Genomic DNA, 256,837 nt, shown 5'->3' on the forward strand with positions numbered 1-256,837 from the left:
TCTGCCAAATAGAGTTCTACATTGATTTTACTAACAAGTGATTTCGCATTATTTTACTCATCTCTTTGGGTGCGGGTGCTCAAACTTTTGCCAAGAGCAAGGACTACCAACTCTTACTCAGAGTAGGGGAAAATAAGGAGATTTTAAGTAGATTTCCAGCTTCTTAGAAACCAGTCTTGGAGGATGCTGAATGAAGGAGGCTGATGACGTCCATCCCTTAGCTAGACCCATCAACAGTAAGGCTCTAGGTGAGCTGCCAAAGTCCCAAGGCATCAGCACACACTTTCCTTCAAGGCCTTCACAACATGTGTGGAGCCTGGGCCAGAACTCTATGTGGGCAGAGCTGTTTGATGAATGACACGACCATCTGAGGTCTCACCCTAAATTCCTCGATTGCTGCGTGATTGACGGGCCTCTCTCACCTGGATAATGGGGCAATATCTGCCCTCATAAACTTGCTATTTTGTTACCAGTCGAAGACCTAGGAAAAGAGCGCTTTCATATAGGAAGTTCTGTTCCAATTACTGTGCAAGGTGACAATAATTATCTCTAACTTTAGAAATAATTACACTATTATATGAAGCTGTTACTAAGGAACTGTGGAAGCTTCTGCATCCATCACCGTTATTAAAAATCATTAACATGTTTATTTTGTTTGAGGACTGACAAATTCTGTTTGGACAAGAATATCAGAGGACAGTAAGAGTACCATTAGCTTAGAGTTTCTTGTACAGTAAAAAAAACAGCAAGGCTGCTCAGCTGCCCCAAATTCAAATCAACAAGGCTGATCTCTTCTAAGTATTTTTCAGTTACCTGTGAAACAGGACATCAGTAAAGCTGCAAGGACCCTGGGCCCCACTCTGTGTGAGGGAGACAGGCTTTGCTGCTGCCAGCATTCTACTGATCTCAAAGGTGAGTCTGTAGTTAGGACCTCATCGGCGGTTTTCAACCCGATCACATGTTGGAATCTCCTAGGGACTCCCGAGGGAACTCTTAAAAAAGTATTTCCCAGAGACCATCTGATGGAATGGCTCTGAAGTAGGGTCCAGAACTTACAGATTCCAGTAAGACCAAGTTGAGATCCTCTGGGCTGTACTTAATACTTCAACTCGGGGAACAAAGGGAGTCTCAGAGAGTAACTGGATTTAGAGGTTGATGATCAATGGCTTGTACGACAAAGACGGGAACTGATCCACCATACAGAAATGACAGGAAAAGGTCTAAGTATCATTTGCTTATCCAAAGAGAGACTACTAAGGTGATAAAAGTGTCAGAAATGGGCAATGGGCAAAGGATTCATTTTAAGACCAACATTTAGAAATGCCAAAGGTACTGTTAAGCACCCAGCCCAATGACTGGTGAAAATGGGTGCCCAATGTTAACCCCAAAATTCAACAGCATGTAATGGCTATTTATAGCTGCACTGTCCAACACAGTAGCCACTAGCTACATGTGGCTTTTTAAATTTAGGTTAATACAGGGCGCCTGGGTGGCTCAGTCGGTTGAGCATCTAACACTTGATTTCAGCTCAGGTTCTGATCTCAGGATCCTGGGATCCAGCCCTACCTCGGGCTCTGCGCTCAACGCTGAGTCGGTTAGTTATTCTCTCTCTCCCTCTTCCTCTGCCCCTCCCCCCACTCACACACATGCTCTCTCTGAATAAATAAAATCTTTAAAAAAATAAAAATTTAGAACACAATTTAACTTGAAAATTCAGTTCCTCAGTGGAACCAACCACATTTTTAGTGCTCAGGTGGCTAGTGGCAACCGTATCGAACAGCATGGATAAAGAACAGTCCCATTATCGCAGCGTTCTCATGGTAGACAGTGGTCTACAGGAAACCTTCCCAGAGGCAACCCCTCCTACATGATGCCTTATGATTTATTCATGTTATCAAGAGTCCATTGATGTGTTAGCATGAAGGGAACATCTGAAAATAGCAGATAATCATTTGCAAACATGCATTAAGTCATTGGAAAACCTCGAAGAGAGTGAGAAGGAAGTCAAAACATCCACTGGCGGCAGTGCACTGTAGTGGTTTCCCAGAACCACAGCTATTTCAGTTGGAGAGTCTCTTGGTAAGTCTAATCCATACGGGCCATATGATTTCAAAACAGGGTCAGAGTGGCTATGACAAGAACGCTATTTCCTAGCTGTGAAGGATGTGTTAGTACAGTGGCTGACTTTTGGTAAAATTCAGAGAGATTCTTGAAAAATACAAAAGCTATGGTTACTTTCAAGAGCCACTGCTGTTGTGTGCTTTGGGCAAAACAGATCACAACATGAAAGCCGGTGATCAGTACCTGCTTCCTATTTTAGGTTTTAAAGAGTGCCATAAAACAGCAGACCTGGGAGGAACTTTGGAACCATAGGGTCCAACTCCCTAATTTTATAGACACAGAAACCAAGCCACAGCAGAGTCAGGGCCGATGTGCTGATTTCCTGAAATTGGCATGCCCCAGGAACCATTCAAACCCAAGCTTCTTTCGAATTTTCTAGGTCTGTTTTTTAGCAATAAATACACAAGATAGCAGGTATGTTGCTCTCAAATTTTAAAAAGACCATTCACCATTGAATGTTGCTTAAGAGAATGACGCACTGGTAAATAACACAAACACCATGCCTCTTAGTTCTTCAGCAAGTCCAGAAGTGCAGTCACGAGTCTTTGTGGAGGCCCTGGGTCCTGGTGTCCGTGCTCCCCCAGTTCCTCAAAAGACACCATGGAACCAACAGCCCTTTAGTTGCAAATTTCAAGTTGTTTATCTTCTGTGTATTCCATATGGCAACCATTCCCAACTTAGACTTCTTGAAGAATTCTCCCATGGCATTTGTTAAAATATAGATTCTGAAGCCCCCAGCCCAGAGGATCTGAATGGAGTGGAGGGAGAGCCCAGGAATCTGCATTTACCCAGCACTGGTCATTCTGGTGTAAGCAGTCAATGGCTAGTGAGGCCCCATTTGCCCAGCACAGCCCTGGTTTACACCTGTTTCCATGCTTCGCAGTATAATTAGTAACAATCCTCTTTTCATGTCAAAACTTCCCGGCGTGGACAATATATGGTCCCCTTCCTCTGATCCATGGATCATATTTTGAAAAATATCATTAAAACTATTTACTGTTAAATGGCGCCTTTTTTTTGCCAACTGGATGTTCCCCGCTACCGAGAATCCAAATAACCTACAACTCCAATGGATCGTAAGATCTTAAGTAATATCCTTGTCCATGCCCAGCAACTTAGAAAGGTGCCTGGTGCTGCTCACTTAATAAATTTCAGGAAGTGAGTAGAAGATGAGGCTCAGAGCGCAGGAAAGGACCACACGGACACACAGTGAATTGCAACTACCGTTTTATTGTTCGATGATGTTGGTACAGAATTGTCCACGTGCTCCGGAACTAGCGTGGCTATGACACACACCATGCACGGCTCTGCAATTCACGGGGAACATTTGCCGAGCCATACGCTTCTCTGGCTGTGTTTTTCCAACAACCGCAACAGAACACGTTTCTCCACAGAATGTGAGGCTGCAAATGACCTCAAACCAAAGGCATCCCTCATTCACGGCAGGGTGTACTAGCCAGGCCACAGAATAGCACAGAACACGAGGGGGCTGGATTTCACTCTATGAATCACAAGGCAGCTCGTGAACACTGGACACACGTGTACATTTACCACTGTGACGAAGGGGGACGGATGCACAAAGTGAACCAGGTCAGGTTTGGACTTACAAGTACAAAAACTGTAATGAACTTTTATTTCATTTAATATTCTTCTTTTGTCACATCAGCTATGATTCCCAGCGCAGACACCACTTTTGTGCGTCAAAGAGTTACGATGAAAAACCGGCCAAGCGAGTAACTTTACATTTAAATGCAGCATTAGGTATGTTCATGATGCTATACTGGACCCTGCAATGACTTCTTTTATTTGGTTCAAGCGTTTCTTAAGTAGTTGCAACTTGGGTGCTAAATCTGGAAATATTTAGGTTACAAGCACCTGTGTACTTCTGTGCGGACGTGAACTTAGAGCGACAGATGAAGCAGCCGTTACCACCTCAAATGACTTGACCTCCAGGGAACCCAGCAGAGACACCGATGCCGGTTGGCCAGAATGCTCAAGCCGGGGGCTCCGCTCTGTTAAGCGCAGGTCGCGCTGCCAGGGACAGGCTGAAGCGCAAGGCCGGGTCTGGCTCCAAGGGTGGCTTTCGCCTCTAGCGCATGGCAGTATAACAGTATGAGACTGATCGCTCTAACGAGGAGCATCACGGAAGCCGAGGGGGCACTAGAAAGCGACGCCCCCAACCCTGAAGTCCACTTCAATTTTTAAAATACTCACTACTTTCTATTTTCTAGGTCGACCTTGCCCTGGCTGTCTACTCAGAGTCAAGACACATTTAGGTTTGGTTTAGGAATCATCTGAAGCATATGCACAATTACTGGGTCACAGTCACATGGTAGCACTAGGAGGAACTTTGAAAAGTGAAAGGCAAGATATCAAGAGACTTGAGGCGATGCTCTCCCCGATAACAGTTCTAGAGGTGGCGAGGTAAGAGGGAGCAAATACGCGATCTTGGCCCAGCCCCTTCTATTTTCCGTTGTGTCGTGGCTACGCCAGCCGGGCCAACTCTGGGTCCTGACAGCGCTCAGCGAGCAAGCGGTGAGGCCCCCCTTCAGCCCGATCCCTCTTCAGCAGCAGGCCGTCTCCAGCGTTTTCAGATCCCCACGGTTACAGGCTTTAGCTGTAATTATTCTCAAGCATTTCTTCTAATGAAACACATTGGAGAGTAACTAACAATTTTTGAGATAAAGGCATATACACCAGTTCTTCATATAAATATAGTGCCCTTTAAAATACTGATTGAGGTTTCCCATGGTTTTAACAGTTCAAAGGACAGTAATAAAATGGAATTTAGAAGAAAGGGGGTACCAGGATGTTACTATAAACAATAGTATGAAATCTTCTACTCATCCTACTTGTTTTCACAAACGCTTCTGGGGACACTACGTTAGCACGGCTAAATGGTGAATGCCTTTGACTTCCAATCAGGCTGAACGTTCGTAATTGTCTTTTTAACGTCTGGCATATAGGAAGAGCCAAAAGAGAGTCAGAATTGAATGTTAGGATTCTTTTTCCTTTCTCTCCAAAAGAAACTCAAGGTAAGAGTATCTTAAAACATTAAGTAGTTCTGTTAGTAATAGGCATTCCATGCTCAGCTTGCTATTTTTGACCTGATTGGAAGGCAAAGAGGAACTGGAGAGCTGCGGAAACAGCCCCAAGCAGGAGCTGGATGTTCCTTAATACTTTGCTAACCGTGGGGCAACACACTGCTTGCAGTATATATGCTCCGTGACATTTGTGCGATTTTGGCCCATTCGGAAAAGGTATGCACAGAATTCACATTGGCAGGCCACTTTTAAGCTGGCGAAAGTTAGAAATAGTTAATGGAATGTTCTTTTAAATAATACTTTATTATCTCCAAAGGATTTGATGCCAATAGAAAACAGAATCCAGTAGAAAACTGGAAAGACAAGAAGCAAACTTAGCAAGCAAAATCAAATTGCAGGGGTTTTCTATGAACACCTCAGATAAGTGGAATGGGCACCTCCGTATAGCCACGAACCAAAGGACATTTAGGTGTCATTTACTCTGAAAAGGCCTAAAGCACATAGAATCTGAGAGGTGATAAGGGTGAGGTTCCAGTTTCTAGGGTAATCTTGTGTTCCTGAGATGACAATACTTTTGAAATTCTATTTCTAGAAATTTAGACGAGAACTATCAAATCAGAATACATCGTGATACAGTTTCAGAGATTTGCACGGGGATTCTTATGAAAGGCTATTCCCTGAGACATGCAAGCATAGTGAAAATGTAATTCTCAGAGTACAAAAAAATATAACATTTAAAGTCATTTTGGTTTCTCTACTTCTTCCCTTTAAAGAAATTATTAAAATAAAAAGATTTATCTTAATAGTCTAAGCTCTTTATGTTTTAGCTTTCTAAAAAAATTCCTTTTCATTTATTGAAAGGCCAGACACAGCAGGGTGCTTTCACAACAATTCTGTCCCCTCAGACTTCCCTTCAAAAGATCACTTCTTTAAAGGTACAGAAATAAAAACACAGTTCTTGCGGCTGAAACAAACTTCGTGGAATACTGAAATCATTAACTGCATTTTAAAGAATGTGGTTCCAATTCTTCCCTTTTGGAAACTCTAACACGAAAAAGTTAGGCAAACATAATGGAAACCTAAAGTGATTACAACTTTTAAAGAATGCAACTGCAATTCTGTACTTTTGGAAAGTATGAAAAACAAATCCAAAATACCTCTCTATGTAAATTAAAGCTCAAGCCACGGTATTCAAAATCAAAATGATTTACATAATCTACTATACTTTCTGTTTTTGTAGTAATTAACCTTCCTGAGACTGATTTTGTTCTCCTTAGTGTTTGCTTAACGAAAGTGCCTAATAAAATTTCTACAGAATATATTACCCTCTCCATAGATGAGTATTATTTTGAACTACAATCTGACAAAAATCTAACTACATTTAATTATGCTTGATTAATCCAAATGTCACTGAGAGATTTATAGAACAGAGAAATATTTTGCAGGTTAAGTTCACACTCTTCTCACTGTGAGCTTCCTGGACCCAGTGTCACCGCCAATCTACTCCTCGGTTCTCTAACATTTCCCAACACCCCACAAAAACCATGCCCAAGAGTCTAAACTGGGCTACGGGACTCCAGGCACGAAACTCCGGTGCTCTGGAGAGCTATGCAGGCTCCAGCAAGGGCGGGTGTCACTTGCAGCTGGGAGGCGGGAGGCGTACTGCCCCTTAGAGGTGACAGGAGAGCCAGGGAGTCGCCGTGTGGCATGGGCTTCTGGCTTATAGAGCTACGAGGACACCCATGCTGCCGTGCAAGCCAGAAACCACAGCAGACATTTGTTGGGTGCTTTTGGCAGTGAGGCCCTAAGCTGCTTTTATTTACATGTAAATAAGACAGTTTAGAGGGTGACAAATTGGCCCTGCCCAGGGGAACAATGAAGTGCACCTCAGTTCCGGCTCCTGTCCCGGTCCCTCGGCTCTACACTCCCTCCACCGTGGGGCCACGGGCCACAGTGGATGCCAACAACTGAAAGTACCCGGTGCGGCTCTGCTGTTCCCTCTCAAACCGCAGAGGGCCACTGTGTCATGACACAAAGAGCAGCCCTTGTCCGGGCCACACGGACGCCACATGGACCCCATCATCGGCATCGGGCAATTCGGGTCCCTGTTTTAGAGACCAACGAGAAAGTGGAATAGGTTTCTAAGGTGTCCGTGACCACGATACTGCTGTCATTTTTCTTCTCTGCATTTTTGGGGGTGACCACGGCTAATGCTAACCTGAGGGCTTGAGAGGGAAGCCTTCTTGGGCAATCCCTTCCTCCTCCTCTAAAACCAGTGTCCAAGTGCTAAAGAGGGTCTCTCCTCTTGACAAGTTGCTATTTTAACTCCAGCAGCCTCATCCCCCTGTTGTAAGTGTATCTAAGTAATTATTTCTTAGGTCCTAAAAAGACCCCTGGAACCTGCTGTCCCTGCACTTTGGTTATGAGGCACAGCAGTGCCCACCATTACATGAAAGTGGACAGTGAGAGCGGGCTCCTTTCATCTGACCAGGGTCCCCCCATGAGAGGCAACAGGCCCTGGGGCTCTGCGTACCTAGAGGCGCGCTCGCGCCCCCCACACCTGGCAGGGTCCCCTGCAGAGCTGCGCACAGAGCCAAGCGCACGAGAGGGACTCTCCCGATGCCCAGGGGTAAATACAAAAATGGAAAGAACTCTGGAATCGCCAACACTTCCTCATCTAAGAAACACATCTATCCACAACGAAAACGACATTTATGGCCTGGGGCCCCCCAGCTCGCCCCATGTATCCCCTTCCTGGCTTTATTTTCTCCATTGTACTGATCTGCTTCACTTTACTTCTCTCTCCACTGCACCGGAAACACTCGTCGTTTCGTGTCTTGTCAGTTTCCCCTACAAGAACGGGTCGCGAGGCAGGGATTTCCGTTTGCTTGATCCCTGCCACATGCCCAGCATTCCACACAGTTGCTAGTGCACCACAGACACTTGTTATTTAAATGGAGGAATGAGCACAGCTTCCTATTCCATGACTCCTCCGTCTACTGCTTTCATTTCATTCATCCCTGACACATGGACGCGCATGCAGTTCTCCATTTCACACCCTGACTTCTGGGGAAGGAAGGCGCTGCGAGGTGGAGTGTGGTACCTAGAGTGAGGCTGTCACTCATGCTCCCTGATCGTTACGCTGGCCTCTGAAAGTGAGGAAAGTCCGCCTGGTGGAATATGCTGGCTGCTGAGGAAAGGACACTTCAACCCTACAAACAGCCCCACGAAACCCCCACCCCAACGTCCACATGTAAATGCACTTCGGGAATATTAATTCGTGTGCCTCTAGAGTAGGCCCCAGACCTATGCACCATCTCACAGTATATTCGGGAATAACGAAAATAATCCTGATGAGGACTGCATTCCTCTCTTTCTCAATGAACCAAATTTTCAAATGGGCTGAAATGAAAAGACTGGTAAGAAAACCTGCATCACAACCAAGCTCTCACCAGGGTCAATGCCCTCCGTAAGACAGCTGGACTAGCAACCTGTTAATTGAAAATAGCTTCTACTTCTGTTGATAACTCTGATTAGGTGCTAGTTTGAAATACTCTATCATATTTAATTAACTAATTAATAATTGTCAGTGGCTGATAACTTCTTAAGTTCATTACGATGTCCTCTATTTTCAAAGCAGAAGGTACTGATACCGCTAATCAATGGAACAGGAACCTGAGTTAAAAGTTATCTTTCCACACAGAACAACAAACAAAAATCCTGTATTGATTAAGTTATTAATGGTTCTTTCCTGCTAGCGACACTGGTTTCTTCTGTTTACTTTCATACAGATTATGACCATGAAGGACATTATCTTCAAAGTCAATGTTTATGCACCTGGACCCCGGGGAAAGATGGCAGAATAAATGCATGTTTATATAAGTGCTCCTGCCCCTCAACACACACATCCAAAAACTGAAAAAGAAGCTGTCCATTATGAAACTAATAAAAGCCACCACCCCATACCAAGGACTCCAGGGGGAGTGTCTGACAGATACAACGAAGTGGGAGACTAATCAGAGGAGCATTCTCGCATTTGACCACAGTTGCTGGGCAGTTCAGGAGAGGTTGCCAAAGAACTGGACCAATCATCTGTTAACCTGGAGAAACAAGGACCGGTGGCAGTCCGGAGAAGCCCTGTGCACGCTGTGCGGGCTCATTTCCACAACCACACCTGGGAGGGGAGGGTGAGACATTGGGTGCTGCATCTGTGCGTGCAGGAGATAAAGAGAACCTGGGGGGTGGGGTGGGGGGCAACCACACAAATCCAGATACAAAGCCTCCAGACTCCTGCTAGGGAGACACCTAGTGGAAGTGGGGAAAGTCAAGCAGGATTCCCCACCCCACCCCACCCCCCCGCAGGGAGACCCGGCCTGCCGCCCCAGGGCAGAGAACCCGGCAGCACCCATGGAAGGCACTCGGAAGACAAAATACCCCAAGGAGGCTTTGTTTCACTCCTCATGCCCCTATACCCAGGTACCCAACTGAAACACAACAGCCTTCACCCTTACAACCCAGCAATACCGCTTAAGTCCTAAGGCGACCATTCAAATGCTTCTCACTTGAGAAAAGAGGAGTCGAGGAGTTTCCCCGCACTCTTCTTGGGCAGCTAGGACTGGTTCCATGCAAAGACAAATAATAAGCAGAAAAACCCATCATGATACTTGTACAACAATAGAAGAGCAAAACCACCAAGAGGAAAGGAAGGAAGGAAGCCTAAGACAAACTAAGTAGGCCCTAGAAACAATGATTTCAGAAACCGGAAAAATTGTAGACAACACAGTTCAGCCTTCCAAGAAATGAAACAAAGAGTCAGACAGGACAACAAAATGAAAGAAAAAAGCTGGAAGAGCTAAGAAAAGAAGGAGATCAAAAATAAAACTGTAACAGAAGTGAAACTCACGCTATGAACAGTTAGGCCTACCATCCACACTTCGGAGCACTGAGTTAGTGACATGGGAGTGTCAGACCCGATGGAAAAAAATTCACAGCAACAAGAAAGACAAGGGGATGAAAGCAACCAAAGGGAAGAGAATGTGAAGGCCAGCTGACACAGAACCAAGACAGGGACAAAGTTCTGAAGAAGAGAACAAACTGATAGGACCCGCAGTGAGGCCCGGACGCAATGCGCACCACTCATCGTGGACCAGAAAAAGCCAACAGACAACTGTCAGTCCTGACACAGACTTGAACAAAGTCATGAACTTTGAGGATAAACAAGAGGCCCCAAGTATGCAGTACAAATAAGCAGGTCATCTACGAACGGTGAAGAACCTGTCCGGACTGAGGCTTCTCAGGACCACCAGACGCTAGAAGATAATAAAGCGAGGCGTCCACGGGATCGAGGGGGAAAGGATGTGAGACAAGAACCTTGAGAAGCAGCCCATTTACTGTTCATAAGGAATGGCAAGAGTAGCGTGTTTATAAATATGGAAGAAAATCCAACCAGAGCTGTTATCCAGGCCACTGAAGGATAAAAGCAAAGACTGAAAGTGGAGTCTTTGTAGGAAAGGGCTGGCAGTGAACATGGAGTTAAATGAAACATAGAATTAAGTCTAAATAACTCTAGTAATTACCTACAGCTATACCCTCTAAGTTGCCTGTCTTTCTAGGTAAAAGCTGCCAAATCCATTTGATTATCTCCTCTAACTAACTATGCCAAAATGAAAACACACAAAAGAAAACCTCTCCTGAATGCAGTTCCCTTGCCCTATAGACACATTTTGGCTTATATCTTACCCTTGAGGGTTAACATACCCAAGAAATTCCTCAAAAGCAATGATGCTGGTTACCCGCTGCACCACTGAGAGCACAGGTCTAGGAACAAGACAACCCAACTATTCACTTGGGTCCTTCCATTCACCCCAGCAAAGCGAAGAACTGCTTTGGAACGCATGTGAGGGGCAGAGGCCACACTCGCATGGCCCACCTCACAGCACACTGAGGATCAGACAGGAGGCTTTCTGTGAACGCTCTTTGGAACTTCTAAGCGAGGCTGTAAAATCATCTCACTTGACTGGATGGAAAGAACCCAGTGTACTAAAGAACCAAAATCAGATACTCAGAGACCCAAAAAACAAAAACAAAACAAAAAAACCAGACCGTTCCTGTGGGTCCATCCTTACTTCTTTCCTTTCCCTTCTCTACATCTTGAAGTCATTTTTCAGCCCTGTTAACAGGAGATTCAGTATTTCCACAGCTCCTGACTTGAAATGTTTCTACTTTGGAAAGAAAAATACTTGAAGAACGTGGAAACATGGCCCCCCACCCAAGGTAAATGTCAGTTTTCATTTCTTGATTCAACTACTATTTATTAAGCCTCTACTATGTGCCAGGAACTAGTTCAAACAGTTGCTGCAGTCCCCTAATAATAAAAATTGAGTAAATGAGAGGGAAACACAGAGGAAATGGGAGAACTGATTGAATTTAGCTGAAAAAGGGTCGATGTCTATTTACTTTACCAACTCTACGTAGTAATTTGACCATTTGTTTCCACAACCCGAGTAAACAGCCAGAGGGACGCACCTGGGTTCAGAGAAGCACATACAGGCAACAAGAGAAGAAACAAATGCGTGGGCCACTAAGCTGTGAGAACACAAGATGTTCCCGCAACTCTTCTTACAGTTGCTCTGGGAGCAGAGTTCAACTCTTAATGCAGAAAGCAGACAGGAACGCCAAGACTACTGGGGCCAGCTGGGTAGGAGTGAGCCACAGAGTCCATTAGTGAAAGGACTACTAATGAAGTCATGAAAACACTGAAAGAAGCCTTTACTTTTGAAAAAGACCTGTGAAGGGAAGAATGTGATAGGATTTTTCCACCCCTTCCTTCCTTTCTTCAAGACTTACACGGAGCTTGGGGTGCGGGGGGCGGCTAACAATCTCCTCAACCACATGGCAAAACATTGCCAGAACTAGGCAGGAGGGAGCAGGCCTGAATTTGTGGCCTCCCTCCCGCTACGCTGTTTCCTACTGAAAGTATAAAGGTGTGTGTTTAGGAATGGAAGCCTAGTAAGATAATGACATACTATCCAACATTGGTAAGAAAGCCAGCGACTTCAAATGGAAAGGGTCATTACTTTTACATCATTTACACAAGGAATCAATCCTATGAGACAGCCCCATCCCCAAGACACTGACTCAGTCCTCCAGCCCGCAGGCTTCCATGTGGACATCCCGTCCCCTCTCTCTGAGTCCATCTGTCTTTCTCTTCTTTGATGGATTAGATGAGTTCTCTGACGGGATCCTTCTGAGGATGGAAGAGATGGGACCTTTCTAAAGATGAAGGGAATGACCATGAGCTCAGGTAACATAATGAAATGAAACAAAATCAGACTCAGGGGAATGAGGAGAAAGAGCTGCCGCTGGCCCATGTGCTGCTGGTCAGAGCACAACTCCTCCCGGGAAGGCCCCCCGCGGGGACCCCAAGTGGGGCGACCGCCCCGACCCGCCAGGCACTGAAGGAGGGGAATACTTTACAAAGCACAACTTTCCCAACAGCGTGCTCCACACTTAAAAAATTGGATGGATGCATTTATATGGGCGTCAAGAGAAGGCAGAAACCAAAGTCGATGATATGAAAAATGACAGTGAAGGGAAACACATCCTGTGGAGCAGTATAAATTGTGCCTTTAATCCAGAGTTTTGGACGGCTTCCGTTGCTGAGGGGTCAATACAACCTCGCTTCTCTTTCCTCACCCCAAGGCCTCTGCCCAGCCTGACTTTCAGCAAAAAAGCAAAGGAGTATGAAAATCAGATCGACAGTTCTAAAACTGGCCAAGAACTCACAAAAATGAAAATTATGAAAATTATTTTTCAAAATCAACAAGGAAGACCTTTTCCCTTCAATAGCCGATTTTACGATGACTAACGTGCATCACACAGAGACTTGCAATTCCTCAGAAAACGACAAAGGAACAGAATAAAATAAGTAGACTGGCAACATTTTTACATAGCATAAAAACTCCACGTCCCACTTTCACAAACTCAATAATGACTGGAAGGTAGATTTTCACTTAAGATCTCTGAAACCAAGTGGTTAAGTGAAAAATCCCAAGACAACTTTTGGAACGCTTTAATTGACAGAATGGAAGTACACAAATGAATTTTAAAATAAAATCAATGCATCAGAGAGTAAGAGCTATGGTGAAAGGAGCCGCACCTCACTCAGATCGGATGGAAGAAGGCAAAAGCTGAAATCACAGAGTGCGAAAGGACGCATATGGGAGAGTAAGGGCCCCAGGACGGAATTACCAAGACACACTCCGCTGGCGTCTTCAGCTTCCAGATCACCCAGGCCTTAGTTGGTGTTTTGGAAAACCATGGTGTTTGGTCACAAAGAGCAACAGCAGAAACTGGCTGTATCTGGAATGAGGAAGAAACTTAGAATCCTGGGGAGAATGTAGACATTCGACTCTATGACAAGGAGGAGGAAGGTATGAGGGCACCAGAGCGCTAACGAGGCCCTGAGCTCTCTTACGACAGGCGCCAACCAAACCACAACAATGCACTAGGAAAACTGTTCAGGTTACTACTTTAGTGCGGATCTGGAGCAGCTACAGGAAGGTTTTTGTGGAAAAGGTCCAGATCATATAGAGAAATTACACATTTAAGCACTGGAGTAACTATAGTGCCTTGCTCAGAGTTGGTGGAGGAAAGGAGTTCTCTCTGGTTGACTTGCAGAAGGTAATCTTTGTTCTCAGAGAGGATATGAGCATTCAGTTCTCTAGAAAGTTCTATTAGTCTTGATCTTGTCCCTAAAAAGAAAACAACAGGAATAGCCAGTGAGTTGGAGTACAACCTTCTCTATTTAACCAAGATTTACTCAGAGCATTTAGTTATAGTGATAGTTCAAAAAGCTTTGCCTTGGGTGCCTGGGTGGCTCAGTGGGTTGAGTCTCTGCCTTTGGCTCAGGTCATGATCCCAGGGTCCTGGGATTGAGCTCCGCATTGGGCCCTCTGCTCAGCAGGGAGCCTGCTTTCCCCTCTCTCTACCTATTTGTGATCTCTCTCTCTGTCAAATAAATAAATAAAATCTTAAAAAAAAAAAGCTTTGTCTTCTCAGAATTATTCTCTGTGGTTATTATAGAAAAAGAAATACCATTTATTACTTATATGTACTTTTAAAAAAATTTTATTTATTTAAGAGAGAGAGACAGCAAGAGAGAGCACAAGTAGGGGGGAGGAGCAGGGGGAGAGGGATGCGGGGCTCAATCCCAGGACCCTGGGATCATGATCTGAGCCGAAGGCAGATACTTCACGCTTCACTGACTGAGCCACCCAGGCGCCCCCCTATACATACCTCAAAACAGTTCTTTACTCTCAGTTAAAAACCTGATTAGATATGAGGAATGAGTGCTAATGGGTACAAGATTTCTTTCTGAGATGGTACAAACGTTCTAAAATTAGACAGTGGTGAGGGTCCCACACTCTGTGAAGACACTAAAAGTGTACATTTTAAGGGGGTGAATTTATGGGGTATGTGAATTATATCTCAATAAAGCTGTTATTAAAAATATCATTAGAGGGGCGCCTGGGTGGCTCAGTGGGTTAAGCCGCTGCCTTCGGCTCAGGTCATGATCCCAGGTCCTGGGTTCGAGCCCCACATCGGGCTTTCTGCTCAGCGGGGAGCCTGCTTCCTCCTCTCTCTCTGCCTGCCTCTCTGCTTACTTGTGATTTCTCTCTGTCAAATAAATAACTAAAATCTTTAAAAAAATATATATCATTAGATTATGATGAGAACCAGGCGATGTGTGGAAGTGCTGAATCACTATGTTGTACTCTTGAAACTAATATCACACAGCACATTAACTAAATGGAATTAAAATAAAAACTTAAAAAGCCCCCCCAAAAAGAAAAAGAAAAATCTGATTAGAAAATACATTTTTGTAGCATTTCTCATTCACCTCGTGAGTTTACCATAGCTACACTAAATATTTGCCCAAGATCACCACCAATTACCCTATTTGTATAATTTAACAATTTTAATCATCAGGCTAACCATTTTCCAATTTTAAATATTGCTTTCTGCTAAAACTTGTCTACCTAATACTGTATTAGAAATCAAGACTCGTAATTAGTATACAACCCGCTAAACTATTTAGAGTTTTAAAATGGCATTTAAAACAAGACTCAAGGGCGCCTGGGTGGCTCAGTGGGTTAAGCCTCTGCCTTCGGCTCAGGTCATGATCTCAGGGTCCTGGGATCGAGTCCCGCATCAGGCTCTCTGCTCGGCAGGGAGCCTGCTTCCTCCTCTCTCTCTCTCTCTCTCTCTGCCTGCCTCTCTTGCCTACTTGTGATCTCTGTCAAATGAATAAATAAATTCTTAAAAAAATTTTTTTTAAATAAAAATAAAAATAAAACAAGACTCAATTAAAGCCAGCTTTTTACAGTCCAAATGAACCATATTATTTATAAAGACTGCTTCTGTACTACCCAAACAACTCCCTCTAGCAGAGCAATAGCTTGCATTCGTCGGTCACAGTGATGCCCAACGTGTCACCTGCCGGACACAGAGACTGAAAATGAAATCAAGGGAAATGGATCCAATTGTTTCAAGCTGGTTTAGCTCAATCTTGGCCAGAGATGGTGTGTGTATGTCTGCATGCACAGCCACGTGTCCGTTTGCACTCACATGCACAAACCAAACTCCTCTATGTTTCACGTTTGAGATGAATGACTGCTCCAGCAATACTGTACAGAGGTCCATCCCAATACTTCCATAGAGACAAAAATCAGTAGGGATACCCTTTATGGCATTCATCAGAAAAGACCAATGCTACTATAATGGGGCAAAATCGAAAGCTATATCAACTGCATTTGCATACAAAACCTTTCTGTTGCGTTATGTTAAGAATCAAGATTAAGAAGAGGTGTGCTCAATTACAATATATTGGGCTGGGATATTGCAATGTTAAAGTCAAATTGAAAATAGCAACACAAACTTATGGTTTAAAAATATGCATTGTACAATTCTGTCCAGAAAAGCGGACTAGACAAGGTATAATGTTCACCGCCAACTTCCAGATTAAGGTCTCTAACACCTGTTCGAGGCAAACAGGACTCCTTGAGGGAAATGGTGGATTCTAGGATGGAGGCAGGGAAGGTAGAAGATGAGACTGTAATATCATCTTGGGCCAGAAAAAGCTTTCAAAGTTTTAGCAAAGGAACACCGAGGATCTGACTCAAAATAGTCACCAGTGGCCAAAGGTGTGCTAATTTAATCATCAGAAAGATAACTGCTACATGCAGTAACACGGATGGACCTCACAGAGATCTGGACACAAAAACGAGTACATGCCACATGTTCCTTTTAAGTTTAACAAGTGACAGAGTCTGTTATAAGAATGGGTGACCGAGTCAGAATAATGGCTACATGGTGGGGATGGTACAGGGGGAAGTGTCTGATTACAAAGGTGCTAGAAATATAGATGTAAAAATGTGTCAGGCTATAAACTTAAGACTTGAGCACTTTATGTGTGTGTGTGTGTGTAGTTCTAATTGAAACGTATTGAAGGAAATTCTACACTATCCATAATAATGCTCAAAAAAGTGAAAGCCAAAAACTCATTTGTTACCATTTAAGATGGATTTTACCTCTACTTCTTACCTTCAAAATTGCTAGTTAAAGGGAAAGATTTAAACTCTTATCCTGCTTTGTCAGGAGGAGCTGTACTTCAAAAGGGACCTAAATGGGGGTGCCTGGGTGGCTCAGTCAGTTGAGCATCCAACTCCTGGTTTTGGCTCAGGTCACGATCTCAGGGTCCTGGGATTGAGCCCTACGTCGGGCTCTCCACTCAGCGTGGAGTCGGCCTGGGATTCTGTCTCTTCCTCTGCCCCTCCCTCTGCTTACACTCTCTCTCTCTCTCTCTAAGACAAATAAATAAAACAAAACAAAAAAAAACGGTACTTAAATGGATTGTGTTGATGAGGAAGAACTTCATGGGAGAATGTCAGCTAATAAACATCAAAGGAATGGTATTAAAAGTAACTCACAAAAATAACTCATAAACATTAATAAAATTATTGATTCGGGCCATAATTACATTTTCCTTTTAAAAAAAAGATTTATTTATTTGAAAGGGAGAGTGTATATGCATGAGCTGGGGGGAGGGGTAGAGGGAGAAGGTGAATCCTCAAGCAGACTGTCCACTGAGAAGGGAGCCCACCGTGGGGTTCAATCCCAGAACCCTGAGACCACGACCTGAACCAAAATCAAGAGTTGGCCGCTTAACCAACCGAGCCACCCAGGAGTCCCCAGATGACTTTCTAGTTGAGAAAGGAAAAAACAACTATACTATGGAGGGATCAGTCAGATATCATGGGTCTCACAGTGTAATTCTGAAATAGTGCTTATGAGGTACTCTGAACAACAACAACAAAAAATGCTCCCTTGAATCTTTAGATGAACTTGCAGTTTATAGGAAATACAAAAAATAGGGGAAAGGCTAAATGACACGTCGAAGAAGAAGCCCAAAATATCCAGGTTGGATACTTTTGCAGGACAACTAGGATGGTCTCTCGTCACCAACAAAAATATTGTTCTAGATTTAAAACAACTTGAAATCTACTCAGATTGTTATACAATCTAAGAACTGATCCAGGTTTGAGCAATTCAGGGAAATTCTCAAGATGAAAATTTACTGACCTGGAAAGGTGAAAATGGTTAAATGAAATAAAGCCAGGTTGTAGAAGATTATAAATAATTAGGTCTCATTTGGGAGAAAAAAAAAAATATATATATATAGCAAAGTATCTGTGTACATAGCAAATACAGAAAGTCATAAGAGTGGTAATCTCTGGGTTGTGGGAATACAGTGCTTTCTCTTTCCTTTTTTTGCTTACTTACATTTTCTAATTTTTTACAACGCACATATAGCGCTGTTCTGTTAACAAAAGGTTATTTTAAATAAACAGAGCTGTTACTGTTGCCAGCAGAGCTAGAGCCTAATAACAGTCAGGAGAAAAAATAATTGGAAACCGAAGGTGGGATTGTTGCCCTTACTACCATAAAGCAGTGAAACCTGTTGTTCTGTGATTAGTTTTCTTTTTTCTGTTTTCCTTTATTTACTGTGGGAAACCACACATAACATTTGCTATCTGGTAAGAGGGTAAGGAATGGCTGTTTTTAAGCGAACAGTTCAGTGGCATTAAGTACATTCACAGTGTTGGGCAACCCCCACCCCCCCACCTCCAGAACCTTGTCATCTTCCCAACGGAAACTCTGCACCCATTAAACACTAACGCCTCATTCTCCCTGCTCTCGGCAACCATTCTACCTTCCGTCCCTAGCATCTAACTTTGCCAGGTACCTCACGTAAGTGGAATCATAGAGTACGTGTCCTTTTCCGTTGCATGGATAAACCACACCTTGTTTATCTGGACTGATCATTTTAACTTCTTTATTTTCAGATTCAACCCACCCACAGACCTTCCCTAAATGCCCTCCTGTCAAATGTCCTTCTGTCATCATAGGTGATGACAAATCCCAAAACTTACTTTGAAAATCCAATCTACGGCAGGATAAACTTGCTCCCTGCTGTTCATACCTCCAGTGGAAGGGCTACTCTGGCTACCCGGTTCTCACCGTCCTTCCTTCCTTTAGAGATCACTTTGCTCTTCCAGTGAAAAAGCCACAGAGAAGATCTGGCTAAAGGGATCATCTGGCTGGTACATTCTAGGGAATCATCAGATACTTTATAATAGAAAGCAAAGTAGGAAATTACTGTTTCGCCTTGTATTTTGAGGCGTCCCTTGGTTCTCTGCTGGGATTGCTCCAGTCATCAGCTTCGGGAGTGGTCTTGTAATGACGCCACGCAGACTTATTGAAAACCGGAAGTCTCTCAAATGATTCACTGGAAAGTGCCTAAGAGACAAAAACATACACCAGAGGACCACGTGTCATTTTTCTCACATGAAATACTAACCCAAATTTTACTATTAAAACACGAGAAACCTTAATGTAGATTTTTGGAATTATATTGAAATTACATTTTCATAGTTTACTTAGACTGGCTGGGATGAAATTAAAGCTCCTTTAAAGGAATAAAAACTTTCACTCATTCAAAACCAGTAGTAAAGTACACAAAGCAACCAGAAGAAAAAGCATCTTAATTCAGTTAATAATGCTTTGAGATACTCAATCATCTTGACTCTATGGTCTTAGGCCAAGCACTAGTCACTGACCAATCGCTTTCCCTGAGGGCCCATACGGAAGGCCCCTACGTATATAAAGTTTCATATATATGAAGTTTATAAACATACGCCCATAAGGTGGTATCAAATAGCACATCATTTAGATGTACTAAGTAATGGTATAACACGTTACATACAACATGTATCACACTACACGGCTGTTAAAGAGAATGAGCAGCTCTGTATGAATGGATATAGCAAGATTTCCAAGCTATACAGGAAAGCTTAAAAAAAAAAAAAAAGGAAAAATGCTGAAATAATCATTATACGGGAAAAAAATTATTTTCCCCCATCTGTGTATCAATGCAGAATCAACTCCAAGACGCTCCATGAGAAACTGGTACTGTGGTAGCCTCACGGAAAAAGAAGCAAGTGGCTTAGAGACAGAGGCGGGAAAGCCTTAAGTTCTCCCCTTTGTAGCTTCTCAATTCTGTACTACGTGCCTGTATTAACTGCTTAAAAAATCTTCCAAATATTCCAGAGTTTAGAAATAAACAAAAGTCTGATGCCACCAATGCATGAGAAAACTTGTGTTACAGAAGCTTTCTTATTACATCAGCCTATTTATATCACCATACTATGATTACTGAATTCTAGGAAAGCCAGTGAGTTCTAAAGTAAAAGACTAAAACACTTCAGTTTATGAAAATCTGTCTCCTTTTAGATTAGCCCTTTCAATGCTTATGCAATTTAAAAGAAATCGCAAGTAAGAATCATGGTTTTAAAAATCAGTATTTTAGCTTTTCCTTCTCCATGTTCCATATTTTACTATATCTGAGCATAAAATCAAGGGCAGGACACACCCCGGTTCTCCCATAAAACTGAAGTATATCTGAAATGAATGTAAGAGATGATGTAGTGTTATTTTCCATTGGTTATTAGAACCTAAAGCTTTCAAAAGTAAAGATGCCTTCATATTACTAATAAAGTGCAGTACCTTTAAATAAATGACAGCGTCAGTGCCAACTCCTTCCATTGAATAGAGTTTTAGATCTCCTTGGAAATATCTAGCATATAGACGAGAAATTGGCAAGCCATAACCAAATCCAGCCTATAGAGAAAAGAAAAATAATACAGTGAGACGTGCACAAATGCTAACATACTTGGTATGAGGACTACTCAGAAGAGTAAAAGAAATTCTCTTTAAAGAATTTATTTATTGGGGCGCCTGGGTGGCTCAGTGGGTTAAAGCCTCTGCCTTTGGCTCAGGTCATGATCCCAGGGTCCTGGGATCGAGCCCCACATCGGGCTCTCTGCTCAGCAGGGAGCCTGCTTCCTCCTCTCTCTCTCTGCCTGCCTCTGCCTACTTGTGACCTCTGTCAAATAAATAAATAAAATATTAAAAAAATATATTTTAAAAAAATTATTTATTTAGGGAATGAGAGCAAGAGAGAGCATGAACAGGAGAGGGGGAGAGAGAATCCTTCAGCAGACTCCCCTGAGTGGGAAGCCTGATACAGGGCCTGATCCCAGGACCCTGAGATCATGACGTGAGCCAAAAATCAAGAGTTGGCTGCCCAACTGCCTAAGCCACCCAGGCGCCCTGATTAAAAGAAATTCTTAAGGCAGGTTTAAAGCAAGGAAATTACTGATCCAACCTTTACAATAATGTGTATACTCATTTTATGGCAAACAGTCATTTTCAACCTGTAAAAACACTTCTCTTATGTTTGGAAAATATTAGAAATACTCCAAGTTTTGACTACTTTTTTTTAGCATTTTTAAGTGAACTGTTAGCATTTTGAAAGCAAATTCCAAATCAAGTGGAATTTGAACTGTTAACAAAACTAAACCACATCATCGCAAAGTTCCATTATCAGATTTTCTTGCTCTCTGAAGTGAAAATTAAATGAGTAGCACAAGAGTTCCAATCTACTGGTACCCAGGCTAATACACTGAAAAGACAATTTCCTGAGACTCTACTTCCTAAAGTTCTGGGAATGCTGAAATATTTTGCTATACGGTAGGTCCCATGTATCTCGTTTTGAGAAAACAAATTCCAGTGCCCTCTTACATTTTCATGTCATAGAACCCTGAATGTAACAGGTTGTTGCAAACAGAAAAGTCTCAGACATTGACAAGAACAATAAGAACAAAGGATACTATCTCAGCAAGTCTAGACTGGAGGGGCAGGTTCAACGCCACAAGCTTTGGCCCCTCTGATGAAATCCCCCGACAAGGAGGCAGTGGGGTAATGCGCTTGTTAGAGCAGAGGTTACATGGGCTTTAGGCTCAGAGAGACATAAGGAGAAATCCACTCTGAGCAGTTTACCTAACCTCTCTGAGATTGCTCTGTCATCTGAAGATGTAATGAAAAGCTTCCCTCGGAGCTGCTCTGAAGATTACATAACCTAACAAGTGTCAAGTCTTGACACAGTGCCTGAGACCTAGTAAAAGTAAATAAACGGAAGCTGCCATTATGGCTACCGCAGAGCCACGATTTTACCAGCTTACATGGATTTCTACTGTTTGCGAACATCTTTCCTACATTCCTCCCTCAGGGCAGGGCCTAACTCAAAGGGTTGGGTATGACAGCGTGCACTGTCATTCCAGGGCTTCTGCACTGACAGGATATGGCTGGTGGTGAGGACAAGATATCCATGACGATGAATGTGGTCACCATAGCAAAGAAAACAGAATATTCCAGGAAGAGGCCAAGGAAATCTGTCTCCTACATTGCAGCAAGGCCCAGAACCTGCCCTCAGGTCTACCAGGGAACAGCCGAGAATGCCTGAGCCCAATCCTGTTGTGGGTGTGAGGAGCCAGGTAAGCCATGAGAACACAGAAGAGGGGTCTCTAACCTAGACTGAGTGAGGTTCATCCAGGTTTTCTCTGGGTGTCAAAGAATCTGACAGGATTTGGGGATGTATACAGTTGATAACTGGGACAGAAGCTAGTGGAAACCTTTCTTCAAAAGGAGAGGCTGTATGGGACACGGGAAAGAATGCTGACGCAACCAGTGCCAGCTGTGCCCTAATGAGTACAACGACCTTGGGCAAGGCACTAGCCTTATTTTCTCGTCTATAAAATGGGAGGCTGGATACATAATATTTTAAGGTCTCTTATGTCAATTCAGTTCCATTTTTTAAAAAAGATGACAGAACAGCTGTCCTCAAGCTGTTCTCTTGAGACCTGGAATAGAGGATCCATATTCCTTCTAAACAATTGGGGATTTGCTTGTAGTGCTTTTTCTTTTGACATTTACTTAAGTAGGTACCAGAGCCTGGTAAAGGCAACCCCTTTCAAAATTGATCTTTCGAGAATTTTCTTGACTCCTGTAAGCATGACTTCCTCTCTGTTTTCAACATGCCAAGTTAACAAACTCTGTCTCGAATAAATGATGCAAAGTGTTGGATTTTATTCATACAATAAAATATAATCTCACATGCTTATCAGTCAGGTAGAACTTGAAAAATGAAACTTAATTTGTACCCTCAACTGTTCTGCAGACTGATAGCTATGTTGCTGTGTTTAATGACAAAGGGTTCAATTGTTGTTTGTCAATTAGAAACACTCAGCAGGGGAACAAAGTGTGGCCCTAGCAGGATCTAAATGCTGCCATGGTAACCTGAGGCTTTTCTCACTGCCTCATAAAGCCTAGACAGAAAGGGCTCCGAAAATGCATACGCCACCTATATGTTTCCTACTTATGCTGTTTACTATACAAAATTTATTGTATTCATACTTGAACATTCTAATTATATAAACAGATTTGGTGGGAGAAGTTAAAGGCCCCGGGTGATTTGGGGCTCCCACAGCACTCGGTGCCCAAGTGAGGTGCCCAGGACCAAGCGGCAGCCCTGTGAGGCTCCTTTGCTCCGGCAGGGCGGCTCTTAACCTTCCATTCCCTCCGATAGAGCACCCGGCGGGGAGTGGTGCCCCCGCAGCAGTCCTTAACCAAAGGGAGGTGCCTTTTCTCTACAATAGGAAGTGAGGTACTCAGCTCTGAGTGTTTCTTAGACAAAATTAGAAAAGAAATCTAAGTCCAAAGGATTGACAAAGAAAGTAGCAGTGGGATAAAATCTCCCTTCCTCCAAATCATGCCGGAAACATTCAGATTCAGAGAGGCTAGGGTAAGGAGCCAGGAGAAAGGCCGCTCTGCTGGAGTCCCTTCTCAGGTTAATGGTCTTCTTCTTCTTCCCCTAAGCAGCACTTTAAGATGCTTACCAGAGGGGCAGCTCTTGTAGGCTCCAGGCTGGGTCTAGGAGCAGTTGAATACATGTAGTTAAAAAGGCGGTCTATTTTTCGAAGTGGGACACCACCACCTAGGTCACTTATCTGTAATGTACAAAATGGTTTTTTAAAAACAGTCAATCTATACTTAGTACGAGGAAGAAGTTCATTACAGTACATACCAGGTAACTAACTCTAAAAGATACGAGGGCTTTGAATCCCCAGGGAAATACAGCTCCACTGCGAACAAACTAGAACAAAGGAGGCAGGGACGGCCACTAGGATCCCACAGACTTGGGCCGGTGGGGGGGGGAGGGTATGGTCCAGCTCCCTGAAAAATGGGCTTCTGCTAAGTTTAAATGAGGCAACAAGCTAAAGATCTAACGTGGTACATAAAAATAAGACATTCAGGGTCCATCTTCTTCTCTTCCCTCAGATTCCTCAGGGTCTGGGTACTATTAAATCAACCGATAACGTGTGCAAACAAAGCAGGTAGTTACCTTAATGGACAAGTCTTCTTTACCCAGAGTAACGAGGGTTTTAACAGAGGGGTAGGCTTCTTTTCTGTCTTCATATAGTTCAACTGTCGCTCTCATTGAGTTCTGAAATAATAAGGCTTTTTTTGTAGCATACCGCTGACTCACAAACCACAATTTAAAAAAAGAAACTAGCACAGGATTACTTATTACACAATAACGCTTTTGTGGAGCAAATATTAGTTGGGTTTATACACCCTTTATTTCCCCCTCTAAAGAACTTAACTAAATGTGTGTTTGGAGCAAGGAAAAATTGCCCGATGCTTTATTTTGATTTCATCGAGTTTTATTTCCATCCATCATACTAAGTATTTTTTTTCTTTCTTTTCTCTTTTTGTTTTTGCCTTAGCGTATTTAAGTCATTCAACTCTTAACCAAGAGGAATGTTTTTTTCACACGTAACGAGGCTGCATTTACTTATCAGTCTGCATTTACAGAGCACCTTTCCTCTAAAGAAGGCGGAAAACCTGAAAGTATTCATGCTTCCCACAAAAATTAATCATTTGGCTGGAAAAAAAAAAAAGTAGAAGCAACGTCAGTTAAAAAGAAATTCTCAAAAAGCCACAGCTGTTGAAGAGAAAGTTCACAATTGAATGCCCATCTCAACCTTAAAGTGTTACATCAGTAACATTATAATTTTGGGAAGCAAATCAGCATAACTGATTTTTCAGGTGTTCAATTTAGGGTTTTACACATCGGAAGAAATGAAATTTTAGCTTAAATGCCTTGTGCCTATAATACTGCTCTTATAAATGCCATGAGCTGGTGATTAACAAAAGCAACGTAAGCTGTGGAGTCTAAAGAGATTTTATTCTTTTTCTTCATGGGGCAGCTAAGGGGGGGCGGCTCCTCTTTTTGTTCCAGCCCCTCCCTATCTTTCCTCTCTGCTTCTGTCAGATCTTCTCAATGGACTCAAATATGTCAGAGTTACGGGATCTCTCAGAACTAAAATAACCGCTGAGGCACCAAAGTGCTTAACGTTCAGAAACCTAAACACGCAAAAACATGTATTTATTTTGATCTGGCTACCACCAGTAGCCAACCTTCGCCAGGTTGGGAAAGTAAAAAGCATCTCTAATCTCAAAACTGAAGAAAAAACAGTATGGATTTTTACATAAAATCACTGAAGTACAATTAAGCTCCCAAATCAATATGTACTAATATTCACGAAAACTGTACCGTACACAGCAATTTTTCATCTCACAGTGTACAAATTATAAAACCCACAGGGTATCAGAAATATAATTTTTAAAATGGTTATGCAAAACCTTTTTCTTATGCTAATCTAATGAATCCATTATGCTCTGAATCAAAGTAATTTAAAATGAAGACTTCTTTCTGTGTTTTTAAATTCCACTTACCTTGAACAACTCAAATAGCATGTGAAACAGGTGTGAGGGCACATAAACTACCTGAATAGGTTTGTCTGGAGCTTTGGCTGAAAAAAGACACAAAAACCATCAATGAATAAGGACAAAAACTATAAGAAAGTCAAGAATGTGGCTGGCGTTCTATCTCCCAAGTACATAAAAAAGAACTCTACAAGAAAGGCTAATTTAGGTCTCCACCTTTAAAGTCAGGGCTGAGCAAAAGCATGTGCTTGGAAGTCCAACAAACCCAGGGAGAAATCCGGCTCCTTCACTTACAAGCCATGTGACCTTGGGCGGGTTACTCAATCTCTGTGAACCTTAGCTGAGCAAAACTGGAATATTATTATGTATGTCATAATATCCTAAGCATTACATAAGTCATCTAAATATCGCTCAGTGTTTTTCAAATTCTGGGACACCACCCCCAGTGGTGATCCCAGCGGTCATCATGGGGAATGTGAAGCCACAGAGGAAAAGCGGCACATCTTCTTGCAGATTAGACTAAGGAGCAAAGTTAATCTCTGTTCAATTTCCACAAACAAGGCATATTAGAGTAGAATTTAAGGTTCACATAACTTTTCTACTAGTAGCAGGCAGACAACCCCTCCCCCACCCCCAGAGACCCACAATCCTTTCTCCTTATATCAGGGATCTCCGGAGGAAAACACAAGAAACACTGAATCCCATGTCAGGCACTAAGAACAACGTGGGCTATAGACAGTAGATGGTAGAAAACTTGGTCCTTCCTCCTCGTGGCCCGTAATCATGTAAAAGACTGAAAATACGTGAACATTCTCAAGTAGAACACAGACATAGTCACCCATGTTATAATTTCGACTTAACTACTTCCTCTAATATAAGTAACAGGGATATAAAGTAGAGCAAACATTTGTTAGGTTCTTAGAAGGTGATAAGAAGCTTGAGCATGCACAATCCAAGTGAGCCCTCATGACACTACAGTGGGGTTCACAGGGACGGTGGCATTATTATGGGCGAGGACACGGGCTCTGCGGAGGCTATGTGACTCGCCTACTGAAACAGAAGAGGCCTGAAATTGGACAAATGAACCAAGAGCTTCTGAGTCTGAATCCCGAACTCTCTGATGATCAGTTACTTTTGAAATTATTCAATAAAATAAAATAAATGAAATTTCTAAAAACAAAAAGAAGAAAAGCAAAAATCCTTCTACTGTTTCCCCCCAGTCTGCACCCAGAGGTAGCCACTTGCTGCTACTTCTACTTTAGTCTTTCGGTTGATAGTATTTCCATTCTGGTCTGTAATCCTAATGAACTCTTCTGTACTTTGTCTATAGGTTCTTTTTTTAAAAGCTGAAAATTGGGGCGCCTGGGTGGCTCATGGATTAAAGCCTCTGCCTTCGGCTCTGCTCATGGTCCCAGGGTCCTGGGATCCAGTCCCACATTGGGCTCTCTGCTCAGCGGGGAGCCTACTTCCCCCCCTCTCTCTGCCTGCCTCTCTGCCCAATTGTGATCTCTCTCTCTCTCTCTGTCAAATAAATAAATAATCTTAAAAAAAAAATAAAAGCTGAAAATTGAGGGGCGCCTGGATGGCTCAGTCGGTTAAGTGTCTGCCTTTGGCTCAGGTCCTGATCTCAGGGTCCTGGGATTGAGTATCAGGATCTGTGCTTAGTGGGGAATTGGCTTCTCCCTCTGCCATCTGTTCCCCCACTCAAGCTCTTTCTCTCTCAAATAAATATACAAAATCTTTTTTAAAAAAGCTGAAAATTGACAGTGTTGGGAACATCAAACTAGGTAAATACGGATCACTGCAGAGCGGCCACGAGAGTGTAGAAGAACAATATTTCCTTCTCCGTGATTCCAATGACATGTTTCACTGGTTACACGAAGAAGAATGTTCTCAGCCTTAAGGTGAAATGATTGCCTTAATCCTCCACCAATTCCTTAAAATCCCACTACCCTTTTTTTAGATTACTGAGTATCTGGACTGTGTCCTTCTTACATAGTTTTGTTTCCTGGAGCTTCTGATTACCCTTCTTCTTGGGTAACTGGACAAGAAACATGCTTTCCTCACCACATCACCAAGATCCTCTAGCTTCCTATTCTAGTGCATGGTATCCATTTCATTCTTTAAGATTTTTCAAATTAGAATTGATTGCCTTCCAGGGCGCCTGGGTGGCTCAGTGGGTTGGGCCTCTGCCTTCAGCTCGGGTCGTGATCTCAGGGTCCTGGGATCGAGTACCACATCAGGCTCTCTACTCAGCGGAGAGCCTGCTTCCTCCTCTATCTCTCTCTCTCTGCCTGCCTCTCTGCCTACTTGTGATCTCTCTCTGTGAAATAAATAAATAAAATCTTAAAAAAAAAAAAAAAGAATTGCCTTCCAAACATGCCGTATAACCATCATCTTCAAAATGTTTTTGATTAAAGTTCTGGTATGTTCTTCACTATTTCTTATGTCCATATGACGTAAACCATCAAGTCAGTCAAGTAGCCTACCTCAGACAGGTGCCCTTAGGAAATACATTTCTCAATCTTTACACCTCTGACTCACTTGAAGGTCTGGCTTAGTACAAAATTCTGCATTCAAAATCATTTTCTCTCAGAATTTAGAAGGAGGGGGTAGTCTCCTGTCCATGGTAGTGCAGCTGGTAAGTTTAATGCTAGTCAGATTTTCCTCACGCTCCTGGATGTCGCCTGAGGTGTGATAAACCTTGGCAGTAATATTCTTGTTGAATGAGGAATTAGACAAATCATTTGAGGGAGCTGGTGTTCATTTCCCCTCAACTAAACAAGAAGGCTGACTTGGAGCCCCACGGATCTGGTCAAGACTTCTCAAGTGACTTTAGGGTATGCAGACAGTAAGCTGGCTTCTGACCGGAGGGTGCCCCAAATTCTCAGTGAAGAGAGCTTTATTTTGGGCCAACAACAGGTACGTGAACAGCCCCACTTTTTCCAAGGTTATTCTTGAAAAAAGTACTCTGATTTTAATTTCTGCCCTAGGAAGAATGCTTGTGACTGACTGTAGGCAGAGCACAGCCCAAGACCAGTGTTCCCTATCACCCCTCCGTGCTCTGCCTTAGACCAGCTTTCAACTGACCCCTCCTTTTGGCTTCACTTTCCAATGCTTTGCCCCTACTGGCTCTGCTCCCAGGGTCCCTCCATCTTTGCTGTAACCTCTTCTTTGTGACTGGTCCCACTGATGACGGGCCCCCTGATTTCTTTGCTGTTTTTCTTTGTATTCCTTTATTGTCGTTTTAATGGATCCCCAGGAACAAGCTGAACACTCAGGCTATCTTGTACCAAAAGGCATGATTAGTCATATAAACAGCCTTCTGAATTCAACCTTTTCACTCCAGATCTTTTTCCAAATCTAATCTCTGATATATTTTTTTCTTTTCACTTGAACATTCTCTAGGAGTCATCTGTAGGCTTGCTCAATTACTTGTATTTTCTTGCAGAACATTATAGGTTAGATGTCTTTCCTTCCTTTTTAAAAATCAAGTCCAATGCTTTTGTCCATAACTTTTAACTTAATCCTGGGTCCAATGGCTTTTATGTAGTAGACCCTTAATAGATATTTATTAACTTTCTAAAATAGAACATAAATGCAATATGAATTTTCCATCTAAAGTATATTTTTTAAAGTAAATGGAAAAAAATGGCCCAGGTTTCTCATGCTCAAGACTCAAGAAATAATCAAGTCTCTCTTTTACAGAGTCATTGCTCCAAAAACCATTAGTTGAAACAACATGTAATAAATACCAACAGAACTCCACATGGGATACAGAGAATTTTATTTTCAGACAGCTCTCCTATAAGAATGAAAAAAGTAGAGGCTAAGCAGAAAAGAAATGCATTTAAGAGAAAAGGTAGCTGGGCACTTAGAGATGATTGATTAAGTCCCAAAGTCAATGGACGAGACTATTAGAAACAGTGTAGTTCAAAGTTATCCTGGGATTAAGTCCTGATTATGGAATTTAACAGTCACATTAATAGGTATTTAAAACATCTGGGCCTCAGTGTGCCATATCTGAAATGGGCACAGTACGTACCTCACTGGGTTACTATAAGGATTAAATGGGTTAACAGGGATAAACTAGCTTACAAAGAGCCTGCCGCAATGTAAAGAGTCAATAAATGCTGGCTAGTATCACTACTAAAAAGTTAACTTTATGGTCTTAACAGGGCTACCAGCAATGGCTTTTCAACTATTGTATAGAACCCCCTGACCGAAAATAACCACGAAAGTATCCAATATAGGGAAGCTGGAAATCAAAGATCCCAGGATAGATACACACCTTTTTCCTGGGAACCTTCTTTTTCAAAAAAGATTTTATATATTTATTTATTTGAGAGAGAGACAGAAAGAGAGTGCAAGTGGGGGCGAGAGTAGACAGAGGGAGACAAGCAGACTCTTCGCTGAGCACGGACCTGGACACAGGGCTCGATCCCAGGACCCTGAGATCATGACCTGAGCTGAAATCCGGTGTCAGCCACTTAACTGACTCAGCCACCCCGGCACTCCCTGGGAACCCTCTTATAACAACGTATATATAGTATAACTTGAAATTTTCTTTTTAACTTTTAAAGATTTTATTTACTCATTTGACACAGAGAGAGAGAGAGCACGAGCAAGGGGAATGGCAGGCAGAGGGAGAGAGAGAAGCAGCCTCCTGCTGAGCAGGGAACCCAATGTGGGGCTCGATCCCAGGACACCAGGATGATAACCTGAGCTGAAGGCAGACACTTAACCGACTGAGCCACCCAGGCGCTCCTGACTTGAAGTTTTCATGTTGCCCATGAAACGCAGAGGTATGAACGAACCTCTCGACAGGAAAGACTACTCTAGAAATGGTGAAGAAATGCAAGTAGTAACCATAAGTTTTATCTTTCCCAAGTCAATTCTGACTTCCAGTAGCCACCCTTTTATTAAAAAAAAAAAAAAATAACCCAGTTTGTGTCTGGTGCTGTATTTAAGGCCCTAGAAACAGTATCCTTTTATCACCAGGCAAGGTGATCTTACAGACAAGGAAGTTGTTCCATGTGTCCCCTCCCACCACCTGGAGAGCTACAAAGCTCACGTCATTCCTCTGAGCCGTGCTGCCTCGCCAAAGGGATCCAAAACAGGTAAGAAAAGAGGTGTGTTTGCTTAACGTTTTGGCAAGTGATTTCTCAGGAGAATAAGAAAGCTAAAATGAGAACAAGTGTGACAAAATGGATGCTTGTCTGGAGAAACCAACATGGGTTGCCACCGGGGGCAAGTCAGAAAAATCTGAAACCTGATAGAAGATAAACATCTGTTATTTTTTTTAAGATTTTATTTATTTATTTGACAGAGACAGAGAGAGCACAAGCAAGGGGAGCAGCAGGCTTGCCCGGAGCAGAGAGCCCGATGTAGGGCTGGATCCCAGGACCCAGGGATCATGACCTGAGCCAAAGGCAGACACTTAACGACTGAGCCACCCAGGCACTCCAACACATCTGTTATTTTTAATGCTCCTGTTAAGTGTTATCAGATGGAGAAAAAAGAAAGTTTATTTTACCTGGGTCCCAATATCCAGAATTCTAGGGATGACTGGTAAATAGTGACAGTGTTCACAAAGTATGTTCTCCGTAGTCCTATTCACTACTTTCTCAGGGGTCTACAATGGCAAAGAAAAAAAGCCCAGAGATTCAGAACAAAAGATGATATGTCAAACTAATGAAACGATTCTCAGGAAGCAACAGAGGTTCCTTCGGGTCAGCGGCGGCCACACTGCTGTCAAGCACACAGCAGAGGGCAATGCTATTCCTCACTACTGTTCGAGGCGCCTGTGGGGTAATGGAAGCAACGAGAAAGAAGCAGACTCTGAAACTGAATCTGTGGGAATCTGGATCTGATGGATTTTTCCTTTCAGGAAAACTGAGATAGGCAACATGCTGTGGGAAACATCCACTCTTTACAGTGACGCCTACTTAAGGTGTTCAGGACTGACCTCTGACCTGCATCTCTACCACAGAACTTGTTAGCGCGAAGGCACCGCCCTGAGCCACATCCACAAAGAGCTCTGACATTCAGAAAATAGTAAAGAGAAATCATAAACACATTACCCAGAGCCACAGGGAACTAGAGGTCGCCTATAACCAGCAGCACTCATTTATCTTAGTGATGGGAAAGGGGACTTGAAAAATCATGCACGAGACAGTGCCAAATATAGTTGTTAATCTCTTCTCCTGGTGAGGCGCGCTGCCCAGCGTGACAGTTTCACTAAGAAGAAATGTGTGACACAGCTGGCTCCTGGGACTCAGCAAGAGCGGGCTAGCTGCTCTGGCCTTTACAGTGAGTCAGACTGCCATTCATGCAAAAGAGCAATCGGTTATCAACTGCGATTTTAAGTTCTGCGTTTGACAAAGAGAAACGTGCACAGTGAGGTCAGGCCTCACCTCGCCGGTATGAAAAAGTAGAGAGAAGACTTAGATGTTTCTACTTGGGAATACTCAAGTGAAGTCCTTTTGGTTCTGGCAGTGTATTGATCCAAAATATGGGCACAACTCTTCTCAGAGAACCCAACAGACTTGGAAAGCAGCTTGGATACCTTCTGGCAGAATGTAGGGGCAACTATCCTACAACAACAGCCTAACATCTTTTCACATGTTGATCTCATTATAAGCAAAATACATTAGCATATTTTTGAGAGGGAATTTGGTTTAACTGTAAACATCCACACCCTAAGATTCAGTCATTCCACTTCTAGGGATCCAACCTACAGAAATGCTTCCACGTGTTCACAAATTTTCCCACCCTGCAGACACAGACACACCCTTCACTGTTCATTATAAAGAAATATGGGAAAATTAGAAATCCTAAATGTCCACTGAATGGTAAATGACTCCATAATGGCAATCTACACTGTGGATAATCTCTAAATGACATTAATACATGCAAAGATCTTCAAGGCAAAGTGAAGAGTGCCGGTTATAGAACATGCATAGTTTCAACCCCATTTATGTCAAAAACAAAGCTCTGCCGGGTCCTCAGAGAACAAGGGAACTTTCACTTCTTACTCTACATTCTGTATTGTTTCTATTTTCCCAACAAGCATGTCTCTCTTGTAACTTACAAATAAAGGTAACATGCAAATACATATAGAATCATATGACTAAGGTAACAATCAGCTACACACCTATAGCCCAGAAAGCTGTTGTTTTGGTGCTATAAATCCTTCAAAATATTTCCCATTGAACTCGTGACACTAATGAACTTTTATAGCCTGTGTTTAAAAAACTCAACTTTTTCAATACATTCAATATTCTTTTAAAGCGTTATTTTGTTTTGTTTTTTGCTTTTTTAAAGATTTTATTTATTTATTTGACAGACAGACATCACAAGTAGGCAGAGAGGCAGGCAGAGAGAGAGGAGGAAGCAGGCTCCCCGCTGAGCAGAGAGCCCAACATGGGGCGTGATCCCAGGACCCTGGGATCATGACCTGAGCCGAAGGCAGAGGCTTTAACCCACTGAGCCACCCAGGCACCCCTTAAAGCGTTATTTTGAATGGCTGCTTAGTATTCTATCTTATGGATGTACCACAACTTAATTAAATATCTTCTATCGTGGACAACTGGGGTTGTTTTCTAATTTTTCTGTTTAGGAAAACCACTGTGGTTGTTATTCTTGTACATACATCTGTGTACACCTTTACGTTCACATAATAAACTTTCTGAAGTTTAATTTACGGGACCAAAGAATATAACCATTACTGATTTTTAATTTCCTGGGCCAAAAACAAAGACATTGCTAGCATTTTTTGAGAAAGGCTGTACTAATTTAAACTTATACCAGAAATGTGTAAGTGTTGTCAAGAGTATTTTTCTGGGCACCAATTCAAAGTATTACAACATTATAATCACTGCCATTTTAAAAGACAAAAATGGCATTTCTCCATTTTTGTTTGTACTTCTCTGATTAGTCTAGTTACACATGTTTCCATATGTTTACTGACTGCCTAGTATTTGCTGTTTTGAGAACTGCCTATTCATCTGTTTGTGCAATTTCTACCTTGATGACTTCTGTTCCAAGAACTCTGAGTTCGAGGAGATTACAAACTTGTACGAAAACTCCTTACCATAATATGCCTAGGAGACCGAAGAGATAGAAAAGCTTGAAAAAGAAAAGAAAGATGAGAAAGCAGTGTAATGTGAGGAAATCTCACTGAAATATAGCTCAGGTATCATCAGATTTTTAGTCACCTTCCTTGTATGTACAGTAAAAATGATTTTTCTTTTACCATTGAATTCTTCCACTTCCAGCTCTGGAGCGACCAGGTAATACTGCTCACACAGCATCTTGGCGGTTTCATAGGCATCTGCAAAGCAATAAAGAAGTTTAGCTTTAGATAAAAGCATATGGGCAGAGAGGCATATAGACAGATAAAATAAACAAAACTAGGACAGCTACTAAACTGATGGATTCAGAATTAATTACTGCTTTTGAAAAACAAGTCTTTTTTGGCTATAATAGAATTATTGGGACTGAACCAGAATTTCTCCTCCTTTAAAATTGTAATGATGGCAACAATATCAAAATGTCGCACTAACAACAACATGGCTAGTTCTATACTAGGCGTACATTTGTTTAGCTTTTAAATGTTCCTAAAAGGCATTTTCCATGAAAATCTATGAACTCAAGACTACTTTTGAACACCACGGAAGCTGACTAAATTGCCGCAAAAGGTATCTGTTGTTACAATATTATTGACTATATTCTGTATGCTGTACCTCTCTGACTTAATTATCTTATAAATGGAAAGCTGTATCTTATAATCCCTTTCACCAAGTTCAGCTCTCCCCCACCCGCCCCTCTAGCAGCCACCAGTTTGTTCCCTGTATTTATGAGTCTGTTTGTTTTTCAGATTTCATATGTAAGTGAAATCATATAGCATTTGTCTTTCTCTGACTTATCTCACTTAGTATAACACCCTCTAGGACCATCCATGTTGCCATCAATGGCAAAACTTCATTCTTTTTTATGGCTGAGTAATATTCCATTGTATGTATATACCGCTCCTTTATCACTTCATCTATGGATGGATGCTTAGGCTGCCTCTACATCTTGACTAATGCAAATAATGCTGCAGTAAAAGCAGGGGCGCATATATCTGCAAATCAGTGTCTTTGTTTTCCTGGGGTAAATACCCAGAAGTGGAATTACTGGATCATATGGTATTTCTATTTTTAGTTTTTTGAGGGCCTTCCATACTCTTTTCCATAGTATCTGGACCAAATACACTCCCCCAAAGAGTGCACGAGGGTTCCCTTTTCTCCACATCTGCACCAACCTTTGTTATTTCTTGTCATTTGATATTAGCTGTTCTGACTGCTGTCAAGTGCTATTTCTTTACAGTTATGATTTGCATGGCGACAGATGGTGACTACCCTTATTATGGTGAACACAGAGTAATGTACAGAACTGTTGAATTACTATGTTGTATACCTGACAGTAACATTGTAGGCCAACTATATACTTCAATAATAAAAAAAACTTTTTAAGTTAAAAACTATAGGACATTCTAGAAAAGGCAAAACCATAAAGACAGTAAAATGATCAGGGGTTCAGGGGGAGGTAGGAGGGGCAGGGGTGAATAGGTAGAGCATGGGGCATTCTGAGGGCAGTGAACCCACTCTGTAGGGTGCTGCGATGGTGGGTACACATCATTATGCACTTGTTAAAGCAAGGAGAACTGGACAACGCAAAGAGTGAACCTTGATGTAATCCAGAGATTTTAGTTAATAAAATATACCAATGTTGGGGTGCCAAGGCAGCACAGTTGGTTAACTCTTGGTTTCAGCTCCGGTCATGATCTCAGGGTCATGAGACCAAGCTCTGAGTCGGGCTCTGCACTCAGCAGGGAATCTGCTTCCAATTCTCTCTCCCTCTCCCTCTGTACCTCCTGCCTGTGCTCTCTCGCTAAAATAAACAAATAAATCTTTTTTAAAAAGGTAATATATCAATGTTTGTTCATCAGTTGAAATAAAAAGAATTTAAAAATCTTCTTAGGGATGCCTGGGTGGCTCAGTTGGTTAAGCGGCTGCCTTTGGCTCAGGTCATGATCCCAGTGTCCTGGGATCGAGTCCCACATCGGGCTCCTTGATCGGCGGGAAGTCTGCTTCTCCCTCTGCCTCTGCCTGCCGCTCTGTCTGCCTGTGCTCGCGCGCACTCTCTCTCTCTCGCTAACAAATAAATAAATAAAATCTTTTAAAAAATCTTTTTTAAAAATAATAATGCCAAAAGTTTTAAGATTTGCCAATTACTTGTAATGAAATATCAGTATTTGCTGAACGAATGGGTTTCCGTGAACCACACACTCTAAGTTACTGGGAACACTGCCATAGCTTAAAAATGTCCTTCAAGTTAGCTAAAGCTCATAGGATTGGGCTGATATTTATCAAAGTCTGAGTAGCAACAGTTTGCTTTTGAAAGGAAAAAAAAAAGACATAGGGTAAGAAGATCAGGGCTATTAAAGAAACAGCTGGAAGAGAATTCAGGCGGTTACGTCCAGAAAGACAGGAAACATTCAGAAAGCAAAAGTGCATTCTTATAGACTGCACGGGTGCCTCTTTTGAACTGGAAGCAGTTTGTCTTACTGGGTTTGTCTTACACTGGGTTTGTAACTCCTACAGAACTTAGTATATACCAATTAGATGGTCAGTACATAGTCCTTCCTGGGATAAATGTTAAGCCTCTTGATAGTTTATTTTTAAACCAGGCTTACTGAGATTGAATTCTCATATCCCTACAAGTCACCCATTTAAAGTGTACACACAACTCAGTGGTCTTTAGCACAGGTGCACAGCCATGCCCCCATTACCACCATCAATGTCACAACGTCATCCCCGGGAAAGAGACTCCGTGACCACTGGCCGTGGCTTCCCCCCACCCAGCCCTAGGCAACCATGGGTCTCCTTTCTCTCTCTAGGTTTGCTTTCTAGACACAGTGGAATCACACAATATGTGGCCTTTTGTGTCTGGCTGCGTTCACTTAGCAGAGTGTCTCCAAGGGTCACCCATGTCTCAACGTGGGTCAGTACTTCATTCCTCCTCATGGCTGAACGGTACCATGCTGCACACGTGCCATGTTTTGTTTATCCGTTCATCTGGTGAGGGCCATTTGGGTTGTTTCCACTTTGTGGCTATTATGAATAATGCTGCTATGAACATTCTTGTCCCAGGTTTTTTGGTGAACATATGTTTTCATTTCCCTTGAATGTATACCTAGGAGAGGAAAATTGCTGGATCATAAGGTATCACAGTGTTTAAACATTTGAGGAACAGCCAGAATCTTTTCCAAAGTGAGATTGCTTTTTAAAGTTCCACCTTCACAGTTTCTAAAGATCAGATACTCAGATTACTTTAAAATCCTCTGTAGGTGTGTTTGCAATGTTCTCAACTGGACACCAGCTCTTCGGAAACAGGCTTGTACTTTTTTAAAATCCCTCACATCAATAGTGTGCATAGACACTTAAGATTCAAGAGGAACAGAAGAAAGAAAGAGGGAAAAAGTGACCCCTACTGAATTTAAATATATAAAAATTAGACCCTGGCAGCTTAAACTATATAAAAATTATATATAAAATAAGATTCAGGTATGTTCAGACTACAAATTTTGGTTCATTTACCTCATACTGCTGCCAAATTAAAATTTTATATAATATTTGACCCCAGAATAAAAATTCTAGTTATATTACTAGACTTTTAGAATTAAACCACTATAAACAGTCACAGGGACATTAGAATAACGATGACAAGATGAAACAACGAGGGATAGACAAAGGACACGTTATTAAGAGGAAAAAATATTTTTTAAAACAGAGCTGATCGGTGTGAAAACAGTCATTAAAGCAGGATTGATTTTAAACTCTAATAAAAAAAACAAAAATTCAGTATCATACCAAATTTACAAGTTTTTCCCTAGAGTAATATAGAAGAAACCTCATCAAATATGTGCAAAGCAGTCTTGTAAAGAGACAAGAACTCAAGCCTCACTCTTCGCTTTGGCTACACCACTGAACAGCGCTACATCTCCACCTAGTGACACGATAGCACAAAGCGGACTGAGAACCTCCAAGGCCACTTTCCTTCAACCAACAAATACTGAAATCTGAACATGATGCTTCGTTAACCACATACAAAGCCAACACACCTCCACAAAACAACGCCCCCAAGTATGTGACACCTTTAAGGACGTTTAAACATCATTCTTCCATTCACTATAAAAGGAAAAAAACCTAGTCCTGCTAAATGTACTGGTTCCTCATGGCACTGGCTTGGCCAGGAGCATGAGATTTTAACAGCATCGTGCAGGAAAAAGCGTTACATAAATATAATATGGGCAAGATGACCGAGTCCAGAAAGCAGGCAACTTGAAACACAAAGACACAGTACGGTTCCTAAAACCACATGTGAATAGGAATTTTTAAACCATACTCCTAATTATAGTGTATCAATGCTGTAATTAAGAACTGCATTATGGGGGCACCTGGCTGCTCAGTCAGTAGAGCCTGGCTGGCTGGAGCCCATGCTAGAGCACTGTCACATGGAACAATCCTTCTTTTTTTTTTAACTTTTTTTAGCTTTATTTTTTCAGTGTTCCAAGATTCATTGTTTATGCACCACATCCAATGCTCTATGCAGTCTGTGCCCTCCATAATACCCACGACCAGGCTCACTCATCCCCTCACCTGCCTCCCCTCCAAAACCCTCGGTTTGTTTCTCAAAGTCCACAGTCTCTCATGGTTCCTCTCCCCCTCCGATTTCCCCCAGCTCCCTTCTCCTCTCCATCTCCCCATGTCCTCTGTGTTATTTCTTATGCTCCACAAGTAAGTGAAGCCATATGATAATTGACTCTCTCTGCTTGACTTATTTCACTCAGCATAATCTCCTCCAGTCCCATCCACGTCGATACAAAAGTTGGGTATTCATCCTTTCTGATGGAGAGGTAATATGGAACAATCCTGCTATCCATGATAAAGTTATCAAGGTGCAGTCAGTTATACGGATGACAGATACTCTTTTTGGTCAGACTGGGAACTAAGGCCTAGAGTGATTTCCAAAACTGGCTGTATGTAAAATTCATTACCAAGTTAAAAAAAAAAAAAAACCTGGACAGATTCCAAAATGAACCCCTGGAGAGTATGATGTGGTAGGTCTATATTGAGGCCTAGGAATCCATATTTTAACCAACTGAGCCACCCAGGCGTCCCGAGGAATCCATATTTTAAAGAACTAAGGGGCACCTGGGTGGTTCCATTGGTTAGGTGTCCAACTCCTGCTTTTGGCTCAGGTTTTGATCTCAGGGCTGTGAGACTGAGCCCTGCGTTCCATGCTCAGTGCAGACTCTGCTTAACATACTCTCCCTCCCTCTCTCCCTCTGCCCTTCCCTTTGCTTGCACACTCTCTCTCTAAAATGAATAAATAAATCTTAAAAAAAAAAAACACTTAGCAAGTAATTCTGAAGAGAAGCTAGATTTGGGGCCCACTTGCCTAGAAAGCCAAGGCCAGGTCATACTAATTCTGTCACTGTCTCTCCCAGGACATGAATGGTCATGGGGCACCAGGGTGTACGACATACACATGAAAAACTTTAAAACAATATACCCAAAATTCAACTACTGGCTTATTAATTCATTTCCTTTATTCCAGAGTAAAATGCAAGTTCTACTTACAATAAACATTCTAATAACACTTCTACTTTTTAATTAGAAGCCAAAATTGTAAAATATGATAATTTACTGAGTTATTTTTGTCTGGAATATATTTGGGCCAGTATTTACCACCAACCCTTAAAAGCAAGTATCAGGAAATGCTATTATTGTCACTGAATATAAATGCTATTATTTTAAAAATCTGTTTTCAAGGAAAATAATGATCATAAAGTAACAAAACTGTGGGTATGGCACATGTGTACTTCCCCAGGCTACTCAAACTGTAAACACACAAGACAAAATATATTTTATTTAAGGGTAGGGTGAAGGTTCACACAGCAAGTAGCCCAAAAGATTCAACTTAGCCAGGAATTAGGGGTTTTAAGATTTATTTTTTATTTATTTACCTGAGAGACAGAGAGAGAAAAAGAGCGAGGTGGGGAGGGGCAGAGGGAGAGGGAGAGAATCTCAAGCAGGCTCCCCACTGAGCACGGAGCCCAACGCAGGACTCAATCCTGGGACCCTGAGATCATGACCTGAGCTGAAATCAAGAGTCAGTCGCTCAATTGACTGAGCCACTCAGGTGCCCCAGGAATTGTTTTTTGTTTTTTTTTTTTTAAGTGCATAGGAATGTTTACTAGATTATGGAAATTATTTTATTAGACTTTTCTATTAGAAGATCTTCCTGGGGCGCCTGGGTGGCTCAGTGGGTTAAGCCTCTGCCTTCAGCTCAGGTCATGGTCCCAGGGTCCTGGGATCAAGCCTCGCATAGGGCTCTCTGCTCAGCAGGGAGCCTGCTTCCCCCCCCCCCCCCCCCCCGCCTGCCTCTCTGCCTACTTGTGATCTCTTTCTCTGTCAAATAAATAAAATCTTAAAAAAAAAAGATCCTCCTATTCAAAACTCACCATAGAATTCTGCTATCAAATATTAGCCCCTTGCATGAAGACACGTAATCATTTGTTTACAAATATCTTATAAGAGGCTAGACAAGGATAAATTTGAGTATTGAAAAAACAAACATGAAGGTGCCAAGGTCCCTAACTTGTATCTAACAGGATATAAAAAACTGTCAAGCTCAAGTTTAAAAAGCCACCGTCAGAAGAGGTGACATGAACAACCATAAAGCATCACAAAGTCAGAGATACGCTGCTTTAGAACCCTTTTAAGCTACAAAGCAATTCTGGTAAGGTATGTTTATCATCCTACCCAGAACCCATTCCGAGTAGGAACCAAAGTTTTTTTTTTTTTTTTTTTAGGCACTGGACCTTCTCCTACTCTCCAAACCCCAGCCAACCAGATGAGTGAGGGTAGAACATCTAATGCGGGTAAACCAATCTACAGTTTGACCAGAATCCTAAAACCCGGGGTCAGGGGCAAAAAGACAGGCTGAGCCAACCAAATTCATTTGTTGAGAATTTAGGTTTGAGACACTCAGGCAGGGCAGAAGAGAAAAAGGACCCACTGGGAGTTATAATCTAGAGGGCCTGGAGTGCCCACCATTGCCCTAAACAAGTCAGTCAGCCTACAAGAGAAAGATGGAGGGACTGTGACTCAGCAACCCCAGTTGCAAAGAAACATAGAAAACCACCTTGTTCTCTGTTTCCCAGTTCCAATATCTATAGCTCCAACAGTGAGGTGCTTCTTGCCTTTGGATTACCATGGAACCTACTAGATTCTTTAATAAGTTTATTTCTTGGGCTAATACAAGTTGATCTCTGTACCTTACAACCTGAAGAGCCCTAAGTAAGAGCAGAAGACATTTCTGAGCCAGAGTAACGACATGCTCTCAGGATAGCATTTGGATGCTGTCATCTAACAGCATGGAGGAACAATACGGCCAAGCTAGCATCACTGTGAGAGCTGACTCCTGGGCCAAGCATCTAAGTCTGTACCTTTAGAACGATCTTACCACAGGATTTTCCATTTCCCGGTTTCTTACAAAGACAGGAGGGAAAAGGGTCACAATGGAAGGATATCTCAAAGGATAATAGGAACAGCTTTACAACACTAATTCTAGCATTCGCTACTGTGAGTCTATAATTTGCAGATGTATAAAGGTAGATATTATGTGCTAAGTAAGCAGCAAGAGGGCACGCTTCAGTGTTCTGCACATTTAATTAGTGTTATGCAAGATGCACCCCATTTTTACACGTTTATACAACTGTCTAGTCCAAAATAAAAATATTGTCCCTACCCTTCCACATAAAAGTGTTCTGTAGTCTGTCTCAAGAGATCTAAGTATGGCATCGTTGTGCGTTCAAGAAGGTTCTGTATGGCTGCAAGACACATAGATGTGCATACATAGGCATGTGTGCGTGATGCAGGGTAGGGGCTGGAGATGTGACTGTGCTTAACGCACGCAGGATGGCCACAGCTGCGAAAATCAACAGTAGAGCTATCAGCAAAAGCCAGAACCCCTACTCCTTCCACAACAAGCTTCTGAAAACCAAATGAAAGGAAAACAGTGTCTAAGATAGAGATAAACCAAGCAAAATAATGGGGAAATCTAGTAGGATATGAGAAGACAAAAAGTCAACAAAAAAATGCCAACTGCTTGAAAAACAGGAAGGGAGCAGTAAGCCTTCACCAAGAGTCAAAAGACACCAACACGCATTTCTTCCTCTTCTTGCCAGCACTTGGGAGAGTACTGGGGTAACTGTGAGGCATGGGCCCTTTGAGACCTTTGGATTTTTGCTCCTGGGGCATCTGGGGGTAATAGACTCAGTGACTTTTTGCTCTGAGACAGGGATGAATTTGCAGGCCTTTTGACCACTGGTGCTCTCCGCTTTGTTCCTTCTCTCAGTCTTATCTTGAACCAGAAACAGCATCTGCGCAGGTATCCTGACACGCAGAGAATTAGGAGTGGGCCCAGAGGCAATGAAACAGAGAGGACTGTTAAAATGTGCTTTAGTCTACAGGGAGAAGAGATCTTCTGGTTTCCTGCTAGGTTGCCCGGCCCATTTTGCCAGGGTAGGAAAGGGACCTGATTTAAGGCCAGTACTCCGCTGAAGAATAAAGATTATACACACGCAGCTGGAAAACCCATTCGCATACAGAGATTATTGAGTATAGCAGATGAGACACAGGAAGGACTCCAACTATAATGATAGAGAGGACGGAAAATGGGCCACACTGTCAGGTGCTGAATTCATCCAGGAAGGTCATGTGTAATGGGCATTAGTGCTGGAGAAGGGGAAACAGACAAATACTATGGATTTTGTAGAGACAAGGATTACTCACATTATTTGCTGTTGCATAATCATCCGTCGATATGGTATGAACTCAAATGTATAAAACAACATTCTCACTTAGTTATGAAAACAGGTGTTTTTATTCTCTTTTCTTTTTCTCTACATGTTCTAAAGTTTCTTCAGTGAGCATTTTTTAGTGTTTTGGTGCCACGGCATTAGTCCTCTCAATGGACCCAACTGGGGACAGGGTTGGGTGACTGACAAAAATGCTGGATAAAGTAGGAAGCCCCGAAGTATGACTATTATTGTAAACACTAACTTCAAAATGCACATTTGAATACACAATTATCTTCTGTCAACCTTTTCTGATATGGCCAAAGCCTTTTCCTTCAATACGGATTGGTTTGGAGTTCTAGGTCATCTTTCTTAGATTAACAATGCTACATGTATCTGTGAATTCTGATCCTTATTCCTTTCAAGAGTAATAAACTTCAAGACACTTGTGAAGCAACGTGAGCTCAGGTTCATTCTGAGAGTTTTACTCAGTGCTGCCCCTGTTCACTGTCATTTCTTACATTTTTTAAGAGACTGTTCTTTATCAAGTCTTTCCAAAGCATTCAACTTGATTTTAATGGAGGTAAGTCTCTTTTCCGTACTCACATTTCTTCAATTTACATAATACTGAAATAAATCATGGAGTCACAAAAGGTGGAAAACTTATACCAATGGTTTGAGGACAAGTAAGTGGCCCTTAGTAAGCATCCACCTCACCAGGTGGAAGAAGCAAAAGAGCATTCTAGAAAGTATCCACAAGCATACTGAGAGTGCTGTGCGTGATCAGTAGGGACGATTTGTGAAGGGGGTGAAGGGTGCACAAGAGCGGATTGTGTGAACGTGGCTTAATGTGTCTATGCGCTTTCCAAAACTGAAACCACCCTCCGCTGCTCAGCTCCTTATGGGAACGGGATGTTGAGAAATGAACAACCTTGTTTGAAAAACGGGGTGAGGGACAGGAAACATACAAGCCCCTCCTCTTTACCAGAGGAGCGTGGGGCAAGAGTGTGTGTGTGCAAGAGTGGATGTCAGGGGAAGTGGTGATCTAAGTGGCCAAAGAGCACAGGGGGTGACTGTCACAGGCCCCGGCATCGCCAGAAATCCAGGCTCTACGTTATATGCCACAAGTGGCAGGAATGATTACATGAGGACACGCCCGAAGCTTCATTCATAGTTACAACTGTAGTGCCCCTGGGTAGAAAGTTGAAACTGGCTGGAGAAAGAGTGGAGTCAGAGCTGTAAGTACAGGAGGAGGGAGGGGGGGAAGGGCACGAATCAAACCGCTTTACCCATCACCTTCAGGAAGTTTTCACCACAAAACTGGCGTCTGGAGGAGAGATGCAGAAGTGGTAAGAGCAATTCCGGCCCTTGAGAAATCTACAGCGCAGGCACAGAGACCACCGGAAGTACAAGTAAGGCCACGACCGGAAGTGCAGAACAAAGCCCGGAAGAGCAGCACAGACAGGAAGTGCCGCAAAACGGCAGATTCTTTGCACCTGAAGAGTCAAGGGCAGCTGGCTCCTCCTCCTTGTCTCCCCCGACCTGACTTCCTGACTCCCCACCTGACTTCCTGACCCACGTGAGCGCCTCTTCATCTCTCTGCGCCACGGAAGTGCTACCAGGTGCTTAGAACTCTCTTATTTATCTAGCTGCAGATTCATGGTTTAAATCTCTCTGAAAAGGAATGAAAGACTGTGAAGAAACAATGAGATGATAAACACGGGTCTGTTTTTACAGCGTGATTACGTGTAATTGCAAGCATATGCAAAGGTACAGAGCGCAGTGTAAGGACGCCTCATGTACCCATTACCAACCTCAACAGTTTTCAACACGAGCCCACTCTTTTCTGTTATGTGTCATTTTGAGGCAAAACCCACATGTCATTCTATATCATGCCTAACATTAAAAAAATAGCTTTCTAGAAGCTAGGACTCCTTCAAAAAACCTAATCACAATATCGGTATCACATCTAAAAAATTAACATTTCTTAAATGTCAAACATCCAATTGTCTTATAAATGTTCTGAATGACTTTTAAAAATATTTCATAGTTTATGCCAGAAACAAAAGTAAAGGCAACAATCTATTATGTAAGCAATGGCATAAATGAGAAGCCAAATGACTTCTGTGACGCCCAAGGACCACAGCTAATAAACCTGCCTGCAGTCCTTACTGGGTGTGAGCCCTGCTTCAGGAGCTCTATTAACTCATTTAACCCTATGATAAAGATGACTTACCAAAAGCACCATTTTACAGGTGAAGAAACTGAGGCCCAAAGAAGTTAACATAACATGTTCAAGGTTGCCCAGCTAACCCAATGTCCACGGGCTGATGAATCAACAAAATGCAATATATCCATACAAAGGAATGTTACTCAGTGGTGGGGAATGAAGTACTAACCCACATTGCAACGCAGATGACCCTTGAAGACACTCTGGTAAGTGAAAGCCAGACACAGAAGGCCACGTATTGTGTGATTCCACTTACAGTAAAGTGTCCAGAATAGCAAATCTAGAGAAAGGAAGGAGACCTGTGGTTGCCTAGGGCTGGGTGGGGGGAAAACATGGCCAGTGGTCACAGAGTCTCTTTCCCTGGGGATGACGGTGTGACACTGACGGTGGTGATGAAGGCATGGCTGTGCACCTGTGCTAAAAACCACTGAGTTGTGTGTACCCTTGTGTGTGACTTGCAGGGATATGAGAATTTGATCTCAGTAAGGCTGATTTTAAAAATTATCAAAAGGCTTAACATTTATCAAACCAAGGAACATTTATTGACCATCTTAAAGGCATATACTACATTTTATATGCATTATAAAAACAAATGTAAAACATAAAAGCTGACCTCAAATTGCTTATAGTTCAAAAGAAAAGGCATATAGGCAGGACATAATAATGCCCTTTTGCTTTCTGAATTTGTGCCTTTTTCTCTAAGGGCAGTCAACTACCTGAACCAGGCTTTCTGATTCATAAAAGCTACTGGGCTAGGGTCTGATGAACACACGCTAGGACAAGACTGATCCTACTCCCCTTTACCCTGGGGCCTGCAGAGGTCATAAGCAACCACTGGGTTACCTTGTGAGTGAGCAACCTATAGGATTCTTAGGGAGCTGAGGCTAGGCCTAGTCACCTTAAAATTGAGATAATTTGAGTAGATGTATCCTACCTAAACCGAGGCCGAACAGCTCAACGATCCTTGGGTGAGCTAAGGCCACCATGCCTGGGTCCTTCTCCCTGGGTTTAGCAATGCCCAGAGTAAACAAACAGTACAGGTTTTCTTTACCAATAGCCGCTGAAGGTCTGGTCTATTCCTCCTCTGGGGAGGCTGCATCTAACTAGGCCACCTCCCTTGACCCTCTGAGTTCAAACAGCAAAGGTCACTCTGCTTGAACTGAGCTTGAGAGATTCACCAAGAAGACAAGGCCCTCGTCTGCTTCCTACTGAACTTCCTACTGAGTTCAGAAAAAGTAGGAACAACTAAGATCTGTGATGAAAACCGGGATAGCTGTGGTCATGAAAACTTGTGTGTGTTCAGAGGAGAGAGGGGAGGGCCATAGTAGGAGAGCCAATCTTGGGAAGGGGTAGTTTGGGAATCTGAAGCTGCACAGAGTAACTAACACCAGGAAAAAAATAAAAACCTGAAAAGGTCCAGGCACCTGGTAGGTCACTTATAATTAGGAAGGCTTTCTGGAGGTGACACTTACCTTAAATGAATAATGAGGAAACTACTGTTCAAATTCGAAGTGCCTGGGTACCAGGGACGTATGACTGTGGGGCTCTGTTCTACCCTAAGGTTATTAGAACAGTGTCCATCCAGCCCGATGGCCAGTGAACTGGTAAAGCTCACTTACCACATAGATCCCCAGACCTGGGGTGCACACCAGAAAAATGCTGGGATTTTACAACCATGTGAATTTTAGCCAAACTTAAGAACCTGGACTTACATTTTCTGGAAGTTTCAGATCATGGGAGCAATCAAAACTTAGAATGTTCCTGAAGCTAACAACCAGTTAGTGTTCAAGACAAAACTAGCCAATGAGGTAGAAACTCCCATGTCGAATGCTGCTAATTATGCATCTTTTCCTGAACTGCCTAGAAAGAACATCTATTTGGCACAAGTGGCTTGGGCCCAGAGAGACCTGATGAATCAGCAAAGAAGTCAGCATCATAACCCTATGGCCAAGTTGCCTCGATTAAACCACAGTCCTATCTGGACTACAATCACTAACATTTATGTAGTGGCCTCCTTACCTTTCACGACATCAGCCACATTGCAGGTGGGGTCAATACTTCCTATGTGTTTAGGATGAGCCGGGTTAGTGTCACCACCAAACAGAAGTGCTAAACAAACACAAAAGGGAAGCGAGAGATTAAAAACAAAGCAGGCAATGTAGCCTACCAGGTTTTGAAATGACTGTCTTATTTGTAAGAATCATTTTAGCATCCAGAGGGACTTAAAGCTAGAGAACACATACACTGAGGGGTGATCAGCTCTACTGGATAGCAAAGGAGGAAGGACATGTTCTAAAGTCTTCTGGTTGCGTTAGCAGGTCAGAAAGCAATAACCAATGCCAGGGGTCCAGCCCTTTTCTCTCGGACCCCATGTGACTTGGATGAAAAAGTTATTCTCATCCTCAGCCAAGTTTACTCACCTTCTCAGTATTACTCCAGACATTGATTCCAACATTCACCACTTACTTAGAAAATGCAGTCTGTACTGTTAGAGCAGGCTTGTGAAGTGAATTCACTGTGAACATTTCAAATGCCTCCATCACGGGGAGTACTTTTCAATGTAGTATACACAAATAATATGTGTTCAGATATTTCTTTTTGTTCAAGTATCTTTAAAACTACATTCAAATACTTCCACGCTATACAAGATTTACAAAATATTACTTCTGAATAAAAGCCAAAAGGAGCCTCGAAGAAAAAAGTAATCTGAATCCCAATTTTTATAAATATACTTATTTTCAAATCAAACAAAAATTGGGGAGAGCTTAGATTCCACAAAAGGAGAATTTAAGTTAGGGGATAAAATAGGGAAGATCTGAGGGGCTCCTGGGTGGCTCAGTGGGTTAAAGCCTCTGCCTTCGGCTCAGGTCATGATCCCAGGGTCCTGGGATCAAGCCCCACATCAGGCTCTGTGCTCAGCAGGGAGCCTGCATCCCCCTCTCTCTCTGCCTGCCTCTCTGCCTACTTGTGATCTCCATCAAATAAATAAATAAAATCTTAAAAATAGTGAAGATCTGGCATGCTGGGGTGGCTCAGTTGGTTGGGTGTCTGCCTTCGCCTCAGGTCATGAGCCTAGGTCCTGGGATCGAGTCCCCTGTCGGGCTCCTTGCTCCACAGGGAGCCTGCTTTTCCCTCTGCCTACCACTCCTCATGCTTGTGCGCACTCTCTCTCCCTCTCTCTCTCTTTTTCTGACAAATAAATAAATAAGATCTTTGAAAAACAATAGGGGATATTTTAAATTATGAAAAATGACAAATAAGGGCATTAGGCCAATACATACACTTCCAAATGATTAAGTGGAAGAAAAACAGAGGTGTACAAGCTTAATCAGTGATCTAAAAACATGTACATATATATGTATACAGACACATTTAGGTCAAAAAAAAAAACCTGTAGTTATGTAAGTAGTTTAATTGAATAGTAATTAGGTTCTTTTTTCATTTAAATTTCCTATAAACTGTCAGACACTTCTATTTTTAAGATATACATTTGGGACCAACCCACATGTAATAATTGTATGACACTCACTAATCCAAATAAATCAAGTTAGCAGAGATGCTCTGCCCATTTTTTGCTTCAGCAAAGAGGACGATTTAGGCTGTAGACATGTAGGTGCTTTTTCTTGAGAATTATGAAATCAGGCAAAGAGACAATACTGAAAATGAGCCAAAAAGTTTTTTTGTGGCCAGAATTTTAGTTGTTTTTTCCTATCTGCTTATCATCCTGGTGAGTGGTCTAAAACTCTCCAAAGGAGACTACGGTTTGACAGTTTGCTTAATCTGATTTCCGTGATCACGGTGAAATTAAAGATCAATCGCTCGGATTGTCAAAATGCCAATTCAATATTCCCAGTATTGATGTTTTTAAAACCAAAAAGGAAAACACATAACCCCTGAATAAAGACTAGACCACACTCTCAGAGACACATCAAAGTACTATCAGGCCCTCACCAGGAACGTAAAGGTAGAGGCTTAAAAGGCAGGCAGAGTTCCCGCCTCTAATGTGAACATCAACATTTCAAGGATTTCCATTAAGAATACTAATGGGGGCGCCTGGGTGGCTCAGTGGGTTAAAGCCTCTGCCTTCAGCTCAGGTCATGATCCCAGGATTCTGGGATAGAGCCCCGCATCGGGCTCTCTGCTCAGCGGGGAGCCTGCTTCCTCCTCTCTCTCTGCCTGCCTCTCTGCCTACTTGTGATCTGTCTGTCAAATAAATAAATAAATAAAATCTTTAAAAAAAAAAAAGAATACTAATGAAGAGCTTTTTAATGGATAGGATTTACTTAGGAAAAATTAAACTAGAAATGAAATTTCTACAGACCAAACTTCAGATCAGTGAAGCAACAGGAAAACATCTGGAAGAAATCACTCTGGGTGCCTTTTCACAAGTGGACCAAAACCCCAACTTACTGTGCTGGTTGATAAGCATGCGGAAAGAGATGCGGTTGGTATAGAAACGATCCAGAAAATATTGGATGTTACTGCTAATGAATGGATCAAACCCAAATTTCTCCTTGTATTCAATCACTCCTTGTGCCATTGTAGGAACCACATCGTTGTGTCTGTTTCGCACTTTGATCAGAACTTGCAGAAAGCTGTGTGGGAAGGAAACAAAAAGTGGTCAGTCTTTTGATCTCACACACTGATGCACAAACTTCCCAGCTCTGTCTCTGGACTATTTACGTGCTGGTATTTTTATTTTTTAAGGTTATTTATCTATTTATTTATTTTGACAGATCACAAATAGGCAGAGAGGCAGGCAGAGAGAAAGAAAGGGAAGCGGGCTCCCCACTGAGCAGAGAGCCCGATGTGGGGCTTGATCCCAGGACCCTGGGATCATGACCTGAGCCTAAGGCAGAGGCTTTAACCCACTGAGCCACCCAGGCACCGCGTAAGCAGAGATATTATCATTATGGGCTACAAGGAGAAACTGAAGTATTACCTAAGGTTTTGCTTGAAACTTTCTATCGAAATTCTTTCAGAGACACAAAAAGTAAAAGGTTCTAGTAAAGAAAAAATGCTTAAACACCTTAGGAATCCATGGACTTTATGGAAAAGTGATCACATAGAATACTGGTTCCATAAATGTTTGCTGAATAATTGCAGAACACACTAATATTTCTTCTGACAACACGAGGGCACTCCCCCCCAAATCTCCAGGGATTTATTAGAAAGTCTCAAAGCAACAGCTTTCATGAATAAATAATGTGAGACTTTTTAAGAGTCAAATTTTGAAATGAATTTCACATAGCAGTAAAATAGAGTGATGAAATGTAGACAGAGCAAAGGCAATTAAAACAAACCAAGTTAAGAATTATGGTATGTTATAACAATGCATCATAAAACTTTTAGAAGGAAAGGAGGATGTCTTGTGGACCACCTGTGTGTGTGTGTGTGTGGTGTGTGTGTGTGTGTGTGTGTGTGTGTGTGGCAGTTTTAAGTTGTTAGTTTTTAAAATCAGTACTTTTTTTTAAAGATTTTATTTATTTATTTGACAGAGATCACAAGTAGGCAGAGAGGCAGGCAGAGAAAGAGGGGGAAGCAGGCTTCCTGCTGAGCAGAGAGCCCAATGTGGGGCTTGATCCCAGGACCCTGGGATCATGACCTGAGCTGAAGGCAGAGGCTTTAACCCACTGAGCCACCCAGGCGCCCCTAAAATCAGTACTTTTTAATGGAAACAACTTGACCAAAAATCTGTCACAGAATTTTAAGACCCATTAAAACAAAAGCTTAATCAGAAAAAAAAAAGAATTATGGTATATTACTATAAAGATACAGAGGAAAAAATATACTAAGAATGGCAACTAAGAACAGAGAGCCTCGTCAATGGAACCAAATAAAAAGCCTGGAAGAAGGACCAAGGGCAAGTTAAGTAAGCATAAAAATTTAGCACATTGATAAAGTGGCATTCCGAGTCAGTAGGGAAACGACCAAATTAGTTGGGACAGGTGGCTACCAGTTAAAGTCACATCCCAGTTTCAAGCCTTAAGCCAATAACTTAGTTAAAAGATTTAAACGTAAAAGAATGAAATCACAGAAAAAAATAAAAGAAAATCAGGTAAATAAGTATGTAGTATAGTATGCCTTGGGGTAAGGAAGGCTGTTCTAAGCTTAATACTACAGGTAGAAGCCTGAAGAAACCAACAAAAGGACTATGCAGAATTTGGGCAATTCTATAGGGATACAGGTTATAAAGTCAGAAAAAACAAAGTGGGGACGCCTGGGTGGCTCAGTTGGTTGGACGACTGCCTTCAGCTCAGGTCATGATCCCGGAGTCCCGGGATCGAGTCCCGCATCGGGCTCCCGGCTCCATGGGGAGTCTGCTTCTCCCTCTGACCTTCTCCTCGCTCATGCTCTCTCTCACTGTCTCTCTCTCAAATAAATAAATAAAATCTTAAAAAAAAAAAAACAAAGTGGAAACTGGGAAAAAGACGTTTGCCAGAGCTACTATCTTTTATAAAGGAAAAGATGAGCACCCTAACAGAAAATGAGGCAAGGGATTTGGCATGAATAGGAAATTTACCAGAGAGGCAATGCAAATACCAATAACTTAACCTTCAAAAATAGTAACAGAAAAGTAAAACAACGCAGTACCATTCTCCACTCATCACACTGGCAAAGAAAAAAGCAGTGTCCTCTAGAGTGTGGAAGCATGACTGATCCATTTCTAGGGGCAATTTAGCAACATGTATCAAAAGACCACAGAGTCTCATTCCACTCCCAGGAATTGATCCTAAGAAAATAACAAGACGGAGCTATTCTTAAGAGCCCTGTTTAGAGTAGCAAGAAAAATACAAACCATTCTACAACTCAATGACAGGAGGTCAAATCACATGACTTACCTGTAGATGGACCATTTGGAAACCATTAGTAATGGTATAGAGATCTATAATGTCCACAGTTATTTTTGTAAAACATATTGTGTACAAAAAAATATGGATGCCTAGGAAAAAGTATGGAATGGAAGGAAAATGTTAACAGTAGTTGTCCCCTGGTAATGGAAATTTGGAGTGACTTTCTTTTCATTTATCTGAACAGTCTTAATATTTCTCGGTGATGACAATCTCCTGGAACACATACACACACATAAAGACAGCAGAATTGAATAAATCAACTCCAAAACTGGAAGGTCATAATTATTCACGAGAAATTTGATAATGGACAATCTGTCCTCTATATAATGTTCTTTCTAATGTACTTATAAATCCACTATCACTAAAATGAAAGATTTCATTATAGTAGAGAAGCACCTCAACTTATCAGAAGCAAGGAGACTTGCCTCAAGGGCTCAATTCTCAGAAAGCTTCCCCAGTTTTCTGGGGTCTTCTTAATTTTATCATCAAGAGAAACAAGCCTGTTCTCTAAGCTGCTTTCTCACTTAAATGATCTCCCTGCCCAGGACTCCTGTACAGCCTCTCCCGGACTGGAAAAAGCTACTACTACGAGTACGGCGATTAGCTCACCTTCCTTTCCTTCCTTCGCCAGGGGCAGTGGGCTTCTGAAACCCCAGCTATACTATACCAACTAGCTGTGTGAACCTGGGCAAGTCACCAAAACTCACTGAGGGGGAGCAATTATCATTATGATCTCATATGCACTGGATCCAGCACTTGGCAGTTTCCAAAGTGGGCTCCTGTCCATAAATTGCATCTGACCAATAACCTGTTCCAGAAACTGAGACGGGATTCTGGGAAACATACAGTAGCAATTTAATATTATTTACTTCCACAAAACTATACCCTAAAATTTGAAGCTAGAGACATCAGTCCTAATTTCTAGGATGTCAGTAAAACAAACTGTTACTAGCTAATGACTTTTGAGAAAACAAAGCTTCCGGATTCAAGTCCTTTAATTTCGATATGCTAAGTGAGAGCAATGGCCTATAGCAAGGAGAACACTGCATCTGGGGCTCTACTGCAATGCCTCCCTTTCACAAGTAACAAATCCATTTCCGAAACACCTAGCAAAGACGACAGGTGTATACAACCTTATATTTTACAACTAAGCTGGAGCGAGCTACTCGAGGCTCACACAGTCAGTTCTGGCAGGTGGTACACTGTGTAGAACGATGCCCGAAGGAAACGGAACAAGGATTTACAGATCCCCTCTGCTACCAATGAATGTTACAACTTTAGACAAGTCATTCCCCCTTCTTTGATCTCAGTTTCCTTATCTGTGACCGGAAAGGGTTGGGTTGAATGCCTCGAGTTTTACGATTGCTTTTGTAACACAGTGTTTCTTTGTTCTTTTTCTGGAATGTCTGTGTGTAAGGCGTTTGGTGTAACAATTACGTGGACCAGGCTTCTCTGTAGAAAGAAAATTCTTCAGCACAACAGGCCTGCCATGGGCAGTCCCTCGTGTGTATGAGAAATGGGAGGAGAGTAATGTGAAGGGGATACTTAATTTCTCTTGGGGTTAAAAAAAAGCACACACACACACACATATACTCGGAGCTAGGGTGAGTGTTTTCCAGTTAAACGAAGATGGAAAAACAGCACCATTTTCCATCAGCATGAGAAGTTAGCAGTCTTCGTGCCGAACAGCAGCAGAGAACTCAGGTTGTTCTATTAAAAGCACACTCTTGTATGCTGCTCCAAAACAAAAGCATTACAGGTTTTCTGAGCTCAACTGTTACACTGCCTTGAAAAGTTTTTAAAAATTGAACAAAAAGGGACGCCTGGGTGGCTCAGTTGGTTAAGCAGCTGCCTTCGGCTCAGGTCATGATCCCAGCGTCCTGGGATCGAGTCCCGCGTCGGGCTCCTTGCTCAGCAGGGAGCCTGCTTCTCCCTCTGCCTCTGCCTGCCATTCTGTCTGTCTGTGCTCGCTCTCTCTCCCTCTCTCTCTGACAAATAAATAAAATCTTAAAAAAAAAAAATTGAACAAAAAATCGTAAAGGACTAAGTAGATAAATCAGGTCTATCCAGAGGCCACTGCATTCTTAAAACGACCACTAGGTGGTACACTCACCGCAATATTTACCGCGAGTGGCTAGCACCAGTTCCCCAGGAGGGAAAATATAAATACCTAGATCATGAAACATCATTTGAAGGGTCATTATTCCTTTTGTGCTATGTTAAATTACCTCAAATTATTTAGAAATGTGATACTGAGTTGTTACCCATTAACAAACGTAATGCTTTCATCCAAATTACACTTCTTGGTTCTTAATGACATGAGTTCCATTACACTTCTTGGTTCTTAATGACATGAGTTCCATTTACCAACACATTTTTTAGCCCGGATGTTTCTACTGTCAGGTAAGTTTGGTACCATACTTACTTATCCAAGACCTGTGGATCTTCAGGGCTCTTATTCTCATATTCCAAAAGTTCCAGAAAGCTCTGCATATACCTAAAAAAGAGGAGTTACTCTGTTAATTGCCTACCCAGCTTCCATTCCTCCTTTCCTTCTTCCTAAGAGTAGCCTAAAACTTCACTCAGGTATTCACCTAACCCCCCCCCCCCCCCGTGAACCCCCCCCCCGCACTGTAGCCCAAGGGCTGCAGGGGAAGCAGACGCCATGCAAAGCTCCTGGGTGGCCTGACTTTTCTCCGGGTAATGGTTATTTTTCTTGTCACTGACTACTAACTAGCCCAACAGTAGAGGCCTAGGCCTGGCATTGCATTGCATTGCATCCCCCTGAACAAAGAGACTGGCTCAGGAATGGGCACACCGCCCCAATTCAAGCCAGTAAAATAAGAGGGAAGCCTCAGTGGGGGTCTTTGGAAGAGAAAGAAATTAACTTGCTCTGTTTCTTGCACAGTGGGCTACGTGGACTTTGTAAACCCTGGAAATGTTGCGGCCATTCTACCGCCGGGAGCAAACACAGCCTGAAAATAAAGCCGACACCATGGAAAGCAGGGTCTCCGTAATCTCATGAATCTCTAAATCGAACCAACACGAAAAGTTCATCCTATGGCAACACGAGCCAATGTATGGTTTCGTTGGATTGTCTGCTACTCACGAACATATTCTAGCCCATACACCAAATCCACAGTTGGATTAGCCAAGACGAGCATATGAATTGTAAGGAACACGTGTGTGACACTAACATGCATGCTAAGAACTCAGAAACTAGAAATAAACGTTCCTTCTCAAAGTTAAACTAATCTTATCAACACTGCAAAGGAGGAGAAGGAATGCCTCTCAGGTCCTCAGAAACCGCTTCTAGATTAAAAATAGCTACGTATCAATCAGAGCCTGTATAGGAAATAATGCGTCCAAAATAACTCTCTGGCGAACACAGAAAAATGGGATCGAGAGAGGCACACTACTGACGCAGCTCCATGCAGGTAGAACCTGCCGGGTCTGGAGGGGACTCAGAGATACCCGTTACTCAGGGGTGCGTCATCTCTGCTTTGGATCTGAACATGCCCGGAAAGAATTAGTCCTTAACAGAATTATTTCTAACAATTAATTATGACTAATCCTACTAGCCAGGCTTTGGAGGGAAGATGAGGGTACTCCAGTAACAAAAAATGACTGTGAAGCATATAAATGCATAAGCAGGAATGATGTTTTAGTCGTCAGCCTCACTTGGGCTTTGTAACGATGCATGACAATAAAGTATGTTCATCTCTGGGTATACTGTTTAAAAGCCTCCGGGCAAATCAGGCTATGGATTGGGCACTGCTGAAATCATCAGGTCAGACCTCCCACAGAGGGCAAAGTCAGCCGGAGGCAACAAGGCCCTCTATCCTGTCACACACCAGCAGAATGCTGGGAAGGTGACCCCTCCTTTCCAAAAGGGGTAGTTCACTTAAAGACCTAAGTCATGAGTGGAGAGGAGCCAAGGACGCTGCCCAGCTTCCCAGCCTGAAAGTCCAGTGAACAAGGAGAACATACTCTAGCTGAGGTGGGCTTCACGGCCTGTTATGAGTAAGAGTCACTTTTTAAGATTTTATTTATTTATTTGACAGAGAGAAATCACAAGTAGGTGGGGGGGGGGGAGGCAGGCTCCCTGCTGAGCAGAGAGCCCAATGCGCGACTCGATCCCAGGACCCCGAGATCATGACCTGAGCTGAAGGCAGAGGCTTTAACCCACTGAGCCACCCAGGCGGGGCCCCCTAAGAGTCACTTTTAAGAGGAAAAGGAAATGACAGCTAAGTATAATGTGTGACCCTAACTGGACTCCTACATTGCGGAGGCAGGGATTGCTGGGGAAAAAAAAAGAGCACTACTGGGGTGCCTGGGTGGCTCAGCAGGTTAAGCATCTGCCTTTGGCTCAGGTCACGATCCCAGGGTCCTGGGATCAAGCCCCACGGTCCTGGGATCAAGCCCCACATCCAGCTCCCCACTCAGCAAGGGAGTCTGCCTCTCCCTCTCCCCACCGCCCTACCTCGTGCTCTCTCTCAAATAAATAAATAAAATCTCCTTAAAAAAAAAAAAAAGAGCACTGGGGCACCTGGGTGGCTCAGTGGGTTAAAGCCTCTGCCTTCAGCTCAGATCATGATCTCAGGGTCCTGGGATTGAGCCCTGCATTGGTCTCTCTGCTCAGCGAGGAGCCTGCTTCCCCTTCTCTCTCTGCCTTCCTCTCTGCCTACTTGTGATCTCTGTCAAATAAATAAAATCTTTTTAAAAAAGAGCACTATTACGGGGCGCCTGGGTGGCTCAGTGGGTTAAGCCGCTGCCTTCGGCTCAGGTCGTGATCTCAGGGTCCTGGGATCGAGTCCCGCGTCGGGCTCTCTGCTCAGCAGGGAGCCTGCTTCCCTCTCTCTCTCTCTCTGCCTGCCTCTCTGTCTACTTGTGATCTCTCTCTGTCAAATAAATAAATAAAAAATCTTTAAAAAAAAAAAAAAAGAGCACTATTAGGACAGTTAATGAAATGAGAAAAAGTTCTCCCACATTAGAAAATCTTACTGGATAAATGTTAAATTTCCAAATTTGATAATCATACTGTATTTTTCTAAGAGCTGTTCTAAGGAGATACATACCAAAGTCGTTAGGGGTACAGGGGCATGTCCACCATTAACCCAAATGGTTTAGGAAAAAAAATGTGTATCATATATGTATGTGAGTACCACATGTTTGATATACCCTAAGCATACACACACACCCAGAGAGAGAGAATATGAATGAGAACAACAGGACAAATGTTAGCTGAATGTTAACAGGTAGTGAATTTGAGTGAAGGCATATGGCAATTCTCACTACTAGTCTCGCACATCTTTCTGTTATATAGGAAATTATTTCAAAATTGAATTTAAAAAAAAAAGGAAGAAGTGACAGGCATATGTTTAAGTAGGCTACGGACGAGAAATGTGAGACAAAAAAGAGCTGACCCCATCATCTGAGTCTATGTTTTGCCAGCAAATTCACTTCGAAGCTTCAAAGTAACTTTTACGTAAACAACAGACGTAGGACTGTCAGTCACTGCCACCAGGTCAGCTAGTCAACCTTCAATCCCCACCACAATGACCCCGATAGTGAGTATACACTTTCTGCTGGAAAATTTCTGATGATGCTCTTGAAGCAATAAAGAAATCTCACGTAAACAAGCACTTGCTGTTCCTGCTGGACCAAAGTATGCATGGGGGTGGACAGCAAGGGATGGTGACAGCGGAGTACCGAAGTCCCAACCCCTCCACCCGGGAGGTGGGCAGCCACTCTCTGACCTCCCTCACCTGAACCCCGGGGCCCCTAAGCCTGCCACAGGGAGGAGTTGCGGCTTATCTGGGACTGGGACTGGGTGCCTGATCACCCAGGCCAGCCCATCTACTGTTTCTCAGACAATTCATGCTTCGCCCTAAGCACGGATTCAATTACTATTACTGAGGAATAACTGTTGAATGTCCATTCCCTTTGGACAGCCCAGCTGCCATTAACCCTTTAAAAAGCCAACTAATTAAAGCTCCATTCTCCTTCAATCTGTCCACTTTGTTCCCTTCCCCTAAAATGTTCTCCCTGTTCCACTCCATCCATACGGCCAGGGACAGCGCAAAGCCCAAAGCCGCGGGGGCCCTTTCTCCCCGCTCCGCTGCATGCCCACAGCACTTCCTCTCTGCACTGGCTCGGGGGTGCTGTTTGCATCTGGCCTCTCAAACTCCTCCAGCTTTCTCCACCGTGACTTCTGCTTGCTTCTATAATACACAGGAGACAAGCAAGTGTTTCTTGAGTATGCACTCACCGACCTCACCCTACTTACCTAGGGGGTAGTCTGGTCACAAATTCGACTTCCTCAATTAAATAACACACGCTTGCACCATCAGAGCTGTACCTGATCGAACTTTATGTCATTCTCTGTTGAGATTTTTTTTTAAATTTTTCATTAAGGCAAATGAAGCACATTAGGCACTGGTATTTTTACAATTGGAGGTTCCCCTTTAAATGACATAATTTTCTCTAACAGAAATACGGCTGCCAAGAAACTCCTTCAACAGGAAAACAGAAGGAGCAAGGCTGACACTCGATCAAAAGTAGCAACATCCAACCATAAGTGACTCTTAATCTCACAAAACAAACTGAGGTTTGATGGGGGGAGGGGGGTTGGGAGAGGGGGGGTGGGATTATGGACATTGGGGAGGGTATGTGTTATGGTGAGTGCTGTGAAGTGTGTAAACCTGGCGATTCACAGACCTGTACCCCTGGGGATAAAAATATATGTTTATAAAAAATAAAATTTAAAAAAAAAAAAAAAGTAGCAACATCCCCTTATCCAACGGACTGCAGACCGGTTTGCGTGGGGCACTGTGTTCCTATTCCTTTACATTTTTCTCTACTTTCTAATTTTTGTTTCAGTGAGCAATTACATTTATAACCAGAAAAATAAATAAAATCTGCAAAGTCAAGAAAGCTGTCTCACACAGTTTAGAAGTCTTTTCATTAAGACAATTTGAAATTGTCAGTTTAAAAAAAAAACAAACTTTCAATTGCTTGGAAAATTGCAGCTATCCCAAATGACTCATCCCCACACATGCGGTTCACGTACTTTTAGGGAAAACGGGCTCCATGCCAGGTGCTCAGAGCATTATGGGAAGACCCATGTAAAGCCACATTATTTACTTACCAACTCTGAACCATCCCCACCGAAGGGCGGTTAAGCAAGTTATCCGGCAGAAGATTAACTTCTCTCATCGTGTTGGCCAGTCTTACGGGAAGCTCCTTCCGTAGAAACATATATGAAGTTTTCTCACAAGCATTATCTCTCCCTATTAAGAGACAATAAATGTTCCATGATTTTATAATCTAACAGATGTAATAATAAAGTGCTCTCATGATAGCATGGTTACTGGTTAGGAGGGAAAAAAAAAAGGAACAATCCTGCAGTCTCTAAATTTTTATCCTCTGAAATTGCAAGTTTAAGAAAATAATTTAATTAGAATAGAAAAAAGAACATTTTTTTTTCTAAGAGGCAACCTTGAAAGCAGTTTGGTTTTTCTTTTTCTTAACACAAATATATTTCTAGTGTTGCCGGTGGTGATATAAAAATGACCTGGAATATAATCTGAATTTGTTTTCAAATAAACACTGTGGGAAAACTGCCAAGTACAAAAAGTAGGAGAACATGCAAATCCACTCCTGTTCACAGGGGTTTCCAGAAGGCAACAGACCCATTCATTCCACATATATTCACCTCCTGTGCATCAACTGTTTCCTAAGGCGTTCTTCAAATGTGTTTCTCCAGGAATCAGAGCTTTGTCACTCTGGGAAGCAGCCACTGACCTGCTCTGATTGATGTGCCAGAGAAACCCATTCACAGGTGCACTCAGAAGCCGAGTGATCTACTCTGACATGTCCAAAAAGGTAAGACCCAGCGTTGACCATAAAGACAGAGGTCATGGAGTTGACTGGTTGCCCTGAGCTGGTTGTGTCTAAAACTTCTGTAAGTAGGACAGAGGGAGAGAAAAGGGACATAGCCACCCGAAGGAGGAAACCCGAGCCCCTTCCCCAGCTGCTTTGACCAGAGTAGCATGACCTTAGAGTCCTGCTGTAAACCTGATGATGGCTGGGGGATGGGGGACATGAGAGAAAAGACATGGGTTTTGGGGACAGAAATGTGCTTCAGCCCCAACTCCTCCAATTAAGAAGGTAAGAAACCTTTGGTAAGCTTCTTAACTGCTCTAAATTGCAGCTGCCTTAACCTAAAAAAAAGGGGATGAAATTTCAGTTTTTGTAAAAACTAAGTGGGATAACGTATGCGGAGCCTGGCACGAAGCAGGCAGCCAATAAACATCCATGGGCCCACCCCAACTCCCTCAGACGCCACAGGCCTTCCCTGATGCTCTGTGCTGCCAGGAAGCTGTTTGGAGATGGGCAACCTTGGGGCCAGGCCCCGAGACAAACAAGCAAGGCTCAGGGAATACTTTCTCCTCCAAACTCTCCTTAGTCTTCCAAATGTGATATAGGCCGCAAACCAGGGATCCAGAAGTAAATCTAATTTGCCAACACTTGCAGCCAAGTTCTGGTTTATTCCTTTCCTCTCCCCCACTGAATAAGACTAGAAATAAAAGAACCCACTCATGAAAGTCATCTGCAGAACCTTTCTTTCCCCCACTGACTCCTGATCCCTCCGTTTAAAAAAAAAAAAAAAAGGCTAGAGGGGCGCCTGGGTGGCTCAGTGGGTTAACCATCTGCCTTTGGGTCAGGTCATGATCTTAGGGTCCTGGGATCGAGCCCCACTTCAGGCTCTCTGCTCAGCAGGGAGCCTGCTTCCCCCTCTGTCTGCCTGCTGCTCTGCCTACTTGTGATATCTCTCTGTCAAATAGATAAATAAAATCCTAAAAAAAAAAAAAAGCTAGAATAAAAGATCAGTCTTCAACAATCTAGCCGTTACTTCCCTCATTCTAGATGAATATACTTAAGGCCTTCAGGGAGTCTTTAACTCATCAAAGATTCTGTTCTCCACTTTTCCCCTGAGTGAGGAGGAAGGGGTATGATATCCCAGCAATGACCTTCCATCATCTATTCTGAACACATTTATTTGGCTTCAGATGATTAACATTTAAAAGGACTCTGGCTACTTTGCTTTAGATAATATGTATTATTCCTAAAACGTTCTGTATGATTCCCAGAGACGTATCATCTTAAATGCACTAAAAGTGCTGACACTTTTTTTTTTTTAAGATTTTATTTATTTATTTGAGAGAGACAGTGAGAGAGAGCATGAGCGAGGAGAAGGTCAGAGGGAGAAGCAGACTCCCCATGGAGCTGGGAGCCCGATGCGGGACTCAATCCCGGGACTCCGGGATCATGACCTGAGCCGAAGGCAGTCGTCCAACCAACTGAGCCACCCAGGCGGCCCAAAAGTGCTGACACTTAAACCACAGTGAGTCGTAGCACAAAACGAAGGACCTGTTATTATCTAAAGTAAAATGTACATCTAACTGTTCACATACCGGGACAAATGCTTCGCATCCTGGTTAAATAGAAAGGGCCCCTTGCTTTCCAAACATAGAAGTGTCACCATTCTCCTTGCAGGAGAAGGAAGTGAGGGAATGCGGGAAGAAAGGAAGGGGCCCGTGGGGGCTGGACTGGAACCACGAGTAGCAGTACGAACTCAGGAGTTGAAAAAAACTGAGTTTTTTGGACATTAAAGTTTACACATTTCAACTGCCATATCCACAGGGTAGTAGGAGCGGCAAACTGGAAGCCTAGTGTCGGGGGGAAAGAGAGGACGGGAAGAAGTAGGAGCTGGCTGGCAGGTGGCACGGGGCCATCAGGGCATGTCCATGGTGGAAACGCACGGGGTTCGAGGGTTTCAGAATGTCAAGGTTTTCTGACTTTCAGAAGGTAAAAGGAGTATGTACATCTACTGTCTATTACACAGACATGACAGAGCCGTGGTGAAATCTGGGAACATTTACAGCGAGCAGAAAAGAGACCATGGGTTGAAGTAAGTTCGGGTCGTGTTTTGCCACCAAAGGTATGAAAAAAAACGACTGCAAGTTTTAGAGCTTCGTGAACTTCAGAATTCGGATAAAAGACAGGAGACCTCCGGACCAATATTATTAGGCCAAGATCACGTGCCAGAGTTAGACTTGGGTTTAGAATCCGGACTTGAACCTCCCAAGCGTCATGGACACAGCAAGTGTCCTTATACTTGTAAGCCGCGGTGTAACCCTCTGCAGGACCGGTGCCTACCTCGCAGAGGTGTGGTAAGGCTTAGAAAGCGCTTCAGAGTTAACACTGACAACTTCTTAAAATTTAGAAGAGGGAGCTCATTAAAGAGGCAGCACTAATGATCTCAAACGATGATAAAGCAGAACAGCCAGAGGCCGTGGGGCACCAGATCCAAGAACCTGAAGCTTGCTGGGCCCCAGAGCTCTGGTACATTCTGGTCGAGTGCGGTTGCCTCTGCTCCTTTGAGGATTCCACATAATTAAAAAGGGATTAAAAAGGATTAAAGTATGTTGTGTCCCTATCATCCACTTTTATTTATTTTTAAAATAAAAGGCCTTGATGCATACATTGGTCACAACTGCACTAACTAGAAAATTCAATGACTAGGGATGGTCTAAGCTCACCAAATACCAGGAGGCATTGATGCTGGCCGTCTCGGATTATCCGCTTGTTAGGAACGAGCTGACAAAGAACCTTGTTTTGTCTCTGGATCCCTCATGGCACCGATGAGAGTACCCGACCTATGGTAATTTCTCAGTGATTTACTGGGAAGATAGAGAACACTTCCAGAAGTTTTTTAAAAAAAAGAGTATCTGAAAAATCTCAGGTTTTGCCTCCTACATTCTCACTTAGCTTTAGAGCTGAATTTGTTGTACTCAGATACCTTAATTACACCTCAGTTTAAACAAGGGGGTAAGCCTTTTTGAGTTAATTAGTGAACCTAAAAATAAATATGAAAGATCCAAGTTTTTTTTAAACCTTTCTGTGGTTTTCATGGAAATTGAAAGTATTTTATCCTATGTACTAATGCTGGATACTCAGTTTAAATCAAGGGGTTCCAACAATCTTCTTTGGGATTTTGTTTACTCAACTTTAAAAAAAAAAAGCCTTTTGGTTTTAATTGAACGTCCTCTAAAAGGCTTCAGGTTTTATAAGTCTTCTGGCAGACTGAGTATTTTCCATTGATTCTTTCCAGTTATTCACCTTCATTTTTTCCCCACTTACTTGGCTTCTCTACATTCCTTAATTTTAATTTTCTATTTTTATTCTGCATTTCTCTGTATGCTTCACCTTATTCAGTTTTACCAGTTACATTTTTCCCCAGCATCAGTTCAGAGGATGGTGAAGGAGGGGGTGAAGGGCAGGGAACATTTTGACTTGGTGAATGCAAAGAAGTCACTGGTTTAACGACATTCGTTCATATTTCTTTAGGTTTTCATGCTCATGTGATGACCCTTCAATTCTCTTCTGTTCTCTGTTCTTCTTTTCTTTTTTTTTTTTTTTTTAAGATGTATTTATTTATCTCAGTGGGGGCAGAGCGAGAGGTACTGAAACTCTGAAGCCGACTCCATGCCCAGCACAGAGTCAGACACAAGGCTCGATTCTAGAACCCTGGGATCATGACCTGAGCCGAAACCAAGAGTCAGACACTCAACTGACTGTGCCACCCAGGCGCCCCATTCTGTCCTCGGTTTCTCATACTTTGCCCTTTCACTGAGAAGCTGGAGACAATTACTACATTTGCAAAAGGTATGATCTGCTTTGTGTAGAGAAGTTCCAAATGACTTTCCATTCACCCAGACATAGGATGAGTAGACAGAGAAACACAAACGACTTTCAAGCAAGTGCAGGGAGCCGTCTCAGTGACAGTTATGGTCAGAAAGGAACGTCTGACCAGCCTTCTGAGAGCAAGAGTTCAGACTTACTCTATATACCTGGTTTCCCTAGTGGCCTGTATGTCTGGTAAATTTTTAATCCTCTTTCTGATTCCTTTACAGGATGCAGAATATTTCTGCAGTTGATCAAATGACCTGATAATATATCTTAAAATTAAAGCAGAGGGTTGAGTACATGCCCCCCAAAATGGAGAGTCCCCTGTCTGAATTACTCGAGGACTCTTTCTGTCCACGTTTTTCAGTTTTAACACTTGGTGGAGGATGGTTTGGAAGAGGCAGTAAGGGAACCAGGGAGTGAAAAAGGAGAGCAAGGAAAGAAAAAAAACTTACAGCAAGACCTCAAAGACCAACAGAATGATCAGCTCATTCTAGTTATGCTGGGTTTTTTTCCCTAAATACTGACAACTAAATATTTGCATCTGCAATGTATTTTTACTATTAACCATGCTAAAACGGGTAAACTATAAGTGAGAAAATACTTTAGGGACAACTCTGACTTTTCTCCAGTTACATCTTTTATAAGATTGCGATCTTTTGAAAACACTGAATTTTAGGATCCTAGGTAATTAATTTTTGGACTTACCAGGGCTAAGCAAAGATTAATTGAATTGTCTTTCAAAAGAAGAGCTTTGCATACTTTAAAAATGTTTACTCTGTGTCTAGAAATACTACCTCACTGCTTGAGAAGTTTCAGTTTTCCTTTATTAGGAAAAACTTATTCCTGAATATAAATAGAGATCAACAGAGGTAACTTGGGGTTCTACCAAACTTGAGGCTGCCTCCACTCTAGGCCAGACTGTTTTGGTTATTATTTCTAATGGTGAGCCAGAAACTTCAGAACCAAAGAGCCAAAGACCGCAGATTTCACACACACTTCATCCCCTATCAAATTCAATACCCCAACAACATCCAGGCATCACACTACTTCTTTCAGTCCAATGTCTATTTTGCTAACATAACCGACACTGTGGGTTAGAAATTCAGACAGGACACAGGAGGGATGGCTTGTCTGGGACCTCACCTGGAAAACACTAAGGCTAGGCCTGGAGTGGGGGTGGGCAGTGACTAGACAGTCCGGAACTGGAAGCTTCAGAAGGCTTCTCATTCACAAGCCTGAACCTCGGGCCAGTTACCTGCCACCCAGGCTCGCTTACCAGAGCACTAACTTGCGGCCTCTCCATAAGCTTCCACACAGCATGGCCGCCTTGGGTTAGCCGGACTCTTGCCTGGGTTCGGTAAACAAGGTGACTCTGCATGGCGTTTTACGACTTGGGCTCAGTAAGTCACACAGCTAGTCACAAGAGCCTGTCCAGACTCCAGGGGAAAGACTCCCCCTCCTCTTGAGCAAGGGCTGGCAAGGGCACATGATAGAAAAGCATCATCGTGGCCAACTTTACAAAGTGCAACCTGCCCTAAAATGTTCGGGAGGAGGTGGAGATGATTTATTTCTTGAGTTACATTTTAAAGCACTCTTTCATCGCCTGAACTTGTTTCTTCTGGGGTCATTTATTTATCTTACTCTCTCTTCCTCACCGTGGGTTTCCCTCAGACATCTGGTGGTCTACACTTGGTTCAGTAATGCTTCAGTGAAGCAGCCTTCAAAGACCAACTAAGTGAGGACCCCAAATATCTGGTTACTTAGGACTTTTTGGTGGGGTCCCAACACCACAGCAGGATCCCTAATCCTCCTTGAGTAGTTCACTTAGTGTCAGTAGAGAAGAGCCTCCTTTTGCCCTTTACTTGACCTACAGATAACAGCCTGCCTACTCATGTTCCTATGGCCAGGGTGCAGGGTAACCCTACGGTTTGCAGACTTCTGGGGCATTCTGTGGTTTTCAGCCAGCCAGCCGTACCTGTCACCCCCACCTCTATCTGTGGGACCCTCCTGGGCTCTGCTGCATCTAGCTCAGCAGTCTGCTCGGCCACAGTACCTTTGGAGTATGTTCTAGACCTGAGCTATCCAATACTGAAGGCAAGAGCCATGAGGGGAGATTTGAATATTCAGATATCAATGAGAAATTCCCCAAGTGTGGTAAGCGTATCATGGTGATAAGCAGTCATCAGCAGAATACTCTCACACTTAGGATATGCATACTTACTATCTAGGTGTCGTGGTGACACCTACAGCTTACTCTCCAGTGGTTCAGCCAGAAAAGTGCGTGTAGAGAAAGGGGGAGGAAAGGAGACAGGAAGAGGGATGGATGGGGAGGGGAGAGATAAAAAAGCAAATATGGCAAAGTAACTGCTGGATTTAGGTGCCAGACGTGGGTGTTGACTTTCTTATTCTTACAACTTTTCCTAAGGTCTAAAATTTTTTCAAATAAAGATATGGGAGGGACACTGTAAACAACCTAAATCTCACGACCCTGAGATCATGACCGAAGCCAAAAGGAAGAGTCAGACGCTCAATGGACTGAGTCACCCAGGGGCCCCTTAAAAGTAGTCTTTAAAGGGGGAGGAGTCAAGATGGCGGAGAAGTAGCAGGCTGAGACTACTTCGGGTAGCGGAAGATCAGCTAAATAGCTTATCTAAAGATTGCAAACACCTACAAATCCACGGGAGATTGAAGAGAAGAAGAACAGCAATTCTAGAAACAGAAAATCAACCACTATCTGAAAGGTAGGACTGGCGGAAAAGTGAATCCAAAGCGACGGGAAGATAGACCGCGGGGGGAGGGGCCGGCTCCTGGCGAGCGGCGGAGCAACGGAGCAAAATCAGGACTTTTAAAAGTCTGTTCCGCTGAGGGACATCGCTCCAGAGGCTTAACTGGGGTGAAGCCCAGGCAGGGTCAGCGCGGCCTCAGGTCCCACAGGGTCGCAGAAGGATCGGGGGTGTCTGAGTGTCGCAGAGCTTACCGGTATTAGACCGGGGAAGCCGGCTACAGAGACAGAGCCGAGGAGTGACTCTCAGCTCGGGGTTGCCTTGAACCAGTCACAGGCTCGGTCAGCTCGGAGCGCGGCCGGAGGCCAGGGTGACGGGAGTCATTGGGCGCTGTTCTCTGAGGGCGCACTGTGGAGTGGGGCCCCGGGCTCTCGCCTCCTCCGGGCTGGAGACCGGGAGGCCGCCATCTTCATTCCCGTCCTCTGGAACTCTACGGAAAGCGCTCAGGGAACAAAAGCTCCCGAAAGCAAACCCAGCGAACCCAAGCGGATTACTCAGCGCAGCCCCGGGTAAGGGCGGTGCAACTCCGCCTGGGGCAAAGATGCTTGAGAATCACTACAACAGGCCCCTCCCCCAGAAGATCAACGGGAAACCCAGCCAGGACCAAGTTCACCTACCAAGGAGTGCACAGTTTCAATACCAAGGAGAGCGGCGGAATTCCAGAGGAGAAGAAAGCAAAGCACGGAACTCATGGCTTTCTCCCCATGATTTTTTAGCCTTGCAGTTAATTTTTTTTTTTCTTTTTCAATTTTTTTTTCTTTTTCTCTTCTTCTGCTAAATTTTTTTAACTTTTACCGTTTTCTTTTTTAACGTTTTTTAAATAGTTTATCTAATATATATATATATTTTTCCTCTTTTTATATTTTTTCTTTATCGGCTTTCTTTTTTTTAATAGTTTCTTTTTTTTTTTTTCTTTCTGAACCCCTTTTTATCCCCTTTCTCCCCCCTCACGATTTGGGAACTCTTCTGATTTGGCTAAAGCATATTTTCCTGGGGTTGTTGCCACCCTTTTAGTATTTTACTTGCTCCTTCATAAACTCTTATCTGGACAAAATGACAAGGCGGAAAAATTCACAACAAAAAAAAGAACAAGAGGCAGTACCAAAGGCTAGGGACCTAATCAATACAGACATTGGTAATATGTCAGATATAGAGTTCAGAATGACGATTCTCAAGGTTCTAGCCGGGCTTGAAAAAGGCATGGAAGATATTAAAGCAACCCTCTCGGGAGATATAAAAGCCCTTTCTGGAGAAATAAAAGAACTAAAATCTAACCAAGTTGAAATCAAAAAAGCTATTAATGAGGTGCAATCAAAAATGGAGGCTCTCACTGCTAGGATAAATGAGGCAGAAGAAAGAATTAGCGATATAGAAGACCAAATGACAGAGAATAAAGAAGCTGAGCAAAAGAGGGACAAACAGCTACTGGACCACGAGGGGAGAATTCGAGAGATAAGTGACACCATAAGACGAAACAACATTAGAATAATTGGGATTCCAGAAGAAGAGGAAACAGAGAGGGGAGCAGAAGGTATATTGGAGAGAATTATTGGAGAGAATTTCCCCAATAAGGCAAAGAGAACAAGCATCAAAATTCAGGAGGTTCAGAGAACCCCCCTCAAAATCAATAAGAATAGGTCCACACCCCGTCACCTAATAGTAAAATTTACAAGTCTTAGTGACAAAGAAAAGATCCTGAAAGCAGCCCGGGAAAAGAAGTCTGTAACGTACAATGGTAAAAATATTAGATTGGCAGTAGACTTATCCACAGAGACCTGGCAGGCCAGAAAGAGCTGGCATGATATATTCAGAGCACTAAATGAGAAAAACATGCAGCCAAGAATACTATATCCAGCTAGGCTATCATTGAAAATAGAAGGAGAGATTAAAAGCTTCCAGGACAAACAAAAACTGAAAGAGTTTGCAAACACCAAACCAGCTCTACAGGAAATATTGAAAGGGGTCCTCTAAGCAAAGAGAGACCCTCAAAGTAGTAGATCAGAAAGAAACAGAGACAATATACAATAACAGTCACCTTACAGGCAATACAATGGCACTAAATTCATTTCTCTCAATACTTACCCTGAATGTTAATGGGCTAAATGCCCCAATCAAAAGACACAGGGTATCAGAATGGATAAAAAAACAAAACCCATCTATATGTTGCCTACAAGAAACTCATCTTATACCCGAAGACACCTCCAGGTTTAAAGTGAGGGGGTGGAAAAGAATTTACCATGCTAATGGACATCAGAAGAAAGCAGGAGTGGCAATCCTTATATCAGATCAATTAGATTTTAAGCCAAATACTATAATAAGAGATGAGGAAGGACACTATATCATACTCAAAGGAACTGTCCAACAAGAAGATCTAACAATTTTAAATATCTATGCCCCTAACGTGGGAGCAGCCAACTATATAAACCAATTAATAACGAAATCAAAGAAACACATCGACAAGAATACAATAATAGTAGGGGATTTTAACACTCCCCTCACTGAAATGGACAGATCATCCAAGCAAAAGATCAACAAGGAAATCAAGGCCTTAAATGACACACTGGACCAGATGGACATCACAGATATATTCAGAACATTTCATCCCAAAGCAACAGAATACACATTCTTCTCTAGTGCACATGGAACATTCTCCAGAATAGATCACATTCTTGGTCCTAAATCAAGTCTCAACCGGTATCAAAAGATTGGGATCGTTCCCTGCATATTTTCAGACCACAATGCTCTAAAGCTAGAACTCAATAACAAAAGGAAATTTGGAAAGAACCCAAATACATGGAGACTAAACAGCATCCTTTTAAAGAATGAATGGGTCAACCAGGAAATTAAAGAAGAATTGAAAAAATTTATGGAAACAAATGATAATGAAAACACAACGGTTCAGAATCTGTGGGACACAACAAAGGCAGTCCTGAGAGGAAAATATATAGCGGTACAAGCCTTTCTCAAGAAACAAGAAAGGTCTCAGGTACACAACCTAACCCTACACCTAAAGGAGCTGGAGAAAGAACAAGAAAGAAACCCTAAACCCAGCAGGAGAAGAGAAATCATAAAGATTAGAGCAGAAATCAATGAAATAGAAACCAAAAAAACAATAGAACAAATCAACGAAACTAGGAGCTGGTTCTTTGAAAGAATTAATAAGATTGATAAACCCCTGGCCAGACTTATCAAAAAGAAAAGAGAAAGGACCCAAATAAATAAAATCATGAATGAAAGAGGAGAGATCACAACGAACACCAAAGAAATACAGACAATTATAAGAACATACTATGAGCAACTCTACGCCAACAAATTTGACAATCTAGAAGAAATGGATGCATTCCTAGAGACATATAAACTACCACAACTGAACCAGGAAGAAATAGAAAGCCTGAACAGACCCATAACCAGTAAGGAGATTGAAACAGTCATCAAAAATCTCCAAACAAACAAAAGCCCAGGGCCAGACGGCTTCCCGGGGGAATTCTACCAAACATTTAAAGAAGAACTAATTCCTATTCTCCTGAAACTGTTCCGAAAAATAGAAATAGAAGGAAAACTTCCAAACTCATTTTATGAGGCCAGCATCACCTTGATCCCAAAACCAGACAAGGATCCCAACAAAAAAGAGAACTACAGACCAATATCCTTGATGAACACAGATGCAAAAATTCTCGCCAAAATACTAGCCAATAGGATTCAACAGTACATTAAAAGGATTATTCACCACGACCAAGTGGGATTTATTCCAGGGCTGCAAGGCTGGTTCAACATCTGCAAATCAATCAATGTGATACAACACATTAATAAAAGAAAGAACAAGAACCATATGATACTCTCCCTAGATGCTGAAAAAGCATTTGACAAAGTACAGCATCCCTTCCTGATCAAAACTCTTCAAAGTGTAGGGATAGACGGCACATACCTCAATATTATCAAAGCCATCTATGAAAAACCCACCGCAAATATCATTCTCAATGGAGGAAAAACTGAAAGCTTTTCCGCTAAGGTCAGGAACACGGCAGGGATGTCCGTTATCACCACTGCTATTCAACATAGTACTAGAAGTCCTAGCCTCAGCAATCAGACAACAAAAGGAAATTAAAGGCATCCAAATCGGCAAAGAAGAAGTCAAACTATCACTCTTTGCAGATGATATGATACTATATGTGGAAAACCCAAAAGACTCCACTCCAAAACTGCTAGAACTTGTACAGGAATTCAGTAAAGTGTCAGGATATAAAATCAATGCACAGAAATCAGTTGCATTTCTCTACACCAACAACAAGACAGAAGAAAGAGAAATTAAGGAGTCCATCCCATTTACAATTGCACCCAAAACTATAAGATACCTAGGAATAAACCTAACCAAAGAGACTAAGAATCTATACTCAGAAAACTATAAAGTACTCAAGAAAGAAACTGAGGAAGACACAAAGAAATGGAAAAATGTTCCATGCTCCTGGATTGGAAGAATAAATATTGTGAAAATGTCTATGCTACCTAAAGCAATCTACACATTTAATGCAATTCCTATCAAAGTACCATCCATTTTTTTCAAAGAAATGGAACAAATAATCCTAAAATTTATATGGAACCAGAAAAGACCTCGAATAGCCAAAGGAATATTGAAAAAGAAAGCCAAAGTTGGTGGCATCACAATTCCGGACTTCAAGCTCTATTACAAAGCTGTCATCATCAAGACAGCATGGTACTGGCACAAAAACAGACACATAGATCAATGGAACAGAATAGAGAGCCCAGAAATGGACCCTCAACTCTATGGTCAACTCATCTTCGACAAAGCAGGAAAGAATGTCCAATGGAAAAAAGACAGCCTCTTCAATAAATGGTGTTGGGAAAATTGGACAGCCACATGCAGAAAAATGAAATTGGATCATTTCCTTACACCACACACGAAAACAGACTCAAAATGGATGAAGGATCTCAATGTGAGAAAGGAATCCATCAAAATCCTCGAGGAGAACACAGGCAGCAACCTCTTCAACCTCAGCCGCAGCAACATCTTCCTAGGAACATCACCAAGGGCAAGGGAAGCAAGGGCAAAAATGAACTTTTGGGATTTTATCAAGATCAAAAGCTTTTGCACAGCAAAGGAAACAGTTAATAAAACCAAAAGACAACTGACAGAATGGGAGAAGATATTTGCAAATGACATATCAGATAAAGGGCTAGTGTCCAAAATCTATAAAGAACTTAGCAAACTCAACACCCAAAGAACAAATAATCCAATCAAGAAATGGGCAGAGGACATGAACAGACATTTCTGCAAAGAAGACATCCAGATGGCCAACAGACACATGAAAAAGTGCTCCATATCACTCGGCATCAGGGAAATACAAATCAAAACCACCATGAGATATCACCTCACACCAGTCAGAATGGCTAAAATTAACAAGTCAGGAAATGACAGATGCTGGCGAGGATGCGGAGAAAGGGGAACCCTCCTACACTGTTGGTGGGAATGCAAGCTGGTGCAACCACTCTGGAAAACAGCATGGAGGTTCCTCAAAATGTTGAAAATAGAACTACCCTATGACCCTGCAATTGCACTGCTGGGTATTTACCCTAAAGATACAAACGTAGTGATCCGAAGGGGCACGTGCACCCGAATGTTTATAGCAGCAATGTCTACAATAGCCAAACTATGGAAAGAACCTAGATGTCCATCTACAGACGAATGGATAAAGAAGATGTGGTATATATACACAATGGAATACTATGCAGCCATCAAAAGAAATGAAATCTTGCCATTTGCGACGACGTGGATGGAACTAGAGGGTATCATGCTTAGCGAAATAAGTCAATCGGAGAAAGACAACTATCATATGATCTCCCTGATATGAGGGAGAGGAGATGCGGCATGGGGGGTTGAGGGGGTAGGAGAAGAGTAAATGAAACAAGATGGGATTGGGAGGGAGACAAACCATAAGTGACTCTTAATCTCACAAAACAAACTGAGGGTTGATGGGGGGAGGGGGTTGGGAGAGGGGGGTGGGGTTATGGATATCGGGGAGGGTATGTGCTATGGTGAGTGCTGTGAAGTGTGTAAACCTGGCGATTCGCAGACCTGTACCCCTGGGGATAAAAATATATGTTTATAAAACTGTAAAAAAAAAAAAAAAAGAAAAGAAAAAAGAAAGGATGAATCCCCAAGTTTTGTAGCAACATGGACGGGACTGGAAGAGATTATGCTGAGTGAAATAAGTCAAGCAGAGAGAGTCAATTGTCATATGGTTTCACTTATTTGTGGAGCATAACAAATAGCATGGAGGACAAGGGGAGATGGAGAGGAGAAGGGAGTTGAGGGAAATTGGAAGGGGAGGTGAACCATGAGAGACTATGGACTCTGAAAAACGATCTGAGAATTTTGAAGGGGTGGGGGGTGGGAGGTTGGGGGCACCAGGTGGTGGGTATTGTAGAGGGCACGGATTGCATGGAGCACTGGGTGTGGTGCAAAAATAATGAATACTGTTATGCTGAAAAAATAAAAAAATAAAAAAATATAAAAAATATAAAAAATAAAAAATAAATAGTCTTTAAAAAAAAAAGGTCTTCCAATAACTAGAGCCATTTGATTTTTCTACAAAGAATATCAAAATCTCACACAGAATGTGCTACCATATGTAGTGGAGGTGGGAAGCTCATGGTCATGTAATGAATTCTGCTGTTCTTTTCTTTTTAAGGATTTTATTTATTCATTCAACAGAACAAGAGAGGGCGCCTGGCTGGCTCAGTCGGTTAAGCGTCTGCCTTCAGCTCAGGTCATGATCCCGCGGCTCCTGAGATCGAGCGGCGCATCAGGCTCCCTGCTCAGCGGATAGTCTGTTTCTCCCTCTTCCTCTATTGCTCCCTGTCTGGACTCTCTCTCAGTCAAATAAATAAATAAAATCTTACAAAAAAAGAAGAACAACAAGAGAGAGCAAGCACGCAGGCACAAGAGCACAAACGGGGCGGGGAAGGGGGTGGTAGAGAGGGAGAAGCAGGATCCCGGGGACATCAGGCTCCATCCCAGGACCCTGAGATCATGACCTAAGCTGAAGGCAGATGCTTCTTAGCTGACTGAACCACACAGGTGCCCCGATTTTTGTTGTTCTTGTAGGAAAAAGGGATAAAGGGTGATCATGATGGGGTTCTTAATTAAGACAAGTGAGGGTTACTGGACCCTCCCCGTGGGGCCTCTACCTCTCTGTACTGAGGGAAAGTGAGTGAGTAACACCCACTGGTGCCCTGATCTTCTTTCTTTAGAATCCCATTTACTCTTTGAAGGTAGGTATGTGTCCATGAAGAGATTAGTGAGAAACCTGCCCTTCTGCATGCCAGGTGTGAACAGATTTCACTGTGAGGCCACAGTCTGTGTCCTCTGCCTGGGCAACCCCTCTGCCTTGCCCCCCACCCACTGAGTTCTATGTCCTGTGGGTCCCAGAATGCCTCAGACACTGCAGAGTTTACTAGCACAATATGCAACACACCGTAGGTATTTAATACATATTTCCTGATTAGAACTGAAAATCAAAATACTAAGTTTCCATATAAACTTACTGTAGCAAATACAATTCAGGGATGCAAGGTCATATTGCTAGTAATGGTAAATTCCTCTTATAGATAGCCGGCTCTGTTCTGTATGTTTGGTCAAAGGTATCAAATCCTTCAAGTTAAGGGAGGAGGAGCCAAAGGTAGGAAGGAAGGTGGTAACGAAGTGGTAGTAACTGTCAGTATAGTCTGTCAGGCCAGAGAGTCGGGGCGGGGGGCGGAGGGGAGGCGTGGATGTGTTCAGAACTGATTATCACAAACACAGCTTCGACTTGCTAGAGTGTGTAACAACTGTAGCCAAAGCCAGCACAGAGACTCCTATCAGCCCAATTCCAGAAGGGGCTTTAGGATCTAGTCCTAACAGTGGACTGGTAAGTTACAGGATGCCTTGTTGTCTCGGAAGCAGGAACATTTAAGTAAAGGTCACCGTGTACTCATTTTTGAGGTGAACCAAAGCAAAATGTTAAGCTGACCGTTACAGCGAATGAAGAGGATCCGACCGAAGCCAGGAGCGCTCAAAAGCACTAATGAACTGAAAGCGCTACATTTCTTGGAAAATGATCAGTCTTTAGAGCTGGGACCTTCAGCCAACAAACTTTAAGGTAATTAACGTTCAAGGTTAAGAGCTCCCTATGCAGCTTTTATTCTTAGCAGGAAGCTGACTTCATCCAGGAAATGCTGTGTCACTGGCTTCCCATAATAAAAGCAGAGCCAACATCTACCAAGCACTGACCATGTGCCACACACTGTGCTACACGTTCTCCATCTCACCGGGACGGCAAGCCTGGGATTAGACACTATCGCTTCTATTCTGTAGCTAAAGACACTGCAATGTAGTGGGATTGAGGGATTTGCCCGCACGTGCTCTTGGGGGGGGGGGGCGCACCAGAAATTAAGATTGGAGTACAAGTCCACACAGACTGCTGCTCGTATTCCCAGAGATGATAAGCAGGTGAACAAGGTGGGGTGGCCCTCAGAATAAGAACCGTTTCAGTGCAAGTAAATGAAGCAGGTAACAGCCTGAGAGTTTGGTAAGACTAGAGGAGCGGTAGAGTACGCGACTTCCAGATCATCTAGCAGAACAAATTTAGAGAAAACCTTCGCATTACTAAGAGACTATGCTCGCTGGAAAGAAGTACACTGGGGTAGTGGCATATTATGTTAAACGAAATGGTATACTTTGTTGAACTGAAAAAAGCACAGGCTTAAAAGCTCCATCCCCTTGAGGGGCACCTGGGTGGCCCAGTCAGTTCTGCACCTGACTCTTGATTTCAGCTCAGGTTGTGATCTCAGGGTTGTGAGATCGAGCCCCATGTCCAGCCCCATGCTAGGTGTGGAGTCTGCTAGAGATTTCTCTTTCTCCCTGTCCCTCTTCCCCTACGGCTCCCCCTCCCTTTCTAAAGAAAAAGAAAGAAAGAAAAACTCCATCTACTTGAATCTTAAGTGTGGTCTTGCCCCTAACTTTGCTTAGGCAGGATATTTAAATCATCTAAGCTTCGGCATCTCCATCCAGGAAATGCAAGTATCTACTGCACCTGGATGTGGGGAGAATTACAGCCACATCTGCCTGCTGTTGTGCTTGGCAGGGAATGGTACACAAATGTAAGTTCCCTTTGCCTCCTAGAGAGAATAATTTCTGGGTTACCCTGGAAAAGGTAGCAAAGGTGTCAAGTCAACAACCAGCCAATGATTCAGATAGGCTCTTCCCTACCTGGGACTTTGACTTTGCCACATACAAAATTGGGGAGGTTGGAGAGATGATCTCTAAACTCAAGCTCCCATTGGGTGAACCTGAGAGGGTTAGATTTTGGTTTGTATCTCTATATAGTTATTTATCCTACACCAACCTTGCCTAATAATGTCAATTCTGGAACAAGTCTGGAGAGAGCACTGCTACAAGTAGGCAGCCAAGGGAAGGAGCCAAATATCAAGAAAAATAGTACACACTTTTCTCTGTGTTCTTCTAATTGTGTTCTCCACCCAAAAAGCCTCCAAGGGCACTTTGGATGCAGGACAAGAGGGTAAACGTCACACATTCCCAGAAACCACCCCTATTACACAAACCTTCGAGGGAGAGGGAGAGACAGCAGGAAAGCATGCCACAAAGCCACAGGGTTCATAAATTTTGGCTAGCACATATAAATCTATGTATTTCCCCCTGCTTCTCATTTACCCATAAGTTTCCCAAAGGTAGTGACTATGCCTTGACAATTTCCCAAAGCTTCTCAATTTCCACTTCATCCCAAATCCAGCTGTACAAGTAATGCTGATGGACTCCTAAACTATTTAAGGGTCAACCTTCAGCATCTCACACATGCCCTTCCCTGGTTCACAGCCCTTAGGCCCTTAGGCTTAAGGCAGAGTCTACTGGACCTAATGCAGTCGTTCTTTTTTTTTTTTTTTTTAAGATTTTATTTATTTAATTGACACACAGAGATCACAAGCAGGCAGAGAGGCAGGCAAAGAGAGGAGGAAGCAGGCTCCCCGCCGAGCAGAGAGCCCGATGCGGGGCTCGATCCCAGGACCCTGGGATCATGACCTGAGCCGAAGGCAGAGGCCCAACCCACTGAGCCACTCAGGCGCCCCTAATGCAGTCGTTCTTAACACATGACAATCACCTGGGTACCTCCAGCGTACCAACACTGCAGCCCCTGCCTCCAGAGAATGATTTAATGGGCCTCAATGGGGGCAGGTGTCACTAGTTTTAGGCCTGCGTATGTGCATGAGTGTGCATGGTATGTGCACGGTGAGTGTGCACGCACGTGCACATACGCGCACGCATACACACACCCACCCCACCACCACCAAATGCCGCTCTAGATTATTCTCACCAGCAGCAGGACTAAAGACCACTGACTAATGTGATTCACAAAAACTCCAACCAGCGAAAACAAATCAAAAACCTCCTTTAGGCGGGGCCCCCGGGTGGCTCAGTGGGTTAAAGCCTCTGCCTTCAGCTCTGGTCATGATCTCAGGGTCCTGAGATGGAGCCCCACATCAGGCTCTCGGCTCAGCGGGGAGCCTGCTTCCCCCCTCTCTCTGCCTGCCTCTCTGCCTACTTGTGATCTCTCTGTCAAATAAATAAATTTTTTTTTTTTTAATTTGACAGAGAGATCACAAGCAGGCAGAGAGGCAGGCAGAGAGAGAGAGAGAGGGAAGCAGGCTTCTTGCTGAGCAGAGAGCCCGATGCGGGGCTCGATCCCAGGACTCCGAGATCATGACCCGAGCCGAAGGCAGCGGCTTAACCCACTGAGCCACCCAGGCGCCCCTCAAATAAATAAATCTTAAAAAAAAAAAAAAAAAAAAAAAAAAAAGCCTCTGCCTTTGGCTCAGGTCATGATCCCAGAGTCCTAGAATCGAGCCCCACCTCGGACTCTCTGCTCCGCGGGTCCTCCTCTCTCTGCCTGCCTCTCCTCTCTGCCTACTTGTGATCTCTGTCAAATAAATAAATAAAATCTTTAAAACAAAAACAAAAAACCTCCTTAGGCTCTGACAGGGGATATCTACCCATCTATTTTTAGTCTCTATTTTCATGTTTGAGATTTGTTTCAGCCTCTTAGGAAACTGACCAAGAACGTCCTCAAAGTCTTAAGAGACTTTTCAGCGTTACCAGCTCTCCTGTTTCTCCTTCTCTAGATGATCCTACATGGGAAAGATCAAGACTGCTGAACACATTCACGAAGGAAGTGGCTGCCCTTCAGGATGCCGTGACCCTTGACATGCGGCGACAGGGCACTTGGCGCTCCTTCCCCTGGGGTGTGTTTCGTTCCCACACTGCGCCCGATCCTTAGCTACTTCCTCACTACAGAGGGGGCAGTTAGATGAGCATGTCCTGGGTCCCCTGGCTCTACTGTACGTGTGGGTACTTTTCTTGCCTGCCCTGAACCTCGGTTTCCCCATTTGTAACACACACACTGGCGTGAGAAGTCTACGATACTGTATTTTACACCAGTGTTGGTAAGAACTCCGAAAATGCTAGCTGAATCTACTCGTTGTTTTTCAGTTTCCAAAGAGTCCATTTTCATTTCCTCCTTGAACAAATTTACTGAAGTCAAGCCGAGGTTATAGAAGCAGGAATAGGAGAATGTAGGCCTGAGAGGCCATGGCAGAGAATCTGGGAAAAAGGCTAACCAAAGAAGTGGTCTTTCTCTATATAAAAGGCAGTTTCTAGAGATAGGGACACTCACTGTGATCAGGTAGCTGAAGGAATGATCAGGAAAAAAGTGCTCACTTGAGCTCATTACCTGACCAGTATAGAAAGAACACAATGCTGATTGCCATTTTGCTTTCTATTTAACATGGGAAGCAGAGGAATTAACCAAATTTATACATGGAATTTCTGCTACCAAGTTTAAGGAAACATTGTACTTCACTAGAACAGAGCCAAGGAAAGGTTCAGATAAAACCTGGAGTATGCTCTGGTCTGTGAAAACCTAACAATTTGTTGGGAAAAGATAGGTATGTTACCAATCTCAAAGGACCCTACTGTCTTCTGGCCAAGGAGACACTGGGGAATATTTAACTTTCTGCTCCAGGAAAATGTTAGAGATACTTAGTAATTTATTCCCAACAGTGAAACTATTACATACTGACCTCCATGCCCTAATAAGAAAGCAAGCTCGACTGGTACAACTCAAATGATCCAGTGGAATCACATACCAAGTGTCAGAATGAAAATAAAATCACGACAGCTTGCGTGATGCTTCAGGAAATAATCTACAATTTGGTTAGAACCCCAACTATTCAATGAGAGGGAGTGTAAATATAGACCTTTGTAAATGTAATAGTTTGCTGTGATTTTTGTGCCATTCATTATGGCAGAAAGTATCTCTGCGAAGATGAGACACTGACCAGGACTAGGTTTCTCCTTGAGGGATATGAAGGATACCACCAGGGGCCTCCACCAAACCCAGCTCTGTCCCCAGGGGAAGTATGGAGGTAAACTGACTGGCCCACCCCCACAGAAGTGAAATGGGCTTGCTGAATGCTTCCGGGTTAGTTTCTATTAATGCCGGGCAAGCCACCCACAGTCCCCTTAGCACACTTTCCTGTAAGTTCACTAATTTACCAAGAATAGGTGGGCAAGAACAGCTAGAATTTCTAAAAATTTATGGTAATAAATAAGGAACTACTGTCACCAAATTTCAAGACAAATTATAAGGCAAAAGTTAACATATATTTAGTGAAAATCACTAAAGTTGTCTCACTGACTAGAATTCGCAAATAGAAACTACTCTGTGAACTTAGCATGTGATAAAACAGAAATAACAAAGAAAGATTTGAGGTCTTAATAACTGTTGCTATGCAACTAGATAACAGAACAGAGCAAAAGTCAGTTAGCTACCAGAGTCCCATCAGAAAGGGCAAGGAATTCCAGAGGGGTTTAGGAACAATCTGCAAAATGCTACAGGTGCTAAATGTGACCATGATAAAAGCACTGTAAATGGCCAAGTACATAAAAACTCAGACTGTGCTCTAAATAAGGAAACCAACATTCAGCATGAACATACATAAACAAATGGCCAAAAGCTCCAAGGCTATCACAAAAAAAATGGATGGAAGAATTAATGGTGATATTCCTTCCAAATGCCTTTAATTGTATACTTGGATAATTCCTTTACGAAAAAAGAGAACACAGTTGCAAACGATATTCTGCACAGCACAACAGGTTACTATGCCAAAGTACTTGGCACTGTTAACAAGTGTCACACACTGGTGCAGGATGCTGGTGGTGAGGAAGGCTGTATTTGGGCAGGGGCTGTATGTGGGAGCTAGCTCCCTGTACTTCCTGCTCAATTTTGTGGTGAACCTAGAACTATTCAAAATAAAGTCTACCAATTAAAAAAACAGAACAAAACAGGGGCTGGCTCTCAAGCTACAGAGTTGGACTACCTATCTTCCACTATGGTATTCCTAAAACAAAAGTATGTGCCCAGCTCTGACTTCAGTTTATCATGGAAGTCAAGTGCTTAAATGCCCATGTGACGAAAAGGAAAAGCAAAAGCAGTGATATTTTCTGATTCCATCCAGTAATAAATCCAAGGTTTCTCAAATCGTGCCAAGAGCCTAGCGAATTTCCTAAGCTCAGGTGGGAGGATACCACCCATCCGGAGATCAGCAAGTGTGGCCAAGTCTCCCCTTCAAGACTACAGACTCCCACACAAAACTGCAAGATAGGCAAGCCAGAGCCACAGCTGAAGCACCCTGAGCCTGATGAACCAGATTACATTGAAATCCAACCCTATCTGATCATGAAGGCCCCAAAGGGCCAATTCTGACTTTAAGCTTAAATACTGATCAAGATGCATGAAGTCAAGTTAGACATCTTTACCCTAACTGAAATCACTCTCTGGCCCTTTAATTCTCAATAGCAGGCTTCTGTCTCTCAATAGGTTAGTCTAATTCTTGCCAACTCCTCCCAGTAGAAAAACCCTCCTGCTTAGAGAAATGGTGTATCGTGTAAATATCTGTTAAGGTACAAAGTAAACATACTCGGGAACAAAATGCAATTGTTTTTCCTCTTTCCTAACATGATAATTAAAAAAAAAAAATCTTTTCATCTCCTCTGGAAACAGAATCACTCTTCTCCCCAGTGGTAATCAGGCTTGGCGGAGAAAAATGACCTTAAAAACCAAGACTTTTCGGGGCGCCTGGGTGGCTCAGTGGGTTAAGCCGCTGCCTTCGGCTCAGGTCATGATCTCAGGGTCCTGGGATCGAGCCCTGCATCGGGCTCTCTGCTCGACAGGGAGCCTGCTTCCTCCTCTCTCTCTACCTGCCTCTCTGCCTGCTTGTGATCTCTCTCTGTCAAATAAATAAATAAAAATCTTTAAAAAAATAAATAAATAAATAAAAACCAAGACTTTTCGAAGAGCAGTCATTCGAAACCAAAGTCAACTTTTCAGTGGGTATTTCTATTTTAAAATACTTTCTAAAGGAAAATAGAAGGTGGCTGGGCCCTTAAACCTCAAGAACAGTAAAAATAAGGAAACTGTTGCCTTCTGATGGCTAAAGGCTCCTGGGTTCACAAGGAGTGTGATGGTGGTAGAAATCTTTTCTGTGAAAAAAGGGCAGAGTTGTCAGACAACCTGACTTCTGGTGGTTTAATCTGGGAGATGCTATATTTAAATGCACGGACATTATGGAAATTTAAACTTATATAACAACTAAGGTGTGTAGCGTTTAATGACCTTTACAGGGAGCCAGGAATCACCCATCACGGAGCGCCCACTCTGCAGACAGCAAACAGCTGAAGAAGCTGGGAGAGGTTCCAAAGCAGGGGCGAGCGCTGCCCTCTGGGAAGAGACAGTTTTGAATAAAATAAAATAAAGGGAGGGCGGAGGCAAACACCTTTAAAACCAGTGCAGCTGTGCAAAAGACAAGAGCAAAGGAACTGGGAAATAGAACAAATGGGAAGTAAGTGTGCAGGGAGGGAATCAAAGTGATGAGAGAAGGAATCAGAAGTGGCCAGAGACTGAAAGATAAAGAGCAGCTCCAAATGAAAATGTGAATCATTTCCTATCAAGTCATTCAAGATTCAGCAGGTTCTGACTTTAATTTACATCTCAACAGTCCAAGTTCTCCTTCCCTAATACCAAGAGAAGTTTTCATTCAACAACAACTTAATGGAAAGACAGAACTCAGATTTTTGCAAATATAACAAGGAGCTACCATTTCTTTTCCATTGACAACACAAATAATGACAATTTTATTTGTTCACCCATTCATGGTTGATAATTGTCTCTGTCTCTGGTCTACTGTTGGTAGTTTGACACACAAAAACAAACAGCTGAGTAAAGTCGTTGTTATTTCTTTAGGATTTCTTCCCTGTGTATTCATTTCCTTTCAAAACAATCCTGTGTTTTGGATTTGAGGAAGCCCATACACTTGAGCAGGATAAAGAGAAATAATCTGAGAAGAAATAAACTAAGAAATTTCAAGACAGAGCTTTTTACTTGTCTCCGTTTGCGCTGGTAGGATAGTTCCCTTGAGACAAAGTTTACGAAAAGCCACCATTAGCATGAACTGCCCTTTAATGAACAAAAATTAGTACAAAAATCCTGAGAGTGACAGGTTCACAAGGAAAAGACCATAAAAGTTATATTGAAAAATGAAGTAAATGTTTATTCTGTACATGGAAATGTGATACTTCTCTTACTCCTAGTAAGGAATTTATATATACTATCTGAAGCCTCAGTCCAATAGAAAAATAATGTGGGACACATGTAATTTGAAACTGCCTAGCAGCCACATTAACTCAAGAAGAAACAGGTGAAAGTTTTGACATTTCATTGAATCTAACATATCCAAAATATTACCATGTCTACAAAGAATCAATATAAAAATAGATTTCTCATATTAAGTCCTTGAAAGCCACTGTGCACAACTCAATTCAAAACCTAAATTTCTATCAGAAGTAACTGACCTATAATTAGATTTCATCAAATTTACAGTTAAGGTAGAGTCACATATCCAAACTGCTCTAAACACAGAAGTTTGCCGATCAATTGAATCAAGTATCAGCTTTAAATTTAAATCTAAATCAGTTCAGTTTCTCAGTCACACTAGCCACATTTCAAGGGCTAAAGAAGGTCAAGCGGCTAGTGGTGACCTTACTGGACAAAGAAGGCCTAAGATAATCACAGGAACCAAAAATTCAAACCTAATAGTTAAAAAAAAAAAAACTATAATAAAACAAAGCAAATGAGATATGGAATACAGTAGAAAAATAAAGGCATTAAAAATAGAAAGCAAGAGAGGGGCGCCTGGGTGGCTCAGTAGGTTAAGCCTTTGCCTTCAGCTCAGGTCTCAGAGTCCTGGGACTGAGCCCCTTGTTGGGCTCTCTGCTTGGCAGGGAGCCTGCTTCCCCGCCCCTCCCCCCTGCCCCTCCTGCCTCTATGCCTACTTGTGATCTCTCTGTCAAATAAATAAAGATCTTTAAAAAAAATAGAAAGCAAGAGAAAATTATAGATGTCTATCACTATAGATGACAGATCTTTCATATCAACAAATACATGTATCGGTTAAACTTAGCCACACGAAAGAGAAAGTTTGATTCACAAAGCAAAACCCAACTTTACACTACATTTCAAGATGATAATTAAGGCAAAGTAATTCAGAAAGACTGAGAAAAAAAAAACACAAAATAAAACAGCAATGCTCCACCAGAAAATCTAAACAAGAGGAAAATAAAGATGTAGATCTCAATGTCAAATAAGGTTGAATCCAGGCTAAAAAGCAATAATCCACCAAGAGGGCAGCACTCTGTATTGCTAAAGGGTACATCTCACAGTGAGGACATGACAGTTAAGAATGTTTCAGCACCCAACAGGTATGAAGGAAATACCGTCAGAGAGATACAGAGAAAGAGAATCCTATTAGGAGACTTGAACTTCTCTCAGGTCATGATGGGTCAAGTAGATTAAAAATAAAAGTAAAGGTATAGGAAACAAATAGCATAATTAATATGGTGTATCTGGTATATCAAATTCTGTAACCTGAGACGAAAACATCATCTTCTTTTTGCTGCCCAAGGAACAGTCACAGGAAATGACCATTATATTGCGCTACAAAGTAAACATCTGCAAGTTAAAGAAATAGTCATCCAGATAACATTCTGGGATCACAATGCAACAAAACTAGACATAAAGAAAATTAAAATGCAGGATGTGCCTGCCCTGAAAATGTAAAAACTCCAACAACTCCTAGTTCACCGAAGAACTGAAGTCTGAAGATGCAGGAGAGCTGGGAGGAACGAGGACCAGATACTGACAGGTCAGCGGCTAAAGCTGTTAGGGGTAACTGTAACCTTGTGTACTCAAAGAGCACAGAGAAAAGAAACCAAGTGTCCGACTCAGAAGGAAAAGAATAACAAACGTGAGGAGACGGGGGAGGTCAGAGGGAATTAAAAAAGTCAAAGTGGACATTGATGAACTAGAAAACAAAACTCATAAAACGAATAAAGGAATCCAATCATAAACTGCCGTATAATCTAATCAAGAGAGGGGAGGAGAGAACGAATACAAAAAAGAGGAAAAGCCACAGAGAAAATGAGGAGATTACTAACTCAGCTCTGCAAGTTGACTTAAAACTTCAATGACTAGGATAATTTTCTAAAGAAAAATAACAAAATATACTCCAGAAGAAACAGAAAATCTATACAGCTCAATACCACAGAATACAGAAAGTTGTCAAACAGCCTAGTACTAGGTTTCAAAGGTACAGGGGGAGTCTACCAAATCTTTTTTTGTAAAGACTTTATTATTTATTTATTTAAAATTTGTAAGGGGGAGGAGAAGGAGGGAGAAAATCTTAAGCAGGTTCCATGCCCAGGGCCACAGCCTGAGGTGGGGATCGATCTCAGGACCCTGGGACTGTGACTTGAGCCAAAAGCAAGAATCCGACTGTCAACCAACTGAGCCACTACCAGACCTGTAAAGAACACAGTATTTGAAAGATAAACTGGTGGTAATACAGAAAAAAAGAAGTCTTCTGAAACAAGCAATGGCACCTGACAAGAAAATCTGAGAGACTGCACACACACACACGAGATCTACAGACAAACAGCATGTGGACATCCAGACAATGAACCCAAGCGTTCAACACCTGATTCTTGCTAGTTCTTTAAGGGTCAAAAGTTTCCATAATAAAAAAACCAAAATAGAAACTCATTTACTCAAGGAGAAAAAATTCTAACTAGGTAACACTTTTACTTATCAGAAGTTTGCCGACAATTTGGTAAAAGCACAGGAAAACAGGCACTCTCGGAAACTTCTAGGGAGAGGATAAACAGGCAGCCTCTAGGGAAAGCAATCTGACAATGTTTATGAAAGTTTCAAATGCACATACCTCTGAGGGAGTAATCCCACATTCAGGAAAATGTCCGGTATATACAGTCATACAGACACAGAATGAGGCACGTATGGGACAATTCATGCTAACACTGGTTGGCACGGCGTAGACAAGAAACAACCTACTAGCTTTGGCTAATGAGTTATAGAACAGTCATATAAACAAACTCTCAGAAGCCCTAAACGAGGAAAAGGAAGTACTGTAGATAAAGATATAGAAATCTCCCTAAGGTATAAATTTTTAAAAGCAAGGTATGGACAGAACTATAACAAGCTGCCATTTATACAAAAAAATGGGGAGGCTAGTGGACAAAAGTAGGAAGGTGACATTTCTATGTCCTTTGGCACTTTTTGAATTTGAAACCGTGTAACTCCCATCTCAAACCAAAAAGAAAATCTCATTTAAAAAAAAAACCCCACCCTTTAGAATGAACTCCTAATCCAGTAGGAACACTTGTTACTCCTGCTATACTTGCTAACTGGGTGGAAGGCCTTACTTCAAGCAAAGATCGAGTTCAAGAAACTCTTATTATTTTAAAGGGCACAGTAAAATATGGCAAACATAGGAAAGGGCAACAGTACTCTAGAGCAGAAGATCATCTAATTAGTGGTTTTCAATGCTGGTTATGCTTAAGAACAACCTGGGAATCTTCTAAAAATACCAGTGCCCTGCACCCCACCCCCAGACCATCTACATAAGTTTGGGGGATGGGACCCAGGCATGAAAACCACGGATATAAATGCTTTACAGCAGTGGTCTTCCACAAAGCCTGGTTTTGCCCGCGCTCGCAGAGGACATGGGGCTGTCTGGGGACACTGGGTTGTCCCAGCTGGTGCCGTCTCGTAGGTACTGGCATCTAGTGGGTTGAGGCCGGTGATGCTGCCTTAGTAAACCTCCAACTGTGCTCAGGACACACCCCCAACCATGACCTGTCCCCAGATGTCAAGAGTGTTGAGAATGAGAAACCCTTCTTTAAAATAAAATCACTGGGGCGCCTGGGTGGCTCAGTGGGTTAAAGCCTCTGCCTTCCCTTCAGGTCATGATCCCAGGATCCTGGGATCGAGTCCCGAGTCGGGCTCTCTGCTCAGCGGGGAGCCTGCTTCCCTTCCTCTCTCTGCCTACTTGTGTCTACTACTACTGTCTGTCCAATGGATAAATAAAATCTTTAAAAAATAATAATAAATAATAAAATCACTGCTTCTGAAGTAACAACCAGTTTTCATCCTCACTTAAATAGGAAGATAATCTCCTTATTTTACTAGTGTGGATAGATTAGTATAATAAAGCTATTTCAGTGGCCATAGAAACTACAATTTATTTGTTAACATTCTTATAAAGAATACTGAGACACCGAATTCCATGTACATGCTTTCTTTGGTCCCTGTCCAAAATATGGTCAGTCAAAAATTTATGTCCTGTTTGTAAGACAGTGAGGGAGAAAATCTGAAAGGTCACCAAGTGGCAGCCTAGAGGTCAATATGGTCCACATGTCCACTTTGTTTGAGCCTCAGGTCTTTTCAAATATACTGAATTGTTGCCGCTCACCTGCCCCTTCTGGAGCCAGCACATACCTTCTGCAGTCTGCCACGGTCCACACATAGCTGGCTTCACGTGGTCATCTGCTGCTCCCCAGCTGGTCCTTTAAGCATTGGAGGTGGCCTTCATCTGCCATTTTCAACAACCATGAAGGGGCATAATGCCTCTCACCTTAAAAATATCCCAACATCCATTCTAAATTCTCAAACTCCTACACTGCCTTCCACAAAAAAACTATCAAGAGCTAGAAGAACTAAAAGAAAGGTAGAAGTCGAGATGTGTGACAACACTCTTCTTCCAGTTGTTGTCATTAAACACAGGCTGCCCGCCACCTGTCTCTGGATATTACAAACTAGGCTTGTAGTTTCTAGCAAATTCCACTACAATTATATATAGCTCTTCTGTGTGCTTCCTTATAAGGGAAAAAACTTCAATTATTAGGCTTCTTCCATTATCCTAGATTAGTATATCCCTCCACCTCTCCCAAAATAGGTCAGAAGCCTTTTATGGGAAATACCTATCAGGAGATTTGGTAATTTTTTTTTTTCAGAAGTTCATCCCTTTTCCTTTGAAACTACAATCACACAGTTCAGGAGTCGTGTTTTAGAGATTACCTGATACAATCCACACGTTTTTTTAATGAGGAAAATGAACCCCAGTGAGGTTCACTCAGCCAAGGCCACACTCTTGAGTTAGTGGCAGAGCAAAAATTAGAACACATTTCCAGATACTGGTCCCATGGGTTTTCCATGATAACACTATCTCCCACTGTGGTTTTCCCACTCAAGTAACATTCTTGCCAAGACACCTATTAACATGGGTAGATACTAGCTTGCTGTAGACCTAAATCAACTGAAATTTCGCCAAGCTAGCAGAGCTATTATGTCAATTTTGAGGGTGGAAGAAATTAGGAATTTCTGGATTCCTTTTGCTCCTTTTACTGTGAATTAACCTAAGTTGTTTAGGTCATGAAGCTGATACCTTCAGAGTCTTCTCTAAACCATAAACTGGAGATGGAAAACATGCTATTTACAGCAACGGTGACATTTTCTTTCTAAACCCTGAAGTCAGGAGTTGCTTCAAACCTCTAAAATGTCAAAAGTGGCCAGAGATGGTTAACTACTGAAAAGCTTCCAGGAGTACAGTTTCAGATGCAAAGATCAGCATCTCATTGAATTTTGACTCTCCTCATCAATCCCCAACAAAGCGGGTTCTTAAAATTTAATTTGGTCTCCACTGTAACCTAGTCCTCTCTTCCTATCCCCACTTTGTCAGTATAGGCAACATCACATTTTGCATCTCTGATCTTCCTGGAGTGTCCTACCTCCTCTGCACTTTTAGTTTTTATTCCTATCCGGATACCGTCCCTTTACATTTACATAAAATTCATTACAGGAAAGGACTCCCATTATGTTCCCTTGAGAGCTTAGAACATCTCTGCTGCTCCATTCGATTCCCCTTCAAGGATGCTCAACTCCACTCGAATATCTGGGTGCGCACTTGGCTTTCACTGTCAGGTGGTTCACAACCAGCTCCCTCGCCTTCAGCAACTCTAAGTATTCGCTCCGTGGCTGAAAAGGCGCCGCTCCGGGGAAACAGGATCCCGTGAGCAGAAGGTGGTGGAATCTATTTCCATGTCAGCTAGGCCTCTCCGGGAAGGGGAGGGCCGGGTCTTCCGCGCTCCCACCTCAATCCGGGTCAGCTGCCCATCAGCCCACTGGACCGGGAAGAAGGTGGTGGGACACAAAAGGGGAGGCGCGACTAAAGGTGCTGGCCCCGAGACCGGGGGTGTATGAGATCCTGCTCTGACGCTAGGAGCCCACGCGTCCTCTCCTCCCCAGCATCTAAAGCGTTTGTACTCCAGGCCTCTAACTGCTTTAACATTACACGAAAAGGACAACAGTTCGAGTCCTTCCGCTCCAGGCACACGGGAGCACCTTAGGGCAAAAAAGGAACAAAATGCCACTGCGTAATTTATTCGACTACAAGGTGTTTCTAAACAGCTCTTACCCAACAACAACAAAAGAATCTACAAATAAAAACATTAAAAAGCTACGCCCACATTCCGCTACTAAGTTTTAAGGACGGTGAGGTCTGTGTCAAGTAGATTTGAAGCAACCGAAGCAGGTCTGGGGAGTCCCGCCCGGATGAGGGTCCTCGGACGCGGTTTCCGTGTTTCCAGGTAAAGCCCAGGCCGGTGTGCGGGTGCCAGGCCCTGCCCCCTCCGCTCCCCGAAATTCGAGTCCCCGGGAGAGTCCCCGGGCATCCTGGAGCCCCGCCTGCGGTTCCCACGGACTTTGCCCCGAGCTACGGAGACCCGCGGCGGCGGCCCCGGAAGGCAGCGGCCCCGCGTCCCGGGGCTGTGGGGACCGTACCGACCGCAGGGGCCCGCGGCCCCGCACTCACCGAAGTCTAGGAACTGCTTGATGGAGAGTGGCGATGGCGAGAAACGCGAGTAGCGTTCGATCTGCTTAGGCACCGGCTGCTTCAGCAGCCACCGGAAAAGCCGCATCCTCGTCGAGGCCGCGCACAGACCAGCCGAGACTCTCAGGCAGCCGCACGAGCCGTTGCAGCCGAGCCACGCGGATCCCGCACGTCAGCCGAGCTCGCACCTCGGCCTCCGCCTCGGCCTTGGCGCCGCGGGTGCAGCCGCCGCAACAGCAGCAGCAGCTCCCGGGCCGCGGCCGGCCGCCCGCGGCTTCCCCAGGCCCCGCCTACGGGGGCGGAGCCGGTCGCCGCACGTACGCGGCGCACGGAGGGCGCGGGGGATACGGGGGGCGCGCGGCCGCACGCGCCGGCCGCTGATTCGCCGCCGCCGCTCTCGCTTTCTTTTGCTTGAGTTCGCCCAGATGCCGGCGCCTCCCTCCTCTGCTCCTGGGCCTGAGCCCCTCCCGGTAACTGCCGCAGCCCTGCGTACCGCTCCCCCCGGCTAAGTCCTTCTCGGCCCAAAGGTAGCGAAGGTGCCGTCGGACCGGGAGGAGGTCCGAAGTGCACGCCCGGAATCCAGCCCTACGCCTTGTTTAAGGCGCCGCTCAACGGGAGGCACCTCTTCCGGGAGGCCTTCCCTGGATGGGCTGGCTACGGCCCTTCACGATCTCATTACATCTTGATACTTTGGTTTTCACGTCCCTTTTACCACTTAACTATAGTGGCCGTTTCATGCGTGCCACCACACGACCGCCTTGGGCAGAATCAAATGTGGTTATGTTTCACGCCCGCCTCCCACCCGCTAGACAGGCTTAATTGTCACGTCACTGTTGACTCTGTTACGTGGCCCAAGGTACCGCCTCCACCCCCAGCCCACCTCCACCTCCCCACCCTTAAGCCCTCACCCTTTTGAACACCTTTGGGCAGGAATGTTAGGTCACTCGCTCTGTTTCGCAGCCCCACCATCTTCCCACCTGAGGCCACCATCTTTGGACAAGATTAAGTCATTGCCTCTGTTTCATGCCACCACAACCACTGTTGGACAGTATCAATTCTAACATCACTGACACTGGGTTTCAGGCCCCCTACCCCCATACTCCCTCTCACACCAAATGGCTGTTTCATACCACCACTACCATCGGAAAGGATCAGATTAAAGGTCATTGGCATTATCTTTCATATCCCCTCACTCACCATCACCACCACCACCACCACCATAGGACAGCTCCCTGACTCTTTAATGCTTCACCAACCTCCAGCACCACAACATTTGGATAGGAGTCTATGCTTGCACTAGGTGTTGAGTATTTATTTCTCTGCATACCAGTGACCTTGAACTCAGGGCTCAGTATATGAAATCATGATTTCCTAATGGGGGTGGATGAAGTACTGCTGACTTCAACCATTTTCACGAAAACTTGCTTTATTTTTGGCAACATATAAACATCAAGTAAAAGGAAAAGTGGAATGTTCTCTAAGGAAAGGTAAAAATGTAACTGGAGACCAATCTTGTGATCTGATTAGGCTGGTTTTCTCACTGAATAAAATTATCAGTGTGTAGCTATTGAACTTTTGTGCCTTTATTGGGTATTTGTGCACCCAATTCTTTGCTTACTAGTTGTATCTTTATTCTGAATTTAAAGAAAAGTAATACATACACTCAAATGCATCCAGGGGCGTGCCTACACTTCTAGATTTTCAAATACATCTTGGTCATCGTGGTGGTGGTATGATACATTCATTACCACGTCCTCTCTATTCAAACCAAAACCTAAAAGAGATGTACTGACAACCTCCTTAGCTGGGTATTTTGCCAGCAGAGCTAAGCAATCCTGTTAGTGCAGATGGGCAGACAAAAAGAAGACCTGTAGCCTGTGATTCTTCCAGTGACTTTTGCAGGTGCGACTCGGATGTTAGAGTGTACTTGGTGACAGTGGTGGTAGTCAGGAAAAAGGAAGGTTCCCCCAACCTAAGCCGCTGGTCTGTCTGAGCCAGCACATCACTTGTTTCATTCCTTTCTCTGCCAGTGAACACAATCTGTGTATTCTATTGATTTGATCACTTCACCTGTCATGTGATTAGTTCTACTGATGCTTCTCCAAAAGGTGGCAAAGTCCTAGAAGTGGGACACAATACGAGAGAGTCTGGTGTGATGTAAATTGCACTGGTCCAGGGCTCAAAAGGCCCAGTCCTAAGCTCTGTTCTATCATTAACTGGCTGTGTGGTCTTAGACAAGTCACTTAGACTTTCTCTGTCCCAGTTACTTCGTATGTCGGATGGAGATACCCGATCACTCTCCCTGGCATCTGTGACAATCAAATGAAATCAATCCCATCTAATATAGACTTAAAATATTGTTCTACCTCTTTCATACAGCAATACACATTTTTAAGCTAATAGTCTCATGCAAACTGGCAAAATCCAGAGTTAAACCAGTGAGTTGATTTCAGTACTGCTTATAGCTGTAAGAGAAGGATCTTGAAAGAAATAGATCTTTTTTTTTTTTTAAAGATTTTATTTATTTATTTGACAGAGAGAGATCACAAGTAGACGGAGAGGCAGGCAGAGAGAGAGAGAGAGGGAAGCAGGCTTCCTGCTGAGCAGAGAGCCCGATGCGGGACCCGATCTCAGGACCCTGAGATCATGACCCGAGCCGAAGGCAGCGGCTTAACCCACTGAGCCACCCAGGCGCCCCGAAAGAAATAGATCTTGATGAACTTTTTTCAATTCCTTGCACACACCAAAGTTTCCCCAGGCCCCCTCCCAGCGACTCTCAAAGCAAGATCCCTGGACCACCAGCAGGAACATCACCTGGGAACTTGCTAGAAATACAAACTCCGGGATTCCACCCCAGACCTACTGAATGAAAACCTGCGGGGGTGGGTCCCGGCCATCTGTGGTTTAACAAGCTTTGAGGGTTTTTAAAGACCTGGCCACAAATTCTTTGATATTCCTTCCTCCAAGAGATGGAGTTTAATTCTTCTTCCTTTGAGTGTGGGCTTGATTTAGTCCTCACTTCCAACAGAGGATGACCAGAAGTGGTAAGATCTCACTTCAAAGATTAGGTTATAAAACAACTTCACTCTTACAAATACCTGACCAGTACTCCTCAAACTATCAAGGTCATTAAAAACAAGAAATATCTGGGGTGCCTGGGTGGCTCAGTGGGTTAAAGCCTCTGCCTTCAGCTCAGGTCATGATCTCAGAGTCCTGGGATCGAGCCCCACATCGGGCTCTCTGCTCAGCAGGCAGCCTGCTTCCTCCTCTCTCTCTGCCTGCCTCTCTGCCTACTTGTAATCTCTGTCTGTCAAATAAATAAATAAAATCTTAAAAAAAAACTTTAAAAACAAGGAACATCTGAGAAACCATGACAATCAAGAGGAGCCTATGGAGGCGTGACAACGTGCTATCCTGGATGGGATTCTGGAACAGATAAAAGGACACTAAATAAAAACTACAGAATTGGTTTTTTTTTAAAGATTTTATTTATTTGTGTGACACACAGGGAGAGTACAAGCAGGGGGAGCGGCACGCAGAGGCAGAGGGAGAGGGAGAAGCAGGCTTCCCGCTGAGCAGGGAGCCCGACGTGAGTTTCAATCCTGGGACCACAGATTCATGACCTGAACCAAAGGCAGCCGACTTAACGGACTGAGCCACCGAGGCACCCCAAAACTACAGGATTCTTAATAAAAGATAAACTTTGGACCAAATGTGTTTAATAATAATATATCAATGTTCACAAATTTAATAAATCTATCATATAAGGCAAGATATTAATAGTAGGGAAAATGGAGCATAGGGCGTATGGGAACATTGTGTACTATCTTCTCAGTTTTGCTGTAAATCTGAAACTGTTGAAAAAAATAAAGCCAATTATAACATACAGTATTACCTATGGTCATCATGTTGTACATTATATCCCCAGAACTTATTTTAACTTATAAGTAGGATTTCTGAAAGTTGTTAAGAGTTGTTAAAAGTTTTTATTGAAAGGGGGAAGAATTGTAACTATGTGAGTTGATGGGTGTGAACTAAATATATTGTGGTAATCATCTGGCAATATATACATATACCAAAATCATTATGTTGTACACCTTAAACTTATGTTATATGTCAATTATATCTCAATAAAACAGGGGAGAAAGCAGTACCTTTTGGTTACAAGATGTAAAATGTAAAATTCAAAGATAATATATAAGATATTAAATAAAAATACTTTATAACCCTAGAATGACTCCTGAACATTTAAAGAACATGCATTATTAAAAAAATAATAATGTGGGGGCGCCTGGGTGGCTCAGGCGTTAGGGCTCTGCCACAGGCTCAGGTCATGATCTCGGGCGCCTGGGATCGAGCCCCACATCGGGCTCTCTGCTCAGCGGGAAGCCTGCTTCCCCCTCTCTCTCTGCCTGTCTCTCTGTCTACTTGTGATCTCTCTCTCTGTCAAATAAATAAATAAAATCTTTAAAAAAAAAAAATAATGTGAACATTAAAAAAAAACGACTTCCCTCTTGGGGTTTTTCTCTCTCTTCTTTCTTCTCTGCTGCGAGGCAGCCCTGTGGAAACCCACGGGAGTGAGCCTGAAAGCAGATTCCTCCTCAGGCACCTGGACTGTAACCTTGTGACAGGCTCTGAGCCACTACCAGTCAGCTACGTGGCTCCTGGACTTCTGACCCACAGAAACTCTCATGGTTTGGTATAATAAATGTTCATTGTTTCCAGCTATTCTGTTTTTGGATACTTTGTCATGCAGTAATAGTGGACTCCTCCGCATGCTTCAAGGGTGACTCTGACTCACATTCAAGTGCAAGAACTGCCGTCCTACCCTGTGCGCTCTCACCCAGCTCCCTGTTCCCGAAGATCTCCGCAGCCGCATCACTTCGAAAACAAGGGAGGCCTTCCCTGACCAGGAAGGCAATTTGTTCCCCTTGCTATAGACTGTTTCTTGATTCTCTGAACTTCTCGCTGTAACACTCAAAACTGTTCGAATTTCGTAAAGATCTCTCTTCCGCCCTAGACACAATAGCTGTGATGGCTGAGCCCAAGTCTAGCCTCTCCGCTGCTCCGCTGCCCTGTCCGGCATCAGTACCACTCACTAGGTCCACAACAGATATTCTTTATAGAAAAGAAAACCAGGAATAGGAACAATAAAACTACCCCAAATCACATTCCTTCCTGTCAGCTCCTAGTGAGGAACAAAGGCAAGAGTAGTATTCTGAGTAATTTGAGCAATAATGGGCATTTTTTTTTAAGATTTTTATTTTTATTTATTTGACAGAGAGATCACAAGCAGGCAGAGAGGCAGGCAGAGAGGCAGGCAGAGAGAGAGGAGGAAGCAGGCTCCCTGCCGAGCAGAGAGCCCGATGCGGGGCTCGATCCCAGGTCCCTGGGATCATGACCTGAGCCGAAGGCAGCGGCTTAACCCACTGAGCCACCCAGGCGCCCCAATAATGGGCATTTTATTGAATCATAATTTGATAAAGCCTAAAGCCCAAGTGAAGTAGAATAGATGAGGGGAAAAAATAACCCCTGATTGTCTCATCAATCACTAGCAGGTGGGTCTTGTTAGAAAACACCTCCACCGGCATTTTTTTTTTTTTTTAGATTTTTTATTTATTTATTTGACAGAGAGATCACAAGCAGGCAGAGAGGCAGGCAGAGAGAGGAGGAAGCAGGCTCCCTGCTGAGCAGAGAGCCCGATGCGGGGCTCAATCCCAGGACTCTGAGATCATGACCTGAGCCGAAGGCAGCGGCTTAACCCACTGAGCCACCCAGGCGCCCCAATAATGGGCATTTTATTGAATCATAATTTGATAAAGCCTAAAGCCCAAGTGAAGTAGAATAGATGAGGGGAAAAAATAACCCCTGATTGTCTCATCAATCACTAGCAGGTGGGTCTTGTTAGAAAACACCTCCACCGGCATTTTTTTTTTTTTTTAGATTTTTTATTTATTTATTTGACAGAGAGATCACAAGCAGGCAGAGAGGCAGGCAGAGAGAGGAGGAAGCAGGCTCCCTGCTGAGCAGAGAGCCCGATGCGGGGCTCAATCCCAGGACTCTGAGATCATGACCTGAGCCGAAGGCAGCGGCTTAACCCACTGAGCCACCCAGGCGCCCCCCTCCACCGGCATTTGACTTGGCTATGAATTCCTGGTCTCCTTGTGTTTCCCTCCTCCTTTCTTTACTTCAACTGACATATTTTTAGAAGCGCCCACCATGTGCTCTGGAAAAGGACCTACCTATGTTTGTCTATTCACGTAAATCTGATGGAGGAATCCTATCCTCATTTTACAGGTAAGTAAACTAAGACGAAGACAGGTTAAAATAATTTTAAGATAACACAGCTTGTACAGGGCAGTCCAAATTTGAATCCGGGTCTCCTGACTCTCAATTCTACGTTCCTTAATACCAGTCTGCATTTTTAAAATAGACTTTATTTTTAATTTTTTAAAATATTTTTAAAATATTTATTTTAGAGAGAGAGTGCACACTTGCATGAGTGGGGGGAGGGGCAGAAGGAAAGGGAGAAGAAGAGAATCTCAAACAGACGTGAGGCTTGATCCCACGACCCTGAGCTCATCACCTGAGCCAAAACCAAGAGTCAGAGCCTTAACCGACTGAGCCACCCAGGTGCCCCAAAGCAGACTTTGCTTTTTAAAGCATTTTTTAGGCTCACAGCAAAATGGAGTAGAAACTACAGGGAGTTCCCACACACCAGCTCTCCCCCCACCCCCACGGAGCTTCCCCCCATCATTATCATCCTGCAGTGGACCGGCATATTTGCTAATATCAGTGAACCTACATCAACACATCATCATGAACCATTATGAACCCAAACCCACATTTTACTGTTCACTCCTGGTGCCATACGTTCTGTAGCTTTGGACAAATGTACTGCCCTAAAAATTCTCTGTACTCTGCCTACACATCCCTCCATGCTAACCCCTGGCAAGCATTGATCTTTTTACTATCTCCATAATTCTACCTTTCCCAGAATATCGTACGGTTGGAATCATACAGCCTTTTCACATGGGTTTCTTTCACTTAGTAAGATGCATTTAAGGTTCAATCACGTCTCTTCGTGACTTGATAGCTCATTTCTTTTTAGGTGCGAATAATATTCCATTGTTTGGAGGGAGCACAATTTATTTGCCCATTAACCTATTGAGGGAAATTTTGACTCTGTCCAACCCTCACCAGCTCACCCTTTGATTTGAAGAGTGGGAAGTTAAGAGTGTGAAGATGAGTGTGATTTGAAGCAGTAGCTCTATTTTTCCAAGTGCCCAGATTCATGATTTTTTCGACAAACTACTTTGGCTGGTACAACTCCTCTTCAAGTCCATTTACCCTGGTCCTTCTACTACTGGTAGTCTTTCTCTTCCCCCAAAAAGACATCAGAAAAGATTTTAAGCACAAGGAACGGTGTGGCAGGATAATTTATGAAGAAATTAAACCTGTGTTTTGTTCTTGTGCCTCGTGGAGAGGTAGCTGATCTTCCCCGGCCTGAAAAACAATGGAGACTTTAGGTCTGGGCTTTGGGCTGCTGTGCTGAGTTTGTATGGCAGGACTGAAAACACACGTTGGAAGATTTGAGACATTTTGGTAATCTCTGTAAATTCATGCCCTCCTCTCTTGGTAACTACCCCACTTTTGTTTATTGTCCATGCAGTGAATTTGTGCTGGGGGCAGGGGAAGAGGGTAGAGCCTCCTTTGTTTGTAGTAATTTTTCAAAGATTTTATTTTTTGACAGAGAGAGAGAGCACAAACAGGGGGAGAGGCAGAGGGAGAAGCAGGTTCTCCACTGAGCAGGGAGCAGGGCTTGATTCCAGGACCCCGGGATCATAACCTGAGCCAAAGACAGACACTTAACCGACTGAGCCACCCAGGTGCCCCTGTAGTAATGAAATATATGGCTCAATCTAAAAATTAATGAGCTTGATTCTGACCACTGGCCATAAGCTCGTCATTCAGGGATGGGCACATGACCCAATTTAGGCCAATGAGAAAGGAGGAGAAATTTCCTGGAGGCTTCTGTGAAAGAAACTTGCTTGCTATGGGAAGGAAGCTTCTGGAAGAAACTCTCTTATCTTTCTATCTTCTCCCCATCTCTGAGTGAATGCAAGTAAGCATGTAGCATCAGCTGACAACCGTCTTGTGACCAGAGCAAAGCTGATTTTGTAGAGCGCAGAGTGGAAATGAAAGGAAAGAGGGTCGTTGATAATGTCGTCAGGTGCCTAAATCAAACCAACCCTGAAGCTTCCTCTGAATGCCAGTCATACAGGCCAGTACCTCTCGTTTACGGTTTAGGCTGGGTTAGGTAGACTTGTGTTGCTTAGGGTCAAGAGTATCAGAGCCATCCCACTAAGCGGTTCTCCAGATACCCTGCATATACACATGGGACTAGCTCCCCATTGATGGCTGCTGTCGGGTGTCTTGACAGGCCCGTACATGGGAATTCAAACCCAGATTTAATCTTATTAAAAAAAATAAAGACAGGTACTTTTTCATGTGTGCAAGTTATGGAACAAAATTACATCTTCTAATATCCAGAAGGAAAAGACAATAATGGAAAATGGTTAAGTAAATCATGGCGCAAGCACTCAGTGGACCACTGAATTGATTGAACACATTGAAACACACTGGAAAAAAAGTGTGTTGTGTGAAGTCTATATGAGAACATGGAAAATGCACATATTATCAGTGGGTAAAAGCAAGACACAAAATGATGTATTAAATTGGAGCTCAGCTACGAAGAGATCACCAAAACTTCAAGGAAACAGAGCAAAATGCCAATAATACAAGAACAACCAAAGACTGTTTTGAGTGATACCATGCTTAGGTTGACATTTAGGAAATCCTTGGAGTCTCTGGGTGGGAACACAATCCAAAAATATGAACCCAGAATAGGTAACATGAGTGGCCTTATTCAGTTCTCTTTACCCTAAAAGATGAAAGTTAATTATACAGCAACTTGTCAGAATCTACCGCTCTTTCGTTTCTATACAAATCATGATCTTATCAGTTTCTATTAATATTTACTTAGGGCCCATAGTTAACTGAGCATGAACCATTATTTGCAGCGGACTCTGACATCTAGAGTGCCACCTATTATCTGGAAAACTTGGCATTTCTCCTATCAGCAAGTTGAGCACAACCCTCGTCCATCCAAGCTGCTGACCGAGGTGCAGCTTCCCCCAACCCCAACCATCACGACCACCGAATGTGAACCTGGCAGCAAACCTGAGTCAGTTCCAAAGTTACTAAGATTTCCTTCCATCAAGGAGGCTTGGGTAGCCTTGTGTAGTCCAGGAAGGACTCTTCACCAGGGAGCTGGAGTTTTCCTGTCAGCCCCAACTCTTTTCACCTTGCCCTCCCTCCAATTATCCTAATTTTCTGGAGGTTTGAAAGCTTTGAGGAAAAGAAAAACAGTCATTTCTCCCATGGAGATTGGGGACCCCTGCTCTAAGATAACCTGACCCACATCCCCATCTATGAGGCAACCATAAATTAGGATATTAAAGGAAAAGGAAAGGGGTCAATCACCCCCCACTGTTGGAAATGTGCACTAGAATAGAATTGAAGAGGCCAGATTTCAAAATCTAAAGAGATTCAATGTCCTTAGAAATGCTAAAGTTGTGGTACCCAATACAACGCCGTAGTCGCTAGTCGAGTGGGGCTCTTGGGTCCATGAAACGTGATCCGAATTGAGACGTGTTGTAAGTGTAAAATTCACACGGGATTTCAAAGGCTGAGTATGGCAAAAAAAAAAAAAGAATACAAATTATCTCATCAATAATTTGTATACTGACTACATGCTGAAATGTTAACATGTTAGATACATCAGTTAAATTGATTAAATCCGATATATTATTAAAATTAATTTCATTTGTTTTTTGTTCATTTTTAAGTGTGGCTTCTAGAAAATGTAAAATTACAGCTGTGCCTCGCATTTGGGGATCGCACTAAATTTCGATGAGATAAGTGCTGTGTCAGGAATATTCCAGGGTGTCGCTTACACTCCTGTTTCTATAGAAAAGGGAACTAACATTTGCTGCTGGGCTCCTCTGTTCCGTAGCTGGTTGGGAGCAGTCCCCTCTTTGAATCCTTATAGCAGCCCCACATGGGACACGTGAATTTACCCACTTACAGAAACCTGAGGCTCAGACAAGTTCAGGAATTTGCCTACGGCCATCCACTCAAGTGTGGCAGAGCCAGGAAATCCAACACTGGATTATCAGGGTGTGATTCGGTTGCCAAGGCTTTTGTCTCTGCCATGACTTGAAGACCTATAGGAGAAGAGGAAGCAATGACAAACACATGGAAGCAGAGGACTTCTCTAAAACTCAAATCGTGGGGTGCCTGGGGGCTCAGTGGGTTAAGCCTCTGCCTTCGGCTCAGGTCATGATCTCAGGGTCCTGGGATCGAGCCCTGCATCAGGCTCTCTGCTCAGCGGGGAGCCTGTTTCCCCTCTCTCTCTGCCTGCCTCTCTGCCTGCTTGTGATCTCTCGCTCTCTCTGTCAAATAAATAAATAAAATCTCTTTAAAAAAATAAAATACAACTCAAATTGCTTTTATTGGGACAAGCTTCAATAAAAAATAGGACCACACCTCCCTAGGTGGCAATTCAACAGACACATGACCGGTGACAAGTGAGACAGTATTGCCTTCCTTTTTGCCTAACCGTAACTTGAAAAGGGGTTGTGAGCGGGTGCTGTTGAAGAGCTAGACTTTCCCCACTCAAAAAAGAAAGATTCCTGTATTTGTCAATACTTTTCGATATAATGGGAAGAAAAATTTGCTACTTAGCCCCATGATTGACAAATAAACAGTGCTGTAGTGAATGTGATTTTTCGGATGGATTTATAGATTCCATGAGAATGTCTAATACTACAAAATAATGCAAATTTATTAAACTGATTTATACTCCTAGGGATGAATAAGAGGTTTGGTCCATCCATATCCTCCTCCTCAAAACTTGGTATTGTCGGACAGCTTCAGTGACTGCTCTGGTTTTTGGTTTGGATGTTGGATTCACAAGTGTTCACATTTGTTTATGTATTTATTTAAAGAGAGAGCAGAGCCATGCATGAAGCTGTGTATCTTGAGCCCAGGATTACAATTAATTCAGTTCTAGTAACGATGGACCCCCTTTGAAATCAGTACAGTCACAGCATACTGATCAGGTTCTAGAAATGTGTGCTATTGAATTCCATAAATGCCTCAGCCCAGGTAGGGACTCAAAGATCCAGCCTCATTCCAGATAACCTTCTCTGCTCTGCAGAGAACCCTTCCCCTCACCCGTCTCCACTTCACAAGTATCATCCCACTCGGCCCAAAAAGTTCCCCTTTGCTCCACATAGTTTCGCTCCCCAAGAAAACACAATTCTTCAGCATCCCATTCCTTCAAGACTTCTCTTTCCTAGCAGGGACTGCAAGTTCAAACTTTCGGCAGCATAGCCAAGGAGCTGGATCAATAATTTTGGTTTTGTGGGCCTTTGGGCCTTCCTTGTGACACCAGGCAGGCCATCACCTGTCCCCATAGAGGTAGAGCATCAGCCCTAGATACCAGTAATCCCTACTTGGTCATCCCGAAAGATTAGGCAGTTCTACTACAGACTGACAGTGTTGTCTTAGGTGAGTTAGCGAACCTCTCTGAGCTTTGGTTTTCTTACCTGGGAATGTGAGTGATAAAGCCTCCGTTATTAAAGATTTGTTGGGAGAGGTAGAGATGGTACCCTCCTGGCCCAGGGAAGCTTTCAATTACAGGCACTGTGGCGGGTTTGATACATTTGAGCAGGACAGCAGAGCCTCATAGACACGGAACCCCGAAGTCCCAGGGCTACATCTGCCGCTAAGTAGCTCTGTGGGTTTGGGAAAATTGCTTCATCTTTCCATGCCCAGTTCCTCATATGTAAAGTGAGAGGGTTGGACTTCAGCTGGTCTCTGGAAAAAAAGATCATGAGTTTCTAAGAAGAACTCTAACTACAGTGCTCAATTATTTATCAATGCCGATGTAGTCACCTGCTGCTATCTTTCACGAGCTACTAACTTATTCAACAGATCCTGAGGGAATAGCAGCACAAGCACTTTCCCAGAAGACAAGAGAAAAATGATGTTTTACCGGAGGGAATAATTTCCTAACCTGAAGGGCGAAGGAAATAGCGAAGAGGGGGAATAACTACCCCCGACTGCACAAGTAAAAGCTATGTTCGTGGTCAAAGCCAGTTCAGAACTCTGATATTATTCTCCAATTATTTTTTCACCACTCAAGCCTATTGCGTGAGTCAGAGCTGTATTTTGTTTCTCCTTGTATAACCCTTTTCTTCTTTTATTCCTTTCCCACAAAATGGCTTCATTCTTTCACTGTGTGGGTGTATGCGCCTTCCTTCTCAGGATTCCTGTTGTTGCTGTGCTTTCAGTGAGAAAAGTCACTTTGGTCTTGAGTAAGTTTTATTTGGCAGCATAACCTGGGGAACACCTGTTCCCATTCTTATGCTCGGTCACCTCATAAAAGTAGAGGAAGTTGGACTCTTAGAAGAACCACAAGTCAAGGTCAGGGAATTCCATCTGAATTATACATAAGCTAGATTTTAGCAGACAATTAAAAATAGAGGAACATTTTGTCTTCCCATTATTTGAACCTTCAACCCAGAGCAACTCTTCAGCTCTTCCAATAGCCTTCCTGGCTTCTCACAAGGGAGGAGACTTGTATGCTCCCCTCACACTTCTCCACGAAGTCACTCACCTAATATGCTATTTTTGTTTGTCTGCTCCCAGGACTGGCCATGTTCCACAAAGAACCACTGCACAGACACTGGATAAGGAACAATGGCTCTGAAATGTCAATTCACTCAGACGCCCTGGAGACACAAAATCTCTCCACTACCAGGTGAACAAAAAAGAAAGAGAATGAGAGGGTGAGTTCATGGGTCCAGCCTCAGAATAACCAAGAATGGAGACAGAGATGGCTGCTAGCAAGGACCAGAGGGCTAAGAGAAAGGAGTGATGGAGTGATTCTGGCTAAAGTTGGCAAGTGAACAAGGAGATACGGTTAGGGCCCGGGCAGTCTGGAGTCCTGTCCACCACCTACAGCTGTCTTTCCAGGAGGGCAAAGTACTGGTGCGCATGCGCAGTGGTGGTGGCGGCGGCGGGGCATGTAATTCAACCGCTGGGACTTCTCGCTAGTTCCTAGCTTTTCCTGAAAACCCTGCTCTGACTAGCGTCTGCCAGAAACACTTAGACGAGATGACCATTCCTAGGTTCCGTCCCCTTTCCTCCACCACACCAAATTCATGCTGAGGTCACCAATGATCTTCATGTCCAAGGACTACTTTTTAGTCCTTATTTTTCTTGACCTGATGGCTACTCCCTCCTTTTTTTTTTTTTTTAATTTATTTATTTGACAGAGAGAAATCACAAGTAGGCAGAGAGGCAGGCAGAGAGAGAGGAGGAAGCAGGCTCCCCGCTTGAGCAGAAAGCCCGACGCGGGGCTCGAACCCAGGACCTGGGATCATGACCTGAGCCGAAGGCAGCAGCTCAACCCACTGAGCCACCCAGGCGCCCCTACTCCCTCCTTTTTGAGAAACTCTCTTTTCCTTTCAGTTCGGTGGCTCCACACCCTCCTTGTTTTTCTCCTTGTTTTCTAGTCACTCCCAGTCATTTCTCTGCCCTCTACTTTCTTTGAGATTCCTAGGCCCTCCTCTTATCAGCTTCTCCCTCCCCAGGCAACCTCCACTATCCCCAGGCCTTCACTTACCATTGACATTCTGACTCCCAAGTTTAAATCTCCTGCTCCGGAGTACACAAATGCCTACCTGACATTCAGGGACCCCTTCAAGGTATACATGCCTGAAGTTGTACTCCCTCTTCCCACCCAAATTCTTCTCTTCCAGCATTGTTCCCTTCCTTAGAAAATCAAAGTTCTGCTGACCGGGTTGCTTCATCTATGAACCTAGCTGTCATCCTTAACACCTCCCTCTCTGTCACTTCTCACACTCCATTGATCATCAAATCTTCTGATTCTCTGTCTTATATATCTATCCATTGAACCCTTCTGCTTCTCTCCACCCCGACCACCACCACTCTGGCGAAGGCTACCTTACTTCTCACCTGGGCTGTTGCTGTGTCCTTATAACTGGTCTCTTGGTGTCTTCTCTTGCCCCTCAATCCATTCTTTCATCCACTATAGCCTAAGTGATCTTTAAAAATATAAATATGGACATACCACTGTCCTTCAGTGGCCTAGAAGGCCCTGTCTAGCCTAGCCCCTAGTCACCCCTCCATCTCTTCTTGCACAGCACTAGCCCTTATTCTGTTGGCTCCAACAATACTGGACTTAGTTTAACTTCTTAAAACACAACACTTGGACTGCCTACAGCTTTTGGAAAAGCTCTTCCGTCTTTCTGCAGGGTTACTTCCAGCCCTGCTGACCTGAGGCATCTAACCCCTGCTCGTTCTTAGAGTCTGCCTTAAACATCACATCCTCAGGGAAAACTTCTCTGACCATCCAGAAGGAGTAGATCTCCTTTTAGGCATTCTCAGAGAGCCATGAAGTACTTCAGAGCACACTGCATACCTGAGTTAATTAATAGCCATCTTTGGTTAATGCCAGACTTCCTCTTGTGGTTCTAAGTTCCATATTGGCAGAACCCATGTCTGTTTGTCCACCACTGAGGTCTCAGTTCCCAGCTGACAGCAGGATCCCCAGAAAACCCTGTATAGTAACTGAGTCTCTGAATATTCCCAGTCGCCATTACCCCAACGCTCTCACCAAAGCACTCTCGCTGAATTGAAAACACCCTGTTGAGTCCTCCTCCATTAGTTCCCTACTGCTTCTGTGACAAATGGCCACAAACTCTGTGGCTTAAAACAGCACAAATTTATTCTCTTACAGTTCTAGAGGTCAGAAGTACTAAAATCAAGGAATCAGCAGGGCCGCATTCTTTCTGAAAGCTCTGAAGGAGAATCTACATGCCTTTTCTGCTTTCGAGAAGCTTCCCTTCTGTAAGGACCTTTGTAATGACACTGGGCCCATCCAGATAATCCAGAATCATCTCCGTCTCAAGACCCTTAGCTTAATCATACCTGCAAAGTCCCTTTAGCCATGTGAAATAACACAGTCACAGGTTCTGGGGATAAACAGGTGGACATCTTGGGCGGGGGGTGTTCTTCAGCCTACCCACACGTCCTATGCCTCAGACGGTAAAATTTTTGCCAAGTTTTCTGGAACAAATCCTGAACTTTGCTATGAAAGTTCACGCACCATACACACTTTGTATGTGTCACGATACTGACCACATCACAACTCTCTTTCTCCTAGACCCCTGTGTAAGTGAGCTTTGATTAGTCAGTCCTTGAGTCTGCACACATACTCCATAGTGTCCACACAGACACAGTCCTCAGGGGCGCTTAGAATATCTTTCCAGGTTTCTGTCCCCTTGGAGAGGAAAGCAGAGTCATGGCGAAGGGAAGGAAAGAAGCTGGCGAAGCAGTTGAAGTGACCTTACTTTTGTTTGATGCCCGAGTCTGCCCTCCCGGCTGCAACTTTCCCTTCCAAGCTGTCGCTTTCTTGAGAAGCTGGCTGATGGGATGATCCCAGGCTGTGTCGTGTGGAAGTCTTAGCAGGAAGCTGTGGCCGGACATTTTTAGATATGTTTCTAATTTGTACAACGATGTTCAGAAAGTGCACAAATATTTGGCAATGGGCGTGGAAGCAAAGAGAGTTTCATGATCCAAATAATTTGCATCTTAAACACTTGACTTAATGAGTATGAACATTCTGGAGATGAGAGAGCCCGATCGTCCAGGTGTCACGTACAGACCGTTCACCGCAGAGCTGGGGTGGGTGGGAACACTCGGTGGCCCGGGCACAGTCTCTCGTCTTGTGTCACAGTTGCCATTACATGCTGTTCCCGACTGTTATGGGAATCAAACAGCAGATATTGCTTCTGGCAGTACTCGATGTCCTAGTAAGGAGTGACTCTCTTGTTCCTAGCAGGCACAATCTGGTTTTTTGAGGAAGCAAAGACGGGTGTGTTTTTCTCTCATGGCATCTATTCCCCGTAGTAACTGTGTCTCAGTTCTTCGATTCTTGGTCTCTTCTAGACATTATCGCTTTATGGGTGTTCTGGTTTTCCCCCCAAGTTCTGATTCTTTACCCATGAAAGATTTCCGAGGGGACAAGAAGTAACTGAAAACACTTTGTCTATACTCTTACCTTTATTCTTTAAAATAGCAAATATCCCTACCAAGGAAAGCGCTAGCTAAGTTGTGCTAAGTTACTGATTCCTGAGATGGACACACCTTTTAGTGTGATCTAGTCATGTTTTAGAGCTTGGAGGCTAGAGATCATCTGGTCCACCCCCTCACTTACAAATTAGGAAGTTAAGGCATAGACACCTAAGGAAACTGTCCAAGGACATACAGGTCAGGGTTACTGACAGCTTCATAAAGCCATAAAAAGTATCAACCAAGATTCTACATAACCAGTTGATAACAGTCATGAATAGAGCTTCCACATAATAAATCCAGTCTTCATTGTTTTAAAGATGTGTGATAATTTGACCTGAGCGAGGCCAAAGTTTACTTCAAACATTCTATGAAAGAAAAGCTTACTAAGCGATTAATGGTGTAAGAAGATCATAGAACATATAGTTTACCTATGTCTATCAACAAACTGTTGAAAGGACATTCGCCTTTAATTCATGCAACTCTACTTCTGATGTAAAACAAATCATTAAAAAGGGCCTGGCAGGGCGCCTGGGTGGCTCAGTGGGTTAAGTCACTGCCTTCGGCTCAGGTCATGATCTCGGGGTCCTGGGATCGAGTCCCGCGTCGGACTCTCTGCTCAGCAGGGAGCCTGCTTCCCTCTCTCTCTCTCTCTCTGCCTGCCTCTCTATTTGTGATTTCTCTCTGTCAAATAAATAAACAAAACTCTAAAAAAAAAAGGCCTTGCAAAACTTCAGCCTAGAGTCATCTTGTTATTTATTTATTTATTTTTTTTTTTAAAGATTTTATTTATTTATTTGACAGACAGAGATCACAGGTAGGCAGAGAGGCAGGCAGAGAGAGAGGGAGAAGCAGGCTCCCCGCTGAGCAGAGAGCCTGATATGGGGCTCGATCCCAGGACCCTGGGATCATGACCCGAGCCGAAGGCAGAGGCTTTAACCCACTGAGCCACCCAGGTGCCCCTCATCTTGTTATTTAATCCTTATTGTGTACTTGCAATTTAAAAAAATTATTTCTTCTCAACAATGAACCTGAGAACTTCCATTGATCAAGCCTGATTATACCTATTGACTCAGAAGAAGGGTTTAACTGCAGGGCTTCAAAGTGAATCAGAAATTGTGTGACAAGGCCAACTCTTCCAGAACCAATGCCTTCCTTCACCTTGAATGAATCTTGGATGCTTTTGCTTTGATGAATAGGGAAGGCGGAGTGTTCAGGAATTTGTTTTTCCCCCCAATAATGATGCAGTAGTTTTTTTTTTTTTTAAAGGACTTTATTTATTTATTTGACAGAGAGACAGCGAGAGAGGGAACACAAACAGGGGGAGTGGGAGTGGGAGAGGGAGAGGGAGAAGCAGGCTTCCTGCCAAGCAGGGAGCCCGACACAGGACTCGATCCCAGGACCCTGGGATCATGACTGGAGTGAAGGCGGACACTTAACAACTGAGCCACCCAGGTGCCCCCTGATGCAGCACTTTTAATGGCCACCCCTATTTATATGCATCAAAATCTGTTCAGATGAAAACTGACAAGATAAGTCATGACCAGGCACTGGGTCTTTGGAGGGAGTCCCTTGCCCTTCTTGCCTGCAGCCCCACACACCAGAGCCCTAGGCTATCCTGTTCTGTCACTCAGCCTTCTGGGAAGTAGCCAATGTGACAAGATTCGCATTAAACTCTGGACCCCCAAACAAGACATTCAAGAAAAGTCTAAATTTTTCTTCATTACAAAATCAAACCAATTCCTAGTGGAAAATTCCTTCCCTCATTTAGGACAGGGAATATTATCCAGTGCTAGGTACTTGTCAGAGAATCTAGCTTTGAGGTGGTTCCCTGCATATTTTTTGTGTTCCCTCTGATTTTATCTCCCTCTTCCTTCCCTTGCAGTTACGATTGCCTGGTAAAATACAGGGCGCCCAGTAGAAGTTGAATTTCAGTAAACAACAAATGGGTTTTTAGTACAAGTATGTCCTATGCACTATTCAGAACATATTTCTACTTTAAAAACCTATTTGTATATACATCTAAATGTGTTACAGTTACCAATAGTTATGTAAAAAGTTAGCATAAATTAACAATTCTACCAAATCTGTGATCTCCCTACAACTGCATGAATCTTGGTTATTATCAGAGTTCTGAAAGATTTGTCATGCTTGAGCACTAATGCATAGAATTCTTGAATCATTATAATGTACACCCGTAACTAATATAACACTGTATAGTAACTATACTGGAATTAAACTTTAAAAAAAAGTAATAAAAATTGAACACAAGGCACCTGGGTGGCTCAGTTGGTTAAGCAACTGCCTTCGGCTCAGGTCATAGTCCCAGAGCCCTGGGATCGAGTCCCACATCAGGCTCCCAGCTCCATGGGGAGTCTGCTTCTCCCTCTGACCTCCCCTCTCATGCTCTCTCTCACTGTCTCTCTCTCTCTCAAAATAAAAAAATAAAAAATATTTTTTTAAAAATTGAACACAGGTTTTAAAAAAACAAAAATAAAAACCTACTTGTTGATTATCTGAAATTCAAGTTTCACTGGGTGTCCTGTATTGATGGTTTGTCTGTTTGGCTTTTTGTTTTTCTAAATGTGGCAACCTTACCGGCTGTCCTCTTCTAATGGTTTTGTTCTTTTTCCTAAAATTTTCTTTCAGTGGGCTTTCTTCCCAATGTCATTCACCTCTTTAAGGACAGTTTTTCTCCCTTTTACCTTCTGTTCTTGTTTGGTCAGGGTATTAATTTGTCAGGGTATTAATTTTTAGTGATTTTGGATTGTGATGGGCAGTATCAGGCTTCTGTATAAAAGGGCTCAGAGCCATACATCAGGTAAACTTGAATAGGGCCTGAGTGAAGTCATCTGTTCTTTTTTTTAAAGATTTTATTTATTTATTTGAGAGAAAGAGAGAGAAGGAGCATGAGCAGGGGTGGGGGGAAGGCGGCAGGGGCAGAGGGAGAAGCAGACTTCCCACTGAGTGGGGAGCCTGATGTGGGGACTTGACCCCAGGACCCTGGGATCATGACCTGAGCAGAAGGCTGCCACTTCACAGACTGAGCCACCCAGGCACCCCAAGCCATCTCTTCTGTGTGCACCCCAAGCCATCAAGCCCTCAGCAAGTACCCCTTGAGTTGAGCACTGCCTTCTCTAACTGGTACTTCTAAAACACCTCTGGGAAACATTAACACAAGTCACTAAGAGCTTAGTAGAAACGGTAGTAATGATTTTTAAATTTTATCTCCACCTGATTTTTAAAGTCAAGTCCTTTTTGGAAGTAGAACATGCATACACAAGTATGTCCAGTTAATAAATGCGCAGCTGGATGAATTTCCCCAAATTGAACGTCCTCAGGGAACCAGAACCCAGATTAAGAAATAGAAAATTAGGAGGGAAATCCTGTCACACGCCACAATATGGATGAACATCATAACTGTGTGAAATAAACCAGTCACCAAAGGGTAAATGCTGTACGATTCCACCTGTATAAGGTATCTAGAAAAGTCAAATTTATAGAAATAGAAAGTAGAAAGGTGGTTACCAGGGGCTGGAGGTAGGAAAATAAGGAAAAGTGAGTTATGGTTTAATAGGTACAGAGTTTCAGTTTTACAAGATGAAAAAGTTCTGGAGACCTACTTCGCAACAATGGGAATACATACACTTAACACTACTGAACTGGACACTTAGAAATCGTTAAAGTGGTAGATTTTATGATATGTATTCCTTACCACAATTTAAAAAAAGAAACACATAATATTACCAGCTCCCCAGAAACCCTCATGCCCCTTCCCAGTCAATTCTGCCTGTCCAGGATAACCACTATTCTGATCGCCAGAAAGAGCCGGTCTTCTCTTAAAAAAAATCCTAGAGTTAGTAGGAAAAAAGTTTATCTTCCCCCTTTCCTTCTGACAGGGAGAATCCTTCAAATCAGACAAGGATTTGATCGTGCCTACCACACTGCCTGGCATACAGCAGAAGTAGCTCAAGGGGTGCCTGGGTGGCTCAGTGGGTTAAGCGTCTGCTTCAGGCTCAGGTCATGATCTCAGGGTCTTGGGATCGAGCCCCGCGTTGGGATTGAGCCCCACATCAGGCTCAGCAGGAAAACTGCTTCTCCCTCTGCTTCTGCTTGCTGCTCCCCGCTTATGCGCACGCGCGTGCGCACACACACACACAAATAAATAAAATCTCTAAAAAAAATTACCTCAAAAACACTTGTTGATCCCACGTGGACTGAGAGCCTCAGGCTTGACAGCGCCAGAGGTGCGAGGGAAAGGCAAGAGCATCTGAGAAAGGAGATACAAGTGCTGGAAACAAAAGACGGCTGCTCCGCAATCTTGCCAAAGTTGAGCCCCGCGTACTCATTACAGGTTTGTTTCACTGATGGTGCCTTTTTTTTTCCCCTCTTCACTGTGTTGACAACATGACCCGTAGGTTCATATTTGAATCCAGCTCAAAGTATATATTTATTTTTTATTACTGTGTGCACAGCACTAAGTGTTTATTTTCTTACCGGGGTGTTTAGTGCCACTGTGTAGGGCAAGAGACAAACGGATGTGCTTGCTGAGGCCTGCCTCCACAATTCTCAGGGGCGACTTCGAAACTCAAGGAAACGGAGGTTCACCTCATTTGACAACTGCCGTAATATTTGATCCACTGACTTTCCGAGAACATCCTTTTCCAAGAGGGCAGTGGAATGACAATACTGTAAACACTGACTAAGAAAATGGATACAATCCAGCAAATGATGACTTTTTCTCATGATGGGCTGAAGACACCACTGTGCGCAGCGGTGGTAACACCAACGGCTCAGCTGATGCCAGGAAGGAAAAAAGGAGGATAAAACTGTTCTTTTGGCCACAGATGGCAGTGACTGGGGGAGAGTTCAACAGTCTGTGGGCAGGTATGCTGGGGACCTCGGAAACAAATGGTATTGTCCTATTATCCTAAGGATTAGTTATTTAGATTATTATTGGGTCTCAGACCCAGTGATTCCTTTAGTAACCCTCCTGTACTAACCCGAAATGAAACCCAGAGGGGACACTACATACCGCTATGCATAATTGTAAAAAGTATTAACAATGGGCGCCTGGGTGGCTCAGTGGGTTAAGCCTCTGCCTTCAGCTCAGGTCATGACCTCAGGGTCCTGGGATCAAGCCCCACATCGGGCTCTCTGCTCAGCAGGGAGCCTGCTTCCCCCCCGCCCCCGCCGCCTACTTGTGATCTCTCTCTGTGTCAAATAAGTAAATAAAATCTTTAAATAATAATAATAATAATAATAATACCCTGGCAGAAAGGACAAGTAGAAAGAAAGTTATGTATAATAAAATAACATGCACCTCAAAAGAGAAACTCACAGGCATGGCAATCCTAGAAGACAAAATAAAGTAGCCAAATGCTTACACTATCATAATATCACTGTGAGTGACGGCTCAAGGCCAAGACTGACACGGGTGGGCCTTAGCAGCAACTCAAATGACGACATCAGTACCGCCCACGGTGCTATGACTCCCCAACATGGTGAACAACTTTGGGAAAATTCTAAGGAAAACTAAAGGCAAGCAACCTTCACTTTATACTGTGATTGCTGTCTTGGAAAATTAGGTCTTTATTTTCACCTACATGACAGGTCCACAGCAGAGCTAAAGGTCATTTAGAACGTGGGACGATTTCCGGTTCTAGCTTCTCTGGCCCCGCCCTTTAAATGTCAACTGTGCTCCCCAATCATTGTGACGACAACAACAAAAAAGCCACCATCGATTTCTTTTTTTTTTAATGATTTTATTTATTTATTTGACAGACAGAGATCACAAGTAGGCAGAGAGACAGGCAGAGAGAGCGAGAGGAGGAAGCAGGCTCCCTGCTAAGCAGAGAGCCCGATGCAGGGCTCGATCCCAGGACCCTGGGATCATGACCTGAGCCGAAGGCAGCGGCTTTAACCCACTGAGCCACCCAGGCGCCCCACCACCATCGATTTCTTAAATCCACCCCTACCCCAGGACACCACCCCCCCCATTTAGTATCTCTGATTTAGAGTAAAACCTTTTATCTGCAGAAGCATTTTTTAAATCTTAAAATACATCACTCATAAAATGACCCATAGCCTCAGCAATTCCCCAACTGTGACTCCCATTCCCTCACATTTAAAAAAAAATGATGTTGAATTTTACAATTCCACCAAAAAGGAGTTTCCCAATATCTGAGCCAGGTAGATCATCAAGAGAGACAATACATAAAATTACACGGCACTTTTGGGGAGGAATACTTACTTAGTATTTTAGTCATTAAAATAACAGGTTGACCAAAGGACAAGAGAAGAGCAAAACCCTGCAGGTTGTCTCATCAAGGAAAGTAATTTAATGAGAAGGTGCATACGGATGTAGGATAATGATAGATACTGTAATTATTATTTTGTTCCACTCCTGCAGTTTTTCTGTTTAGTTGTGTTTTTCAAAAATACTCAGTAATTGTGGAAAGTCTTTATTAGCTACATAAATATAAATGAAAAATCCCACGTGTACACTCAGTTCCAGTCTACAGAGCACTGCCCTCGGGGTGGGTTTCGTGTGTCCTGGGGTCAGCAGTGGGCCCACAGCATCTTGGTTTGAGCTCAGAAGAGCACCCTGCACTCACCTCTTCCCAACTGTGCAGTCAGTGATGATAAGTTGCTAGTCTGAAATCAGCAGTGATGGGTGACGGAAATATTTGCATGGAAATTGGCCACCATCACCCACACAGACTTGTTTCCAGAAAGTCTGTTGTTAAACATTCACCAGACACGACGGCGTGGGGCTGGCTCCCAGGAAAGGACAACCTGTCAGAGAAGTACAAAACAAGACTTTGTTACAAATTCTTGGAAAAGAACAGTCCCAACTGGGCTCTTTAATGTTTCATCAAATCCTAGTTAAGTACCAAATGATGGCTCACAAATGATCAAGGAAACAAAACTAAACAGAAACATTATTCCCTAGTATCCAAATATTTATCTCATACCAACTATGTACCAAAGAATCTACTTAAATTCTTTCTGCAACAAGACACAAATTCAATAAGTATGTAATGTTCAATGGACCGATGTGTATGCTGCCAATTTAAAAGAGATCATTAAACAATGACACTAGTATTTTTCACCTTTATCAAGGGGAATACTAACATTTAATAGGCATTGTGCCAGGCATTAAACAAATATTGTCTTGTTGGATCCTCACAACCACCCTGTAAGATAATCATTAGGTTGAGCCACATGAAATTGCTGACAGTTGACCAATTCTGACCTCCACAAAAGGCAATTTCCACCTAAATTATTTTCTTTGTCTTACTGACAAGGAAGCCGAGATCCCAATATACCAACTTGTCAAATGTCAAACAGCCAGTAAGTGACAAAGCCAGGATTCCTTGCAGACCAGAATGGCTCCAAAGGCCCCGGGCTTCCTGCCACACACAGTTCCCAAATGGAAGAATTGTTAGGCACATTTGATGTGTTATACACATTCAAAGAAATCTTACAATTAAACCATTTTGAAATAACTTGGGGTAAAAGAAATTAAATTAAGGACATGCATTTTGCCACATAACTAAACACTGGCTTCCTGGGTTTCTTAATCATAAATGATTAGAAATAATCATAACTGTTGATACATTTTAGAGACTGAAAAACATCTTAATAGAGATTGCAACCATTGTTTAACTTGCTCTTAAAAACTCAAATTAATGTTTATACTTAAGAAATTCCATTAATGTTCAATTTATACTTGAGAAATTAATGTTTAATTTGTACTTCACAAACGACTTTTTAAAAATGCTATGCTATTACTAGTACAAACCACCAAAGGTCTTACATTCACAGTCTGTGATTCTCAATCTACTAGAACAATGAATGCTTCAGAAAATAATTACAGTCATGCATGTTTGAACCACAGGGTATGGTATAGGAGTGTCTCAATTTTTAAAAACTGAAACACAGTAGAATCATGACATAAAACACACATGTGTACATGCATGTATGCCTGTGTGTATATATATACGTACACACATATATTGTTGAAATATATGTATATATGATATATATATGTACTACTATATGTTATTGAAGCAAAAGTTTCATGAAAATTTTGGTATGTGCTATATTCTCTGATAGTTTCTTTTTTCTTCATCTTCTTTTAGAGAGAGAGGGGGTCGGGGTGGGGAGTGGGCGAAGGGGCAGCAGGAGAGGGAGAGAGAGAATCTTAAGCAGGCTCCATGCTTGGCACGAGGCGGGGCTCTGTCTCATGACCCTGAGATCATGACAGGAGCGGAAATCAAGAGTCAGACTGAGTGACTCAGGCACCCCTCCAATATTTTTTTTTTAAGATTTTATTTATTTACTTGAGAGAGAGAGAATGAGAAAGAGAGAGCATGAGAGGAGAGAGGTCAGCAGAAGCAGACTCCCTTGCCAAGCAGGGACCCTGATACGGGACCCGATCCCGGGACTCCAGGATCATGACCTGAGCCGAAGGCAGTCGCTTAACCAACTGAGCCACCCAGGCGCCCCACCTCCAATATTTTCTATCCTACCTTATTCCATTTCATTAAAAAATTCTGGCCACAACTTAGTATACCATTTTCACAATTCACTTGTATGTTGCGACCCTCAGTTTGAAAACCAGTGTCTTAGTGACCTCTATTTTAGAGACGTCATCCACATCCCCCATTTTATTCATTTCCTTCTAGGCTACTCTGTTCTTTGCATCTACAACTTTGATCCCCCACTTACCAGTGTCTTTCCTTCCTTCCTTGAACAGATACTTACAAATAACCTGTTGTGTGCCATCAACAGCACGCTAAGTGCTGGAAATGCCGTGCATTCATACTCTTACCCTGAGACCGTAATGTCCATCCAATCATCATGCAAATAAACCTAAACTTCCAACTGTGCTATTAGTGCTATCAAGGATAGGTTCCAAGAGAGGGGGGATTTGACCTAGTTGGGGAAGACTCCTTGAGGAAATGATACTTGAGCTGGGATATAAAGATCTGATCTAGTCTAATCTAATCAAGCCTATTCTATTTCATTAAGAAAATGCTTATCTCCAGCCCCTAATCCACTTTGAGCGACTACTCACTTAAAGTAGTAACTGTCTCCATTCACTTATAACATTTTCAAGGGTCATCTGAGTTGCTGCATTGTGTTTTTTTTTAAGATTTTATTTATTTATTTGAAGAAGAGAGACAGTGAGAGAAAGAGAGAGAGAGAGAGAGCACAAGTGGGAGGGAGGAACAGACTCCCCGCTGAGCAGAGAGCCCGACACGGGGCTCGATCCCAGGATGCTGGGATCATGACCTGAGCAGAAGGCAGATGCTTTACCGACTGAGCCCCCTGAGTTGCTGCATTATCTGGATATACCACATTTTGCCTTTTCATTTATCAATTGATGGACATTTGGGTGTTGCCCTTTTTGGCTATTGAGAAATGCTGCTATGAATTTTTGGGTAGGAGTTTTTGTATGGGCATATGCTTTTGTTTCTCTTGGGTATATACCTAGGAGTGAAATTGTTGGGTCATATGGTAACTCTAATTTTAACATTTTAAGAAACTGCCAAGGTATTTTCTAAAGCAGCTGCATCATTTTACATTCTCACTAGCAGGATATGAGGGTTCCCATTGCTCCATATCCTTGCCAACACTTGTTTATTATCTGATTACTTGATTATAACCATTCTGGTACTAGGTATGAAGCGATTTCTTACTGCAGTTGTGGTTTGCATTTCCTTGGTTAACGATGTTGAGCGTCTTTTCATGTGCTTATTGACTGTATGTTATCTTTGGAGAAATATCTATTCAGATTCTTTACCTATTTTTAAATGGGTTACTTATCCTTTTACCATTAAATAAGATTTACTTATACACACTTTCGGTACCAGACCCTCATCACATAAATCATTAGCAAATATTTTCTCCCTTTCGGTCAGTCGTCTTTTCACTTCCTCTTATTTTAAAGATTTTATCTTTAAGTAATCTCTACACCCAACATGGGCCTCGAACTCATGACCCCATGATCAAGAATCACATGCTCCCCTGACTGAGCCAGCCAGGTGCCCCATGACTTTTCACTTTCTTGATGGTGTCCTTTGATGCACAAATGTTCTGATTTGATGAAATCAAGTAACACCCTAGCTTGCACATACTTCCTGATCATGGGTTCAACCATCACCTCCATTTTACTTCAGCAAGGGACCTTGACATCACCCACAGCTGTCTGAACTCACCTTCTTTCTTTCTTTTTTTTTTAAGATTTACTTGACAGAGAGAGACACAGTGAGAGAGGGAATACAAGCAGGGGGGGTGGGAAAGGGAGAAGCAGGCCTCCCACTGAGCGGGGAGCTCGATGCAGGGCTCGATCCCAGGACCCTGGGATCATGACCTGAGCCGAAGGCAGACGCTTAACGACTGAGCCATCCAGGCGCCCATCTACCTGCTTTCTTAAACCCCAGTGTTCTATTCTCAGAGTAAAGTCCTTTGTCCTTCCAGCTTTCTCTTTACCTTGTTTCCATCTCATAGGTTCTGTAAACCCTCTGAGACCTCCAATCCCCCAGTCTTCTGTTTTCTCCCTGTTTGTCACACCTGTGTCTTCCAACCTTATTTTCCATTCTTTTCTTATCCAGCCTGGCCTTCAGAGCACAACACCACAAACTCCATTCCCAGTACCTTCCACTCTGTTATTCCACTATCAATTTGCTACATTTGTTCTTGTTTTATTTTTTTTTTTCGTTTTTAAAAATTTATTTATTTTTTAAATTTTTGCTCCACGTGTTCTGCAACCTCCAACCATATATCAGCCAGGCCATCTGCCTTCCCTGCTTCCAGTGCTACTCAGAAATGTTGACAAAGTCAAGCAACCTTATGCGTTGGGACCACTCCTGACGCAGGTTCTCCAACAGCAGCTCTCCCTGCTAGCCTTTCACTTGACCCGCCCCACTTCGTTCTCCCATTCCCTGAGACCCACTCTACTCCTCTCCCTTTCGCTCATGTCACTCCCACCACGCTCTTCCTTAAACAAGCCAAGATCACTCCCACCTCCTTGGTACTTGCTGATCCTTTGCCTTAAACACTTTTCCTCCAGGTCCTTGAGTGGCTGAAACCTTCTTGTCATTTAGGTCTTAGTTTAAATGTCACCTCTTCAGAGCGGCCTCTCCCATCTGCTCTGTCTCCTGGGCCTGCCCTCCTCCCCTTGCTATCACAATCCCCTGATCTGTTTTCTTATTTTTTTTATCTGCACTGTCTGGTAAAATCCTATGCTTCTAAAACCTTTCACTAGGGACAGAGACTTGCTCTTCTGTGCTCTCCTAATAGCCGGTGTAGAACTTTCTTATCAGGTTGCTATTATTTATGGGATTTCAGGTCTGTGCTCCTCTTCCAGAGACTGAGCTGGCCGCAGACGGATGCTGTGTTTTACTCATCTTTGGGTCCTTCAAGGTCTCCCACATGGAGCAGGTACTCAGGAGAGGTACAGAAACTCATGATCTCCTTATCTGCATCGCGAATTAACACTAACAAGGATTAACAAGTGCTGGGGGAAGATCCAGGGGAACATACTGTCATGTAAATTAATCATGCTGGGCATGATTTCTAATGGTAAAAATAGGGAAAAAGTAGCTGAACATAGGGAACTGCATAAGTAGACTGAGGTGAATGTACTCCCTGGAATTCGATGTTGCTATTAAGATGATGTCTGATCCCACGACGATAATAAGAACACAAAAAAACTGTACATAGAAAGGTAGGAAGAAAATAAACTAAAATGTGATGCTGAGTTTCTTTATGCATAAGAAATATAGATGCTTTCCCTCCCCTTTTCTGAATTCTAGTTTTCTCTGTATATGTACTACTTTTATACTGAAATGAGCCCTAATATTTTGTGTGTAAGGAAGGGCTATAGTCCCATTCTTTCTTTAGTTCATATACCTCCAAATATTTATTTATTGCTTAATACGCTGGAGAAATGGAAGAATGCAGAGTCAGTGACTTATTCAGCATCTCCTGCACCAATTAGTGACAGAAGAAAACATACTATGGTAGTTCTAAAGTGATGCTGGAGAACAAAACGAATTTCCTGTAGGCTCTGTGCCATCGATACTGTATTGCGGATAGTTCTGTATTAGATCCTTAGAAACAGGCTAATAACACGGGGAGAAGCCGCGTTAAAATAAGCGAGACCAGAGGCACCTGGCTGGCTCAGTTGTAGAGCATGTGACTCGTGATCTCAGGGTTTTAAGTTCCAGCCCCATGTTGGGCGTAGAGATTACTTAAAAATTTTAAAGACTGGTTGGTGGGGGGGCCTGGGTGGCTCAGTTGTTAAGTGTCTGCCTTCAGGTCGGGTCATGATCTCAGGGTCCTGGGATCGAGCTCCGCATCGGGCTTCCTGCCCAGTGGGGAGTCCGTTTGTCCCTCTGTCCACCCCTGCTCCTGTTCGTCCTCTGTCACTCTGTTCTCTTCAATAAATAAATAAAATCTTTTTTAAAAATCACAAAAGGGCTTTTAAAACTTGGCTACCCCTTGTATCAAACAAGTTGTATGGGCAAAGGAGCCACTCCAACCTGGTGGTGAGTTCGAGGATGAGAAGCTTCGAGCATAGCTAAACCTACTTAACAAGGGAAGGGAGCCGATTTGAACAAAATGGATAAAAGCAGGAGGATGTTTTAGCTTGGGTTCTCCAGAACGGGGCACTGATAGAAGGATTCCAGTGCAAGCAGGTGATCTGGGGGAGTTCAGGAAACATCAGTAGGGCAGTGGGGAAGTTAGGCAGGGAAGGGAAGGAATGGGAGCCACTTAAGGGTGTGCTGGCAAACAATTCGCCACAGTGGGCCGTGGGAGCATAATCCTGCTGGGGAAAACCCTCGGTGACCAGAGGCACACATCTGAGTCACCCTGCTGGTCAAGTGCCCACAAAAATTATAAACGCCGGGGACTGCGCGTTGGAGAGCAGAGCACCTGCTGCGGATGGAGTGAACAGACTTCCACACCGCATTTTCCTTTGCTTTGGTGCTTTTGAAAAAGTGGTTTTAGTGGTTGACATTTCTGGTTGGAACCCCTTAAAGCGGACTTGCTCCCTACCATACTCTCTGCCCTTTCCTTTTTCTGGCCCACGGCACACAGAGGCTGCTGCGATCATGCTATTGCTGACACATCCTTCTTCTCCGTCTGCTCTGCCCCACTCCCTACAGAGGTTCTGCCCAGTTAACAGCTGGCTGAGGGCCCTGGTGCCCAAGCAGCTCATTCTGGTCAGACCTGTTGTGTGTCTTGGGCAGATGTGGTGCCAGGCAGCCGAAGACCCAGCCTGCACTGCTATTACAGCAGAAAGCCCAGCATCTTCAAAGCCTTGCTATAAACAACCTGACTGAGTTTTATACTTGTTGAACATGTTCCCCAGGCAAGGAACAAAAGCAACAAATGCAGTTAGTCACTCTAGAAGGGAAACTGGCAGTTTGCGATCCAAAAGGACTTTGTCTCTCCTCGTCTTCCTCCCGACACCCTCTTCTTTCCTAAGCAATTTTTGAAGTCCAAAGAATGATTGTGGAGTTCGTACTCTGCAGTTTTGTAGCACGAAAACACTTGGCAGAGGAAACAATGACAGCCAATGCCACCTTGCCCATTACATGTGCTTACATAATAGAAGGGCAAACCGCTGGCTCAGAGCTGGAGGAGGGCCGGGAAGAGAGCTCTGCACACGGGTGTCCGTGCCTCAGGGCAGGGAGAGGACACACGTCCCGGTGTCGGAAGCCTTTGACATGGACAGTGTGGGGGCCTCTCCCTATCCCACCACCTGGAACTACGGCTGCCCCCACAACACTTCAGTGTGGATTTTAAAAGGCACCTCCCCCTTCCTTGTGCTGTGCACAGCCCCACGCTGGGGCCCTCCCTGGGCAAGCGAGGCATGGGCCGGATTTCAGTTCCTGCTCGGTGCCCTTGGCCAGGGGTCTGAGTGCAGAGCACACCGCACACTGTGTACCTGGGGACTGTCTCTAGGACTGGTGGAAACAGGTCACCCGCTCCAGGTCACTCCTACAGTTTACTCACTACACTTCTCTTCTTTCTTCAAGGTGCTGAAAGGTCATTCTTTGCACTTCAGAGGACAGCTCCTTACTTCTGTCTCAACTTGCTTCCTTTATAAATTACCTGGAAGCTCCTGCCTGTCCATTTCAGTTAGTTTACCTAGATCATTGAGCCTGCTGTATCAGCACGACCCCCCAAGGCGATATCACTCTTCCCCCACACAGTGGCATTACTTTGCAGCAAGGTATCTGGGGAGGTGAGGGAAGGAAATGGTCAGATTTGGGTAAAGGGGGTGTGGGGGAAATTTGCCTAAGGAGCCCAGGTACTTTCTGGTAGAAAGTAACCTAGACCCAGGGCAGAGATTCCTTTCCCAAACCTGTGGTAGAGACCATGACTTTACTACTTGAATGAAGCGCTACAAGCAGGGGAAAGGAGACACAGAGATGGGGCTGACCCTGGACTGGCTAAAGGTAGAAAGAAAGCAGGATCTGGGTCTGGGATACAGCCAGCACCAGGCATGTGCTGACTCGGTTCTCCTGATGTCAAACCAGCACCCGCAGGAAGAGAGCTGTATGAGGAAATCGGCAAGCTGCCCCTTTCAACAGCTGCCCCCAGGGTTGCCAAACTCAGATGTAATCTGGGGATTCAAGAAGCCACTATTGGAACCATCAGCTTCAGGGGCACACCAGACCTCTTGAAAGATACACCTGCAACACTGAAGCTTCTCACCATGCCTCTTTCCCTACGTAAAGGTGGTCTGGATTTCTCTCACATGACCACACCTGATTGGTGGAACTGAAACTGCCTAGCTTCTAGCAACTCTGGGAAATGTAGTTTTTTGGTTTCTTAGAGTCAGCTACACATAAAGGCACAGTGAAAGGAGGCTCGCTGAAATAGACGTGGAATAACCATTTCCATCATGGTTCCCCTGTTTGAAAACTCAGTGGCTCTCCATCTGGACAGCTCTGTTGAAGGAAAGCAGGGCCTGGGTCCAGGATACAATAGACTCCAGCAATGATTTCCAAACTGTAGACTACAGACCCTGGGGGGCGTGGAGACATCACAAGAGCTTCCTGGACCCCTGTGCTCTCCAGTCATTTTCACTGGACTAGAGAAAACCACTGTGACTTCCATACATGTGTCCAACTATTTGTGAAATATAGCAGCAAAAGTGATTCAAAAAATATAAATCGCATAAAAACCTTCCTTACAGATGCACTATTTCTCAGCCACAGACCCCACTCTGCCTGGAATGGGGCTATGATCTCCCTGCTCTCTTGCCTACTGATCGTCAGAGACTCAGCCCAGCCCACCACCTCCACTGCCTGGCAGCTGATTCTCTCTGACCTCCTCAGGCTAGAGTAAATGATTCTCATCTGTTCTCCCTTAATATCCTGGTGAGTTATACTAGTGATAATAAAATAAAAGCAAACTTTTATTGGCTTACTTTGCGCCAGGCTCCATGAGATATGTACTCTTATTACCCCATTTACAGATGAGGACACTGGGGGCATAGAGAAGTTACATAACCTGCCTGAGGTGACATATTCATGGTGGCTTTGACTCAATCCCAAGCAGCCGTCTGACTTCAGAGCCCACATCCTTCGTCAGTACTCTCAGCTCCCCTTATCCTATCTATTATTACACTGCCCACCCCACCCCACTGTTCATCTATCTACCCATATATATCTTAGTCTGTGCATCTGATTCCCCAAATAACCATGTCCCTTTAGGATGTTAAAATGGAACAAGAAAAACTCAAAAGTTTTTCCTCCCTTCCCAACACATGGAAAACGCACAGGACCGGGGGGCCCAATTGCTCGATCCTTCCTTCTCTTGTCCTCCATTGTCTGTTAACACAGGGATTGTTTTCCCTTCAGCACAGAACACCATACTAAATTACAGAGCAGGCCGTGAAATTGCTACCCTCAGCTCTCTTCTTTGCCGGCTTTCTCTAAAAGAGATTCTTTCTGTCTGTTGTATAAATACAAGACAGAACCCACAACCCACAGCGGTTTGGAGCTCTGGCCAGGATCCACTGAGCACTCCTCAGCAAAGGACGGGGCTCCTGGGAACCCAAGCCTGGGAACGGCATTCTCATGCCGACATTTAAGAGTGAAAGTGGGGAGAGCTTGACATTTCCCCTGGAATCAGAAGGTGTTTCTGGGGGCACCTGGGTGACTCAGTGGGTAAAGCTTCTGCCTTCAGCTCAGGTCATGATCTCAGGGTCCTGGGATCGAGCCCCGCATCAGACTCTCTGCTCAACAGGGAGCCTGCTTCTCCCTCTCTCTCTGCCTGCCTCTGCCTACTTGTGATCTCTCTCTGTCAAATAAATAAATAAAATCTTTAAAAAATATATACATATATATATATATATATATATGAAGAAGGTATTTCTGTATCTGTTTTTGCTTTTACTGTGTATTACCCTGTCTAACACTGAAGACACCTGCTCACAACTCCACAAGTTAGTACCTGGGAGGCTCTGCTTCTACTAGCCAATGTCCTACTCGAGTCCCACAGTGAGACAGCTGGTCACTCCCTCTGTTGGGGGTCAGCCATACACCTTTCACCCCCTGGAAGTGCCAACTCACTCCAGACCCATCTCTCCTCTTGCTCGAGCTCCTTTCTCTTCCTTTTCTACATTAAGTGTCTGATTTCTACTTGCCCTATTGGTCATGCTACATAAACCAGGTATTTCCTTTTCCCTCTTAAAGGTAACTTATCAAGAAGCCTTCTTTAATCATCTTTCAAATAGGCTGCCCAGGCGCCTGTGTGGGGAAGTCCTTCCTGACGGAGGCTTGTGTCCTGTGTGGGAAACAGCCAGGGAACAAGTCAGACGGGTCAGGCGTCATGGCTTTGCAAATGTCCCCTATGTGACGGACACGTCCGAAACCGACACTTCTCCCAGTAAGCACGCTATTTTACCAAGGCACATCACGTGCAGGAGACATAAGAAAGCACATCAAATATGCTTAAGGGGTGACTTCTGTATCTCATTATTGTTTTAAGACATCTTAATTCCTATTCAGGCTAAATGACCAGTATATCCACAACCATCTGAGAGATTGTCAGTTGAATCTACAGAGAGAGAGAGTGGCATGTTGTCAAAATAGTGTTGCACAAACCCTCTAAGGAAAGGCGGAAAAAAGCTAATGTGAATTTCAAAAATACTACAGCGTCAGTGAGACATGGTGCTTAATCCTCAGCTAATGGTAACACTGAGCAGCACACTGACAAAAGCCAGAAAGAATCTGAGTTTAACATGGTCAACTAATCTTCGACAAAGCAGGAAAGGATATCCAATGAAGAAAAGACAGTCTCCTAACAAATGGTGTTGGGAAAATTGGACAGCCATGCAAAGAATGAACCTGGACTACTTTCTTACACCACACACAAAAATAAATTCAAAATGGATGAAAGACCTCACTGTGAGATAGGAAACCATCAAAATCCTAGAGGAGAGCACAGGCAGCAACTTCTTTGACCTTGGCCATAGCAATTTCTTCCTAGACACATGTCTGGAGGCAAGGGAAACAAAAGCAAAGATGCACTATCGGGACTTCATCAAGAGAAAAAACCTTCTGCACAGCAAAGGAAACCATCAGCACAGCTAAAAGGCAGCCTACGGAATGGGAGAAAACATCTGCAAATGGCGTATCTGATAAAGGGTAAGTACCCAAAATATATAAAGAACTTATCAAACTCAACACCCCCAAAATAAATAATGCAGTTAAGAAATGGAGGGAAGACATCAATAGACATTTCTCCAAAGAAGGCATAGATATGGCCAACCGGCACATGAAAAGACGCTCAACATCATTTATCATCAGGGAAATACAAATCAAAACCATGATGAGATACCACCTCAAGACCAGTCAAAATGGCTAAAATCAACAATACAGGAAACAACAGATGTTGGTGAGGATGAGGAGAAATGGGAACACTCTTACACTGGTGGTGGGAATGCAAACTGGTACAGCTACTGGAGAACAGCATGGAGGGTCCTCAAGAAGTTAAAAATAGAGCTACCCTACAACCCAGCAACTGTACTACTAGGTATTTACCCAAAGGATACAAAAATACAGATTCGAAGGGATACATGTACCCCAATGTTTACAGCCCCATTATCAACAATAGCCAAACTATGGAGAGAGCCCAAATGCCCACTGACTGATGAATGAATAAAGAAGATGTGGTATAGATAGATAGATCTATATATAATGGAATATTACACAGCCATCAAAAAGAATGAAATCGTGCCATTGCAATGATGTGGATGGAGCTAAACTGTATTATGTTAAGTGAAATAAGTCAGAAAAAGACAATTACCATATGCTCTCACTCATATGTGGAATTTAAGAAATAAAACAGATGAACATATGGGAAGAGGGGAGAAAGAGAGGGAAAAACCATGAGAGACTCTTAAGGATAGAGAACAAACTGAGAGTTGCTGGAGGGGAGGTGGGCAGGGGGGTGGGCTAGATGGGTGATGGGCACTAAGGAGGGCACTTGTTATGATGAGCACTGGGTGTTGTATGTAAGTGGCGAATCACTGAATTCTACTCCTGAAACCAATATTACACTATATGTTAACTATCTAGAATTTAAATAAAAAATCAAAAAGGAGGAAAAAAAGAATCTGAGTTTACAGCACGGGTTCTCAGCCTTTGCTGCACACTGGAATCACTTGGGGATTTTTTTAAAAATCCCCATGTCCAGGCCACACCCCATGCCAATTAAATCAGAATCTTTGGGGGTGGGAGCCAGGCATTATTACATTCTAAAGCTCCCTCAGAGATTCTACTATGCAGCCAAGTTGGAAAGTCACTGGTTTAGAACTGGTTTAGAACACCTGGCCCTTGCTCAGAACTCAGGCCCTCCCTTTCGGCTTTATCAAGTGTGTAGGGGAGGGGAGAGGGCACCACATGCCTGGTCATGCCACTCACCCATGGCAGCTCAACTTGCCAGCTGCCCACTCAGCTACGGAAGCTACCGGAAAGCTGGAGACTCTGGGTGTAGGTGACACACCGGTGAGGGTTAAGGTTGGGACCTACCAGAGCACTGAAGGTGGGAGAGCCAAGGCACAAGCAGAAGAGCCATGACTGAACATTCATTGGCAATCTGTGATGCCTTTACCGGCTCTGCCCCCAAAGGGGCATGTTGGATTTGCCACTTGGACATATTGCCAGCTGTTATTTGTTTGAAAAAGTCCTGGGAGGGCAGAGGGCATGAAGGGGGCTCCTGAAGTGCTGGTCATGTTCTGTTTCTTAAGTTGGGTACTGGTTACACAGGTATGTTTAGTTTGTGAACTACGTCCACCTTTACATTTATGATATGTATATATTATGTATGTACGTTGTGCTTTAGTAAACAGTTTAAAAGAGAGAGAGAGACTCCAATCATTGAAAAAAGGCTATAGATGCTATCAAAAATAAAAAGCCCACCAGACTGTTTACAGCAGTTAATTTTATAAGAACTCACTCTATATTAGAAACCATCCAAATAATAAGGACTCAGTTAAATAAATTAAGGGTCAGCCATACAATGGGATACTACGTAGCTATTAAAATTTTATGTTGTATGGGGCACCTGGGTGGCTCAGATGGTTAAGCTTCAGGTCATGATCTCCAGGTCCTGGGATCAAGCCCCACATAGGGCTCTTGGCTCAGCGGGGAGTCTGCTTCTCCCTCTCCTTCTGCCTCTCCCTCTGCTCATACTCTCTCTCTGTACCTCTCTGTCTCAAATGAATAAATAAAAAAATCTTTACAGAAAAAGAAAGGAAAAAAAAAGAAAATTTTATGTTGTAGGAGACTATGTCATGACATGTAAAAATGCTCATAATCCACTTGAAATTTAAAATTAAAAAAAAAAAAAAGGTGGATAGGCCCAGACATTTCTCCCAAGGAGACATAGGGATGGCCATGGGGATGATAAGATGCTTGAGGTCACTCATCAGGGAAATGCAAATCAAAACCACAGTGGGATTTCACCTCACACCTGTCAGAATGGCTAAAATCAAGAACACAAGAAACAACAAGTGTTGGCGAGGATGTGGAGAAAAACAAACCCTCTTGCCCTATTGGTGGGAATGTAAATTGGTGCAGCCACTCTGGAAAACTGTATGGAGGTTCCTCAAAAATTAAAAATAGAATTACCATAAGTTCTAGTAATTCCACTATAGGGTGTTTACCCAAAGAACATGAGAACACTAATTCAAAAAAATATATGCACCACTTCATTTATGGCAGCATTATTTACAATACCCAAGATATGGAAGCAGCCTAAGTGTCCATCCACAGATGAATGGATAAAGAAGATGTGGCATATATATAAACAACAGAACATTACTGTGCCATAAAAAAGAATGAGATCTTGCCATATGCAACAACATGAATGGAGCTAGAGAGTATTATGCTAAGTGAAGTAAGTCAGAGAAAGAAAAATACCATATGATTTCACTCACATGTGGAATTTAAGAAATAAAACAAATGAGCAAAGGGAAAAAACAGAGAGAGAGAGAGAGAGACAAGAAACAGACTCTTACATGTAAAGAACAAACTGATGGTTACCAGAGGGCAGGTGGGGGAGGGGATGGGTGAAACAGGTGAAGGGGATTAAGAGAACACTGGTCATGATGAGCACTGAGTAATGCACAGAAGCGCTGAATCACTATATTTTACACCTGAAACTAATGCAACACTGTATGTTAATCCTACTGGGATTAAAATTTAAAAACTAATTTTAAAAAGATGGATGATAGTGGTGCCTGGGTGGCTCAGTTGCTTAAGCATCTGACTCTTGGTTTCAGCTTAGGTCATAATTTCATGGGTTGTGGGATCAAGCCCACTTACTTCAATAAGTAAATAAATCTTTTTTTTTAAAAGGTGGATGATAAAGTGTTTTTATACATGTAATATATATTACTATTTTTCTATGCACACAAATTTTTGAGATACATAAATATACCAGGCTTATGTGAGATAGAAAGTTAGACAGAAAGGGAGTGTACAGATTGGACCTGGAATCAAGTCCCAATTCAGCTATTTACTAGTAATTCTTTGCCCTTGGTTAAGTTGCTGGCCTTTGTAAAAACAGGTTTATTGAGATATAATTCACACTCTATATAGTTGACCTATTTAAAGTATACAAGTCACCGTTTTTTTTTAGTATATTCACAGAGTTGTGCAGCTATCACCACAATATGACTTTAGAACACTTTATCACTCCAAAGAGAGACCCTGTACTGATTAGCATTCACTCTCTATTTCCCCCAGTTGTCCCAGCCCCTGGTAACCATTCGTCTACCTTCTGCTTCTATACAGTTGCCTATTCGGGACATTTCATATAAATAGAATCATAGGATAGGTGTTTTTGGTGATTGACTTTTTTCCTTTCCTTAATCTTTTCAAGGGTCATCCACATTATAGCACTTATCAGAACATCATTCCTTTTCATGGCCAAATGATATATCTTGTTTTGCTGATCCATTCGTCAGTTGGTGGACATTGGGGTGATCTCTACTTTGGGGATATTATAAAGAATGTTGCTCTAAACATTCACATAGTTTTTGTGTGGATGCACATTTTCATTTCTCCCAGGTATACAGCTAGAGAGGAATTGCTAGATGCGGGATAATACAAAAACATACTTGGTCTTTGCCCACGGTTTCTGGTACAGAGCTCCAAAACCCTTGGAGTTTTCTAGGAGTAATAGTTGCGTGGTTTTTTTTTTTTAAAGATTTTATTTATTTATTTGACAGACAGAGATCACAGGTAGACAGAGAGGCAGGCAGAGAGAGAAGGGAAGCAGGTTCCCTGCTGAGCAGAGAGCCCGATGTGGGACTCGATCCCAGGACCCTGAGATCATGACCTGAGCCGAAGGCAGCGGCTTAACCCACTGAGCCACCCAGGCGCCCCTAGTTGCGTGTTTTTGATGTTATTCATAACAAGCCCCTTTCAATCACACCTGAGTTCATGCTAATGAGGTGACTTAAGGAGGGACCCCTAGATGGCCATAAGATAGGGATGGTCATCAGAAAGCTTTAGTGATCAGAGTTAGAACTTTCAGGACCACCCACTGACCCCATGGGAAGGGGAGGTGGCACTGGAGCTCTACAGAAACTCGAAACATGATACCTGGAAAGTTTTCCAGGATGGCGAACACGTGAATTTGCTGAGAGGATGCTCCACACCACCACCCCCTTCTCCACACCTTGCCCTACGCATCCCTCCCATCTGGCTGTTCTGAGTTGTATGCTTTGTAAGAAAGCAGTAAACATAAACAAAATATTTCTCTCAGTTCTGTGAGCCCTGCTGGCAAACTACTGAATCTGAGGAGGGGGTCCTGGGAACCTCTGCTTTATAGCCAGTCACTCGAAGTATGAGTGGCCTGCGACTTCCAACTGGCATCTGAAGTGGGGGCAGTCTTGCGGGCTAAGCCCTTATATACGTGGAATCTGACAGTAACTCCATATAGTTAGTGTCAGAATTGAATTGTTGGGCATCCAGCTGGTGTCCAGGGAATTGAAGGATTGGTTGATGGGTGTCAGAGTACTCTCCAGACTGGGTCATATGGTGACCCTGCATCTAATGTTTGGGAAAACAAACTTTCCCAAAGCAGCTACCTCGTTCTACATTTCCCCCAGCAGTGTATGAAGATTGCAATTTCTCTGTATCCTTGCCAACACTTGCTATTCTCTTTTTTAATTATAGCCATTTTAGTAGGAATGAAGTGATACCTCACTGTGGCTATCATTTGTATTTCTCTATAGCTAGAGATGTTTATCAGCCACTTGTATATCTTGTTTGGAGAAATGTCTATTCAGATCCTTTGCCCATTTTTAAACTGGTTCTTTAACTTTTATTGAATTCTTTATATATTCTACATACAAGTCCCTTATCACATATTTGATTTGTAAATTTTTTCTCCAATTCCATGGGTTGTCTTTTCACTTTCTGGATGGTATCCTTAGAAGCACAAAAATTTTTAATTTGATGAAACCCAGTATATCTATTTTTCTTTTGCCATCTGTGCTTTTGGTGTCATACTTAAAGAGGCTTTCAGGAACCACAAGTTTTTGTTTGTTTGTTTGTTTGTTTGTTTATGTGACAGACAGAGATCACAAGTAGGCAGAGAGGCAGGCAGAGAGAGAGGAAGGGAAGCAGGCTCCCTGCTGAACAGAGAGCCTGATGCGGGGCTCGATCCCAGGACCCTGGGATCATGACCTGAGCCGAAGGCAGACGCTTTAACCCACTGAGCCACCCAGGCGCCCCAGGAACCACAAGTTTTAATCCTCATATTCTTGGTGCCAAGAACAGAACCTGCATATAGCAGGCACACAATATTTGAGAACTGGGATGACATATCTTTCTTTATCTAAACTTGGGAATTTATTGAGCACTGGTTCCATTATCTATTGCAGCATAACACATGACCTCAATTTAGTGGCTTAAAACCACAAACATTTCATTTTGCTCAGGAGTCAGTGGGTTAGTTGAGTAGTCCTTCAGATCCAGGCTGGCCCAGGTGTCTTTGTTCAGCTTACAGGATGGCAGGTGGTTGGATGATCTAGAAAGGCCTTGCTCATATGTCTGGTAGTTGGTACACTGTCAGACGGGATGCTTTGGTTCCCCTCCATGTAGCCTTTTAAAACACACTAGCAGACTAGCTCGTGGTCATGTTAGGGCTCTAATTCTAAGTTCCAATACCCAAGCATTTTTCAAATCTCTGCTTGTATCACATTTGCTCATGTCCTATTGATCAAAGAAATTCACACAGCCAAGCCAAGATTTAAGAGATTCCAGCTCTTTTGAGAAAGGAAGAATTTGTGGCCATATTTGCAACCTACCACAAGCACCTTCTATTCTCGTAGCACTGTTAGGCTCTGATAGAGGATGGAAACAGAGGCCCTCTCTCCATTCCAAGGAGCTTACAATGTCACTATGGGCATCTGATCATTCAAAAGAGATGTAGGGCCCATCTACTATGTGGTATCAGACAAAGTTGTGCGCTCTTGAGACACCTCAATAAACAGAACAAACTGCAATCCTTTCCTCTGTGGAATTTATATTCTAGTAGAAATTGTACTAGGAAAAAATTGCAAATAGAGTCCCAACAAATTGTTCTGGTGGAGGTGAACAGTTCCTTGATTGCACCTATATACAATCAACACTATATCCAAGGTTTAGTCTTGGGAGCAGAAGGAATGTAGAAGTACCCTTAAGAACACACAACAATGAAAGACCAAACAAAACCCCAAACCAGCAGAAGGAAGGAAATAATAAAGATGAGAGCTGAAATAAATGATATAGAGACAAACAAAAAAACAATAGAACAGAGCAATGAAACCAGGACCTGGTTCTTTGAAAAGGTCAACAAAATTGATCAACCGTTAGCCAGACTCATCAAAAAGAGAGGGGGGGGTCTCAAACAAACAAAATCAGAAGTGAGAGGACAAATAACAACTGACATCACAGAAATACAAAGAATTGTAAGGCAATATTATGAAAAATTACATGCCAACAAATTGGACAGCCTAGAAGATATAGATAAATCCCTAGAAACAAATAACCTACCAAAACTGAAGCAGGAAGAAATAGAAAATTTGAATATACCAATTACTAGCAATGAAACTGAAATCAGTAATCAAAAAATTCCCAGCCAACAAAAGTCCAGGACCAGATACCTTCAGAGATGAATTCTAGCAAACATTTAAAGAACAGTTAGTACCTGTTCTTCTAAAACTTTTTCAAAAACGGAAGAGGAAGGAAAACATCTAAATTCATTCTCTGAGGCCAGCTTACCCTAATAGCAAAACCAGATAGAGGCACCACAAAACCAGAGAACTACTGGCCAATATCTCCGATGAACATAGATGCAAAAATCCTCAACAAAATGTCGGCAAACTGAATCCAACAATACATTTAAAAAATCACCACAATCAGGTTTATTCCCAGGATGCAAGTGTGGTTCAATACTCTCAAATCAATCATTGTGATATATTACACCAACAAGAGAAAGGATTAAAAACCATATGATCATTTCGATAAAGGAAAAGTATTTCACGAACTACAGCATCCATTCACGATAAAAACCCTCAACAAAGTAGGTTTAGAGGGAACAGACCTCAACATAATAAAGGCCTTATGTGAAAATCCCACAGCTAACATCATACTCAATGGGGGAAAACCGAGAGCTTTTCCTCTAAGGTCAGGAACAAGACAATGATGTCCACTCTCCACTTCTATCCAAAATAGTACTGGAAGTCCTAACCACAGCAATCAGACTACAAAAATAAATAAAAGGCATCCACATTAGTAAGGAAGATGTAAAATTTTCACTATTTGCAGCTGACATCATACTACATATAGAAAACCCCAAAGACTCCCCCAAAAAACTACTAGAACTGATAAATGAATTTAGTAAAGTTTCAGGATACAAAATTAATGTACACAGATCAGTTGCGTTTCTATACACTAATAATAAAGCAGCAGAAAGAAAAATTAAGAAAACAACCCCATTTATAATTGCACCAAATATATAACAAAATACATAGGCATAAACTTAACCAAAGAGGTGAAAGACCTGTACTCTGAAAACTAAAAAACACCGTTGAAAGAAATTGAAGATGACATAAAGAAATGGAAACACATTCCATCATCATGGATTGGAAGAACAAATATTGTTAAAATGGCTATACTACCCAAAGAAATCTACACATTTAATGCAACCCCTATCAAAACACCAACAACATATTTCACAGAATTAGAACAAACAATCTTAAAATTTGTATGGAACCACAAAAGACCCTGAACAGCAAAAGCAATCTTCCATTTTTTTCTTTTTTCTTCTTTTTTTCTATTTTTTATTCTTTTATTTCCTGCTCTTCTTTTTAAAAAAAATTTTATTGTGTTATGTTAGTCACCATAAGATACATGATTAGTTTTTGATGCAGTGTTCCAAGATTCATTGTTATAGCCAAAGCAATATTGAAAAAGAAAACCAAACGGAAGGTATCAAAATTGCAGACTTCAAGTTATATTACAAGGCTGTAGTGATCAAAACAGTATGGTACTGGCACAAAAATACACACACAGATCAATGGAATAGAATGAGAAATCCAGAAATAAGCCCACAATTATATGGTCAATTAATCTTCGACAAAGGAGGCAAGAATGTGCAATGGGAAAAAGACAATCTCTTCAACAAATGGTGTTGGGAAAATTGTACAGCCACATTCGAAAGAATGAAACTGGACCACTTTCTTATACTATACACAAAAAATAATTCAAAATGAATTAAGCATCTAAATGTGAGACCTGAAACCATAAAAATCCTAGAAGAGAGGACAGACAGTAATTTCTCTGACACTGGCTGTGGCAACATCTTTCTAGATATGTCTCCTGAGGCAAGAGAAACAAAAGCAAAAATAAAGTTTTGGGACTAGACCAAAATAAAAAGCTTCTGCACAACAAGGGCAACAGCCAACAAAACTAAACAACCTACTGAATGGGAGAAAATATTTGCAAATGACAGATCTGATAAAGGGTTAGTATCCAAAATATATAAAGAACTCCTTGGGGTGCCTGGGTGGCTCAGTGGGTTAAAGCCTCTGCCTTCGGCTCAGGTCATGATCTCACGATCCTGGGATCGAGCCCTGCTTTGGGCTCTCTGCTCAGCATGGAGCCTGCTTCCTCCTCTCTCTCTGCCTGCCTCTCTGCCTACTTGTGATCTCTGTCAAATAAATAAATAAATAAAATCTTTTAAAAAATGGGCAGAAAACATGAACAAACATCTCTCCAAAGAAGACATCCAGATGGCCAACAGACACGTGAAGAGATGCTCGACATTACTCATTGTCAGGAAAATACAAATCAAAACCACAAAGACATATCACCTCACACCTTCTGAATGGCTAAAATCATCAATAAAAGAAACAGTGTGTGTTGGTGAGGATGTAGAGAAAATAAAATCTTAAAAAAAAAAAGAGGATGTGGAGAAAAAAAGAAACCTCATGCAAAGAAATAGAGAAACACTAATTCGAAGGAGTACAGGAACCCCCTATGTTTACTGCAGCATTATTTACAACAGCCAAATTACTGAAGCAGCCCAAGTGTCCATCAATAGGTGAATGGATAAAGAAGACGTGGTACATATGTACGCTGAAATATCACCCAGCCATAAAAAAGAATGAAACCGTGCCATTTGATGGAGCTAGAGAGGAGAATGCTGAGCAAAATAAGCCAATCAGAGAAAGACAAATACCATATGATTTCACTCATATGTGGAATTTAAGAAATAAAACAATCAACAAAGGAAAAAAACACAAACCATAAAACAGACTCTTAACTATGGAGAATAATCAGATGGTTACCAGAGAAAAGGTAGGTGGGGGGATGGGTGAAACAGGTGATGGGGATTAAGAGCACACTTAATCATGATGAGCACTGAGCAATGTACAGTGTTGGGGAATCACTATATTGCACATCTGAAACTAATGGCACACTGTATGTTAAGTATATTGGAATTTTTTTTAAAAGACTAAAATAATTATAAGTATTCACATGTTCTGATTTTCCTATGGAAACCCTAGATCCTCTTAACAATAGATGTTCTTACTATTTGAAAAATAATAATTATTATTAAAATAACAAATAAGAACATACAACAAAAGGACAGAAGATTATAAGGTATCCTAGGGAAGAAGAGCAGACTCCTATAGAAAATAGAAATCTGTTTTTATATTCTACAAGTGGGTTTATATCAGTCAGGGTTCAAACAGAAACATACAGCCAACAAGAGATATATATTAAGAGATTTAGTGCAAGGAAACACCTTGTGCACTCATGGGGGCTGGCAAGGCAATTCTGAAACCCTTGGTGCAGGCTGACAGGAAGAGCAGGCTGGGTCCAAGCAGCAGTGTGCAGGCAGAATTTCTTCTTCTGGGCAACCTCAGCTCCGCTTATAAGGTCTTTCACCTGAATGGATCAGGGTCACCCAGATTATCTAAATCTCCCTTAAAGTCAAGTGATTATGGACTTTAACCACATCTACAAAATACCTTCACAGCAGCACCTAGCCTAGTGTTCAGCTGAATAACTGGGGATAAACCAGGTTCTGCAGGCCAGGCTGACACATAACAATGACCATCACAGGGTTAGATGGCACAAGGCTGAGAATATACTAAAAACCACTGTACACGTTAAATGGGTGAATTATATGGCATGTGAAATATATCTTCGTAAAGCTGTTTAAAAAAAAAGTGGGGTTAATTCCATGCTTTGGGAGATCAGATTTAAAAAATAAATGTGGGCTTCTTTTAAATGAAAAGTCATTATGAATGTGTTTGGCTCAGCCTGGGGCGGAACAAAAGCTGTAATCCGTGAGGAATGTGGGTTAACTCACCCTGAGCCTGGCACCATTCTGCCCTCTCAGGGAGGAGTCCAAGCAGTTTCTCCATGGCTTCGTTACTGCCTCTGTGCCACAGACCCATTCGTGTTTATACTCCACAACCAGTCGCCGTAGGAGACAGACCCAGGGAGAGCCAAAAACCAAGGTCTGTGCTAAGAGCCCAGGAGGATCCTCAGGTCTGTAGGCTGCTTTGGGGATGTAGGATCCAGCACCACCTAAAAAAACTGTTACCTCTAATAAGCTCTTCTTCTCCTCTGTGGCATATTAGAGGCTCAGGTGGCTCCGGCCTGTGGGCAGCTGTCAGAGCTTAGCTACACAGATAAATAAGTAGGTGGAAAGTTGCAAAAAAAAAAAAAATGTACAGTGAGGTCTGGACGTGTTCCAGGGATTAGGAGCAAAGTGAGATCATTCCAGGCTGAAGACCTGGGCAGGAGCCCATGGGAAAGATGAACAAAATGTGGATGCATGAGGGGCAAGAGAGAGGGCACATACCATGACTGGGAACAAACGAAGGGCTAGAGGATGGAAGAGGCGGGGCTGACTGGAACAGAGTGTTCTGGAGACATTGGGCAGGTATGTGAAGATGGGTGCAGAGCAAGGAGGCTCCTGAAGGATAGCAGGGAGACATGGGGACTGGATGCAAACACAGCAGCGGCCTCCCAAGCACAAAGGGTGGTTGGGATGATCCACGGGGGGTGGGAGAAGAAAAGAAAACTCCTGTTGCATTTCTTTTTGATTCAAATAATGAGAAAATAAACTCAACTAGGGGATAAGATATGGATTGGTGCTGCCACACTCTCCCTGTCTGTGGGTCAGATGGTCACAAGAAAAGAACAATGCTCAAATTATTTTGAAGACAGAGTGGGAGTTTCTCCTTTGAAGGGATGATAAGATGATAAGCTTTGTCATTTGCTTTCAACATTTTGCAATACCTCAGAGTTTTTTCCTGCCTGGTTAAAATGTGTTTACAGATTCTAGGCTCGAATTATAATGAAACCAACCCTCACACAATAAACAGGAAATTTTGAAGAATCCCACAAAGGAAACCCTGGTTGGGAATAATATTAATAAAGCAAAAAGAATCAAACAACCATATTAGAGGCAAGATGGGGGAGGAGTAGCAGACTGAAATGACATCAGGTCCCAGGAGTTCAGCTAGATAGCTATCAAACCATCCCGAACACCTACACACTCAACAGGAGATAGAAGAGAAGAAGAGCACCAATTCTATGAACAGAAAATGGACCACTTTCTGAAAGGTAGGACAGGCGGAGAAGTGAATCCGAAGAGACGGGAAGATAGACCGCGGGGGGAGGGGCCGGCTGGCAAGTGGTGGAGCAGCAGAGCACAAAATCAGAATTTTTAGAAGTCTCCTCTGCTGAGGGACATTGCTCCAGAGACTAAGTAGGGGTGGAGCCTTCGCAGGGACAGTGTGGTCTTAAGTCTCGCAGAGTCACAGAAAGATCGGGGGTATCTGAGTGTGACAGAGCTGCCAGGTATCGGAGCGGGCAAGCCGACTACAGAGACAGAGCCGAAGAGTGAGCTTTCAGCTTGGGGTTACCTTAAGCTGTGATCTGTAGCATAGTCAAGCCACTGCTTTTCAAACAAGGACCCCACAAGTGGCAGATCTGGGGAGACTCACCTGCCTCCTCCAGGAGGAGCAGCACAGCAGGAATCTGCTGGGTTTGGAGAATCCAAACAGGGCTGTGCACCAGAGATTGAAATGCTTGGTCACAGGCTGGGTGAGCAAAGAGCGCGGCCGGAGACCAGGGAGATGGGAGGGATTGACTGCTTTCTCTGAGGGCTCACTAAAGAGTAGGGGCCTGAGCTCTCGGCTCCTCTGGGCCAGAGATTGGAAGGTCGCCATTTTCATTCCTGTCCTCCAAAGCCGTATGGAAAGTGTTCAGGGAACAAAAACTCCCAAGAGGGAACTGAGCAGATTACTTAGCCTGGCCCCTGGCAAGGGCAGTGCAATCCGGCTCGGGCAAAGACATTTGAGACTCACTGCAACAGGCCCCTCCCCAGAAGATCAGCAAGAATATCCAGCCAAGACCAAGCTCACCAACCAAGGAGAACAGCAGAACTCCAGAGCTAGGAGAAAGCAACGCATAGAATTCATGTCTTTTTCCCCATGATCCTTTAGTCTTGCAAAGTTAATTTATTTTAATTTTTTTCTTATTCTATTTTTTTAACTTTTCCTCTTTCCTCTTTTAACATTTTTAAACTAGTTTATCTTAACAATACCTTTCTAAAAAAAACCTTTTAAACCTTCATTGTTATAGTCATATTTCATCCCTTCATTGTATTTAACTTTATTTTTTGTATGCATATAGGGTTTTTTTTCTTAAAAATTGTGGGATAAAATTTCTACTAATAGATCAAAATATACCCTAAATCTAACACATGGCTTTGTTCTAGTCTCCAGCCTAAGCACATTCTCTCCTCTTCTTTTTCTTTTTCTAACCAACTTATTAATTCCTTTTTTAGAATTCTTTTAAAATTTTCATCTTTACAGTCATATTCCAACCTTTCATCATGGTTACCCTTATTCTTATATATATGTAAGTTTCCCTTGCTTTCAAATTTTGGGAGGTAGTTTCTTCTAAGACAACAAAATACACCCATAATCAAGTGGGTGGCTCTGTTCTAGTCACCAGTCTAATATATATATATATATATATATATATATATATATGCACACGCACATTTTTTTTTAAAGATTTTATTTATTTATTTGACAGAGAGAAATCACAAGTAAGCAGAGAGGCAGGCAGAGAGAGAGGAGGAAGCAGGCTCCCTGCTGAGCAGAAAGCCCAATGTGGGGCTCGAACCCAGGACCTGGGATCATGACCTGAGCCGAAGGCAGTGGCTTAACCCACTGAGCCACCCAGGCGCCCCATCACACACACATTTTTAAAAAGATTTTATTTATTTATTTGACAGAGAGAGAGATTACAAGTAGGTAGAGAGGCAGGCAGAGAGAGAGCAGGAAGCAGGCTCCCTGCTGAGCAGAGAGCCCAATGCGGGGCCCGATCCCAGGACCCTGAGATCGTGACCCAAGCTGAAGGCAGAGGCTTAACCCACTGATCCACCCAGGCGCCCCTATATACATTTTTTAATTTTTAATTTTTATTCCTTTTTTCCCCCCTTTCTTCTCCCCCTGATTTTGGATTTCTTCTGATTTGGTTAGTGTACATTTTTCTGGGGTCTTTGTCACCCTTCTAGTATTTTATTCTCTCATTCATATATTCTTATCTGGATAAAATGACAAGGCAGAAAAACTCATCACAAAAAAAGAACAAGAGGCAGTACTGACGACAGCTAGGGATCTAACCAATACAGACATTGGTAATATGGCAGAACTAGAGTTCAAATGATGATTCTCAAGGTGGGCTCGAAAAAGGCATGGGAGATATTAGAGAAACACTTTCTGGAGAAATAAAATCCCTTTCTGGAGAAATAAAAGAACTAAAATCTAACTAACCAAGTTGAAATTTTAAAAAAGCTATTAATGAGGTGCAATTTAAAAAAATGGAGGCTCTTACTGCTAGGATAAATGAGACAGAAGAGAGAATTAGTGATATAGAAGACCAAATGACAGAGAATAAAGAAGCTGAGCAAAAGAAAGACAACTACTGGACCAAAAGGGGAGAATTTGAGAAATAAGTGATACCGTAAGACAAAACAATATTAGAATAATTGGGATTCCAGAAGAAGAAAGAGAGGGGCAGAAGATATATTGGAGTGAATTATACTAGAGAATTTCCCTAATATGGCAAACAGAACAAGCATCAAAATCCAGAAGGCACAGAGAACCCCGCTCAAAATCAACAAAAATAGGTCCACACCCTGTCATCTAATAGCAAAACTTAAAAGTCTTAGTAACAAAGAGAAAATCCTAAAAGCAGCTTGGGACAAGAAGTCTGTAACATATAATGGCAGAAATATTAGATTGGCACCAGACTTATCCACAGAGACCTGGCAGGCCAGGAAGAACTAGCAGGATATATTTAGAGCACTAAATGAGAAAAATATGCAGCCAAGAATACTATATCCAGCTAGGCTGTCATTGAAAATAGAAGGAGAGATAAAAAGTTTCCAGGAAAAACAAAAATTAGAAGAATTTGCAAACAAACACAAACGAGCCCTAGGCGAAATATTGAAAGAGGTCCTCTAAGCAAAGAGAGAGCCTAAAAGTAGTAGACCGAAAAGTAAGAGAGACAATACACAGTAACAGTCACCTGACAGGCAATACAATGGCACTAAATTCATATCTCTCAATAGTTATCCTGAATGTAAATGGGCTAAATGCCCGAATAAAAAGACACAGGGTATCAGAATGCATAAAAAAACCCAAAACCCATCAATATGCTGTCTGCAAGAAACTCATTTTAGACCCAAAGACACCTCCAGATTTAAGGTGAGGGGGTGGAAAACAATTTACCATGCTAATGGACATCAAAAGAAAGCTGGGGTGGCAATCCTTACATCAGATAAATTAGATTTTAAGCCAAAGACCATAATAAGAGATGAGGAAGGACGCTATATCATACTCAAAGTGTCTGTCCAACAAGATCTAACCACTTTAAATATCTATGCCCCTAACATGGGAGCAGCCAACTATATAAATCAATTAATAACAAAATCAAAGAAACACATCAACAATACAGTAATAGTAGGGGACTTTAACACTCCCCTCACTGAAATGGACACATCATCCAAGCAAAAGATCAACAAGGAAATAAAGGCCTTAAATGACACACTGGACCACATGGACATCACAGATATATTCAGCACATTCTACCGCAAAGCAACAGAATACACATTCTTCTCTAGGGTACATGGAACATTCCCCAGAATAGATCACATCCTGGGTCACAAATCAGGTCTCAACTGGTACCAAAAAACTGGGATCATTCCCTGCATATTTTCAGACCACAATGCTCTGAAGCTAGAACTCAATCACAAGAGGAAACTTGGAAAGAACTCAAATACATGAAGGCTAAAGAGCATTCTTCTGAAGAATGAATGAGTCAACCAGGAAATTAAAGAGGAGTTTAAAAAATTCAAGGAAACAAATGAAAATGAAAACACAACCATTCAAAATCTGTGGGACACAGCAAAGGCGGTCCTGAGAGGAAAGTACATAGCGATGCAAGATTTTCTCGAGAAACAAGAAAGGTCTCAAGTACACAACCTAACCCTACACCTAAAAGAGCTGGAGAAAGAATAGCAAAGAATGCCTAAACCTAGCAGGAGAAGAGAAATAATAAAGATCAGAGCAGAAATCAATGAAATTGAAACCGAAAGAACAGATCAACAAAACTAGGAGCTGGTTCTTTGAAAGAATTAATAAGATTGATAAATCCCTGGCCAGACTTATCAAAAAGAAAAGTGAAAGGACCCAAATAAATTAAATCATGAGTGAAAGAAGAGAGATCACAACCAATACCAAAGAAATACAAACAATTACAATGACATATTATGAGCAACTATATGCCAGCAAATTTGACAATCTGGAAGAAATGGATGCATTCCTAGAGACGTACAAACTACCAAAACTAAACCAGGAAGAAATAGAAAACCTGAACAGACCTATAACCAGTAAAGAGATTGAAGCAGTCATCAAAATTCTCCCAACAAACAAGAGCCCAGGGCCAGATGGCTTCCTGGGGGAATTCTACCAACATTTAAAGAAGAATTAATACCTATTCTCCTGAAACTATTCCAAAAAATAGAAATGGAAGGAAAACTTCCAAACTCATTTTATGAGGCCAGCATTACCTTGATCCCAAAACCGGACATAGACCCCATCAAAAAGGAGAATTACAGACCAATATCCTTGATGAACACAGATGCGAAAATTCTCACCAAAATACTAGCCAATAGGATCCAACAGTACATTAAAAGGATTATTCACCATGACCAAGTGGGATTTATTCCTGGGCTGCAAGGTTGGTTCAACATCCACAAATCAATCAATGTGATACAATATATTAAAAAAAGAAAGAACAAGAATCATATGATACTCTCAATAGATGCTGAAAAAGCATTTGACAAAGTACAGCATACTTTCTTGATCAAAACTCTTCACCGTGTAGGGATAGAGGGTACATACCTCAATATCATAAAAGCCATCTACGAAAAACCCACAGCAAATATCATTCTCAATGGGGAAAAACTGAGAGCTTTTCCCCTAAGGTCAGGAACACAGCAGGGATATCCACTATCACCACTGCTATTCAACATAGTACTAGAAGTCCTAGCCTCAGCAATCAGACAACAAAAAGAAATAAAAGGCATCCAAATCAGCAAAGAAGAAGTCAAACTCTCACTCTTTGCAGATGATATGATACTTTATGTGGAAAACACAAAAGACTCCACTCCAAAACCTCTATAACTCATACAGGAATTCAGTAAAGTGTCAGGATATAAAATCAATGCACAGAAATCAGCTGCATTTCTATACACTGACAGCAAGACAGAAGAAAGAGAAATTAAGGAGTCAATCCCATTTACAACTGCACCCCAAACTGTAAGATACCTAGGAATAAACCTAACCAAAGAGGCAAAGAATCTGTACTCAGAAAACTATAGAATACTCATGAAAGAAATTGAGGAAGACACAAAGAAATGGAAAAATGTTCCATGCTCCTGGATTGGAAGAACAAATATTGTGAAAATGTCTATGCTACCTAAAGCAATCTACATATTTAATGCAATCCCTATCAACATACCATCAAGTTTTTTCAAAGAAATGGAACAAATAATCCTAAAATTTATACGGAACCAGGAAAGACTCCAAATAGCCAGAGGAACGTTGAAAAAGAAAGACAAAGTTGGTTCCATCACAATTCCAGACTTCAAGCTCTATTACAAAGCTATAATCATCAAGACAGTATGGTACTGGCACAAAAACAGACACAAAGATCAATGGAACAGAACAGAGAGCCCAGGAACAGACCCTCAACTCTATGGTCAAGTAATCTTCGACAAAGCAGGAAAGAATGCCCAATGGAAAAAAGACAGTCTCTTCAACAAATCATGTTGGGAAAATCGGACAGCCACATGCAGAAGAATGAAACTGGACCATTCCCTTACACCACACCCAAAAAGAGACTCAAAATGTGGAGCATAACAAATAGCATGGAGGACAAGGGGAGTTAGAGAGGAGAAGGGAGTTGAGGGAAATTGGAAGGGGAGGTGAACCATGAGAGACTATGGACTCTGAAAAACAATCTGAGGGGTTTGAAGGGGCAGAGGGTGGGAGGTTGGGGGAACCAGGTGGTGGGTATTAGAGAGGGCATGGATTGCATGGAGCACTGGGTGTGGTGCAAAAACAATGAATACTGTTATGCTGAAAATAAATAAAAAAAATTTTTTTTTAATTTGTTAAAAAATAAATAAATAAAAAAGGGGGGAAAAAAAGAGACTCAAAATGGATGAAAGACCTCAATGTGAGACAGGAATCTATCAAAATCCTTGAGGAGAACACAGGCAGCAACCTCTTTGACCTCAGCCGCAGCAACTTCTTCCTAGAAACATCGACAAAGGCAAGGGAAGCAAGGGCAAAAATGAACTATTGGGACTTCAGGAAGATCAAAAGCTTTTGCATAGCAAAGGAAACAGTTAACAAACCCAAAAGACAACTGACAGAATGGGGGAAGATATTCGCAAATGACATATCAGATAAAGGGCTAGTATCCATAATCTATAAAGAACTTATCAAACTCAATACCCAAAGAATAAATAATCCAATCAAGAAATGGACAGAAGACATGAAAAGACATTTCTGCAAAGAAGACATCCAGATGGCCAACAGACACATGAAAAAGTGCTCCACATCACTCGGCATCAGGGAAATACAAATCAAAACCACAATGAGATACCACCTCACACCAGTCAGAATGGCTAAAATGAACAAGGCAGGAAACAACAGATGTTGGAGAGGATGAAGAGAAAGGGGAACCCTCCTACACTGCTGGTGGGAATGCAAGCTGGTGCAACCACTCTGGGAAACAGCATGGAGGTTCCTCAAAAAGTTGAAAATAGAGCTACCCTATGACCCAGCAATCGCACTACTCGGTATTTACCCTAAAGACACAAATGTAGTGATCCAAAGGGGCACGTGCCCCTGAGTGTTTATAGCATCAATGTCCACAATAGCCAAACTATGGAAAGAACCTAGATGTCCATCAACAGATGAATGGATAAAGAAGTGGTGTGTGTGTATATGTATATATATATACATATACACACACACAATGGAATACTATGCAGCCATCAAAAGAAATGAAATCTTGTCATTTGCAATGACGAGGATGGAACTAAAGGATATTATGCTGAGCAAAATAAGTCAATCAGGGAAAAACAATTATCATATGATCTCCCTGATATGAGGAATTTGAGAGGCAGAGTGGGGGGTTTGAGGGTTAGGGAAAGAAAAAATGAAACAAGATGGGATCGAGAGGGAGACAAACCATGAGAGACTCTTAATCTCACAAAACAAACAGGGTTTCTTGGGGGAGGAGGTGTGTGGAGAGGGTGGTTGGGTTATGGACATTGGGGAGGGTATGTGATATGGTGAGTGCTGTGAAGTGTGTAAGCCTGACAATTCACAGACCTGTACCCCTGGGGCAAATAATACATTATATGTTAATAAAAATAATTAATTTTAAAAAAGAGTCAAACAATCAGAAAATGTTAGATTTCTCCTTTTGACAATGTAATGAATGTTGCATTTCTCCTTCTAGAACCTTCTTTGTCTACCATATTTGACATAAAAACAATACCACCTATTTATATCTGAAATTAGGTTGTTCGGGGGCATCTGGATGGCTCAGATGGTTAAGCATCTGCCTTTGGCTCAGGTCATGACCCTGGGGTTCTGAGATGGAGGCCCACATCAGGCTCCCTGCTCAGTGGGCAATCTGCTTCTTCCTCTCCTTCTGCCCCTCCCCGCACTTGTGCATTCTCTCTCTCTCTCTCTCTCAAATGAATAAGTAAAACCTTTAAAAAAAAAGAAGAGTTTTTTCAAAGAACTCAAAATTATCCAGGTACATACTGGAAATATGGATCTAAAGCTTACCCAAGTTATAGGTTGTGACTTAATATACTGGTTAATGATAGTCTGTCATATTTAAACAACTATGGACATAATAGGGGTACATGCTAATGAAAGTACACAAGCAAAACATTTGGAGTTCATTGCTATAAGCAAGGTGAAAGACTTTTTTCAGAGAATATTGTTTAGGATATGGGCTGTTCTAGATTGGGTCCCCCCAGAAGCAGAAGTGGAGATGAGGATTTGAGTGACCAGTAGCTGGACCCATGGACCCAAGAAGCACTAGGAGGGTGGTGGGGATGTGAGACAGGGAAGAACACCAAATAAAACAGGCTATGTTAGTGAGCAGGTTATCACTGTGGGCAATGAAGGCAAATTGACGTTGGCGGAGAACGTGCTTTATTGCCGTCCCACCCTAGGGGAAAGGAAGATGGAGTAGTTCTAGCCAATTTCTGCCACCCTTGGTAGAGAACCACTCCTGCAGCATTTAGTCCCCACCCACCCCACCCAGGTAAGCCACAGGCTCACAGTCACAGGGGCTTAGGGGAGGAAGTCACCGGCATACATGGAAATGCGGTCCACGAGATGAGAGTGGGGCACCCACATGTGCTATGTAGGCTTGTTTATGGGTTGACTTTTTGCAATAAACAGCATTTATTCTCTACCTCATTCTTTGTTTTTAAACTTTTAACTTGTCAAAGGAGTCCATGCATGTGGGTCTCAAGTTCCTTGGTAAGAACGCATTACCATAGGAAAGAGATGGTGGAGGCAGTCTCTTCCATACACTTCAAGGGCGTTGCGTGGTACTCTCCACCCATCATAAAGGAGCTTGTGGGCTATTGGGCTACAGAGAGGAAGGTGGTTTCAGGAAAATGTTACCTAAAAGTCTAACATGACTGCCACAGCTCTAACTGCGACAGGAGATCCTGGAAGGAAAGGTTGGGATGGGGTTCTCAGGGAGGTTCCAGAGGTTCAGAAAGTTCAAATCGGCTAGGAATAAAGGTAAGACACTCAGTGTAGCCCTAGTTCAGAAGTCAAGATAAATTAATGTCAGGTGTGTCCTAGAGGATCAGGCCATTTATGATTCACTGTGGGTCAGCCCAGAGAAGTCTGGGCAGCAAAGGAGGCATTTTGAGGGTATCCAGCACCAGAAAAGAGGGTGAACTTTGCCCACCACTTGTCTATACTAAGGCCATCCTGTCTACCAAACAGATCCTTCTACTTACTATGCTTGAAACACATGTGCTTAGAGGGATAAGCAAGCCCTAGTCTATTTGGTCAACCACTATGGTGCAAGTAGAACTTCGGGCCCAGTCTAGAAGGGAGAGACTGCCTTTTGAGAATGGAGCACTAAAAAGAAGTTCCAGAGTAGCATGGAAAGGCAGCTAGAGCCAATGAGACTGAGAACCTCATCGCTCCTACTCCCAGCTGCCCAGGGCAGGCCCATCCTATGGGCAGGAGAAATGGGCAGCTAAATACAGAGTGGCTTGGGGCACCTGGGTGGCTCAGTGGGTTAAAGCCTCTGCCTTCGGCTCAGGTCATGATCCCAGGGTCCTGGGATCGAGCCCCGCATCGGGCTCTCTGCTCAGCGGGGAGCCTGCTTCCTCCTCTCTTTCTGCCTGCCTCTCTGCCTATTGTGATCTCTGTCTGTCAAATAAATAAATAAAATCTTAAAAATAAATAAATAAATAAATACAGAGTGGCTACAAGAGGCTCCTACTGGCATGTCCTCCATGACAAAAGGCTTTATCAGGGTCAGAGAAGTGACAGCTAAAGGCTATTCCTCCCACCACTGAGAGGGTAGAAACAGAAAGAGAGGCAGAAAGGGGATTTAGAAGGCTGCCAAAGATATGTGACCATTTCATGATTTCTTTACGCTGTTCCATTCTTAGAATGACTTAGGGGTTATGCCACAGATGACCCCTGTTAAAATACTGCTATCATTAGTATATTAACACAGGTAAAGAAGGGTCATCCACTAGCTAATACCTTGGGACCTGAAGGGAAGAGCTACGAGATACTTTGATAGCGACAGTATCAGTGGGAAGGAGGAGGAGGTACCGTAAAAGCAAAAATGATAGGAATTAGTGATAGTTTCTGTGTGACAGAATGCCAGACTTATTCACATTGAACTTCACTGCAACCCTAATAGGAGCTTATGTTATCTCCAATTAATAGATGAGGAAACTGAGTCACAGAGAGGTTAGGTGACTAGTTGTGTTAATTCATTGGGTCCCTTGAGAAGCAGACGCCAAGATGGGATTGGATGTGCAGGAGATGCATGGGGGGGAGGGGGCGGCACCCAGGAAAGGATCACGGGAAAGGAGCAGAGGAACGCAGGGCGAGCTTTCAGATGGTGGTGCTAGTCTGGCTCTCCTAGAGGAAAGACAGAAGGGAGCAGAAGTTCAGAGGAAGAGTGTTGGGGTATGGCATGGCTCTAGGAAAGTCTCAGCCAGGCCAATGGGGCGTCCTCAAGCCAAAGTGGCCCAATCAAAGAGTCTCACATGTCTCGGGAATGGCCTGCACTGGTAGACTGATGTGCTCAGTCATCAGCAGGAAGCACAGCCTGGGCGCTATGCAACAGCAGCTCTAGAAGGGGCAGGAGCTGGGACCTCAGTCAACTAGGCTCCCAAAGCAAGAGCCCCAAGTGGAACACTTTTGTGGCTGCCATGATAGCCTAAAACCATACAGCCAGTAAACAGTGGGGCTAGGATCTGCACCGGGACATTTCTGACATTACAGCACACCATTCTTCCACTGTACTGAATGCCTATGGGCTTGGGTATGAACTAAGTGGCATCAGAGGACTGAGGACGGGGCACCTGGGTGGCCTAGCTAGTTGAGTGTCCAACTCTTGATCTCAGCTCGGGTCTTGATCTCGGGCTCATGAGTTCAAGCTTCCTGTCAGACTCCACACTGGGCATGGAGCCTACTTTAGAAAAAACAAAAAAAAAAGGACCAAAGACAAATGTCACAGACATCGCAATTCTGCTAAAGGCTCCTCCCATGCCAAGGAGTACAATGGTGATAAAAGAGCCACTGGACGGGGCGCCTGGGTGGCACAGTCAGTTAAGCATCTGACTCTTGGTTTTGGCTCAGGTCATGATCTCGTGGTAGTGAGATCAAGCCCCACATCTGGCTCTGCACTTGTCATAGAGTCTACTTGAGATGCTCTCTCCCTCTCCCTCTGCCCCTCCTGCTCCTGCTCTGGCTCTCTCTATCTCTCTCTAAAATAAATAAGTAAATCATTTTTTTAAAAAAAGGAGCCACTGGAAATGTATTCTGAACTTTCTCAGATCATCGAAGAGAGGCCGCACAGACTCCTACAGCACAAATATCTAACACTGGAATCTCGCTGGGGAACTTACGTTTTTATGAAGACATCGGAAAGATCAAAGAAGATCTTAAATCCTATTACAGTTCTTTTTTTATTCTTTCCTATTCTTCTCCCATTCCCCTGCAAGAATACACAAATCCACAAATATTTATCGAGCACTTACTCTGTGCCAGACTGTGGATCAGAGGTTGGCTAGACCTACAGGGATATTACAGCACAGTGGGAGAGGCAGACATTAGCAAGTAAATGATGAAAAATTATGGCTAAGGTCACGAGGGTAAGTTCAAAGGGTCTCAACACAGGAAGCAGGAGAGACCTGGAGATGGAGATCGGGACACGCATGGGAACGTGAAAATGTCTGAAGCATGAATGGCCCAGGGAGGAGCGGCACTGGTGTTAGCAGAGCAAGGGCCTAGGCCAAGGTGGGTGTTGTTGGCCCCCTCAAGCATGCCAAGAGCTGGAAGCCAGGCCCCTGTACTTAACTTCCTTTCCACCATCCCTATGTGTATCTTCCAGCAGGCTTAGCATATCATTTGGAGGAGAGGGTATAACTTGACTGCAATGTTTATAGTGTTTGAATTCTTAATCCCTGGCAGTAGATTTGAAAACATACAAATAAAATAAACACACCACACGGTTTTTAAGCTTATTTTTTTCCCCTGGGACTCAAGTAGATTTAAGCTTCCTATCAGCCGGCTGTTCCCGCTATCTGTGTAACGATTGAAACGCAAGTATTTTATGTTGCCAGTTGGTAAGATGGCAGGGGGTGCTCCCCGATTATATTGTTTAAAGGCTGTAAAGCTCCCCTATTTCCTGGTTACAAAAATGTTTGCCTTTTGGTTGACTAACTGATTTTAGGCTCACTTTTTATACTGCTTGTTCAGGTTGGAAATCATTAAACAAAATGATAGCTCTTGGTTTAAGAGACCGCCATCTAAAAACAAAATGCCTCTTGCTATTGAGTGCACATCGGTTTCTCTCTCCTATTAAAAATAATTCTTTTCCCACATGGAAGCCCACAAGATCAAGGTTTCATTAAACAGGCTCTAAGCCCTTACCAATCATCACCTCGTTAATCCTCACACACTTCCTTGTTAGGAAGGGCCGAGTGTCATTACACCATGCTGGGCCAGCACCAGAAAGAGTGTAGTTTGGTGGGCAATTATATGTCTTAAAGAAACAAAGAGGGGATTCAGTTCCCACTGAGGGATCAAGGTTGAATCAGAGAACAATAGTATTAAAGCTGGAATTTCCCCTAAAGATGGAGAGGCGGGGCTTAGGAGCAGGTGCCCTGTGGTGAGCCAGTGTTCTACTCAAATGCGAGCTCTGATTTTTTACCCCTTTGGGTGAGGTTCTGAACCCTTTTAGGCCCAGCTTTCTTATCCATAAAATGAACTGAATGAAAGTATCCACTTCACAGAGTGGTTATGAAAATTAAATGAGATAGCATACATGTGGCGATTAGTGGAACACTCAATAATAATAATAATGTGATCATTATTAAAATAAGCTAATAATAGCTTATTGTTAGGCTCATGCCTGATTCTCCAAGGGTTTTAGAGATAGGGATACTGAAGCCAGGGAGATTGTATGGTTTGCCTATGGCTCCAGAGTTAATTAGGGACAAGTAGGGGAGAGAATCTAAGCCTCACCTTTCCAAGGACAAAATAGCAAAGGGAATCCAGTGATGGTATCTGTGCCCACCAACAATATCTTTAATTCAACTCCTGACAGACTGGAGCAGACCCATCCGCTTCCCAACCTCACCCTCTATACTGGCCCGAGAGTCAAGACCTTGTGCAAGCCAGGTCATTGCTCCTCCTGAAAATGGGCAGTTGGCCTGACTCAGACTCAATCAGCAAGGAAATTTCATAGTCCATTATATATTAAAGACTGTTGCAAGGCTTTCAAATCCAAACTCAGTAATTTTTAAAAATAATGATAAATTGAGCTGGGTGCCACGGACTCAGAGCCGGATGGTGTATCTAAGGTCATAGGTGGGGTGCCTGGGTGGCTCAGTTGGTTGGGCGACTGCCTTCGGCTCAGGTCCTGATCCTGGAATCCTGGGATCGAGTCCCGCATCGGGCTCCTTGCTCAGTGGGGAGTCTGCTTCTCCTGCTGACCTCTCTCCTCTCATGCTCTCTCTCTCATTCTTTCCCTCTCTCCCAAATAGATAAATAAAATCTTAAAAAAAATAAGGTCATAGGTACCTCGGCAGGGAGGTTCCTGTGGGACAGGTGCATGAAGCTTTGAGCTTATGAGCTTTGCCTATGTCTCTACAGGTACAGCCTCCAAACCTGACTCTCTGACCTCCAAGACTCTGAAAGCTATTTAATATTTTGAACGAACCCCTTAAGTTAGAGAGAGTGGATTCTGATGCTGACAACTAAAAACTCTGATGGGGTCACAGTAGGATATGTTTAAAATTAACCCAGTGATGTTGCCACAATTCCCAAATGGTTCAGAATCAGCATCTCAGAATATATTTTTCAAAGTTAAAAGGAACTCTTTCAAACTTTAGCAAAACAAGAATATTTTTAGGGGCGCCTGGGTGGCTCAGTTAGTTAAGCATCTGACTCTTGATCTTGGCTCAGGTCTTGATCTTAGGGTGGACAGTTCAAAGAATGTTTTTGTTTCTTCCACGTGTACATTTACCTCTGAGAATGCCAACAACCCCTACACTGAAGAATGTTTGTAGGCAAGGAATCTGTTGAAAGAGAGATTCTTACTTTGCAATGAGATTTTGCAAGTACATTTCTGGCTGTTTCCACCACAGCAGGACTGACAGCATCATCAGAAGATGCCAGGGACTGACCTATAAGAACCACCTCAAAGTCTGACCTTTTCCCTCACTAGCACCACCAATTCTTACTGTGAATTTTGTAATTGTGAGGCTGAAACACCAGCCTCATATACAATACACTCACTGTAATCAGAACTCTCCAGAAGCCCTAACACAGTGTTTTACAGTCTGCACTGGCATGATGAAAACTATTTGGTGTTATCAGAAATCTCCCTAGAAGGGTAAGGGAATAGAAATGTCTTCGAAAACAAAAATGTCACATGCATGAATATTTTAACAGACATAAGCAAAAGAGTCTGCCCACTTCCTTCCATTACAGAACAGACAATGGTTAAGTATTGCACAATTAGAGATGGTGCAATGAATCTTAGGTTTACTGAAATCTGGACAAAGACCCTCTCCAGTGAAGTTTCAACTTACTTTCACAAGAACTATTTAGAGACTCATAATTTCAGTCATACATTAATACTTTGTCTTGCAATGAGGCTGTTTAAAAAAAACAACTCTGTACTTCAGGTGGCTCAGTCAGTTAAGCATTCGACTCTTGGTTTCAGCTCAGGTCGTGATCTCAGGGTCATGAGATCAGGCCTCACATTGGGCTCCATACTCAGTGTGGGGTCTGCTTAAGATTCTCTCCCTCTCCCTGCCTCTCCCACTTGTGCTCTCTCTCTCTCTAAAATAAATAAATAATTTTTTTTATCTGTACTTCAAAACCCTAAAGATATGACATACAAAAAAAACCTGTTAAAATTAATAAAGTCACCACAGTTGCAGGATACAAAATGAACATGCAAAAAAAAAAAGGTTGCATTTCTTAAAAGATTTTTTTAAATTTATTTACTTGACAGGGAGAGAGACACAAGCAGGGGGAGTTGGAGAGGGAGAAGCAGGCTTCCTGCTGAGTAGAGAGCCCAATGCGGGGCCCAATCCCAGGACCCCAGGACCATGACCTGAGCCAAAAGCAGATGCTTGATGACTGAGCCACCCAGGTGCCCCCAAAACTCTTGCATTTCTATATACTAACAGTTTGTAAAGAAAAGTAAGAAAACAATTCCATTTACAGCAACACCAAAAAGCATAAAATACTTTGGAATAAACCCAAAGATGTAGAAGACTTATACACTGAAAACTCCAAAACATTGCTGAAAGAAATGAACAGGAATGGACAGGAAGACTTAATATTGTTAAGATGTCAATATTCCCTGAAGTACTTTACAGATTCAGTGCAATTCCTACCAAAACCCCAACAGCACTTTTTGCAGGAATGGAAAAAAAATGCTATAATTCTCATGGAAACCCAAGGGAACTTAAATAGCCAAAACAATTTTCAAAAAGGACAAGTTTTGAAAAAAATGTGACAGACTCATATTTCCTGATTTCAAAACATATTACAAAACCACAGTAATAAAAACAGTGAGGTCTGGCATAAAGACAGGTATATTAATGGAGTAGAGAGCCCAGAAATAAACCCTAACTTACATGGTCAAATGATCCTTGACAAGGGTCCCAAGATCACTCAATGGAGAAAGGACAGACTCTTCAACAGTGTTAGGAAAACTGGATACCCACGTGCAAAAGTATGAAGTTAGACCTTTATACTATACAAAAAATAAACTCAAAATGGGTTAAAGCCTTAAAGGTAAAACCCAAAACTATAAAAGTTTTAGAAGAAAACACAGGGTAAAAACTTCCTGACATTGGATTTGGCAATAATTTCCAGAACATGACATACATACACAAAGAAAAAACAGGTAACAAAAGCAAAAATAGACAAATGGGACTACATCAAACTTAAAATCCTTTCTGAATCAAAGGACACTACCAACAGAATGAAAAGGCAACCTAAGGAATGGGAGAACATATTTACAAATCATCTATCCAATAAGGGAATAATATCCAGAATATATTTTTTAAAACTCGTGTAACTCAGCAACAAAAAAAACCAGATAACCTGATTTTAAAATGGGCAATGGACGTAAACAGACACTTTTTCAAAAGGGATACACAAATGACCAACAAGCATATTAAAATATGTTCAACATCACAAGCTCTCAGAGAAACACAGAATGGAACTACGGTGAGATGTCATCTCGCACCCACTAGGATGACCACTATTAAAAACACATACATGGGGCAGCCTGGGTGGCTCAGTGGGTTAAAGCCTCTGCCTTTAGCTCAGGTCATGATCCCAGCGTCCTGGCATCAAGCTCCGCATCGGGCTCTCTGCTCAGTGAGGAACCTGCTTCCTCCTCTCTCTCTCTCTGCCTGCGTTGATAGTAGGATTCAATTCTTCAAGGATTGTTAGACTGACAACCTCTCTTTCTGCCTTTAAAACACACAAACACACACACACACACGCATGCACACACAGAAAGTAACAAGTGTTGGTGAGGATGGGGAGAAACTGAAACCCTTGTACACTATCAGTAGTATTGTTAAATGATTTAATTTCTACGGAAAACAACAGAGATTCCTCAAACAGTTTAAAATAATACTACCATATATTCCAGCCATCCCATTTCTGGGTATATATCCCAAAGGATTGAAAGCAGGCTCTCAAAGAGATATTTGCATACTCCAGTTCATAGCAGCACTAATGATAATAGCCAAGACATGGAAGCAACCCAAATAAACGTCTGTCAATAGATGAATGGGTAAACAAAAGTTGGTATCCACATACAATGGAATATTATTCGACCTTAAAAAGAAAGGAAATCCTGTCACACACTACAACATGGATGAACCTTGAGGTCATTCTGATAAGTCCAACAAGACAGTCACAAAAAGACAACTACTGTATGATTCCGCTGATCTGTATGATTAGAATCCTCAAATTCACAGAGACAGAAAATAGAATGGTGGTTACCAGAAGCTGGCAGGGAGGGAGAAAAGAAGAGTTGTTTTTTAATGGGTATAGAGTTCAGTTTTGCAAGATGAAAGAGTTCCGGATAGCTATCTCACAATAATGCAAATATATTTAACACTATTGAACTGGACACTTAAAGATGGTTAAGATGGTAAATTTTATGTGTTTCTTACCCCAATGAAAAAGAGACAAAAATCTGTACTTCAAAAACTGTAACATAAAAGTGCATATCAACTCCAGAGACCTCTACCATAAGAGTGTACCCCATTAGCATTTAAGAATGTTGCAGTGAAGATATTTCCATACTGATGGTTTTTCTTGCCTTGTATTTATACCTGGGGTATCAGACTTTGGTTTCCAATTCAAGTGACCCTCCCCTTCCCGCTCAGTATTGTCTGGAATGTAATACTTAAGCTCTTACCTTCCCATAGGTAATAGAAGTCCATGTATTCCTGCCCTCCTATCATCTCCTCACATGATAGGAATCCTTTGGGATTTTTGGAGTGCCTGGGTGGTTCAGTTGGTTAAGTGTCTGCCTTTGGCTCATGATCTCAGGGTTCTGGGATCAAGTCCTGCATCAGGCTCCCTGCTCAGCAGGGAGTCTGCTTCTCTCTCTTCCTCTGCTGCTCCCCTCCACTTGTGCTCTCTCTCAAATAAATAAAATCTTTTTTTAAAAAAAAGAACCCTTGGGGTTTTCAGTGTTCAGCCTAGAAATTCCTGCCCCTCTTTGTGGGAGTCAGAACCCTCTCAACATTGAAGAATACTGCAATCACCCCCAGTGGCCACCAGACCACCAAACCAGTGAAGTTGATAGGACCACTCATCCCTACTACAGCTGCCAAAGAAGGGGTGTAGACTAAGTCATATGATATGAAAAAGAACAAACCCAGAGGCCAGGGCTCTTTGGACCCATCCACACAGCCACTTAACCAGGCTAAGCCTGTCCTCAGGAGGACTGCACTGAGACAAGTTCATTGGTGCCCCATACTCTAGACCTGGGAATACCAGTCCTTTAAAAAAAAAAGTTATTGAAGTATACGTGACACACATTGTTGCATTAGTTTCAGGTACACAACACGGTGGGTCAACAACTTCATACATTATGCTATGTCCGCCACAAGTGTACCTACCATCGGTCACCACAGACTGGGGAATGAGGTGGAGGGAGGGATAAAATGGGCAAAGGGGAGTAGGAAGTACAGGCTTCCAGCTATGGAATGAGTAGGTCATGAGGATGGAAAGCACGGCATAGGGAACACAGTCAATGATCGTGTAGCAATGTTGTATGGAATACCACTTCTGGTTGAAAGCTGCCACCGGCCTGCTGCTCTAGTCTTACTACCACTGCATACCAACTGCGTTGCAGGACCCTTGTTGCCATTCTCCACCTCTAGTGTGTACTCTGTGTCGCCTAGGTCCACTGCAATAGGTTTTAACTCTGAATCTCAGGAAGGCTTGGTGCTGACAGGAATTTTCCCACCCCTCTGCCAGCAACCTTGATATGATATGATAATATCATATGATATTATCTGATATATCAGATATGATAAACTATTATATGATATCATATGATAAACTATATATATCATGAGTTTGGTGAAGAAGGAAGGAGGAAAACTGATCTGTCTTTTTTGTGAAAGAGGCAGGATGGAAGTAGGGTCAAGTAGAAATATCAAGGTGGGAATTTCCACAGAATATTCTCCACCACAGTTTTATCCCCAGCCAGCTGGTTTACCAACTCTGAAAAGCCCAATGATCCTCCTTCAGTACTCCATCTTTCTCATCCCTATGTTTCTTTCTAGATCTCTAGTTCTGTCTTTGAAGACATCCCGTAAGTGTTCACTGAGTTGAAATGCGGGTAAGGTTGGAGAGACAAGGGTTATTTCAAACTTCCTCAGCTTCAGATCAACTGTCAATGTATTTTAATAAGGCATAATTACCCCTCAAGGCAGTGGAAGATGGGTTCATTCCAGATTTGTCAGTGAGGAGTCACCCTAAGCCTTAAAGGTCATCATTTCCCCGAATTCCTTGCCTGGATCTTAGTAGAGAATGTGCTCTATGTTGGAGAAAATGTAGCCATAATCAGAAAAGGGGTGTGTGTGTGTGTGTGTGTGTGTGTTATGGGTGGAGTCACATAACCCAACTGTGGGCAGGAAGGAAGATGTAGAGGCTGCGAACCAGGATAGGGATGGAATGACCCTTGGGTGGCCTCCAAGTGCAGAAGAACCAGTTCTGAGTTCTTCAGAGGGCAGGTCAAGGACACCTCGATACTGGCTTATGCCTTAAATCTTCATGGAAGACAATGGACATTTTCCTGGAAAACAGCTTACAGTCTAATGCACCTCTACAGGTTTTGAAGTTACAATATGGATATGAAAATGTGTCCAATACAGGTTGTGACATGGTGCTATGTGACATGATGGTGATGTTGTCTTCCAAATAAAAACATTTATCAAATGCTTTCTAGGTGCTAGGCAACATTTTAGGTGTTAACAACTTTGGCCATTTAAACCACACAACATCCCATAAGATATGTAGAATTATCTCCACTTCATTAATGAGAGAATCGAAACTCAGAGAAGTTCCCCCAAATTCGCATGACTGGTTAGCAAAAGGTATGGATTTCAAACCCAAGTCTTCCAAGCCTTTGTGTGCACACGATACCATGACACCACAGCACCTAGAATTTCCTGCTTTCTTCCTTCAGCCCTGTTAAAGAAAAAATTGTTTGGACACTTGTTAAAGATGGTAAGGAAGGCTGTTCAAGAAGGGGCCTACTGCAACGGGGGTTTTGCAGGAGAGGAGACAGATTGGGCTCAACTCCAAATACAATAAGGACAAGTGGAGATTTATAGCCAAGGAGCAGGGTGAGACAGTGGGTGGAAAATTACTAAGAGGAAACATCAAGGCTAGCAGGATTTTTGCTAGACCAACTCAACAGGATTCTTGCTAAATGCAGGCCAGGGTATGAGAGATGTCAAGGGTGGAGATGGAGAAATTTGATCAGAGATCAAAGATGATAAGGCACCAAGGATGGAGGTTTTCAGTAAACTGACTCATCAGGATTCTTGCTAAAACTGAAGAAACCAGGCCAAGAACTGACCCTAAGGCCAAGGACTAGTCAAAAAGAGAACTTGGAGAAAACTGACTCAAGTTTGGTCAAGGAGAGAGTCTTTGCCAACCCTTGGGATGGAGGTGGGGGTGGCCATCATTGGGGGAGAAAGATGGCTGACAGGCCTACAGTAAGGGAAATGGTCAGAAAAACTGGCCAGACCAGTGAACAGCTGACCAATGATGGAGATGTGGGGAAGGGCCAACTCCCACACATTCCTAGATATGTACGGTATGGCCTTAAAAAGCTGGAAAAGGTTTGAAGATATCAGATTTGAGGAGTTACATCTTCTGTAGTATTGTACATCAAAATAGCAATTATCTTCATTCTCTGTCTATATAGGTGAAGGCTTAGTAGTTGAACAGATTTGAATGATGAGTTCAGGGTCAAAAGCTGATCCCGGGGAGCTTCTGTTTGGTAAACATGTGGTATAGCCATCATTGTACTCAATTCTTCACCCTTTCCTACATTATACTCTGCTTTGAGGCTTTATAATTCCTCTCACTGGAAGCAGAATATATTTCCCCACCTCACTGATACTGGACTTGACCATGTGGCTTGCTTGGGCCAATGGGATGTTTGCAAATTTACATGCAAACAAGGCTGAAATGCACCTTTGTGGTTGGGCTTGTTTTCTTGTAGTTCTGCCATCGTTGTGAGCAGAGCGTGTCCCAGGTCTACACGCTGGTTCAAAGCGGGGTGAGAAACAGCTCAGATACACCTAGACTCAACCTGTTTCTTAAATTGAAGCTCAGTCAAGGCCAGCCTGAATAGACAGGCACAGGCAGCATAAGCATCTACCAGTGAGAGTGTCATTGCTTACGGAAGGAGGTTTCAACATGCGTCCTCCACCACAATGAGATGCAGTACTCATTCCAGGATATCACCCTCACGGCCAAAAGACCCATGCACTGACATGCGAATCAATATGAAGGGAATTTATGTGCTTCCCTATTATAATTTAACATTTCTTTTCTTTCTCAAGTTTTTATTTAAATTCCAGTTAACATACAGTTAATATTAGTTTCAGGCACTGAATACAGTGATTCATCACTTACATACAACACCCGGTGCTCATCACAACAACTGCTCTCCTTAATCCCCATCCCCCATCTAGCCCAGGCCCCTGCCACGTCCCCTCCAGCAACCCTCAGTTTGTTCTCTATTGTTAAGAGCCTGTTTTCTGGCTTGCTGCTCTTTTTTCTCACCTATGTTCATTTGTTTTGTTTCTTAAATTCCACATATAAGTGAAATCATATGGTATTTGTCTTTCTCTGGCTGACTTACTTCCCTTCACATAACACTCTCTAGCGCCACCCATGTCGTTGCAAATGGCAAGATTCCATTCTTTTTCATGGTTGAGTAATATTCCACAGCCATGTATTAGTTATTTATTTATTTATTTATTTTAGAGAGAGTGTGTGTGTGCACAGGCAGAGAAAGGGGTGCTGGGGGGAGGGAGAGAGAGAAGCAAACTCCCTGCTGAGGGCAGAGCCTAACACAAGGCTCGATCCTATGACGCTGAGATCATGACCCAAGCCAAAATCAAGAGGCAGACACCTAACTGACTGTGCCACCCACGAGCCCTTCCTTCTTTTACTTAATTGTAGGATACCTGTTTCTACAATGCCCATAATTAGAATGTTATGACTGACATTCTTCTATTTCTCTTCTAAATGGGTGACATCTAAGAACCCAATTTCCTCCTGGATATTCAGATGTGACTAGAAGCTTCCAAGGTACAGCTAGAGCTGTGGTGAGTGTGAAACAATTGGATATGGGCTCAGACCAGTGCATGCTATAGCAGACTCGCATGAGCTTGCAAGAGCCAGTGGTTAAATTCTCAGAAACTTGGCAGGCCGGTTGTTAAGCACAGTCATTATTAAAAATTAAATTACAGAAACTTACACTAGACCTCACCCTGCAGCTCAAGCCTGCCCTCAGTTTCCAGGGTCCATCCTTCGAGGCGGCCACTGAAACAGACCACCTGACTGTGGGTGCATCCTAGCTAGGGTTCCTGGACAAGTCCTTGCACCCAAACTCTGCCTGCATAGGAGATCTGACATGGTGGGCTGGAATCCCGAGGGCCTCCTTGGTCTGGGATCTAGAAAATCACCCTCCCACAGTCTCATGTCTTCCCCCAGACCCAGAAGCGGCAAGAGTTTTCAGAGACCTCAGAAGAGCTGGATGTTGACGGCTTTCCCTGACCCTAACACTAACCATAGCTTCTCACCCTAATCTCTATCCTCTAACCCTAAACCTTACTCTAACTCCTAACAGCTAACGCTCATCCAAACCTCTTAACACTAACCCAAAATCCTAATCCAAATATTCACTTGAAGCCTTAATGTCAATCCAAACACTAAACTCTAGCCAGCACTCAAACCCAAAACCTTATCACATGACTCTGATCCCAACCCCAACCCCAGTGCCTTTCCCTGGGGTCTTCGGCTCACCTGCACCAACTCTCCCTCCTGTTCCCTCCCAGGTCAACAGCTTTTCTAGAAAAGGAATTGCTATTGCCTGGAACTCTTTCGGCCAGGCAAAGCCAACCAGCTGGAAACTCTTTGGTCTCCACTTGAAGGTTCTTCCAAGTAACAGAGCCATTTGGGTCTAACTTTCCAATCCCAGCATCTCCCTTCCTGCATCATCCTGCTCCAGGAATGGGTCGTTCTCCAGCCCAATCCTGAGACAGACTGACAAGTTTCAGTCACCTGGGAAATTAATTTAGGAGGAAAAACTCCTGCTGCATACTGTTCGCTAAACTTAGCAGCGCACTTGGGAACCAGCCTGCTCAGCCACTTAAATCCTGGTAACCCAGGACAGCTACCGAACTTGCCAGTGCCTCCATTACTTCCTCTGCAAAATGGGTTGAAGAAGAGTATCTCTCTTTTAAGGCGGCTGAGAGGATTAAATGAGTTCATACATAAAAGCACTTAGAACCGTACCTGGCACCAGAGTAGCCACCAGATAAACATTTGCTTTTGCCAACATAGTATGAGTATTGCCAAAAAAAAAAAAAAATATATGTTTTCCTCTTCAGACTCTTACTTGCTTTTATAATGGGGGGAGGGTGTTACTGAACATGCTTATTTTAGAAATTTTACAAAGAACAGAGAAGTATGAAAAAGAAGAAAAATAGCCCACATCCAGCCAGTTACTTACACTGTCCAGCAGAATTGGACAAAGGGTAACTTGACTTTACTAACAGACTACACTTGAGTGGATTTTCAGTTGCTGCAGCCCTGCCCAGCCAAGCAGAGCCGTACTTTATTTTTATTTTGCTTTTGGCACTCAAGTCTAATTCCAGGCATAATGCAGGGTCTCTGTATGTTTGTCCTTCCCACCAGGTTGGAAGCTCCTAGAGGAGAGGAACAGTGTGTCTTTAATCTCTACATTCCCTGTAACACCCGGCAGAGCCACGCCAGGAAAGATGTCCTCTGAATGGCAATAGGCCTGCTTCCTCCCAGCTCTACCACCATAGAATTCTGTTCATGCCTCTCTGCTCAGAAAGGCAGGGTTCCAGCAGAACTATTTTTTAAATAAAATGTAAGAAGAAAAGAATCCCCCATTTTGAATTTGGTGGGGTTCTGCACTACCGCTCACACTTGGAAAGGTTTTCCTCTGCTGTGTAATTTCAAACATTTTTTTTTTCCACAGGGTACATGGCTCATTAAAGTGGTGATTTTCCACTTGCAGGTACAAAAATGAAAAGAGGGCTGGCCAAAGCTGTGCCCCAAAGAAATATGCATCTGTTCTGAGCCTTCTTATTTCTGCTAGCTGCCTGCTAAAGAGCACGAACCCATGGAAGGTTCTTTCTCAACCAAGATAACTACACTCTAATCAACATTGTTCCCTCCCTTAAGGAAGTTTACCAACTGGCAGCAAGCGCCACGCCGAGCAGTAAAGTAAGAAATAGAAACATGAGGCTTCATGTAGCAGGAATGTGAGGTTTTTAAAAACTCTTTTAAGAATTTGGAAGGAGCAAGAGAAAAGATTGAATAGATAACGTCAATTTCAGAGATAATCTTGCTTTCCACCCAAGCCCACTTCTGCCCTCTTCTTTCCCTTTGATTTTCTTTCCAGTTGGTCTAATGTTCACAGCAGAGAGAGCTGATCTAACCAAGCTCTTCCCTTCCCAGAAGGGTCTTCTGTGATGTTTCCATGCAAACTCAATATTCTTACTGGAATTGAAGTAGGAGACAGACACAATAAAGGAATGATTGTGCAAGTTTACAATCCAGAAGGATAACAGGTTCTTCCTCCAAATTATGAGCAGCTTTTAAATCACATGGAGCATCATCAGAGGCAGAAAATGTACGTGCGTATATGAAAGAAATACTTATATATTACATAAATCTATGCATCAGCCTCCAAAAGCTGATCATTAAGAAGTAGAAGAAAGTAATCAAGGCTTGTCTCTGTATATAAAACCCAGGAAAGTGCAAGGGCTGTCCTTTCATTGGTGTTTTTCCTCCTTCCTAACAGATTCTCTCCCCTCTTCCCCAAGCATTTTACCAGGCTATGTTTAGAACAGACGTCAGAGCTAAAAAAAAAAAAAAAAAAAAAAAAAAAAAATCAACTGCAAAACAAGACTTTCCCAAGGGTGTCATCTGGTGGTGCTTCTATGTATTACAGCATTGCTTCGACCTGATGCAGACACAGCTGGAAAAGGTAAGCCACTTGGGATCAGTCCTTTCCTGATTTTTTTTTTTTTTAAGATTTTATTTATTTATTCGACAGACAGAGATCACAAGTAGGCAGAGAGGCAGGCAGAGAATGAGAGGGGGAAAGCAGGCTCCCTGCTGAGCAGAGAGCCCGATGTAGGGCTGGATTCCGGGATCATGACCTGAGCTGAAGGCAGAGGCTTGAGCCACCCAGGCACCCCAGTCCTTTCCTGATTTAAAGAGCTGAATCTTTGGGACTAGGCATTGGCTCGTATATATTAAGTGCTGAACACACAGGTGTTGAGAGAAAGTGGGGCCACAAGGTGGAAATCATACATCAGGAAACAGAAAAAAATCTTGGGACATCCTGAACACTCAGCTGGTTTCATGAAATCAGCACCCTTTATTTTTTATTTTTTATTTATTTTTTGGTCTGAAGCCATGAAAATGTGTACAAAAGTCTACTGGGGAGAGACTTGTGAAAAATGTAACTTCTAGGGAAAAGACTTAGAATCACTGCATTATATAAACAGAAGAATCCCCTGACCTGTGGGCTTCTCAACCTGCGGACCATGATCCTGCTTGAGGAACAGGGAACTCCCTGAAACTGAACAGAAGTGGTGTGAAGGCACATACAAGCACTTTCAAATAAAGAGGATCTCTGTTTTTTTTTTTTTTTTTATGAGATTCTCAAAGGGTTCCATGGCCTATAAAAGGTTGAGAACTAACGCTCAAGAATGTAACCTAACCCTCACACCGGCTACGAAAATTTTGTCTACAAGAGCCTTGACAAATTTAGTTACTCATACTTTGGACTTTACTGTTGTGGCGACATCATTGTTTTGAGGCAGATGTTCAATGGTAATTGTTTCTAAACATTTGGAAGTTTTAATATGGAATTGGACTGTGCTTCCCTAGAATGTCAACCCACTGGGCTCAGCTCCACTCTCCAGCCCACCAGAGCACAGTCTAGTCTGTTTCTAAATGGCATCCATTCACACGCATGGTGCTAGCGTGGATATGCTTCCTCCAAGCCTCCCGTTTCCCGGCTGAACTCATCTGGCTCAGACAGCTTCCATTCGTGCACCATGGTTTTCAGACCCTCTATTTCTCAGGTACCCTCTCCCTTTATTTCTGACAGTGCTTCTTTGAAAACTTGACCTACGAAACTGAACACACCCCGCCCCCATGACAGCCCTCTGTACCTACAGTTTGCCTGACTTGAACTTGTTCCACACATGGCAGTGACTTTTTCCTATTTCTGCCCCTTCCTCTGGTTTAACCACGACTCTTTTACCCTTTCCAGTTTAAAGAGCACTCCCTTAGTAAACAATAATAAAAAGGGGGAAACAAACCAGGAGTTGTGTGGTCCTTTCCTCTCTGCCATTTGTTTTTATCATTTCAGTCATCCCAACCAGACCCATCCTGTCCTCATTTTCTTTCTGGCTCGACTAGAGCATAAAAGCTTTTATACGGCTACATTAGTATCATTCTCAGATCTGAGCTTGGTCTGGTCTTTTGATTTCTGATAAATTTATGACATGCTTTGTGTTTCTCCTTTCAAGGATGCCAGGTTTCGGCTTTTAGGTGGATTCCTTTAAAATCAAAGCTCCTGGAGAGCCCTCTCTGCCACCCACCCGGATGGCTGCCTTAGATCTGCCTGCCTTTTCTCTTCTGTGGCTTCCTGTGAGGCTTGGCATCATGACAATGGTTTTAGCAGCTGTCTTCTCTTGCTCATCTCTACCTTTTGGACTTTCTGGCCATGAGCTCATGCTCACACTTTTAGTTTTTACAAATCTTCTTTCCTAAACTCTGGGGACACACCTGGGGATCGTTTTCTTGACTAGGTCAAATTGTCCCTGTCCTTTTCTCCTGTTTCCCATCACTCTCACTGTCACCTCCCTGATGACAACCAGGATTGGTGGGTCAGTTCTCACGCCTTCATCAGCACTGCAAGTAACCAAAGGCAAACCAAAAAGACAGCAGTGAATGATCAAGCCCAGAGACGAAACTAGGAAGAAATGGATAGAAAAGCCCGTTCCAGAAGGAACTCCACCAATGCTGGCCACATCTCACAGCTTTCCTCTTGGGCTCAGCCTGGCACACTGGGGGCGGGGATCCATCCTCCAAGAACTGGGCACAGCTCCAAGATCCATCAACAGGGTGAACAGAAAATGTACAAGGCAAAGAGGTGGGTGGAGGCTCTGGCCTCCTTCTTACCTCAGGGACACTCATTCCCAAGCACCAGCAGCGCAAGCCTTCTGGAATCTCACGAACTGGAGGACAGGACCTCTTAGAATTCTTTGGCTGAGATTATCCTGGCAATCCCGCCAGGCTGAGTAGTCCGGTTACAGGCATCAGGACATGGACAGAGCTTGCCCTCCAGCTGCACACAAGTTGACCCACCTCACACCAGCTCTGCAGGCGAGCAGTTGAGATCATGACCTGAGCGGAAGGCTGATGCTTCACCGACTGAGCCCCCAGGAGCCGCACCTAGATAGCATTTCTTTGCCAGGGTCTGTAACTCTGCCTGGGGCTTCTCCAGCTACAGAGGGTGCGTCCCACAAATCCAGAGTAGGCCAAAAGTTCCAAGGGGCAGCCCTCAATCATTGATAAAAGGGATTTAAGGGCAAAATACCGCAGCCTCTCTCTGCCAAGTGGGACCATTCAACGATACATGCAACACAGTCTCCCAGATGTCCCCAGCAGGACCGCCGCCAGTGGTCCAGAGCGGCGACCTGCTCACTGACACCAATCGCTTACCGTGCATCGGCTGCCTTCCCTTCTCATCTCTTCCCACTACACTGCTGCCTGCTTGGCATCACCTCCCATGTAGACCGCTGGCACGCGAATCCTAGTCTCAGAGGTTCCGGGGGGACTCAACTTAAAACACCTCCTAACTGTGCTTGCACAAACCACATCACCCCTTCCCTCAGGGCTCACAAAAAGACCAGTTGGGACAATTGTTCTGCAGTTGCCTGACTCACCGTCTCACTTTGAGCCTCCCTAGGAAAGGGGGGTCTCAGGAAGTGGTTTCCACGCTTTTCCATGTCTGTTCACAAGTGGATGAGTGGACACCTGATTGCCTTGATGAAGCGCCCGTGGGGACCCTGCCTACTACCCAGCCTGCCTGTCCACCCTCACTGCCCTCCTGCCAGCCTCCACCGGCCACTAAGCAGAGCTTTCCAAGGATCCCCACATCTGAACTGCCTGGGTAGCATGTTGACGATGAACTTCCTAGACACGATCAGCTGAATCAGAAGATCTCCAGATGAGGCCCAGGAAATCTACATTTTAAACAATTCTCAAAGGATCTTTTACAGTCTGATCTGTTGCTCAGATGTGTGAGCAGCGAGCAATCGGGATCATCAATTTAGTCCCACTTAACAGCTCACCCTTGTTTAGCAAAACCCAAAGCACTTAGTGGATAATGTCAAGTGCTTCCTATAATGGTCTATCCCTTTCACTGCTCCGATGTGCCCTCCCCATGGTTCTGTGTGCCTTTCCTACCCTCTCAGCTTCTAATGTTTTTTCGCCCATTGTGCAGCAGGGAGATGTGCCTGGGATTTCGGGTTCCCCAGAGTGGAGCTCAGCCAGTGACTGCCAAGAGTTTAGGAAAGAAGATTTGTAAAAACTTCAAGTGTGAGCATGAGCTCATGGCCAGAAAGTCCAAAAGGTACAGATAAGCAAGAGAAGACAGCTGCTGAAACCAGTAGGTCAGTTCTTCAGAAAATAACAGTGGAATTACCATATGATCCAGTAATTCCACTACTGGATATTTACCCAAAGTATATGAAAATACTAATTCACGGGGCGCCTGGGTGGCTCAGTGGGTTAAAGCCTCTGCCTTCAGCTCAGGTCATGATCCCAGGGTCCTGGTATCGAGCCCCACATCGGGCTCTCTGCTCAGCGGGGAGCCTGCTTCTTCCTCTCTCTCTCTCTGCCTGCCTCTCCGCCTACTTGTGATCTCTCTCTCTCTGTCAAATAAATAAATAAATAAAATTAAAAAAAAAAGAAAATACTAATTCAAAAACAGATATGCATTCCTATGTTTATGGCAACATTACTACAATAGACAAATTCTGGAAACAGCCAAGTGTCCATCAACTGATGAATGGATAAAGAAGATGTGGTGTGTATATACAATGGAATATTACTCAGCCATCTAGAAGAATGAAATCCTTCCATTTGCAACGACATGGATGGAGCTAGAGTGTCTTATGCTAAGTGAAAGAAGTCAGTCAGAGAAAGACAAAGACCATATGATGTCACTCATATGTGCAATTTAAGAAACAAAACAAACAAAGGGAAAAAAGACCACAAAAAATAGACTCTTAACTACACAAAATAAACTGATGGTTACCAGAGGGGAGGTGGGGGGGGGTGATACAGGTGATGGGGAATAAGAGTGCATTTATTGTGATGAGCCCCAGGTGATGTACGGAAGTGCTGAGTCACTATATTGTACACCTGAAACTAACAGAACACCATATGTTAACTACACTGGAATTAATTTTTTTTAAAAAAGGACCACCCACTGCTTGGCTTCCTGTCTGTCCTTCCCTGGCCTGCTCCTGCCACTCCCTTCCCGGTGCCCCTCAGCAGCTCCTCCTTGAGAAACCACTTATACCTGAATCATGGTCTAAGTGTTGACTCCTGGTGACATTGACCTACGAATCTATTTTACTTCTTTTCCCCTGACTTTTGCTATGCAAGTGAACTTGAAAATAGCCAGTGACAACATAAAGAACACTTCTGCTCGGTATCAACTTATTCATCAGCAGTTTGGGTTACATTTGAAGGCGGCGCCTGCACGCGCGCAGATCATGGAAGCTGAGGCCCTTCTCCCTCCTCTGCCATTTCTTCTCCCCTCTGGTAAGAGCTAAGACTTAATCAGCAGTTACTGCATCCCATGGTCTAAGCACTGGATGACTGTTACGTCCTTTCATCCTCACAGCAACCCTGTGATATTGGCACCGGTATCATTCCCATGTCATGATCAGGACAGTGAGCACAGAGATAGTACGTGACTTGCTGGAGGTCACCCAGCCGGTGAGTGGCAGAAGTAGCCATCATTCCAGACCGTCTGGTTCTAATTATCTGTGGCTGACCTGGATCTCTGCCTTTGCTGATCCCGTTGTATTGATCTATGCACGTATTTGTCTAGCAGAACTTGGACCGTGCGCTTTGTATGGGTAGATCTTGTCTCAGCCCGGAAGGTGCTAAGGGGGGCCGATCTGTCAGATACTCGCAGCCTCCCCCAGGCTGGGGCAGGCCCTTGTGCGCACTTTTGTAGTCAGGCATCATGTTATCCACTAACTTCCTCCCGCCCAGTCTTGGGTCCTCTTTCTTCACCGTCTCAGGCTACAGGCCCAGGCTTTCTCTTCTTCCTCCTGGCCCGTCACCATCACATGCCACGACCAGCAGGCTGCCCCACACTTAAGTCCTGGACAGCCAAGCTGTGTGTAGACTGGCCTAAGCTCATGGCTGTGAGCAAAACCTAAGCCTCGTCCTCTGCCCCAGATCAAGCTATATTTTGCATACTTCACTGTGTTGTCTAAGTTGGTAGCTTAGCCATGTGTAGCTATTTAAATTTAAATTAATTAAAATTAGATTAAATTAAAATTCATTTCCTCGGTCCCACTAATCACAGTTCAAGTGCTCAACAGCCACTTGTGGCTAGCGGCTACCAGAATGGAGTAGCACAGACAGAGAACATTGCCATCCCTGCAGAAAGTGCTCCTTCAGAGGCTAGCAGAGCGGATTTTTCCCTTAAAGGCTAAATAAAAGTATTTCTCTTTTACCAGCTCCCATAGACTGCTACACATTGCTACTCAAATCCCATTCACGGCGGCCCTGACTTGCAGGAACGATAATACTCGGCCTGGGATGCGGGCAGGGGGAGGCAGGGAAGGCCAAGCTCCTTCCTGACCCTCTGGTTCCCAGGGCACGTCGCAGCTCCTGAGCTCTTTGGGCTTTGGCCTTGCTCCTTCCTGTGAGGAAACCTTATCAAGAACATGCCATCTTGTCTGCCAGCACCCACCTGCCCCTGAGTTCCTGGCCCTCAAAGGACATAGAAACGTGAAGAGTTTTAACACGATACTACAAAACACACTTTTTCCCCTGCTCACTGCTGATGTATCTCATTAAAAACAGAATGCAGGCCTCATCTGCCTGCAGCTCCAGGGCTACAAAGAGACCCAGATTTTCTTTTCCTAGTTTATTTTTTTAAAGATGTATTTATTTGAGAGAGAGAGAGAGACCCCACCGTGGGGAGAGAAGCGGAGAGGGAGACAGAGAATCTTTTTTTTTTTCCTTAAGATTTTATTTATTTGAGAGAGAGAGAGAGCATGAAAGGGGCGAGGGGCAGAGGGAGAAGCCAGCTCCCTGATGAACAGAGGGCCCGATGTGGGACTTGATCCTGGGATTCTAGGATCATGACCTGAGCCGAAGACAGTTGCTTAACCAACTGAGCCACCCAAGGGCCCGAGAGACAGAGAATCTTAAGCAGACTCGGTGCTGAGCACAGAGCCTGACATGGGCTCGAGCCCATGACCCGAGCTAAAACCAAGGTCAGATGCTAACCTTCACCGACTGCACCGCCCAGTCGCCCCTCCCCCTCCCTTCTTTTGTATTTTAAATGCATTTTCCTCTGACTTACACAGCCAACATTCTTTAACCTTCTAGAATCTCCCTGCCTCTAGGCAGCAAACTCAACAGAAGCAGCGTGGTCCACTCCTCTCTCAAAATCAGTTCAAGTCCTTACCACTTGAGCAGTCTGTTGCTGTTCCCGCCAATACACCATCTCCAACTGCACCTCGAAAGAACTCACTTATGCTGCTCAGGCCACTGCAGTCACCTCTTAACTCCCGGGGGGGGGTGGCAAGCTGGCCCAGGGAAAGAGGTCCCGGTAGGGCCCCAGGCCCAGGAGATAGCTTCCTCAGGGCCCCACACAACACTCTAGGTTCACACTCTTCTCTTTTCCTTTTCTACCTTAGTTCTTCGGGTTATCCCTACAGCCTCAGGAAATGTTTGTTAAAGACTAAGGGTATGTCTTCGGAGAATGAAAGCAGGAGCTGGCGTCCACGGCCAGGAGCAAGGCCACAGGGAGCAAAAATCCAAAGACCAGGAGCCTTGGCTGCCAAAGGGCAGCTGAGGAGACAGTCCCAAGCAGGTAGATTGGGTAAGTATGTCAGCGCTCCGCAGGGGGTTCTCTCCGAACTATTTGGAAAAGGGGGTCTGGGAGGACTAGAATTGCGATGGTGCAAAGGCTGGGAAGGGCTCTGCAGGAAAGATGGTGGACTTAAAAGTGGAACTGGGTGAACTGGGGGGGGATCTGATGAGGGGACTGGGTCCAATGGGAGGGCGGGGCTAAAGGCAATCGAAATGGTGGTGCGACAGGGTGGGGCGGCCGCAGGGGAAGCCACCTAGGCCTGAAGAGGCAAGGGACGGAGCCAGTCCCCAGCAGAAGCTGTAGTTCTGGGTCACAGCTGCCTGCTGCTGGGGTGGCCTTCACTAGAGGAACAGCTGCTGTCCAAGCCGGTCAGGCAGGGAGAAAGCAGGGGGCGGGGGAGGCCAAGGGGGGGGGGGGGCATATCCCCCCCACACCAATGCCACTTGCTTCCTGCCTCCAATCTCTTGCTGGTGTCTGCACTGACTGGACCCAACCAGAAACTGCCATTCTCCAGATGAGATCCAGAGGGACAAATGGAGAATGTCCAGCTCAGGAGCTCAAGGTGTTTTCCTGGGACATTCAAGGTGTCTGGAGACCTTGAAGACATCTGGGTGACAGACAAACCAGAGCCACTATCTGCAGTCTGTCTTTGTCTAGGCATCCCAGCCTTCCTTCTGCAGGCCCCTCTGCCCGGTGGAACTGCCTTTCTCCCGCTTTGTGCGGCCCTCTATCCCCACCCCTACCCCATGACATGGATGGCATGTCATCAAGGCCTGTCATAACAGCCCATCTCCCCAGCCACTGGAGGTGGGAACATGAGTCAAGTAGAGTTAAATGGGATTCTTCCCACAATGGCGTCCTTCTGTTATTCGGCTTCCCACCTACCATCTGTTTGCCCACCACCTATGGATAGCAGAAGAGAGAAGCTCTCTTTTCTCTTAAGTCAACTAAGCTGGGATGATGTGAGCTTTACCCTCTCCCCCAACCACATGGAAGAATATCTTGGAGAAGGGCGCCTGGGTGGCTCGGTGGGTTAAGCCTCTGCCTTCAGCTCAGGTCATGATCTCGGGGTCCTGGGATGGAGCCCATCAGGCTCTCTGCTCAGCGGGGAGCCTGCTTCCCCCCACCCCGCACCTGCTTCTCTGCCTACTTGTGACCTCTTTCTCTCTGTATCAAATAAATAAATAAAATCTTTTTTAAAAGAATAGAATATCTAGGAGATAAAGAGACCAACACAAAGAGAGACACAGAGCTGAGAGGCAAGAGGTAATGGCAGAGAGCCTTCTGATAGAGTTGACGTCTTAGAGTCCTCAAGAACCTGTCAGTTTGCTGAGCCAATAAACCCCTCTTTTTGCTTCAATCAAGCTGGCTTGGTTTAGATTTCTATTAGTTGCACTAGAAATGATGTTTGCATAAAAGCCCTAACAGAAAACACACAGTCAGACATACACCAACCTACCCTACTCTCTCCACAGAAGTCACCCCTCACTTCTGGTCTCTATCCTTATAAAGTGCATTCACAGAAATCTGTCATCTCACCAGCCTCCACAAAAATGCTAAATCATGGTGTTATTTTAGCATGATATATAAGAAGAGGCAACTTTAAAAAAATGAATCTAGATCAGTACACTATTAAAGATTGTATTATAATTTCTATTTTAATATACTCTTTAATAATATTCATAATATATAAGGACAAAGTTTGACTCTTCCCCCTTATCAGGGGTGCATACTGCTTAAGTTATTTTAAATCTAGTATGCAAGAAAGAGCATGGCTTAGCCACAAATTCAAAATGACACATCAATATTGTGTTTGGGCCCAAACGTGTATTAATATCTAGACTGAAATTTAACTATGTGTTACCATCCTCCGAACAGCTTCTATGACCTGGTATTTGGAATTCTTGAATTTTCACTTTAAAAAAATCAATTACTTTATTATTATAATTTTCATGGTTTGTTTCTAAAAGAGGAGACACGAGCACTTTCTGGCTGCTATTTGCAAGTACTTCTCCAGAAATAACACACTGTGGGTTTGGATAATTTTATTCCCAATAAAGGAAAAGCCAAATTGGATAAAAATTTCTCCTTTTCACTTTTGTTTAGAAGAACTAGAAATACCCTGATGTATTAAGAAATGGTAATTTGAATATACCTTATAGGTCTGAGCTCAAAATTGAGAATTACCATTTTTATGTCCCTCATAAATAGATCTTTTTTTTTAACCATCTGAACCATTTTTAAGTGTATTGTTCAGAAGCTCATTCTATTCAAACTCATATTCTTGATGCCTCCTCTCTTTAGCCAATAATCCATTGTGAAGACAAATTAAACAAGTGAATAAAAATCATTGAGGGGCACCTGGGTGGCTCAGTTGGTTAAGCATCTCCCTTCCGTTTGGGTCATGATCCCAGATCCTGGGATCAAGTCCCATGTCAAGCTCCCTGCTCAGTGGGGAGCCTGCTTCTTCCTCTACCTGCTGCTCCCCCTGCTTGTGCTCTCTCAATCTCTGTCAAATAAATAAAATCTTTTTTTAAAAAAATTGTTGAGGGCCCCTGGGTGGCTCAGTTGGTTAAGCAACTGCCTTCAGCTCAGGTCATGATCCCGGAGTCCCGGGATCGAGTCCCGCATGTGGCTCCCATCTCCACAGGGAGTCTGCTTCTCCCTCTGACCTTCTTGCCTCTCATGCTCTCTCTCTCAAATAAATAAAATCTTTAAAAAAATTTTAATAAATAAATAAATAAATAAAATCATTGAAAGCTGTAAAATGGTGAAAACCCCCACCAGAAGGTGTGAAGTGGTCAGCTGGGTGATAGAGCAACCGAGGGGCTCATGCCCCAGACAGCTCCAGCTGATCTCCACAAACTGCCAACAACACCTGATCCACATCTAAGGCCTTTACAGTTGAAATTATAACAGACTCCATTATCATTTGAAAAAAAAATCAGGGGCGCCTGGGTGGCTCAGTGGGTTAAAGCTTCTGCCTTCCGCTCAGGTCATGATCCCAGGGTCCTGGGATTGAGCCCCGCATCGGGCTCTCTGCTCAGTGGAAAGCCTGCTTCTCCCTCTCTCTCTCTCTCTGCCTGCCTCTCTGCCTACTTGTGATCTCTGTCTGTCAAATAAATAAATAAAATCTTTAAAAAAAAATCACACAAAAAAATCACAAGCCTCAGGACACTCTCACAAACCGCGCATTCTTAGTACCAAAACTGAGGCTGGAAATCTTGGATTTGTATCCTGGTTCCACTTCTCACTAGCTCTGTGACCCTGAGCTAGTTATTTCCTTTTCCCCTTTCTGATGCTTAGTTTGTGTATAGGTAAATGAAAACTTCAAATACCTGTCCGGTGAGCTTGGCCAGACGACAGTGCGATGCCAGAGACAGGAGGACGTCAACTTGGACTTGGCTGAGGTTGCTTCCACTCTATCAAACCAGCAGACCCATAAAAGCAGCCCAAAGGATGCACATGATAATGATACAAATCAGTGAACAGATACAGCTGGTCAAAGGGGCCCTAACAGGGTGAGGAGTCGGCCAGGACAGAGAAAGCAAAAAGCCCTAAGTCATTGTATCACTAGGCCGGGGTAGGACCATAGCGCAATAGCAGTGGCTTTCCCAAGTGTCCCTGGACCGGCATTTTGGACCTGGGGACTTGTGAGAAATACAATTCTTGGGCCCTCGCCCAGACCTGCTGAACCAGGAACTTTGGGGGTGGGGCCCAGCAATTTGCCTCTTAAGAAGCCCTCCAGGGGATTCTGACACCTGCTCAAGTGTGAAATCCTGCACTCCAGGATGAGGCAATTCCTTCCGGCACTGGATTCACTTTCCTGTTCTCGCTTCTCTCATAGGCCTGTTTACCACCCAGAGTTACTACTGGGAGGATAAAATCCCATGTGGACTTGGAAGCTCTCGGTTATCCGCAAAGCCCCACAAAAATAGGAAGGATCTGTTTTTCTTGCGAGCAATGCTAGGCAGAGAATTTAACTAGTTCTGCACCGACACTGAGCAACCGGCCCCACGACTGGGCACAGGGTTGGACTACCCCTTTCCCTGCCATCTCCGACAGTCACCCGCATTTTTATCAAGAGCCCGCTAATCCAGCCCATCTACCTGGGGACCTAGCTCCAGGACTCACGGTGAGCAGCACTGTCCAACAGAATTTTCTCTGGTGCTGGAGATGTTCTGTACTGTGCGCTAACCTCCACCGTCCAGTACAGCAGCCACTAGCCACAGGTAGCATTTGAGAACATGGCCAGTGTAACTGGGGAATTGCATTTTACATTTCAATTAAGTTAAATTTGAATAGATGCATATGGGACAAAGTTAAAAAATTATATATTGTTTACCTGAAGTTCAGATTGAATAGGGTGTCCGTATGTTTATTTGCTAAATCTGGCAACCCTACTGTACAGATTCTCGTTGCACTGACCTTGACTCCTCCCATGGGAAGTTTGATTGAAAGGTTTTCTACCCATGACCAGAGAAAACAGACTTGACCTTATACTGGCCAGAAAGGGCACCAGGCTGATGTTCTTTTTCTGAAGACAATTTTCAGAGAAATAATGGCTTAGAAAATCAATATAACGATGACTAACAAGACAAACTTGTATCATACATACACTCATACTTGTTTCTCTGCAACTGAACCCATCTTCCATAGACAGGTTCTGATGGGGAATGGGAAGCAGCAGTCCAGAGAGTCTCATTTAGTCAAGGATAATTCTGGACTTGGGGCGTGGTCACAGGTACTAGGACTATAACAGGAAGCAATGGTATCCGTGGGTCATGCTACTAGTTTTAAGGCAAACACTGCCCCTTTAATTACTCAATCCCTTAATCACCTCCATGAATAACTACCATATTAAAGTAAGCATGGGAATTGAAAAAAATAAGATCCAGAGTCCGTCCTTATGACTACTTAAGCTTTGCTTCAAAAACACATAAAAAAAAAAAAGTAAAGCAACTAGAATACTGCCAGTTCTCAGGAAGACTGGATAATATTTTCCCCACAACCCTATAATTTCAAGATGGGAACAAATAGAGGTGCCTTTATATCTTCATTCACTCTGGCCCTCACTCTCTACCATAACTATCTTTGGCATCTTGAGGTCTCCAAGCTCATTCTTGATATAATAACATAGTATTTTACAGTTACTGATTAAGGAGATATTTGATAACATCATTTTTAACTACAGGAAGGGATTTTGAAACTGGCACTCCCTGCCCAGGAATAGCAAAGCACACATGGTATTTTTATGAAGTAAATGGTATTCCAGGAGGCAGGGTGATTCTTGTAAAAGCCAGGCCCTCCTGTTTCCAAGAATGTCCAGGTCAACGAATAATGATCATAGCTTTTTCTCTTTCACATACACAGGCAGGAGGTTTAAAAATGAATCTTAATAGCATTGTATCTCCACCATCACCTTTGATATTTTCCTGTTTTCTCTATTGCTTAAAATATTCACGTGGATATATATTTAGCTTTGGGGATCGGACGCCTTGGGAACCCGTGGGTCTCTAGCAAGAGGCTATAAGTTGATGAAACTGCTCTCCTCTGCCTCCTCTCCCCTCCCACAGGGTCCTTCTCTGTCTTTACTACCCATTTCACTAAGATAAAGGTAATAAGACCGCAAGACAACTGGCATTCTGCCCAGAGAACCCACATTTTTGAAGGGTCTCCTCCGAAAATAGTTCAGATTTAAATTTGGAAACCGGGCACTCACCCCGAGGACTGCCATGTAATCGGTACACAGGCTGCGGTTTTCAAAGCGTGGGTGGTCCCTGGCCCAGAAGTAGCAGCAGCATCTGAGAACTTTTTAGAAATGCTAATTCTCAAGGCTCACTCAAGCAGACCGACCTGGATGACCTCAGTTACCTGAGAATTCCATCTTTATTCTATCCTTTATTTCTTTTTTAACTTTTCATGCTTCTCTTTCTTCAGAAGCAGCGCCCCCTTTGCACGGAGCATATTCAGCTCCCCCCCCCCCCGCCCCAGAGGACAGCAATGTTCTCCAAGTGTGGTCCCGGGACCAGAAGAAGCATCAGCCTCCCCTGGGAACGTGTTACAGATGCCCATTCTCGGGCCCCCGCCACCCGGCTCTACCGAATCAGAAATTGAGTGGGTGGGGCTCAGCCATCTGCGTCTGAACAAGGCCCCCACTGATTCTGGATGCACACCGAAGTTTGAGAAACAACGAAGAGTCTTCCCAGCTATCGAGCCTGTTCTATGACTTGAAGGCTTGCCCTCGAAGTTCTGTGATTTTATTCTCATGGAATTTTGTTCCTTTGTCAGTCGGCCTTATCCTTGAAAAAGCAGTAAAAATTACAACTGCCATTCACAGTATTATCTGTAGATATAAAGCTAGGTTTCTCTGGAGGATTCTAGGAAGGCCGTCTCAGCGGGTGGTGTGGGATCTGTGTGATGGGAAGGCACCCACAGGGAACCATGGATTTGAAGATGGCTCCTTTCCCCTTGATGTAGGTAGACCAGTGTTTTGTTTATTTGTTTGTTTGTTTTAAATCAAGCTGATAGAACAGTTTGCCAAAATTTGGATCTACTGCAGCATAAAAACCGATTTTTACAGGCCACCCACTGTAGCCCATCACTGGGGAGACATTTAAACTATCAATCTTTAGACTGAGATTTAGAAGGTTACTGCTAATTTAGCATCTCAATTGATTTATCCTATGGATGCAGATCTAGGGGTATATTTCAAGTATGGTGGGTATTAAAATAATGTTGAATCTAGTTTCTCCCCCTCCAATCCCTCCTTCACATTCCTGCCAGACTAATGTGTTAACGACAGCTCCCATCACAGCACTTTCCTCGGGCGGGGTGGGGGGGGGGTGGGCTCCCCAGTGTTTATGAACTAACTTGGTTCTCACCTGGCATTCAGGAGTGAAACTGGAGATACTACATGGAACCGTACGAAACTGCCAATTTAATTGGGCAAAAATGGTCAAATATCAGCAATTTCGTTCACGTGGTTCACCCTAGTGTTATCGATTTCATACTTAATTTGTTAACCTACTCGATAACCTTTTTCTTTTTCCTATTTTAAGATTTAAGCTCCTTGGAATTTTAATGCTTCAACTTAAAACTGCCAGCCAATTGCTGGTGAAAAAAATCTCCAAAAGATAAAGAGAAAATGTTCCCTTCCTACAGGTGCAGAGAAACAGGCACTATCTGTGTGGCACAAAGCCAATGTCATGTCATGAAATCATACCTGGGAACATTTACTGAAGTATCTGTCCCACTCTCCTGGCCAGTATGGAGGTTTGAGTGAAAGGCCATGCTCCTGTTTTGTTTTCTGTTACTATAAAACTGTCCTTTAAAGTGTTATTTGTAAGGAAACGTATTTAAGATACCTGAATATCAGCATCTGTTGCCACGTCTTGTAAAATAGAACCTGTAACACCTAAAGTTCTGAAACTATGGTCATCTTACTTAATAATGTGTCGCTCTGCTACTAGTAACACTTAAATTGTCAATTCTGTTTCCCAGAAAGTGACAAATTTATCTGTCAGCTTTCTTTGTTAAGTGGAAGAAGAGCTTTGGAATTTCTCTCTCTCCCGTTAGGCACAAAAGTGTTATAAATCTGTCCTCTGTTGGATTCCTTATTCAAACAGTGGAGTCTTTGTTTCATTTAAATTACCAAAAAGATCGAGGATATGGAGCCAATCCATCATTCCAACCGTATTCTTCTCTACCCCTCTCTACCCACACACGATGCTACATGGAGCTCCCCCCTCTGCACACATCATCTTCCAGTCGTCCCCTGCTAAGAACACCTCTTCCCACACCCATCTCAACCTATCAAAATCCAAGCCAAGATCCACCCAAAGGTCATCTCCTTTGCAAGGTCTTCCCCAATTCCTTCCGGAAAGACTTATCTTTAACGATACTTGCCATAGTATTTCCCTTCTCTCTTGGTAGACTTCATCTTTTCTGGTTTTAGTGAGATATAATTGACATATAACATTGTATTCATTCTAGGTGTACAACACAATAATTTGACATATGTATATACTGCAGAATGATGACCACAATAAATTTAGTTAACGTCTATCACCTCACGTAGTCACAAACTCTTTTCCCTGAATAAGCTTTAATCCCACTGAAGATGGAGAATGTGCATTACTCCTCTTCCAAAGTATCAAGCAAAAGGCCTCGCAATGTAAGCATGCTCTCAGTATTTCAAAGATGACATTGAATGTCATCGAAGATTCTAGGGCCTGATTCATCACTATAACATAAAAATTCTCAGTGATTTCACTATCCTTAGAGAGAGATGAGCCTTCCAATAGTTTGCGCCCCTGGGCTCCTTGACCTCCTCTTCCAATGATTGTGTTCACCACTCCCATGGTTTTACCCTAGACTTCGTTATTGATAACCATAGGCCTTCATAATCTCAACTTCAAATGCCACACTCTCTGAACACCGCCAAAAAAAAAAAAAAAAGTTTCAGATAACTGGTTGCTCCGAGTGGGAGGAAAATGCATAGCCCCGGATAACACTTCTTAAAGTCACCCCTTCCCCCCTCCACCTCTGGCACAGAATCTGCAACACTTCGGGAGGAGCTGCATACAGCCCAGAGTGAGCCTGCGGGTGTGGGCGGGGCATGAGGGGCTTTGTTCTGAAGCTATGTTTGCAAACCACTTGACACAACTCTGAGGGAAGATCGCTTTTCCCTACCAAAGAATGCCCCTCCAGAGCGCTAATCCTGGTGGAGGGCGAAGCTTCCCGAGCTGCCCCCACCCTCGAGTTTAAGACTCGAGTCTTAAACTCTTCAGAAAACTCACCCCAAACAGTCCTTTGGAAAACTGTCCCACCGGCTGTAGACCTCTGCCCTTTCCCACTGGAAATTGGGAGGGTGAGGCCAGAGATTTTTAGATGGAGACAATGAAGGAAGGGTGGGAAGCTGCGGTTGCGTGCGTGCGTGCGTGCGCGCACCAGGACTCTTCTGTTGTCCCAGAGCTGCTGAAGCCCATCCTGGAAACAAAAAGAATCAGGGGTTTCCACAGCCTGAAGAAGGGCTCCAACCTTCCAACCCAACAGACGCATATTCTCAGAGAAAAGTACTGCGAAATGGCACAGCTGGCCCTATTACAGCTCAGACTGTACCCTTCGGGCCAGCCCACCCCCACGCTATGTCCACGTGAGAGCACTGGACAGGGGAGGGAGGGGAGCTGAGTGTTCCTGGTGGGAGGCTGCTTTCTCCTGGGGCAGAATGGGAACCGGGAAAGGAGATACACCGGTGCCCTCCCGCTCCCCTAAACCGAGACACATGGAAGGGAGAAGCCCAAGAGAGCTGCTCGAGGACAGTGGGAAGGTCTGCATGCCGGGAAAGCCGGCACCCGGTTTCCTGCCTGGACCCTCGCCGAGCTGTACAGATCCGCAGGCCCACCCTATGGCCATTGGAGCTGCGGATGGGGAAATTCTTGTCCTGGCGTAACAAGTAACTCGGCGGTGTGTTGTGCGTGAACCTGGAGTCTGGCGCCCCCTTGTGGTCAAGAGGTGGGAACAGCACTCCCCGCGGTCGGAGTTGGAGAAAGGACCTTAGCAGTTCCCCAGGCTTCCTATGGAGGAGCACAGGGCTTACTTAGAGGGCCGTCCAGGAGATGGGAGACAGAAATGGGAGAAGTGCATGGGAGTCAGCAGGCATAGATGCCCTTGGCTGAGGGAGGCCTCAGGGAAGGAGGAGCCCAGAGGAAAAACAGAACAGCCCCTGTGCAGAGACTCCCGGCCTCGCCCCCCAGCAGGGCACCTCACTAGATCGTGGCATTAGAGCTGGAGGAGGACCATATCCTCAAAAGTCTTCTCTCTCCCAGAGGACGTAATATTGAAATTGTACTTGGGATTGGTCAGCTTTACCAAGGTAACTCTGACAGTTAGGAGATAAGCCCAAGGTGTCATGAAAGAATGGGGAAAAGAGGCTTGGTGCCACATGGTTGAAAGCAGTGATGGGCAAAAATAAGTTTCAAGTACACAGTCCCCCACGAGCTGAGACCTGTCAACACATCAGTTATGTGTACCCAGGCACAGGCATGGATTTGGAAGGAGACAGAAAATACCAACTGTGCCACTTAATACCTTTATCGCCTCAGGCCAGTCCTATCAGACTCTCATTTTCTTCAGTCCTAAGAAGACCCTAATACCTAATGGGCAAGGTTATTAAGATTAGAGGCAGTGTGTATAAATGAATAGAAGCTGCTATTTATGTATTTGTTTATGATTGTGTGGAAGCATTCATTGCCAGTTTCTTTGACAAAAGATTTGAAGTAAGTCTATGACAAAAGACAAGTAAAAAGAACTACTAAAGTAGAAATTAAAAATTTAGAAAGAACAAGGAATGCTGAAGTGCTAACCAGAAATGTAAACATGGCGATTTCAGTTTCAAATTTGGTTTTGAGCTTCCTGTCAGCTGAGGTGTAAAGGGAAACCAGTACAACTCCAGTTACCAGAAAGGAAGAGGGGCACTGCCTTCTCAAGGGAAACGAGCTCTTCCGGGCTCCAAATTTCAAAAGCAAATTACCCAAAACCTTGACTATTCCTTACCGTGGGTTTCCAAGTGTCCCCAACTAGTAATATTGTAGGGACTGGGACAAATTTACTTCAAGCTAACGACTCAGATTTCTACACTTCAGATCTTATCCCACATTTCTTCTCAGATGGGCTTTTCCTTAAGACATCCATCCTAAGATCACCCAAAGGACATTTGGACTCACCACTTCCACCCGCAAGGAGATGTTTTCATTTGTAACTCAGGCAGAAGCTTTAGGCTGATGACAAATTAAAGCAAAAGCATAGATGTATTTTTAGGTCGAACAGCTAAAATTCAAAGGCCTCTTCTCTTTCCAGAACCAATTCAGGCCTATAAGCCACATAGCTCTCCCTTTAAGGCCAAGGTCACCTTTCAGAGCTATTAGCACATGAAGTAAACAGCCTTTGCAAAACAGTACCACAGGTGAGCTCTCCCACCCAAACCCCACAGGCACCTCAACTAATCTGCATATGCTAACACAAGTTACCGGGGAAGATGCCAAGATAAGCTCCTGTCCTCCCTCACCTTTACTTTAATCCCCACATAGGTTTTGCTTTTACCATATGGTAATTATTTCCAAATCACAAGTGCAAACACTCACTCTGATTGGAAAATTAGCAGATTTCAAACTCAGGTAATTTGTCCCTAATGAGGAACTTGTTGAACTGAATTTAACAATTAACTCACACACCCTTTGCTGCCTGCGGCTCTGGGAGTGCAATAGAAAAGGAGGAAGGGCAAGCCGAAGGCCAAGATTGGCAGGACTTTGGCACAAGATGAAGGCTGGGGTGGGGCAAGGTGTGTAATAGGGCACATCAGGAACTTGACTGTTCAAATGGACATATATAGCCAATTACAAACATATGCCAAACTACAGAGAATGATATGGCGAACCTCCATGTACCCAACCGTAGCTCCCACAACTACCAACTCAGGGTTGCTCCAGCTTCATGTGGGTTGAGGAGCAAGCGACCAAGAAAATGGACAGGGCAGAGGAGTGAAAGAGAAGGTGGCATGTCTCCTCTCTCCAATTCCTGGAGGCCCCAAGCTCAAGGGGGGTGGGGGGCGCAGAAGTGGGATAGGTGAGTGAAATTTAACTATTGGGGTGGTTTCCGCCCTCCTCGTTAGCATTTTGAAGATGACTGGGCACAGCCTGAGAAAGGGCTGATCCTTGTTCTCCAGTCTCTACTACTCTCCCTATCCAGTGGCTGGGGCCACTGGCTCTCTGCTCTGCAGCTGCAAACCCAGGTGACTGGAATCGAGGGCTTCTCGGAGCTCTGGCTTAGCACACAGGATCTGCATGATCACTCCCACTCCAACTGTGCGCCCCTCTGCCGACCGGCCCCTGCCTTTTCTCAAACACTGGGACCCATTTCATGCCTGAGGCTCTGTCTCTATCTCCTTTGCTGCTTGTCCCCCTAGAACTGCCCTGTTCAACACCATAGCCACATGTAGCAACTGACCTGAAACATGGCCAGTGAGACTGAAGAACTAATTTTTTTAATTAACTCATTTAAAAACTGGTACTTGATCCAATTACTGGAAAACATCTAAGTATGGTTGGAAGGCGAATCTACATTTTCAACTGGAGATTTTACAAGAACCTAAGTACGGATCAAGTATGTCTGATAAAAATGTAGCATCTGAAGACAGGCTGTTAACTGTCTGGATTTTGAAGATTTAGTAAAAATAAACGAATGTAAAATATCTCATGAAGGATATAGGGGTGCCTTGTCTCAGTCAGAGGACTGTGCGACTCTTGATCTCAGGGTTGTGAGTTCGAGGCCCACATTGGGTGTTGAGATTACTTAAAAAATAAAATCTTTCCGGTGCCTGGGTGACTCAGTCCGTTAAGCATCTGCCTTCAGCTCAGGTCATGATCCCAGATTCCCTGGATCAAGCCCCATATCTGGCTCCCTGCTCAGGGGGGAGTCTGCTTCTCCCTCTCCCTCTTGCTCTACCCTGCTCATGCTTATGCACGTGCTCTCTCTCTCTGAAATAAATAAAATCTTTTAAAACATAAAATGAAATCTCTAAAAATACAGATTACATGTCGAAATGGTAATCTTTTTAATATATTAGGTAAAATTAAATATTAACGGTAATTTCTCCTGCTTCTATTTACTTAATAAGATGCGACAACTAGAAAATTTAAATTACATATGGGGCCCACATTATAGGTTGATTGGACAGCGGTGACACAGAAAAAGACTCCTCTCTGCACTTGCAAGTACCCTTAAAAAATAACAATCCTGGTGGCTCAATCATTTAAGCATCACGATCCCGGGGTGCTGGGATGGAGCCCCATGTCCTCTCTGCTCAGCGGGAGTCGACTTCTCCCTCTCCCTGCCACTCCCCCTGCTTGTACTCTCTCTCTCTCTCTCTCTCTCTGTGTGTCAAATAAATCAATAGAATCTTTTTAAAAAAATACAATTCTGTTGACAAACTCCTGCCTGTGGTAGAGGCCGCAATTACCAGCCATGTCCTGCTATACTGACCCCACCCAATTTTCCTAGATGATCATTTCCTGGACCATTCCCTTTGCTCCCTGTTGGAACATTCTGGGCCACTTACTTTCTTTCACACAACCACTGTAAGTTGGTCAGCCATTAAGTCATGAACACACAGACTGCATGAATCTAATTTCAGACTAAGATGATGAATCTGACCTGCGATATGGAAGAGCCTCAAGGTTCCTAAGATACTAAATTAAATGTAAAGCTTATTCACGAAACATACCCAGTTGATATCCTCAAAAGGGACCTTCCATGAAGTACCCACTTTGGTAAGAATCATTACAAGGAAATATACAAAGACCAGCAAATGGTGATCTGACACAAAACTGCTTGCCTAGGACAGAAGCATCCCATTACCCCACCGCAAGGTAAATCACTGTCTCCCAGCAGTACAGTTCAACCTTGAACAACACAAGTTTGAGCTCCGTGGGCCCACTTAATTGTAGGTTACACTTGATATATACATATCACAGTACTATACCTGAGTTTTCTTTTCCCAATAATTGCCATAATATTTTCTTTTCCCTAGCTTACTTTATCGTAAGAATACAGTATTTAATACATGTAAAGACAACATACGTGTTAGCCAAGTGTTTAGGTGATCGGTAAGGCTTCCGGTCAGCAATAGGCTAGTAGGAGTTAAATTTTAGTGAGACAAGAGATACAGATTTTTGACTTTGCGGGGAGTCGGCACCCCTAACCTCACACTGTTCAAGGGTCGCCAGGACCTAGAGGGCAAAAGGAAAGAAGTACATCGAATCAGGTGAGATTCGGGGTGCAGGTGTCTGGCTGGTTCCCAAGGCCAAGCGGAAACTCCTCTAAGCCAGTGGTCACTACGCTGGGTCACTTCTAAACGGCACAGGCACCATTAACGAAGTTGTCCAGGATGGGTTACCTACAGCCCTACCGGGCTCGGCGTCCCTCACACGGCACATCTGACCTTGGCTTGAGGTTGGCCGAAATCTTCCCTTAGCGGGGCCGGGACAGTACAGCGGGGTTGGTCGAGAAGGACCCACCGGTCACCCGCCTCTGCGCTCACCTCCTCGTAAAAGGCGAAAGACTTACACGATCTGGGAGAAGCCAGAGTATCGCTCATCTCCTTGGGAGCGGCCAGACCTCATTTCCCTTTTCTGTGAGGGCCAGAGGCAGGCAAGCATGCGTGGGTACGTCGCAAAACAAAGTGCAGGGACACAGGCTGCCCTTTAAAAACTGTAATGCGGGGGCGCCTGGTGGCTCAGCGGGTTAAGCCGCTGCCTTCGGCTCAGGTCATGATCTCAGGGTCCTGGGATCGAGCCCCGCATCGGGCTCTCTGCTCAGCGGGGAGCCTGCTTCCTCCTCTCTCTCTGCCTGCCTCTCTGCCTGCTTGTGATCTCTCTCTGTCAAATAAATGAATAAAATCTTTAAAAAAAATAAAATAAAAAAAAAAAACTGTAATGCGACAACACGTGAGAAGCTCTCAAAGAAATCCTTGCCCACCAGCGTTCCTAGCGGCAGGACCGACGACGGCCGACAGGTTTCGCCAGCAAGGGGGACGTCCACGGACGGAGACCGGGCAGACGCGGTGAGGTACGCGCACACCAGCGTGTAAGGCCCAGCCGAACGAGAACGAGCAAAGCCCGGCGGGGGTGACACCACACGCGAACCTCGAACACACCGCGCCGAGCGAGAGAGGCCGGACAGGAGACGTCACATGCTCTCTGACTCCATCGTCAGCCAGTGTCGAGAACGGGGAAGCCACAGACGCGGAAAGCAAACGGGTGCTTCCGGGGCCGGGGGAGAGGACGGCAGCCAGTGCTTCGTGGCCACAGAGGCCGCCCTGGGGGTGAGGGAGCTGTTCGGGAAACACAGCTGGTGATGGCACGGCCACGTAAATGCAGCGACTGACGCCCAGCTGTACCCCTGAAGACGGGTGACAAGTGCGCCTCCGTACAAAGGAAGGGGAAACAGGAAGAACTTCAGGGCTACCGTGAGCCCCACCGACACGAGCAAGCAGGAACGGACATGGGGGAGCCGGGATGCTGGACAGCCCAGGGGCGCCAGGAGGGGACAGGCAGAAACGGGGGGTAGGGGTCCCGCTTCAGAATCTGACCAGAGGTCGCCAACACTTGAAAAGCAAACAAATAACACACATTTTCAAATGCGAAGCTCTTCAATGTCTCCAAATAACCAGGAGTTCTAAACCAAGTAAAGGACCATAGAGGGAGAAAGCAAGACATCCCACAGGTGCCTTTTCGAGGCCAGTGATTGCACCTGGACGAGAGGGGCTGGGCTCTGCGGGGGGCAGCGTGGGCACTGAGTGCAGCCTGGGCGCCGCCACCAAGCAGGGGCGCCCCTGAGCCACTCTGCCCACCTGGGAGGTCTCCCACATCCTCCATATAAGCCTGGCAAGCACATCCTCCCTGGGGAGGTTTCACAGTTTCTTTCAAAACAGATTTGCCAGAATTGCATTTAATACACGGTGCACAAACACCGAAGCACATACAAAGACCACTCTTCCAAAAGGGGTTTCTGGTAGTTAAAAAGTCACTTCAGTACAGACGATGCACAGGGAAACCATGTGCAAAAAGCTACGTACGCCCTTCCCTTCCCAGGCTACAACACCCTTCCCTTCCCAGACTACAACACGCAGGAAACTTCGGGACCTCGTGCCAAGCAAAGGAAGCCAGTCACTGAAGGACAAACACCCCTTCAGGATTCATACAAAGTATCTGAAGCAGTCCAACTCGGGAAAACAGAAAATAGAAGGCTGGGTGCCTGGGCTGGGGGGGATGGGGAACGGGGAGCTCTGCTGGTGGGGACAGCTGCGCTTTTGCAAGAGAATAGCTCCAGAACCGCCTTGGGAAACCATGTCCATCTACCGAGCATCAACCGGACGAACGGCACCTTCAAAATGGCTAAGGCGGTACATCTTAGGTCAGGATTTTTAGCTCCCCTAAAAATTTGGACAACCATCCTGTTCAAGGAGTACCCGTGTTAACTGTTGTGCGAGTGCAGTTTTACGGTTTTCGAGAAATTATAGTTTCGGGGGTTTCGACGGAACCCAGTTTGGAGCTGGATCTACTTTAGAACATTAACAAGTAAGGTGACCGTCTACAAGGACAGCAACAAAGCGACGACTTTGAGCAAAAACAATCCCAGTGTCTTGCTTGAGTCGCTGCCTTGTTTCTACGAACCGCTCACCAGCTTGTGCTTTCATAAACAGTTTGGACACCGAAACGTAAAACACGGACACATCGAGGAAAAGAAGAAAAAACAAAAACAAAAACCAAACACCAGAACCAAAATGAAGTCAAAATTCGGGAGGTGATTGGGGCCCATGCTCTGGTGTTTTGTACAAAGAGAAAATACGGCAAGACTCAGGATTTGGGAGGGGAAGGCGGGCTTCTGTCCATTTTACCTTTGGCCTGGCTTGCGGGCTGCGGGCCCAGAGGCGGCCCAGCTGTCTGGGCGGCGACTGTCGTCACGGCCACAGGGCCCCGCAAGATTCTCAACCGTGGTCCCTGCGGCTGGGGCGGCGGCCGTGAGGCAGGGGCCGGCCGCAGTGTGTGCGCCGGACGAGGACCGCTCTGCTCGGGGCTTCTCTGGCTCTCCCCAGAGCCAAGCGGGGCCGACACCGCCGCGTGGGGCTGCGGCAGCTCCCCCTCTCCGGCCCGGTTTAGCATCACAGCCTGCTGAGCAGAGGAGGCCCTTTCTGGACTGGCTGCACCTCTTGCACTTGGACCCTGGGGCCCAGGCCGCTGAGCACCCCCAGTGGAGGCTTGCTGAAGTTGTTCTTGGGAAATCAACTGATAGAGCCGCCGCTCTGGCTGCCGCGCTGTGTTCAAAAGGAGCGAATCTTGGGGAACCTCCAGGAGAGTTACCGGCCCGAGGCCGGAAGCGTGTTTTAAAAAAAACTGGACGCGGACCGAAGGACTCCGCGCTGCAGCGGGCACCGCACTGGGCGGCCGAGCGCCTGAGGGCAGGCTGCTGGGCTGGATCCCCGCAGGAGCCTTGGCGCCAGCCTGAGGGCCCTGCCCCGGGCCGGAGCCCCTCTCCAAAGCCCGCGCTCCGCAACCAGGGCCCGCTGCCACTTGGAGGAGGCTGTGGCCCGCGGAGCTGGCCGTGACCTGGGCGGCCGGGCTGCTCTGCGATGAGCTGGCGGGGGACTGGGTTGTCGCAGGCAGCCTGCTGACTCCAGGGCCCTCCTTCCCAGAGGATTTCGGGGACTTGGCCATGACAGGGGTGGCCGGGGCTCTCGGTGAGGAGCTGGCGGTGGGCAAAGCGCCTGCAGGAAACACGCTCACTCGAATCACTTCCACAGAGGATTTCTGGGCCTTGGCTGGGACCCGGGTGGCCGGGGCTCTCACGGACGAGCTGGCCGGGGACAGGGGGGCTGCAGGAAGCGTGCCCACTCCGGTCACGCTCACAGAGGACTGCTGGGAGCCGGCGGAGACCCGGCTGGCCGGGCTCCTCTGTGGTGCGCTGGCGGCGGACACGGTGGCTGCTGGAAGCGGGCTCCCTCGATTCACGTCCACGGGGGATTGCTGCGAAGGGCTTGGTGGCTTAGGAGCGGGAGCAGGAGATGGAGATTTAAGAAAGCTGCTGGCCTCCCATGGAATAAAACTGTTCCCCGACCGGCTCCTTCCTGAGCTCCAGGGAAGTCTGATGCGCAGAGGTGGCCGTCCCACGCCCTCCCCCTGGACTGGGGACCGAACCGCCGCCAGGTCAGGCTGTTCTGGGTCGTTCCCGGGAGGAAGCCCACTGAGGCCGCCTGAGCCATGCGACCCGGTGACCGTACAGCTGGCCTTCTGCGGGACCGCCAACTCTGCCCCCGGGACCACCCCGCCGGCCGCAGTCTTTGATTCGGGCGGGCCACGGCCTGAACGGTCATCTGTGCAGGGGTGCGGAGGAGACATCTGTCCCTCCCACCCGTCTTCCTTCCAGGGCCTTCTCGCTCCAGAGAAAGGTGGATTATTCGGCGGCGGCGACTGCGGGAAGGTCAGCTCCGTGCTCCGAGGCTCATGGCCGGCTTCGCAGCCACACGCACCACCGTCCCTCACCTCGCCGGCTGCCCAGACTCCCGGAGGTGAGACGTCCCGTTGGGCGGGCCTCTTCCCTCTGGCATATTTCTGCACATCCACTTCCGAAGGCACCGCCAAGTCACAGGGTCTCCGCTTCCACGTATCTACGCAGCTCCCCGCTTTAGAAATTTTGAGGTCGTACCACGGACGGTCTTGGCGCTCTCTGCGTTTCCTGCAAGAGCCCCATACTGTCAGCTCAGGAGGAGGGGGACAAGCAGACAGCTCCCGCTGCCGATGCAGAGAGGGGGCAGAGTACCTCCTGAAGCTCCTTTTCATGGGCCCAGTGTTCATCTTTTGCTTGTTATAGAGCAGCCTGTTCGCCGTGCAGGCTACTGCTACAGAAGGATCCAGACACAGGGGCTCAGCGGTAGCCAAGATCAGCTGGCTCTCAAGCGACAGTTTGTCTTCCTGGGTCCATTCCTGGCCATCGCTGGTTATGGACTGCACGTCGCAGGCTAACGTCTGCATGGTCGGGCGCAGGAGAATGTGCCTGCTCTGGTAGCCCGGAGGTTCCCCACCGCTGCACTGCCTGTAGTCCCGCACCTGCGCTATGACGCACCCGCACTGGAAGAGGTTCACCTCCGATTTTTCCAGCACGTCCAGCAGAGCGGGAGGTAATTCTTCAGCATCCAGGTATTCGAGCAATTCGCGTTCTTCGTAGGGCAGCCGAACGGTCTCCGAATACGCTCCGTGTTGGCCCTGGAGCATCAGCGAATATCCCCCCTCTCCCCGGTGCAGGTTGACCACTAAACACGGCAACGACTCTCTCCTCACGAGCTTCTCTAGCAAGTTCACGTTGCTTCTTAGCTCCTCCGGAGCCTCAGGCTCTCTCCCACATTCTTCCACATAGATGTCGTAAAGTTTCTCGTAGAGAGATGCTTCCCCACTCGACGAGCCTTTCCTCTTTGGAGGCCTCTGCTGGGCGCCTGCGATGACATAGTCCGCACGGTCCAAAGCCCTTTCCAGCGCCTGTTGCATCGTGGTGCAAAAGGGGCCCTAAAAACAAGAGAAAACGCAAGTGCCTTGAGGAGCGGGCCGAAAACCCCGGCTTTCACGTCGAGGTAGAGTCCGGCCCGCGCCGCGGTGAGCCAGGAGCCTCAGTTCCCAGTGGTGGACGGCCGCCGGGAGCCCGCCCCAGGAAAGCAGCACACGACATACCTGCGATCAGGGGAAAACAGCTACACGTGCCCGAGTCGCCACCCGAGTCGCCACCCGGGGTCCCGACTCCCTGCAGGCTGGGCCGGAAGTGGGCGGGTGGGCGCACCCCCTCCCGCCCTCCCTGCTCTCCCCCCGCCCCCCCCCGTCCCCGCCCCCTGCGGGAGCCTCCGCTGGTGCGCATGTGCGCTCTCTGCAGGCCACCGAGGCAGGCCTCAAGCCTCCTCCTGTTGTGGCCTCCGCCCCGGGGCCACGAGGCCCAGGGCCCCGCACTCCCGCAGCAGGGCCACCCCCTTTGCTTTGCGCTTAAGGCCCAGGGCACGCCGCCGCCGCCGACGCGCAGGCAACGATCCGAGGAATACGCCCTCTCCGGTCCGCTCCGGTCCCAAGTCCACGCCAGTTCGCGCAGAAATGCGGCTGTCGCCGAAGCCTTGGAAGCTGTTCCTTTCCTTTCTGGGCCGGCGCTTCCCCCAGAATTGTGCGCTGTTTCCCAGTCTCCTGTCGTGAACGGCAGGGCTGCGCCTGGTGCCCGTCACCGCTTGCACACACCCCACAGCGCCCGTGGGCAGTAGCCCCTGCCTGTGCCGGGGGAGGCTCGCTGAATCTGGTGCAGGCATCGCCATTCTTCTCCAGTCTTCAGGGGGTCCGCCCGGTGGTGGTCCTGTCGCTGTGCGCAAGACATGCCGTTCTGATCCTTAAGTATTGCCCTGGTACTGCCCCCCGTGTGTCCCGTAAGGGCGCTTTGCAAGGATGCCGTAGGCCACGCGTCTGTCCCGTCTGGGGGCACAGCTCCGCTTGAGACTATCGGTTTGGAAGGGTGGCCTGCCTGTCGTGGGGCTGAGAGCTAGTGTCCCCAGTGACGGCAGCACATTCCAGCGATCAGTCGGACTTGGAGCCCACAGCCGGGATGCTAAGCTTGGGTCTGGAGGGAGCTGATGATGGGGACCTGGAGAACTGAGGGGCCCTTGTTGTCCACAGCCTTGGCTGCCTTGAGATGCGCCGGCCCTCTGGGACAGCTTTTTCAAAGACACCCTTGAGGTTTATGCGAGGCGTAGTGATAATAGCATGTGCACAGAATAGTCCCACAGAGGAAAAGAAGCCAAGCCGAGTCGGAGAAACTGCCGAATTTCACACGACTCTAAACCCGGGCTGGCTTTCAACCCCTGACAATGGTGCCAGCTGCACGTGTAGTTGATAGGACCGTCAGCCCAGCGAGGATCAAGCACTTTTTGACGGAGAGCTCCTGAGCGACAGATGACCCGGGTTCAGGGAGGGGCAAGAAGGCTTTTCTGCTGGCCATCAGCTGTCTTTGGGCGAGTGGGTACTTGGGGAGCGCCTCCAGGGGGCTTGAGTCCTGTCTAGTTTCTGCCCTCTCTTACGCGTCCTCCCCTGCCTCTCTTTGTCCCACCTCCACTTGCCCGAATCGAGGCTGAGGCTCAGACCGGATGGCGAAAGCGCATTATTCCTGGCAGTAACGCCTCCCGAAGAAGAAAGAAGCCCGAGACTTGTGCCGGCCGGTCGCTCCTGGCCTGGGGAGCGGACTCCCAGCTTCCCCGCAGGGCGGCGGAGGGTCGGGACCCGGTGAGGCCAGCGACGGGTCCTGGGGCGGCAGGCTGAGGGAGAGACCTGCTCTCGGGCGGTCCCGGGCCCATCGGGGTCGGTGCCCCGGAGACGTCGCCCGCCTCCCCTCGGCCCGGCGCCCGCCTCCTGCCCGGCTCCTCTCTCTCCTCCCTCTCCCACGCGTCTGGGCGGGGGCGGTAGTCCCTGGTCCACCGACGGCCGAACCGCCCCGGGATCCGGAGTCCCTGGGGACCCACACCGTGTCTCCTCCACCCCACCCCACCCCCCCCCCCCCCCAACCCCCCGTTCGCTCACCGCCTCGAGGGCTCACTCCTTGGCCCCAGGCTGGCGCTGTCGGTTGAAGGAATGGTGGGCGCCGCGCTCTAGTTCCCCCAACTGCAGACTCCTCGGGATCTTGCCCAGTAAATACTGTACACCCCTCGTTTCCGAAACGAGGAGGGTACCCGCAGCCAGGTCTTCCGGCTCCGGTGCCCTGGACGCACCCCTGGATCGCCCCACCGGGACGCGGGGTGGCGGCTGCCTGCGCGCCGCGGACCGTTCAGCCGCATCCCTGGCGCGGTCTGGTGCGTGCCCGTGCCCTTGCCCTCAGTTGCCAGGACCCAACATGGCCCCAGGTCTTGCCAGCTCTCCCTGGCGGGCGGGGAGGGCCGGGGGGCAAGATCGTCCCCTGGCGGAGAACCGCCCCACTGTAGACCCGCTCTGGAAACCAGGAGTGTCATCCAAAGGCCGCCCTTTAGCCGATCACCCCAACCGGGGCACTTGTCACTGGCCAGAGAGAGAGAGAGAGAGAGAGAGAGAGAGAAGTGCATCTGCCCCCCTGCCACGGGATGGCCCGGATCCACGGTGTTGCCCTGGCCATGTCCTCGGCTGGGGTTCCCCATAAGTGCCCCCTGGGAAGAGGATCTGAGGGCAGGCGGTTGACCTGGGAGCTCATCCCCAGAAGCACCCGCAGGGGAAAGGGGGTGACCTGGGGACGAAGACAACAGCGGGCACGTCCGTGAGCAGAAGTCCGCTGTGGACCGCTGGTCCCTGAGAGGCAAGGAAGCTGGGGCGTGTATCTCTCCACTCCTCTCTCTCACTGGCGGAGGACAGCCCTGAAACTGTTCCCTGTCTCTCCAGTTTGCCACTCAGGAGAGCCACCCGTGCTGATGTGGCCACTGGCTACCCTTAGACGGAGAGTCACTGGCGCTGACACTAGCGCCGCGGCTGCGGGGAGAAGTCCGGCGCCGTGGCGATCCGGGCAGGGCGCCCGCGGCACCCGCTGCACACGCGATCCGAGCTCAGGGCGAGAAGTGGGCCTTTCCTTCCCCGTGCAGCAGAGAAATGTGTGCTGTCCGGTAGATCTGGCAGTGTGGACGCGGGAAATGCTACCCCGTGTCCGGGTGAAACGGACAGTGGCGTGTGAGGGGGTTGTGTGCGCGCCCGTGAGAGAGTGTCCGCTCTTAAGGCCACCGCGGCCTCAGGCGGAGCTTGTGGCCTGCTCCCTAGCCCCCGCCTGGGGGAACCCCTAGGCCTTCTGGCCGCAGGTGCCCCCGGACGAGGCTCTCCCCCGGCTGCTGCGCGTGTCCTCCAGCGTGCGTGTGTCAGTGGGCCTGGCCGCGCTTGGTGGGGGGCTGCAGCCGGCCCCTGCACTTGCACTCCCTAATTGCCTGGTCTTCCCACAAGATGAGGGGGTTTTAAAAAAAACCGCTCCGAGTGCACACCGTCCTTGGAGCCCTTCAGGCACGTTAATGAGCTCACTGGCTGTTTATAAGGACTCCGATGGCTGCCCTCCCCTACAGCAGCCTGACCTAGTTGCACATGCTGAGAAAACTCACGGCCAGGCTAAGCTTTGCTAGTGGGAGACGACAGTTCCGTTAATTGCAAGATAATTGAGCTAATTCGCAATTAGCAAACTGGTTTGTGCCATACCCATTGAGGTCCAGGTCTAGATTTTGCCCCCTCTCCCCTGTTGTGGCTAATTAGAGGGACCAGCCAGAGAACAGGGACTGCAGGGAGCAAGGGAAGGTGAGGCTACCTTGCTTGTTGGCCTCATCTCTGGTCGACCCCCCATCACTGGCCCTAAGTCTGATGTGTCTTTCCTGTGTTCAGGCCCCAAGACCCAGTAGAGCAAATCTCTGGGGGGATGCTGTAGCTCTGGGAGATCATGTGACTGAAGGCCCCTCCCACAGCCCATTCCAAAGATGGAAAGGCAGACCTTATCCAGAAGCAGCATGACAGGGAGAGGGACCACTGCAGTGGGATTTCCCAGCGAGGGAGGGTCGGGGGAGAGATTGTGCTCAACTCTGAGTGCAGCATGGGCATATGGGAGTTCAAAGCCAAGGAGCCGGGTGGGAGTCCGTGGGTAGAAGCTTACTAAGAGGAATCATCAGGGATGTGGGAGATCCTGGCTAAACAGAGCCAACAGGTTTCTCTGCTGAAGACAGGCCAGGGTGATCAGGCATGGCGGGGGGCCGGGGGGGATGGTGGAGGATGAGAAATGTGATGGGGCATGGAGCGTGGGGTGGGGGGGGTTCTGCTTAAACCGAGGGAGCAGGGTTCTGGCCAAAACTGGCTTCTACAAGGACGTGCACACATGGGCCTAGGAGAAGATTCTGGAGCCTAACTAAAGTTTGGTCAAGAATAGAATTTCCATCACTGTCAACTTTTAATTTTGAAAGCGTTCCTCATCACTGTGACATAGGGTAAGATTACTAGTCGAAGAAGTGAATTGATTTAATTGCAAGATAAATAACCCTAATTTGCAATAGTATACCGGTTTTTTCATGCTCATTGAGGTCAAGCATGAATGTTTTTTATTAAGTATAATATACAGAGAGTAAAATTTTCATATTCGAGTGTACAGACCTGTTAGTTTTGAAAAATGTGGTCCATTATGCAATCACCACAGCAATCAAGGAATAAAACTTTTCCATCATGCAAAAACAAAATTCCCTCATTCATATTTGTCGTGGAATCTTTCAGGACCCAGAGGTCATAACACCTCGTCTTAATTACAGTAGTTATATAACAATGTTTGAATCAAGAAGTGATCAATTTCTGATTTTGTTATTTTGCAAAGTAATTTTGGCTACTTCACTCCTCCTACTCTTTTCATGTACATTTTAGAATCATATTGTGAATTCTTACAGGTGGGGGCCTAACACCTCCTTCCACTAATTATCTCTGCCCTTGATGAAGTCACTTACCTCATTTGTGCCTCTAGTGTTTCATTTATAAAGTAGAATGATGTTGTTGATGATATTTTGAAGTTTAAGTGGGACAGTCTGTATATTCCATTTTCGTAGAATGCCTGGCACATAGTGAGCCCTCATGAAATGTCAGCCATGTTTTTCTTTACCACCACCCTTCTGAGTGCCTTAGCACCCTTTTCTTTTCTTTCTTGGGGACAGTGGGGAAGTAATGAACAGTTTGAAGAGGAATAGTAACTTGTTTAGCACACTAAGTGGTGCCATGATGAGGGCAATGGGCTAGCATGGGGTGAGGTTGAGGACAATAAACAAGTGACAGGTGACTGTAGAGCCCTAGTGGCAGCTGATGAGGTCAGTGTTAGTCAAGCTTGCAAGGAAATACTTGAGTTATTTCTCAGATTGGTTGAGTGAGACTTGAGAAGTGATTGGTTATAGGAGTTGAAAATGAGGAAAGAGTTGAATTTGGCTTGGAGTGGCTCGCTTGAAGAGATTGAGTGGCTTCTGGTGACTTATATGGTATCATACATAATTCACAATGTTTTCATGTGTCATGATTGTAGGAAGTTGGGGACTAGTGCTGTTCTTTAGACTGTAAACTGTCCTAACAGTAGGGACTGCTATTTTTGCCCACTACCACTTACCCAGGGCATAGCACAATGCCTTGCATATAACTAGGTACTTGTAATAGACAGAATAATGGTCCCCCAAAGATGCTCACATCCTAATCTTTGGAACCAATAAGTATGTTAGTTTCCAGTGCAAAGGGGACTTTACAGGTAGGATTAAGCTATGGAGCTTGAGTTGAGATTATCCTTATTTTTCTGGATAGGTCTAATATAATGACAAGGGTTCTCACGTGGGAAGGAGGGAAGCAGGAAAGTCAGAGAGAGAGAGGGAGATCCCGGAAGTTGCCTTGCTGCTGACCTTGAAGACAGAGGAAAGGGCCATGAGCCAAGGAACACAGGTGACCTCTGGAAGCTGGAAAAGGCAATGAAACAGATTCTCTCTAGAGTCTCCAAAAAGTAACACAGCCTTGTCAACACCTTGATTTTTGCACAGCGAGATCAGTTTCCAACTGCTGTCTTCCAGAACATTAAGATTATAAATCTGAAAAAAAAAAAAAGATTATAAATCTGTGTTGTTTTAAGCCATTATGTTTGTGGTAATATTTTATAACAATGCTAGAAAAGGAGTACCTGTTTTATGTGATGGATGGTGTTAAGAATTTGTGAAGACCTGTCTTCCACAGCCACAAGTTTGCTGAATCTAAATTTGCAGCACTCCATACCTCTCTAACAAAACCTGGTTGTCTGGTAGCTGGAATTGAGGGGGAAGAAAGGTGCGGGCAAAATGTGAATGCAGCCTTTCCCAGAACATCGGATATCATCCTTCTTTAATTCTATAAAATGTTTTGTTTCCAAAATTTCAAATCTCAGAAAAAAATAAGTAAGGGGTTTAGGCCAGAGGGGAACTGGCAGTGTATTTGCACAGAAAATGACCCAGCCAAACAGCCTAGGAAATGGAACATTCTCCCCACCCCCACCCCCAGACCTTGGGGGAAAATGAGAAGTTAGTAGCCTCCACCTCCTCCATCCAATCATCAGTGCCCTGGAAGAAGCATGAGCAAAATATGCCTTTTGATTTTGAAAGACAAGCTTTATCTTACACCTGAAACTAGAACATGCTACCTAGAAGCCTTTGGGCTTCCTAACATTTATATGAAAAGTGGCAGATAATCAAGCAAGGACTTTTGGAACCAGATTCTGCTTCCCCCCTCCTCCATTTCTAATTCTTCCCAAGAATTTCTTATTTAGATGTGGCTTACAGTTCATTAGAACCTCAATTACCAGATCCTCAAAACACTAGAAGGAGGAAAATTAAGAAGAAAATGAATGGACCCAAAATGTATTCACATCCAGGAAACTTATAATGAAAACAACATTTGGGGTCAGGATCCAGAAGCAAAGCAAGATCGATGTCATCATTCAAAGATTCAGTTATATCTATTGTACCATACCTGTTGAGGTTAAAAAGCAGACTCATGCTGGGGTGCCTGGGTGGCTCAGTGGGTTAAGCTTCTGCCTTCCGCTCAGGTCATGATCCCAGGGTCCCAGGATCAAGCCCCGCATCGGGCTCTCTGCTCAGCGGGGAGCCTGTTTCCCCCTCTCTCTCTGCCTGCCTCCCTGCTTACTTCTGATCTCTGTCTGTCAAATAAATAAAATCTTAAAAAAAAAAACAGACTCGTGCTACCACTTAGAAAGGTTTCCAAGGACAAGGGCTAAAACTGAAAATTTTATCATTATCCACAACACTTTAATACCTAAACCAGACCATAGATTGTGTGGGTTTGCAAGAATTACCATATGTAGCTCAGAAAATGAAAACTGTGTTTGGTGCCCAGAAAAATAAAATTATATTCATATCTATTTATGTGTGTGTATAACAATTTTATATATAAAGCTCTAAAATATTATATGTAAATATTATTTAGCTATTATATATGAATATATAAGATATATAAACATACATGGTAAATATAGAGATATAAGGGTGAATAGTAGGCCTCAGTGCATATATAATTTTTTTTTAAAGATTTTGTTTATTTATTTGACAGAGGTCACAAGTAGGCAGAGAGGCAGGCAGAGAGAGCGGGAGGAAGCAGGCTCCCTCCTGAGCAGAGAGCCTGATGTGGGGCTCGATCCCAGGGCCCTGGGATCATGACCTGAGCCGAAGGCAGAGGCTTAACCCACTGAGCCACCCAGGTGCCCCAGTGCATATATAATTTTAATTTTTACGATATTTTAATATTTATATAACATATTCCTATATTAAAATTACATGTATATTCAAACTCACTATTTTACATTACCTGAAGAAGTTCCTATAGACAAAGTACCTCTCCTTTAGTCATCCTACATTTTGAAAAGAGTAAAAACTTAAAATATTTTTAAAAGAAAAAATTTGTGTCATCAGATCCATTTTAATAAGGCTGACTAATGTTACTAAGTATATAACACTGTCTAATACCAAATTACAGTCAAAATGCATTACTAAGAAAAGATGATAACCCCAACTATAATTTTAGTTTTGTGAGATATAAAAGCTGGATATGACTCCTGGCCTACATTTTTCTGGGAATATCGTTCATTATCTGTTCATCTGTCTCAGAGAGTCAATGCCTTGTGCCATTGCCATTTTGATAACAATCTGCTCCTTACAAGGCTAAGGTATGAAGGTGTCATCTCTTATAAAAACCTCTCACATCCTGTGTAACCCAAGTGCTAGCTTCTCCCTACTCCCCTCAAAAGGGCCTTTTTTCTTTTATTTTTTAAAGAATGGGGATTTGTCATCTGTCTGCTCTAGAGTCACCCACTTGGTACCTCCTTTTCTGCTTTGTGAGCTTCTGCTCTGGGCCACTGCCTGTGGCCACGTTTTCCTCCATGTGACAATGCTGTCCTGGAGCAGGGGAGGGTGATAAGGGGTAGGCCACACTCACTGTAGAGACCTGCCCTTGATTGCCGACAACAGCAGGTGAGAACGAGTTTTAAGACTTTACTGATGAGCTGGGGATAACTTCATGGCATTACAAAGTAGAAAATACTTTTTAACTGGTGTTAAATATGACTTCTCTCATGGTCCAGAGGGCATTAAACATTTCATTGAGAAGAGTGGGGTCCTTTTGAGGGTACATCCCAGTTCTCAGCCCTTCTTTCAAGCCCATTCTCGGCTATCCCTTCCAGAGAGAACACGAGAGTCCCTGTCTTCAAATACAGTCAGTTTTCGTTCCCCAGTAGCAAAACTCCACCACCCACCCTCAAGGTCAGTGCTGTGCTAGGATCGGTCACGTTCTGCGGTGGACACTCTGAGCCCCACCCAGGTCGGCTGGGATCCTGTCAACTGTTCCTCCGCCCTTCTACCCTGGCTTCTGTGTGGTTTTGCTTCTAATGGCCTCTACCAGAGACTCCTTTTGGAAGACTACTCTTAGGTTATCGGAACAAGTTTGAAGGGCCAGAAAGAAGCAGGGATAGACAAGGACAGGAGTGTGAAAGCCCAGCTCCCTGGCCTTACGTTGGGACAATCTCTGAGGCATAACTCACACTCCGGAGTTCCCCCATCAGGTTAGGCTGAGGCTGGGTGGGCCTGAGGTCATGCCCTTGGCTTCCTCTCCTTCCCTGTTCTGCATCCGTCACCCCTTGAAAGGTCTCCCTGAAAGCACATACTTCAAAAAACCACTTGTATATGCATCCTTATTTCAGGGTCTTCTTCTAAGGAACAGACCTAACGTACCTCTCCACCCATTTTCAGGTATAGTCCAAGGCTCTAGGATTCGCGAGCAATACATTTCCAAAGTCCAGCCAAATGGCCAGGGGACTCTGGTGTGATATGTTAAATCCTTTTCAGTTATCTTTCCATCAGACCTGGATGAAACTGTGCTCCTTTACTACTCCAGTCCCCAGTGGGTAAATTCTGGGCAAAATAAACATCTGTCCTAAGAACAAAAGAAAAACTCTTAGCAATACTAGATTTAAATTGTATTATACAGGACAAACTTTCCAAAAGCTGATGCAACTTAACGTCCTTGTAGAAGCCAGTTTTGGCCAGAACCCTGCTCCCTCGGTTTAAGCAGAACCCCCCCCACCCCACGCTCCATGCCCCATCACATTTCTCATCCTCCACCATCCCCCCCGGCCCCCCGCCATGCCTGATCACCCTGGCCTGTCTTCAGCAGAGAAACCTGTTGGCTCTGTTTAGCCAGGATCTCCCACATCCCTGATGATTCCTCTTAGTAAGCTTCTACCCACGGACTCCCACCCGGCTCCTTGGCTTTGAACTCCCATATGCCCATGCTGCACTCAGAGTTGAGCACAATCTCTCCCCCGACCCTCCCTCGCTGGGAAATCCCACTGCAGTGGTCCCTCTCCCTGTCATGCTGCTTCTGGATAAGGTCTGCCTTTCCATCTTTGGAATGGGCTGTGGGAGGGGCCTTCAGTCACATGATCTCCCAGAGCTACAGCATCCCCCCAGAGATTTGCTCTACTGGGTCTTGGGGCCTGAACACAGGAAAGACACATCAGACTTAGGGCCAGTGATGGGGGGTCGACCAGAGATGAGGCCAACAAGCAAGGTAGCCTCACCTTCCCTTGCTCCCTGCAGTCCCTGTTCTCTGGCTGGTCCCTCTAATTAGCCACAACAGGGGAGAGGGGGCAAAATCTAGACCTGGACCTCAATGGGTATGGCACAAACCAGTTTGCTAATTGCGAATTAGCTCAATTATCTTGCAATTAACGGAACTGTCGTCTCCCACTAGCAAAGCTTAGCCTGGCCGTGAGTTTTCTCAGCATGTGCAACTAGGTCAGGCTGCTGTAGGGGAGGGCAGCCATCGGAGTCCTTATAAACAGCCAGTGAGCTCATTAACGTGCCTGAAGGGCTCCAAGGACGGTGTGCACTCGGAGCGGTTTTTTTTTAAAACCCCCTCATCTTGTGGGAAGACCAGGCAATTAGGGAGTGCAAGTGCAGGGGCCGGCTGCAGCCCCCCACCAAGCGCGGCCAGGCCCACTGACACACGCACGCTGGAGGACACGCGCAGCAGCCGGGGGAGAGCCTCGTCCGGGGGCACCTGCGGCCAGAAGGCCTAGGGGTTCCCCCAGGCGGGGGCTAGGGAGCAGGCCACAAGCTCCGCCTGAGGCCGCGGTGGCCTTAAGAGCGGACACTCTCTCACGGGCGCGCACACAACCCCCTCACACGCCACTGTCCGTTTCACCCGGACACGGGGTAGCATTTCCCGCGTCCACACTGCCAGATCTACCGGACAGCACACATTTCTCTGCTGCACGGGGAAGGAAAGGCCCACTTCTCGCCCTGAGCTCGGATCGCGTGTGCAGCGGGTGCCGCGGGCGCCCTGCCCGGATCGCCACGGCGCCGGACTTCTCCCCGCAGCCGCGGCGCTAGTGTCAGCGCCAGTGACTCTCCGTCTAAGGGTAGCCAGTGGCCACATCAGCACGGGTGGCTCTCCTGAGTGGCAAACTGGAGAGACAGGGAACAGTTTCAGGGCTGTCCTCCGCCAGTGAGAGAGAGGAGTGGAGAGATACACGCCCCAGCTTCCTTGCCTCTCAGGGACCAGCGGTCCACAGCGGACTTCTGCTCACGGACGTGCCCGCTGTTGTCTTCGTCCCCAGGTCACCCCCTTTCCCCTGCGGGTGCTTCTGGGGATGAGCTCCCAGGTCAACCGCCTGCCCTCAGATCCTCTTCCCAGGGGGCACTTATGGGGAACCCCAGCCGAGGACATGGCCAGGGCAACACCGTGGATCCGGGCCATCCCGTGGCAGGGGGGCAGATGCACTTCTCTCTCTCTCTCTCTCTCTCTCTCTCTCTGGCCAGTGACAAGTGCCCCGGTTGGGGTGATCGGCTAAAGGGCGGCCTTTGGATGACACTCCTGGTTTCCAGAGCGGGTCTACAGTGGGGCGGTTCTCCGCCAGGGGACGATCTTGCCCCCCGGCCCTCCCCGCCCGCCAGGGAGAGCTGGCAAGACCTGGGGCCATGTTGGGTCCTGGCAACTGAGGGCAAGGGCACGGGCACGCACCAGACCGCGCCAGGGATGCGGCTGAACGGTCCGCGGCGCGCAGGCAGCCGCCACCCCGCGTCCCGGTGGGGCGATCCAGGGGTGCGTCCAGGGCACCGGAGCCGGAAGACCTGGCTGCGGGTACCCTCCTCGTTTCGGAAACGAGGGGTGTACAGTATTTACTGGGCAAGATCCCGAGGAGTCTGCAGTTGGGGGAACTAGAGCGCGGCGCCCACCATTCCTTCAACCGACAGCGCCAGCCTGGGGCCAAGGAGTGAGCCCTCGAGGCGGTGAGCGAACGGGGGGTTGGGGGGGTGGGGGGGTGGGGTGGGGTGGAGGAGACACGGTGTGGGTCCCCAGGGACTCCGGATCCCGGGGCGGTTCGGCCGTCGGTGGACCAGGGACTACCGCCCCCGCCCAGACGCGTGGGAGAGGGAGGAGAGAGAGGAGCCGGGCAGGAGGCGGGCGCCGGGCCGAGGGGAGGCGGGCGACGTCTCCGGGGCACCGACCCCGATGGGCCCGGGACCGCCCGAGAGCAGGTCTCTCCCTCAGCCTGCCGCCCCAGGACCCGTCGCTGGCCTCACCGGGTCCCGACCCTCCGCCGCCCTGCGGGGAAGCTGGGAGTCCGCTCCCCAGGCCAGGAGCGACCGGCCGGCACAAGTCTCGGGCTTCTTTCTTCTTCGGGAGGCGTTACTGCCAGGAATAATGCGCTTTCGCCATCCGGTCTGAGCCTCAGCCTCGATTCGGGCAAGTGGAGGTGGGACAAAGAGAGGCAGGGGAGGACGCGTAAGAGAGGGCAGAAACTAGACAGGACTCAAGCCCCCTGGAGGCGCTCCCCAAGTACCCACTCGCCCAAAGACAGCTGATGGCCAGCAGAAAAGCCTTCTTGCCCCTCCCTGAACCCGGGTCATCTGTCGCTCAGGAGCTCTCCGTCAAAAAGTGCTTGATCCTCGCTGGGCTGACGGTCCTATCAACTACACGTGCAGCTGGCACCATTGTCAGGGGTTGAAAGCCAGCCCGGGTTTAGAGTCGTGTGAAATTCGGCAGTTTCTCCGACTCGGCTTGGCTTCTTTTCCTCTGTGGGACTATTCTGTGCACATGCTATTATCACTACGCCTCGCATAAACCTCAAGGGTGTCTTTGAAAAAGCTGTCCCAGAGGGCCGGCGCATCTCAAGGCAGCCAAGGCTGTGGACAACAAGGGCCCCTCAGTTCTCCAGGTCCCCATCATCAGCTCCCTCCAGACCCAAGCTTAGCATCCCGGCTGTGGGCTCCAAGTCCGACTGATCGCTGGAATGTGCTGCCGTCACTGGGGACACTAGCTCTCAGCCCCACGACAGGCAGGCCACCCTTCCAAACCGATAGTCTCAAGCGGAGCTGTGCCCCCAGACGGGACAGACGCGTGGCCTACGGCATCCTTGCAAAGCGCCCTTACGGGACACACGGGGGGCAGTACCAGGGCAATACTTAAGGATCAGAACGGCATGTCTTGCGCACAGCGACAGGACCACCACCGGGCGGACCCCCTGAAGACTGGAGAAGAATGGCGATGCCTGCACCAGATTCAGCGAGCCTCCCCCGGCACAGGCAGGGGCTACTGCCCACGGGCGCTGTGGGGTGTGTGCAAGCGGTGACGGGCACCAGGCGCAGCCCTGCCGTTCACGACAGGAGACTGGGAAACAGCGCACAATTCTGGGGGAAGCGCCGGCCCAGAAAGGAAAGGAACAGCTTCCAAGGCTTCGGCGACAGCCGCATTTCTGCGCGAACTGGCGTGGACTTGGGACCGGAGCGGACCGGAGAGGGCGTATTCCTCGGATCGTTGCCTGCGCGTCGGCGGCGGCGGCGTGCCCTGGGCCTTAAGCGCAAAGCAAAGGGGGTGGCCCTGCTGCGGGAGTGCGGGGCCCTGGGCCTCGTGGCCCCGGGGCGGAGGCCACAACAGGAGGAGGCTTGAGGCCTGCCTCGGTGGCCTGCAGAGAGCGCACATGCGCACCAGCGGAGGCTCCCGCAGGGGGCGGGGACGGGGGGGGCGGGGGGAGAGCAGGGAGGGCGGGAGGGGGTGCGCCCACCCGCCCACTTCCGGCCCAGCCTGCAGGGAGTCGGGACCCCGGGTGGCGACTCGGGTGGCGACTCGGGCACGTGTAGCTGTTTTCCCCTGATCGCAGGTATGTCGTGTGCTGCTTTCCTGGGGCGGGCTCCCGGCGGCCGTCCACCACTGGGAACTGAGGCTCCTGGCTCACCGCGGCGCGGGCCGGACTCTACCTCGACGTGAAAGCCGGGGTTTTCGGCCCGCTCCTCAAGGCACTTGCGTTTTCTCTTGTTTTTAGGGCCCCTTTTGCACCACGATGCAACAGGCGCTGGAAAGGGCTTTGGACCGTGCGGACTATGTCATCGCAGGCGCCCAGCAGAGGCCTCCAAAGAGGAAAGGCTCGTCGAGTGGGGAAGCATCTCTCTACGAGAAACTTTACGACATCTATGTGGAAGAATGTGGGAGAGAGCCTGAGGCTCCGGAGGAGCTAAGAAGCAACGTGAACTTGCTAGAGAAGCTCGTGAGGAGAGAGTCGTTGCCGTGTTTAGTGGTCAACCTGCACCGGGGAGAGGGGGGATATTCGCTGATGCTCCAGGGCCAACACGGAGCGTATTCGGAGACCGTTCGGCTGCCCTACGAAGAACGCGAATTGCTCGAATACCTGGATGCTGAAGAATTACCTCCCGCTCTGCTGGACGTGCTGGAAAAATCGGAGGTGAACCTCTTCCAGTGCGGGTGCGTCATAGCGCAGGTGCGGGACTACAGGCAGTGCAGCGGTGGGGAACCTCCGGGCTACCAGAGCAGGCACATTCTCCTGCGCCCGACCATGCAGACGTTAGCCTGCGACGTGCAGTCCATAACCAGCGATGGCCAGGAATGGACCCAGGAAGACAAACTGTCGCTTGAGAGCCAGCTGATCTTGGCTACCGCTGAGCCCCTGTGTCTGGATCCTTCTGTAGCAGTAGCCTGCACGGCGAACAGGCTGCTCTATAACAAGCAAAAGATGAACACTGGGCCCATGAAAAGGAGCTTCAGGAGGTACTCTGCCCCCTCTCTGCATCGGCAGCGGGAGCTGTCTGCTTGTCCCCCTCCTCCTGAGCTGACAGTATGGGGCTCTTGCAGGAAACGCAGAGAGCGCCAAGACCGTCCGTGGTACGACCTCAAAATTTCTAAAGCGGGGAGCTGCGTAGATACGTGGAAGCGGAGACCCTGTGACTTGGCGGTGCCTTCGGAAGTGGATGTGCAGAAATATGCCAGAGGGAAGAGGCCCGCCCAACGGGACGTCTCACCTCCGGGAGTCTGGGCAGCCGGCGAGGTGAGGGACGGTGGTGCGTGTGGCTGCGAAGCCGGCCATGAGCCTCGGAGCACGGAGCTGACCTTCCCGCAGTCGCCGCCGCCGAATAATCCACCTTTCTCTGGAGCGAGAAGGCCCTGGAAGGAAGACGGGTGGGAGGGACAGATGTCTCCTCCGCACCCCTGCACAGATGACCGTTCAGGCCGTGGCCCGCCCGAATCAAAGACTGCGGCCGGCGGGGTGGTCCCGGGGGCAGAGTTGGCGGTCCCGCAGAAGGCCAGCTGTACGGTCACCGGGTCGCATGGCTCAGGCGGCCTCAGTGGGCTTCCTCCCGGGAACGACCCAGAACAGCCTGACCTGGCGGCGGTTCGGTCCCCAGTCCAGGGGGAGGGCGTGGGACGGCCACCTCTGCGCATCAGACTTCCCTGGAGCTCAGGAAGGAGCCGGTCGGGGAACAGTTTTATTCCATGGGAGGCCAGCAGCTTTCTTAAATCTCCATCTCCTGCTCCCGCTCCTAAGCCACCAAGCCCTTCGCAGCAATCCCCCGTGGACGTGAATCGAGGGAGCCCGCTTCCAGCAGCCACCGTGTCCGCCGCCAGCGCACCACAGAGGAGCCCGGCCAGCCGGGTCTCCGCCGGCTCCCAGCAGTCCTCTGTGAGCGTGACCGGAGTGGGCACGCTTCCTGCAGCCCCCCTGTCCCCGGCCAGCTCGTCCGTGAGAGCCCCGGCCACCCGGGTCCCAGCCAAGGCCCAGAAATCCTCTGTGGAAGTGATTCGAGTGAGCGTGTTTCCTGCAGGCGCTTTGCCCACCGCCAGCTCCTCACCGAGAGCCCCGGCCACCCCTGTCATGGCCAAGTCCCCGAAATCCTCTGGGAAGGAGGGCCCTGGAGTCAGCAGGCTGCCTGCGACAACCCAGTCCCCCGCCAGCTCATCGCAGAGCAGCCCGGCCGCCCAGGTCACGGCCAGCTCCGCGGGCCACAGCCTCCTCCAAGTGGCAGCGGGCCCTGGTTGCGGAGCGCGGGCTTTGGAGAGGGGCTCCGGCCCGGGGCAGGGCCCTCAGGCTGGCGCCAAGGCTCCTGCGGGGATCCAGCCCAGCAGCCTGCCCTCAGGCGCTCGGCCGCCCAGTGCGGTGCCCGCTGCAGCGCGGAGTCCTTCGGTCCGCGTCCAGTTTTTTTTAAAACACGCTTCCGGCCTCGGGCCGGTAACTCTCCTGGAGGTTCCCCAAGATTCGCTCCTTTTGAACACAGCGCGGCAGCCAGAGCGGCGGCTCTATCAGTTGATTTCCCAAGAACAACTTCAGCAAGCCTCCACTGGGGGTGCTCAGCGGCCTGGGCCCCAGGGTCCAAGTGCAAGAGGTGCAGCCAGTCCAGAAAGGGCCTCCTCTGCTCAGCAGGCTGTGATGCTAAACCGGGCCGGAGAGGGGGAGCTGCCGCAGCCCCACGCGGCGGTGTCGGCCCCGCTTGGCTCTGGGGAGAGCCAGAGAAGCCCCGAGCAGAGCGGTCCTCGTCCGGCGCACACACTGCGGCCGGCCCCTGCCTCACGGCCGCCGCCCCAGCCGCAGGGACCACGGTTGAGAATCTTGCGGGGCCCTGTGGCCGTGACGACAGTCGCCGCCCAGACAGCTGGGCCGCCTCTGGGCCCGCAGCCCGCAAGCCAGGCCAAAGGTAAAATGGACAGAAGCCCGCCTTCCCCTCCCAAATCCTGAGTCTTGCCGTATTTTCTCTTTGTACAAAACACCAGAGCATGGGCCCCAATCACCTCCCGAATTTTGACTTCATTTTGGTTCTGGTGTTTGGTTTTTGTTTTTGTTTTTTCTTCTTTTCCTCGATGTGTCCGTGTTTTACGTTTCGGTGTCCAAACTGTTTATGAAAGCACAAGCTGGTGAGCGGTTCGTAGAAACAAGGCAGCGACTCAAGCAAGACACTGGGATTGTTTTTGCTCAAAGTCGTCGCTTTGTTGCTGTCCTTGTAGACGGTCACCTTACTTGTTAATGTTCTAAAGTAGATCCAGCTCCAAACTGGGTTCCGTCGAAACCCCCGAAACTATAATTTCTCGAAAACCGTAAAACTGCACTCGCACAACAGTTAACACGGGTACTCCTTGAACAGGATGGTTGTCCAAATTTTTAGGGGAGCTAAAAATCCTGACCTAAGATGTACCGCCTTAGCCATTTTGAAGGTGCCGTTCGTCCGGTTGATGCTCGGTAGATGGACATGGTTTCCCAAGGCGGTTCTGGAGCTATTCTCTTGCAAAAGCGCAGCTGTCCCCACCAGCAGAGCTCCCCGTTCCCCATCCCCCCCAGCCCAGGCACCCAGCCTTCTATTTTCTGTTTTCCCGAGTTGGACTGCTTCAGATACTTTGTATGAATCCTGAAGGGGTGTTTGTCCTTCAGTGACTGGCTTCCTTTGCTTGGCACGAGGTCCCGAAGTTTCCTGCGTGTTGTAGTCTGGGAAGGGAAGGGTGTTGTAGCCTGGGAAGGGAAGGGCGTACGTAGCTTTTTGCACATGGTTTCCCTGTGCATCGTCTGTACTGAAGTGACTTTTTAACTACCAGAAACCCCTTTTGGAAGAGTGGTCTTTGTATGTGCTTCGGTGTTTGTGCACCGTGTATTAAATGCAATTCTGGCAAATCTGTTTTGAAAGAAACTGTGAAACCTCCCCAGGGAGGATGTGCTTGCCAGGCTTATATGGAGGATGTGGGAGACCTCCCAGGTGGGCAGAGTGGCTCAGGGGCGCCCCTGCTTGGTGGCGGCGCCCAGGCTGCACTCAGTGCCCACGCTGCCCCCCGCAGAGCCCAGCCCCTCTCGTCCAGGTGCAATCACTGGCCTCGAAAAGGCACCTGTGGGATGTCTTGCTTTCTCCCTCTATGGTCCTTTACTTGGTTTAGAACTCCTGGTTATTTGGAGACATTGAAGAGCTTCGCATTTGAAAATGTGTGTTATTTGTTTGCTTTTCAAGTGTTGGCGACCTCTGGTCAGATTCTGAAGCGGGACCCCTACCCCCCGTTTCTGCCTGTCCCCTCCTGGCGCCCCTGGGCTGTCCAGCATCCCGGCTCCCCCATGTCCGTTCCTGCTTGCTCGTGTCGGTGGGGCTCACGGTAGCCCTGAAGTTCTTCCTGTTTCCCCTTCCTTTGTACGGAGGCGCACTTGTCACCCGTCTTCAGGGGTACAGCTGGGCGTCAGTCGCTGCATTTACGTGGCCGTGCCATCACCAGCTGTGTTTCCCGAACAGCTCCCTCACCCCCAGGGCGGCCTCTGTGGCCACGAAGCACTGGCTGCCGTCCTCTCCCCCGGCCCCGGAAGCACCCGTTTGCTTTCCGCGTCTGTGGCTTCCCCGTTCTCGACACTGGCTGACGATGGAGTCAGAGAGCATGTGACGTCTCCTGTCCGGCCTCTCTCGCTCGGCGCGGTGTGTTCGAGGTTCGCGTGTGGTGTCACCCCCGCCGGGCTTTGCTCGTTCTCGTTCGGCTGGGCCTTACACGCTGGTGTGCGCGTACCTCACCGCGTCTGCCCGGTCTCCGTCCGTGGACGTCCCCCTTGCTGGCGAAACCTGTCGGCCGTCGTCGGTCCTGCCGCTAGGAACGCTGGTGGGCAAGGATTTCTTTGAGAGCTTCTCACGTGTTGTCGCATTACAGTTTTTATTTTATTTTATTTTATTTTAAAGATTTTATTCATTTATTTGACAGAGAGAAATCACAAGCAGGCAGAGAGGCAGGCAGAGAGAGAGGAGGAAGCAGGCTCCCCGCTGAGCAGAGAGCCCGATGCGGGGCTCGATCCCAGGACCCTGGGATCATGACCTGAGCCGAAGGCAGCGGCTTAACCCGCTGAGCCACCAGGCGCCCCCTCATTACAGTTTTTAAAGGGCAGCCTGTGTCCCTGCACTTTGTTTTGCGACGTACCCACGCATGCTTGCCTGCCTCTGGCCCTCACAGAAAAGGGAAATGAGGTCTGGCCGCTCCCAAGGAGATGAGCGATACTCTGGCTTCTCCCAGATCGTGTAAGTCTTTCGCCTTTTACGAGGAGGTGAGCGCAGAGGCGGGTGACCGGTGGGTCCTTCTCGACCAACCCCGCTGTACTGTCCCGGCCCCGCTAAGGGAAGATTTCGGCCAACCTCAAGCCAAGGTCAGATGTGCCGTGTGAGGGACGCCGAGCCCGGTAGGGCTGTAGGTAACCCATCCTGGACAACTTCGTTAATGGTGCCTGTGCCGTTTAGAAGTGACCCAGCGTAGTGACCACTGGCTTAGAGGAGTTTCCGCTTGGCCTTGGGAACCAGCCAGACACCTGCACTCCGAATCTCACCTGATTCGATGTACTTCTTTCCTTTTGCCCTCTAGGTCCTGGCGACCCTTGAACAGTGTGAGGTTAGGGGTGCCGACTCCCCGCAAAGTCAAAAATCTGTATCTCTAGGGCACCTGGGTGGCTCAGTGGGTTAAGCCTCTGCCTTCGGCTCAGGTCATGATCCCAGGGTTCTGGGATCGAGCCCCGCATCGGGCTCTCTGCTCGGCGGGGAGCCTGCTTCCTCCTCTCTCTCTGCCTGTCTCTCTGCCTACTTGTGATCTCTCTCTGTCAAATAAATAAATAAAATCTTTAAAAAAAAAATTTAACTCCTACTAGCCTATTGCTGACCGGAACCCTTACCGATCACCTAAACACTTGGCTAACACGTATGTTGTCTTTATATGTATTAAATACTGTATTCTTATGATAAAGTAAGCTAGGGAAAAGAAAATATTATGGAATTTATTATGGAAAATATTATGGAAATTATTGGGAGGAGAAAATTCCTGTACAGTACTGTATGGTATTTCTAAAAAATATGCACATAACAGACTTGGGAAATTTAAAGCTATGTTGTTCATGGTTGTAACGTACTACAGGGATATATAGGTGAACTTTTCTTGAATAATATGGCACTCCCTTCCTAGACAATAAATAAATTAGTGTTTCTGTCAAATTACCATTGGTGATCTTTGATTATTTGCTTCTAATCATCCCCATCCAATACCTGCCATTTGAGGCAGCTGCCACACTGATGAACAGGAAAGGGTAAACACCCTTGAAGTAAAATCCCAGAGTGTGTATTTATTCACACAATTGTGTAGGGAGGACTTACCATGTGCCTTGTGCTGTGTTAGGCTCCAGCTGGGATGGGGAGAATATGGATACCAAAGAAAAGAAAAATGCCTCTTCAGAATCTAGATCTTATTCATAACTCATGTAAGTTCAGCCTTTATCAATTTAAGCTACATTCCCAGTATGATAAAGTTGCAGTAGAATAATGCCTGTCACATTGGCAGAGATGAGTATGTAATAAAGAGATTGGGAAACAGAATGCTCAAGACTTTAGTGGCTTGTCACCCTATCACAGGTCAGAGGGCAGAACACAGACCATAAGATGGAGATAAGATTCCAGATGAGGGGCTCCTGGGTGGTTCAGTGGGTTAAAGCCTCTGCCTTCGGCTCAGGTCATGATCCCAGGGTCCTGGGATCGAGCCCCACATCGGGCTCTCTGCTCAGCGGGGAGCCTGCTTCCCTCTCTCTCTCTGCCTGCCTCTCTGCCTACTTGTGATCTCTGTCAAATAAATAAAATCTTCAAAAAATAAAATAAAATAAAATTATATATAAAAAAAGATTCCAGATGAAAAAGTATTGCCCAGTGCCTGCAGTCCAGGGACGTGTCTCCACAGAGCAAGGGTGTGCTTACTCATAAATGTAAGTTAAAACAAATCTCTTATCCCATTCTCAATTCCTATTTTGAGAAAATCTTGGGGAAAACATCCACTTGTCCTAAGAAACTTTTGTTTTCTTACAAATAACTAAACATGTTAGGTTCCTTGCTGGATAAGCTGTCTTCAGGGTCATGTTCCCGCTTCTCCCATCTTCCCTAACCGCTACCAATCTTGTCCTTGTGTTTCGTTGTGTGCTGCCTCCTGAAATAGCTCCGTGGCTACCCGTTCATTAGCAGAAGCTGAGTTTATGCTCACCTGTGAGGATGAGGACATCCTTGACAGTATCAGTAGTGTTTCAGGTAAATATCTTTTTCCGCAAAATAATCCATCTCCAGAACTTTAGTATTTCATCTACAGGGAAAAAGTACTTAACTGCTTTCATTGCATCTTGAAAAACACCTAGGCTATAAAATAGAGGATTTCTTCCCGCTTTTCTCACTACATGCTAGGCACTATTGTGATGTACTTGTAACTCACTCAGTCCTTGCAAGGACTGTATAAGGAAGGTACAATTATGAATATGGACACAAGGCCTTGGGAGCTAAGGGTCACCTACCTATAAACTATCAGAGCCCAGATTTGGACCCAAGCTTCTTGGGGTAAGAGACCATGTCCTTTCCCACACTGCCCTCTTCATGGCCTCACTGAGGACAAGACATAGACCCATCGATGGTGGGCTCACCATATGGTTGGAGAGACCCTAAGGCGGATGGATGAAATGACAGATTATAGCCTGTCGCTTAACTATGTGTTGGTGCTTGAGGGGAGCTAATAACTGGATCTCGGCCAGAGTTTGGCACCATCTGAAAGAGAGAGTGATTTAGACTCAAACAGTTGGACATTACTATATTCTCTGTGTAAGTGACGCTCATGTTGGAAGATGTAATTTAGATGTGGACCAAGCAAGTTTCAAAATACCGCTCCCTGGCTGTAAGGCCATGCTTCCACTCCCAGGCAGAGCTGGAGAAGTGCAGACCCCTCCCCACAGGTCTGGCCTTCTCACCCAGGAGAATTGAGTGGGCAGAGCAAGGCTAATGTTACTCTAATAAGAGCAAGATGATAGGTGATGATCAAGCTTGCTTAAACTGTACATAGCGGCCAGATTATTGAATGGTTATCACATCAGCCTGGCAAGGAGTTGCTTACAAGACATGCATTATTCATTTAATCCTCAAAATGACCGTATTGGTGGTTAGTGTTGTAAACTCCATTTTCAAGCGAGACAACTGAGAGGATACTGTAATTCATCTTGCTAATGGAGGGGCCAGGATTTGAATCTCGATAGCCTGGCTCCAGAACCCATAGTCTTAACCACTAAGCTGGAGCTGCTTAAGAAATTTATAGGGTCAGTCTGGAGATAACTAGGACTAGGTTGGGGCGCCTGGCTGGCTCAGTCAGTTAAGCTTCTGCTTTCTGCTCAGGTCATGATCCCTCGTTCCTGGGATCAAGCCCCACATCCAGCTCCTTGCTCCGTGGGGAGCCTGCTTCTCTCTATTACTCTGCCTGCCGCTCCCCCTGCTTATGCTCTCTCTCAATGTCAAATAAGTAAAATCTTTTTAAAAAAAAAAATAACCAGGGCTAGGTGTAACTGCTATTTATAAAGTTATTTTCATAGAAAAATACTTATAAATCAGGGGCACCTGGGTGGCTCAATCGGTTAAGCTTCTGCCTTCAGCTCAGGTCATGATCCCAGGGTCCTGGGATCCAGCAACATGTCTGCTCAGGAGGGAGCCTGCTTCTCCCTCTGCCTCTGCCCCCCTCCCCTGCTCCCCTGCTCCCCTGCTCATGCTGTCTCTTTGTCTCTGAAATAAATAAAATCCTAAAAAAAAAAAATACAAAAAAACTTATAGGGCTCCTGGGTGGCTCAGTGGGTTAAGTGTCTGCCTTCAGCCCAAGTCATGATCCCAGGGTCCTTGGATCATCCCACTTAGGCTCCCTGCTCAGAGGGGAGTCTGCTTCTCCTCCTTCTGCCCCTACCCCCTGCTCATACTCAAGCTCTCTCTCTCTTTGCTAAATAAATAAACAAAATCTTTATTTTTTTAAAGATTCTCTATGCCTGGGGTGTGATCTCAGGTGCACCTTTTTTTTTTTAAGATTTTATTTGTTTATTTGACAGAGAGTGAGAACACAAGCAGGGGGAACGGCAGGCAGAGGGAGAGGGAGAAGCAGACTCCCCACAGAGCAGGGAGCTCAATGTGGAGCTCAATCCCAGGATCCTGGGACCAAGACCCGAGCCAAAGGCAGTTGCTTAACCAACTGAGCCACCCAGGTGCCCCAAATAAATCATACTTCGAAGACGACCCTCTCATAGAATGGGACTTCCTCCATATAGAGGTCAAAGATGATCAACCATCCTGGAGTTGCCAGTTACCTGCTGTATTGAAATGAGCAGAATTATCCCAAAGTGACCACATTCTGGCCGGCTGAGACCACGAATCAGCTGAGGCTGGAGCAGAGTGGAAGAAGCTTCTATTGCAGGGTTCCTGGTGGGGCAGCATGTCACCTCAACCGGCTCCAGTGAGAACTGGGAAGGGTACGAGCTTTCCCCTGCCTGCAAGCTGACAAGTGAGTCGGCTTTAATCTCACGGATGCTGGCAGAAATCACCAGAACACTGGGCCAGAGGCAAAGGATGTGATTCCCCATAGCACGACAGGCAGCGCGCGCTTCCTGTTTGCACTTGTTCTCCTGCCCCCCCCCCCCCCCCGCCCCGAGTCCTGCTGGGGCAACACAGAGCAGGGCCCAAGCGGATGCTGCGCTTCAGTGGATGCCAGTCACTGGGGAGGAAGCAAGCCTAGGAAACACCAGTAAGGGAAAGAGAACTGCAAGCAAACCTGCCCAGTTTTTGCCCTAAACGGAGCTCATTATAACGGCCAACAAACGCATTTTTCTCTGGCTCCACATGGAGACATGATCTCTATCTCCTAAGGCCGTTCACTCCACAAACTTTCTTGCAAAGTTAGCTCAGAATAAAAGCTGTCAGTGCCTCTGCTCACAAGATGTGCAGAAACAAGAGAAAGCCACGGAGAAGTGTCTCCCGATAGACCTCAGGAGCCAGAAGCTGGAATTCCCAGAAAGCTCTTTCAGCATCTAGGGTCCAGCTCCAGACTGCGGGGCACCCAAGCAGTCTATGTGTCCCTTGCTTGAGAAGGTCATTTTCTCACGCTAGTTAGAAAGGACAGCAATAAGGGTGTCAGTCCCTCTGCTGGAATGTGGACCCCACGCTGCGTATCCAGGAGGATATGGTGGCACTGGCAGTCTCCTTGAATGTGTGACAGGAGCAAAGGGACCGGTGCCTTCTCTTCTCTTGCTGCCCTGGCATTGTAAGTTTTTCTCTCTCCCAAAAAAGTTAATGACTGAATTCGTTTCAAGGCCTGGTATGTGACCAGCAAGACCCAGATGGTCTCAGTATAGTCAATAAAGAAAAATAATCAGATATCTTAGAGTTTACAAGCAGCCAGAAGGAGAAAGATCAAACAGGACAGAGACCCAGCAAAAACAGGATTGCCAGAGAAGACAGATAACAAATAAAAAATAAAACTAGGATTTAAAGAGATTCAAGTACAGCATTAGGGTGACCATCTGTCCCAGTTTGCCTGGGATTGAGGGAGTTCCACGGGTATGAGAGTTTCAGTGCTAAAACCAGGACGGTGCTGGGCAAACCAGGCTAAGTTGGCCATCCTGTGCACAGACCCCTATTTCCACACATACAGACTCTGCGAAACCAGATGCTGTGGTTTCAAACTTAAAGATACCACAGAAGAATTAAAGGAAAGGATAGCTGTTCTTGCGGCCAGAGTCGGTAATCTGGGTGAAGGGAAGAAATATCGCAAAGCATAATATCGCAAAGATACAAAAATGTGGAGCTTACAGGGAGAAGACAAGAGTCTTGGTGGAGGATAGATCTAGGAGACATAACAAGCAAAAAATAGGCCATGAAGAAGAGGGAACTGGTAGAGGGGAAGCATAATTAAGCAAATAATAAATGAAAATCCCTTAGAACAAAACAAAGGCCCAAGTTTGCAGACTGAAAAAGTACACCAAGTTCCCAGTAGGTTCCATGAGAATTGTACTGGTGATCTATGATTAAGTTAATAACAGAGCAATTGCACTCTGGGGCATATAAGTGATGTTGAACCCTAGGTAAGTCCAAAGAGACGAAGAGAAGGTCAGCTTTTATTAGTTTTTTTTTTAAATGATGGTTGGAATTTTTCTTAAGTTTATTTAGTTAAGGGGGGGCTCGAACTCACAACCCCGAGATCAACTGTCACATGCCAGCCAGGCACACCAAGAACTCCCCCCTTCAGGGCTTCCCGATGCCATTTTAAATAACGAGGGCTCCCTTATTTTCCCATCTTCCTGTTCTGCTTTCAGTCATAAGGAGAGCACCCTTTGGGATGCTCCTGACTCAATAGCATGAGAAATACATCAACTGGACCTGGACCCGGACCCAACCTGAAGGTCAGAGTCAAGCCCAGCCTAGATTTGTAATGTGTGAGTAACTGATAATTATAATTTAATGCCAAGATTTTTGTGGTAGTTTGTTCCATAGCATCATTCTGGCAACAGTTGATATATATACTTAGGCATACCTTGGTGAAAGTCTAAATCTCTAGAATAAAAGATAAATCTTAAGGTTCTACTCAGAAAGAGAAGTTTTCTACAAATAGAAAATAAGACAAGTATTGGACTTCTCTTATTCAACATTTGAATGTCTAGAAGACAGAGGATGTTGAAATAACATCTAAAGACTTCTGAGAGTTCAGGACTACCACCCCAGGACCTCATATCCAGCCAGGATTTCGTTCATCCATAAACAATTTTTTTTACTTTTTAAGAATTAAAAAATGTTAACAACCACATGACCTATTGGAGAAAAATACTTAAATCATACTAACCAAGCAATGAATGAACAGAAACAGGCCTCGAGTACTAACATTTAAATGGATAATGATTGGATATCTGCAAATAAGTAACACATGGTTTCATCTAAATCAGTCATGAGCGAACACCTTGGAATACAGAATATAAGTACTAGATAAGGAATATTTTTAGGTCTGTATTCTTAAAAGAAGTTGCTGGAATGGTAATTTTAATAATAATATAGAACTAAACTATTTTGGAGTCACCTAGGCTTTGATGTTGTGAACATGGAGGCAGAATGGAAAAAGAACATTTGAAATTTCTCAGCTGGGGCCAGAGAAGGAAGGGAAGTTAAAATAGTCTAATAATCTCATCTTGTTGGAGTAGGGGATGCAAGGAAAAATAAATTGCCTTAGTGAGACAAGAGTTGAGGGGTCTTGTTTTCAAGTAATATTAACAAGTTAAGCATAAGAATATCAGAGAATAAGTTGCCATTAAAAGAATGGAAAAGTACAGGGGTGCCTGGGTGGCTCAGTTGGTTGAGCGGCTGCCTTCGGCGCAGATCATGATGCCAGGGTCCTGGCATTGGGCTCCCTGCTCAGCGAAGAGCCTGCTTCTCCCTCTCCCTCTGCCTGCCACTCTGCTTACTTGTGCTCTCTCTCTGTCAAATAAATGAAATCTTCAAAAAAAATGGAAAAGTACAATGGAATGTCCAAATTAGCAAGGACAAAAAATGGAATGGATAGCAACTTCATAAAAGCAAAAGAAAAGGAAAAGAACCATCAAAAGTAAAATGATATAGGGGCGCCTGGGTGGCTCAGTGGGTTAAAGCCGCTGCCTTCGGCTCGGGTCATGGTCCCAGGGTCCTGGGATTGAGCCCCACGTCGGGCTCTCTGCTCACCAGGGAGCCTGCTTCCTCCTCTCTCTCTCTGCCTGCCTCTCTGCCTACTTGTGATCTCTGTCTGTAAAATGAATAAATAAAATCTTAAAAAAAAAAAAGTAAAATGATATAGCATGACTACAACACGGAACAGTAACATCAAGCATATCAGTCATTTTAGTAAATGCAAATGATCAGACATGTCCAAATAAGTTTAAAACAAAAAGAAACCCAACTGTATGATCATTTTTAAGAAATAAGACATAGCGAGCCCATGCCATAAAAAACCAAAATGGCAATATTATCATCAGGAAAGGAAGGAGTGGAGATGAAAGCATTTCCAAGGGGCCAAAGAGGGACATTGTGGAACGGCCGAAGAAACAAGGGTCAAAAACTGGTATGTCCCGAGCAACACTGCAGCTGAATATATAAAGAAGAGCCTAGGATAGAGGCTGGAAGGATGCCAACGTTTCTGACTTAGGAAGAGGTGAAGTTAGAATGGGAGCCTGAGAAGGAGTGGCCAGGGAAGTAGAGGAAGAACAGGAAAGTGGGCGATGGTATTTTCTGGAAGTCTCAACCAACATACAGGTAAAGGTGACCCCAGCAACAGTGGCTGGGCCGACTCCACCTACGGCCGGCTCCAGGGTCAGAGAAGACAGGACCTGGGCGACGACAGGACCTGGGCGACAACATTCCCTTCCCCACGGGGAGGCTAGGGGAGACCGCGGCCTTTCCACACAACCCTTGCTCTCCTGTGGCTGCGGTTTGTGGCCAAGTGTGATGGAGATGTAGTGCAGAATTAGGTTCTCTTATCTTAGTGGAGTGCTGTGAAGAAAGCTGTCCAGCGTTTGGATGACACGGCAGAACACACCAGTATGTGGACATCAAAAGATCTATTTAACTTCCTGAGACTTAAAAAGTCAAACTGTGTTAAGATAATGTCATGTTTCGGGGCGCCTGGGTGGCTCCATCAGTTAAGCATCTGCATTTGGTCCAGGTCATGATCCCACGGTCCTAGGATCAGGCTCCCTGCTTGGTGAGAGCCTGCTTCCCCCTCTCCTCCTGTCTCTGTCCACGCTTGTGCTCTCTATTTGTCAAATAAATAAATAAAATCTTTTTTTTTTAAGATTTTATTTATTTGACAGACTGATCACAGGTAGGCAGAGAGGCAGGCAGAGAGAGGTGGGAGCAAGTTCCCCGCTGAGCAGAGAGCCCGATGTGGGACTCAATCCCAGGACACTGGGATCATGACCTGAGCTGAAGGCAGAGGCTTTAACCCACTGAGCCACCCAGGCGCCCCTAAAATCATTTAAAAAAAAAAAAAGATAATGTCATGTTTCTGATGCACTAAAAATCCCCATTTCCCTTCTATCCACTAACTGGGTAATCTTCACTTACTGGCAAGTCCTAGCAATAACTTTAGGGAATTTTTAGTAAAATCTATAGGAAAGACAACTATTTAATATTGGGAAATACAGGTCAAATTTCGTCTTTGTGCCATCAGCTGTACAGAGCTTTGATTGTTCAGACATGGGCATCTGTGGCAATAAGTAACTTTTTGAAACAGCACTCCCACTAAGCCTGGTGACTGCCCGTCTCAACACAACCTACACACACAGAGACAGACAGACAAAGAAACAGAGCGGGGGGGGGCTTTCTTTTTTTCTGAAATAGCCAGTAAACTATGAAAAAGAAATGCACTGCACAAAATACAGACATGATCGGAATGCCATGATCTCGGATTTCCACCTCCTCCTAATAATCTTCAAGGTGTCACTGCCATTTTCAGTGCATAGGCCACCGGGAGGGGGCCGGGGGTGAAGTGTAGCTGGCCCGATGCTAACAGGAGGAGGGAAGTCGAAGAGGAGCTGACATCCCAGACACTTCTTCCCCTGGTGGGGGCTCTGGGGAGATATTATTAAAGCAGACAAACGGACAAACGTGCAACCAGAAGACAAATAAGTTCTGGAGACTGAATGCTCAGCTTACCGACTGTATTCAGTAATTCTGTATTATAGGCTTCAACACTGCTGAGGGATCCGATCTTGAATATTCTCACTACAAAAGAGAAATACGGACGAGGTGGCATGACAGAGGTATGAGCTGAAGCTACCGAGGTAATCATATCGCAGCATATAAATGTGTCAGATCAACACTATGCCTTATACTTAACATGCTATGTATCCATTTTATCTCAATTTTTGAAAAAATGTTCAGAAATGGCTAACAGCATCCACTCTGGAATTTACCTTAAAAAGACACAAATAAAAATCTGGACCCATTCTACCCAAAGCGTGGTCCCCCAGGCAGGAGCACTGGCCACAGTGACAGCCGGTTAGAAATGCAGACTCCCGGGCTCCAGACTGAATCAGAATCTGCATTTTGCCGAGATCCCCAGGAAGAGTGCCAAGTGCTGCTCCAGAAAAATCTTCTGGTGAGCTACTAGGGAACACGGAGTCTCAGGCTTGTTGAAGCGAGGTGTTGCCTGGCCCTTTGTATTTCTACCAAGTTCCTCAGGTGGCTCAGATTTCCTGCTCAGATGATCGAGCAGGTCCCTCTAACAGAGTGGGAGACTTGCATGGTGGGGCACTTGGACGGGCTGGGGGTTCTTGTCCCAGCCCAAGCCCCTGAAAGATCGATTTGACATTGCACTACACGAAAACGTCTTTCCTCGGATCAACCATTCCCTAACCAGGTGTGCACGTGGATTCTCCCTCCCTCGGGGGTTAGTAAGGAGTGGCCCTGCTTCTCCATGAATCTCGGTCCTAGAGGTGGGAGAGGGCCGGTGGCCCTACATGGCTATTCACTGTCCGTAGCAGGGCTGGGACTAGGGTAAGACAGCGAGGTACTCCCTCTCTGGGCCATACAGGAGCAGGTAAAATTCTGACACTGTGCTCACCATGGAGTGTTTTTTTTTTTTTTTTTTGCCTTAATTCTGATTTTTTAAGGTACTACATTAAAATATTTTTTGTCCTGATTACTGAAGTGTGTTTGTCTGGCACTCTGTTAAATTTTATGCAAGTGCCTCTCTTGCCTCACCGCAGACCCAAGCCCAGACCCTCTCCATTGGGCTCCTCTGTCCCTCTTTTCATAGAGCCTGGACAGGTCTACCGCTCACGCCATCACCTCATACTTAGTATAAATCCCGCCCGGTACCCCCGTTTGGGCCCTGAGCTACACACGAATGATTGCTACCTAGTTGTAATCACGCTGTTCACCATTTGTCGCATGATACTTAATTTTCATAAATAATTGTTTCGTAAACAATTTTCCTTGTTTCTAGGTCGCCTTAATTGCCTCTTTGAACAGCTGGAAGATCGTCTACTGGGCGGACGCGCTATAGTTAACTATTCTATTATTGGGTATTCGTTGCTCATTCATTAATGAGCCTTTAGGTCTGCAAAGAAGCAGAGTGTCGAGGGAAAGGCTCGAGTGAGAGAGAAACCATGCCGCCAAATCAAGTTGGAGGTTTTTTTTTTTTTTTAAAAAGATTTTATTTATTTATTTGACAGACAGAGATCACAAGTAGGCAGAGAGGCAGGCAGAGAGAGAGAGAGACGAAGGGAAGCAGGCTCCCCGCGGAGCAGAGAGCCTGATGCGGGGCTCGATCCCAGGACCCCAGGATCATGACCTGAGCCGAAGGCAGAGGCTTAACCCACTGAGCCACCCAGGCGCCCCAAGTTGAAGGCTTTTTTGATGTCGTTTTGGAGTTTGGGAGTTTAGGGATTCTTTTTGTTTGGCTGCTTTCCGGTGGGCCGCGAAGAGGAGAAGAGAGTTAAGCAAAAGCTAGAGCCCGAGTGGGCAGACACAGTGGAGGGGCGTTGCAAGGAGACAGTACGCAGGGAGCAGGGAACAGAAGGTATTGACAATATGGAGCCACAAGGGAAACCCCGCTGTCACCGCCACGTCTCCAGGAACCACCAACACGGTGCCCACTGACTCGGAGGCACATATAAGGACACCAGAAGTGCACTGTTTTGCATGTATACAAAAGAAGCCACTAAGCAGATCAATTCCATCTGACAAAGGCAAAGACAGGATTTATGTCAGATAAAAAGGAGGGAGAAGAAAAAACAGCAGACATTTGTAAGTGGTGGCTTTTTTTTCCCCCAGCACCGTTTCCAAGGCTAATCAGCTGGCGGCAAGAGGAAAGGCCCCCACAGGTGTGTACCGACCCAGGAGGAACACACCGGAGGTCAAGACCAGGTCACTTCAGGTATCTCGCTGCTGCTTGGAAGAACCCATCCGGGACCCGTGGGGCGCTGCAGGAAGGAGTGGGGAGAGGTGGTTTCCAGAATTAGACAAAGGTTGAAGGATTCTAAGGAGAGTTTGAGGAAGTAGGGACAGGTTCTGAATTCCATGTTGTCAAGAGGCAGAAGCAATACAATAATTGGGCGGCCTCATTTTTATTTGAGAGATGGGAAAATTAAGAAAGGGCTAGAACTGTCCCTGGGAAAGGAGCGGCAGTGAGTCTCATTAGTCAGAGGTGGGGGAATGTTAATCATTTTCCTGGTTGAATGGTGGCCTTGTCTCTGCTTAGTTCCAGAAGTGCCCACAGAGTAGCCTTCCGTGGATGTGACTTTCCGTGAGTGCTGTTTATCTCCAGTTGGGAATATCATGGCCAAGCTGCCAGCAAGGCCGTTTGTCGCTCTCTCTGTCTCTCCTTTTGGCCAAGGGCGGACTAGGTCAGCCTCCAGGATGTGCATCTCTAGAGTCCAGGTCCACACAAGTCCGGGCACTTGGCCCTTGAACAGCAGGATCAGTCACTAAGGGAAGAAATTTTGGTCACAGATGCACCAGGAGATCCTGGGGAATCTACTCGGACGTGTTTGGGACAGGCTGCTTCTGCTTTGGGTCTGTCAATGTCATTTGAAGGCACGCACATTTCAGTTATGACCTTGCCCTCCTCCGGTTTTTCTGAACCCATGCAAATGCTGAGTCAGCTTCAGTTGCCTCCAAATGGATATGTAGTTCACTGCAGAAAGTCATCCCTTGCCTAAGGATGGCCCACAGGCTTCGGGTCCACCTTGGAATGGTCCTCCTGAGACCTAGAAGAAGGCAGTCTTGACCCACCAGCCCATCCTCATGGCCAAGGGGCACCCGTGAGCCTGTCAGCCTTCCAGGTGTGTGGATTTGCCAGAGTGACTGGGCAGCTCCCTTCGGGGTCCCCTGCCTGGCCGATGGGAAACATTTGCTTGATATGCCAGAGATGAATGGATAAATTTAAAAAAAAAATTCAGCATTTTGCCCCTGAGAGTTTTCAATGATTTCTGTGGCCCCCACATTAGTAGGATCAAATCCCAAAGAGGCTATCTCATATTGACATGTTGAGAAACCCAACACTCAACCAAGTTGCCTGGCTTCACCTAGAGGATGCCCATGGCTTCTTAGAGCTTCTGTGAATAATTAACCAGAGTTCTGCCTGGCTCTCTCGGGCCACAGAACCTTCTGTCCTAGGGTGGGGGAAGGTCCTCAGTAAGCACATGTCCCTACAGACCAGATGCATTCTGGGCCCAGTAATGAGAAAAGGAATAAAAGAGAGAAGGAAGACCGATTAGCTCTACCCCGCCCCTATACCATCACGCCGGCTATACACCTTCTTGGGAAACTATCGGAATAACATCCTGGTTTCCTGGTTTTCCCCACCATCTGATGAAGGGTTCCTCTGAAACCTTTTGTAAACTGAAATGGCATAAATTGAGGAAGCAATTATCATTCATTTACATGGAAATCTTTTTGAGCATTCTCAGAACCCAAAAATAACCTCTTAGGCTCTTGTGATACCTCAGGGCATATCTTGTTGATGGACACACACAATAAATCCAGAGAAAGCACGGATGCTCACAGACCCAGTTGGCAGCTCTGGCGGCTCGATGCTGACCTGCTGAGTGGAGTTTTGGGGAAGGAGCTTGGCGGGGCTCCTCGTGCCACTTGGGGTGCGAGCTATCTCTTTCAGGCTCGCTGCGCCACAAATGTTGAACCCTAATTTCACTTTTCACCATAAAAGCAAAAATTCTCTTCCAATTTCTTCCGGCTAGGGAAAACAGGTCGTAATGTAGGTCCCTCAAGAAAGTGAAGTGTCATAAGACAAACTCTTGAAAAGCAGGGGATACCTGTATCTCTGTTTTTAGCCATCTAACTCCAGTGAAACTCTACAGTAAAGGGTTAGCATTCAGCCAGTTAAGACTGGCTAGAACTGAAAAGGACCCCAAAATGTAATGATTGAAACTGGTAATGTACATAAAAAGCTAGACCAGTTTGTCTCATTTAAAATCCTATCTCTTGGCGAGCAATTTTCTTCCACTTCAAAATCTCTCATTATAAACCCTTTCATTCAAAATGTTAATTCTCCCTCCTCTTGTAATTTAACCATCTACTAATCATTTCTGGGATGGAAACACATATTCCTAAGTGAAATGCTTGTGAAGAGCTGAATTAAGCAGACAGCAGGTTTGTGTCTCTAATTTCTTGTCTAATGGTTAATAGATTTGCCAAGGAAGAACTTTTTCAAAGTCTTAAACAATTCGTGATAATGTTTTTGTGTGAACTAAATTTGGGGGGCCCAGAGGCTTATAGCTCAGTGAAGTGGGGAAAACACCAAAATACTAAGACCCTGCTGCCCCAAAATTGTATTTGCAAAGCTGATTCACAGTAAACAAAAAAATACGGTGCAACTCTTTCCGAATAAAAGGAAAGCTATGGAGAGATGAATTCTAGCCTTGGGTCTTCTGGTTACTAGCTAAGTGACCTTGGTCACGTGTCTGCATCTCCCACCAAATTTCTGAGTCCATTTATAAGAAAAACAATTGAAATTGGATGAGGAAACCAAAAGAAGACAACAGCAAGGAAGTTTTATGTAAAGAAGAGACAATCAGTGTGATGGGACAGGGAAGAAGTCAGACATTCTCTCTGATTTTCACTACCATCGCCTCTAGCCAGCCTGCCCCACTGCTCAAGCTCATCTCTAAGCAGAATAATTTATGGTCTCCTTTAACAAAACAACCGTCTCAAGGCTGTCTGCACTGAGCAAGACCAGCTAAGACTTTCATGTGTTTGAAGTTCACAGATAAGCCATTGGCTCCAAACTGGATTTCATTTATAAACATAAAACAGAATCTACATATGGTCAACAGTTCCTGCTGAACCCAGTGCCATCCTTTACCACTCTCAAGAAGAAACTTTAAAGATCTGAGCATTTTGAGAGCCTCCACTCCCTGCTGTCCTCACAAAATAAAAAATTTCCCAGGTGGTCAGATGCAGGGTGTGGTAGCTCACCCCAAGGGCCCAATCCTTCACGCCTCCCGGGCCCCTACCCTTTGCCACGTAATGCTGTAGAGCCCACCCGCTGTAGTCCTCGGCCAGGTAGGGAGCCTGGCTTTGCGGGGTGGGGTGCGAAACAAAAATGCCGGACCCCTTGTTCAAAAAGCAGCCAATGGGGGCGCCTGGGTGGCTCAGTGGGTTAAAGCCTCTGCCTTCGGCTCAGGCCATGATCCCAGCATCCTGGGATCGAGCCCCACATCGGGCTCTCTGCTCAGCAGGAAGCCTGCTTCCCCGTCTCTCTCTCTGCCTGCCTCTCTGCCTACTTGTAATCTCTGTCTGTCAAATAAATAAATAAAATCTTTAAGAAAAAAAAAAGCAGCCAATGAGTGCCATGACAGCCACTCAAATATATAGAGCTTTTCCCTTTCTTACACAATATGTCTTTCTTTCTTTCTCTCTCAACATGTCATGGTGTTATTTGCTATTTAATGTCATTCCAAGTAAGGAAAAATTCTAATTATTGGCATGAATATTACAATTCATCTTTCTATCTTGCAAGAAGGGACACTGGAGGCTGGGACAACCATGCGAAGTGCATGAGAAAGAGACCCTTGTGCGAGCATAAACATGCTGTGTCCCCCTGGACTGAAGAGTTCTAGAGTATGGACTCAGTGACATGTTTACCTTTGAACTCCCAGAGCTGGGCATGGTACCTGGTATGTAGTAAGCAACAAATCTATATTCAAGGAAGAAAGAGAAGGAAGAAGAAAAGGAGTTAGAAAATCCATTTTGCTTGGTAGGGTGGGAAGAAATTGCCACGCTCACATAGCAGCGGTGAGAATGGAAAATGGTGCACCCACTTTGGAAAACAATCCGGCAGGTCCTCAAAAAGTTACACATAAAATTCCTGTAGGACCCAGCAGTCCCACTTCTAGGTACATACCCAAGAGAACTGAAAACAAATTCTTGTGTGAGAGCATACAAGAATTCGTACATGAATGTTCATAGCAGCATTATTGCTAATAGTCAAAAAGAAAACAATTCAAACGTCCATCAACCAGCAAACAGAACAACGAAACGTGGTCTATCCATATGATGGAGTATTCAGCCAGAGAAAAGAATGAGCACTGACACGCGGTGCAGCGTGGATGGCTCCTGAAGACAGTACACCGAGTGAAAGGAGCCAGTCACCAAAGATTACGTAGTGCATGATTTCACTTGCACGAAATGCCCGGAATAGCTGACCCCATCCAGACAGAAAGCAGATTGGTGGTTGAGGGTGGGGGGTTGCTGGGCAGAGCGGGGCATAGGGAGTGACTGTTACAGGGTAGAGAGTTCCTTTTTAGGGTGAGGCAAAAGTTTTGGAAGGAGATGGTGATGCGGGTTGCACTAGCTTGTGACTATACTAAAAACCACTGCATTTTACAAATCGAATTGTATGTGGATTATATCTCAATTTTAAAAACACACTTCCGCTTGGGTCCGTTTCTTAGTAGTGATATGACCTTCAAAAAGTTATGTAACCTCTCCGAACTTCAGTCTCCTCATCTGTAAAGAGGGCAGAAAGGATACTTGACACAGAATTGTTGGTGGGGAGGAAGCCAGCTATCAAATGTACAGCAGTTTGCCCCGAACAGGGTCAGGGAGGGTCTCTGGTGGGCTTCAGGTCAGATGATTTCAGTGGACTCCCTCATTCACCCTCTTTCCCTGGGGAGTAGAATGTGAGGGAACATTGAGCCAGGGTGAAAGTTCTCTCCCTCCTCCCCTAAGTGGATCCTCTCCCTGTCTTCCCTCAGGTTGACCACACTCCCTCTTGGGAGGGGCTCTGCCTTCAAGGGAGTGGGTGAGACCCCAGGGAAAAAAGCTAGGACAATGCCTCCCCAAGCTTGGCTGGTCTCGAGGTCGTAAGGGGCAGGGTAACAGGGTTTGGGGGCTTTCTGCTTGGTCCAGTCACCCTTAGCACCTTAGTGTGAAATAGTGTGAACGGTGTGCTTGATTTCTTGCTAGACCTAGACACTCAGCAGGAATACAGTATCCCCTCAAACAGAATGATCTTGAATTGTATTTGCTCAAAATAATTTAGCCATGGTGGGTGGTATTGATCAGGAGTGTTTTCATATTTCCACCAGAGGGCGCTGTCTCCTTGGTGGCCACAGCAGCGTTGTATCGGAAAGAGATGGGGAATTAACAGGTACCATAGGACCAATTTCTTACAGTAAAGTTTTAACACGACAGAAGTGACCCCCCAGTCTACGCTTATAAACCTAAATTTCCCTCCAACCACCGGTCCTGCATTTTCAGCTTTCTGATTCCTATTTCCATCTGGATGCCCTGCTCACTATATCCCATGTGGACCTCGTCACCTTCTCTCCCAAATTGAGCTTCTTATCCTAGTGTGTGGGCCTGCGACAGCTAATTCTATTCTGCAGAATGATCCCTGGCTGAAACTTGCTCACACCCTGCCGGCCGTGGCCACGTCAGGCCCTCAGGGGAAAGTAGCATCTTTTCCTACTCTGCACGGAGGCAGCGTAATGGCTAGTGGCAGTCTTGGGCCCCACGCTCATCTCTGGTACTTAGCTTGGTCGTGTGCATGGAGGTTCTTTTCTCTAGTCCATCTCTGCCACCATCTCTGAATGTCAAAATCGTATTTTCGTCCCTGAGGACCCATCACAACTGTTGCCATTGCCATAAAACATTTTTCTGAACTGCTTCCTCTCCTGCACTGCCACACCCTTACGCCAACCCTTTTCCATCCCGATTTTCAAAGCACTTTACTATACTCTAATTGTGGCATTTCCCCCTTTCTGCCTGGTTGTCAGCTATATTTTTTTTTACTGTGGCAAACAACGCTTAACATTCAATTTACCATCATAACTGTTTTGAGGGTAAAGTTCAGGAGTGTTAAGTATATTCACATCATTGTGCAATAGATCTCTAGAACTTTCTTGTCTTGCGATACTGAAACTTTTTTGGATACTTCAGGTAAGTGGAATCCCCCAGGATTTGTCCCTTGCAACTGGCTTCTTTCGCTTAGTGGACTGTCCTCAAGGTTCAGCCATGTGGTTGCATGTGACTGAATTTCCTTCTTTTTAATTGATTTTCCCATCCCATTATATGTATAGGCCACATTTCTTTATCCCTTCATCTGTCTGTGGACATTTGCGTGGATGGTTTCCACCTCTTTGCTACGGTGAATACCGTTGTGACCAGCAGTGGGTGTACAAAGAGCGCTTCGAGATCCTGCTTTGAATTCTTTTGGAGACATATTCAGAAGTGGGATTGCTGGATCATAGGGTAGGTTTACTTTTAATTTTTGAGGAACCTCCATACTGTTCTCCACAGTGGCCACGCCAGTTTGCATGCCCACCCATGGTGCACGAGGGTTCCAACGTCTTTGCATCCCCATCAACACCTGCTGTTTTCCCTTGTTCTTTCGATCATGGCTATTTCAGTACAGGAGGCTGTGTTCGTTTCCTGGGGATGTCATAACAAATAAACACAAACTGAGTGGCTTAAAACAACAGCAATGTATTCTCTTGTAGTTCTGGACTCCAGAAGTCCCAAATCAAGGTGTGGGCAGGGCTGGTTCCCCCTAAAGGCTCAGAGGGAGAATCCATCCCCTGCTGCTATCACAGCCCCCGGGGGCTGCCGACCACACTTGGCACTGCAGGAATTCAGTCTCTCTCTGCCTCCATCTTCACAGGGCCGTCTTTTCTCTACATGGTCTCCTTTCTCTCCCTTATAGACACGGTCCCTGGATTTAGGGTCCACCCTAATGGGGCAGGGGGCACAATTCAGCCCACTACAGCCGTCATTGCCACACTAAGCTCCTTGACATCAGGATCTGTCGTGTGCATATTTGTTTTTACGCAAGCATCTAACACTTTGCCTTAAACTCAGGAAACTTGTAGAGTTCACGGGGGGTGGACTGGTGGTTGGTCAGACGATGAATATTGTCTCACCCGTTGGACTGACACCTAATGGGTCAGAATTGGGAGGTGTGCATCAGGGACTCCCGCACCCCACAGAAACTCAATAATCTTTCCAGGCATGACTTTTAAGATACAGTGCAGAGAACTCACTGGAAAACCACTCATGGCTTCATAGCCACATAGCTTAAATGAAAAACTTCTCCTAATTTTTGCAAATATATCCCAGATGAAGCTTGGCTGGCCTTGGGAGATTAAGGTAAACTTGGCCGAATCCCCAAGTTTCACAATGAGAGTCCACAGTCCTCCCCCTGAGTCCTGGAAATGCTCAACTGCCTCCTTCACGGTTCTGACTTGTTGTTCCTGTGTGAGTTCTTGACTCCTTTCCTCGCCAAAGGTCAGATGCTTTGCCAGAAACTGTGCAAGATCCCCAACCACCCCCCGGACACGAGTTCAGATGTTTGGAACTTTGCTCAAGGTTTGGGGGTTACACGGTGCACCGCCGGTCTTTGGCCATCTTACTCATTGCACTTTCTCCTCGTTCTGCTTTGCTCTGTCCTTTCCCTCTCTGTTTCAAAACACAATCCCCTTCCCTGACACATCCAGGCAGTTTTGCTCACACTTCCTCCCCCGGACATCTTGGTTTTGACTCTAAACAGGCTTTTTTTTTTTTAAATTTAGGGAAGGCTAGCAGGCAGAAAGTAAAAGAGAGGAGGGGAAGGGAGGACCTGGGAGCTTCTAAGAGAAAATCTCATACCAGCTATTAAAATAATATTATTTTCTTTTTTTTGTGCCTTACAACTATTAATAATAAGTAAAGTTGGAAGTTCTTTGAGCAGGGAGAGAAATGCAGGAACAGCCTTTGGTCCACTTGCTGTAGACTTCCCCCAAACCTTGGTCTTCTTGCCAGAGTGAACCAATCCTCTTCTCAAGTTTACATTTAATTATAATTGCAACTGTCATGATGATTAAGCCTCTCCCTTTGTCCTTGTCTTTTCTTGGCATCATTTCTCTGGCTCAGCTTACAAGCTATAGACGGTATGAGTCACAGTGTATCTGTGCTTTTTAACTGTGGCGAAACCATGGGCAGCTTTTTGTTTATGGCCAGAATCCGTTCCAAAACAGCTGTTCAATGTTCATCCTTGGTTTTGTCATCTTAATTCAGAGAATTGTAACAGCAGCATCTTCTGGTTTTAATTCTCCTGAAGAAAGAGAAAAAGAACTCCCCGAGTTGGTGCTAGTTAATGCCTTATTTCCTCTCATTTCCTTAATCAGGAAACTTCATAGTTCAGCAGGGGCAAGGTTCCCAGGAATGTGGCTCTGACCTCAACCAAGCTGTGTGAAACACTCGACCGTGAAAACAGCTTGCTCTGCAAGCCTCCGAGTGTTCCAAACTGAGTGCTACCAGAAGCTTCCATGTGACAAAGTCGTGAGGAAATTTGTACATTTTTCATGGTTAGTGATGGCTCCATCTCTAGTAGAATCAGTCAGCTGAAAAGTAATACACGAAGTCATAAATCAGCTGGTAGTCTGGACACAAATTGGCTGGTGGGTTTTCCTTTAGGGAGATTTCCTTCCAAAAAGCTGCGGTGGAACGATGGACACAACACCACATGGTATGAAAAAGCACTCAGAAAAATCAAGACGAATTGTGCCTTATCTGGGTGCAAGATATTGTTAGTTTAGAGTCATTGCTTGACGGCTAACAGCTTACGAAAGCGGCCATTTCTTAAATGTCCTGAGCCGTGTTTAAATTGCGTTCGACCAATGGTTTTCACACCAGAGCTCTATCTTGGAATAACCCGAGGAGAGTTTTAAACTCTGTACTGGTAACTGTTCCCTACCCCTAAAGATTTTGAATCACTGGTCTTGAGTGACTCTTGGCCATTGGTCTTTTTAAACTTCTCTCCAGAAGATTCTCGTGTGCAGCCTGGATTAGAGCCACTGCTTTCTGAAAATCACAAACGGCAAACAACCTTTGAAACCTGGATGTTGTGTATCAGGTACACACATGGCAACTGTGCACAGTGCAGTAAGTCAACTGATTTTATATTTGCCTTTGGTTTTGTTTTGTTTTGTTTGCTTTTTTTTTTATTATTATTAGTTTCGGGGGTAGAGTTCAGCAATTCATTTGTTGCATAGAACACCCAGCGCTCATCGCATCATGTGCCCTCCTTAATGCCCATCACCCAGTTACCCCATCCCCCCACCTCCCTCCCCTCCAGTAACCCTCAGTTTGTTTCCTGGAGTTAAGAGTCTCTTATGGTTTTTCTCCCTCTCTGATTATGTCTCATTTTTCCTTCCCTTCCCCTGTGATCCTGTGTTTTGTTTCTTAAATGCCATGTAAGAGTGAAATCATACGATAATTATCTTTCTCTGATTGACATAGTTCGCTTAGCATAATACCCTCTAGTTCCATCCACCCTCTTGCAAATGGTAAGATTTCATTTTTTTTTAAAAAAAATATTTGCTTGTCTTTTAAATAGAATTTGTTCTTCAACCACAGATAACTTAGCCCATGACAAACAATCTTTGGCAAGCCTCACATTCGGTTCTCTGTGACTTCGTGTGTCTGTGTGTGTCTCTCTCTGCACCCTTCCCCACCTCCGCACCCCCTACCCAGAGATGCGAACCTAATTTTCACTCCACACCATCTTTTAGAGACTGAAAACCTTCCAGGCAGTTCAGACTGCCCTGGTGGACCGGCTTCCAGAACACAAACATTATCCCCTGTTTGAGTATGATTCACTCTCCCTCCTCAACTCAGCAGGGGAAAATCACCAAACTGTGAGCCCTGGCAAACAACAACTCTTAATATCCCAGTTTTCCAAACTGGTCCGTGTACAGTATCCTCCATTTCAGGAAATGGCCCCTCAAATCCACTCTCTTATTAAACCAATAACGATTCTTTCCTTCCCATCATCCCTCACATCTAACCCCTTGCACTCGCCCTGACGTTTAATCAACTCAGAGTCCAGGACAGAACTCAAATTCACCAGTTTTTCGCCACGCTGACGTCATCGCCTTCTCACCACGCCCACAGCTACCTGCCCGCTCTAAGCCATTGTCACGGTCCCAGCTCCATGCTACCTTGCCTCCCCACGGCCTGGGCCTCCGTCTCTGCCGTCACCCATTCAAACCATTCCACACCCAGCAGCCAGAGTAATCTTTTTTTTTTTTTTTTAATTTCTTCTCGGTGTACCAGAATTCATTGTTCAGAGTAATCTTTTCATATGGCGGCTTAAAAGCCACTTTTCTGCGGAAAGCCTTTCAGCAGCTGCCCATTTCCCGTGGAGTAAAATCCAAACTCCTCACCATCACCATGGGATCCGGCTGCTGCTGCTGCGTCCCAACCATGAGTGGGGTCCCTCTCCTTCTCCTCACCAAGATCCAGTCACACTGGTTGCTACCCATTCCTGGAGCATGACAGGTTCTGCCCTGCTCTGGGCTTTCTCTGTTACCTCACTTAGCTGGCACCCTTATCCTGTCCGTCACCCTTTTAAGTGTCCCTCTTCAGAAAGGACTTCCCTGATGATTTTATCTCTGTCAGAGCATCTGCGTATTTCCTTTCTCGTATTTATTTATCTGTTGGTTTGTCTTCTCTCTCCCCCGACTAGACTTGAAGTTCCATGACAAAGAAGACTTTCTCCGATTCACCGGTGTGTTCCGAACCCCTAATAGCGTACCTGCTTCACACTAGGAACATTTCAGATATTTGTGGAATCATCGAAGGAACGCCTGGAAAGAGGAACAGAAAGAAGCTACCGGGTCATACATATCAGAGGCAATGTATCTCTGCATGATTAAGGGTTGATTGCAGCTTTTCAGAAAAGGAATGTCAGCTTTAGGTAACGCATCCACTCTGACCATTAGCTGTTTCTTTTTTTTTTTTTTTTTAAGATTTTCTTTATTTATTTGACAGAGAGGGAGAGAGATCACAAGTAGGCAGAGAGGCAGACAGAGAGGGGGAATCAGGCTCCCTGCTGAGCAGAGAGCCCCATGCGGGGCTTGATCCCAGGACCCTGAGATCATGACCTGAGCCGAAGGCAGAGGCTTAACCCATTGAGCCACCCAGGCGCCCCCCATTAGCTGTTTCTGAAGTAATTATCACTCAAGTCATCCTCGTGATGTGCATCAATTAGGGCTCTGGTTACAAGTACAACCAACATAAGCTAACTTAACCAAAACGAGAACCCACAAGAGGGCTTCTGTCCTGCCTTATGGAAACGAAGCATTGAGGCAGAAAGGGACTAAAATCAGGAAACCGAAATCCCTGGAAAGCTGGGGATAGTTCTCTTTCTTCTTTCTCTGCAGATCAGCTTTCTGCACACCTGCCACTCATGGTTTTCTCTGCTGTTCTGGAACCCACATGGAGCTTGAATCTCACAGAACCGAACTTTCACATTTCCTGAGAAAGAGATTCTGATTGCCCTAGCTTGGGAGAGGTGCTCAACTCTGGACAATTGTTTGTAGCCAATGAGTAGGAATGCCCGTACAAACACTCCCTCCAAGGGGTATCACCTTGAAATGCCCCCAAGGGCAAGGGAGTTTAAAGAGACAACTCCTGGTGACAATGGGGATCACTGGCTTTTTGGCGAGGGAGACACTTCAAGTTATCTACTGGGTCACGCTCATCCTGATCTCCTCCTGGCTGTCTTTCTTCTTTCAACTTGCTCCTTATGACGAATTTACCCCTGGAGCATGCAGGCTTCGGCTGATTCTTTAATTCCTAGAAGTTTCCAGGCATTTGAGTGGCATAGTATGGGACAGAAGGAAGGGAAGAAGAGAAGTACTTTTATGCCACAGAAAGAGGAGACTGAGATCAAGAAAAGAGTATTTTAAGCATGAAAGCATGACAAATTATTTCTAAGAGTAGAATTAGATGAAGAAAAAAGTAAGTGCATGTTAAGTATGAAAGCTTGATGGATTATTTTCAGTTGTTGCCTTTGAGTCATTTGTTCCAATCTAATGACTCAGCCACTAAGAGATTCTTTTGTTATGTGATCAATCTTGTCTTGTTGCTCAGATGGCAAGTTCAAATGATAATATATTTCTGATAAATGTTGCATTGATGAAGCAGCCTGTTTCTTGGTCCTTATGCTCACTTTTATGAAGCATTGTCTTCCAATAGTGACATGTGGTGAAGCTATAGAAACAGACCGATCAATATGTTTGAATAAAAAATAAGTGGTTGAATTTGGGGTGTAGGATTTTAAGATTTTATGGAACAATGTCACACAAGATAGAACAAGCGACATGTTTCGGAAAAGTCTTCCTTAAAGGCTCATGGTATATTGGTTAATAGTCTGGCTTTGTGGCCTGAGGATTCATACCCTGGTTTCTGCTGCTTATTTAGTTGTGCGATTTTCAACAAAGTATTTCTTTTTTTTTTTTTTTAAGATTTTTATTTATTTATTTGAGAGAAAGAGAGCATGAGCAGAGGGAGGGCTAGAGGGAGAAGGAGAAACAGACTCCCCGCTGAGCAGGGAGCCCAACTCAGGCCTGGATCCCAGGACCCTGAGATCATGACCTGAGCTGAAGGCAGATGTTTAACTGACTGAGCCATCCGACACCCCTAATTTCTTATCGTAAAATAGGAACAGTAACAGCACTTGCCTCTGAAGAGCTGGGTAAGGTTTAGTTGCATGAGTGGATTGTGTCACTGAGGGATTGTACTGGACTGCCAGTGAGAGAACCCCTCACTACCTAGTACCTTCAGCATTACTATATTGCACACCTGAAACTAAGAGAGCACAATATGTTACCTATACTGGAATTAAAATAAAAATAAATAAATAGTAGCTTCAGCAGACCAGGCAATTCATTTTTCTCACTTATTAGGAAGCCCACGGATAGGTAGTTGCCAGCCTTGGGTAAAGGGCTCACAGATTCCTGAGGTGAGTCTTAGCGTTTCCTGTGATCTTTCTCTCATGATCCCAAGATGGCTGCTGCGGCCTCAGCCATCACGCCCATATTCTTAACTGCTAAAAGGAGGAAGGGGCAGTGATTGAATCAAGAGAACAAAAACGTTCCCAGATGTTTAAGTCACTGAAGGCTAAATATTAAATGCTGTGACAAAAAAATAAATAAATAAATAAGCAAAGCCCACTCATCAGTGGAGCAACACAATCGAAGTTTACTTCTCACTCTTGCCAAAGTCAGTTGATAGTGGAGCGTAGGGGCTAGGGGAAAAGGATAGGATGCAGCCTTGCTCAGTGCAAACATCCAAGACCCCTTTTAGAATATGGGGCTTCCAGGGTCAAACAAGGCATGAATATTCTGCTGGTAGACAAGGAAAGATAGAGTGTGGGGAAGTGTGTAGAATGGATCAGGTCTAGAATTGAGGTACTAGATTTTTGTTCACACTTTATTGGCCAGATTTCAGTTGCAAGGGTCCACATCAATGTAAAGGGAGCCAGAAAATACAGTCCCTCAATGAACAGTTCTTCCTGGCAACGTCTCGAGGCCATGGAAGGGGAGCAGGGGCTTCTGGGAGTAGAGCTACCTCTGCCTCACTGGATACCCATGGTAACTTCTCCATCAGTTGTATGGCCTAGAATTGTGGTCCTTGACCACCGCTGCCTGCAATACAGCCTGGGAAATGTAGTTTTCAGCCGGCACAATTACGACCCTGGGTTAGCTCAGGTTTCTCTTGATAAGGAAGAAAATCTGGTGTAGGCAACTAACAGTGTCTGCCTCATGGGAGAGATGTGCTTAACACAATGCGTGGCACTTCATAAATATTCAGGAAATGCTGGCTACTGTCACTGCTCCGATATCTTTCTTAGGGAAAGATATTCTATCTGGCGTAGCTCTACCTCCTCCTGTAAATAACTTGGTTGACATTCTGGTTTATTGAATGCTGAAGCTAGAAGCAGAAAGCCTGGATTTAAATCCTGGCTTGGTCCCATACCATCTTCTCTGAGCCTCAGGTTTCAGTGGGGAAAATTGCAAGGTGTTGACCTGCCTCACGTGCTTGTTGTGTGGCATAGACAGTGAGCTCGAATGGGCTCAGAGCGCTCTTGCGTACACACTACATACACAGTATTAAAAAAATCTCGAACAGAAACAACCCAAATGGCCATTGCATCAGTTTCCTAGGGCTTCTGTAACAAAGGACCACAAACTGTGTGGCTTAAAACAAAGCAGTTTATTCCCTCATGGTCCTGGAGCCTACAAGTCTGAAATCAGGATGTTGGCAGGGCCGGGCTCCCTCCCAAGGTCCTGGGGGAGAATCCTTCCTTGCCTCTTCTGGTTTCCGGTGGGGGCTTAGCGTTCTTTGCCAGGGTCAGGTCACATTCTGAGGTACTGGGGGTAAGGACTTCAGTGTTTCCCTGGGGGACGGGGCGGTGGGGGGCACAGTTCCACCCAAACATAACGTTCATTATATGAAGAATGAATAAACTGAATGTGGTATATCCATACAATGGAATATTCTTCAGCAGTGAGAAGGAATGAAGTACGGACCACATGCTCTGGTGGGGATGAATCTTGAAAACAATGAGTGAGAGAAGCCAGACCTATAAGGTCACATATCGTATCATTCTGTTTACACGCCGTGTGCCCAGTTGGCAAATGTGTAGAGACAGAAAGTAGATTAGAGATTGTTCAGGGCTGGAGGAGGGGGGACTTGGGGCGTGACTCTCAAAGAGTATGGGGTGCCTTTCGGGGGAGGGACAAAAATGTTCTCAAACTGCCTGTGGTGAAGGCACAGAGAAAATGAGCAAATGAAATGCTGCTATTTTAAAGTGAGTTTGGGCCTCTACGTTCGATAAATGACATCCCCAGGGTCCTGAAAGAACCTATCCATGTCGTCCCAGGAATGCCGCTGGAAAGCTTAGAGGCATCCGGAGTCAGGGAGGGAGAGCATGACACTCTCACGGGAGGAGGAGACGGAGCCGGCCAAGCAGACTGGTGAGAACTGGCATGCAGGGCCTCGCATCCTGCTCTGGGCTGCGCAGCGGGGAGGCTCCCTAATGAGGACTGGAATGCATTTCTTGCTCTGTAGCAAGGCTACACCCTGTATCTAAGCTCTGTTTGTAGCCCTTCGTCCTCGTGGACCGGAGTAACCCCGACGTTTTCTCTTCCCTTCTCTCCCCAAGCCTACATTGACACAGAAGCGTTCTCTTCCCGGTCACCTTCGGCAAGCCCTGCCAGGCCCCACTGTGAAGACTTCCATGAAATGCTGCCCGCACTGTCACAAAATGATACTAAAATTCGAGAGTTCTGCTTATATATCCCATAACACCTCCATAGTCCAACTCCCTCTCACCGTCCAGACAGGAGGGGACAGAGACCTCTTACACAGAGAGAGAAGGCGACCTGGAGCGGCCATCTGGGTGCTACGGGCCGCCCCATTCCCGACCCAGGGCCAGGGGCTGTCAGCCGTACGAAGACGAGTAAGACCCAGAACCTGCTCTCAGGGATCTGCGAATCTAGCTGTGGACAGCGTGCGTGGTGAGTGAAGTAGAGAGAACCAGCAAAGATCTGTAACTCCAGCTGCCTCCAGAACCCCTTCTTGAGTTTACATCCCTGTGTCCCCCTGTGGGGCTTGAAACATTTCTCCACTCTCTCTGCACGTAGCATCCCAAAGCAAGTTTCCCCGGCTCTCTCTCCATCCGCCCCTTCTTCAAAAACCTCCCCCTTTCGATAAGTGGTACCGCTTTTTGAGGTGACTCTTTCCTGCCTCCCCGAAGGCCATCTCTTCTGTTTCCAGTAAGCTCAAGGTGAAATACAAATGTCTGTTACATTAACAGGAAGAAAATCGAACTGAAAGAAAGTTTGCCTAATTTGTAAAATAAAAATGAGTTTCGATCCCAGCAGCTTATGTATTATTCTCGTAAGGACTGGGTTTACATCGATCATCTTTTCCATGGCAGTCAAGTGTGGAATGTGGTGAAGTTAGAAATGTAATTGTGTAGACATAAAAAATTGCATCTCTATAACCATCATTGGGACACTTTTCTCAAGATGCTATCTCGGTGTCCTTCAGAGCAATAACTCTTTCAATTGAGAATGTAACAGAAGCAACTTAAATGTTATGCCTCGTTTACTTCTGGTAAGGCTAATGCGCTTCAGAGCAAGACTATTACTCATGACATAAGGTACTCTCGGAGAGGCTGGAAACGCTTCAAGTCCATTAAAATAAAATGCCAGCCATTCCTGCTGCTCAAATATTCTTCAACTTCTAATTTAAGGCACCAACACCTAAGAATGTAATTGTGTTATTCTCTCTGATAGCTGGAATCTATCTAAGCCAAATGCTGGGGAATTATGGACTATTGGGGCTACGGGAGTCCAGAAGACAAATGAGGTGGGGGAAACATGTCATTTCGTACTGGCGCGCTCAACATTTGTGCTCCGTTAGCGTTTATGTGTTAAAATGTATTCAAAGACAAAAGTGCCTGAATTGTCTTTCCTTGGCTGAATTGAAGAAGAGGTTGGGGAAATGCATAAAACACCTCGAGGTCTAAACTCAGAAATCTGAAAGAGAGAGAAAGACTCACACACCTCTACTCAGAATTATTTTCCACACTAAATTTTCTCTAGAGTCGATCATCCATTTTCAAAACAGGAAACTGTCATCTTGATCAAGCAATGCCGTGCGTCACCCCCCGCCCAGGCCCCCAAACTTAACAGTTCCATCCCTGATAAGCAAGTGGACCTACAGTCTGTAAAAAGCACACTGGGTTGGAAAAGGGCAATTTTAGTATATGTGCTGCCGAAGCGAGCACGGAAAAGGGCAATTTTAAAAGCCGATGCTGGGAAAGGTGATGCTGCCCCATCATGTGGGTAAATTATTTCTGTTTAATGCCTGCCTTGGAAGAGGTACACTTTAGGTTCAGGGACCCCATTGGCACATCAGGGCTCTGACTGGGACATGATGCCAATTCAAACTGTCACACAGTACAGGGAGGGGGGGAGAAAGCCTAAATCAGTTTCTATTCTTTAATAGAAAGCAATACTGTAGTTTAAATTAGCAAGGCACTGCTGAACCACTATTTAAAATGCGTTTGCACTGACATCCCAAGAAAGGGGTTTTTTTTTTCTTGTTTAATTGCACTGTCAGTGTGGAACGCTTTCACTTAAAACCATTCTGAGGTAGACCTTTTAATAGAAAGTGACAATTTAAATTGCCATGATAGCAGCAGTAAATGGTGCTTAAAGTCATTACTAAACTCATGTCGCACTTGGCTCCGGACCAGTTTGTTAAAGCTGAAGAAAAGGTGTTGGGGGCAGGGAGGAAAGTAACTAAATGGTGAATCATTAATTCCTTTTATATTCATTGTAATAACATTAGCTGTGATGAAGTCATCTGGCTCCCACTGGATGTAATGTACATTTCTACTGAATTCCACATTATTCCATTCTAACGTTGTCCTGAGCAATGCCTGTTACTGAGGCACTGCTCCCGTCACAGGCGCCGACCTCCCTGCTGTCACTCTGCTTCCTCGTCTTCAGCGCCACAGTCTGGAAGAGGAGCTCAGCCTTCCCTTTGCTGGTTGGAATTCAGAAGCGAAAATGCTAGATTTATCTGTTTCCTTTCTCTGCTCTGCCTGAAGTCAGTCTGATTCTCCAGGTTGTCCTGGGAGATGACAGCTTTCGTGGAGTGCTGTCCCCAGAGCTAAAGGTGTCATTCGTTGTCAGTTGAGGTCAAGGCTGCTTGAGAGGTGCCATCGGTCAAGAGTGATTGGTTTAACCAAGACAACTGGTTTGCAAAACCCGTGAGGCCACACCTAGGGCCCCAGGGAGGGTAGCCCCACGGAATCTACCAGAGTCCTGCACCTGGAAAGGAGCTCCCCAGCCGGTTAAGGTTGAGTTTAGAGCACTGGGGATGACGGAAGGGAGAGACAGGAACAGAGAAGCGCGTGTGTGGATTGTGCGACACTCAGCCTCTCACTCAGCTGCCTCCCTTCAGAAACAGAAGCCCTTAAAGGTGAAGTAATTATTTGGTTGTTTGGGCACAATAGGTAAACTAGTTGATTCTAGAATTACATGTAAAAATATGCTGCGCGTTCCTTTTTATCATGTAAAAATTACCTCAAAGAACTAACAACTGTAATTGCGCTCCCAGTAGGGAAACATACTTTACATTTTAAACTTGAAACACTGTATTTAGGACAGGGTTTCTGAGTAGTTTTCTGAAGTCATACAATTGAAGGGCTCTGGGAATAACTCTACCCCCTTCAAATTTTTCCGAGATGACACATTCAAAATGTCTGAAATTTCCACCACTTAGAGTGGGAAGTGACCATGGTGATCCTCTGGGGCAGGACATTAGGGTCTTAACTGAGGTGACTGGGGATGGGTTATAGAGACACCATGAAAACCATACACAGATTTTTGTGTAGGTGTGCATTACTAAGGAGAGAGAGTTCATTTCTTTCATCAGAATTTCAAAGAACTTTGCAAAGCAAAAAAGAGTTAAGACCCACCAATCCAATCTTACTTCACTAAAACCCAAAAACTAGAGACCCAGAGAAGTGGTTGACTTCCCAGAGTCACACCAGTGTACAGAATCCGGGTCCCAAACTGCCTTTTTAATTTTTTTCCAATTCTTCTTCCTTTTACAAAATAATGGATACTGCAATGCTGTGCTTGTCTGAAAGCTGCTCTCTTGGCGACCTCAACTCCCCGGATCGCAACTGTCCTTGGCAGAGGCAAGAGGGGCCTCCCAGCCCCTGATGTTATTGTCACAATGTTTGTGCATTTTGGTCCGTGGCAGAAGGACCTGAGAGAACGCGGATCCCTTTACAGCACTGACACATTCATTTAACAAAGATTCCTGGAGCTAAATATTTATCAGTGCATTATCTACACATAATTCTGACACATTTTTTTATCCATGTTCAGAGAAAACAAATTTTGTTATCCTTTTTCAGAGAACATAACAGGAAGTTATCTGGAAAAAGACTGCAAAAGACAAAGAAATGGATCCAGAATGATGAGATGCTCGCTCATAGCCTGACAGCAGAGAGAAAGCAAGAACATTCACTGTGGAGCAGGGAAAACTCGGAGCCGTGAAGCAGACAGTAACGGGTTCCTCACACTGCCCGACAGGGGACATAGACATGCACAGAGGTCGCTTTAGAAAGCCCCTCATTTAGAGGGTTAACATGTATGCCACGGGATGAAAACCATCATCTACCCAAAAACTTGTACAAACAGGGGCGCCTGGGTGGCTCAGTCATTACGTGTCTGCCTTTGGCTCAGGTCATGATCCCGGGGTCCTGGGATCGAGCCCCACATGGGGCTCTCTGCTCAGTGGGGAGCCTGCTTCTCCCTCTCCCACTCCCTCTACTTGTGTTCCCTCTCTCACTGTGTCTCTATCAAATGAATAAATAAAATCTTTTTAAAAAAAACCTTGTACAAACATGGTTACAGCAGCACTATTCAGAATGGTCAGAAGATAGAAAGAACGCAGGTGTCCATCCACAGAAGAGCATGGTCTGTCCGCACAACAGAATATTATTCAGCCATAAAAAGGAATGAGGTACTACCCACATACCACAGTGCGAACGACATTTTAACACCTGATGGCGGGTGAAAGAAACCAGTCACCAAGGGCCACATATTCCGTGGTTGCATTTACGTGAAACGTTCAGACTTGGCACCTATATGGAGGCCGAAAGATTAATTGCTGCTCAGGGCTAGGAAGGATGGGGGGAGGAGGCTAACCAGAGGATACACGGTTTCTTTCTGGGACAAGTCAAATGTTCTCAAATTGACTGGTGTTGGTGGCACATATCAGAATACATTAAGAAACCACTGTTTACTTTTCTAAAAGTGGGCTTGAACTCATGACCCTGAGATTGAGACCTGAGCTGATGTCAAGAGTTGGACGCTTAACCTACTGAACCACCCAGGCACCCCAAAACTATTGTATACTTTGAATGGGTATCTTATAAGCTGTGTGAATTATATCTCAAGAAAGCTGCTATTTTTTTTTAATGTACACCATATGAAGGCTTAAAGCCTCAGCTCTAGCCTTGTGGAAAATTGCTGTTCCCTTTGGAGCCAAATTCTGAAACGTCACTGGTCTTGGAGAAGGGCTAACACGTGAGGCTAATTCACACCAGGTTCTTGGTGCCGTCTGCTTTTGTTAGAGTAACAAAGGCTGCAGAAAAATCTATAGAACACAGAAGGTCAGCGGAAATATCAAAAGAGGGAGGAAAGAGAGGAGTTAGAAGGAAAAACCCACACTACACACATAGAGCACAGTGTCCGTCAGAGAGTAACCTTGGGTTTTGGACTCAGTCAGCTAGTCACTTTAGCCACCTTAGGGAAGATGATTCTCAAAAGAGGGAGGCAGGATCCACGATATAAATAAGTTTATACTGGGTGTGAAAGGCTAAGTCTTTTTTTTAAAGATTTTATTTATTTATTTGACAGAGAGATCACAAGTAGGCAGAGAGGCAGGCAGAGGGAGAGAGAGAGGAGGAGGAAGCAGGCGCCTGGCTGAGCAAACAGCCTGATGTGAGACTCGATCCCAGGACCCTGAGACCATTCTGAAGGCAGAGGTTTAACCCACTGAGCCACCCAGGCGCCCCGAAAGGTTAAGTCTTATTGGAGGAAACTAACGGCTGGTATTGAGAAAATGGAAAAAGTCAGTCTCCTGTGTTTAAGGGTCAGAGGAGACAAAGTGCCCAGTACAATGGGGGAAAATGCAAAAGTCAATCTAGAAGTCTTCAGGGAAATTTTGGCCGCTCTGTTGTCTTTGGGGACATGGCAGGAGCCCTTTGGCACCGTTGTCATCCCCAAGACTAGAGAAAGGGTGACAGCTGTGAGGGTCACAAAGCATGGACCTCTGGGCCAGCCAGGGGCATCAAGGCTCGGAAGGGCCCAACGTGTGTGGCCTGGACTGGCCACTAAGCACTGCACTGTGACCTATGGAAGCCTGTGTGCCATGAGCTGAGTACCCTGGGGTGAGTAAATCCAGGAAACATTACAGCGGTGAGGCCAGCAGCACGGCCGGCCACCATGGAGGACGGGCGTGTTCCTTAGGACACCAGGAGGTGGCAAGGAGCACTGCAGCAGTGCCAGCAGGAGGCGCCAGCGAGCTGGGAGCCTCCGTTTGGACAGTGCGAGGCCCACCATGTTCTCAGACCACCTGGAGGGGCATCAAGAGCCGTTGAGTTTGATGCTGGATTTCCTACTCACTTGGCACCTGGGGTCCTGAACCCATCTTAATTGAATGTGGAAATAATAAGAGACATGCCGTGCTGAAACCCTTAAGTTTGTGGACAAATTCATGTTAGTTAGTAGAATACTATGCTCTAGAAGCTGTATCCAACCTTGGAATTATGATGTGTTTTCACAGGCATTAGCCCATACGGCCCTCACGAAGTCCTGTGAGCAGGTAGGTGGTTCACGCTATCCTCCCCATTTGTCTGATGGAGAAACTGAGTCTTGGCGAAACCAAATGAATCGCTCACCATCCCATGATTAATAAGTCCTTAAGCTCTGGCTACCGTTAGGTATTTTGACCCTTAGTCCAGCAGGCCTGTCATGCCATGATGCCTTTCAAAAAAAAAAAGGGGGACTCTATAAGCCTCCCCCCCAGACTTCAGGATTTTCCTGCCTCTTGACTGGAAGCAATGATCCTAGTCCAGGGCCACCTTTCGAAGTCGACTTCAGCGTGGGCCCAGTTGCTGTTCTTGCTTTAGTCCACAGCAGGGCCTCTAAGGAAACCTCCCTGCACGCCGCTGTGCTCTCCAGCTTCTCCCACCTAAGGCAGGCCCAGGCCCGGACCCGCACACCCGTACCGAGTCCTGCCACGTGGGCCTGTCACACCAGTCTGCTTCTGAACTCGCCATGTCACAGCCAAGTGGTCACTATGCTGAGTTTGTCAGCTGTTTGTTTGTTCAGTTGATTGAACGATGTCCCCAGTGTTACCGCTGCCTTGCTCTCTACATGTTAATGACGTGGGTCAGTGGTGTCGCTTCTGTCTTCCTAACTGGACTTGGAAGCTCGGAGATCAAGGGCCTCACTTCACCTGCCAGCGATTCTCAGCAGTGTCCTGGGCAGAGAAGGAGCCGGCGAACTGCTCTGATGGACGCTTGTTCCTTTTCTCAAACACAGGGTGGGTGCTTGGCCCACATTGGGTAACTGCCTGGTTGGCAAATCTACGATTTTCCAGTCACGTCCTATGCAAAAGCACAAGGATCCTCAGCTCCTGTGCGCACCCTGACGCCTACAGACCTACTCCCTTAGCCAGTCACAGGCTGGGGACCCCTTCGTCCTAGAGAGTCACAGCCCAGGGGCTGCCCGGGTTCCCCTCCCTCCGTGGTAGCCATGGGAGCTCCCCCGGGCTCTGAGCTTTTTGTCTGCTCCCTGGGAGCGGGGAGCCGGGGAGGGAAGATGGTAACAGTTCTTATCACTTGGGATTGTTCGGGAACTAAGTCCGTTCAGATGTGCTCAGAGCAGTGACTGAGCGCAGATCCATGGGGGGATAGCGCAGCCCCGTTAAGATGACAGCTAGAATGGACCCCCCCACCCCGCCCGTGACGCAGCCAATCTGGCTACACTGGGGGCTTCTCTCACAGCGGTCGCTTGACTTTGAAGGAGATAAAAAGCAGATTCCAAAATGCACGCCCCCCCCCCCAAAAAAGAGGAAAGCGGGGTTTAGCCATTGTTTTTCTGGAATACTCCCCTCCCTCTTCAGGGTGGGCCTTTAAAAAGGGAATAGGCTGTGACTCAGTTGAGCTATTAGAGTCACGATGGGTCGCAGTGCGCTTTGTGGAGGGGCAGCAAACCGCGTCACCCCTGCAAGGGCGCCAGGCATTCTCTCAGGCGGCCAAATTGCTGGAAGTTTCACAGACTTGTGTGGGCGCCATTGCAGGGGCTGCTTCCCTCTCAGCCATCCACTCAATCAGTGATCTGTACGTGGATTTGTTCACTTACTCATTTGTGTGACAAATATTTCTTCAGCACTACATGGAAGATACAAGATAAAACATATTTTTTTCATTTTCCTGATATATATATATACCCTTGATCTTCTGCAATCCCCAAACAGATGTACTAAGATTTTACACCCGGTCATTTACGGACAACAGATCAATGAGTAAAATACGTGGTGTGTTTAGATAGTGTTCTATTCTAAGAAGAAAAAAATAAAGCAGAGAAGGGGATGTGAAATGTCAGGGGACAAACATTGAGAAATTCTAGTTACCTTGGCCGGGGAACCCAAACCAGTGTTCCTTCGGGTTCTCAAGAGAACAGGACCAACAGGATGGAGGGAGGAAAGATAGAGAGATTTTAAGGAACTGGTTCCTGTGATGATGGGGCTGGCAGGTCTAAAATCCGCAGGGCAGGCCAGCAGGCTCCCGTCCCAGGGAAGAGTTGATGTTGCAGTTCTGAGGCCAAAGGCAGTCTGGAGGCAGCTTTCCTTTTCCTGGGAGGACCTCAGTTGTTTTCACTTAAGGCCTTCAATTGATTGAACGAAGCCCACCCTGTTGGGAGGAGGTCATCCAGAGGACATGACCGCTAGGTGACCCTCAAGCTGGCCCCGGGCGATCACAGGCTCCCTCCCCTGTCCTTGGAATGTTCCTTCTGCTTACTTGTCCCACACCAGGAGCCAGTGTCAGGGACACAGCCTTGTCAAGGACAGGTAAGGTGTTTCCAAGCCCATCTGGACTGGATACGTGGCTGAATTCTGTTAAAGCCTCTGTATCAGCTTTTTAAGATTCTGGAGGGGGAGCGGGGTGCTGTAGGGATCTCGTCCTGCAGCCAGCATCCAAGACAAGCCTCGTAAGTTCTGTTGCTTATTAAACGTGCCGCGCAAATCTGGCATGGCCTACCTCTCTCTTCAGTCCCCCCTTGCCGTCCTCCCACGGGGGCCAGTTTGCAATGGCACCCACATGGTGGAGGGTGCTCTGCTCTGCTCCATGTCTACTGAGAAGGGGGTTCTTGAAAAAAAGAAAATTCAGAAACCGAGTGAACCACACAAGTAAATATCCAGGAAAGAGAAAAACAAGATGAGCAGAAGGTACAAAGTCCTCGAAGTGGGAATATGCTGGGAGGGGCATGAACGAGGGGAGGCAGAATGGAGAAGAGGCCGAAATTCCAGGGGACAGACTTTGTGGGGCCTTGGCATGGTTCTGAGCACAACGAAGGGCAGGGTTTCAACAAAGGGTGATGGGGTCTGACTTGGGTTTCCACAAGACGGCCGGCCGCTCTGTTGAGAAGGACTGCAGGGGGCGAGATCACGCACGGAGAGAGCCGCTGGAGGCGTCTCCGTGACCCAGGAAGCCCAGCGGGGACTCCCCCCCACCAGCCCCTGCCCCGGCCTGGTAGTGGTGAGGGCTAAGGAGAAAGGTCAAGGACAAGTCCTCGAATTCTGGGTGTAGTTTGAAGATGGAGCCAAGAGGGTTTGCCGGCAGACTGGATATGGGTTGGGAGAGAAAGGAAGGAATCAAGGAAGGCACTGAGGTGTTTGGCTTGAACACCGGGGCGTGGGGAAGTTTGCAGGATTAGCTAGGCATGGAGCACCGTATAGCAAAGACTCTGGGACAGAAAATGGGGGTGCCTGACACCTGCCTCAGGGGAGACGGCAGGCAAGCAGTTGGCAGTTCAGGGCTGGAGATAGCGATCGGAGCATTGGCGGCCCGTGGGCGATGTTCACAGACCCGCGGCATCCCATGACATCACCCAGACAGTGAGAGCAGACAGAGAAGAGGTCCAAGGATCGAAGTGTGGCCACCTGGAGCCTTGTAAGTTGGGAAGCTGAGGAGAAGCCAGCAAATAAGATGAGAAAGTGTGATCAAAAAAGAGACCGAAGAGGTGAGTGGGGTATTGTGGGAGCCGAGGAAGAAAGTGTCTCAAAGAGAAAGGGACCAACGTGTCACATGCTGCTGCAGAGGACTGAGAAGTGACATTGGATGTAGCAATGTGGGGTCATCTGTGACTGGGGCAGTTTCGGTAGACAGATGGGGACAGAACCTGACTGGGTGGGCTCCTGGAAGGACAGAAGCCCGGATCTCAGAGACGGCGAACAGATGCCACTCGAGTGTTTAGTAGAGAAGGAACAGCACATGTGTATGCTGATGGCAAAGGTCCAGGAAGAGGAGGAAGTCGTCGATGCAGTGAAGAGAGAAGAGTGCTGTGGCCGTGGCCTTGAGAGGGATGGGGTCTAGTGCACAGGTGGAGGGACTGTTCCTGGCCAGGAGCATAAACAAATCACCCATCTTACTGGAGAAGAAGTAGTTGCAGGAGGAGGGTAAGCTGTGGGGCTGGGAATGTGTGGAAGTTCTAATTCTTTCCATTTGCTTAGTGAACTAGGAAGCTAGGTCGAGCTCAGGTGAGAGTGAACATGGCGAGGGGCGGGGGGAGCGCAGGGGAGAAAAGAGGTTTGAGAGTTTGAAGACAGAGCTTTAAAAAAAACAAAACAGTACTGAGTTTTGCTTGAATTTCTATGAGCTGGAGGCAAGCTCTTTAACCAGTAGTCAGAGCACAGGACACATAGAGCCTGGAGTGAGCTAACCTGAAGGCTTATGTTTATAGAAACACCAGTGTCCACAGAAGGGAGGGGAGGGAGAGCACAAGGGACCCCAAGATGCCTGCTGCAAGGCAGGAGGCACCCCCGAATGGACAAAGGCTACATCAGGTAGCAACTGGGGATACCAGTGATTTGCCGCCTTGGCTAGTGTTAGACCCCATTGCAAGTGAGGTCTTTGGGTGCCTCCAGAAATCAACAGACGAAGAGCATTCATTTCACCTTGAACATTTACTCCCTTCAAAAGAAAGCCGGGGGACACCTGGGTGGCTCAGTTGGTTAAGCAGCTGCCTTCGGCTCAGGTCATGATCCCAGCGTCCTGGGATCGAGTCCCACATCGGACTCCTTGCTTGGCGGGGAGGCTGCTTCTCCCTCTGCCTCTGCCTGCCATTCTGTCTGCCTGTGCTCGCTCTCTCTCCCTCTCTCTCTGACAAATAAATAAAATCTTAAAAAAAAAAAAAAAAACAGAGATAATCATATCACTTTAAAAAAAAGAAAAGAAAAGAAAAGAAAGCCGGGATATAGAGGGTCAGGCCAGGCCACTCCGTCCCCACCTCCAAGTGGCAGCCCCAGCTCCTCTGGACACTGAACATGTCGGTGCAGCAGGCCAGGGGACCGTTAGGAGGAAGGAGAGGAGAAGGCCGCATTCCAACTCCTTGCCCTCCAAGAAGCTCCTTGCACCCGGGCAGCCGTGTGGTTCCTGGACCAGCAGCATGAGTCTCACCTGGGAAACTGTTAGGAGTGCCAACTCTCGGGCCCCACCTGCCACCACTACACTAAAGTCTCTGAGGAAAGGGCCCAGCAAGCTGTGTTTGAAGCAGAACCTCCATGTCCACCTGAGTTTGAGAAACAGCCAGAGAGCAGTGCCGAGAAGCTTCCCTCTGTCTTATCCAGTAGTGCCACCTACTGGCCAAACTCCTCCAGTGCTGGCAGGTTACTAGAAACACGGGCACGGGTCCTTTTTCTTTTGCATATTTAAACAACTTTACAAACCCACTCAAAAGCAACCTTTTCATGATCCATCACATTATGTAAACACTAATTTTACATAGCTGTGAGGAATATATTGAGACTCCTGTTTTGTTTTCTCATAAAACATTTTGTATTCACTTTCCATGTATCAGCGCAGTAGAATGCATACTCATTATTTTTCTGGTAATATTTAATCATAACAAAATTACAGAATCACACTGGCCTTTTTCAAGTGTGGCAAACTGGACCGATGGTCCAACTGGGCATAAATACAGACAGATGGAGACCACATGCCTTAATGTTTGGAATTAATTCCATCCTGGGAAATCGAAGAAGTTTATTACCATATCACAAATGAGTCCAGCGTTTCCATGGTTTTAGAAACTTGAGCTCTTTACAGTTTTCCGTGGCTGCAAGTAATAAGGACCTTTGTACAATAAACTGGTTTCTGAAAGTTACTTCTTTGGGATTGTAATCCCTAAAGTAAAATTTCTAGCCGAAATGGTCTGATAACATCAGAACGTTCTCGAAGAGAAGCGAAAGGAATAGCTAGCAAACTCTCCGACTGGGTTAACAAAAGAACTGGTAAGTTGTGGCACGCTCGTCACGCGCTTACAACATCGTGTCAGGGAGCTTTGTCAACCTTCTGGCTTCCCAGTGTCTGGGGAACACCCTCCCTATGTTGCTCCTGCCTCCCTGGTAGAAGCCAGAAAACTCTCTCTCTCCGCTGCCCTTGCAGGTAGGTTCACACATGGCTTAGGCTTCATCCCTCAGACACACAGAAGTGAGACTGTGCTTCCCGCGTGGGCAATGCAGAGTCCACCAGCACGGGGAATCGGCTTTCTGGGGAGGGCAGCGTGGCTCCCAGCGCTCGGGGTGCTGGTACCCGGCCCTCGGCGTTGCAGGTGCAAGTGGGGGGTCTTGTCCGGGGGTCTTCACTGAACAGCTGGGGATATGGTTTAACCACTACTCCTGGCTGAGCAGCCTTTAAGCCGCACACTCTGTCCCTGTCAGAGATCTGGGGACTACGTGGTTCTCGTTGATAAAGTCCCTCTGTGCTTGCTTTCGTCCTTTGCTATGGAACAAATCGCCCTAAACTCTAGTGGATCTTGTGGCTTATGGTGGAATTTCTCAGTCTCAGCACAGTCAGCATCTGGGGCCAGATAATTCTTTGTTGTGGGGGGCTGTTCTGTGTCCTGGAGGACGTTTAGCAGCACTCCCGGGCTCTACCCTCTAGATCCCAGAACACCCCCCTGCACTGCACGTTGTGACAACCGAAAATAATGTCTGCAGACTTGCCGAATGCCCTGTGGCGGCAAAGATCTAAGTCACTGGGAATGTCTCGGCCCGGGAGGCTCTGGCTCCGGGCATCTAATGCAGTTGTTGTCAGATGATGGTTCGAGCAAGGGGCTGCCTGGGAATGTTTCTCTTATGTAATCTCAGGGCCTCGCCATGCACGGACTTTTTCACCACACAATGACCTTGAGTTAGCTGAACCGCTGATGTGGAAGCTTGGGGCTCCAAGATGGTTTCCCAAAAGAACTGGGTAATGCCTTTTATGATCGAGCCTCAGAAGTCACACTGTACCACTTCCACCGTGGTCACAGGATTCGAGGGGAGGGGACAGAGACTGCCTCTCGATGGGAAGAGTTGTCCGAGTTACATTGTAGGATCACGTGGCATGGGAGAGGTTGTTTGAAACTTTACCTGAAAAACGTAATCTGTCACAGTGCTCTACAATATTCCTTGCCAGAGAAATGCAAATGAAAGCCACAATGAGACACCACTGCATACCCACCGTAATGGCTAAAAATAAAAAGACTCACAGCACTAGGTTTTGGCAAGAGTGTGAAGAGACTGCAGCTGTCTTATACGTTACTGGCAGGGATGTGAACTGGTATAACCAACTTCGGAACAATTGTCTCTGTTGGCTATAACTCAACATACGACCCAGCAATCACTTTCCTGGGTTTGGAACCCAAAGGAAATGAATGTATATGTTCAGCAAAAGGCACAAGCAAGGATGTTTATAGAAGTTTTTTTTCAGCGTAATTAAAAACCGGGAAAAAAACAACCCACCGCTGTTAGGAGAATGCATATATAAATTGCGATCTACTCATCCAATAAAATGTTACACTACAATATAAAAGGACAAACAGGGTGCCTGGGGGGCTCAGTCATTAAGCGTCTGCCTTCAGCTCAGGTCATGATCCTGGGGTCCTGGGATTGAGCCCCGCATCGGGCTCCCTGCTCCACGGGAAGTCTGCTTCTTCCTCTCCCTTTGCCCCTCCTCCCCCCACTCGTGTTCTGGCTAGCTCTGTTCTCTCTCTCAAATAAAAAAATAAAAAATACTTAATTAATAAATAAATGGACAAACAAGTCATATACTCAACAACGAGGATGAATTTCATAGACCCTATGCTCAGCAAAGGAAGTCAGACACATACACATGGTGTGATTCCATTTATATAATGTGCAAAAACAGGAAAAACTAATCAGTGGTGATGGAAATCAGAGGAAACAGTCACCTCTAGTGGGGGAAGGGGATGAATACCAACTGGAAAGAGACACAAAGAACTTCCGGAATGCTGGGGATAATCTGTATTTTGATCTGGGTGGTGATTACACAAGTGTATACAGATGGAAAAGTAAATCGAGATACTTTGATTAGTGTATTAGTGCCCTGTAAGCACTTTATTCCATCCCTCAGTAAAAAGTAGAAATAAAATCCCTTTTCTGCTTAAAGTAGCCATTGGATTGTGTCAGTGGCACCTGAGGCCCCCACCGCCGGAAGGCCGGGGCTTGAGCTGCGGCCACCATGTCCCCGGGTGGCCAGGCCCCCTGCACATAAAGCTCCCCAAAAAACCCTCCCTGCCCAGCGCACACCCCAGGGCATCTTCCTACAGAAGAGAAGTCCACAACCAAGCACTGCAACTCTAAATTATGAAAAACCGAGGAACAAAACCATGTTGCTATTGAATGTATCCGTCATGAGCAGCCTGTACACAGCTGAAGGAGAAATGAGGGCATGGAAAGGCTACATTGAACAGCTTTCCCAGAACACAGCACCAAGAGATACAGGGACAAAAGGAGCAGAGAATTGTAAATGCACAGGGAGAAAAGATTCAGTAAGTTACAAGCTTCCTCTTGAAGTTATTTCCAAAAGGAGATAAGCAAAGCAACATTCAAAATAAAAAGATAATAGTCAAGAAATTCCCAGAACTGAACCCAAACACAAGTCCCTAGATTGAGAGAGACTCTGAGGGCATATCAGTATTAAGAAAACAAAAACAAAAACAAAACCACAAAAAAACCACCACTCACACGGAGACACTGTGACAAAGTTCCAGAACAGAAGGACAGGGCGCCACTAAAGCTACCAGAACAAAAAGACGTGAAAAAAATGAGAGTGCAATTGAATGGAATGTGACGTCAGGCAAACAGGTGCAAAACGATCAATCACTGGTGATGGGAAGCGATCAGTACTTGGGAGTTCGTTACATTATTTCCTCTGCTTTTCTGTCAGAGGTTTTTTTAATATAATAAACAGGTTTAATAAATGTTTAATAATAAACAGGTTTCTTTGTTGTTTTTCCTTTTGTTGTTTAATAGAGGGGAAATATATTTGAACTTTAAATTCTCTATCCATTCATATTGTCACAGATGAAGGCGAAATGAGAACATTTTCAGATTATAAGGGATCAAAAGTATTGTCATACCAGGTGCTCTAAGAGAACCTCAACAAGGAGAAAATGGGACTAAAACCAGTAATGGGAGGGAAGGAGCAATGGAAAGCACAGAAGTCAGTGAAATGTGGGGTAAAACTAAATTGTGATTGCTTAGAAAAATTATGGTCTTTAACAGCAAACTGTAACTAAATTCAAGATGCGTCAACATGGAAGTCACAGGAGAGCGAGGCAGGGGTGGAGCTGAGGGCAGTAAAAGCTTCTAAGGGTCTAATTTTGTCCAGGCTGATTATACAGAAGCAAACTGACCTTTAGCCAAGCACTGCTCCAGCTTTAATACATACATGAATCATCTGGGGATTTTGTTAAAGAGCGTTTTCTGCTTTAGCAGGGCTCAGGTGGGCCTGGGATTCTGCATTTAAAACACAAGACACCGACCATGTTTTGAGCCGCGAGGCTCTAGACTGTATCGTGGCTAAGGGCTGTGCTGTCCCAGGGTGAGTAGATGCTAAGCTTCCCTCATTCTGTTTCAAAATGTAAAAGTGATAGAGTGTTTCGGAAGATATTTAGGGGCATGGTTTTAAAAAACACAGACCAAAAATGAAGTGGAAACCCACAGCCATGAGTGTGGGCCCGTGGACACCAAGAAGGCCCAGACCCAGACAATAAAGTCTGGAATTTCAACTCCAACCAAGGACTAAGGAACCATCGCACCCCCCCCCCATTCGCAGTAGGGGAACGGATGCCCTGAGCTCCCGGTGCCCCAGCTCCGTCTGCAGCCGACCAAGCCCTCCGTTATGTGCAGAGCTGGAAACAAGCGGCCTGCTGAGGACAGGATGAGAAAGCAGAAAGAGTTGCACAATACATTTGGTGTGAGCTCCTGGGGAAGAGCTGTGATACACCTACAGCGCAAAAGCCCCGAGCCACTGACTTTTGTCCCCAAGGCACTGGGCTGAAGCAATCTTAACCCCACTGTGGGGGACAGTGAGTGGGAGAGAAAACAAAACAAAAAAGCCTCCATAAAGATGAACGTTGGAAAAAAATGTACAAAGGCCACAATGAAATCCAGCACTACAAAAGGAAGCCCCCATGTAAAAAGAGTTGCATAAAACAAAGTAGAAACAATAGAACAACCTGGAAAGGATTTTCAAATGTGTATTTAAAATCAACAAACACAAGCAGGTGGTTATGAATCAAGAACAGATGAAACGCTGAAAATTAAAAAAAAAAAAAAACTGAAACAATTTTTAGATGGTTATTAGCCGAAGTCCGATCAGAAAAAGAGAAATCTCTCTAGATATTTCCAACAACGGGAACTTAACAGAAGGAATGCCTTAACTCAAGTAACAGAGGAACTGAGAAGCCCAGAGAGGCTAGTGAGGCCCCCCAGAGATGGAAATCAGCAGGAAGCCACTACCACCCCTGTGGCTCAAGCGACAGCAGAGGCAGCTGTGCGAGGGGAACCCAGCATGTAAAGCCACGTGACCGGAACTAGACCCGTAGCAGGAGCAGCCACCGTGGAAGGTGCAGCTACCTGGCGGAAGACGGGAGCACAAAGGAGACACAGCCACTTCCAGAGATGCTGCCCAAAAGGAAACAGAAGAGAGCACCCCAGTTTTTCCCATCCCTCTCCCTCAAGCCATCTGCCAATACCTCCCACCCACCACACGTACCCAGAAGGGATCCCAGGGGACATGGTTCCCTGCGGTATGGAACAGGGCAGAGTAGGTGGGAAATGAATCAGAGAATATGCCGACAAATGCCCAACCTAATGAGATCAGCGAGAATGGGGGCAAAATTGGATTCGTGATTTTTGTGATGGATTTCATGATTTCATGAGGAAATCACTCAGAGGCAGCATGGTTTAAAAAAAGGTTTAAAAATATGAAAAAGTACTTAAGAGCAAGGGGATTAGAGTGAGAGCCACCAACACATATTTAATGAAAGTTCCAGAGAGAGAAATGAGAAAGAATCAGGAAGCAGCAATATTTAAGGAGATAATGTTTGAGAATTTTCCAAAACTGAAGAAAGACAGTCCCTAGATTGAAAAAATTATTGCCAGGGAAGATCAGCTGTATTATTTGTATCGTGCATCCCACTGAAAACAACTAAAACTATGGATAAAATTTTTAAAATCTTAACGGCATTAAAAAACGAATAAAAAAGTAAGGAAATACCAGGCCAAAATCCAAGAGGAAGCAGGAGCCTATAGAAAGAAACAGTTTCAAAGCACAGAATCACTTTTACCCCAAGGGATTTGCTAATAAGGAACACTTGTGCTTCGATTTTAGCAGCTTAATGGGAAAATTGGGACATAAAACAATGCCAGGGCCTGCCCAAGGTAGAGAAAGTAACAGGAGGCCTTTCCCATGGTAAGCTGGGATGCCATTGGCTTGGGGATGTTTAGAGCAGGGAGAAAAAAATCCTTCCCTGTGAAGTTGTGACCATGAACTTGCAGCTCAGGTTCACACTGCCTGAGTAGTTCTGGGAAATTAGAGCTGTGTACCTGATTTAAAGTGGTTCCAGATTGGGACTAACCCAAGAAGAAAGAGCAAATGCAGAACTTTTTGTCAAGAAATCAACTTCATCCTGGGCTTCAGTGAATCTCCAGCAAAACAATTTTTCACATATAAAGTAATTAGCATCAAGTAAAAAATAACCAAACATACAGGAGAACCAGTCATCATGAGTGGGAACCCGATAAAACAACAGACTGCAGAATCAAACTTAGCAAAATGTCAGACAGAGATTAATTGGGGAAAAAAAATCCTTACTGCATTAAAAAAAATAAAATACATGATTAAAAATACCCACAAAAAGAAAAAATTATAAAAAGTGATCTTTCTTGGTTTCTAACGCTATTGTCCAATAAAAGGAATCAGGGCTCCTTGGAGAAATGATTGTATCTAGAACTGGGGCAGGAAAAATACACGATGAGCCTGGAGCGTCTTGAAGTGCCAGAAAGTAAGGAAGGGCTCAAAAACCAAAATGATAGGAGTATCTCAAAGGAGCACAGGAGACAACCTCAAGGAGCTAATAATGGCCAAAGCTGAGACAATTTGGGCAAGAGAAACAAAATATGTAATGTAGTATTGAATTATAACCTAAAGTTATGTTTATAAAATAAACATCCATGAGTCCCTAATGATATAAACAATTGAAGAAAGACTAATGGGAGAGAAGAGACAAATCTCCTGTACCGAAGAATTCCAAATAATTTCTGTACGTACTCCTGTCAAAGAGGGGAAGCTTACCTCCCCTTCCTTGTGGGCTGTGTTTGAGTCTTGCTTTCGAAAAAGGACAGTGCTGAAAGGAAGGAAAGTAAAGCTGGTAAGCACTATCTCAGCCAGGTGACCAAGGTCGACATTGCCAGAGAAATTGCAGAACAATCTCTTACCTGCAGAGAAGAAACGGACTGACAGTGGACTTTGCTGCAGAAACACTGGAGGCCAGAAGAAAATAAAGAGGTAATTTTAGTGAGCTGAAAGAGACTAACAGCCAACCTTAACAATCCCCACTCAGTGAAAATGTCTTTCAGGAATAAATGTGAAATAACAAAGAAGAGAAGCAGAGCCACAGCAATCCAGATAACGAAGTTTTTAGATATTAATTTAAAAGTAATTGGTTAACGGGACACCTAGGTGCCTCAGTGGTTTGAGCGTCTCACTGCGGCTCAAGTAGTGATCCCAGGGTTCTGGGATCGAGCCCCGGGTTGTTCTCCCTGCTCAGTGGGGTGTCTGTTTCTCCCCCTGCCCCTTCCACCTCCTCCACCCTGTTCCTGCACATGTGCTCTCTCACTCTCAAATGAAATAAAATAATTGGTTTATATACTCAAAAAATTAAAAGAGAAGATTTAAAATTTGGGCAACAAAATTAGAAAGGGTAAATAGAATCGAAAGGGAATCCAGAACAACAACAACAAAAATACAGTAATTGAAATCAGTAACTTGATCCATGGGCTTAACGGCATTATTACACACAGCTAAAGAGATAATTGATGAACTGGAAGATAAGCCTGGAGGAAAAGTAGAGCGGAAAAAGGAAAATCCAGAAAACAGAATAAGAGACATATAAGTTATAATGAAAAGACCTAGCAAACAGAATCAGAGAAGTCCGAGAAGGGAAGAAGAGACAAGATGGGACTGAATCGATATTTGAGAAAGATAATAACTGGCAATTTCCCCAAACTAATGAAACATACAAGCCACGTGTTCACGAACTGCTGTTAGTGTGAAGCAGGACAAACACAAAGAAAAGCACACCTAGGCATGTCATAGCCAAAATGCTGAAAACAGAAGGCAAACAAATCTTTTTAAAAATTAATTTATTTATTTGAGAGAGAGAGAAGGTGCATGAGCAGAAGGAGGGGCAGAGGGAGAGGGAGAAACGAATTTACCATGGAGCAAGGAGCCTGACGCCCGACTCCATCCCAGGACCCCGGGATCATGACCTGAGCCGAAGGTAGAGGCTTAACTGACTGAGCCACCCAGGGGTCCCCCAAACAAACATCTTAAAAGAAGACGTGCAAAAAAGACAAGTACCTTCAAAGGAACAATTATAAGACTGGCAAATAATATTTTTTAACAGGACCGGCAAGAAGAAAATGAAATGGTATCTTCAAAGCGTGGAGAGCAAAGAGCTGCCCATCCCGAATTATATAGTCAAGAAAATACCTTTCAGAAATGAAGGTGAAAAAGAATATTTGCAGACAAAAGGTTGATGGAATTCCTCACCAGCAGAATTTCCTTAAAGGAAATAATAAGGAGTGTCATTCAAGCCGGAGGAAAATGATCCCAGATGGAAATCTGGATTTGCAGAAAGGAAGGAGGTATAAGCGAAAGGATAACTGTGTGGGAGGTTCTGATATCGACTGTTCGATACAATAATAATAATTTGGGGGAGGCTTAACATACACAACTACAATGGTATATAGGTCAGAAGAGGGTATAAATGGAAAGTTCTGAGGTCCTTGCATGGTCCTGGAAGCAGGCAAAAATGCCATTTAGCATTAGATCTTTTTTTTTTAAGATTTTATTTATTTATTTGACAGAGAGAGATCCCAAGGAGGCAGGGAGGCAGGCAGGGAGAGAGAGGAGGAAGCAGGCTCTCTGTGGAACAGAGAGCCCGATGCGGGGCTCGATCCCAGGACCCTGGGATCATGACCTGAGCCGAAGGCAGCGGCTTTAACCCACTGAGCCACCCAGGCACCCCTAGCATTAGATCTTAATGAAGGAAGATGCCTGTTTAATCTCTCTTACAACTGCCACCCAGCAACTTTACTCCCGGGTATAGACCCAAGAGAACTGTGCACATGCGGGCACCAAAGGAGAAGGGCAAGAATGTTCACAGTAGCGGTATTTGCGACGGCCCCAGCTGTTGATGGAGAATGGATCAAGAAAGTGAAGCATATTCCTCCAGTGCAACAAAGCGGAACCAGGGAGTTCCAGGGAGTCTCTAACTGGAGCAGCTTGCCCAGCTTTCCCAGCACAGCCACTGGAATGAATGAATTGGTTTGCTACACTCCTGTTTAGGATTAAAGGATTAAAATTTCCAGGAGAATGAGTCACCCTCACATACTTTAGGCAACACGCTGACACTTTGGCTCTGCTGCAGACTTGGGAGGAAGGATCTGGCAGATGGAGCCTTCAGGGGCCCCCTTAGTTTCTGTAGCAGGAGTTCTGCCAGAGCCTCAATTTGTCATTCCACCAAGATCGTACACACCTACGGAATTGCCCAGGAGTAACCATGTTTGCTGGTATAGGAAGGATGGATCAGTGTGGGCTGGAGCCCCCCTCCCCTCACCGATCAATCTATCCTTTTGGTCCCTCATTATTCACATAACTCATCTGCCCCAATATACACTTCCCACAATGCTGTGGCCCAAAATAATGTGATTTTATCCCTTACAACATAAAATGTGCTCACACCGCCCAAAGAGAGGCTCACTGAAGTCTTCTCGGTTTCTGCCTCCAGCTGCGAGATAAAGATCTTTGGATCAAATCTGTTCCTCTTCTAATTCCAGCATAATTCTGTAACCCGTGGTCTAAAGAACAAGTTTATCCATCTTCATCTATGCTGAGAAAGGAGTCAGCCAAAGAGACGAAAAATTCTTTAAAATTTATAAATATATGCATTTGGCAAGGAAGACAATTTGAGAATCGGCAAGTTTCCCTCCTCCATCGTAGAACCCTAATTCCTCCTGCCTTGCTGGCGTGAGGGGTCCCAAGCTTGAATTTCTGAGTCAGTCCTGCCTGTTTAGGAGTCCGGTAGTCTTTCATGACCGTTTGCCTGGGGGAGCCCCATGTTCTAGCCATCCCCTACCCTACCCCCATGTGTGGCAGCTCCCAATTTTGTATTGATCAGAAGCAAGTAATCAAGCCAATATCATAAGCCCCTTGTTTTGCCTGCACACAGTCATATCTGGAAGGGGCAAGCAGTTCATGTACGAGATGAGCCTAGTGGCTGTCTGGATTAATGTCCCAGCTAAAACCAGTGGCTCTTCCTCCCCACAAAAGGGGAGGCTGCGCATGATCTCAGTTGCTCATAGCCTCTCCCAGTGCTATCAGCAATGGGCAGCTGATGTTCTCAGAACTGGTATGCAACTCCCCTAGATAGTTGGCAGCCAAGTTCAAATCCACATCCTCCTAACGCTGCCACCCCACACCCCCACACAACCTGCTCTCATAGAAGCCCTATTAAAAAAAGGGGGGAAACTGCCAAAAAATATATGAAAGGATTTTCCACCTCACTAATAAACAGGGGAATGCAACCAAAACAACAAGAAATAATTTTTCACCCACCAGACCGGAAAATATGATATTTTGGCAAAGTTTAGGGCAAAGAGGCACTTTCGTTACTGCAGGAAGTATAAATTGGCACAGCCATTTTGTCAAGCAATTCGGTTGTGTCACTAAGACTAAATATGTACATATTATATGACTCGGCATCTGCTTTAGGAAACACACCCTGGAATAGATAGATGGGAGATGTTCACCTTGGCATTGCGTATACGAGTGAAAATCTGGGTACAACCTAAAGTTCGTCAGTATAAGATAAGTGAAATGTGTTTTCACCATTTCATAGCTCAGAATGAACTAGATGCATGTGTATTAACAGGGATTTCAGAACCGGATAAGATGGCTGAGTAAAAAAAAAAAAAAAAAAGTAAGGAGGATTGAAAACAGTGAATGATACTGCAGGACAGTATTATCTTTCTAAAAACAGGCACATGCATGTTTATATATATATTTTTAAGTTCTATAAAGATTTACTCCAAAGCCGTAATAAAGAGTGGAGAGGTGGGGAGGAAAGGGACCTAGATCAGGTTACAGTTAAAGAGGACTTTATCTTTATTAATAATGTACTTTTTCTCATCCAGAGAATGTTTTATTCTTACAAATGAAAATTAGTAATAAAAATAATGCCTGTTATTCTGGAAAGTTTACTTACCTGAAAATGCTCACTCATCTGGTCTATGATAAAGACCTGCCTTTGGCAACAGCCTTTTTGTAGGACCATAGACCAAGTGGCCACAGAAGCTTCCAGCAGTACTCCCATGGAGATGCAAGGTTTCAGGGGCTAACCAGGCAGGCACAGCAGAACTTCTTTATGAGGCTTAAGTCAAATTTAAACAGGAAGATTCCAAAACTTTTGAAAATCCACCAAAACTAATGAGCCAGCTTTGGCCCTCGAATGACTTAGCTACTGCTGCATAACGAATCGTCTCAAAACTTAATGGCTCAAAACAGCATTTATTTCCTCACAGTTACTGTGGGTCAGGAACTCCGGTTTCCCACAGTGCTGCAGTCAAGATGTTGACTGGGGCTACGGTCTCATCTGAGGGCTCCATGGGGAAGCGTCTGCTTTCAAGCTCACTCAGGGGGTTGCTGGCAGGATTGTGTTCCTCACAAGCTGTTGGACTGAGAATCCTGGTTCTGGTGAGGCCCTTAGTTTCTCACTGGTTTTTGCCCACAGACTGTCCTCAGTTCCTTGCCGTGTGGACCTCTCCATGGTGTAGATCACAACACGGCAGCTGGCTTCATCAGAACGAGCAAGTAAGAGGCACCAGACAGAGAGACGGCTGTGACCCAGACAGAAGTCACAGTCTTTTGTGAGCCGATCTTAAAAGGGACAACCCATTGCGTTTGTCGTATTCCATTCATTAGAAGCAAGTGACTAGTGCAGCACACTCAAGGAGAGACAGGCGTCGTTGGGATCCAGATCAGAGGCTGCGACAACTGTCCCATGTGAATTCTGTGTTGTGTTTATGCTGTGTTAGGATGGGGCCAGTAAGGTGCCCGGGTTGGGGGGAGGGTTGCCCCAGGCATGGCAGAAATATTAGTATCCAAGAGTCCCGAAAGACAGATGCTGGCGTTAGAGAGAATACTAGTAAATCCAGCAGATGGCAGCCTTCACTGTGAGCGCGCACCCGCTCCCTTGAGAATAGCATCTTCTAACACAGCTACCCTGGGAATAAAGAGATTTAAGCAGCCAATTAAATAATCTTATTAACAGGGAATTATGATCTATACCTATTGATGATCAGTTTTCAGAGCAAAATAATACAGTTCTGCTATAATTTGAAGTGATTTCTGTGAACGTCTTTTTAAAATTTTGTTGCAGATTTTGACAGTATGGTGACAAATTATGTCACAATGACATGGAAAGTTTTTGCATGTGAGCCAGGATCTGACTAGTACAGAGAGAGCAGTCATTTTAAACTGAAAGTACCTCAGTTCAGCACCACAACTGCTAAATTCATCAAGCTGTGGCCATTTGTGTCTAACAAAGTATTGTACTGCCAGAAAAATGGCCATACCGTCGATTATCTTTTTTTTTAAGATTTTATTTATTTATTTGACAGAGAGAGAGATCACAAGTAGGCAGAGAGGCAGGCAGAGAGAGAGGAGGAAGCAGGCTCCCCGCTAAACAGAGAGCCCGATGTGGGGCTCGATCCCAGGACCCTGGGATCATGACCTGAGCCAAAGGCAGAGGCTTAACCCACTGAGCCACCCAGGCGCCCCCCATCAATTAACTTTTAATCTTTCTTCACATGGGTAAAAATCTCTGGGTAGTCATAGATATCAAGGGTCATCCAACAGTGTTTTTCAGTCTATACTAAGACGACTTATGAGTGCCTCAGAAGGGACATTGCCGGGCACCTGGGTGGCTCAGTTGGTTAAGCGACTGCCTTCAGCTCAGGTCATGATCCTGGAGTCCGGGGATCGAGTCCCGCATCAGGCTCCCAGCTCCACGGGGAGTCTGCTTCTCCCTCTGACCTTCTCCTCGCTCATGCTCTCTCTCACTGTCTCTCTCTTCTCTCAAATAAATAAATAAAATGTTTAAAAAAAAAAAAAAAGAAGGGACATTGCCATGGGGCTGGGCGGTCTTCTAGGTGGTTGATTTGTAGACTACCTGTGGAGTGCTCGTGTTCTCTCTCTGTTTCTGTCTCTGTTTCTCTCTCTCTCTCTCTCTCATCCCGTGTTCTCTGGTGGCTTGTGCTGAGCACTGGACAGCAGCAACACAGACTCTCTGTCCAAACTACCCCAGGAAGCCAGCAATCCCCAACAGACACAGAGGCCACGAAACATCCCCCACTCCACTCCAGCCCAGTAATCCTCAAAACAAACTCCATAATCACAATGAGCATCGCAGCCACACAATAGGAATTCTCAAATGCAAACACGAACATGGAAAATTCAGGGAACATTTGAGAGAATCCACTGCCATGAAAGACAGGCACCAGCTCAACCGACACAAGAAATACCAAAGTTGCCTCTGGTATTTATGGAGGGTTAGTGTGTGTGTGTGTGTGTGTGTGTGTGTGTGTGTCTTCTTTCCACTCCACCTGGAGGAGTCTGAAACATCTCCAAGTTGGGATAATAGGAAGAGGGTTTTTTAGAAATGGAATTAAAGGCGAAGGAGTCATGAGCTCTTTCAGCATAATTAGCTTCAAAATAGACACCAACAGGAAGTTATCCTCCTCAGAAACGTCTGACTGCTTTGTAACTATTTCTCGAGAAGGTCACCTCACCACACTGAACCCTTCCACCAGCAGGACCTAAAACTTGGTCCTCCTCCATCCGAGGGGGGAACCGGATGGAGCGCCACGTAGCTGACAGCCGATATCAGAAGTAATAAAAGGATCAGGGGATATGGGGAGAAGCCAAGGGGTTGGGCATGGTTCAGGGAGGTTGCTCTCTCCTAGCCGAACAAAGGGACACAGGCACGCAAGATGGGTTGGATGGATAAGGGCAACCTGCCAAGTCCTTCTTTCGAGCCCATGTGGCTTGGATTAGGAAGTGGAGAACCAGTGTTGTGTGTTTGTTCGGCTGAGGTGTGGGTGTGCTACATCCTTTACCTCTCGAGCTACTCACAAAGGTTTGCTTTCTCTCAGGTAGAAGATAAAGAGGAAGGGGTCGTGCATGGGGTAGTTATTGACCCTCCTGCCCCTTCCCCAACAAGGTGAAAGTCACTAAGCCTAGACTGCATTGTGAGGCACTGTAAGCCGTCCTTGTGTTTAAGGGTGTAATATTCAGCTGGACTTTAGATCGAAACTTTTGTGTTAAACCTGAACAAGAAAACATTTTCACCATAAATGTCAGACCGTCGGAACAATGATGTTAAAGAACAACCGTTGGGCCACCTGGGCGGCTCAGTCAGTCAAGCATCCAACTCAGTTCATGACCTTGTGGGTTGTGAGAGAGAGCCTCGTGGGCTTGGTGCCTGGAGGGGAGTCTGCGTGAGATTCTCTCCCTCTGCCCCACCACTGTACACTCTCTTTCTCTCTCTCAAATAAATAAATAAGTCTTTAAAAAAAGGGGGGGGCGCCTGGGTGGCTCAGTGGGTTAAACCTCTGCCTTCGGCTCAGGTCATGATCCCAGGGTCTTGGGATCGAGCCCCACATCGGGCTCTCTGCTCAGCAGGGAGCCTGCTTCCCCCCCCCGCCCGCCTGCCTCTCTGCCTACTTGTGATCTCTCTCTCTCTCTCTCTGTCAAATGAATAAATAAATAATATTAAGAAAAAAAAAGAAAGAAAGAACAGGAGTTGTCCCGACCCAAATGGCAATAGCTCTGACCTTCACCCCAAATAGCCCCCCAGAAAGGGACA

General features: G+C 45.2%; 3 protein-coding genes and 1 non-coding gene across 4 annotated transcripts; 2 read left to right on the forward strand and 2 right to left on the reverse strand.

Moving 5' to 3' along the window:
* Positions 1 to 13,221: 13,221 nt before the first annotated feature.
* On the reverse strand, positions 13,222 to 88,618 carry PDK3 (pyruvate dehydrogenase kinase 3). Its single transcript, XM_047715307.1, has 12 exons — positions 88,299 to 88,618; positions 58,565 to 58,706; positions 53,840 to 53,911; positions 48,971 to 49,155; positions 46,580 to 46,669; positions 33,673 to 33,750; positions 25,425 to 25,501; positions 24,028 to 24,129; positions 23,522 to 23,632; positions 20,292 to 20,405; positions 18,886 to 19,025; positions 13,222 to 13,918 (listed from the first exon to the last, which is right to left on the reverse strand). Exons 1-12 carry the CDS (start codon positions 88,402 to 88,404, stop codon positions 13,888 to 13,890), a joined length of 1,248 nt encoding a protein of 415 aa, XP_047571263.1. The 5' UTR covers positions 88,405 to 88,618; the 3' UTR covers positions 13,222 to 13,887.
* Positions 88,440 to 185,091, reverse strand: LOC125091538 (transcription factor SPT20 homolog). Its single transcript, XM_047715139.1, has 2 exons — positions 182,451 to 185,091; positions 88,440 to 88,828 (listed from the first exon to the last, which is right to left on the reverse strand). The coding sequence occupies exons 1-2, from the start codon at positions 185,089 to 185,091 to the stop codon at positions 88,440 to 88,442; spliced, it is 3,030 nt and encodes a 1,009-aa protein (XP_047571095.1).
* Positions 109,270 to 109,356, forward strand: LOC125092542 (small nucleolar RNA SNORD35). The gene has a single exon (XR_007124996.1). It is a non-coding gene; the product is annotated as a small nucleolar RNA SNORD35 (small nucleolar RNA).
* Positions 185,092 to 198,940: 13,849 nt separating the features above from the next.
* Positions 198,941 to 203,522, forward strand: LOC125091539 (transcription factor SPT20 homolog). Its single transcript, XM_047715140.1, has 2 exons — positions 198,941 to 201,581; positions 203,080 to 203,522. Exons 1-2 carry the CDS (start codon positions 198,941 to 198,943, stop codon positions 203,520 to 203,522), a joined length of 3,084 nt encoding a protein of 1,027 aa, XP_047571096.1.
* Positions 203,523 to 256,837: the final 53,315 nt, after the last annotated feature.

The sequence above is a fragment of the Lutra lutra genome, chromosome X, assembly GCF_902655055.1.
Source record: "Lutra lutra chromosome X, mLutLut1.2, whole genome shotgun sequence".
Lineage (NCBI taxonomy): Eukaryota > Metazoa > Chordata > Mammalia > Carnivora > Mustelidae > Lutra > Lutra lutra.

Coding starts and splice junctions, on each gene's coding strand:
- LOC125091539 (XM_047715140.1), top strand. CDS start 198,941: ATGCAACAGGCGCTGGAAAGGGCTTTGGACCGTGCGGACTATGTCATC. Junction 201,582..203,079: donor GCCCGCAAGCCAGGCCAAAG/GTAAAATGGACA, acceptor ACCCGTCTTCAG/GGGTACAGCTGGGCGTCAGT.
- PDK3 (XM_047715307.1), bottom strand. CDS start 88,404: ATGCGGCTTTTCCGGTGGCTGCTGAAGCAGCCGGTGCCTAAGCAGATC. Junction 49,156..53,839: donor GATCCACAGGTCTTGGATAA/GTAAGTATGGTA, acceptor CTTCCCACACAG/CTTTCTGCAAGTTCTGATCA. Junction 24,130..25,424: donor TGCTATTTGAGTTGTTCAAG/GTAAGTGGAATT, acceptor TTATTATTTCAG/AACTCAATGAGAGCGACAGT.
- LOC125091538 (XM_047715139.1), bottom strand. CDS start 185,091: ATGCAACAGGCGCTGGAAAGGGCTTTGGACCGTGCGGACTATGTCATC. Junction 88,829..182,450: donor GCCCGCAAGCCAGGCCAAAG/GTAAAATGGACA, acceptor TGGGCCGAGAAG/GACTTAGCCGGGGGGAGCGG.